Genomic DNA, 225,882 nt, shown 5'->3' with positions numbered 1-225,882 from the left:
GCAGGGGCTGTTTTCACCTAGAGAAGCTCCCTGATTCAGAAATTTGCCCTGAGCACACAGGGAGGTGTTTGACAGCAACACATTAAGCAATGTCCCCGGGTGCAATATACTGAGAAGCTGAGCCAGGGCACTCTGCCACTCATTCCAGATAAGCTGAGCCCTTTAACACCAGGGACTGCGAGGGGCTTGTTCCGTGCTCTCAATGAGATAAGCTGCCATCCGCGCTTCACGAGACACTCGTACCTGCCAGGCTGCCCTGAGAAAAACTGGGAGATGTGCAGCACATTACAGACTCCCCCAACCTACAATCCTAAATGTGGGGGTTTTGCTAATTAAAAATGAGGAATTACCAGAGGGGTGACTTCCTTCAGACAGAGGAATGTTTATGCATAGCTTACAGGTGTTAAACAGCTGTGAAGGAGGTAACTACAACAGAAGAATTAGAGAGCTAGCAGGCCTAGACTATAAGAAGTGGGAGACTGGTTAAAAATTCCCCCATTAAAATGAATTTTTATGAGCCTCACAAGTGCTAGCAGAGTATAAATAGTAGTCTCTGTATGCATATCCTACCATTAAAATGGTATCTAACTGATGTGACAGCTGATCTGAAAATAATCTGTGTATCAATGGGGTAAGTTTCCTGGTTGTAAAGATACTTACAGAATCATGGAATGGTTTGGGTTGGAAGAGACCTTCAAGATCATCCAGTTCCAACCCCCTGCCATGGGCAGGGACACCTCCCACCAGCCCAGGCTGCTCCAAGCCCCATCCACTGCCCTTCAACACTGCCAGGGATGGGGCAGCCACAGCTTCCCTGGGCAACCTGTATACTTGCCTAGACCTATTATGTATGGACTTTTCCATGTCCATTGTCATGTATTTTTTTTAAGATGTCAAGATATGGTCCCATTTTTAATATGCTAATTAAGTCTGGAGAGCAATTAGTCCTTCAGTTTAGTCTTGGATATATATGTAAGACTTTTTTGAGTGAGGAGAATTCAGTTGCCTTGTGAAGTGAGCTATTAACAGCATTTGATCAAATTCCATGATACTGTTAACCCATACATAAGTATTCTGAATATCTTGAACAATGAAGTTGCAGAAGCCAGAATAAGAGAACCAGACCATATTTGGAATTCTGGCTGAATCAAAGCCAAAATGAATGAGAAGTTCTGTAGAGTTTCCCCTTAAAAGAAGATAGAAAGTACAAGATTTTCAGTTGCACAGCAGACATCAATGAGAGAGGCTGCTGACAACCCCTGATTTAGCCAGTGTAATTCCAATCATCATGTTCAAGAAACTGAACTGTAATAATCTTTGAATTATTAAGGCTGTATTTAAACAGTCTTTTTTACTGAATTGGTTCTTCTACTCTTATGTACAACTTGCTTGGCCCTTTTGATCCCAACCATAACATGAAATAAACAGAACAAATATTAGACACGCTTGTCTAATTTTTCCTCACCTCTAGCTGATATGCTTACAAGCTGTTGCCTTTGTCGTTACCATGTCGTGCTGAGACATCAGCCAGTGCTGCCAGAAAATAATCTGTCTCTCCTTAATACTCCAGTTGTCAGTTAAATATCAAGCTATTAGTCAAAATTGTCAACAAAATAGTGTCTGGTGAACAGAGCCTGTTTTCTTCCAACCCATCATTCAAGATTAATAATCCATCATTCTAAAAACCGAAGACAGATAATATTTTGTAATTGTTCACAAGATCTTTGTTATTTCATGGCTGCAGGAGTATTTAAGTGGGGTTCTTATTAAGGAAAATACTGGTACTTCTCAAACAGCCCACTGTGGACATAGCTGACAAAAAAAGAGCAACAATTTGGGGGATTTCTGTAATGTTTGGTTCAGGGTCTTGCTTTTGTCAGTGTCACTGAAGCTGCTTGGAGAGTCGCCTGAAGTTTAACACCCACATGAATACCAAAGCTCCATAAAATAACTAGATTATGAGAGAAGGAATTTCAAAAATGTAAAATTAAAACTTTCTCTTGACCTTTTTCTGTTAAACTGTTCTGTGAAGCAAGAATGATAAGAAGCCTGCAGAGTTAAGACTGCTGGTATTAAACAGTGTGCCTACTCTGCTGTTCATTAGCACTGCGGTACAATCACTTGCTATGTGAAGATCTCAAATAGTAATTAATCTTTTTTAACCATGTCTTACCAGGTTTGAATCAGACTGAATTAATAAGTTGTGTGACCTTTAAGGGTACTAAACACTAGACGACCTTTTAGTGTTAGTTAGGGTCTCCATCTGCATGGAGGCATATCCTGAGATAATAGGAGTGGAAACAAATCAATAGATTTCTTGAGACACCTCCCATCCCATACATGATATAAGCAAATATTTGGCTTACTACTCCTGGAAATACTTAAGCTAAATGTAAGCATTTTTATTGTCTGTGTTAGTTTATTTTGAACTAACAGGAAGACAAAAGACAAGTTAAATGCTGGAATGTGCAGAAGCAGGTGGAAAACCAGTATGGGTTTAAAATTTTCTGTGTATTGTTCTCTGGCTGCAGGACTGAGCTGTGTACTTGAGTGCATGCTAGAAATGTCCCGATTAAATACAAAGCCAAACCAATCACACTAGGAAACAGCAGCTCTTCCAACTGACTGCTTGGGGAATGAGCACACAGGGAGCTGGGGCTCACAATAACAACGAGGCCACGAGCTTGCAGTGAATTTGCTGCACATGACTGACAGGACATTGACAGAAGGGCAATGTCCAGCTATTCCAGCTCTTTTCTTTCTGTTTCAGTTGCTCAGGCTTTGCACTGGCTTTGAAATACCTGCTTACCATTCCTTACCTGTACTGCCACATGGCCAGTGAGCTGCAGCTGCCTCCAGGTTGCACTAGCACAGATGCACACTGAGGGACTCCCTTCCTAGAGCCTGGACCATTTGAGAGCTCAGCAGAAAGAGAGAAGAGAGGAAAGTGTAGTGCCCATGGTAGTGCAGGTAGTTCATGTGCCCTCATGGTTAGTGTGTCCCCCATTCTTTTCACTTGCCTGGAAATGGCTGATGAAGACCACATGCCCGAAGCTTCCAAGATAAAGCTGCTGATGCACTTTCCAGTGTGTCCCTGGGTCTACCGTTTAAGTAGTTCCCTGCCCTTGTGGCTGCAAAGTGACTTTCTTTCTTCATCTGTTTTCTTTTGCTCAATCATGCAGGTCATAATGCATTGCTACACTTCTCTCTCCCTGCTCTTTTATTAAATACTACTTTTTCATTTCCCAGTGACATCTGAAATCAGAATAGAGAGCTGGGAACAGCCCTTTTATGGCAAGGAAATCCAGAGCAGCCATGAACCAAGGCTTACAGGAATAAGGACTTAGATGCAGGAATGGAAACTAATTTTAGTTATTCCATTGCAAGCTCATCACACTGTCAGTGTCACACTCTTCTTTATCTCCCATATCACATCCAGCAGTTACCTCATGCCAGAGCTATCTCCTGGCAGAGACCAATGTGGGGCATTTTGGTTAGAATTTCATGCCTGCATTTTTGAAAACTTCAAATCACATGCTGAGGTGGTTGCTAGAGCATATTAGCTTGCATCATTCTCCTACTTCCCTGAAGTGGCATATACATCTGTGGTGCCCTGATTAGAGAGCAGCCTTGAACTGAAATCCCTGCATTTACACAGCTTGTGGGAAGGATTTCAGTCCCTTGCAGGAGCAGGATGGGGTAGGATATTTTCTTGTGCTGAAGCAGTGAGTTCTGGGAATTGAGGCACAATTACTGGTTCTGCTGTCTATGTCCTCTGCTACCTTGGGCGAGTCATTTGGTAAATTTTCTTCTGACACAGGGATGTTTCTCTTTTCTACCCTATGTGTCTCTCTAAACACAGGGTAAGGATTTGTTTCTTATCTATTGCACATGCAAACATCTAACTGTGCTGCTAACAAGTAAGCATAAAAGTTTGAAATCATAGGTAGTGTTCAGTGCTTGCTAGGTTTCCTGTCTCATCTGCCCTAAATATGGGGATTTGGAATTGAGGTTTGAAGATCTATAACAAATGTCCACAAAAGTGTGTAGTGGATGCAAATACTTCCCTTGTGAAGTCTGAAATGAAATGCTCTTACCTCTCCATTCCAGCCACAGTTTGACCTGTGATATTTATATTTGTATATAAGAAGGGCAGAAAAAATTCTAATATTCTCTTCTCCTCCAATAGATGAGTTAATTGAGTACTTGTTCATCACGTATCCCTCCTCAAATATATTAAAAAAAAAAAAGAATAAAAAGAAGATCTAAGGAATATTTGCTTTTCAGAAATGTTTCTGTATTTCAATCAAAAGCAATTTTGTTTTCATTTATTGGAAACTTTATCTCTTTGGGATTGCTTGTTGGTGTTCTTTGACAGCCTTTCCATAGAATCCTTTAAAAACAATCAGAAAAAAGAAAACAATAAAGTAGAAAAAAGGAAACTTTTTTTATTATTATTTTTTTAAACCTAGTATGTAACAAGCATCCAATTTAAAAATCTTTGTTAAGTTTGTTAAGATACAGACTACTGAAGCAAAACCCACCTGAGTTTACATGTGGAGAAATAACGTGACACTATAACTACCTGGCAGACTTTCTTTTTATTCACTGAGGAGCTACTGCTGCCAGAAAGCCTGGGACACATAAGCAAACATTAATCACTTTCTCCTGAGAGCAGTTCCACATCCCAGTCTGCTCTGAGCAGGTGTGTTTCTCCATTCAGAAAACCAGATTAAGATAGGGTGAAGATGCTTTAAAAACACTTCACATTCTTTTTCCCCATTTCCTCCTGCCCAGGGGAGCATCACACCCTTTCCATCTTGTATATCCTCGACCTTGACACTTCGTAAAGCCCTGTTTCACTTTCTGGCCTTTCAGCAGCAAGCTTGCTTCACACATTCCTGCCCAAACCCGTGCTCTTCTACTGCCTCTTGACAGAAGAAGCCGTGGAGGCATCGGCTTGGAGGAGGTTATGGGGTGCCTGAGATTAGAGGCTATTTTGGAGCCCCACAATCTTCAGGACTGGCCCTTTGGACAAATGAGCTGTTCCCGGGAGCTGCTGCTGAGCCAGCTGCGCTCACACTCATGCCTGGCCTTAGCTCTGTGGGTAGGAAAGGCCTCTTTTGCTTCTCTGGACTGACTTTTCCCTCCCATTTCTTACCATGGCATAGTAATGGAGAGTGTCCAACCTATTGTGCCACCAGAAGCTAGCTCCAACAGGAGGGGTAAAACATTCATTAAACAGTGCTGTAAATGTTGAGTCTTGTTCCTTAACTCCACCAGGTTCAGTGCAGAGGCTTAAGCTTTCATTAGCTCTGTTCTTCCATGTACAACTGTAAATTAACTGGGGAAACAAACACAAACTTCCTAGGAGTGAGGGCCAAGACACCTTTCTATAGCTGTGCCGGCCTGATGCACCATGTATTGCTAATGAAATGGGGTCATTGTCTATGCTACAAATTTAATAATACATAAAGTGATATTTATTAATGTTCCCTCTCCAGCTACCTCAGTTAATCTACTTAGCATAGATTTTTTCAGAGTAACTTCCTTTCCTTACGTAGTTTGCACATAAATTGCAGCACATGTGGAAAAAAGGACAAATCTCTTCATTTCGGTGACATGAAATAAAGGCCCTTCTGTTAAACAACTTAATTCAACAAAAAATGTGTATGTTAAATTAATCAGCCTGCAACCCGAGGAAACAGGAAGCTGCTTTTTTATCAGATGTACCCTGTGGGTATCACTCAATCTGGCAAATCTCCAGAAGGGTCTAAACTGAGTAAGTTGGGAAACTCAGCAAAGCTGGTTTGTGTATAACACAGCAGGCTGCACTGCCCTTCTGTGTGCTCTTGTTCAAAGAGTTACCAAAGCAGGAACGGAAGTGCGAGGACAGTTGGAATGTCTGAGCAGGAACTGTGTTCCTAATGAGCCACTGAAACAAGACAACATGTTTGTGGGGTAGGAAATTTGTCAGATCGCTGTGCTCACACTACTTTTTAACTTTACATATTTATGTCTGCAGGGTGTGAAATTACAGTTCATAGAAAATGTGTCTGGACTTAGCAGGGCTTGGAGAGGTCACTAGTAGAGCCTCTGCTCCAAGGCAGTGTCAGTGCTGCTTGTGTCACTGCTTGTGTCACAGTTAAAGTCATGCTGTTCAGTTTTGTGACCCAGCAAACCAGAGCTGGGCAACAACCTAAGTTTTAATTTGTAAGAGGGTGGAGTGAACCTAGAGAAACTCCTCTGGCTCTAGAATTGTTCATCTGGGTTAGGAAGGCACCAGGGATCCCATGCTTGCAACCTCAGCAGGGTGTCTTTGTGCTGTTGCCTGTGCAGTCAAACCATCATTGGTACTTGTCTGGGAAGGAAAACCAGCTACAAGCAAGATAAGACCACATGCTGTGAGGTGCTGATGGGGCTCATCACCTAATTCCTCCCAGCAAGCAGCAGCTCTTACAATGTGTTTCTCTCTTTCATTTAGCAATATTTGCATTTATATGTGCATTTCTGAAATTAATATTTAAGTATTAAAAAAGGAAGCCACTTCTGTAGGTGTTACTGCTCTTATGACAAATCTGCTACCTGCACAAGTGGCTGTGACAACCCATCCTGGAGATTTTCCTTTACAGTGGCCAGGATTGTGCTGCATCAAAGAGTTAAGGCTAAAAGGCTGTTCTCACGGGTTTTAATGTTAATCTCATTTCCTATGGCAGTAAAGACCTTAGTTCAGTATATTCAGTTGATGAATCACCCACAAAAAGAAGATTCTGCTTTTCTTTTAAAGTTAATCACCTGAACTTGGCTCCAAAATTTCCCTAGGTTTTCTGTGCTTAGCTCTGGAAAGGCACAATATCCAGAGATGAGCCTTTGAGAAGGCTGCAGAGGATTTGTAGATAAACTTGCACAGATAACCATGAACACCACTGTGAGATCTGAATTAATCTTCCTAAGCTCAAATACCCACTTCCAATGTAGTGTAGCAATAACTTGATAACGTACTTAGCTTTTATTGTCAAGTTCCCCATTTTTAGAAGAAGAAAAGTTGAATAAAATGCAGTTAAAAGACCATGTTGGCTCCATGGCTCCATTAATACTACATTAAGAGAATGATACTTACAAAAAAATATAATTAATTTAAAACATGAGTATTGTTATAGTTAAGTTAGCTGGAGTTGTGATTGTTTGTGCCAGTGATAGATTTTGGCTGTTGAAGGAGGAAGAAAGTTGCAGAGATGTGGCAACAAATCAAGGGGTGTGCTTAGCTGGAATGGAAGAGCAGAGTCCAGGAAACTCGACAGATCAGGTGTGGTTTAGTCTTTGGGTAAAGTTCTTTGTGCTTGCAAGAAGAAATTGCACTGTGAGAAGAAATGCCTCTTTATCTTGAGTGCTGAAGGGCAGAGCAGCTGAGCTCTGGCCCTGTTGCCAAAACAAGGGCACTTTGAGAGAGTCTGTGAGGAACAAGGAGATTTGAGTGGACAATGTTATGCAAAAACTGGACCACTTTTTGCATGCACCGTGCTCACATTTGGTTGACATTTGCACACTGCAGCAAAAAAGGGCCACTAGTTAATTTTAGCACATCTTTGTGGCAAAATAATTTCCATGTTCCCCCAGTTGTGCCTGTGAGCTACTGAGTGTTGCCAATGTGAAGTCAGAGTACTTCGTTGTTTTTTGTATATTTTCAGTAATTTTTAGCCTCCTTAGCAGTGCTGTGACTGAATCAAGAATAACTAGAACCTGCCAAGTCAGGTATATAAGGTAAGGGAGGAAACATTTTCTGAACTATTTGCAAATACTTCATTCCTCAATCTGTTTCTGAGCCTTTATATGGCACATAGCCCCGAGTGCTTACTAATGTTGATATTCGGATCAGGGAAGAGTGTTTTATAGCAAAAATAAGCACTGAAAATAGTCCTTTAGCACCAAACTGTGGTATGGATGCAGGTATTTGGTGCCTGCATAAAAAAAAAAATCAAGGCCACACTCTCTGGCTTGAATTTGATCTCTCTTCAAAGCGCTCTTTCCAGCAGAGCCCTTGCAAAGCACAGCCTTAGAGCTGCAGTGTGAGAAATTCTCCTCTCTCATCCTGAGCTCCTCTGCATTCAGGGCCTTGTGACTCCAGTATCCTGGTAGTACCTGGTGCCCTTCTCCTGTGCTGTCCACTGTGCAAGCACAAAAGGATGGACCTTTTCCCAAAGACACTCCTTTGTGAGTGTAATAACTCAACTCTGAAACAGCTTTGAAAAGGGCAGAGCTGTTACCTTCAGGGAGCTATTCTTTGCCCTTGGTGCAAAATTGATAGGTTGGGATAGAGGCTCTGAGGAATTTCCGTGTTAGTTTGAAAGCTGCAGGGATGACAGTTGTTCACGCATGGCAAAGGAAGTCAGCAAGAAAGGGCAGATCCTCTCTGAGGAGAAACTTGTCCTATCTCAGAGTGTCCTAGCGCAGAATGTTTACAAAATGCTCATTAAGGGAGAGGGGATTGCGAGATAGCAACAAATCTGGTGAACAGCTTACACTGCACGAGATAAGAGCGGCAAGGCGACCATAGAAGAGAGCAAGCCATATCCAATTACTGAGACCTGGTTTTGGGGAGGGGGAAGGGGGAGACAGACAGGACGGATCACAAGTTTCAAGACAAGAGCTTCCAAACTTGTCATCTCTCTGTGACACAAGCCGCATACAACCCAGGGGATAAAACCGCCACTTAGCCCTCACGAGAGCTAGAGCTTGTTGAGTGTGCTTGGAGGCTAGAGCGAAGCCATGGATTCTGTAGTCCTCCAGCTGTGGGCTGTCCTCTGTCTCTTGGTTCACCTGGCTGCTTGCAGTCCCATCCTGAGCTTGGAGCACTCTTCCTTGGAGGAAGACGTGCCTCTTTTCGACGAGATTCTCTCCGAGCAGGATGGTGTTGATTTCAACACGCTGCTGCAGAACATGAAAAACGAGTTCTTGAAGACGTTGAACCTGTCTGACATTCCCCTGCACGAAACGGCCAAGGTGGATCCACCAGAGTACATGCTAGAGCTGTACAACAGGTTTGCCACTGATAGGACATCCATGCCATCCGCAAATATCATTAGGAGCTTCAAAAATGAAGGTAAGATCTGTGCACCTCTAGGACAAGTAAATAGAAAGGAGTGCCCTTGTAGTCCATGTGAAATGTCTTCACCAGGCACGGAGCATGAACCGCATCAGGGGGAAAAAGGCCTTTAATCAGGGTGGCTTTGGAAATAGGCAGCTAACACTGCTTGTGCTTGTTACCCAGATCCCTCTTCTTGTGAGCTAAATCCATGGTCCTTTGCTTTTGGGACCGCAAGGCTGTAGAATATATTTCTTTAGTGTTTGGACAGCACCAAATGTCATTTGGGTGCATCGTTTTTGTTACCCCCGTAATGATACACATCATTTGCAATTACTGGGTTGATTTTTCAGATTGGTGCCTTAAGTCAAAATGTTTTTACACACTCTTCAAGGGTACAGTATTTTCCTACAGTGAGCTTAACCAAATGCAGCTTTCTGTTGACATCCTCTCACTGTTGATCCTCGTTGGAATTGTAACGCTTGATTCCTTTTGTATCTGAGCACAGTCCAGAAAATACATGGAAATACATGAGGCAGAATTTTGGATAACCCTTATGTTGTATTTTGGGGGACTAGAATATTTCCTATTTTAAAACAAAAAATCTGAAGAAACCTAAGTGTGGCCTTAGATAGTTTCTGCTTCAGCATTTCCTCTCAGTTCAGCGAGGACAAGATAATGTGTCAGTGCTAACATTCAATAGTTTGTCAATACCTGTTTGCACCAAGACAGATTTTCTGTTATAAATGTTTTTCAACTAATCATTTCCAAATACCAATTACTCCACTTGGCATGGACAAGTGCTTGGTTTCTTTTTAACTGTTCAGGGATACATGCAACGACTCAAACTGCCATGGGGCTTCTCTTATCCTTTGTTAGTCTAATTAATGAAGTACAGAGATCATCATTGCTTTTTTCTAACATTTGTAATTTTGAATGATGAATGGTAAGGAGAGGCTACATGCAAGTGATTCAGTGATTTCAGTTGTGCAAGGCAGCGAGATGCAAGGAGAGAATCCAGAAGCTCTGTTCTGCTCTGTCCGTCTGCCGGGCCTGGGCACTTTTTTCCACTAACGTGTTTCTGGTTTGAAAAGGCACAACATTGTGGCTTAAATCTTCTTTACATCCTCTTTTCTCCAGTGTAGAGAAATGTCTTGAAGGGTTGCTGCCAAATCAGTTACACCCACCGGCGCAGTTACCCATCTCATACCTGTCACTGCTCATCAGCCCAGATGAGGACATTTGCAGGAATCCATGTTGTTCTTTTCTCATTTTGCAACATTCGGAAAAAAAAAATGGGATAAAAATTGCCAAGTACAGTGTACTACAGAATAAAATGTGTTGTGGGTTAGTGACATAAATCCGAAATCATTCCACCGGCAAAGCTGGAATTCTTTCAGGTTTTCAGCATTACCAGTGGTACAAGTGCCAGCAATGCATGTAGCAGTTCAGTTTGGTGCCTTTCTGTGACTGTGACGGTTGATGCCTGTTTCCTCACTGCAGTTCTCCACAGAGCAGGGGAAACCTGCCTTCACTTTCTGTCATTTCAGTTATTTCTCTCACCTCTTCCCATCCAAAGGCAGCAGGATGCAAAGGGAGACTCCCGATGTTAAGACAGTTTCATAAAAGCATGCAGCTAAAGGAGCTATGCAATTAATGTTTGTTATGTGTCCTGGAAGTTTGTATAATCAAGAACATTTCATTCTAAAGAACTCTTTTGATGGAGAAATTAATTACTTACAAGGATTAGGACAGCAGAAACAGATGATACCATGGAATTATTTTGTCTGCCTGCCTACTGAAAATTGACAGTAATGGTACTTTTGTTCTTAACCTTTAAATCCATCATTAAACTTGCTATAAGAGCATTAGAGAAATACAACATGCTGCATGGCTGGAATTAGTTCTTTGTTTTAACCTATGGACTGTATTCCATTATAAATGGGTCTGTAATCAGTTCTTAAGACTTGAATAAAGATCTTAAGGGAAATTCTTCTTTTCCTATGGACTCCAGATCTCCCTTCCTGACCCAGCTAGGGTTGTCCTGGTAATGGCAGGAGATATTTCACCCTATGGACTTTCTAACTGAAGGGCAGAGTCACTTCCTGCCTCAGAAATGAACACTTCACGTGCCCTTCTAGCCTTCACGTGGCTCCCTACACATGGTGTGGCCTTGCCCCGCCTCCTGGTGAATTACTTGTGCTCATCTTCTCTATGGTCAGGAGGCATTTCTCCACCCTGTCACTATGTGCAGTCACTGCAGACCTGCGTTAGCATATCAAGGTCTAGGAAATCCCAGAGGTCACTGCCAGTGTGGAGATGATAGCTAAGCTCAAATAGCATGGTCTTCCAGCAGGCTGTTCCTACCCTGGTGCTGTGCAGAGCAGGATCAGCTGCCACCATCATCAATTGACAGGGAAATGTAAGTGGAATCACTGCTCATTTCTTTATGAGCAGATGAAAGTGCAAAATGGAAAAATTACATAATGCAGGTGCCTCAAAACTCCAAGGACAAGTCACTGGTTTAAGTTAACTGCTGGCTTCAGAGCACTCATGGAGCGCAGCCAATACTTGCAGCTTCATCAGTGTCTTTTTTCTACAAACATACCAAAATTGGAGAAGTCAGAGATGAAGATAGTAATAGGTCACAAGTAGTTTGCCTTTGCAGAAATGTTACTCATAGTCCCATGGCCTAATCTGTCTTCTGAGTTCCAAGCAGAGAGTAAGTCACAGAATCACAGAATTTTTTGAGTTGGAAGGGACCTTAAAGATCATTGAGTTCCAACCCCCTGCATGGGCAGGGACACCTCCCACTAGAACAAGCTGCTCAGAGCCCCACCCAACCTGCCCTTCAACACCTCCAGGGATGGAACCCCCACAACATCCCTGGGCAGCCTGTTCCAGTGTCTCACCACCCTCACACTGAAGAATTTCCGCCTCATCTCTAACCTAAGTCTCTCTTCTTTCAGTTTAAAATCATTACCCTTTGTCCTCTCACTGCAAGCCCTTGTCAGCAACAAATACACAGTTGTTAGCTCAGATTCCTGCATTGTGTGAAGAAATGCATATTGCCTGTGTAGAAACAAGCAATGCAGATAGGACAGACAGCTTGATGGACAAGCAGATATGTGCTTCCTATATGTTTTATTAACTAAAGCTGCCAAAAGTGCCTGGCTGAGTACAGCTGTTTCACTGCTCAATGAAAGCCCATCCTGTGGCAGGATTTCTGTTGACTGGTGGCTCACTCTGGATGTTCACCACCTGCCTTTCCTAACCAGAAGCCTTTACACCCTCTGAAGCAACTTCTCCTCCCTTTCACCTTCTGAGGGATGTTTCAGCAGAAGGGAATACCTGCTAGCCCAGAACCACTGAGCAGACACAGCCTGTGATTCTTGCATGTGCAGTTTAGATGTTCACTCAGATGCCATGCCCTTCTTTCCTTCCTCTCCTACACTGATGAATGTTTTCCCTCATTTCTTAAATAGTTGCTGTGCAGCAACCGAGAAGTTATTTTTATTGGTATTAGACAACACATTTTTAATATATAGTACTGCCAGGTGATAAGGAAGTCCCGGGAAGTCATGGGGATAGAAGGAGAATCTAAAAATCCAGTTTTATGTTCTTTATCATGTCTGGGATCTCGTTCTCCTGTGACAACTAAAATGAAGTCAGTCTTTTTTCAAGGCATGACTTTGGGAAATGATGAAACAGTCTCCTGGAGCTGTTTGACTGAATCTAAGCAGAGCAAAGCATGTCAGGTGAACTTCAGTGTGTGTGTTGCGGGATGTGTTGACCCTGCTAAAATATTTGATCTTTGTCATTTCCAGACTTGGCTTCCCACCCTGTTGGTGTTACAGGAATTCGGAAATACCCTCTTCTCTTCAATGTTTCCATCCCTCACCATGAAGAAATCACCATGGCAGAGCTGAGGCTCTACACCTTGGTGGAGCGTGACCAAATGCTCTACGATGGGCTTGACCGGAAGGTCACCATTTATGAAGTGCTGGAAAATGACCATATGGGGGTAGGAGAAGAAAGAAGAACAACAGTGGCACTGGCATCCAGGCACATCTATGGCACAAGCAGTGAGTGGGAGAGCTTTGAGGTCACTGAAGCCATCAGGCGTTGGAGAAGGGCAGGACTGACCACACACCGGCTGGAAGTTCATATAGAGAGCAGGGAAGGTGAGGAGCAGAACGGAGAGGGCAAACTTGATATCGACATCAACTCTGAGGCTAAGCATGAGCCCCTGTTGATTGTGTTCTCTGACGACCAAAGCAATGACAAAAAAGAGGAGAAGCAAGAGCTGAACGAAATGATAGACCACGAGCAGCTCCTGGACTTGGAGAACCTGGAGGTTGGCAATTTCCATGGGCAGCCTGGTGAGGAGGCGCTGCTCCAGATGCGCTCCAACATCATTTACGACTCCACTGCCCGAATCCGGAGGAACGCAAAAGGCAACTACTGTAAAAAGACTCCACTCTACATAGATTTCAAGGAGATTGGCTGGGATTCCTGGATCATCGCCCCAGCAGGATATGAAGCTTACGAGTGCCATGGAGTGTGTGCCTACCCCTTGACAGAGCACGTCACACCGACGAAACATGCCATTGTCCAGACTTTGGTTCACTTGAAGAATCCCCAGAAAGCCTCCAAGGCCTGCTGTGTGCCCACCAAACTCGATCCCATCTCTATTCTCTACTTAGATGCAGGGGTGGTCACCTACAAGTTCAAATACGAAGGCATGGTGGTATCAGAGTGTGGCTGCAGATAGTAGGAGGGAGCACATGCGCAGAGGGGTGCACAGGGGAAGTATTTAATGATTCAGTCTGTAAATTTGTACATTTTGGGTTTCCTATTTAATAAGGTTATTTAATGAGGCATGTACAGTTAATTGTATGTTTCCTGTTAGGGGAATGGGCAAGTCGCACGACCGTAGGGAATGTATATTTTGTTCCATTGCTTGCTTCTTGCTGCTTTTAGCTGTCCAAATGATGACCGAGTCTGTCTCCCTGTCAGGGCATAGAGCAGATCACTGGATTGTTTGGGAGGGCTTTTCCTGCCAAAGAGGCCCATTCAAATTTGCAGAAATAAAGGCATATTTTTGTACTTTATAAATGTTGACTGCCATCTGTAGGGATTTCCAGAGCTATTAAAGATAGGTGAATTTTCAGCAATACACCCCTAGATTGGATAGTTTTGTGTAAAATCTCTACATGCTTATATTATTATTTTTTTTTAATTTATCTCTGTATCTCTTAAGTCCCAATAAGTCTCAAGGTCCTAAAACACTAAGCACAACAAGGTGTTAGACTGCTTTCCTTTTTTTCTTAATCCTTTCTCTCATCTCTCCCTGCCTCTGTTACAGGTAACTGACAGGGGTGATTTGGCATCTGGAGCAGGAGGGAACTGTTCCTACTCCCATTTTTCTGGATAAAGCAGTGGGCCCAGGAGCAGTGCCAGGATGGTGCTGTGCTCTGATGTGCCATGGCAAGAAGCTCCCCCCTGGGCACGTTGATTACAAAAGCACCCTGTGTAGAGCAGTGCTGGCTTTGTTGCCTTAGCCATGTGCTGCCTCTCAAGGGCCAGAGCTTTAGGTGGCAGAGACAAGTGCACTAAACTTCCTGAATCCTTGAGATCAGACAGTTTATACCAGCTAAGAAACTAGTCCTCCTGTCCATTAAGTTGCATACAACACAGCTATGTAGTCCAATTCAAGTGGCCAAGTAGAAGTATCGCATTTAGTCTGCATAGAGCTAGGCAGGAAAGGAAACCCCTGGTGCCAGCTAGAGAGGAGTTTTCCTTTCTGCATGTGCTGCAGTTGTCAATTCATACAGAGCTTGCCCCCCCGACTCTGTCCCCAGGGAGTCACATGCCATGTTTCCGCCACTCTCTGCGACAAATCGCAGCGATAAGGAGGTGTCGGAGCTGAGAAACAATAGACCCGTCACTTTATTTATACTAAGCTGCAAATTTGTCAGATTCTTCGGAAAGTGTAAGTGACGTTGACTCTTTTAGCCTGTACCAGAGCCTACTGTACTGTCCCTGCATCTGCTTTACACTTTTAAGGGAAAGTTATCTTCCCTGGAAGTGATAAGCGTCTTTGAAAGAATCACTCTAACACTTCATGGGAATGAACACTAAAGACTTTATCATGCACCAGCTAAACCCAGTTTCACCTATTTTCACACGTACTCTTCTGTGCTTCCCATAATTTATTGACCTATTTATTGACTGCCTGCCTTTGTAATATAATGTAGAATACAGAATGTTTTATTTTTGTGCTTGTGTGTAATCCCACTTGGATAAAACCTTGTACCCATCCTATTTTACATGGAATCTCTCTGTTGAATTGTGCTGCACAGAGATGGGGGTTGCTGATCTTGTCTCCTCTAGATATTTTTAAAGACCATATACCACGGTTATCTCCCTTGCTTTCAGAACTGTTCACTCACTGCAGTGGTTTAAACAGCATTCCAGAGCACGTGTGCTTGTGTCCAATGCATAATTACTCATGCAGGGGTATCATCTGATATATCAGGGGTATTATTTGATATATCAGGGGTATCAATTGACAGAGTTGGGGTTGTTCAGCCTGGAGGAGACTCCATGGGGACCTTATAGCGACTTTCCAATACCTTTCCAATACCTATAAGCAGGCTGGGGAAGAGCTGCTCACTAGGACGTGTAACAACAGGACATGGGGTGATGGTTTTAAGCTAGTAAAGGGTAGATTTAGGTTGGACATTAGGAAAAAGTTCTTTAATGTGAGGGTGGTGGATCACTGCAATGGGTTGCCTGGGGAAGTGGTGGAAGCCCCATCCCTGGAGACATTCAAGGTCAGGCTTGATGAGGCTCTGAGCAATCGTGTCTAGTGTGAGATGTCCCTGCTTATTGTAGGGGGACTAGATGACCTTTAGAGGTCCCTTACAGCCCAGGACGTTCTGTGACTCTATGATCATTGCTTTCAGCTGTGTTGTTTCTTGTGGAGCTCCACAGTCTCCACTCGTGCTGTTTCCAGACCGCGGGCCGTGCCCCCTGGGGCCGTGGTGCTTGATGGCTGCTGCAGATGCCCCCCTGCCAGAGTCTGACTCTGCTCACAGACCTTTCCCTGAGCTACACTGCAACCTCAGCCCCTGGTTATTGGCACGTTACAAGAATTGGTAAGAGGTGTGATATTTTGCTCTGCTGACAGGAACTGCAGCAGCCAACGGTTGAAGTGTGACCACACAGATCCTTTCAAAACTATCCACAATTCTTATGAAGCCATTTGCCAAGACAAACCATTCACCTTGTTAGGAGTGATAATCCAGCATTAGGGAGATAATCCGACATTTGCTTTTATCATCTCTTTTCTGTGACAGTTCCCGTGGCAGTGATCCCACCAGGCAGTTTCTTGCACCACTGTCTTGACTAAACAGTGCCAACATTTCTGAACAGAGTGTAGGAGGATCCATGCCTTAAAAATAATAAGGAACCCACTGTAGTTGCCCATAATCACTGCAGATTTTCAAGTGACCACGTAGCAAAGCAGAGCAGCTGCCTTCACACTCTCTTACTGCCAGAGATTTGTTGTAGTAGAGCAGATAATGCACAGTGTGTTACAGTGCAATGCAAACATGGGCAGGCATGTAATTTTATCAGTGGTTGAACCTGCATGTCTGAATTTTTACAAGATCAGTAAAAATGTCACTGATAGCTTTTTAGAATTAGGGGCCAGCCTGTGTTTTGATGTTAATCAATTTTCTTTATAAAGAAACCAGGACTGTACTGCTGAACACCTCAAAGCATGAGATTTATCCTATTGTGCTATTTTGAAAGAAAACTGAACATCTGCTGAGTCTTTCAGCTGCACTTATACTGTTGATAACCTGAGGTGATAACTATTGAGAAGGGTGTTTCATTAATTAATGTGTGTCTGGGAGGGTTCCACACCTGCTTTATCAGCAAAACCATATTTACTTTTACCTTACCTTTGAATGTCATCATGCAAAGACATTTGCTGAGTATCCATGGCAGGGAGATGACAAAGATCAGGCAAAATAGCACCAAAACAGTGGATGCAGTTAGTTTATAAAGAGCTTTCACTATATAGCAGATTAAGGTTGTTTCTGTCAACTCACAAGTGTTTGGCTTTAAATACACCTGTCCCTGTAGAGAGACACAAACAATATGGGGAGTGCATGACAAGAGCCAGTGCTACGAGCTGTAACTCCTGATAATGTCAGCAAGAGTCCCTGAAAAAATACTCCACTGCATGTTTTCATTTTCTTTGTTTCTTTTCTCCATCCATCCATCCATCCATCCATCCATCCATCCATCCATCCATATTAATTCTGTGACCACTTCTGTTTCTAAAATAATTGATTTTCACATTAAATAACATACTTTGATTTTGCTTTCATTTCTGATCTATTTTACAGCAAGGTGCTAGCAGATGCTTGGCTTAAATTTCAGAAGCCCACTCCACATTTAGAAAGGTTTGGAAAAATACAGCTTCAGTATGGAGCTATCTTTCCATCCATCCATCCATGAATCACTGCTTTCAGCTAGAGGAGGCAGCAACCTTGTTTCACCAAAATAATCAATATCCATTGTATTTTTGCTTTCATTTGTTTCCAACTCAATATGTATAAGAAAGCATAAGCAGATGTGAAGCCCCCTCTTTAGCAAAATGTCAGGCAGTGGTTGCAGTCTGGATATGCAGGACAGGCCAAGAGAGGGAGCAGAAACAAATGGTAGAAAGAGAGGAAGAGCCTGGATAACATATCAGCAAGGGATTTGAGGGAAGAGCTTTGGTTGTGGATTGCTGCTCTTAAATCAACACACACGATGCCTCCAGAAGAGCATGAACTCCAAGACATCTTACTCGTTTCTTGGCCTTTGAACAAATCCTGACAGCTGTGTCTGCTGTGAAAACACTCAACACCAATGCCAGATTTCACAAAGCACTTGAAAGTTTGAGGTTCCCTTCATCTCAGCCCTCTGCACATGGACTAAAACTCCTCAAACAGATTTCTCCCCAAAGCTTTCTTGAGTTATCCCTTTCTTGAGTGTGATCCTGGAGTCCAATCTCACCCTGTGGTACCCGAAGGTATTTTAAACCTTAAAGCTTGACAGCTCAGCATGGCTTTTTCTGCCACGGCTGCCCCAGCCCTGCCAGCCCTTTCACAGGGGGCAGATCAGCAGTTTGGGGCTGTCTGTAGAGCCTGGGCAGAAGGGGCTGAGTCCCACTTTGTTCTGGCAGGAAAGCAGGGCACCCCCTCTCCCCAGCAGTGCCTGTTAGCTGGATGAGAGCAGCCTAGTGCTGGCTCGTGCTTCTCCCATTTGGAGGTGCCCAGATGTCAGTTTGTGGACACATACCTCTTTCCAAAGCCAGTGCCCCTTGCCAGGTGAGCAGTAGCTCTGGAGCTAAAGGCATCAGGATCAGCCTCCCCAAACCTGAGGTGCCTTAGGAGAAAGCATTTCCCAAAGCAACCATCATCCAAAGCAGCAGCCAGAAACGACACTCATCTTCTCCTAAGCCCTTCTGCTCTGTCCTTCCTACACTGCTCAGAGAGCAAAGCAAAGCAGAACCTCCAGCAGGCTAGAAATACCAAAGGATCCTGTGGTTTTTAACAGCCCTGGTCAGCTTGATGCCTGACTTACCTACAGCATAATGGGAGAGGTTCAGTTAAGTATTTTCTGTGAAAAACACTGAGCCCAAGCCCCAGCAACATGTATTATTTTTTAAAGACAAGGGAAAAAAAAAAAAAAAAAAAGGCAAGATTTCCTGGCACTTGAACATCTGCTTCAAGCATTTGAAAAACTACAGCCCAGTGTTAATTTAAACTTCCTTATAACCCAGTTCAACATTTGGAGTGCAAACACAGTTAATAGGATGGGAACGGGGGTGGTGGTGCTTTGCTTACTATATTGGGAAACAAAGCCAGAACAAATCTAGCCTGAGATAGAGTTTTTGTTTATACTGCTGACCCATCTGTCTTCATTAATGCACTATTTACAGGAAAAGTTTAAAAATTAGCTTCTGCTCCTTCTTCAACTGCAACAGCAACAAATAAAGGATGAACAGTTCGCTTGCCCTCGACTAAAAATGGAAACTCTTATCAGCACCCTTTGGAAGAAAAGGTTTATTATATGGAGTGTATTATAGTTGAATATTAGTGCTGGGATTTGGGCCAGAACTGTGTATTTCTAGCACGGGCAATGTTGGGAGTGAAGAACAGTCAGGGAGGTGCCTGTGTCACAGAAAGCAAGAAACCAGCAGCAAAACGTGACCCAGGTCTTACACTGAACTCCTGCTTCAGAGTCGTAGGGAGAAATAATGTAGTTTTTCTCCAGTATTGACCCCAATGGGGTAGCAGGGTGTGATTTCCCTGGTGTGGAACGGGACATGCTTGAGGCTGAGCCTTGACCTGGCACAGAAACCACCCAGGCTGTCACTGGCACTGACATCAGATGAGGAGAGGTGGTGTGAGGCCATTCCCCTTTCTCCTACCTGCAAGTAAAGGGACAACACATCTGCACTTGAGTTTCTATCACTTAGATGCCTAAATGAGAACAGATGAAAGCCACCCCAAGCATGTCTACCCAGACAAAATGAGGCAGGTTTGTGAGAACCTGTTATTAAGCCAGTTCAGCAGGAAGTGAAAAGCAGCCAGGTCTGGTCACACATGTAGTTACAGCTGTAACCCAAAGAGGTGTATGGCCCAGCACCCCTGGACGTTTCTGAATGAAAGCACAGTCAGACCTGCTGCTGTGCAAATCAACTTCTTCAAAAGCTTCTTCTCAGTATGAAGGAAAAGATAAGTTTTGCCTGAAATAGACAAATCCTTTAAAAAACCACCAAACCAAGCTCTCTGTAAACCAGTAAATTCAAAAGGGCTGCCAGGTTTTTCAGATTCATCATCTCGTTTGCACATCCCCCTCCAGGCCCAGGCTTTCAAATGACCTCAGAACCCTGGGCCACATTTTGGGAACAAACCTGCCTGCCGGGCATCTTGTCTCACTCTCCTTCACCCCTCCATCCCTGCCTCATGGGCCTTCATCCATGGGAACACCTGCCTTACGAGGAAAGGCTGAGACACCTGGGGCTTTTCAGTCGGGAGAGAAGACTAAGGGGGGATCCAATTAATGTCTATAATACATGAGGGCAGCAAGAAGGCAGGGACAAGCTCTTGTCACTTGTGCCCTGGGACAGGACAAGGGGCAATGGACTCAAATTCAGCCCAGGAAGTTCCACCTCAACATGAGGAAGAACTTCTTTCCTGTGAGGGTGACAGAGCCCTGGGACAGGCTGCCCAGAGAGGCTGTGGAGTCTCCTTCTCTGGAGACTTTCCAGACCCACCTGGATGCCTTCCTGAGTGATCTGCTCTAGTTATTTTTGGTCCTGCTCTGGCAGGGGGGTTGGACTTGATGATCTTCAGAGGTCCTTTCCAACCCCTAATATTCTGTGACTCTGTGATCCCTCAGTCCCTCTCCCCCTGCTTTTCCCTCAGGCAAGACGTGCTTTTATCAGGCCAAGTCTCTGCAAAGCTGAGTTCCCTGGGGAGCAGGACTCCAGGCAGGTAGTGTGGCTGCCCCTCTCACAGGGGAGCAGCTTCCTGGGAAATGCAAGGCTGTTGAAAGCAGTAGAAGGAGCAACTTTTAGAATTACTGCTTCTTTTCCTGGGTAAAAGTGGAGGGAATTGTCCAGCTTTTGATACCCTTGTCAAGAAGATGAATGAAGGGGGGTCCAGCTCTCCCTGCTGAGATCTTGTTCACATGTCCTGCAGCAACTGAGTGCATCTGCTTTCAGATGCATGCTGCTCAATGCCAGTCTGCTCTCCTGCCTCTCAACTCATTTCAGATGTCAGGAGGAGCAGAATTTGAGCTAGTGATTAGCTGGGAAAGTTTCTGCTTCTCACCCCCACTTCACCACGCAGCATTGCTGTCAAAACTCATTAGGATATGGCTGCAAATTTTATTATTCCAGCAAAATGAGTTACTTTTTGGAGCAGATAATGCCAGAAAATGTAGAAAAGTTTTGGTAATGTATATACTGCAGTATGTCCAGCTCAGGGCAAGTAAGCTTAATGTTGGAAAAAGGAAGTTTGCTTACTTGTTTTACACTGTTGGGTATGTGCCCAGTGTGACTTGGTTCTTGACACAAATTGATCAACCTCCTGCTCAGCATTTCAACGGCTTTTGATCAAAACTGTGATTGCATTTTGTATGTAAACAAAGGAAATAAGATGTATAAAAGCAATCAACATGGCTGCAATAAAGGAAATTATATGAGAGGAATAGATTTCCTTGACATTGAGCAGTGCTTCCTGAAAAGAGGGTGGTTTTTTCCCTAGCTCCAAATATTAGATTTTCTGTGATGGCCCAAGATGTGACCAACAAAGACACTGTGTTTTGTTTTAAATAGGCAGCTATGGTACCATTAATTGAGTATTAGCATAATCACACTTCACAGAAGCTGCTGCCTGTCATATCTGCAGTGACTTTAGGATGAGGGGATGCTCATTGCAGCACTAGAGCTTCCCAAACAATGTCCTTCAGCTCCGTGTGGCTGAAGCTGTCCAGGATGTGAGCTTCAGATGGTGTTGAAAAGATATGTGTCGAGTTAAGTGAGAAGGTTTAAACACAGGGTGGTCTCTGAAATCAAGTACAGTAGCTAACTAGCAACAGAAGCTAAACAACAGTCCAACCTTCCATAACTCTCAGGTTTATGTTGGCTTTGCTGTAGCAACTCCTTATCTTCCCAGAGATTAGAGCATTTCACATCAGTTGTTGTGAGATTTGGTGGAATCCATTTCCTGAGCTGTCACCGCTAGCTCATCAGGCAAAGTCGAAAGGCAAAGCTTTGGGAGAGTGGGAAAGCAAAACCATTCTCCTGCAATACTGAATGTGCTCTATTTGCTTTTATCTTTACCAGATTTTAGATGCCCAATACACTGACACAGAGAAGCCTGCAGCCTGAGACATCAGCCAGCTGAACTGTAAGCAGAGCAAATATCTCGTTTTAGGAAAAAGACTCCCTTTTACCATTTCTACAAGTACTGGTGGCTGACACTGGGAGATCTTAGAGCACCTTCCAGTGCCTGAAGGGGCTCCAGGAAAGCTGGGGAGGGGCTTTTCACCAAAGAGGGCAGGGATAGGACAAGGGCTAATGATTTTAAACTGAAAGAGGGGAGATTTGGGTTAGACATCAGGAAGAAATTCTTCACCATGAGGTTAGTGAGGAAGGTGCTGGAGCAGGTTGCCCAGGGAGGTAGTGGATGTCCCCTCCCTGGAGGTATTCAAGGCCAGGCTGGATGAGGCTTGTGCAGCCTGGGCTGGTGGGAGGTGTCCCTGCTCGTAGTAGAGAGGTTGGGACCTGATGATCTTTACCATTCTATGATATGATTCTATGACATGATATAAGTGGTCCCCAGTTACTGCTTACTGTGCTCCCTCTTCACCACATCTGCACTATGAAATCCCAACCTGGATTCCCCCATGGGATACAATAAGAGTGGGGGTCCATAGGAACCTGAGACCCACATAGTTGGGAGACTAATGGGCTGCTCCAAGTGCTGAAACAGTTGAAGTGATTTGGTTTTGGCTACAGTAGTTGGTTGCTGCTGAGATAGGCACAAAGCAGCATGACATCATGCAAATGCAACCTGCTATCCAGAATTTCACTTCCAGCTTTGTACCAGTTGGGAAGTCATTCCTGCAGGGAAAGCAGGGATCAACTCAACCACACTGGGTTTCCTTGCTGAACTCCCTCCTTTTCCTGTGGGATTTCTCTAGCTCATATAGTTTCTTGTTCTTTTGCACTCCTCTGCCAATCAAGCTTACACCAGCTGCAGATTTGGCCCAATGCTATTGATGGCATGTCTTGTGCTTCCTTGGACCACTAATTAGTGCAGCAGAGATAAGTGCCCTGAGCAGTGAGCTGAAGGCAGGGGGAGCAGGCCATGCTTTTGGGGCATGTGGCCTTCTGACGGGGGCTGCCACACGCCTTCCTCTGTGACACTGTTCAGGGCACTACATGCAACACTAATGAGCTCCAGGACAGGCAAACAATTTAGACAAGGGCCTCATGGAGCTCCCCAGAGCTGCATTAACCCCTGCTCTTACTGCAGGAGAAAGGAGGAACTTTTCAGATGGAGCCAGACCCTGCTGCACGCTGCGGTTGGGACGCACACAGGGATGCAGCAGCTTTGGGGCAACTGGGCAGCCACTGGAAAACAATGGCACCTGTATGAGCAAATTAATTGCAGCTCTATACCCCCTCTCAGCTGTTCTTCTATCAATAACCATCCTGCTTTTGCATCATTCTCTCATCCTTGCATCATTCTTCTCAGAGAAGAAACCAGGGTCTTCACCGCTTGCACCAATACTGTCAACACTTTGGGCCTAAAACCTCTAGCCTAAAGTTAATAAAAGAAGGGATATCTGGCAAGCCTGGTGAGCTAGTTATTATCCCAAATATTTATAACAGAGATTGGGATTCAAGACTCCCTGTTCTTTCTTTGGTTCTGCTTCATACATGCTCTGCAAACATTTTCAAAGGCTTCATTACTTCTGTGTTGTGTATTGGAGAGCAGAAATCTGTGATCTCAATGGCTTGACTTTCCTCAGGACACTAGACCTCCTTATTGTGGCTTGAATGGTGAGTGCTGAGCACTCTGCTGCAAACTGCTCTGCCTTGGCTGGCCCAGGCACTGGTGCAGGCTCACCTTCCTGGCAGTGGGCTCCTTGCTTGCTGGTATTGGAGCTAAAAGAGAATGGAGTGCTAAGACAAGGAGCAGGTCAAGTAAAAAACAGTCTTAACTGTCCAAGCCCTACACCAGTGTCCTAAAAAGCCACTATAGACACAAACCAGAGAACAGCTCCATCTCCACATGGTGATGGGATGCCAGGGTGCTTCTTCCCAGCTGGTGTTCCTGCATGTGATTCCTTAACAGCCTTACAAAATGGAAGGAAGACTCTGCTAGAATTTTATTTTTAAAAGCCATCCTGCTTTCCACTATCAGTGAGGCTTTATATTTAAGTGAGCAGAAGCAAGTCAGAGTGGATGACAGCAATTTTATCTGCTGTTGCTTTTCCATAACTTCTTGTGCTATCCTTGACCCTAAGCCAATGCCCTTCCACTGCCAGCTCCAGGACAGATCTAGTCTTACGGACCTAATGAGTTTCTAAACGTTTATCTCAGGTCTTCTTCCAACTGTAAATGTGATTTTATCTCCATTTCAGACTTCTTTACACTGGATAGGAGGAAGGTAGCAAGGGAGCAGGATGTTCCCACAGTGGAAACATCCCTTCCCAAGGCGTGACAACACTCCAGTTTCCAGTGGACGTTTGACCTTTCACTCCCCGGCGCTGCCTGTAGCTGTTGTGTTGGGAACAGCTGTCCCTGGGGTGCTTGGCTGACCTCCTGACTCCTCTTGGACTGGCATTTCCATAGAATTCAGCACTTAAAATGAGTACCAGGTTTTTAGTGGCATCAGAAAGGTGGATACATGCAAAGGGAACACTTGGCAGCATGAGAGAATCCATCCTTTCAGCCCCAGGAAGGGACACATCGGGCAAAGGTGTTGCTGGAAAGACTCCACACCTGCCCTGGCCTCAGGGATCAAGTGGGGACCTCATCCAGAGCATCCAGAGCACCAGGGAGCCCCTCTGGCCGGATGGCAGCTTGTGCTGGCCCTTATTGAGGGGCAGAGGAAGGACACAGGCCAACACTGCTGAGGAAAGGAAAAATTTACCTCTCACATGCTCAGAAAGCAGGTGCCAAGCTGATGCCTCCCTCCTCTCTTTAAGAGGAGGTGAAAGCCTGACCCGTGCCTCCCTGGCTGGTTTGAAAGTGCACTCATTTGGAAATAGCTCCCTGGCTGCAGCAAACAGCATTTTGGCCAGCTGCTGAGATGAAAGGCACGTTCCCCTGTTCCCAGTTCCTGTTATCAGGACATTGTGTCAAGAGGGACGAAATATCACGTTGTGTTTTTATGGGTGATAAAGCAAATTTTCACCAGTCACACCAGCAGCTGCTGACGGCACCAGGAGCCTCTGCCCACAGCTCAGGGCTCTGCAGGGCTGGCTGGGCACCGGGGACCTTCTGGGGCAGGGTCCCTTTGTGAAGCCTCCTGACAGGGTGGACTCAAGGGGTAAACAGGATGTTTCCTTCCCTGCTGCTCGGATTTTTCAGCTGGGTGAATTGCCTGTTTGCTGAAGGTTGAGCACACCCTGGAGTCTTGCGGTGGCAGCAGCACCACGAAGGGCTCTGCTCTACCCCACAGACTTAGGGTTAGAAAAATTGCATCCAAATCCACCTCGCTCACCTGGCTGTTGTGTATGTCTGAAATTTTTAAGACTTATTTCTTAGGAAACCAAGTTTCCAATTAACTGCTGAACACTTCTGTTTATGGGAACTACCTACTGAGAAAGCTCTTGTAAAGGGAAACAGGTAGAAGGGTAAACTATTCTTGGTGGAGACCATCATGCAGTGAGCTGTTGGCAATGGGAATTACCAAAGGAAGAAGCTGTCCCAGCTGGAGCCTCTGTGCACTGGTCACCATGCAAGTGCTCAGGGCATTTATCTGCTGGAGTAACTCAGAATTCATAGAATCCCAGACTGGTTTGGGTTGGAAGGGACCTTCAAGATCATCCAGATCCACCCCCTGCATGGGCAGGGACACCTCCCACCAGCCCAGGCTGCTCCAAGCCCCATCCAACCTGCCCTTCAACACTGCCAGGGATGGGGCAGCCACAGCTTCCCTGGGCAACCTGGGCCAAGGTCTCACCACCCTCACAGCCCAGAATTTCCTCCTCATGTCTCACCTAAGTTTCCTTCCTTCAGTTTTAATCCATTACCCCATGTCCACTTACTACAATCCCTTGTAAAAAGTCCCGTCCTACATTTCCTGGAGCCCCTTCAGATACTGGAAGGCCTAAACTTGCAGGTATTTTGTGCTAGAAAAGATGAGCACTTTCTCCAAAGGAGTGGGTTTATTCAGACAACTCCTGTCCCTGCTCCCCTGGCTGCTTCCTCCCGTCGGCCCTCACTTTATCAGGATGCTCCTTTTTTGCCAGGTTATTTTCCCTCCAGGCCAGCCTGGTAACATCCCTGTGCTGCAGCAAGGTGGCAGGAAAACACAGAGAAAGGGGCCAGTGGGGCTGCTTCCAGCGTTGGCTGAAAGTCTGAGGACTTTTTATTTTCTCCACACCTTGGTGAACAGTTATTCATACATGAAGTCTCAGTTTGGCAGCCTTCTCTTCTTAGAAACAGCCTGTTTTGAGGGTATCTTGCAGCTCCCGTGTAAAGGAAGGATGGGTTGCATTACTTTGTCATTCCTGGGAAGAACAGCATGTTCTCACTGCTTTTCTTCCCTTTGTATAAGCCACCCTAAATAATGGCTGGATACTTTTCCTGCACGTCCACCTCCCCTCCCTCAACAAGTTGTTATTTTATGCAGTAGCCAAGCTATAAAAGGAAAGTTACTATCATGCCAAAAAGTACAACTTTGATAAAATGGAAGGCCATAAGTCATCGTAAGTGTGACTGGCTTGGGACCCAAAGAGAATAATGTAGGAAGGGTCATTTTGCTTTTTCTCCTCTCATTCCTATCAAGTGCCTGGATACAATGAAGTGAATTCCTAAATGAAGGCAGTAAACACCTAAGAAGAACAAAAACAGTTTTTTTGCTCTAATGCAAAGAAAGCTAGGCAGGAAGAGCAGGACTGAAATTGTATCCTAGAAGATGTCATATTTTCCCCCCATAATGCATGATTTAACAGCTTTAGGTGCTTTCAGAGCTGTGGGTTTAATTGCTCCAGTCTGGAAAGCAATTTAAATGGAGAGGAAAATCCTTAGTATGTCTTGTGGGTTATCCTACACTCCTGTCACCTTGAAGGGGATGCTCGTGTGTCCTTTGGCTGTGCAGTGTGAGGTTAAAGGGGGTGGAAAAAAATGCCTTTTTGGCAGTTTCTGAGACAACAGTGCCCAGGACAGGGTTGAAAAGGATCTTCCTACAGGATTGATTCTTTATTCTCTATGATAAACTGTGTGTTGTACTTTTATATGATGGTAGTAATTTCACACTTCTGGGTTATCCAGAATCAATCCTTGAAGTCTGCTGAGCTGAAAAGCAGCCACCAGACCAACCCTCTGTGAGTTGATAATGCCCCTTGCAGCACTGAGCAACAGCAACTCCTGCTTCAGGAGCAGGAGAGGCTTTCTTGCTGCTCCTTCCCAAAAAAGCTTCATGGCTTGGCTGCAAAAAGAGGGGAAGGAAATGTAGGTTGTGCATCAGTCAGTTTTTGGGGATCTCATATTCTGGTGTCTCCAACAAAAGATCTGAAAGTGCATTAAATCCAGAGGTGGATTTGGGCACTGTCAGGATTCTGGGCTTTGTGTGGCTGAGCCAAGAGGATATTTATTACCCCTTGGGGCTGAAAATGATGCAAAGTTTGCACAGGTCTGGCATGGGCAGATCCATGCTTTTCTGTCTCTTTTTAAAAAGGGAAAACCCTCCTTATCTTACAGCCCCTTATCTTACAGCCCCTTATCTTACAACCCCTTATCTTCCAGCTCATGAGATGCTGTGTCACTCCCTGTGGCTGTTAACCCCCCTGGCCCATGCACTGTAATTTCCAGCCCACCTGACCTCTATTGCAAAGGCTTATCTTTTAAATACGACCATTATAAACACTCCCCAATTTAATGGGCCGAATATCTTCAAAGAAGTGGCTCTGATCTTGAGCAGCAGTCATGGTTTGATAGAGGTTGTTTTGCAGCGGAAGTGGAGGAATGTGCAGTTTATACTAAACTAACGTGCACTTGTCCTCATGGTGGAGACTTCTGAGCCTCAGCCAAGCCTCTCCACGTCATTAGTGTCTGCTGTGGGCTGGGAAGAAGTTATTTAAATTCACACTTTTGATCTTTGCAGAAAGGAGCGTGTGGCATTTCCAGCCCATTTCACAACCTTTCTCCTAGACCCACTGGAGAAGTTTCTCCCTAAAACAACTCCTGAGCCTCATGCCCAGGTTAGTAATGGGCTCCTTCTAAATGTAAAGAATTAAATAAACCCCACAGCAGCTCTGTCAAGGTCATCTGGAATCACAGAAGAGAAATGTGAATGGCAACAGTTGCTCTGAAATGTTGGCAAGCAAAGTGCATCTCACAGGCACTCTGGAAACCTCTTGATTTGAGTGTTGGGAAGATGAGGGTCCTGGAGATACAAGGTGGGAACTTGGACTTGCAGAACTAATGGTGTTAGTGGTGCTTGAAAGAGACTTCAGGAGACAACAAGTGTGTAATCCCAGGATGACACAGCACGTGGAACATGGAGGTGATGGGGAAGGTGAGGTTTGGATAACTCAGCTTTGAAGGTGGTTAAGCCTGGTGGAGGCCACACTGTCCTGAGGCTCTTCTCTGTCATGTCCATCCCTCTGCAAGGCTGAGGGCTGTGGAGCTTTGCACCAGCAGGTCCAGACCCACTGGTCCAATGTGTTCCTCACTGAGATTTTAAATTACCAAGTTTCAGATTTGAAACTTTTAAATCAGATTTGAAATATTTAAATCAGATTTGTAGGAGGAGAGGACTTCTGGAAGGCACTGAGCTTCTGAAGTAGCCCCATGCAGTAACCCCATGCAAGACTCCAAAAAAATGAATTCCCTGGTGTGAAGGTTTGTGGGCAGAACAGTGAGAAGCTGTGTAGTCTCTGGGGATCCTATGGAAAGGAAAACCACCTGCAGCCAGAGCCTGTAGGTCTATGGGTCAGATTCTTAAATGCAGCTCAAGTTTCACAGGCGTCTCCTTTATATCCACAGCTGAGCAAAGACAGATTCAATACACCAGACTGAATCAAAGTTTGAGACTAAGGAATCTGGGCTCAGTTGTAGGGCTAGAAAAACACCCCCCAGGAAGGCAGATAGCAGCAAGTGCTGTATACCTAACAGTAACTTTTATTCTCTAACATTGCCCCACTCCAATCTCCCTTTTTTCCCCACAGTTTTCTCTGTGGCCCTTCCACTCACCAGCTGGTTTTTCTCTGCAGGCTCTGCCAAGCAGGTCTGCAGCCTGTCTTGAGCTGAACCTTTGTATCACCAAAGCCAAGTCCCTGGTAGCAGTAATCCAGTGTCATTGCAGGAACTTGGCACAGAGACATACGTTTGGTCCTAGACATCTTGTGGAAAACTCCTGCAGATCCCTGTGGCTTTCCCTTTTCTGTTCCCATGAAGGCTCTGGGCTGGGCTGAGCCTGTGTGGTGTTGTTCCACCTTCTTAACATAAACGAGGAGTGAAAGGTTTTTTCTTGCAGAGTCCTGCTATTTTCTTTCCTACACCAAAAGCTTCAGCAGCATCGTGGTACTGCTGGGAGGGCGACTTGCTGGGAGGGCAACTTGCTGGCAGGCAGAGGGAAAATGGGCAGAGAAGTTTACAAACAGCCACACTGGCACCTTGAGACCTTCAGGTCCAGTTGGTTACTGATGGCAGCAAGTGACAGGGAGAGACCCACCTCACTGTTGGGGTGCAAACCCAGGTTTCCAGCAAGGTGGCTGAGGAAATCCTGCTCTACCCTGACGAAATGATGTAAAACACAAGTGGAGGCACTAAATAAGTCCAGATCTGTGATTCTTTGAAGACTGTCCACCAGGAAAAATGCAGAAGCCTCTTTTTCTGTACCGGATGAAGTTGCTGCTGGACTCTGCACGAAGAGCTCTGAGTGTGGGTAAGTGAAGGTGCTCCCCACAGCCTCCTCAGCAGCTGTGCTGGAGTTCTGTCTACATGGCTGCAAGGAACAGTGATTTAAAATAACTGATCAGCCACTTAACTGAAGAGGTATTTGTGACACTGTCATTTTATGCCTGGAGCCTTGATACCAACGAGTCTGAATGATGCTGCATGAGAGCTCTTCCCAGTGGACCTCATGGGCTGTCCAGGCTCCTGGTCCTTTGGGAGAGCAATCAGCAGCTGCACGTGTGGATGGGAGCATCTCAGCCGTGGTGCTGACACCATCCAGGCACACTGTGTGATAGGCTGTGCCACCCCAGACCTTGGGGCTGGTCTGTCGCCCCAGATCCAAGATTATGGACTTTCTGTTCCACTCAGAAGCACTGTGGGTGTCTGCAGCAAGGAGCCAGCAGGCTGGCAGGAGGGATGCTTCCTGGTTTATTCTTGTCAAGGCATAATGTGTCCTTAACCTGACCTCCTGAGTGCAAGATATTCTGATTGAGCAGCAAAGAATATTGGCCTGTTCTACAGGTAACTTGAGCAGCTGAAAGAGGAGGTGATAAAACACCCCCCCAAAAAAAGCTAAATAATATTCTGGGTATTTCCTGTTTCACAGCATAAACCAGCCTCTAACTCCTGGGCTCCTTCCTCCAAACCAGCCCACGGTCGGTAGCAGAACATGGGACAATACAAGGCCCTGGCTCTGATCCTGCTTGGCAATCCTTGTGCATTCATGCTGCTGCATTTTATGTCTGTGCACAGCTGAGTGTCTTCTCCTAGTTGGTTTTGTTATCCGTTTTGCTCGTGGATTTAGATAAGTTTTTTATCTCCTCCTCAAGCATCTTGTTTTTCTTCTCCGTGTCCTCCCGTGAGCGCTCCACGTTCATCAGCTTCAGCTCCAGTTCCTCAGACTTCTTCTTCTCCCTCTCGATGTCTTGATTCAGCCTCACCACTTTGGCCCAGACTTCATAGTTTTCCTTCTCAAGACTGCAAAGAGAAATGGAGCGTGAAAAGACTGGATGAGAAGAGTGCTGGGAAGTCACTGTTTGGCTCTTAAGGAGTCTGCCCTCTGTGTCATTAAGCAACAAAATTAGCCAGAGGTTCTGTCCTGATCCCCTGACACTCAATGGTCACATAACATGGTGCAATAAATATATAATATATTATATCTATATAATAATATGATCACAATGTGTGAAGCTGTTGCAACACTGATGTTTACAACTAATAATGCAACAATGCTACTGCAGAATTGTGGATAGTATAATGGTACAATATTGCAGTAATAGCAAGAATTATGACTCTGATAATTGCAGAAACATTCTAGAATGATGCAGTAAGAACTACAGAGTATTAATATTGTAGTAATATGACATTAGCAACGGTCATGACAGTACAGCACATGAGCCTTGACTTTTAGATAGCCTACTATAATACTATATTTTATCTTTAGTCATCATTATATCCTGTACTATCAGCAGTAAATAAATCTGTGCAATGCTAGTGGTGTAAAACCAAGGAGCTAAAGCCTTCACACCCCCCCCGAGCAGCACTCTGCAGTGTGTTACCTTTTAATTTGTTCCTCGTAGTCATTTTTCTGTACCTCCATTTCTTTCTCCAGCTTCAGGATCATGTTTTGCAGGAACTCCCTGCTCTCCTGATCAGGCTTGGGGACCTCGGCAGGGCTGCTGGTGGGACTGGCAGTTTCCTTTGCCTGATGGCTGGGACTGGGGCAGGGTAGAAATTCCTTATCAGAGCTGCTGCTGGAGGGGCTGGAGCTGCCTTCCCCACTTTCTTCCTGGGAGGTGGGAATGTTCTCGTGGGTCGGAGCCCGGTGAAGGTCGAGCAGCTTAAACAGATCATGAGACAAGGTTCTCTTGTGTCCCTCGGGGCCCGCGGGGCGCGCGCTGCTCCCCGGGGAGCTTTTCCAGAAGTCACTGGCAAAGATGCCATTTCTGTCCTTGCTGCCTTTCTCCCCCGGAGAAGCAGCTGTCAGGAAGGATTTCCTGTTAGGTAAAGTCTGAGTTCTTTTCCTTGCCTGTGTTTTCCACATTCCCAGGGTGTCTTTGGAGCCGTTATCTTCCCTGGGTGCATCTGAGCTGGCAGCTGGTCCGGGGGCACTGCTGGAATTCAGGTCATCTCTCTGGAAAAGAGACCTGGGGCATTAGGGCAGCCTGGTCCTGCTTTGGGTTGCTGTGACTGCTCTGACTGCAACACCAACACTTTAACATGCTAACAGGAACGGCCACAAGTTTTTCATGAAAAACCAGTTGGGTTTGCACCATGTTTTCCATTAAAAAGGACTTTTTGCAGAGATTCTTTCTTTCTGAGAAAAGCCTTTAATCCTCATTGTTTTCACCTCACCAACATGAGCTGAAAAGGCTTAATCTATTCTGCCTTTTAGCTAAAAAACTGCAGGAGTTTTCCTTTTTCCCAGAGCAGTACATTTTCCACAGGAAAATGGAAAATTTCTCTACATCATTTTCCTGATGCAGATATTCCAGGGATGACAGTTATGGCTCTTTACCCTATTAATAGCAAGTGCTCTTAGTGGCTCACTGGCCTGTTAAACCCATCAGAATTAATCACACATTTATTAAGCTTATATTTTATTATCTGTAGCTTTACCATTTGCCTTTGGATCAAGCTGTCTGCCCTGGGCACCACAGGGTCCTCTGCAGTGTCCCAGCCCACGGAGCTGCGTGGGATTGGAGCTTTCTTGTCATCTTTTTGAGCAGGTGGGGAGGGTGGCACATCCTTGGATGGGGGGAAGAGGTTTGCATGGTCACTTATCATCACAGTCATCACTTTCTGGATCTGTGGCGTGCCTGGAAGCAAACAGAGATCTGTCAGAGGCAAGGCCAAGGCTTTCTTCCACCCACATCTGCATTTTCTGTTTGGTTTTCCTGTTTGGTTTTTGTGGTGTCCAAAAGGGAGATGCAGACAGAGATGTAGGTGAAGACAAGGAGCACGATCACAAATCCAAGTAAAGGGAGGGATTTTTTGTGTCACTCCAGAACAGCAGAAGTAGGCTGTGGAGCAACCAGTACAGGAGTCTGTCCAGCTGCACCAAGCCACAAATTGTGCTGCTTTGGCTCAACAAGCAACCTGCAAAAAATCAGCTACATGGACAGGAATATGAACATCTGGACCATTTTCATGGGATGTTTGTAGAGCAGTGAAATCTTTGGCCTGAAAAATTCTGTTACTTCTGCTGCATCTGTCTTTGCCCACTGAATTACAGTTTGGCTCAGCTGAACAGTAACTTGAGTTGCCTTTTTTTCCTCTAAGAAGAATTTGACACGTTTCTGCTCCAAGCAAAAGAAAGATGACTTCACCAAATTCCTGGATTGTTTGAAATCTATGGAGGGAACAGACAGTGCAACTCCTAAGGGCTTTTTGTCACCATAAATACATTTTAAATGTGGTTTTATTCTCCCTGCTGTGCTTGCTATTCCCAGGCATGTCTGGCTTATATCCATGGGCCTACAATAGAAACTTTTTAATTTCAAGACTGTGGATGCAACTGAGTATTTCAGCATGTCAGCTGCTTGTATGCCAATTATTCCAGGAGTCCTTTTTACCTCTCATAATAATTGCAGGATCCTCTATCTTGGGTCTGATGAGGTTGACTCCAATCACTGTTGCCAGGTTATCCACACTCATCTTGTTGACACTAGAGTTCAACTGTATTTCGTGTAGAAACCTGCCAGAATCAAAGGGCAAATATTTCAAGTCAGAGAAGGAGGACTGCAAAAAGCCTTACACAGCCACTGCTGTAAAATCCTGATTAATCCATCCAGCTCTTCCACTGACGACAGAAACAGTTAATTGCGTTATAACACAAACTGGAGCAGAGTCTTACTAATACCAGTAGAAAAGACACCATGTAATGAGCTGCTCACCCAAAAAGAAGGGGAAAACCCCCATCTAATGTTTAATAGCCAGAGAAAAATCACCCAGGCTGGGTGAGACCCAACAGTTCTGTTGCACAAGGCTTTGTCTAGAAAAACTAGACTTGCTTTTAATTCTCAGGGACTCAGAAGTGAGTTTTAGGGCAGGCTTTTTTGCTCTGGCATTGTCAACGTGATTATCCCTGTGGCTGAAACTGTCCCCTTACAAAAGTCAGGATCTGGTGCCTCGAGGGGAACCAAAACATCTTGTAAGAGAGCTCTCTCTAGAGGAGTCAGCCTCAGCCTTAGGGATGATATTTCAACTCAGCAACACCAAATCTGAGCTGTTTATGACTTGTGCAGAGGACTGACCTGCAGATGTAGCTGAGGAGGTTGTAGTTGTCTCTGGGAAGGAGGGACAGTTGCTTCAGGAGCTCCTGATGGCCCTAAATGCAAGTTAAGAAACAGCTCTATAAAGATTGACAGATATATACAGGCTCAGGAGTGGCTCTTGGTCACTCCATCCATCCCTGTGGGGCCTCACCTTTTGGCATTTGCTTGCCATGGAAATTCCATTTCTCTGGCAGACCAAGTGTGGACATGGGGAAGTGTTTGCACAAGAAGAGCAAGAAGAAGCAGCTCATTGCCCAGGAAAGAGCAGAGACCCTGTGATGAGCTCTTTGAAAGGGCTGATCACACCTAATCTTGCATTTCTTGTCTACAAACATTTAGGACATTTTTAACCCCAAAGATCCTGAATTGAAATGACCTACAAGAAACATTTGCCCTTAAAATATAGGGCTGAATTCTGCAGCTCACAGAGCTCATGCTACCCAGGGTATCTGCCTTCTTTTTTTGTGTATAGGAACTGCATCCATGACAGGGTTGTTTCTCTTTTTTTGCAATAGGGGTGCTTCTTTTCCACCAAAATATATAGTTAGGAAAAGGCAGTTCCTGTTTCTCACTTCTCCCTCTCCCAAATCCCCACTTCCTTCCTTGCTCACACCCAAGGCCCTCCACCAGCTCTGCTCTCAGCTCAGGCTGATGGAGGCTGCAGGAGGCTGTTTCCTTCCTCTCTTGGTTTTCACACTCACTGTTTGCTGCAAGGCCTCAACGAAAAGAGGTGCTGAGCAGCTCTTAGATCTCCTCCAGAAATTTAAGCTTTAAAATGGATCAAGCCCATGTTGTCAAGTTGGGAAACCTCAGTGGCTTTGTGAGATTTTATCTTTTTAATTATATATATTTTTTTCCAGATTTCAAAGCTCAGTGACCACACAGCTTCCAGTGCTCAGCTGTGCCTGCACCCTGCATCCCCAGCTCCCAAAGCCCTGCCACGCAGCTCATCTGGAGGCCAAGAGGAGTGAAATGAGTCTCTACCTTTCTTTCATCTGCATCCAGTGTCTGGCCACACAGCAGGAAATCCTCGTACTGCATCCAGGGCACGACTGGCTCAGGGAGCTCCCGCAGGTAGAGCTTGAGCAGAGAGGCCACGGTGTGCACATCTGTGTCCCTGCAACGAGCCACCAGCCACTCACCCCAAACTGGCACCCAGTGGTGAGCAAACCCTACAGGAGGTTGTAGCAAGGTGAGGGTTGGTCTCTTCCCCCAAGTAACAAGTGGCAGAACAAGGGGAAATGGGCTCAAGTTGTGCCACGAGAGGTTTAGATTAGATGTTAGAAAAATTCCTGCACTGAAAGGGTCATGAAACACTGGCCCAGGCTGCCCAGGGAGGTGGCTGAATCTCCATCCCTGGAGGTGTTTGAGAGGCTTGCAGATGTGGTGCTGAGGGACATGGTAGAGACATGCACTGTCTCTCACTCCTCTGTCTCACTGTCTCATGGCAGGGACATGCACTGGACTTGGTAGGAGTGATGGTTGGATTTGATGATCTTAAAGGTCCTTTCCAACCAGAATGATTCTGTGGTTCTGTGATTCAAGCTCTGTGTATAAATGCAGGAGACAGAGAAGAATAAATAAGGCCAAAGCAAGCTTGGGGTTTCCACAGGACACCACAAGCCAGGGAACAGCCCCAGCTGGCAGGAAAATAAATTCTTGGTGGTGAGGTGGGCAAGTCCCCAGTGTTCATACCCAGGCTGAGCCTTCCCAGCCTGCGTGTGACTCCTGAGGGTTTGTATGCAAATACTGTCTGGTGTTCCCATGTTTGGCAAGCACTCCCACTCTGCTGGCAAAGCTTGCCTGGGGTTTTGAAGATTAACAGCAATTACTGAAGATGTTCTGCCGGGACAGATGTTTGCAGCTTTGCATACCATGTAGTTTACATTATGTCAGAAGGACACTGTCAAGATCATAAGCCTCTAATTTGACCTACCTTGAAGTTGCTAAACTGTTGTAACCTTCTAGCAAAAAAATCCCCCAGGTCATTTATTTTTAGGATTGGTTGGGATTTTTCAAATACTATTGTTTTTAACAAATGTGCAGAGCCATAAAGGAATTTTTTTCAGAGCTGTGTTTTTGTAGGGCCTACCAATACACACCATCAGCCAGTCTGGATGCCTGGGCTGCAGCAGCAGCTTCCTAGTGCTCCCCACTCAATCCTGCCATGCTTGTGTACACAAGGATGCCTGTGCAAAGCCAAACAGGCTGTGAAGGTGGCACTGGAGGTTGAACCAGCATCTTGCAGCATTCAGGCCACTGGAAACCCCATTATTATTTGCATTCTTCCTCACTAAGAATACATTGCTGTGCATGGGAGTTGCAGTCACCACCCTGAGATCACCACAACAATGCTCATACCAAACCCTGCAGCACAGGGGTGACATCACAGGGTGCTGGGAAAAGGGCCAAACTCCCTCACCATGTCCTGCTGCAAAACCCTGTTCTGGAAAACAAACAAACAAACAAACAAAGGCTTCACCTTCCTCTGACCCCTGTGCAGGTTACAACAGGAAAGCTCTCAGCAGGACTCTGACACCCAGAAAGCAAGAAATATTCAGCTGCAGGACCAGCTAAGGTGCATCAGGGGTTTACCTTTCTTCTCTCATTTTGCACAGGGCATGGCAGAGATTCCAGTGGCAAATGTCCCTCTCCAAAGCCCCCCTGAGACCTACCAGCAGGGACAGGCAGCTCTCAGCTTTAGGGAGTTTGTAATTTCCTCAGCCCAGCAGAGAAAGGGGGTCAGGAGGCTGCAGCCTTGCAGAAGCCAGAATCTCTCTCTCATCTCTATATGATGTTGTAGGGAAAAGCAACATGAGGAAAATATCATGGCTATGGGCTGGCAGGGAAAGAAATAACTTCTCCTGTGTGCATTAGGTGTTGTCTGAGCTTGTTTCTGACCCACTATTTGCTCTCCTTTCTCTAAACCCTTAGCTGATGGGCTTTGTAGGCTCTTCCCTTTGCCTTCTTCTTTGGCTGCTCCTGCAGCTGATAATGACTGTGTGGGGTCAGGATTTTCCTAAATGCTTTCCTTTATCATAGAATCATGGGATGGTTTGGGTTGGAAGGGACCTTAAAGATCATCCAGTCCAACCCCCTGCCATGGGCAGGGACACCTCCCACCAGCCCAGGCTGCTCCAAGCCCCATCCAACCTGCCCTTCAACACTGCCAGGGATGGGGCAGCCAGAACTTCCCTGGGCAACCTGGGCCAGGGTCTCACCACCCTCACAGCAAAGAACTTTTTCCTAATGTCCAACCATTATTTCCATGAATCTCATCTCAGCACCCTCTGATTCTGCTTTTGCCTCCATTTGAGCTTTCTGTTGAATCCTCTCTCCATGCCAAGCCCTTCTGGAGGGTCCACGTTTCCTGCAGGGTACTGCTGGGCTCTCTGGGGGGACAGGGTTAGAGAGGCTGCTTTGCCCCAGATTTTAGGGTAGATGAGACCTAGTTGAGTAAGAGAGGGGGAATCCAGCATTACCGGTCAAACGAGGGCCTTTCCCCAGCATCGAAGGCATCTCTGAGCTGCTTCACCAGGTTGTCCTGGCCAGGCAGGCGAAAGATGCCCTCCTCACTCACACCGTGCTCCCGGATAAACTCAGCACTCTTCTGCACCAGGATGGGCACCTGGTGCTGCCCAAATTTCTGTTCATGAGCCATGGTCTCTGCCAAGCGCTGGCCAAACACCGCTGGGGGAAGGAGAGGGAGGTTAGAATGTCAGAATCATGGATGGTTTGGGCTGGAAGGGACCTCAAAGACCATCTAGATCCAACCCCCTGCATGGGCAGGGACACCTCCCACCAGCCCAGGCTGCTCCAAGCCCCATCCAACCTGCCCTTCAACACTGCCAGGGATGGGGCAGCCACAGCTTCCCTGGGCAGCCTGGGCCAGGCTCTCACCACCCTCACAGCCAAGAATTTCCTCCTGATCTCTAACCTAAATCTCCCTCTCCCAGCTTAAAACCCCTTGTTCGGTCACTACACTCTCTGATGAGAAGTCCCTCCCCAGCTTTCCTGTAGGCTGCCTTTAGGTATTGGAAGGTTGCTCTAAGGTCTCCCTGGAGCCTTCTCTTCTCCAGGCTGAACACCCCAACTCTCCCAGCCTGGCTCCAGAGCAGAGCTGCTCCAGCCCTCCCATCATCTTTGTGGCCTCCTCTGGGCTCTCTCCGACAGCTGCGTGTCATTCTTGTGTTGAGGGCTCCAGAACTGGACACAATATTCCAGGTGGGGTCTCAGGAGTGTAGAGGGGCAGAATCCCCTCCCTCAACCTGCTGGCCACATGCCTGAGGGGAAGGGGAGCTAAGATCCTGTCACCTCAAGCCTTGCTTGAGCATGGGGAGGGTGATTGCATAGCCAAGGCAGACTCTGCAGGGAAAATGGGTGCAGAAGGGCTGGGCTGAGAAAGAAAAGCTGGAAGAAAAGCAAAGCAAGAACATGGGCAGGTGAAAGGCAAGATTCTTCAAGACTTTATCCCTGAAAATGAGTTGGTTTCAAAAACAGCTTCTTCTGGGGTCAATAAGTCAATGAGGAAGTTCACAAAAGAGGTTGAAACCAGCCCAGAAATCTTTCATGCCTGGATGCTGTTTCCTTAGCACTGCCCATGTTTGCAGCAGACCTGACACCACCGGGTCTGGTCTAGGAGAAGGTTTCTAAGGCATTGCAAGTGATACAGCAGCTCTGTTCTCCAGTTTCAAGGATTGATGGGCCCAGCTTTGAAATCCTTGCACAAAAGTGCTGCAAAGCACCAGGTGGGAAGAAATTGCCTCTGCAAGAGCTCTCCCTGCTGCCCTTTACCTCCTGAAGATGTCCCCACCACTCGTCGGATGGATTTAACCCATTCCTCCATCTCAGACTGGGAATTAGCCATGAGCACACAGGTGTCCTGTCCTGCCCGGGTCTGGTCTCCAGAGACCCCTGCAAAAAAACACATTTATGCATCATTTATAGAGAGGATTGGAGGGGAAAAGGCACATTCTTGTTCTTTTCTTTGCTAAATGCTTTTGGCTCTAACTTGCCCCATTATGTCAGTTTGGGTGCAAAATGCAGCAGCACTTTGGCATCTCACCCTTGCTGAAGGTCTGCAAGAAAGGAACAGAAACTGCTCAACGTTGCAGCTTGACAGGGCTTCTCAGCAAGGGACATGGGCACTGGCAGGGGCCCTGCTCCAGCCCTGATGTGTGAATGTTGAAAGCAAGACATTCCTTTCCATGTGGGGACCTTGAAAAGAAAATGACTTGCCCAAATGGTTGTGGGTGAACAGCCCAGCCCACACGTGTGCAAGGGGTGAAGTGTCCTCACCTGGGATGATTTCGAAGATAAATTTCCCTCCTTCTTCTGGGTTGCTGGCCACCTCCTTGATGGTGCTTCCCTGGAGACACAGGCAGCCCTAGGACAAAGCAGAGCAGGAGCTGGAAATACCCGTGTCCCATCTCTGTGAGGTTGACACTACCTGTGTCAGCACCGAGGATCCAAGTCCTCTCAAAATGATTGCAGGAGCTATCTATAGATATATGCTAAAAATGACTTTTCAAACAATAAGGGACACTTCTTAAATGCCAATTGTTCTGATGAAGTAATTCTCGGAATGAGAAAACTAGTTGTTTTGTTCTTTCCTTTTTTTTTTCATGCCTTCTTATGTTTTTTTAACCACTGCTGGGAGTGGAGAAAGAAAATACAAAGGAGAAAGGACTTGGCAACACACCAGAGCATCCAGTTTCTGCTACACCAGAGCAGGAAAAACTGTTTCTTTAACACAGCATCAGTTCAAACCAAAAACCAAATCTGAAGTTTGCAGGAGAGGAGTAGAGAAAAAGAAGGAAAAGGGAGGGGAAATGTAAAAGCCAAGAGGAAGACAGATGTTTTTCCTGGACCTTCCTTTCCCCAGCTGTCCTGGAGAACATGGGCTGCTTGGAACCCACTGGAGGGTTTGGGTGGGTGGGGAGAGGCCAAGGCAGGTGGGGCTGAGCAGGCTGTGAGTCAGCCCCGAGGCCTCCCGGGGCAGGAAATCAGCCTGTGCCACAGAGATGAAGTTTCCCAGTGGTTTCAGCCTCCTGGAAGCCACTGGGGTCCTGCCAGCTGTGAGGACCATCAGTGCTCCGAAAGCCTGAGCTGCAGTCGTGTCAGTCAGAATCACTGATGGGAACAGAGGGGCTGGAAATGACCCTGGATGGTGCATCAGGTCATGGTGAGAGCTGCCAAAAGTGCCAGGAATGGTGATAAGCTTTTTACAGCACTTTCTGTTCCTGCATCCCATTTACAGCTGGGGAGGCTGCTCCTCCCAGGCACCCCCGAGACAGGGCAAAACCAGAAATAGGACCTGGATCCCATCGGGCTCAGCCCTGTGCTTCCACCCCCAGGATCTGCTGATGGGATCTGTCCTCAGATCAGTTTTGCTGCCAGGAACAATTTGTATAGAGAACTGCTTTTCCAGCAAAGGGGAGGACCTTTCCCCTGAAATTTCTCAAAATGAGGAAAAGAGGGTGGATACTCAGGAAGGGAGTTACAGAATGGAGAAAATAGTTGAAAAACCACCGAGTTGTCCATATAAATTGGAGAAACAACCTGATTTCCTCCTGGCAAGTGTACTGTAATGCATACCCTGAGATGTGGGTGAGACAGAGGGACTGCTACAAGCCAGAGGGGCAGAAGATGGGATGGTGCTGCTGGGGAGCTGCAGACACTGGGCACTGCTGGAGATGTTTAAATCATACCCAAGTGGGTGATCACACTCCTGTTTTATGCCAGGGGTTGAGTGCACATTGTGCTCTCCTGAGGATCTCAAAAAGCATCAGAACTGACACACACCAGAGAGCTCAGCAGATTTGAAGCCTTTTCCTTTAGAGGAAAAGGCAGTGGGACAGGTTTCCTCTGGCCTTGTGAGGTGGACCAGGGGGGCAGCTGAATAACACAAACTGCATCCACACCCTGGAGCCTTCTGCAAAGGATGGGTCAGGATGGGATACAAACCTGGAGAGAGAGATTTCCAGTCCTAATCCCTCCAGCTGCCCTCTCCCTTGGCAAGAGGGAGGAAGGAAGGAGCTAAGGAAGCAGCTGCCCTTCATCTGCCCAGCCCACGGCCCTGCCGTGAGGTCTGTCTTGGGCAGATCCTCCCACCCAGGCTCTGCTGAAAGTCCTCCTTCTGTTTTCATAAAGCATCCTGTAAGATGCCTTTCCCACCAAGTGTGTGGCTGAAACCTCTCCCAAAGTTCTTGGCATCTTGTGCACCCATTGCTGCACCCACCATCACAGCACTGCTGGTGCACTGACCTCTTGTTCTCCTCAGCCTAGTTCTGTTTCTTGGAGAATGACAGCAACCTCCTAAGTGGTAACTGTTGGTTGGGCAAGGGGTGACCAAACCCCCAGCAGGGCTTGCAGGACCTTTAAGGATATTCAGAATGTAATGCCTTGATGATCCTGATCAGGATATATCATCTCTGTTACTGCCCAAAGGCAGGAAACCTTTGTAATTCCCTACTCCAGACCCATCCCAGGGTTGCAAATTCCCCACAAGCAAAGAATGACAGGATGTTTGGAGTTGGAAGGGACCTTAAAGATCATCAAGTTCCAACTCCCCTGCATGGGCAGGGACACCTCCCACTAGAACAGGCTGCTCAGAGCCCCATCCAACCTGCCCTTGAACACCTCCAGGGATGGAGCCCCCACAACATCTCTGGGCAGCCTGTTCCAGTGTCTCACCACCCTCACACTGAAGAATTTCCACCTGATCTCTAAGCTAAATCTCTCTTCTTTCAGTTTACAACCATTACCCCTCATCCTCTCACTCAAGCCCCTCTAAAAAGGCCCCTCCCCAGCTTTCCTGTAGCCCCTTCAGGTACTGGAAGGCCATGATGAGGTTTCCCCAGAGCCTTCTCTTTTTCAGGCTGAACAACCCCAACTCCCTCAGCCTGTCCTGATCAGAGAGCTGCTCCAGCCCTCGGATCATTTTTGTGGCCCTAAAATCACAGAATGACAAGATGTTTGGAGTTGGAAGGGACCTTAAAGATCATAGAGTTCCAACCCCCTGCATGGGCAGGGACACCTCCCACTGGAGCAGGCTGCTCAGAGCCCCATCCAACCTGCCCTTGAAAAAGCTTCAAGAAGGAGGAGACTGAGGACTGGCAGAGCCCAGCAGCCTCACCCTACCTGTGGTTTGGCATCGTCCTCGTCCTTGTAGTAGTAGAGCTGCTGGCCCTTGAGCACGAAGTATCTCTGCTGCCAGTTCCTGACGATGGAGCGCTGCTTCTTCAGCCAGCCCGTCTTCAGCGGCCGCTCCAGCGGGCTGGGGGAGCCAGGCCTGGCACCCACCCCCTCGCTGCTCATCACGCTCCTGGAACGAGCTGTCAGGGGACAGAGGGACAGGCTGGATGCAGGGGAGCCAGCTGGGCCAGACCCGCGTCCTCCCCAGGGCCACCTGGAGCTGCCAGAGCAGCTCTCTGCCCCTCTGCCTGCGCCGAGCAAACTGGCTGGAGTTTTTAAAGGAAGTGGCTGCAGTATCTGTCAGTGTGTGCTTCCTTTTTCCTGCGTGGGAGTCATTGTCTTGCAAGTGAGAAGAAAATAATTAGCTTGCTCTATTTATTATTTATTTGTGGTGATGGGGGGTGTGTGGGGTTTTTCTCTACCCACCCCACCCAGCCTGCAGCAGCGACAGCAGAATGACCCAGCCTGGCTTGGAAAAACACCAATGGTTTGGAAATTGGAGTTTTGCTCTGGGAGAGCCTTGCAGCATTGCCTAATGTTTCCAGTGGGGCAGTTCTCACACAATGAGGTTGGAAAGTCTCCAAGACAAAAAGATCCAGTGTGGATTTACTGGCTGGGCAAAGCAGTGTCCCCTGTCTGCTGTTTGCATAGATGGGTCCCATTGGTACCACTGCCCTGTGCCAGGGACCAGCAGGATGGCCCCGTGACATTCCTAAATGCTTCTGTGATAGGAAATGCCTTAGGAAGGATCATTTCCAGAAGGGACACTTTGATTTTTGCCTCTGGACCAAGTACTGCAGGACCCCAGTGCCAACCCAGCTGGGTAGAGTCAGCATTTGTGGTCACAGTGCAAAAAAACTTGTATGACTCCAGGGGAAATCAGCTTCACTGGTCTCTGCAGATGGTGGTTTCCTGAGGTCTTAGTCTCCCCTGCTAAGATGGAGCTGATGGCACCCAGCTGGGTGAGGATGGAGCAGGATTCAGGCCCCTGAGCCCAGCAGAGTTGGCTGGCAGAGGCTGAGCCAGGGCTGTGCAGGGGGTGTTGTGCAATGCTGTGGGATGGGGGGCAGCTGTGGTGGCCTCATATCTCTGCTCCCAGATGCCTGCTTTTCCCCCAGGCTGGTCAGTGGAGCAGAGAGCTGCAAAAGTTGCATTAGATATGTGTGTTGGTGAATCCTGGCCTGGACCTGAGAGTAAAGGGCAGGTTTAAAAAAGGAGGACATGAAAAATCACCCACTGCTGCCTTGTGATGTTTGGGACTGGGGGCATCTCGTGCCTGAGTGGGCTCTCTCAGAGCACAGACACCCCCAGGGAGCCTACAAAATATTTTGCACTCCGTGGTGAGCAGTTACAGTTGTCTCAGGGGTCAGGGGGTGCTGCAGTTCAGGAGCATGACCAGCTTCCCCTTCCACAATCCCCTGGAGCAAGAAACCTCGCTGTGCTTTGCCTTCATCCTTTGGAGCCTGGCTTGAGTGGGGCACTTCGAGCTCACCTTTCCACTACAAACCCATCACAGGACTGCAGATCCATTTCCGAAAGTTCAAAAGGATTGTGTATCCAGAAATCAGCCTTTGAAACACAAAGTCATCTTTGAAACAAGATGCTGCTTGTATCTCAGTGCATGCTGGTGTGGGATGCTGCTTGCAGAGGATATGGTTGTAAACAAGGACATTCAAAAGGGATTTGCCAGGCAGCTCCCCTGAAAAATGCTGGTACAAGGGATGACCCTGATGCAAAAGCCAAAACAGGGTTTCCAAATTGCTCTGGGCAGCTGCTTTGCTCTTTGCCAGAACCTCTGCATTACTCACATCTCATGAACATGAATACAATTCTCAGCAAAATGCTCACAAGCAGCATCATTCCTCTCCCTAAAACATGTTCCTTCACGTCTTGTCGCTGCCACCGACTCCTCAGGGGTGAGGATTTTGGGGAGTGACCTGCAGGGGTGGGGCCTCCCACAGACTCTTTGCTCTGCAGAAACCACAGCCCATTGCCAAAGAGCAAATCCCAGCGGGCTGGCTCCAAACCAGCCCCGTTCTGCAGCAGGCAGCACTCCCCTGCCTTCCTGAATTCTGCTGGGTGTCCTCCTAGCCCCTCATAGGGTCTCATCTCCCCCTGGTGAAACAGAGATGCTGATACTCGTTCTGTGTAATTAGCCTTTACATTAGCAGAGTTTGTCTCCATCCCAAGCACCCGTGACCACAAGGGTTTCATCTGCAGCTGCTGCAGTGCAGCTCCCAGGGTCCGTTCTCACACCCAAGTGGGTGGAAATCAGGGATGTGTCTCCATCCATCCGCTCTGTGTTCAGCCTTCCCAAAGAGCTCAGCTCAGCCCAGCAGCTCTGATGTTCCAGCTGCACAGGACTTGAAAGGAGCTATCATGTCTTTTATGAAAAATACAATGTTTTACTGCCTTTTATGGGAGATACTAATCTCCCTCTAAGCCCATCAGGGCTCTGCACCATGGAAAGGAAGTGACCCAGCAGGCACTGCTACCCAGGGGTTCCTCCTGCTCTCAGCCTTGAGCTTAAATTGCCTGGTCCTTGCTGGAAATCAAGTTTGTTCTCCTGCTTTGCAACCTGTCCCAGGAGCATAAGGAACCTGCATTCAGAGGGGTACACTTGGGTCCCTTTTCTTAGCATCAGCCCTTTCAAAACACCAGACTCAAGGTGCACCCAGAGGCCCTTGCTCAGCCCTGTTCAGACACACAGATAAGCACCAATGTGAGCATGTGTTTTCTCTCTGCATGAGACAGCTCTCCCTGTGCTTTGGGCTCATTGAAGGCCAAAATAGCAGTTTGCAGGATCCTTCTTACCCACAAACAGCCCTCAGCTGCTGTCCCCACTGCAGGGCTGGTGCAGAGGTGTGGGGAGGGAGCTGCTGTGGGCACCTTGGCTTTGCACTCAGCGAGGCTATTTTTGCCTAGTGGAAAACCAGGCAATTTCTGCATTCTCAAAACCAGACCTACCAAGGCTGTGACTCTGCCCCCTACCACTTTTCCAGGTTTCTACCTTTTGTGGCCAGTGTGATTCCCAGCTCGTGTGTGATGAGTGGCTGAAAATTTTACACGGGGCTGGGATGAAGCTTTCTCCCCAGTTCTCACCAGGGTGGCCCAGCACTTGCAGTCATCTCCTCCTCCACAGACACATCGTTGCCACACTCAAGCCTGCTCATCCTTGCCCATCTTGCAGGGCAGGAAAGAGCCACTAAGAGCAAATTTGGTGCCCCCTAAAGCGTTTCCTGCGGTAACCGCCTCTGAAGCTGAATATTTCCTCCAAAACATCCTTGCTCTTGCTGCAGCCCTGGGAACTGGTCCTGCTGCCTGCAAAGAGGAGCCCTGCCAACGTGTGGATTGCAGGAGAAATTGCACTGGGTGCTACCATGATGTCCACACCTGCTGGCTTCTGCCCCAAATCCTTGTCTTGGCAGGAGCCCACACTACTGTCCCCTTTCCTCCTGCCCCACAGGAGGGATGTCAGGTACTTGGAATAAGAACAGGCAAAGTGCCACAATAGGTTTTACAATGAAAATTGCAAATGCCATTTTCTCCTTCGTTGAAACAAAAAGCTTTGCTTTCTTTCTCAGCATGAGGAAGCACACAGGAGCCTGCGCCCTGTCCTGAGGCTTACGGGAGCTGCCTCTGCCACGGCTGGGGACAAGGACAGGGAAGTGTCCCAAGGCTAGGAGGAGCCAGTGATGGCACTGCTGACTAATTTGCAATTGTTTTCCACAAGTCACATCCCTGCTGCACTCCTGAAGATGGCAGAAGCCAGGAACCCTGAGAGGAGTGGGTGCACCGAGCTGTGCCCCAGCACTCAGGTCTCTGCACACACACACACACACACACACACACACACACACAGCCCTCGTCTCACAGCCTCGCAGCAGCTACAAGCTGCAAAAGGCACCCAGAATCTCATCCTGGGCAAGTTTTATTGAAAAAAAGCAATTCTTGGTAAGCACACAGGTTCATGACTATGTCCTATCTCCATTCTCTCTGCTCCCCAGCAGCCAGCAGGCTCAGTGTCCCCTGGCCTTTTCTTCTGAGCTACCGTTTGGATTTGCCCACTTCTCAGCAGCCTCTGTGCAAAAAATGACTGATTATCCTAAGAGTGGGCAAGGCAGAAATCCAGGATGCTGCTGTGATAACTGCACGAGGATTTCTCCACCACCACCCTGAAAGCTGATGAGAGGAGATGGCTGCCCTGCTCCCTGTGTCTGCAAGCTTCAGGACCACCCGGGGTCTCATCCTGCACATCGCTGCGTGTTGCCAGGCCCAGCCACACAGGCACTGGGGACCAGCTGTGCTTTGTCTGGGGCCTTGTGCAGAGCAAATGGTTTGGCCACCCCAATGAAAACAGCTTCAGATGGAAGTCCAAAATGCCTTTGCAAGAAAAATCCAGCCAGGATGAGCTTAGAAACTGGCACAAGGGTGTCACAAGGTGGAAGAGCTCAGCACCGCAGAGACCAGCTTGGCCAAATCTGGCTGCATCAGGGAGAAATCAAGTCGTCAGCATGTGTTCTGACCATGTCTTGGCAGCAGTGCCAGGACAGAGCTGGGCTTGTGCACCCTTCCTCACCCTCAGACCCCCTCCCTGGCTGCTTGACCCCAAGGCAAGTGGCGGCTCTGCTGTTACTTTGGCCACAGAGCCTGCTGTACGGACCCCTCACTCCTTCCCAAAGGTGGTCTCAAGAGGTTTTCTGTGCTGGAGATAGATCCCATGGCACAGGAGAGCTGTGCAAAGCCTAGGCAGAGCCAGGAGATAGGTCAGAAAATCCCACAGTGAAGCCGTCCTGGGGCACAGAGCCCTGTGTGAGCATCAGAGGGCTCTTTGCCACTGGTGAGAGGAAACGGTGACGTGGGGATGGGCAAAGAAACCTGAGCAAGAGCGAGATTGTTTCCTCCAGCCCACACGGCTCTGTCTGTCCCTTGGCCAGCACTTCACCTCCTGCAAGGCTTGTGCCAGCAGAATGAGCCCATGCGGTTTAAATTCCCCCCCAAAAACCTGGATTTGGGGTGGGCAGCATCCCCAGGCTGCCAGGTCCCCTGTCCCCACCCCCCCGAGGCAGCCCTGGCCCTGCTCCCACAGCATCCTTCGGTGGCAACTTTGCAAATCACTTCTTGCAAATCATTTGCAAACCATCTGCGCTCTCAAAAGCTGTAGCTGGCGGCCAAGTCCCCCCACTGAGGCCAGCAGCAGGTTCAGGTCTGGGCTGTAGCCAGATTCACTGCTGGGCTTGGCCACAGGCAGCCTGGCAGACCCCGACTTGGACCTGAAAGGCTCAAACAGAAACAAAAGGACATAAAGAAACAGTCACGGTACCTATTTTTGCAGCATCCGTTTTCAGGTTGAAATCCCAGTTCCGTGGCAGCTTAAGGGACATTTTGAATCAGGAGGGGCTGCTTGTTTGTTTTGTTTTGCCTTTTTTTTTTTTCCCCCAAGGGGCTCTGGCTTAGGAGTCAGGCTGAAACGAAGCTCTGATGGTCCCGGGGGATCCTGCGCCCGGGGTGCGATCCCCCCACGAAGGGCTCGGCAAGGGTTGATTTACCAACGTACTTCCTCCTCCTTCCTCTGAGACTGGCTGTGAGCAACCTCACAAAAGTACTTTCCTGCCCTCCTTTCCTGCGAAGCTCTGGTCTTGCTTCCTCAGCAGGAGCGAGGTGATGCCACCTTCCTTGCTGCCCTTTTTTGTCACCCCCCTTGGCCGAGGAGGGGACGCGGCCGCCCCAGCCCCGCGCCCCGACGTGGCTGCCCGAGGCTGCTCTCAGCGCTGCTCGTTGCATTTGAGGAAGTGGGTGTCCCTCTTGGTGCTGTTGGTGAGCTAGAAAATTGCCCGTTGGAAGACACGGCCCAGCAGGGAGTTTCGGGAGGTTGTTTTGCTCAGCAAGCAAAGCAGAGCAGGCTGCAGCTCAAGCGCCACTGGATGATGTCCCTGAACGTCCCGCTGCGTCTCCGTGTGCGCGGCCCGGACCACACGGGTGTCTCTGCGTTTTCTTGCTGCAGCTGCTGGGTTGTCCCCACAGCTGACTGAGGGTTTGTGCACCCACTTTGTAACAAGCAGAACAGGGATGAAATGAGGCTGCTCTTGGTGGAAGTGCTGTGGGTATCAGAGCAGTGAGGGCCAGGGGATGTGGGTACAGACCCCACCAGGGCCACTGGACCCAGCAAAGCCCCTTTCCCTGCTTGCAACGTGGAGTGTGTCCTGTTTCTTGTCATTTAATGGAGGAAGAAGCAGCAAGGGTGGCTGCCAGACATGGCAGTGTGCCCTGAAGAACTAGTGAAGGGCTCCAGCCCCCATTTCTCCTCCATACTGGGCATGTCTCAGGCCTTGTGAAGTGGGTAGTTTCCCTGAACAGAAGAAGCAGGGAAGTGCAGAGGGCTAAAAGAGGATGCTGCCACTGGTTCCTGTTCTGATTTGCAGCCCAGCCATTCTGCCCAGGATGCAGAGTCTCTTGCAAAGGCTTTTTTTTTGTTTAGTGCCATAGCATAAATGCAGGATGTGCCTCTTGGGAGTGGAGCTGGAGCCTGTGCTGACTGCCTGGTCACAGCACAGCCAGGGTGGGCTGCCTGGGGTTAATCACAGCTGAAAAATGAATGTGTTGCCTCGAGCAGTGACTGGAGCCAGCTATCCCTGGCTCACATATTCCACTGCTGAAAGTCCAGAGAACATCAGGGTGTGGAAAGTGGTGCTGTCCCAGTGGAGCAGCCCAGCACCAACCCCAGCCTGAACGAGATTAACCCCAAAACCCACTTTGGACCCAAACTGCCTGAATTAACTCTTTCAGCTGTACCCCGAGCAGAGGACCCTGAATGAGCCCTCAATGGGCCCATTATTTTTTCCTCTTCTTAACAATATCTGCAGAAACCTGCAGGAGTTTCAGGTGGCTGTGCATTTTGATCCTTTTATTCTCTTCAGCCTGTTTTTTCTCCCCAAAGCCCAGCAGCAGCCTCTGAGCAGCCTCCTTTCCCCACCTGCCCGTGTGAACAGGATGTCACGTGGCACTTTGCCCTCTAGAAAAGGAAACAGCAAAACGTTTTAGCCCCAAATCATGCAGTTCAGCCCAACACTGTGTGCCTACCCTGCAGCAGCTCAGCCCACACCCCCCCTTTGCAAGAGCCCAGAGAGCTGTTCCAGCTGCCTCCTGCTTCCTCCCATCGGGTACCTGGTGGCTGCCTCCAGATTTGGGAAAGGACATCACAAGATTGGGGTTTTTTTTCCTTAGCAATCAAGCCAGGCTGCCCGTGCCTGAACTGACTGATCCAGGGGAACTGAAAAAGGGCACATCTCGGCCCACGGGGTTGTTTGTTTTGTTTTTACATCCCTCTTCTCTCAGGGTCTCATGGAAAATGTGGCTGGACGGAGGGTTGCATGACACCTCCTTGCACAGGGCCAGCCTTGGTGAGAGCCTGACTGTCTTTCTGGATGTGGAGCACAGTCAGCACCAGGGTTTCCACTGGGAATTTGCAGTTTTCAGTGTTTGATTCTCCTAAATTGCTACAGCATGGGGAGGGACAAGGAGAGACCTTCAGCAGAAGAGCTGAAATGCAGGCAGGGCTGCAGGCAGGCAGGGCTGTCAGGTGGGTCTGACCCAGTGCCAGGCACCAGCACACACCCTGCCCCACCAGCAGCCTGCCCAGAGAATTCCCACTGCCTTTTCCTAAAGATTTACACATCAAGGGATCTTCCAAAAAGACATCTGGGTACTGGCATCTAATCACTTCACAGGACTTGCCAATGGCATCCTGGGGGGGCATCAAAAAGAAGGAGGCCAGCAGGTCAGGGAGGTTCTCCTGCCCCTCTGCTCTGCCCTGGTGAGGCTCCATCTGAAGAACTGGGTCCAGTTCTGGGCTGCCCAGTTGCTGAAGGCCCAGGAGCTACTGGAGAGGCCAGGGCAGGGCCACAGAGATGCTGAGGGGCTGGAGCATCTGCCTGGGAGGAAAGGCTGGGAGAGCTGGGGCTGCTCAGCTGGAGAAGAGGAGCCTGAGGGGGGATCTCCTCAGTGCTGCTCAGTATCTCCAGGGGGTGTGAGGAGGGGGGACCAGACTGCTCAGGGGTGTCCAGGGCCAGGACAAGGGGCCATGGGCAGGAGCTGGAAGGTGGGAAGCTCCATCTGCAGATGAGGAGGAACTTGTTGCCTGTGAGGGTGGCAGAGCCCTGGGCCAGGCTGCCCAAGAGGCTGTGGAGGCTCCTTCTCTGGAGCCATTCCAGCCCCAGCTGGAGGTGTTCCTGTGGGACCTGCTGGAGGTGACCCTGCTCTGGCAGGGGTTGGATGGATGATCTCCAGAGGTCCCTTCCCACCCCAGCACCCTGTGACTGCTGAATTCTGCAAGGTGCTGCTCAGCAGTTTTCTGCTGAACTGGCCGACTGCCCCGAGCCCGACGTGAGGCAACGTGAGATGTGGGGCTTTTGTTCTGCAAGGCACCTGCTCTAAAGAGAGGGCATCATGTTGTGGTGCTGGTGGAGGGTTCATCCATCTGACAATGCCCTCCCCATGTGACAGGAAGCAAAGAGGGGGCTGCTGATGGGTTGGTTTGGCTTCAGTGATGGCAAAACCAGACAAAGTAAGACAAGAGCTAAAAATAGTAAGTTGTGCCGGGTAACCAGCAGGATTCTGCTCTGCTAACCCCACACCAGGCAGGAGAAACAACTGAAATGAAGCAATAAAGCAGATTTCCAACATTTTTTCTCATTCCCAATGAAATCTTTAGGGCAAAATGAGCTGATTTCAGGATGCAAATCATCTTTGGTCAAGGTGGGCCTGTGAGATCTGGTCACAGCTTCCAGTGAAACCACCCTGGTGCAGGACATGGAGGGTGCAGTTCTGCCTGGGTGCTCAGCCCATCTGCAGCCTTCACGTGTGTCTTTGCCACACCCAGGTCTGTTCTTGGGAAGACCCCTGAGGAAGGAGGGAATGTGAGTTTAGAACAGACCAACCTGCTTTACAGAGCACAGAAAGGAGGTTCTCAGCATCTCCCCCTCCTGCCGACAGCGCCGAATCAAACTCCCCTGCAGATAAGGGAACTTATCTTTATTGAACAGTAACATTGAGTATATAAATAGGGTAAATACTTTAAAATATACAATATCTCACATCTGGACATCTGGTCAAAGAAAGGCAGCTCTACATGTGTAGCTAAAACATGAATCAAAAGAACAATGCACAAAGAAGCAGATGGAAGAAACACATCAGGGCTGGAGAGCAGGAGCACACACAGGTGGCAGCAGCACAAGCTGCAGCTGCAGGGCTGGGGAGAGGGACAGGAACCACAGGGGCTTTCACACCATGCTGCTTGTGACCAATGCCTGTCCCCAGGCCTGAGCCCTGCCCCCTCTCCTGTCATACAGAGCTGGCCAGAGGAGGTGGGGGAAGGAAGAGATGCCCAAATCCCACCACAACCATGATCAGGGGAACCTTCCTGCACACACTGGGAGCAGGAGACATTCCTTGGAGTAGGTGATACCAGCATTTCACAACCTGGTGCCAAGATGCTGTGGGCCACACAGGGTACCATAGACCCCAGGAAATGGCTGCCCCTTCAGGTCAGTGTCAGGAGAATTCTGAGCCCATCACCCCAGGAGCACCTAAACACTCCATGCCGATCAGCACAGGACGACACCACGGGCAGACAGCAAGTTTAGATGTTTTGCTGAGCACCACAGGCCATGGTCTGGCTGTGCATCCAATCTGCAACCTAATCTGGGCTACAACCAGACTTGGGGAAGCAAATTCCCATCAGAACCTGCCAGGTGCTGGTCTACCCAGACCTCTCCCAGCCCCATATGGCCACATCACCCACCAGCCAACACACCTCACGAACTCTTGAGAGTCACCAGCAGGACAGGAGCTTCTCACACTCTGCAAAAGCAGCTTCCTAGCCACGTGTCATCCCTTTGCTCCTGAAATTCACTCATGTCCTCTCTGGAAAAGCAGTGACCACTCACAAAAAGGTGGTTTCCACACCAGCCTGTCCCCTGCCAGCAGCAGTCACACCTCAGAGGCTTCACATTGGCCAAATCCTACTGTTCTCTTCCTTCCAGCCCAACACGTTGGCTGATACAGGACCTCCCCTTGCTGGTCTGCTCTCACAGTCATTTCCCTCTTGCTGAGCACAAGCAGGAAGGACTTCTCCAGTTGTGGAGCCCACTGTGAACAAAAAGGACTGTGCAAAGCTGAGCTCAAGCCCTGCAGCTGGAGAAACTTCACATGAGCATCCCTGTGTCACCTTACCTAGACATCCCTGCTGTCAGTTTGGCCTCTCCAGCAGTGTTGGCTTTGTCAGCCTCCCTCCCAGCCCAAATTCTGGAGAGCTGCAGCACAGCCAAGGTCCTGCAAGGCTAAATGCAATAAGAGATGAAGCATCTTGCTACACACCCCTTGGCATCACAGTTAACTCCTCCAGGGACAGCCAGGGGCAGTAATGTCAGCTTTTCATTTCCTCAAACTTTCTAAGTCTAACCTGAAATACTTACAGCAAACTACAGCCACTCACAGGCTGGGCTGGTGGGGAAAACCCACCAGATGCTCCCAGAGAGCACGATGTCACCAAGAGCTGAGCACCACAAACATTCCCAGCAGCAGGGTGGCTTTGCCACCCACAGCTTCCAGCCCGATGGACAACACGTGCTGGTGCCCACCAGCATTTCAGAGCAGGATCAGCTGTACAGTCTGCAAATCACCTTCACAACCCTCCTCTCCCTCCACTCATCCTCCATTTCTCACATGGATGCACCTTCCCCTTCAGTTTACTCGGCTCAACCCTTTCCACCTTGACCCTTCAGGAAGAAAACAACCTTGGAAGTCCACCCTTCAGCTGCGCTGTGGGAAGGAAGCAAGACTAAAGCTGCAAGTTCATTGGGAAAATTCACCCCCAGGGCTTCTTGCTGCTGCCTCTCCCAGCCCGAGGAAGCCACTAGATGCAACTGCTTTGCCCTCCGGTGTCCACACCCAGCACTGCACCCTGCAGGAAGGCCCAGATGCTGCTTCAAACCAAAAGCACACGCTGGGTTTTTGCCCCACTAATTGCAACTAAAGAGGTACAAAAAGGTTTAAAGCGAGGCCAGCAGGAGACTAAAGACCCAGATGAAAAGATTCTTAACACAAAGCGCAGTTCACTTGTGTGATCTGTATCAACACTGTGGCTGCTTCTCATGACCCAGCACTGCACTCCAGGGCCTTTTGGGCAACGGGCAGGAAGAATCCAGGAAAGCACCAGCTTTTCTGACCCCACCGGGCAAAGTGCTGCTCAGGGACTACACAAAGCCTGTGACTTCCTCACCTCTTCCCAGCCCAAGCTCTCCTTGCAGGTGCCCTCACCTTGCCTCACCCAACCAAGCTGTCATGAAACGCAGATCAAATATTCGCCCTGGGCCAAGCAAGATGGAAGCACATTCATTCTGCCCTCCAGTTTTCAAAGCAGGGGCTTGGAGCAAGACCCTCTAAGTGGACAGAAAATAAATCCCTGCCTAATTCAAGCTGGACAACTAGTCCAGGAAAGCCTCTCCCACTGGCATTAACCAAAGGCAATCCTGAACAGGCTCCATCGCAGCCATCCCGACTCCTGCCAGAAACCAGCAGCTTGGCCAGCATCAACCTGGCAATACTTTGTGGTAACAGCCCCTCCTCTGCAGTCTGTGCTTTCCATCAAATACCTGTATTTGGGACAAACTTCTGCCCCAGGGTTCCTGCTTCAGGAGATGAAGCAGAGCTTATGACACACAACGAGTCCTGTAGAAACGTAAGAGAGAGGTTGGCCACTGTTCCTGCATCTCCACCCAAAGTGGGGCTCACTCAGGGCGAATGGAAGCAATGGCAGAATCAGGATATGGAGCAGGATCCTCAAAGTATCTTCAGGTGTTTTTATTTCCCATTGCTGCTTAGCTAGCTCTCAGTGTGTCCATGTCTCCACAGGGGGGTGTCTGTGAATAGGGCTGATGAAAACAGCAATGTACTTCTGGACTGTCCTTCCCTGTCACTCCTTCCCCAAGTTAAAAGAAGGTAAAGTTTCTCTCTCCTATGCATAAACTATGGAAAGAAGGAAAATCAGAGTCACCTTGTGTTTGGGAACACTGCTTAAGGTGTAAGCCAGGGGTATTTTCACTATCTAGCCAAAAAGAAAGTTTTACAATCCTTAGGGCTCTCCTTTTTAAATAATAAAAAAGAAGTATGACAAAATAAAGGAAAGTACTTTGATAAAACTTACAACTATTAAGTACAAACTATTTATGACAAGATTTAGTAAGCAGAGCAGGACAGAAACCTGCAGGTAAATGAACCCAGATTGAAATGCAACACAGACCATGATAAACTCAGCAGCACGACATCTAAAACTCAAGTAACAAACAAGTGATAGACATGATCCCTGAAAGAAAAACAAAACACCAGCTGGCAGCTCCAGCAGGGGCTGCGTCCCCAGCCAGCAAACTTCAGAAAAAAATCCAAGCTGGAATCTGCTCTTCCAACTAGTTACAATATCCCAGTGTGGGGTTTCCAACCATCAAGAAATGAAAACGTGTGGTTCAATGTTTCTTAAAAGTTTTTTTTGAGAGGGGGGAGGGAAATGACCCAAGTTATTTAAGGGATTGTTCTTACTTGGCAGGAATTACTCAATGAAACTTCAATGTTCTTTAAAACCTATTTACTTCATTCAGTTTTGAAGCAATTTGAACCTCCCACACTCCCACAAGCAACTACTGGTTTCCAGACTCCTTGTCCCCAGTCTAGTTCTGATTTAGTTTGTTATAAAAATCCCATTTGACAACATACCAGCCATAAGGGGGGACTGTGAGAGGCACTGCAGAAAAAACCAGCAAGTGAAATCAGATGCACGTGCCTGGCTGGGCAGAGGAAACGTGGCTGGATCAGTCCAAGATCCTCTTCCAATTACCTGAACCTTGTGCAGTCTGCAGGGACACAGCAACAGGCATCACTGTGGCTTTCTGGGAGAACCAACATTGCATCCACAGTTACCACCAGAGACCAGGAATGTCCCCAGAGCTGCCAGGGTGACCACAGCCTGGCCCAGGGGAGCGTCCCGGCTTCGCCTGCCCCGTGGGCTCCCACAGACTGGGGGGCTTGTCTGGACAGCACTGGGTGTGTTCCCTGCCTCAACACTCACAGCAACAGTTCAGCTCTGCCTGCACGCATGGGAGGTTCAGAACAGACCACGAGGACAAGTCGTACCCTCCTACTTCACCCAACAGTCCTTCCAAGCCTTCACTCCTTTTCAGCTACAAACCCAAGATTTGCTCATTTGAACCAAAGCTATATAAATATATTATTTAAAAAAACCCACAAATGCAAACATTTACCAAGAAAGGAAGAAGAGTTACAGTGAAATGAGGCCTTGTTATTGTCTTAAATCAGGCAAGCCAGGAAATTTCCTCAGAGAGCCTTGTCCATTTGTCCCAATCCCAGCGCCCGGTTGTCTACACGTCCTCCAAGCTGCCCAACACCCCCTTGTCCACCAGGTGGGCTTTGAGGGTGTTGAAGATGTGGAGCTGCTGGTCTGGCCGTAAGGTTAAGAACTGCTGGATCAGTTTGCTTGGGTTAGGACCTCTGAAACACAAAAGCATCATTACCAGTGAGTCAAACTGCTAAGTCTTCGTGATCTGGGAACCCAAGTGCAGCTTCATGGAAATAACAGGCCTGAAGCCACAGCCATGCTGCCTGTTCCTTCCCCAGTTCTACCCAGGGAGCTTAACTCCACTTGAGATGTGAAAATGGATGGAAAATGCTGAACTGTAAAGAGAAAAAACACCCTAACCCCCATCTGTTTCAAGATGGCTGTGCACCTTCCCTTATCAGAATCATGGAATCATTAAGGTTGGAAAAGACCTCTAAGATCATCAAGTCCAACCATTAACCCAGCACCATCATGCCCACTAAACCATGTTCCAGAGTGCCATGTTTGCATGGTTTTTGAACCCTTCCAGGGATGGTGACTCCACCACTGCTCTGGGCAGCCTGTTCCAATGCTTGACCACTCTTTTTCAGTAAAGAAATGTTTCCTGATACCTAACCTCAAATCTATCAGCAGATATCAAAGCAGCCACATGAAGACAGTTCCTCAGCTCCTTCAGTACATCTTTCATGCACCTACAGGCTTTATTCTATGCTTGGCTACAGAATACTTGTTAATGCTACAAAATTACATTTTTCTGTTCATTCAGCTCTGCAAAAGCTGCTCAGGGGTCACAGGGATGCAGAAGGAACATGGAGGAGTTCCAGAGGGCCTGGATTAAAAACACCTGGGGAAACAGAGGTTGTGTCTCCAGCTCTGCATTGCCCTGCTGGAAGACTTCTTCACGCCTCCATTTCCTCTCTTTGTCTTGTACTTGGAGATGTTAACCTGTCTCTAATGATGAGCCTGCACCTCACTGGGGCTGGACAGGGCCCCAGAGCTCACCCCACAGCAAGAACTACCTGATGAAGCTGGCGATGTACACGTTAACAAAGGTGGCCATCAGGTACTGACAGTCGAAGCGATCCATGATCCCTCCGTGCCCTGGGATTGTGTTGGCAAAGTCCTGTGAAAGCAGAAGGGATTTTTAGCAGCCTCCAATGCCTGTTACCTGTACCTGCCATTAGCTGTACCTGCCTGTGAACCTCTGAGCACAACACTCCTACCCTTGCTCTGATTCTTCCCAGAAAGCAAAAGTCAGGCTAAGGTTTAATCTCTCCCTGGTTGAAAAGTTTCTCCTTTATGAAGGCTACCAGTGCCTGAGGGACATCAAGGCCTAACTCAGCTCTGTCACTCAAAGGTCAAGGAAGGTTAATGTTTATCTCTTCCAACCCTGTCTTGTCTTTCAAAGCATCTTAACTGAACACAGACTGTTTATACGAAAAACCAGCCTGCAAGACATCAGGGGAAGCCTCCGATTGCAAAATTTCCTGACTGGGTCTTTCTTCCTCTACTTCAGGTTCTGCACCAAAGTGGGGTTTAGAATATCAACGCTGAAAGTTCTCTCCCCATTCAGTCAAAAAAAAGCCCTAGATCCTTCCCCAACATTTTATCTGTGACCAAATCTCTTCTCCTTTCCCAAAGTTCCCAGCCTGCCACTCCTCGGAGCACAGGGACTATTTAGAGTGGTGGCAACCACTTAAGTCTTTCCTTTCTAAAATGTAAATGGCCTTCACCATCCTCACCTTGATTTTGAAGGCTCTCTTAAATCCACTAGCAAAGAAGCCTCCAAAGGGCCCAATGAGGGAGGCAAAAGTGGACAGGGCGATGCTGTGGATCTGGAAGGGGTACATCCTCACTGTCTTCTGCAGAAAGAGAAACAAATTGAGAGAGATCTTTAATGACAACAGCACTGTCCAGAACTCGCCCCTCTTGCTGTGCTCTCCAGCCTTTAGGCCAGTTGGTTTTCAAGTGGGTTAATGTCCCACCAGACTTGGAACAGCTCCTTTGAGTCTTCAACCAACGTGGAGCTGAATTCCCCCTTTTGATGGATGAACCATCATCCCGTCATGTTCCTTTGAAGACCCTGATCTCTTTTCTCGGTGTTCCTATCCCCACAAATAAGATCCAATAACCACAGAGTCCTACCCAGCCCACCACGGACTGCAGCACCAGGGGGATGTTGTACTCCTGCAGCTGGAACAGCTCAGAGGGTTCACAGTCCACTGTGAAGCTGTTGGTGTCATTGTTGAACTCCACGGGGCAGGTGAAGCACCGGTACCCGGACATCACGTAGGACAGCTCCAAGGAGAGAAAAAGACACTCAGCAAGAGATAGCAGGATTAATATTCTCCTGAGCAATGCAGCAGAGCTGGTCTCCAGGGAGAAGGCCACTCAAGGAGACCCAGCAAGGAGGGAGCCACACTCCCAGCTTCATTAAGAAGATTACTCTCCTGAGAAGCAGGAAGTGGCTAAAGGCAGACTAAGCATTTTGTTTGGTAAGTGCATCTGCTGAGAGCCTGGTACAAACAGGCTGAGACACCTCTTGGCTGAGCACAGACACAGCCAGACACAGAGACCATTAAAAACCAGATAGGACTATTCCAGCAGTGATTTCCCCAGACAGCCCTTGAAATGAGGGGCAGCATTCACCCAACAGCAGCAGAGAGAAAGTTTCAAGGATAATTATTGCAATAAACATGTCATAGGGTCCAACAGGGTCTTCCTTTCCTCCAGGGACTAGAGGAAACCTTCCTCCAGTTCCCTGCTCCATCTGCAGGACCTGCACACAGCACAGCCATGGACCAGTCCAAACCCTTGGCAGGCAGGAAAATGGGAAATCTCTGACAAGAGCTGGGAGACCTTCAAGCTTGTGTGCAACTTACAGACAGACCCTGCCACCCTACAAAGGGAAAAGACCAAGGAAATAAGCACCACAATTGCTACTTACCAGCAGTCCAAACAAAACGGTGGAAAAAAATCCTCCAATAAAACCTTCCCAGGTCTTCTTTGGGGAGAGCTGCCAGAAAGAGAGTGAGAGAGAGTTACAAACTACCTCCCCACACACCAGCACACACCTGTGCAGCCTCCCTTTGCTTGAAATTGATGCCAAAAAGCCAAAAAATAAGTGTTTGGTCAGAATCAGCCCCCAACATCTCACTCTGCAATGGTTCACTTCACAGCCTCAAAGATGGGGACACACAGCAAGTTTAATTTGGAGAATGAATTCAGAGCCACCGGAAGCCCCAAAACGGGAGAGGACACAGGACTAAGACACAAAGAAGGCCAAAGTGTGTTTGGTCCCCCAAAGTGTTACAAACCTTGATGAGTGGGGTGCGGCCGAAGAAGAACCCGAACATGTAGGCCATGATGTCGTTGCAGATCACACAGGAAATTGGGACAATGAACCTGGGTGGGGAGAAGAGTCAAACCACTGTCAAGTGCCACGAGCAGACAACTCCAGGACGTAACTAAATGAGCAGCTGCTTCATGAGATGCTCTGCAGGCCCATCCATCAACATCTCCCCATCCAATGCAGTGCAAGGAGCGACCACTTGAAGCTCCTGGGGAAATCTGGGAGGATACTCCAGTGCTCTGGACTAAAAAGCAGGTTGTGTACCCAGAATGGCCTGTTTTTAAGCATTTCTTTTGCTACACATGACATGCTGTTAGACAGCCACCCCCTCTCCCCACAGGAAGCTGTGTTGAGCTGCTCCCCAGGCACTCCAGGCTGGTTGTGACACACAGAGGAACATGCAACTTTAGAGCAGCCAAAATGAGTTCCTGGCACTGCTGGTTCTGGGGAGACCACCAAAGGGGCTGCCCCTCTGCACTGCTGCTGGGGTAAGGGGGCAGTCTCCTTCCTTGCACAGTTCCTCATTGCCCCAAATCAAAGCACCTTCCTGTCCATGTGGCAGGTGTGGGTATAAAGGGAGAGCATCTACACAGGCCTGACACTGCCCAGAATGTCCCTGCACCCCACAGCTCTCAGATGCCTCTTTACAAGGACTCTCTGTACTGCTCAAGTAGCACAAAGCAAGTCCTGAGTCACTGAGGTATCAATCCTTTGCTTTCCTATTCTGAACAGGTCGGTCCCTCACAGGAAGCACCTTGGAGGTGTTGAAGGGCAGGTTGGATGGGGCTTGGAGCAACCTGGGCTGGTGGGAGGTGTCCCCAAGGGGGATTGGATCTCAATGATCTTCTAGGTTCCTTCCAACCCAAACTATTCTGTGATTCTCTCTGACTGGTTTGGTTTTTTTTTTCCTCAAATAACAGTTTTAACTCAGAAGACAAGTTTCAGGCTGCAGAAACCAAAACAACTCAGAACACAGGGCAACTCACCATATCATTCCTTCAAACAGGTTGTGAATGATGAGGTGTGACTGGGTAACAACAATTAGCAACGTCACATGGGTCCATCCAAACTGGAAGAGAAGACAGCATGCAGTCCAGCCTGCCTAGAGCCACCTCATGCATTTCTAGCATGCACCTTTCCCAGGACAAACTCCCAGAGTCCCCAGGAGCAGGGAACAGCCACCTGCAGGAATTTATGGGCATGTTCTTCAGCTCAAGCCCAGAGGTGACCTTCACTGGGAAGACTTCTTGCTGCACCAAATGCTCTTTAGCCCAGCCCTATCCCATACCTCTCACTCAGCCTTCTGACTATATCAGAAGAGGAGGAAACTGGTAGATATATCCAAGCTGTGTGCTGGGTACATTGGAAAGTGAAACCAGCTGATGGTCAAAAATGAGCAATGTCCTGCTGACATGTGGGAAAAGGGTCCTCAAACCGGGAGAGGGGCACACACCAGATTAACCCTGCTGGCCATCTACCCTCAGTACAAGAGTCAAGGAGCCTCGTGCAGTCCTCTCAGCTGGCAGAAAGTTTCTAAACAGCACCCACAAGTGCAGAGATGAGAACACATTTGCAGGGAAACGTGGTCGGAACCCCCTTCCTAAGGCTTCAGTCTGCTCACAGGACCTGATCTTCAGGCAGGTTACAATGCACAACCAGCACAGAAGCATCTATGGACACCTAGTCCTCTACACAACATCTCCAAGCAGCCTACACACCATTCCTTCTCCTGCCTCCAAGAGGGGGCAGCCAGGCCCTGCCTTTCACCTTACCATGTAGAACTGGAGGCGATAGTGTTTCTTCACCAGACTCAAGACAAACATGCAGAAACCTGACGAGACAGAAGAAAAGTAAACAGGGGGGATGTATCTTCCACAGTAAGAAACACCTTCTTGCCATGACACTGCACAGCTCCTTAGGATTTCACTTGAGTGAATCCAAGTGCACTCAGCATTGCAGAGTGGGAAAACACACTACTTTGGAAGCCACAAAACAGCATTGCCTTCCAGCAACACCTGGACAGATGAACACTCAAGATGAGGGAGTTTTCTTCTACACAGCTTCATCTAAGAGATTTGCCACCACTACTCCAACCATGCTGCCAAGTTACAGCCTCACTGAAGAGCAGAGATATTTGGACACTGCATTGGACACAGTGCTCAGGACAAGAGTAGTTTGAGATTTCTTCCCTCCAGCCCAGAAAAGTTTAACCAACAGAAAATGTGATCTCTACCTGTCAAGTAGAGGGCAAAAGAAATGAAGCGATGGTATTTGCTGAGAATCCTCAGGGGCTCCTCTCTCTGGACCAGGGTGAAGAAATAATCTGTCACAGTCTCACCATAGAAAAAGTAGTTCACACAGAGCAGGAAGTACCTGTGAAGGAGGCAGATGCTTGTGAGCAGGAACCCAAAAAGGCTTGTGGAGAAACACAGAAAGTGACTGACCCTGAAGGTCTCTGGTGCCCTGCAGACAGGCTTTCCTCAAGTGACAGCCAGAGCTTTATTTCCCCCCGTTTAGAGATGTCACTTTCATTTACACACAAAGCATCCCAGTGTTGTGGGTCAGAGCCTGGGGGTTTGGTTTTGGCCTTCAGCTGCACGAAGCCTTCCTGCCTTTAGGTGTCACTCCTCCACCGGCCTCTGCCCCTCCTGCCACCACCTGATCCGTGCTTGCTGAAAGCCCTGCTCCTGCCCCCTCCAAACCTCCTGTCCCAGTGCTCAGCCCTGTTCCACAACCACCTAAAAACCCCCATCCCAACCAAGCAACCGTGTCCCTCTCTAAGTGGTGACACCAGTCAGTGATGTCCCTTGATCATGGGATTCCAATCTCTGCTCCATTAACAACAGGTCAAACTTTATCAATGCAGGCACGAGGTTTGGGGGGGCTTTTCCTTTACCAGAGCTGCTGACTGATGACTTTGGTCAACACAGAGCAAGCCCATGGTCTCTGGTCTGGAGGTGGGCAGATGTTCCCCTTATCTGCAGCTGCAGGCACCAGCCTGGGGGGGGGAGCAGCCCCCTACTCACCAGCTGAGCGTCCTGAACCAGGGCAGGTCATACGAGTGGTACACGTTGTAGCCAATGGTGATGATCTCGTGGAAACATTTGATCTGGACACACATCACCTGCACAAAAGGACAACACAGAAGCTATAATACATGTTGGTTAAGAATCTTTTTCCTCAAGGAGATAAAAAACGTGCATGTACAGAGCTAAAGATACTTCAGCAGTTGCTGTCAGTCTGGCAGGAGGCTCCTGATCCAACAGAAGGAGCTCACCATGTTGTTTTTCCCTCCCCCTCCCTCTGCAGGAAGTTTCTAACAACCCCTTCTAGTAGTTTGAACTGGAGCCAAATGCTGATCCCCACAGATTCCTTCCAGGTTTCCTCCATGGAGAGGGAAATCTAGCAAGCTGAGTAAGGGTCTTTAAAATATGAGGCTCTGAGCTGCCCACTCCAGCAATGGTCCCAACAACCTTTCCCCCTTTTGCTGTGAATGTCAGGACATCTCTCCTGGAGCACTTACTATCATCATTAAGACCATAGGTCCCAAGTAGATGATGATGAAGAAGAAGGTGATCATTGCCAGTGTGAGGATGCCTCTTACCCACCAATTCTTCCATCTAGGTAACAGAGAAGGAAAGAAGTTAGAGCAAGTCAAAACAAAGCAAGGAAGCAGGACAGCACTTCTGCTCTCTGCACATCACAGGAAGGAACCTGAGCTCTGGAAACCCCAAGTTCACTTTTGGTGCTGCAGAGAGATTTGATCCACTGATGAAGGCCTGGTTGCAGCCCCTGGAGGCTACAGCTGGGTCTTCCCTGCTGTGAACCTCACTGAAGGCAAAAAGCACTGGCCACGTGCAGAACATCTCCAAGGGCACTGAAATGGGTCAGGAGAGTTTGTTCCTGTCCTTCTACAGGTTTCCCACACTGTGGACAAGCTGCATGGTAAGTTCAGATAAAATCCTTTAATGCTCTGGTTTAAGCACTGGACCTGGTACAGGTGAGTTAATGGTTGCTGGAGTTGGGTTATGGTTGGACTTGATCTTAAAGGTCTTTTCCAACCAGAACAATTCTGTGAAAATGGAAACCATCACCCCTCTCTACACTCCCTTCCAAGAAGAGCCATGGGCCCTGGTGTGTTGTACTCTCACTTCTCTCCAGCAGATCCTACCTGGAGCTTCTCCCATCCCCACAGCACCCCTAGGACAGACACTTTCTCCTGGGATGTAAATAAGATGCTTTTTCCCCAGAGCAGCCAGTAGAGAACATTTCCAGTCTGTTCCTGAATCTTGTCCTAATCAGCACGCTCTTCTCCTACCCTCCTGCAGGTCACCCCAGTGCTCAAACACCACAGCTGAAGTCTTTGCTGAGACTGTCAAAGCTAAACCAACGTCTTCTGCTCCACCCAGACCTCTCTTCACCTGCCAAAACCAAGACCCCATCAAGGGGTCCTCTGCCCTGGTCTCCACACAGGCCCAGCAGCCCTGAGCCCTCATCTTCTGCTTCCTGTGGCCTGGGGCACCTTCCTGGTGCAGGCCAGGGAGGAGAGCACAGCTCCAAGCCTCCCAGAGCAGCTGCTCCAGCTCCTGCAGCCACTGCCAGGCTGGGAATGCTGCAGGGAAGCTGGGGGGGTCTTGGGAGCAGAGGGGAATGATGCTTGGGGAGTTTTACCTTGAGGAGAGGTTGGAGAGGGCTCTGTTCAGGACCTCTGGAGTGTCATCTGATGTTGGCACTGGGGGAGAGCCTCCAAATTCAGATTTGCTTTCACTGTCTGATGCTGTCTCTCCATCCAGCTTGTTCTCAGACTCTGACTCCTGCAAGTTAGAGGCAAAGGGAGTTACCAGACACGCTCCTTGGAGAAGCTCAGACTGGATGGAACACCTTCCACCACTCTGCTTCTGCACACATGGAGAAAGAGGAGAAAAAATATTCTGGGTATGACATGGGGTTATATCCTCGAGGAACAACATCAAGTGGGTTTTTCAGGTGACATACATGGTAGATTTTACTCTCCATCAGTCTCAGCAGCAGTCACAGAGAAGGACCTGCTCCTTCTGAACAGATAAGGACACCTCACAGCTGATTAATAAATATCCTCAAGTGCAGCAAGAGCTTCAGGGACACAGGCTTGTTAGCAGGAATTTTTACAAGGTCTCCCAATCCCCAGGCAGATCTCCAAGTGTGCAACCCTGCCCAAATTAGACAGAACGAGAGGCCTCCAAGCAGACAAGGCTCAAGGCTTCCAGAAAGACTTTTCAAGTGCTGACTTTACATGCAGGCACTAAAAATAACAGCCAGCCCATCTTCAAATAGCTGAAGAGGAAGAGCACGGCTTATCGCTGGGGTCCAACCATCCTCCCCGGCCACAGAAGAAACCTGATGTGCTACAAAGAAACACACCAGCTGTCCCCACCCCTTGTGCTGCTCCAGCACTTGGCTCAGAGCAAAGTCCTGTATTTGGGGGTTAAATCAACACAGGCGAGGCAGGAGGCAACTGAGGCAACAGACCCGTGGTGGAAAAAGGATTAGGAAGGGCCTCCTGGCTCCCAGGCAGTCCCCTGCTCTCTCCTAGTGGCAGTTTTTCCTCCAGTCCAGCTCCTGAATAGAGAACAAATCCAGACTTTGACATTTTGCCCCTCATTTCCAACAGAGGCTACGAGGATGATGAAGGGACTGGAACATCTGATGAGGAAAGGCTGAGACCTGGGGCTGTTTAGTCTGGAGAGAAGACTGAGGGGGGATCTAGTTAATGTCTGTAATACATGAGGGCAGCAAGAAGGCAGGACAAGCTCTTGTCACTTGTGCCCTGTGACAGGATATGGGGCAATGGATTCAAACTCAGCCCAGGAAATTCCACCTCAACATGAGGAAGAACTTCTGTCCTGTGAGGGTGACAGAGCCCTGGGACAGGCTGCCCAGAGAGGCTGTGGAGGCTCCTTCTCTGGAGACTTTCCAGACCCACCTGGATGCCTTTCTGAGTGATCTGCCCTGGTTCTTTTTGGTCCTGCTCTGGCAGGGGGGTTGGACTCGATGATCTTTGGAGGTCCCTTCCAACCCTGAACATTCTGTGATTCTGTGACTTCAGTGGCTTCATCCTGCTTTTCAGACCTTGAAGCAAGGAAGGAAAAAGCCTCTCCCTGGGGAGTGCTGTGCATCAGGCAAGGCAGAGCCCTCACATTTGGCCTCAGCCCAGGGGCTGTTTTCATGCTCCCGGAAAAGAGAGTGTGTTTGCAGGAAAAGCAGGGAGGGAGCCAAGCTGCCAACCCTGGGAGCTCTGCAGACAAAGCCACTTCATCCCCTTGGGCTGCCCCACGCTTGGAGGTGGGGGGATCCCCCCCAAAACAAGCATCCCCTGGGACTGGTTTGGTGCAACCACATTGAGGGGGATTTGTAGTTCACTGGAGCAGGAAGACTTGAGTAGCTCCCTTACTTAAGGCAGGAGAAGGGAATTACCCCCCAAGCTGTGATGTGTGGATGGCTGCAGGCCAGGTTCTTAAACCAGACAAGGACAGCTCATCAGGTGGAGGCAGCTAAAAATAGGATGGTGTTGTCAGAGAAATAAGATGGTTTTGTCAGGGATGACTTCTGGGTGCAAGCAAAGGACCAGCCATGGCACCAGTCACACCCTGTGTCACTGCTCCCTCACTTCTTTCCATTCCCATCAGCTGGGAAGAGGAAAGGAAAACTAAACACCTCTGCCAGCACCTAGGGGGGGTTTGGAGAGCTGGCAAAGGAACACACCACTTGGCTTTTTCTTCAGCTATTCTTTAACTGGCTGTAAAATCCAGTTGTCCCTTGGACTTCAGAAAGACTTAGTGCCATTCAGCTGGGAGCACACAAAAGATCAAATCCATAAGGCAAATGGCAGCAGGCAAAAAGACTGGAAATGATAAAAACTCCCTGAAGATCATGTTTGGCATCTTACAGCAGAGCAGAGGTCAGGGGCCCTGTTCTTGAGCAGGTTTTGGGAAATCACTGCACTGTATTTGGCTACAGTCCATGTCTCCCATTGCCATGTTTTCTCCAAGAAAAGGATTCTCTGAGGAATTCCCCTGTGAACAATCCAAATAACAGGGAAAAGCTTCATCTCCAGCCTGTCCAAACTTGTTTTCTCCTTCTGGCCTCCTAGATTACCTTCAGGAAATGGGGGCTTTGCTCCTCTTGTTGCACATTTCTAGAAGAAGAAAAATTAATGGGACTGATCCAAATCAAATGGGCAAAGAAGTGCTTAAATATTGAGGGCAACCACTACCACCTGCAAAAGCTAAAACCAAAACCTCAAGCAGATTTCTAATGCAGTCCCAGTATCCATCATTCCATGTAAAATTCCAGGCTCACCAGCCATCTGAGGAAAGGACTGAGCATGGACAGAAGGATGCAGATCCCAGCCAGCATCCCTGCCCTTTTTTTCCCCAGAGCACCAGCTTTGCAGGGCTAAGTGCAAAGCAGGCAAATTATTCCTTGCCTGTAGCCCAGAGGATCAGAAGTTTTGCAAAGTGCTTGGAAACCAAAGGAAGAGGAAAGAGCTCTGGGGCCTTCCTGGCCTTTCACTCCTGGCTAAGAGCATGAAGGATGAAAGCAAATTCACAGCTCAAGAGAGGAATGTGATGTTGCAACTGACCTCATCTAACAGCTGCTGCACTGGGCAGCCCCAGGCTCTGCCACAGCCCAGCTGATGAGTTCTTGCACTAATTGCAAGACACTGATGTTGCAATTAAATGGACTTAAAGCACCTCAGCAGTTACCTGACCCAGTGCAACACCAAACCTTGTGCTGTGAAGTGTTTTGGTCTCCCAGAGCCTCACTGGATCAGTCCAGTGGCACGTGAATCCTGCTGCTCCTCACTTCACCCACAGTATTTAGAACAGGAGAGGCAGTTCCAAAAACATCACCCTGTTATTTCCAGAGGATAAAGGTGGCAATCGAGAGGTTTGTCAGGACAAAGGAACATTGTTAGGGCTCAACATGAAATGTCTTGCTTGCTCCATTTAAGCTTGATGAGAGGTGGAAGAAAACACTTTCCCTGATGGAAACCATCACCAGGCAAAGGGAGAGCTAACCTGCATTTTAACATCTTCACTTTGAGACCAACTGAGCAGCATCAGGAATCAGCTCTTCTCCCTGCTTTAGATCTCTCTCTGAAACAGAGATTTGAGATTATATAGGACACTGTGCCAGATATAGGCTATGGAGAGGACTCAGTAATTGACACTATTTTTATACCTTTTATGCAAATTGCAACCATCAGCCTACAAATCACCAGTTTAAGCAACTGAGCAGGGTGCTAAATAACTTGTTTAAGCCTGAGCATGATGCACCCCGGGCTGGGCTCCTTAATCCAGCTGTGGCATTGCCTTGGTGACACCCTCCCACACGTCTCCACTGCTGTCTCACTGCTCCTCTGACCCAGCCAGACACATCCCTGGCCCCAAAGGATAATCATCAGATGGCAAAGCCTTCCCCAAAGCAGCTTGCAGCAGCAAGCAGGGGGTGCAGACCAGCACAGCTGCCACTCACCGGGGCCATCACCGCTCAACGTTTAAGCTCATTAGGGTCAGTTCTTCTGCAAAGAGCTCAGGGCTGCATGGGGCAAGTTTGGGCTGTGCTGAGCCACAGGCTGCAAGCACAGTGTCCCACAGTGCCAGTGTCACCAGCATTTCAGGGAAGCTGGGTCTCATAGATGGTATCCTGGCACCAATTTGGCTGCTCCCCTAAGAAACACCAGGTTTCTGATGCCTCTTCTGTGCTGTTTTCTCCTATTTCTGCACTTGAAACACAAGCCAGGGACTCCAGGCTTATGTTAGGACAAGGGGTGATGGTTCTAAACTGAAAGAGAGTAGAAATTCTGCAGCATGAGGGTAGGAAGGTGCTGGAATAGGTTGCCCAGGGAAGCTGTGGCTGCCCCATCCCTGGCAGTGTTGAAGGGCAGGTTGGATGGGCTTGGAGCAGCCTGGGCTGGTGGGAGGTGTCCCTGCCCGTGCAGGGAGGTTGAAACCTCATGATCTTTAAGGTCCCTTCCAACCCAAACCATTCTATGATTCTATGACTCCCACTCATAGCAGGTCAACCCAGAATCCATTCTTTGTCCCCTTTCTCAGCCATTTGATCATACTCCCTTCTTGACCCTTCAATACACCTTTTTTTCCTGCCTTTTTTTTTTGTTGTTGTTTTGTTTTTTCCCAAAATGGAAGCTATTTAGCCACAACCTAATCCTGCCATCCATCTGATCCTGTCTGAAGCAACACAGACTCTGAAGTAGCAACTGACACAGCACAACCCTGGTACCTAAAAGCTTTCATCTTGCACCAGGGTCTCACTGAACCCAGACAAATGGAAACTCAGCCCCATGACCCCCCAGCAATCCCCCCCAGTGGTGTCCTGCCCTGGGATGTAGCCACCTCCAGCTGTATTCATTCCACATTCTCTTACCACACCTCTCCCTCACTGATTTTTCCTGTTAGTTCAGGCACTGATGCTCCCTCTGCTCCTCTCCTCCCAGGCAGGAGGGCAGAGCACTCAGTGCAAGAGTGTGCTGAGATGTTAGAAATCTGCCTCCATGAAACAATTAAAACCCATTAGGAATAGCAAAGCAAACTGTCCCTCCAGTTACCTTGCCTTTGTTTTTCCATTTCTTTTAGAGGGTAAAGCATTAAGTCTATTAAAACACAAGCAGATGCAGCAGCTTTTACTGGCTTTTGTTACCAACACGTAATAATTAAGTCGAAGGGCTCTTTTTTGTGCAAACCTGCCTGTCCAGCACTCTAGCAAGCCCAGTGCTCCTTCTCCATTTATCATCTCAACATTGAAGGCTGCTTAAAGAATCAAGGGAATAATAAGGGATGCAGGAATAAAATCAAGATTGCAACATCCATTTTATCCTAACTCATCCATTTCTACACGAGTCATGATGAGGAGAGTAAATCCCACCGCGCTCTGCAAGGGCTGCTTCTCTTCACTGCTGAACCAGAGCAGGTGGAGGGAAAAAAAGAGCCAGATACCTACTTGCTTGTTACATTTGTGAAACTGGTAGCTCCTAGCAACATCTGGGAGGAAGTATTTTATCACACTAAAGAAGGATACACAGAGAAATCAGTTGTCTTAGCTTCCTTTTGTGCTCACATTTGAAACGTCTTTCTTGCAGCGGAAGCCGAGAGCGCTCGGGTTTTTCTTCCCCAAGTATCCATGACATGATCTCTGTTGCCATAGAAACAAGTCACTTACCTCCCTGCCAAAAATGTTCTGCCCAATACAGAGATACAGTTAAGTATTCAATGCTGGTAGATTAAATTAGTTGAAGAAATCCCATTATTTGTGCACCTTCCTTGAAGCGAGCTGTTGGTTTATTTAGACCTCCTGCCAGATTTTAACAAAAAGCAGGGATGGAAAATGCTTATTTGCTGCTAAAGAGGAAACTACAGTTGCTTTTTCAGGCAATAAAATTGAGAATTGGAACAACAGAGACCAACCTCTGCTCTTCTCACCTCTGAGCACATTTGCGGGATCAAGGCCAATATAATTAGTCTAATGGATACAAACCCAGTGACCTCAGTTATGTTTTTCAAAAGTGGTTTTACTTCCATACTCCTCAAGGTGACATCAAGGCAAAAAATCCTCCCATTACTCCCTAATTATAGGATATTCTCTTTTACAGGTGTACAAGCTCAGGAGGGTGAAAGAAGAGACACGTTTGGAGACCATTAACACTTGAAGGAAGAAGCAAACAAGCATCCAGGCCTGATTTGTACTAAGGTCCCAAAAAATCACTGTGCAAGTGGGCACAAAGTTGCCCATTTCCTGGTGCTGGTCTGAGGGAAAGTGCTTGAACTTCATGGGCCGTGAAGTTATCTGCAGGACAGTTAAATTCATGTTCCTCCCTGAAGGTATCCCACCAAGCTGGCATCTGGTGGTACCTGCTTGATTTGTCCTCCAAAAAACAAAGGCCAGTTTCCATTTATGTTTATATGGGGCTCCCTTCCCCATCCCAAAAACTATGTTCCAGTTGAAAGCATCACAGAAATCAGGCCCTGCCTAAAGTTGGAGACCATTAGCAGAGAGCATCACAGAAAGCATAAATATTTGCATACTGGCTGAAATAACTTCAGAACACTCCTCTCATGTTCCCAAAGCCACTGGCTTTGTTGTGAAGACAAGCAGGCTGGGCAGGGCAGTGGGGCAGGGCTGGGGGGCAGGGCTGGGGGGTTGCACAGTTTGCAGGCAGCAGAACAACAGTCTGATCCAAGAGCCTGAGCTTCAGCATCAGCAAATGTGATTCATGCAGATCCCTGTGACTCACTGGGCACAAGCTGATCCTCTGCCTGGCCCCCAACCCAGCACCACTCCAGAGTCTGTTTATTCCAGGAAACCAAGAAGGTAAATGCATCAGGCTCCAAGTCCTTTTGAAAAGCTATTGTATACAAAAAGAGCACAAAAATAGGTTGCTGGTTCTGGCATTCCCCCAGATTTTCCTACTGCTAAGAAAGGAACCTGCCTCCCCCTCCGAGATGTTTTGGAGATAGGCTTCAGTGCTGGGTTCTCCTGGATCTCACTGGCCTCCCTCTGCTATGGTGGCATTTCCTGAACTTGGGTGTCCCTGCAGAGACAGCAACACAGGCAGAAACAAGGAAGCAAAGCTCCTGAGAGCCTCTCGGGTTGGGTGTCTGGATGAGGCTGCTCCAGCTGGAGCTGCGTCTGCACGACTCCACACAGACATTTTGATCTGCTGCTGTTTGGAAGAGCTGGGATAAACCAGGGGAGAACAAACAGCCCTGCAGCAATGGGTGCACTTTTTTCATCAGAAAGATTAGTGCAGGAAAAGTCTATTTTTGTCCCCCAAAATCAGAGCTTTCATCACACCAAGGCCAACAGCTTCTGACCCTCAGTTCCTCTGGAGTTATGCATATTTTTCCAAAACCTAGTTAAGAAAAAAAATCTAACCAATCTATTTAATTTGCTGACTCTAAGGTGGTACCACAATCTTGTTCACATTCCTCTACCAGTCAATCATGTTGGCTTTATCTGAACTAGTCAAGGAAAGGAGCCACGTAGGACTTGGACCAGTGTGTCCTGACATTGTCCTGATGAACCCAAACCAGTGTTTTTCTGAAGTCACAGCTATCATCATAAACCTACAGACCATCACACAACTTGCTCTAAAGAGAAATCTATGAACCTCCATGGTCCTTTATAATCCTGGAAAACAAAAATCAGAGAAAACTCAAGTGAAGCAGATCACCAGGAGGGAGACACTCTGACACAGACCATATTATGGGGGAAAACGACAGTGGTACTGACAAGCACAGGAATAACTGTCCCAAATTCCTGCAGATGTTTCCTGGCCAACAGAAGGAGAAGTGGCAGTCTTCTTTCAGAAAGGAAATATGGATTTGCTGGAGCACATCACTGCCTGTTCCAAGCAGGCAGGAGGATAAAATTATTTTCCTGCCACTTGATGTGTAATGTGTGGTTGGCAGACAGTGAGATCAGTCCTTGGTTTCTCTCCCCACTGGGAAAAGAAACACAAACATCTCGTCACAACTTCCCTCTTATCAGCACCAAACACCCCCCTGTTCACAAGGATCACCCCAGAATATCAGAGCAAGCACAGGGCTTCAGGAGGGCAAAGACATCATCACACATAAAACAGCTCTGAGCACTGAGCAAGAGCCCTGATCTCAGCCTGCTCTTATGTTGCCCTCCAGCTCAGACAAATAAATCATCTAGTCTTTAAATAATCCTAGAATTCCAGACTGGTTTGGGTTGGAAGGACCTTCAAGATCATCCAGTCCCAACCCCCTGCATGGGCAGGGACACCTCCCACCAGCCCAGGCTGCTCCAAGCCCCATCCAACCTGCCCTTCAACACTGCCAGGGATGGGGCAGCCACAGCTTCCCTGGGCAACCTGGGCCAGGGTCTCACCACCCTTAGAGTGAAATACCTCATAGGTAGCACTAAAGGTTTTTTAAATGCCCTGCTAATAAGGACAGGAAACAGAAGCTGGCTCTGAATCATCCCTCAGGCTGAGTAACAGAAAAGCCACGTGCACTTGGGGGCTCTGATCTGAGCACTGAGTGTCTCTGTGCTGGCTCCATCATCACGAGTGCTGCCCCCAGCTCTCTGAAGACTGGGAAGGAAAGGACCTCACAGCCCGAGGTGGAGCCATCCAGCCCTTAAAATGACAACAACTTCCTGGGATCAAACCTCCCTGGCATCACCACAACCAAGCAGGGGAACAGGCCGATCGATGGAGAGCAGCAAGGAGGAGCAGTGAAGGGAAACACCATCCAGAGGGAATGATGAGCAGCCTGGGCTCTTCCATCAGCCCCAGGGCAGGCCAGAAGCTGGTAAATTTGACAGCCAGTTATCATGAGCTCCATTAGAAATGCAATCAGTTCAAGTTCTCATTGCCATAATTAACAGCATCAGACAACACGGCACTGGGCAGACACAGAGCTGAGCATCCAACAGCAAGGAGGGCTGAAACGTGTTCTCACAGCAAACCCACCAAGAATAAATGAGGCTCATGCTCCTCAACCTGCTCATGTTCAGCCAACCAAACTGCTGCTTGGTGTCAAGCCTAAAATAATATTAAGAGCTATTAAAAATATAAGCCTTTGGGGTGGGTCTGGACGGGGACGAAGAGGGGCACCACTGCAGTGGTTTATTGGTTTGGTCCTACCAGAACCTCATCTTGTTATCACAAACTCCCAAGCCCTAGGAGCTCTCCTGTCACCTGGGAAATAACAGGATTTGAAAATCCCTAAGCCCTCAGACAGCCTACACTGCTGTTTCTCTGTGTCCTGCACCCTCACCCAAGCTGCAGATGGAAGTGGGAGCTGCTGTTCCCTCCCAGCACATCCCAGCCAGCCTTGAACCACCCTCCCATGCAGACCTAAGGGACAGTTACTTCTCAGCACCAGCATTCAAAACACCCAGCTCAGCATCTTCAAAGCACTTCAGATGACTAGGGAAGCCCTGCAGAACACCTGGAAGCACAAGAAATCAGACAACTACTACAACATCCTAGCAAAAGGAGGATGCAAGAGGGGAAAACCCTCTGTCTTCACTGTTGAGTCACACCGAGCCCAAAACACTACTAAGAAATGATCTTAAAATCACATTGAATCAGGAGAGATGTTCAGGAGCTCTACATGCCTCGTGAAACAATTTTATTTTGCACTTTTCCTGTTCTCTTGGGAAGCTGGAAGAGGTTTAATGGGATGCACACAACAGAGAAGAAGGCATTGGCCTCAGGGTTTAGATAATTAATGAGTGGACAAAGCAAAGGAAGGAGTCTACAACAACCAAGGCAGGATGGGGTCTATAAGGTAAGAAGAAACTAGAACTTGTTGCAATCACCTCATCTCAGCTACACACCCACAGCAACAGCTGACAGCACCTCAGCCCTGTGGGCTAAGAAAATGGGTACCAGGCACAAACAACATCAGGGCAAGTCTCCCTGTTTGTTTCACTGGAGAGATCCCAGAGAGTTCACTGATCAGAGCAAACAGACGTTGCCTTGTTCCCTCTGAGACCAAGACTGAACGTTGCACAACAGTTTTAACAGAAATCGATTTTAAAATGTTCTGGCACGACAGCCTGGACTGAAGCAGCAGTTTCAGCTACAAGCACTGCCCTGTGCCAGCAGGGAGGAAAACATCAAAGCTGTGACACTGTGCAAGGGTCGGAGGACCAGAAAGTGAAACCAGCCTCTCACTTTCCATCATCAAAACAGCAAAGCGGGAACAGGTACAAAACACAACTTTTTGGGTCTCATCTTTAAACCAGCCTTGATGTTTACCTCTCCTTTCGACTCGTTTAAGATGCCAAGAGCTCCCTTCAGAAGACACAAGGGTTTCCCTACAATACAATGTGCTTGGCTACATGTTTTTTCTTGGCAATGCTGATGGAATGACAAAGCAGAAACAGGAATCTCCCCTCTCGACAGCAATACCTGCAGGCAACGCACCAGCAGGCCAAGATCACCAGTAAGTAGGACACACAGGAGCAATCCTGCTGCCTTGGCTTTATCCTGGTGTTATTCCCAGGCTTTTTCCTGAGCACTAAAATCACAATGGCTTGATCTTGTGGGAGGAAAGAAAAGCCTGCCAGGGGAAGCACGACTCTGGAGGGTTTTACTAATGGCAAGATGACTGTTACCAGGTAACCTCCTCCCTGCCTTGATTTTAACAATTTGGGGAAATTCTCTGCCTCCCATTTCTCTTGTTACATTCAGCATCTCAGAGGAGCTGTTCCTCACTGCTTGGAAATACCTTTATTTTTTTTTTCACTCCTGCAATTCATACGAGCTGCTTTAGGATGAGATGTTCCCTCTCTCCAGCAAGGACACTTCAAGCTGTTGACTCAGAGGTAACACCAGAGGAGTCCTTCAGAAGGCTCATGATATCTAAAAAGCATACTTGCCTGGAGATAACAAGGTTGCACTCAAAACAGAGGCCCTCTGACCTTCTTTAGGAAGGCATCACGAGCAGCTGCAGCGAGATCACAGCATGACCAGGGCAGTTTGTTTGCATTCTGGTGAAGCAGCACCAGCCCCTCCAGGCTGCTGAGGGACATCTTCCAACTCCCACAAGAAGTGCTGGAATATAAAAGTCCCTGCAGATTTTTCTGCTGCAAATTCCAACTGAGACAAACGAACTTATCTAGAGGGGAAACAACTTTGCCCTCTGTGTGACAACAAAACAGGAGCCATCTCAGTGCTCTCTTAACAGAGAGAGAGAATCTGGATGTCAGGCAGGTTCGTGTAAAGCTACAAAAGGGGCAGAAACTTCACATCTACATCAAGACAACCTCCTCCACAGCGCTGTCAGCACTTTCTGTCCCCTCTCTAATCACATCAGAACAATGAAGCTCCCTCAGACCTGACCACAGAGCTCCCAGCAGGTGCTAAACTGGTACTTAAAACCGTGTTAAATGTGACACTTCAACTGCAAAAGACATTTTGCCTGATGACTTCAGGCTGCTCTGAACTCTCTGCTTCCTGCATCAGCAGGAAAACGATGCTAGAAAGGGCAAAGTGCAGGGCTGCTCCCAAGATACATGGATAAAATACCAAGAGCTGCTTTTCCTTCCAGTTGCTGCTCTCTGTGAGCCTGCAGATGTTATCGGTTCCTGCCCTGTTTGAGGAAGCACCGGAGAAACGACGACAAAGGTGACGAGGGAGCGACTGCCAAGCCCGGAGCATCCAGCCGGGCTGGGGTTTGGGGCAGAGGGGACGGGACAGGAGAACGGAGCCTGGTTTTCTGTTCTGACAGGAAAACGGAGCCTGGTTTTCTCCTCGCGGCCCTTGGGAGAAGCGTTAAAACCTCACGGAACTCCCGATGGAGACGACCCGTCCCGCGGCGGGGATGACCGGGGACAGACCGAAGCCGTCCCGAAAGGCACCGGAGGGGCTTCGTGACACCCCCGGTCACCGCGGGGATGCGGGACGGGCTGTCCCGCCGCGGACACACCTTCCCGGGGCCGCGCTCCGCTCGCTCGGGGCTGCCGGGGACGAGGAGACCAACCGAGCCGGGGACCCCCGGGGCAGCCCCGCGGGGGGGTCTCACCAGCCGAGCGGAGGGTCCCCCCCCCCCGCGCCCTGCAGGCCACGCAGCCAGCCCCTCCCGCCCGTCCCCGCGCAGCGCCTCCGTCCCGCTCCCCAGCGTCTCCCCCGCGTCCCCCGGGGCCGGTCGCACCTTCTCCTCGGGCTCCCGCGCCCCGCCGGGCTCCCCGCCGGGCTCCCGGCCCAGCCGCTGCCGCAGCGCGCTCATCGCGGCCCGCGCCCGCCGCCCGCCGCGCCTCCCGCCGCCGCCACCAGGGGGCGGGCCCGCGCAGCGCGGCGCCGCCAGCCAATCAGCGCCGCGGGATGGGGGAGGGGGGCGGGGCTTAGCCGAGCTCGGCTCCGCCCAGGTGTACCCGGATGTGCGCCCGCCGGCGCCATGATGGGTGCGGGCGGGTGCGTCATGTCGCGATCCGGAGCGCCCCGGGCGCGCTGGCTGTCGCGATGGGTTTGGCTTCAAAAGGAGATGGGCGCTGCTTTTCACCGCGGGTTGCACTGTCAGGAGCTGAGGGCAGGCGCGCCGAGCGGTCCTGACAGGACAGGCCGTGCGTGTGGCGCTGCGGCGGGGCTGTCGGGGACGGGGATAAACCAAGCGAGGCCCCCCGGGGCGCAGGCGGCGGGGCTGTCGGGGAGGGGGATAAACCAAGCGAGGGCCCCCGGGGCGGAGCGCGGGGACAGGGCCGGGCCCCCCGGGCCGCGCTCCCCGCCAGGCCCCGCCGCCATCGCCTCCCGGGCAGGCGGGACGCGCGGTCGCCCCCCAGCAATATGTAACCCGCCTGGTGATTGGCTCCCGCCGGACGAAGGGGTGGGATTAAGGAAAGGAGCGGAGCCAGGATTGGCCGGAGCGTGAGGGGCTCCTGTTACGTGAGCGCGGATAGGCTGCCGCTGAGGGAAGCGATTGGCTGCGGTTGGGGCGGTGGGCGGGGCGGGGGAGGTTATAAAAGGCGGCGCCGGCGGCGGGCCGCGCTCCCCGGTCGGTGCCGCTGCTGGCGGGATGTTCGAGGCGCGGCTGGTGCAGGGCTCGGTGCTCAAGCGGGTCCTGGAGGCCCTCAAGGACCTCATCACCGAGGCCTGCTGGGACCTGGGCTCGGGCGGCATCAGCCTGCAGAGCATGGACTCCTCGCACGTCTCCCTGGTGCAGCTCACGCTGCGCTCCGAGGGCTTCGACACCTACCGCTGCGACCGCAACATCACCATGGGCGTCAACCTCTCCAGGTAGCGGCGCCGGGATCTCCCCGCGGGCTCCGACCGGGCTGCGGGAGCGGGCCCGAGGCGCTGCGGGGCAGGGGCTGGGGGAGGGGCGGGTGGGGGGCGAGGGGCGCTGAGGGCCCCGCCGTGCCCGGGGAGCAGCTGCTGGGGCCGATCCGGGCCGTTCCGGACCTTTCTCCGCCCTCCCCCCATTCTTCTCGCAGCTCTCGCGCCATTTTTTCGCGGGGCCCGTGACGTCACTGCCGGGCGCGGGAAAGGCTGGCGGGAACGGGGGGGGCGGGAACGGGGGTGGGGGGGGCGAGCGGTGCCGCCACGGCCGCTCCCCCCGCCCGGGGACGGGGACCAGCCCCTCACACGCCCCGGGGGGGCCCCTGGGTGCCCTCGTTCCCACGTTCCTGTTCCCCTGGGAGTCACCGACCCCCTTTTTCCACCCCCCCCCAGCATGTCCAAAATACTGAAATGCGCCGGGAATGAAGACATCATCACTCTCCGAGCAGAAGACAACGCAGATACGCTGGCGTTGGTGTTTGAAGCACCAAGTGAGTGTTAAGTTTTGTTGCCATGATGTTTTTAGGGAGCCTTAATAAACCTGAAAGGGGGGGGGGGGGGTAGGAAATCACATAAATACTTTTAAAAATGGAAGGAGTCACCTGATACTTCAACTTTTTTAACACTCTGGACGTGTAATCTTAGTCAGCTTGGCCAAGGCTTTCTTTTTAAGGGCTTCATACAGGTGCCCGTGGCAGGTTGCAGCTCTCTTACAGCCTACAAGAAGCTGGGTCACTTTCAGATTTCTAGCTCTAATGAAACAAGGCAGGTCTTATTATCATAATGGAGGTGGTTTTAGTTGGGGGGGGGGTGAGGGGAGGGGGCAAAACTGACATTCAGGATGATAACTTCTCAGAAACGTTTGGTCAGACTGTGCTTTGTTCCTTTAGATCAGGAAAAGGTTTCTGATTATGAGATGAAGCTGATGGATCTCGATGTGGAGCAGCTTGGAATTCCAGTGAGTAGTGGCTGGAGTGTTGCATTCTCTTAGAAATGGGTGTTTCCCCATGTTCACATCAGCTTTGGAGTTTGAGCTTGTAACATACAGATTCACCTCGGTTGGAAAAGATCTTTAAGATCATGGAATCCACCCAGAACTGCCCAGTTCCCACCAATCCATGTCCCTCAGCACCATCTCCATGGCTTTGAAACCCCTCCAGGGATAAGGACTCCACCACTGCCCTGGGCAGCCTGGGCCTTATAACTCCTTAGGTGAAGAAATTCCTCCTAACATCCAATTTAAACCTCCCCTGGTGCAACTTGAGGCAATTACCTCTTGTCCCATCACTTGTAACTTCATGGAACAGCCTGATCCCCACCACTTTACAACCTCCCTCAAGGCAGATGGAGAGAGCTGAGCACATGTAAGCATGGAAGGAGGCAAAAGTCACATCTCTTGATGTGAAATACTCACCTGGGCCAGGAACAGGTTGCCCAGAGAGGTGGTAGATGCCCCACCCCTGGAAGCATTCCAGGTAAGGTTGGATAGGACTCTGGGTAACCTGAAGATCTCACTGCAGGGGGACTAGATGACCTTTAAAGTTCCCTTCCCACCCAAACCAGACCAACACCCCCTTTTGGGTCGACTAGACAAGCTCAAGAGCAGTGACTGCTACAGGTGGAGGTGTGAGTGTGACCTTCCTTTGCAGGAGCAGGAGTACAGCTGTGTGGTGAAGATGCCCTCAGCTGAGTTTGCACGGATCTGCAGGGATCTCAGCCACATCGGCGACGCCGTTGTCATCTCCTGTGCCAAAGATGGGGTGAAGTTCTCAGCTAATGGAGAGCTGGGCAATGGAAACATCAAGCTGTCACAGACCAGCAACGTGGATAAAGAGGAAGAAGCTGTAAGTTCATGGTTACTGTGATGTCCTCAGCGTTGAGGTTTTTATACTGTGACTACTTCCCTGACCTACTGGGGGCTAAAGCTGGGTGATTGGGTTGTGGATCTCTCTGCTTTATAGATTAGAGTCAGCAAATTGTTGCCAGCTTTGGGTCCTAGCAGTGCTCAGCAGAACAGTCTGCTGCTCAAGCTGCCTGAATTCTTTGAGGCTTGAGGGCACTGGCTGCATTTGTTGAGGTCTAACCTGGTTTTCTAGGTCACAATAGAGATGAACGAGCCTGTCCAGCTGACCTTTGCTCTGAGGTACTTGAACTTTTTTACCAAAGCCACTCCCCTGTCACCTACAGTAACACTCAGCATGTCTGCAGATGTTCCTCTTGGTAAGTAGGCACAGCTCTCCTTGAAAATACCCCTGTAGAATTCTGCCACCCTAGAACTGCATGGACAACTTGCCATTGAATGGCTTTTCTGAAGAACCTTCTGAATGTTCTTTCTTTTCCAGTTGTGGAGTACAAGATTGCTGATATGGGACACTTAAAGTACTACCTGGCTCCAAAGATTGAAGATCAACAAGAAGGCTCTTAATTGGAGTAGGACTGATGGGGTGGGGGGAGACCTGGTCAGCTCTTGGGAGAGGACAACTGACTGGCAGTAGGAAATTGGTGGTTTAGCAATTCCAGTGTGTGGAACATGGTCTGAGCACTGGGGTGTAGATATCTCTGTAAATATTTTTTAACTTTCTGCTCTGCTGATGCCTTTGGAAATAGGAAAGTGTGGGGTTTTTTTCTAGTCTATCCCTGTACTCCCAGTAATCTCTTAGGTGCTGAGGGTGAAATATCCTACTCCTCCTGAGTTAGAGAAGGGGTGAAATATTTAACTTTTCCGAATAAAGATGTTGCCTCGTTTCACCTGTGGAGCTGTAGCTGACTGTAGGGTTGTTGTTGTTCAGTTATACCACGAGTTTATTTGACCTTCCTTTCTTTTTTATGCTCGTATTCTAACTGAAACACCGAAAATTGAAATAAAGACTGTAATTTCATGGGGTTTATCCTGTCTAAATGTGGATGGATGAATGCTTTGTCCAGCTATGCTCATGTGCCCTAGATCCTTTTGTAAAGGAACTGCAACAAGTTTGGGCTTTTGTTTTTGCTCTGGAGTGACTAGTTCCTGCTTTGATGGTTTAGAAGGGTTGATGTGGAGGGGTGTGGTTACAGGGTGAAGAACTAAAAGCTCTGTGATGCTGTTTCCTCAAAGCAGAGGAGGTTTGTGAAACAGGTTTTGCTTCACGGGGTTTGCTTCAGTGGATGCCAGAGCTGCCTCTGGGCTGTCACTGTCACTGCTCTTGGTGCTGCCTGACAGCCTGTCTCATGGAATGCCAGGTTGGAAGGGACCTGAGGATCGTGTGGCTACTCTAGTTGATGTGAGATGGCTCAGCACCCTGTCAAGCTGAGACTTCAAACTGTCCCATGTGGGGGAATCCATGACTTCTCTTGGGAGATTATTCCAATGTTTGAGTGTCCTCATGGTGACAAATGTACCTCTTGTGTCCCCTTGCAATGTCCCCAGGGGCAACTCGTGCCCATCACCCCTTCTCATTTCCAAGTGACTCCTTGTAAATAGGGAGTCTCCATCTTGGGAGCCACTTGTAGGCACAGGCTGGGTGACAGAAAGGTCCTGGAGCTGGGTGAACCCTCCGTGGTTCTGTGATGTTAGTGGTGCCAAGCTCCTCACCAGGCCTGTGCAGGCTGCATTCTCTGGGTGCCTTTGTCCCACACCTCACCTTGCTGGGACACCAGCAATTCCTCTCATAATGGAGGATATTTGTGATCATGTTTGTGTCTATTGTTGATGGAGATACAAGGTTTACAGCCTGTTTCACCCTGAAAGTTTGATTGAAAACTAGGAGTTGAAAAGAGCTTCAGGCAGCTGTTGAGTTTTTCTTTGTTGACTGTTGCTACAGGTAAATCTTTACCCTCCCTTTGTCACAAGTGAAGGGACACTGAAGCAGTTCAGCTGGCTTGGTCAGAGCTCCAAGGTGCTGTGGGTAGCTCATTAAGGAGGCTGTGGACTCCTCACTAGCCAGAAACACAAGAGTATCTTCAGCATAAACTGCCTGTAAACGTGAAGCTGGAAAACCCAAGTGATTCAGAACTTCACGAGGTGGCAGTGCTGCTCCAGGAACAGATTCTGCAGTGTCAGAATGATGAGGCTGCCATGTGGTGGGAGCTCTGCTCTGAGCTGGGGGACAGGATTTCTTGACACCCCTCGAGTCCTCCTCACTAGCAGCACTTAACTAGTGGAGCTGGTTTGGACTCTGGTTTTGTTCTGCTGTGGTGCAGGCAGCTCCCTGCTTGGTTTCCAGCTCCCACACTGAGCTTTGCTTCATGTCTCCAGAACAAAACCATTTATTCTCTTGAACTTGGTGTGCTGATTAATCCAATACCTTTAAAGAAACCTCTCGAAGCCAGACCTTTACCTGTTCTAAAATTTTCCAGCATTTTCTGGGTCCTTGTCCAGAAGAAAAGCAGTGGGTACCTCAGTTAACCAGGAGGATTTTCCACTCCAAATATGTTGTTTCTCAGGTTGGGTCACCTTGGTGGTACCTACAAGTCCAGCCAGTAGATCCACCCTGCAGGAAAGAATCAATTCACCACGTTGAAAAAGGGAAGGATCCTGATTTTCAGTGATGTGCATAAAACTGGAGCCAATTCTGGTGCACCCCCTGCTGCAGTGGGGTTAACCAACCTTACCTGTGCTCTTCTGCTCATCAACACCTTGTAAAAAAAACAAGCCAAGTGCTCCAATTAGTTCTTTTCACAGCAGTAATGACCAAATTGATGAGCGTTGTGTTCTAAGAAACATCTACCATCAGTACCTGGGCACTGGTGTTTTGGTGTGATTTGTGGATAAGTCTGTAAAGAAGCTGAGTTTTTTACTTGGCTGTTGCCATTCCCAAGTACCCAAACTTCAGATGCTGAAAAATAGAAACGAAAAATAGCAAAAAAAATAGAAACAAAAAATAGAAACAAAATACAAACAAAATCCAGGAGACTCAGTAAGTGCTGAGTGTGTTTCCCAATGTTTGAGGGTTTTGGAATTTCTATTTTTAGACTTCCTCACCATGAAGAAATAAAGGGGGAGGCAGAATTCTTTGAAACTTGAGGAGCTGAGGCTTTCCAGGCTCTAAATCCAGGCAGTGTTTCATTAACTTGGAGGAGCCAGGGCCAGGGGTGGTTCCTGCAGCTCCTCAGGAGCAGCTGGAGGAAGCAGATCCCCAGCAGAACCTCACCTGGTGGGCTCAGCTGCTTCCAGATGCTGGAAACTAAATGTAGTGTTGTTTTCTTAATGTAGTGTTGGGTTGTTTTTTTTTATATACCCTAGTGTTAGGAATATAATGGTTTGTTTCTGCCATAATGAAAAGAACTTAATTAAACTTCATGGTGGCTGAAGAGAGAAGTGAGATATCTGGGCATTCCAAGGACATTCCTGGGGTGGGTCATGGTCCAAGAAACTGAGGGAGTGAATTGGGCTCCATCTGGGGAATCCAGACATGGAGCAGGATTTATGGCCAAGATCAGACAAAAAGTCACTTCTATCTTGCTCCTCGGGGCAGGATGGCAGAAGGATTAGATCATTTTGGTGATTGGGAAGACAGGCAAAGGGGAAGAATGTAGAATGAAACCTTAAAAGGTAAAAAGTAAACTTCTGGAATGGAATGTGTAAACGCGTGGGAAACTTCTAGGATAATTAGAAGCATCAGGGAGGATGTAAACCCTGGACAGTGGGGAAATGAGGGAATTTTGAGTCAGGAATAGGGAGTATAAACAGTTATTCACCTTAGGTCAGGGGTGCCTACTTGTTCAGGTCACCCATTCTTGCAGGAGTGTAAACAAACTGCTTCCCTGAAGGGTCCGTGTGTTTGGGCCCGTTCTTGGTGCCACAAACGTTTCCCACCATCTGGGGGCCTGAAAATCCAGGATTCCCTGGCTGTCACATGGAGCCCAGAGTGGGGGCTGTGCTGTGTCAGATGCTTTAATCACCTCCAGATCTGCCTTTTAAAACCCACCTTTCTTCCCCTGCAGGTGCTGGGGTGCCGAGCGGGAAGGACAAAGGTGCTTTTTCCATAACACTGTTGGACACTTAAAGAAGCAGCACCAGAAAAAAGGCAGAAAATAGGCTTCCTACAATGTCCAACCTCAACAGGTTTATACTTTCTGAGAAGGTACAGAATGAGGAAAACAGGGAGCATATCCCAATTGATCCCAGAAAGGACAAAGGTGCTTTTTCCACAACACTGTTGGACACTTAAACAAGCAGCACCTCCTCAAAACAGCCTCCACATCAAGTCCTTGATCTCCCTCCTGCTCATTGCTGGCAGGTTCCTTTGCCATCAGGTTTGTTCTTCCTGCAGTAAATATTTTTTTTATTAAAAAAAAAACCCCAACACTCCCTGATCTTCAACCCCCACAGCTCCACCTTGAAGTTTTGGCCCTTTTTTTAAATTCTGCAGCAAAACCCAAGCACAGACAGGACACGTTTCTAGCCCCATCTTTGGTGGAAGTGCCACCCACACCCGCAGCTCCTGGCACACCCATGGTTTTCAGGTGACATTCCTCAAGCACCCCCAGGGCCTCCCACGTGCCCAGGGGTGGGTGCCTGCAGGGTGGGGGGGGGGGGGAAGCCAACAATTCAACACCTGTCAAATGTCAGGTGTCCTGATTCTACCCCATTTTACTCTCCAGCACCACAGGACTTCTCGCTGACCGCCCCATTATTTACCAGGCTGTTCCGAGTGGCTCCCTAGGGATTCATTACGATTTTCCCTTGCTCCAGTTGCCCCGCCCGAGGGGTCTCCGAGGATTCCAGCTGCCGATCCGGAGCGTGAGGCTGGAAATAAGGCAGGGGAAGCAGGAAGCGGGACCATCCCCTGGAAGGAAATGACGGGCAGGAGGGATAAACTTCCTGGGTTGTGGCTGAGGGAGGCGGCAGCGATGGCTGCGACCGGCGGCGCTCGGGGTAGGTGATGCTCCGGGGGTGGCTTTTGCCTCCTGATAAAGCGGTTTGAGTCCATGCCGGGGAGCTGCGGGGGCCGGTCTGGGTTTGGGGGGAGTTCCCAGGCGCGGTGTGACCTTCCTGGTCGGCAGCAGAGGAGTCTGGAAAGGGGGGGGGGTTGGGGGGTGTTTATGGCATTAAATGGAAGATTGGCGCTCCTGGAAGGGCGAGGAGTGACATCCCCCTTCCATCCCACTTCCATCCCACTTCCATCCCCCTTCCATCCGTCTCCCTGGGCAAGGAGGGTCGGAAAAATGTTGCTTTTCTGTCGGGTTTTTGGTCGGCAGTGCAAGGTTTGCAGTTCCTGTTCCCCAGCCTGGCCCTTCCCCCGGGCGGAGCCGGCTCTGACCGGGGGGTGAAACTTCACAGCGGGTCAGAAAAGCTGAATTACAAGCCTGGTTCCCCATTTCTTTCCCTCGTAGCGAGCACAGCGCTGAGCTGGTGGCTGTTTCTCAGCTAATGTGGAGCGCAAGGAGAGTGAAGCTTGAGTGGACTTGAACATGAGCTGAGGGAGGTTTATTTTTGCATTTGTCCTTAAACGGCTCCTTTCTGTTCGTGTCTATATTTTTAATATAAATAAAGCACCTGTCACCCTCCTGATGAACCTTCTGTGGAACGTGGTGGTGAACAGGGCAGTGGGAAGGGCAGGACAACTGGAGCAAGGGAAAATCGTAATGAATCCCTAGGGAGCCACTGGGAACAGCCTGGTAAATAATGGGGCGGTCAGCGAGAAGTCCTGGGGTGCTGGAGAGTAAAATGGGGTAGAATCAGGACACCTGACATTTGACAGGTGTTGAATTGTTGGCTTCCCCCCCCCCCACCCTGCAGGCACCCACCCCTGGGCACGTGGGAGGCCCTGGGGGTGCTTGAGGAATGTCACCTGAAAACCATGGGTGTGCCAGGAGCTGCGGGTGTGGGTGGCACTTCCACCAAAGATGGGGCTGGAAACGTGTCCTGTCTGTGCTTGGGTTTTGCTGCAGAATTTTAAAAAAGGGCCAAAACTTCAAGGTGGAGCTGTGGGGGTTGAAGATCAGGGAGTGTTGGGGTTTTTTTTTTGATAAAAAAAATATGTACTGCAGGAAGAACAAACCTGATGGCAAAGGAACCTGCCAGCAATGAGCAGGAGGGAGATCAAGGACTTGATGTGGAGGCTGTTTTGAGGAGGTGCTGCTTGTTTAAGTGTCCAGCAGTGTTGTGGAAAAAGCACCTTTGTCCTTTCTGGGATCAATTGGGATATGCTCCCTGTTTTCCTCATTCTGTACCTTCTCAGAAAGTATAAACCTGTTGAGGTTGGACATTGTAGGAAGCCTGTTTTCTGCCTTTTTTCTAGGAATCCTGGAATCTCAGACTGGTTTGGGTTGGAAAAGACCTTAAAGATCATCCAGTTCCAACCCCCCACACAGGCAGGGACACCTCCCACTGGAGGAGCAGGGTCAAGGCTGTGGGTGAGCAGAGCCAGTGGGTCCTGCTGGGAGGGTCTTGTCAGACCCAGTGGGTCCTGCTGGGAGGGGTTGTCAGGCCCTGGCAAGTGGCTCTGCAGCCAGTCAAGGACATGTTGGCAGGGCTGGAGCCAGGCTTCACCTCCTGAGAAGTTGGGCTCCAAGGTGCAAAGCAGGTTGGCTCTGCCCCTCTTCCTGGGCCTCTAACTCCTGGCAGCAAAACCAGGGGGGGTTGGCTCCAAGGCCTGGGGAAATTGCAGGGTCTGGCTTTGGGGTCACTAAATAAAGCTCTGCCCTGGCAGCTGGACAGACAAGAGACTACACTTTTTAGCTCCTTGTTGTGTTGTGGGGTTTTTTTTGGTTACCTCATCCACTAACCACTCCACACCCTTGCCATGCTCCCTCTGAGTCATGCCTCGAGGTGCCTCAGGACTGACAGCTCCATTTCAGTCTTTTTTCCAGTGCTTTCTTATTTTATTTTTGCAAAATGAGTCTATTGCAAAACATCTGGCTGGTTGAAAAGCTGCTTTGTTCCCTTCTGGTTTGGGTTGATTTGCTGGTGTCTCTGTTTAGAAATAGCTGGACCTCAGACATCTCCCTGCTGGAAGTGGGATCTCTCTGCAAAATGAGAGCTGGTTTACACCTTATATATTATTCTGGATTTTCTATCTTGTTTTAAACACAAGTTCCACCTTAGCTTTCAAAACCCCTGTTGCAGCTTTTGTGTTTTAGGCTTCAGTACCAAGCTTGGGTTGGAAAGATTTAATTTCACAACAAAGGTGCCTTTTGGTTAGTGCAGGTTTGACCCTTGTTTCTCTTAAGAAACTTGACCCTTGTCTCTCAGACTCGTGTCATGCAGTTTGCTCTGAATTTTTTGCTGTTTTCTCTGTTTTCCAGGTTCTAGCTGATGCCCAGGCTTCCTTGGAATGATGCCGTCCCGTACAAATCTGACTGCTGGGATTCCCAGCAGCAAAGTGAAATATTCCAAGCTCTCCAGCACTGATGATGGATACATTGACCTGCAGGTAGAAAGTGGGGAAAAATAAACCTCTTTCTGCTGCCAGGACAGGCTGGTGGGGCTTGGCATGAGCACGGGAGGCTGCTTTTGTGCTCATCTCCAGCACCTCTGCTCAGAGAGGCACAAAGCCACCTGCCAGCCACCCCTGTAGCCCATCTCTTCCAGAAAGCTTGTAGATCTTCCCTGGCAACAAGGTTTGCTCATTTCATAGGTTCAGATGCATTTTTTTGGTGACAGTCAGGGCACACCTGGAAGCAGTGGGTGTAAATGCTGGCTCAGTGTGGTCACCATGGGCAGGGTTCCTCACAGAAGGGCCAGCAGAGCTGCTGCAGCAGTTTGTCCCATGTCATCTCTGCCGTGGTGGGAGGGGAACTGGGCTGAGTTCAGTTGTTGAGTGTTTCTTTCTCCCCACCCAGTTCAAGAAGAGCCCACCAAAAATCCCCTACAAGGCCATTGCCCTGGCTGTTGTGCTCTTCATGATTGGGACCTTCCTCATCATCATCGGAGCCCTCCTGTTGGCAGGATACATCAGCAAAGGGGTGAGTGTGTTGGTTACCCTTGGGTGACAAGTTCTGCATTGTGGGCCTGTTCCTCAGAACCCTCCTGTTGGGTGCAGAAATCCGGAGCCTCTGAGCAAGACAGTAAATCCCCTTCACCACCTCCCTGGTGTTGGACATCTCTGGGACATTTATCTGGCAGCAGAGTTACCTGGGGTTAGCAGGGCTGGGGCAGGTTTGTGGCTGGCTTGGAGATCTGCCAAGGAGCCCTGAGTTTCTCTGTCCTCACTGGGGTACAGTTTCCTTTTAATGCTCCAGCCCTGTGGAGCTCAGCTTGTTGTCCTGGAAAAAACTTCCTGCTGGGATCACCACTCCTCTGGTGAAGATCACTGGTGACTTCTGTAGGAGATACCAGCCAGGACACAGCCCCACTTTCCTCATCTCTATGTATGTCCTGTCAGAAGGACACATTGCTGGCTCCTGGTTGCCCTCTTGGCCATCAGGACACTGAGGTCCTTCTCCCCAGAGCTGCTCTCCAGCAGCTCATCCCACCCTGTGCTGATCCATGGGGTTGTCCCTCCCCAGAGGCAGCACCTACACTTGCCATTGGTGAGTTCATTAATTCCTCCCTGCCCAACTCTCCAGCCTCTCCCTGTCCCCCTGGATGGCAGCAGAACCCTCTGCCACGTCACCAACCCTCCCAGTTCTGTATCCTCACGGTGCCTCCGTCCCTTGGCCCAGGTCATTGATGAATGTGTTGGACAGGGCAGGACCCAGCACCCACCTGCTGGGGGGGGTCTCCTAACCCAGTCTCTCCTCTCCCTGCCTCAGGGGGCGGATCGGGCTGTCCCTGTGCTCATCATTGGGATCCTCGTGTTCCTGCCCGGCTTCTACCACCTCCGCATCGCCTACTACGCTTCCAAAGGCTACCGGGGCTACTCCTATGATGACATCCCAGATTTTGATGACTGAACCAGATATTTAATCCCATTTTTATCCTTAGATTGGCAGTAAGAGCTCTTAGTTACCCCAGAGGGAGCCTGGGAGACCGTAGATGAAGTATCAGCCCCAAGATGCCAGCTCTGCTGTCGAGGTGGGGCAGATTTTTCAGCTGGGGGGTTGGGTTGGAGGGGGTTGAGCAGGGAAGTGACCAGAGGGATTGCAACACAAGGGGGGGAGGACATGGGATGATTTGTATTTTTCTTCTTTCAGTGACATCCTGTTGGTTGCTTGTAAGAAGTTCTTGGGCAAGGCCATTCGAGCAGTTTTCCAAAAATAGATTAAGTCCGTTTTGGCAGCAAAAATTACTTGGTTGTTGATTGGGGTTTTTTTTTTCCTGTTTTATAGAGTTTGTTTTAGTTTTCAGTGAGATTGTGGCTATCACTGGGTTCACCTCTGCAGACAAACACCATAGTTTAAGTCTCCTTTTGCTTCCTGTCCATTAGAAATGCTTCCAGTCTGCTTGTCTGATGAAATTCAGATGTGAGTAAGGGGGGGAGGAAACTGCACTTGGATGAACTCTTGAGATGTTGTGCATTTGCTACCTGCCCCCTCTTGCCAGACTGACCAAGCTCATTTCCTCAGCAAACATTCTTCCAGGGCTGTTTCTCATGCCACTGTTACTTCTGGCCAAATCTGCTTATCCTTTAAAAAGACTGTTGTTCTGTTTTGCTTATTATTTTTAAACAAACTGAATGGGTACAGGGAGAAGAATTGGAATCTGGACCAGGACTCAAATGTCCAAATACCAAAAATCTTGGTTATGACTAGTGTGGAGGTTGGAGATACTTGCATTCCAGCTGTCTGTATGTATATTTATCCTTGTGCATAATTCCCCAGACCAGTAAAAAGAAAACCTCTGTATAGTTTGTACTGAATAAATCCCCTTTGCATTGTTTTGCTGGCGTCAGTCACACCTTATTCAGGGAAAAGAGAATGGGAGCTCTCTTATGTGAAGTAAAAACAGCCTTGTCTCCTGAAGTGGGCATGAACCCAGTGTCCTGGAGAGCAAGTATGTGACAAGTAGATGTGTTTACTACGAATAAACTTGGCTTGTTCTGTGTACAAACCAGGAGCTTCTCTCTTTTACTCTGGCAGATCTCGGTGTGCGCTGAGCGCTGCTCTGGGCAGGCAGATTTAAGGCTTTAGCTGCATCTGCTGTTTTCTGCTGCTTCCAACTGCTAAAGTAGCCACTGCCATCAGCACTAGGCTTTGCTGAGCCAGCAGCTTTGGATCGGCTCCATCTGCTTCCCCAGCACCCTTGACTGCCTTTGGGGCAGAGCTGGGATTACCTCCAGAGGGCCCAGGAGAATCTGCTTCTTCAGAAGGTCAGGATTGGCTGCTTGAGCCTCCCATGCAGCCCTTATGAAATGTGCAAAGAGCCCAGACTAATTGCTTTGTTTCAGGGACCAAATATCCAGTTCCTCTGGTCGTGCAGTGTAGCAGGACAGTGCCTGGTGGGACATGGCTTGGGGTCTGGTGCCAGTGCTCCCAGAGTGTGGGGGTGTCTCATGTGGGCTGAAAGCTTTTCATAGAATCCCAGAATGGTTTGGGTTGGAAGGGACCTTCAAGATCATCTAGATGCACCCCCCTGCATGGGCAGGGACACTTCCCACCAGCCCAGGCTGCTCCAAGCCCCATCCAACCTGCCCTTCAACACTGCCAGGGATGGGGCAGCCACAGCTTCCCTGGGCAACCTGGGCCAGGCTCTCACCACCCTCACAGCCAAGAATTCCCTCCTCATCTCCAACCTCCATCTCCCTCTCCCACTTTTCACCCATCCCCCTCATCCCATCCCTCCCTGCCCTTGTCCCAAGTCCCTCCCCAGCTTTCCTGGAGCCCCTTCAGGCACTGGAAGCTGCTCTAAGGTCTCCCTGGAGCCTTCTCTTCTCCAGGCTGAACACCCCAACTCTCCCAGCCTGTCTCCAGAGCAGAACTGCTCCAGCCCTTGGATCACCTTCTTTTTTGAAAGGAAGAGGGGCAGGTCTCACTGCTGGTGCAGAGCAGGCCCATGCATGGTGAGATCAGTGCTGGATAAACACCCTCTTCTGAAAGTACTCCTCAAATCACCTCTTTTTTTTTTCTCCTGCAATGTTCTAGATCAAACCCAAAGCCTGAGCCAGGGTCTTTTTTTAGCGTCCATCTCTTCCCTCATTTGACTTAATTGGCTTGTGTGTGCCCCAGCCTTGCCCTCTGAGGAATAACTGAGTTCAGGGTCTTCTTTTCCATCTCTGAAGGTAACAATTCTGCATGTTCCCTGCTGCTCCTTGTCCCTCTGGTCTTCCTGACACTACTCCCAGATGTCATCTGCAGCTGAAATGAGTCATTTGAAGCTGGGGCTGGGTCAGGAGAGCATTAACCAGCCTCCCTTAGCGGTTAAGAATGTGGATTTGTTTGGGTTTTGGGAAAGGTGAGAGGAAGTGGGAGGGAAGTTTAGATGGAGGAAGAAAAAGGGGACTGAGAAAATGCTTTCAAGGGGGCTGGATGGGGTGCAGGAAGTTGGGAAGCCTGGGTTGATCAAGAAGGATGAGGAGGAGAGGAACACACTGACATTTCTGGAGGAAAGGCAATTAATTCATTATTTGTTCTTTGCCAGCAGCAAAGTCCTCAGGCAGCACAGTGTGAAAAAAATGTCCCTGCCCTAGTGCTCTCACAGGGCTGCCTGCAGGAGGGATGGCCATGGGGAAACCTTCCTCTCCCCAGGGATTGTTTTAGAAGTAATTTGGAAAAAAGGAGACACTTCTGGGAAAGAAAAAAAGGGATGGTGACCACTGGGAAAATGTACATCCAGACAACTTGGTTCTTTGAGTGGACAGACTACATTCTAAGCACGGGTTTCCTCCTGAGTGTAAGTCTCCAGGTGTTCAGATGTCTGTGACTTGTCTGGCTGTAGTGTGGCCACTAGCCAGGGTTCAGTTTTCTCTTGCAAAATAGCAGGAGTTTACATTTATTTCACGAGATGGAAAAATGTTACTGCAAACATTTTGGTTTCCCTCAGCGTGGCCCAAAGGTTTGGGTGTAATTGTTGCTGTCAGCTCTTTCTGTGTTAAAGCTTTACAGAAGGACGAAGCTTTCCTCCCAACTGGGGCTGTTGAATCAGCACAGGGGCACTAAAATATCCCAACAGGATCTTCTCAGTTTTTCCCTCACTCCTGTTGTGCTGTGGAATTGCATGTGTGACTTGCTGGGCTGGTTTGGCCCTGAACTCCCCAGGTTTGTAGCTGTGTCCTTCCTCAGCCCTGGGTGCCAGATGCTGGTGCCAAAGCCACCAGGTCACGGCTGTGCTGCTCAGAGGGGGGGTTGTGGGTTTGCAGAGAACTGCCTGACTCACTACAGTCAGGAGGGTAGTAGGAAAAGGCCTGTGAAGAATTTTTCTGGTTCTAGAGAAGGGCTTGAATCACAAAGAAGCTCCTGATGAATGAGGGTGACACTGAAGAGCTGTTTCCTTTGCTGAGCATCATCCATCCTGGGCACCCGCCGAGGCAGCTGCCTCAGGGAAACAAATAGTTGGCATTTATACAGCTTGATGGGGAATTATTATGCACAGAAGCTCTGGAGGAAGAAGAGACAGTCAGATTTCAGGCTTCTCTCTAATTTTTGAGTGCTTGAATTCATCTACCATCAGTGGTGTCCTGTTGCTGTTGTGTTGGGGTATTTATGGGGTGATATGGGGTATTTGTGCCATGACATACTTCATTTAACACCATAAAGTTGCTGGAAAGACACTTGGAGATGGGGTTCTGGAGTTCTCTGGCCTGAGCTACCAGCAGGCCCAGAGAAATCCCCCCAGTCTATTATTTCTAAAAGCAAAAACAAATTCTAAGGAAACATCTTGATTTTATTTTATTTTTTACTCTCTGGACTGAACCAAGCTCATGGCAGTTACCAAGCATCCTCACATCAGGGGGACTTCCCTGAGGCAGCCAAGCTGTTGGAAACATCTAGGGGAATAAACTGGGGGGAACAAACAAGGTCCCAGTGGAGACAGGCTTGAGTGGCTGCAGAGGTTCACTACAAACCCTGGAAACTGATGTTTAATCCCAAACTGATGTTTAATCCCAAACTGTTCCTTCTCTGCTCCTCATTAGCTCCTTGTTAACAGCACATTGTGCTCCCCAAGGCAGAATGGGGCCTGTTCCTCTCCAGGAGGTTCCTCACCACTGCTGGTGCTGCAAATGCCACCAGTGGCTCCTGGCTCAAAGATGTCACGTGTAACTGATTTTCCCAACACTTCCCACAGTTTCCCTTAAGAAGGGAAGGCAGGCAGCACACTTGGACCAAGTGGTGACATTCAAATGAAGACCTGAGGAGTCAACCTGCTGCCTACATGCTGAGGGACCTTAGTGGGCTTCCAGGAGGGGCTTCACACCCAGAGATGCTGCTAAAAGCAGGGCAAGGGGCTCTGCCAGCTCAGGCACTGGATAAGGCAGGGGGGGAGTGATGGTTTATAGCACCACATCCAATGCTGCACCTCCAAGGTCATGGCTGGTGGCCCTTTGGGGGGGTCCTGTAGAAGGATGCCTGCCTGAAAGGGGCGGATGGCAAAGGTAGGAGGGAGATAAACTCAGCAGTGGAAAGGAGTGATGGGAAAAGCCAGAATTACCAAAGTGTTGTGCAAATGGGTCTCATAAACCCTTGGAAGAAGAGGCTGGAGTTGTGCTTCTGTGGGTTGCTTGAAGTGGGGAAGAGAGTGGTGAGGGGTTTGACCAGCCTGTAGACTCTGACCCTCAGGTCCAGGAGAAGCCCCAGCCCTGAAGAGCTTCTTTCCCTACCCTGGTCTCTCAGTTCTTTGTTAATTCTTTGGTTTAAAGCTTGTGCAGCCAGCAGTGCTGTGATCCAGTGGGAGGTGGCCCCTGCCCATGGCAGGGGTTGGAACTAGATGATCTTGGAGGTTCCTTCCAACCCAAACCAGTCTGGGATGCTGTGATTCTTGCAGGCTTGTGATTTTGCATCTGTCCATGCAGAGTGCACAGAAACAGAATTCCCTCTACAGGGAAGCAGCCTGGAAAAGGGGCTCTAAGTACCCCAGGTAGCAGCTTTCCCTGTGCTGTTCATGTTCCTTGGCATCACTGTTGATCCTTCTCTCTGAGATTCTCCATGTGCTTGTGCTGATGGAGGCTGGGGAGAAGAGCAAAGCCTGTCCCGTGGTGATGCAGCAAGAGGAAACTTGAGTTCCCTTATTCATCTTTTTTTCTCAGCCCTGACTGGTATTTCCTCTCACTCTTTGGATAACCCCATCCTCAAGGCCTGGCTGGATGTTGGACTGTCTGACTGCCCTGTGGGGTGGTTCTAAGGAGGCTAGGCTGGCCAGCAGGCTCCTGAGCTTAGTCCTGAGAATATTTGAGTAGAAGTTATGTGGAACATCTGGGGGATGAGGGAGAGAGAAGGTGATGACTGACTTGGAGTGTGCTGGATACAACCCCCATGCTGCAAAGACAGGCACAAACCAACTGCTCTGTTTGCCCAAACAGCACAATCTGCAACAGCATCTCTGAAGCTGGGCTGGTAGGTGCTGCAGGAACACTCAGGCCAGCCCCTGAGGTGGGGCTTTGCTTTCTGCCAGCTGCAATCACCACATCCAGCAGCATTTGCCTCTGAGGGGCTCGGGGCTCCACGGCCACTCTTACTGCAACAGGGCTCTTGCTCAGCAGAAAAGAGGACGTAAAAACCCTGCAGGGCAGGAAGAAATGATTCTGCACAACAGTCCTGGCCCTTCTAATCAGATTTGTCCTACACTCCACTCATGCCACGGTCTAAATGAGTTTCTCTGTGCTCTGTCCATACTCCTCCCCCTCATGCCTAGTCCTTAAATGTCCCAAGCATCAGCCCAGCCCCACAACAGCCCCTCACATCTTCTGCCTCTCCCTAAATCACTCCTGAAGCTTTTCTGGCCCTTCCCTGGGGGTCTTTGACCTGCTCTTCCCAGCAAGATCTCTACCTGTGAAGCACCTCTGGGACTTCTTGGCTGATCCTGCCTTGGCATCCTTCTCACTGCTCTGCTCTGGAGCAGCAGCTTAGTGGGTAAGTGCAAATTCCCAGCCCCTTGGATCCCTCTGGCCTCCCAACCACTAGCAGAGACCTCTGGTTTACCTCTTCCAGCTTGGGGAGGATCAATCCTGCCTTTCATTTCTGCCTTTTCTGCCTGGTGGAAGGAAACCTTCACTGCCCTTCCCTCAGAGCTCCGTGTCCAGCCCAGCTGTGCTTCCTGCTGAGATCTGTGATCCCCTGGGAAATGTGGACGTGCACGTTCACAGGGTTTCCTTCCTCCTTCCTTAAGACACAAGCAGCTGGAGGTTGTTTTAGGGATGCTGGATTTACCTAAAAATAGTCCAGACAGTTCAGTGGGTCACAACAGAGTCCTCCCTCCCAAGGGAACTGGCCTTGTTCTGAGACAGAGCCAGGGGTCATGGAGAAAAAAAACAAACCTTGGGAAAAAAGCTTAATTGTGGGTTAGAAGTGATTGTTTCCAAATGATTTAATGGACTGTTTTGCTTCTCCAGGCAGAGGCAGACTTTGGATTGTGCTGGTTAGGTACTTGTTAGCTTGAGGTCTTTTCACCCATGTCTAGGAAGGTGTTAAGAAACCTCTTTTAATTGGAATTAAGGCAATCATTAGGAGGCCATTTTGGGGCCTGCATGGACAGAGCTTCCTTATGACAAGAATCAGGAAGCAAACATTTCCTTCCTCTCCTCTGTACTTGTGGTGGATCTGGAGCCAAGGTGCTGTCCTTCATCTCAGGAGCAGCAGAGGGGCAGCTCCAGGGCTCTCCTCTCAGCACCACTGACCTGTGAGGTTCTTTCAGAGCTTTTCCACTTCAGCTACAAGGGCTGTGAGGAACAAAATTGCACTCAGTCTTCTTTGAGAGGGCTCTTTCTCCTGTGAAACAGTAGTTTTGGCACTGAAAGAAAGCCTGAGTTCTGGGAGGAATCACCATTTCAGCCTGGGCTGTTCAAGGAGGAAAAAAAAACCCACTAGTCACCACTGATTAATTTTATTTTGAAATATTTACTTGAACTGAAGTAGTAGCTGCTCTTAAGTCTTTAAAGAATTAGCTGCCTTCTGGTCTTTCATGCATGCAACCATTTATTTAAGCTGTTGCTGCAAATCATGCTCTTAACCTGTCATGCAAGGTTTTGACCTTCCTTCCCTTGTCAGTGGGAAACATGTGGGATATTTGGTCTTGCTGCTGTGACTGTGGGAAGCTCAGGCATCCACAGACAGGTCTTCTGGGTCCTTTCCCTTGCTTCTTGAAGGAGGGGAAAGCCAGAGGATGAATAGAGTAAGAGTTGTCTCTGCTAGAATATTGCAGAGTTCAGGGAGCAGGAGATGTTTGCAATGCATCCTACCCCCTGTCTCTGTGCTTTTCCACGTGCTGTTACCAGGGTAAATAATTCCTCTCCCTCCTGCTGACCTGTCAGATAGGATGCAGCATTTCCACTGTGCTCCAGCCTGATGTTCACTTGCCTTTGTCATCCTGTCTTGCATCATGTTTGACACAAGTGTTCACACCCATGAACCACAGCCCAGCTGCCAGGGGAGGGTTCTCTCATGGAAGAACATCAGTTTCTGAGCCAGAAGCCATGTTTAGCAAAGGAAATGTCAGGTGGATTTAGAAAGAATCCTTGAAGAAAGCTGAGAACTCACCTCAGCAAGAATTATTTCTTCATCTTACACATGTAGTGGTAAAAGGGAAAGATCTCAGGTCCTTAAAGCTGCAAAGATTCTGTGAAATACTAATTAACATCACCATCTAATTTTCTGGCAGTTTTCATTAATATGTCATTAGAAAAAGTCTACCAGCTCCTGTCATACTCATTTGTCTTGTCTCAGTTCGTGTCACAGCATGACTCCTTCCCTGCTGGCCTGGGTGGTTCTTTTCCAGACAACTGTCTTATTTTCTCAGTATTTGATTCTGCAGGTCAAGTGAATCCTCTCTGCTTTTTATTGCATGAGAACAGAGGCAGGATTGTAACATGCCCAGTTCAAATATATTCCTAAAAATAGGCCAGTGAATGATCTCTGAACTTCAAATACAGAAAAATGGATTTTTTTTAAAGGTTTCTCTTTGCTGGGTGACTGCATTTCAAATTGCTAAGACGAGACTTTAAAGTTCAAACTGACAAACAGCTTGTGTTTTAATCCTCCCCATGAAACAAAGGAGACTATCTTGGACTTGCATCTGCAGCTGGCTGAGCCACTGAATGCCTGGAGCTGGCAGCCTGCTCCACTCCAGGGAGTTTATCATCCCCTCAGCAGGGTCAGCACATCAGGACGTGCTCCTGGGCAGATCCTTCCCACCCTGTCAGTGGGGCAAGGGAGGGAGTTCAGAGCAGGGACACATCCCTTCTCCCACTAATAATGGGGCCAGAGCTTGCAAGAGCACTTCAGTGACCCTGTATTTGGCATGAGGGATGAGCAGTGCAGAGGTGGCACTTCAGGCAGGGAAGGAGTTACCGAAATAAAGGGCAATTTGTGGGGGGAGGACTTGGAGTTCATTGTTCCAGGCTTTGCTGTGGATTTCCTTTTTCTCCGTTCATCTCTGAGCCCTGGCTCTCAGGGTATGAGGGGCTGCTGGTCCTGCCTTTTGCTATTTTTATTTAGACTGTTGAGCCCTCCAAGGCATGGACCTCAACCTGTGTGCAGCAGCACAGTGGGAGAGCCCTGTCAGAGGGAACTATAAATAGTCAGCCCCTCCAGCCCTGTGGCATCCACGCTTGCTATAATTGCCTGGTTTGCTCTCCTGTCACAAGCCTCAGTTCAGCTGTCAGGGAAAGAAGGAACTGAAAAGTTTTGCCACAGTTTCCAGCTCTTCAAAGCTTCACTTTGGGCCTAGGTCTCTCCCTCCTGCCCCAGGGAGTCCTTCTTGCTGTGTGTGAATTACAATTCCCAGCGTGGTTTGGACAGTTCATCTTGTTGTGGGGCTGCTGATTTTGTTTTACTGTTGCCTCAGCTCATTTATTTTGTCTTTTACCACTTGCTGGAGGAAGTGGATTCTGCAGCAATTGTTTATTCCCTCATTCCTGACATCACTGTGTGTTTTGTCACTACACACTCACTTGAGGGATTAAATGAGTCACAGGGAGATAGCAGAGGAAGTAATGACAACATTTCCAAGACCCTCCTTCCTCTCTGAACAGATTGTGGATGTTCTTTCAGAATTGCTTGCAAGCGGGTTCAAGCACTGAAAGATTAAACCAGGAGTTCTCTGCTATCACTTCTCTGGTGAGATGTGAGTAAGTCACCACGAGGGTGCTGCTGCCTGTACTTTGCAGAGCAAAGGACCTTCATTTGAACTCCCACTGGAGGTGGCTTAAGAAAGCCTGTCCTATCCTGTGCTACAAAATTCCTCTAATGGACTTCAAAATGTTTTTCTGCCCTGTATCCTCACTTTGGGAAGCAGATTAAGTGGAAGCAAGTTGCTCTGGTCCTGCCTGCACACATCTGTCAAGAAAAGCTGCCTGTTCATTGCCACAGCATTGGACAACAGTCATACAGGAACTTGAGGCAAGCTGGCAAAATCCAGCTTGTTCCCCACTTGGAGACCATCTCTCCAGGTGACACAGGCCTCACCTGATGGGTGTGAATGTGCTCTGGAAAGGCAAAGCTGTCAGGAGCTGCCAGCCACATGCCTCTTCTGCTGCCACATCATCTCAGGGTCAGATGTGCCTCCAGGGATTCAGTAGCATTGACCCAGAACCTGGCAGAAAAAGAGAACAGGGAGGATGAACAAGTGCTGTTTTCCTGGCTCCCTCCTGCTCCCACTCTTCCCAAGATGTAAGGACTCTCCCTTGGCTAGTTTTGGGGCCGTGCATCTGAAAAGAGGCCTGGGAATGAACTCCAAGAGGTGATTCAGCCCATTTCCTCCCTCTGCCAAATACAAACCTTCCTCCTGACTCAGCAAGTTAAATCTCATCTATCTGATCCAGCCCCTGAGATACCAGACGTAACAGCATCAGGAAAATTAGCTTCTCATCCAAAGCACCAGCTGTCCAGTTGAGTTAGTGTTACCCTAAGCATCCTTTATGGCTCTTCCTTCCCCGTGTTAAGGGATGATGTTTGGGTGGGCACCCTCTGGCCACTGGGGGCTGAGCAGCCCCAGAGCTCTGCTTTGTTTGTGCTGTGCTGGCTGCCAGAGCTGCTCTCCATTTACAGAATATTTTGCATATACAGAGGTCAAGGAAGGTCTTCACTCTCCAAAAGCTACCAGAGGTAAAACCATCTTGACACGACAACAGGGATCCAACAGTTCTGCAACTAAGCAGATTTTTATTTTTCCCTCCCTCTCACCTATTGATTTATTATGTGAATTCAACTGTAACTTTGCAGCCCCTGCTCTTTATCTTTGCATATAGCAAGCACAGCAGTACATCTGCCTCCTGGCTTGCTGGCTGAAGCCTCAGTAATTTGAGTACTTGGACCAAAGCAGTCTGAGATCCTTGGACTAAAAGCCCTATTTGCTATTAACAGCACTGTACTAATTAAACCTCATAAAACTCTTCCTGGGTCTTGTTGCCTCCATTTGGTAGGTGACAGACCAGAAAGTGTTCAGGTTTAGAAACAGTTCCTAGAAAGAAATAATGTGTTTTGCTAACTCTGCCTCCATATACCATGGGGGAGGGAAGAACAATCAAGTCACGACTGTCCCCAAGATAATACATTTATGTAGGTCAAGGCACCTGCAGTGGTGTTTTCCACTAGGTGGTGGTAGACAGCATTTTTTAAGAAGAGTAAGTCACTCGTTTTCTTGACGCTATAGAACAGAAACCCAAGGTCTGCCCAGCCCAGTGTTCTCTTCCCCTTCATGTTACTACTCCATATTCCAGAGGAAGAAGCAAAAATACCAGTGCTGGTGAGTCGCTAACTGCTTTTTTGCCTCTTCTTGGGGAGTTTTCTTTCACCTCCTGGGCAGCACCTGAAATTCTTCACCATGAGGGTAGGAAGGTGCTGGAACAGGTTGCCCAGGGAAGCTGTGGCTGCCCCATCCCTGGCAGTGTTGAAGGGCAGGTTGGATGGGGCTTGGAGCAGCCTGGGCTGGTGGGAGGTGTCCCTGCCCATGCAGGGAGTGGGACTGGATGATCTTTAAGGTCCCTTCCAACCCAAACCATCCCAGGAGTCTATGATTCACATAACATACTGTTAATCTGATGTGAGGGAAGCTATTTTTTTTTTTTTCTTCCCTTATGTTGTGAAAAAAACCAAACCCAAAACACAAGGAACTGGAAATGAGCATAGATCCCAGACCCAAACCAATCATCACTGGATATAACTGGGTGTGGAGTTTTGGTCTTTTGGAGATTCTGTTCTCAGGGCAATGATTCATGTCCCAGTCGAGGCAACACTTGGTGAGTAGACAGTAGAGATGGCAGCCAGAAAGATGTCAGTGTTTAAATTTATGCCAGTAATGTACCTGCTGCATCTCAAGAAAACCCTGACCTCCTGCAGGCCTCTCCTTGCCCCTTGGTGTGCACAAAGCCATGAGGAAACAAACAAAAGCAAGCTGGGGAACATGCTTATTAAAGGTTACCTCAGACTGTCATGATAATATTGCATTCTCTGGCTGCCAAGGACATGTAGAGCCCACAGGCTCAGCTGTCCCCCCCAACATATCTCCTTTTGGAGACTTTCAGCTCCTCACAGGGACCACCTCACCACGAAATCAAGTCCCTCTTTGCAGGCTGCCGTGGAGATGTGGTGGGGATTCAAGCTGTCAAATACCACTGTGTGCCCAGGCACTCTCATTACTGCTGGGATAACATTAATAGTTTTCATATTTATCCTGTGCTGTGAAAGCATCATGACTGGTTGGTAGAAGGAACAGAGGGAGGAATGGGGCCTCCAGGACTCTCAGCTGAAGAAAGTGTTGCAGGAATTTAGGCAATTACAGGAGGAACCCCTGGAAGTGTTCCAGCACATTCCAAGCTCCATGGGGCTTGGAGCAACCTGGGCTGGTGGGAGGTGTCCCTGCCCATGCAGGGGGTTGGATCTAGAGGATCTTGAAGGTCCCTTCCAACCCAAACCATTCTACAATTCTCTGTCTAAGTATTTGACACTGGTTGAATTGGGAAGACTGGCATAAACCTTCTCTTGTGAGTAATTGTCTAGACATAGCAACACCTCACCTGTTCAGGTAAATCTCTGAGTGAGCTTTGAGGAGCTCAGATAATCTCCTAGATTAGGTGTAGCAAAGGAAAGAAAACAAAGGGAAGGTGTCTCCTTCAGGTCTGCACACACAGTGATTAATGACTGCTAATTTCTCTTGATAACATTGTTATAAAGGACGTGCATGTGCACATCCTGTGGCTAGTATTCTTCCAACTTTTTTCTGGTCCTGGGAATCATTCAGGTAGAAAGTGACTGCATTTATAAATACCTCATGGCTTTTCACTACATTTTAATAACAGAAATTATATATGGCATTAATCCCAGGAAAATTCTTTTTACTTCTACAGCAGGAAAGTCTGTCAACATAAAAAGGACTCTGTGTCCCTGAATGACTGAAATGCTGGGATATTTTCTGAAACTTTACCACATGGAAGGCCGCCTGGAAGGTCATTTCTCTAACTAATAGGAATAGAGGCCTGAAAAATGTCTTGCTGGGTTTGAGTCCAGGGCTCCAGGAGGTCCAGCTATGTCAAATTTAATTCTTGGAGTGCTAAATCCACTTTTATAATCTTTGCCCTGCTTGTCTTTGGAATTATCATGACCCCAAGGTCTCTTTATCTATTACATTTCAATCTGACTGATGCACACACCTGAATTTCTCACTTGCAGACCTGTATTTCCCTCTGCCATCTTCCACTGAGGGAGGGCAGGTTAGAAAATTATAACACTTTAAAAAAAGAGAGAGAGAGCAAGCTGTGTCTCTGCCAGTGATTTCTGAACACAGGAAGTCCTCAGAGGAGACTGCATCACTGAATACATCTGATCCATCTTTCTGTACAAACTCCTGTCAAGATCAAAACTGGTACAGTCTCAATCAATCTCCCATTATAAAATGTCCCTTACATCACAGCTCCATGCTCCCCTAACCTTACCAACAAAGGCTATTAACATTTAAAAGCTGCACTTACTCTATGTATATGTTTGGGATCAAGCCAGATATTGAATAATGCTAAGGGGTCAATATTCATAATCTAGAGGAGTGTTGTGACTTATCCGTGTCCTATGTACTTCTCCATATGGTTCATTTGAAAGCCTTTTAGAAGCTTAACAAGGAGAGTATTGCAGTGAATGTGGAAAAAATGATGCATGAGGATAAGAAGCACAAATGCTCCAGAGGTCTCGTAGGGTCTGTGGTCTTAAAATAAGCTCCTGGGTTTTAATGGGATCTGAGGAAACCCTCTTTATAGGGGCAGCAGGATGGAAGGGCTTGGACAGCTGGTGAACAAATACTTGGTAAACACTCCCGGTAACCAAACTCGCTGCAAACAGCAACTATGAAGGCAAAGACCTGAAAGATCAACAAAGAATTGCAGGTAAAATGATGCAATGGGTTACACTTAGTGTCACTGCTCGGGGGAGCACAGGCTTCCCGATCGACTTACAGCCAGGAGGCACCTTAATCAAATAACGAAGGGGGCTGGTAGGGGAGAAAGCTCAGCATCAGTCGATATGATCTGAAAGACACCTCCTGTGAATCAGCAGGATGATGTTTGTGGTGTGCTTTCATCGGGGGAGAAAAATCAGAAATTACCTGTGGCGGCCGTGGGGCCTCAGGCCCAGCTTCCCAGAAGAGCACCGAGCAACAAAACGTTTCCTGAGCTGCCGGGCTCTTGGCATGTCCAAGCACTGCACATCCTAGTAAAGGCAGATGCCAAATTAAAGCGAGTTATCAGAATCCATCAGGAATTCCAGGCCTTGCCAAGAGGGACGTGAGGGAAGCGGTGTCCATCTCTGGCTGGGGTATCGAAGTGGCAGGTGTCTGCCCGTGTGTGTGAGAACACCAGCTCCATGCCTGTGTGTGTGGGGACACCCAGCTCCATGTGTGTGAGAACACCAGCTCTATGCCCGTGTGTTTGAGAACACCCAGCTCCATGCCTGTGTGTGTGGGAACACCAGCTCCGTGGCCGTGTGTGTGAACACCCAGCTCCATGGCCGTGTGTGTGAGAACACCAGCTCCATGCCCGTGTGTGTGAGAACACCAGCTCCCTGGCAGCACGGCGGATCTGCCCGGCCTTCCCAGCTAGAAAGCTGGGGCAAATCGTTGGGATCTTAGGAGCAGGGATGATAAGTGGTGGAGGTGCCATCTTTTGGGGAGCTCAGCCTCCTTCATTGCTGCTCTTTCCGAGCTCACCCCCGTTATAAAAGCTGGATTTTTCATTAAAAAAAACCCATGAAACCCCAAAACCAAGCCCAGCAGGAGCCAGGGCTGAGGGCAGGCTGCGAACAGCAGGTGAGGGCCGTGTTCCGAGGGAAGCACAGCTCCCTCGCACCCCCAGGCAACGCAGCGTCCCTGGGCACCCAGCCCCGCGGAGCCGCCTGGAACCCCCGGGCGGGACCCGGAGCCCCCCCAGGGCGGGACCCGGAGCCCCCAGCCCCGCGCTCGGGCCGCCCCGCCACGGCCGCCGGGCCCTGAGGGGAGCCGGGCGGGCGCCATTTTGTGAGGGGCGGAGCGGGGCCCGTCCCGCCCCGTGCTCTGCCTGCCGGGCCGGCCCCGGCCCCGCCGCACTCCCCGCTCGCCGACCGAGCGCAGCGGAGCCGCAGTTCCCCCAGCGCCATTGCCTTCCTCAGCCCGCTATGGCAGGTGAGCCCGTCCTTCTCCTCCCGCCGGCGGAATGCTGCCGCCCGCCATCCGAGACAAGCCTGGCGGGCGCCTCACCGCGCCGCGCTCTCCCCTCAGCCCGCCGCGGCCGGGGCTCTCGCCTCCCGCCTGCTGTCACCTCCATCCCGGCCCCCGGAGCCGCCCTCCATCCCCCGGCACCCCCCGGCTCACCCCTTCCTCTTCCCGGGGAGGTGGGTCGGGGCTCCCCGGCAGCCTCCACCATGTTGCCCGGCCGCGGTTCACCTTGGCCGCGTGGCTCCTGCCCCTCCTGCGCCCGCCGCGCCTCTCCTCCTCTCCCACTTACCCTGGGCGTCTATTTCTAATTCGAACCGTTCTGTGTCCGCCCTGCCGCTGGCTTGTGGGGTTTTGGTTTGCCTCGGCATCGCCTGCAGCCCGTGCTGGGCGGGGGGGAATGGGGCACGGCCTGGGTGGCCGCGGGGGAAGGGGATGCCTGAGGTGGGCACCTGCGGCGGGATCACCTGCCCTGCCGGGCCCCAGGGGCGGTTATTTCCCCCGTTCCATCGAGATTTAATTCCATTTGTTTATTTATTTATTTATTTTACTTGGCCTTTTTTTTTTTTTTCCTTTTTTTTTTGGGGGGGGTGGTTTGGTCTTTAATCTTGAAACAAAATGGGTGGCGGAGCCGTAAGCCTGTGGATGGGATGGAGAAATGCAGGTTAATTCTCCCCTGGTCCTGAAGGGGTGGCCTCGCTTTCTTGTCTGATCCCGTTCTCGTGATTCGTTTTGAAGGTGGTTTTGTGTTTTGTTGGGTTTTTTTTTTTTTTCCTTTCCCTTCCCCTTTTCATTGATTTATTTCTTTTTGTTGGCTTTTTTTAATATATATATAATGTATATATATTTTTTCAGTTCGTATAGAGGCACTAAATATTTCTGGCTTATCCTTTTGACTTGTAAGCCCTGTTCGGTATCATCTGTGTGTTTCTTTTGTTTTTAGGTATATTTTGGGTAGAAATAAGTGATGTAGGTAGCGCAGTAAAATGCCCGGACAAAGCTTGTTGAAAGCCTTGAATTAGGTTTCCTCACTAAATGTGCATTTCAGTTAAAGGCTTTTGCCTTCTTTCATAAAAGATGGGAATGCAGGCAGAGGCTGTTGCAGTTTCATTCCCTGTCCTTTCATTTTGGAGCTGGCACTGACATTTTGCAGGCTGGGAAGACTAACGTGGGCTGGGGTCCCGTGCGACCTTCGCCAGGTAAGCACAGGCAGAGGCTGACCCCGAAAGGAGCTGCAGGCAGAGCCAGTAGAAGATTCTGGCAGGAAAGGGAAAGCCTCAGATATATTTAAGACGAGGTAAAGACCTTGCCTGTTCATTTTTTCCATCATTTGTCCCATGTAACTGATTCTTTTAGTGTGAGTTCAGTGCCAGGTAAGTGCTGGGCTCCCTGTATCTGTTGAACTTGACCAGCTGAAAGAGAAATACCAAATGCTCCATTTTCACAGGGAGCTTAATATGTCTGTGTAACCTCACTGCATCACAGTGTTGTCATACTTGAGCAAGCTTTAAATTACCCAGTTTAAGATTAAACAAAAAAACCAAACCAAAACACACAAGCTGTTTTGAGTAGTGGTTTTATTGGCAGCTGGAGTTTGGTGCAGGCTGTGAAACCTAGTGGAGAAGCCGAAGGGATTCTGGAGTGATGAGCTGCTGCTGTGCTGCACCCTGCTAGAGCTGGGCTTAACACTGCACACCTTGATCTGCCCAGTGATTTCACTCTAGATAAAGGATTATTGCAACAAGTAGCTCAAGTTAGTAAACTGGAAAATAATCCTAGAGATACGTAGAACAATTGGATTAGTAGTTGATGAGCTCTTACAACCCTACTCCTAGCTTCGAGTCAGGATTCAGATAGCTTGGAATTACAGCATTGTTAACATGGAGATGCACTGGAACAAATTAGACCTTGGGCTAGCAGTGATGTTACACAAGCCCTGAGATTTTTATCATGGATTTAAATAAGCCTTTGGCTTTAGTAACCATGTAGATAGGAGTTGAAAATGTCAGAGTCCCGGGGATAAGGGAAGGAGTTAGGACTGCGATTCTCTGTGCTCCTGCTGTTCCTTAACAGGCTGCATTTATATGGTTTAAAATACATCCCAATCTGTCACTTGTCTGTGAGCCCTGCTCTTGGCTGGGCTGAGCTTTGGTGAACTGCTTGCTCAAGGAACCTGGCTCTCATGTTGAGTAGATGGAAGGAGCTGGATGGAAGTAAGGTTCTCTGAGCACGATCCTTTTGCTCATTCTGCATCTTCAATGTGGGAACAAATCTGAAGGAAAGACAGCTTTTCAAATAGTAGGGTAATTTAGGCTGCAGGTTGATAGATGTTTCCTCTAGTGACAGCATAGGTTTAAGCAGCCTCAGCTGCTTGCAATGACCCCTCGCTGGTGCTGAGATTCCTGTTATGGGGGTTACCTCAGTAGTGAGGTCAGGGAGCTTTTTTGGGTTAGCTCACCAAAACCTTGCTTTTATGATGAAGCCAGTTTTCTTTGGAGAGTTTTTACGTGCTCCTCACTCTCCCTGAGCCACGGGTAGGACCTGTGTGTACATCCCTGAAGCCTCACTGGGCGATGCATGTCTGGGTTTGCTGAAAGATTGCTAATAGGAGCATTTCTGTCTTCTGTGGTTGAAGCTAACAGGGAGGTAGATTCCAGTGGAGACATAAAAACTGTGTCTTTGTTGGTATTATTTGATTGGAGACTTTTCTTCAGGGGGAGCTTAAGATAATGGCAGTGTTTAAGGACTTTTTTGTTCCTAAGAGGAAAACTGATGACTGGATTTTCCTCACATTTGTTTAAGACTCAGTAGAAGATGCTGCATTTGTCTGCAGATGCTGCTCAAAACCAAGCTGAGTTTTCTTTCTTTGCTTCCGTCAATATGTTTCTTTTTTTCCCTCTTGCTGATCCAGCCAAATCTTCTAACTTCCTCCGTATCATGACCTTTCTTATCATGCTATGAAGTGGCTTTGTTGTGCTGGTTAGGTTGGTTGGACACAGTTGAAAACTAAATGCTTCACCCATCTTCATATGGATTCCTCCAGAAGTGGCTGTTAAGACGCTCTAATGACCTAATCTGAACTGCAGCACTTAACCTCTTCTGATCCTTGTGTGCCCAGGGGAAGGCCACAAGCACGCCCTCGGGAGCTCTTCCAGATTACAAACCAGTGGCCCGTGGAAGGTGGTTTTTGGAAGATCTTGGTCTGTAGCTATTCCTCTCGGTATCTTTGTGTGAAAAACAGTCATAAAACTCAAGCCTGAAAAGGTTATATGTGGCCACTTCTTAAATAAATTTAATTTGCTTTCAAACACTTATTTACATATTTATCCTTACAAGATAAAATGCAGATGTCTGCACAGAATCATTTTTCTTACATCGAATATTGTGCTTCATGTATTGCTGGAAAAAATTATTTATATCAAGTATTCTTATTTCTGGAGCCTTGGTGGTCATGAAATGGTCTGATAGCAGTTACAGTGTGTTTTATTGTACTTAAAAGCTGCAGGAATAAAATATTGACAGTCGGGATGAGTGAAGAAAGATGCATCACGGTGTCATGTAAGGCAGGAATAAAATAAATAATTTAAAATGAGAGCTATTTGCTATGTCCTGTGCCTGATCCCAGGGCTGAAGTGTGGTAAGACCTTGTGCTCACTTCATGGTGATGCACGTAACATGTGTATCAGTTCTAGAGAGCGTATTGTCTTTAAGGCTAAATGGTTTTGGTTATTATGAGCCAGCTTATGACAGTATTTATTAGAAGTCATTTTAGATGGGGCTTCAGTTCTGAAACCCCCAACATCAGAAGGACATGGAGCTGTTGGGGAGAGTCCAGAGGAGGCTGTGGAGATGATCCAAGGGCTGGAGCAGCTCTGCTCTGGAGCCAGGCTGGGAGAGTTGGGGTGTTCAGCCTGGAGAAGAGAAGGCTCCAGGGAGACCTTAGAGCAGCTTCCAGTGCCTGAAGGGGCTCCAGGAAAGCTGGGGAGGGACTTGGGACAAGGGTGGGGAGGGACTTGGAACAAGGGCAGGGAGGGATGGGATGAGGGGGATGGATGAAAACTGGGAGAGGGAGATGGAGGTTGGAGATGAGGAGGGAATTCTTTGTTGTGAGGGTGGTGAGAGCCTGGCCCAGGTTGCCCAGGGAAGCTGTGGCTGCCCCATCCCTGGCAGTGTTGAAGGGCAGGTTGGATGGGGCTTGGAGCAGCCTGGGCTGGTGGGAGGTGTCCCTGCCCATGCAGGGGGTTGGATCTGGGTGATCTTTGAGGTCCCTTCCAACCCAAACCATTCTATGATTCTACAAAGTAAAAAAAAGCAATGTGGTAATATTTGGCCATTTTCAGTTTATGGGAAGGAAATGTCTGCTGTTTGAATGTTCTTCTATTAGAGAGGAATCTAAATGTGGATTTCTTGCCATGGTGATTTGGCCATGAAATGAGTAGAACCACCTCCTTGGAATAGGGAATCGGGGTGTTGAAACATCACTGGCACTTGGTGGGGACAGGAAGTAGGAGGGAGTAGTTTTCTAGTTAAGTTGCCTGCTGTGGTTTTATTCCTTGCACTCAACATTTATCTTGGCCATTTCTGTTGCCAAGCATAGCAATAAAGATGTGTATGGCATCAGAGGGAGATGCTTTTCTAATCCAGTGAGTTCACAGCGGTTTGATGAGCTGATTTTTTGGTACTCAATGTTGTCATCAGCCTGGTAATAGTGAATCATCTGTCACCCTGGGTCTGCAGAGAGCTGTGGCTCTTCTTGGCTGTGCCCTGACCCCAGAGTAGGGTTGGGCCAGTTAGGGTTTGAAATCTCTGGGTTTGTTTTGGGAAGGGTGAATTAGGATGAATTGGCCACCAAGGTCCCAGCCAGGCTGTTGTGAGGCAGTCCCAGAGCACACATTTTGGTTGCCTCTGTTTTATGCAGCAGGAACGGATTGAAATGCTCTTTATTCCTCTCCAACAGCTCTGTTTTGTTATTTGCAGAGGAATAGCTGGGCTTGAGGTAATTGTAAAACTAGTCTGTAATGGGTTTTTAGTTAAAAAATTCAGTGATCTCAGTCTTCTTGTGCCTCAGTTCTCAGGCCAGGAAATGAAAGTGATAACAGAGGGTGGGAGGGGAATGCCTTTATTTATTATAATTATTGTTATTATTAATAATAATAGTTTTGTGTTTGTTTTTTTTTAAACTGCTTCAGGAGGGAGTAAACTGCCTCCTGTTCTGGTGCAGGGGTAGTCAGTCAGGCAGCCAGGAGATTTTATTCTTCCCCCAAAACCTCCCTTACTGAGCATGTGGTGAAGTTGATGTGTAAAAAGTAAGATGATATGGTGAAGTTAAGAGTGTGTCTCGTGCATGTGAGGATGATGATGGTGTAGCTGGATTTCAGCCTGTGTATTATGGAGACCAGTGAATCTCTCTCCTCTGAACGAGTGATGTTTTGATCTTGTGCTTGCGTCAGCAAAATGCCTGAGGAAACAAGCTCTGATAGTTGTATTTTTAGGAGCAAACGGGAGCAGATTAGTCCAGTTGTGGCTGTGTTTGAGAAGCTATAAGTAGCAGTGTGATACCTGTAAGTATTTTAACTTGTAGGCTGTGTATGGTATGAAGGCAATAACTGTTTATGCTTGTTTGGATCAAACCAGCACTTGCTTGTTATCTCCTTTGTGATAAAAGGGACTGTCATAATTCAGCACCTGTTTCCTTTACACTTGTTTTAGATTAAAATTGTTTGAACTGTGGGTTCAAATTAGTGTAAATGGGGAAGGAGAGATTGACTCACCTTTTTTTGTTTGGTTGGTTTTTTTACGGTTTTGAAACGTCATGACTCACCACATGGATTTCCAGTGGCTGCAGGTCCCCCAAGTTTGTTGTCTGAATTGATTTTTACATCAAACTATTGCAGTGCTGGTGTCATTCCAAGTTGGCTGAAGCATTTTGAGAATGAATGCCTGGTAGACAGCAGCACCGGTGTAGCAAGAAAGGAAGTCAAAAGTAAGTAAAAAGCAACTTCAGGGGGGTTTTATGCACTGACATTCCTGAGCACTAACCTCGTGTGTGGATGCTTTGAGTGAATTTGGGCTCTAAATGTAGCAACACTTTTTAATTGGATTTACTTCTATTTTGCATGGCTGTGAAATGGCAGCCTAGGGCAATAGGGGTGATTTTAGTGGCATGCTGGCTGTTAGTACCTTGTAAGATTGTAAAAGTTAGGAGAATAAAGTGCAGTTTGGAAGCTTTAATAGGAAGGTACCTTAAACACTGGGGCTACTAAGTGTGCCCTTAGCTGTGTTTATATGATGAGGTGGTTAATTGATCAGTGAATTCATCCCACACTTTTTCAGTGCTCTGGAGCTCCTTGTTGACCTGACGTGAAGTATGGGAAAGAAATTCTAGAAATCTCTGACCCCTGGAGTCTGCCTTGAAGTACATCTTTATTGGGCACATTTCTAGCACACAAATAGTGATGTGAAGGGTTTCTTTTTATTCTTTGCCTTGTTACTTTCCTCATTTACCTGTATTGGCTTGTATGTATAGCTCAGTGTTGCTGTTTTGTTGTGCTTTAAGGGAAAAATTGTGTATATGCTCTTTTGGGTATTCAAGGTCACAGAGAGTATCTCATAAAAACAGGCACATGGCTCCATGTTACAACTTTCAGTTTTTATTTAGAAGCTTGGAATGGAAATAAAATGCTGCTCTGCAAAGCTAGCAATCTCTTCCTTGTTTTGTGGGCTGAATAAAAAGTGTCCCAGTGCTAATAGAGCTTAATGGACTGTGCTGCGATAAGGTTTGAATTTCCATGGAGTCTTTGAATCCCAATGGCAGGAAAATAAATTCCTAAATTCTACAATTCTTGCTCTGTTTATTGTTTGCTTTTTGTGTGGAGAATACTGTATTCAGACCCTTATCATACCTCAGCAAAGAAAACATCCTTTTTTTTTTTCTGCAGACAGTGTACTCTAAAGCACCAGCTACTTCACAAGTTATGTAGCAGCTGCTTTCTTTTCCTCTGTTCCTTTTTTTATACAAAATTAATTGTTTCTGAAAGTTGAGCTCGACGTGCCTGATGCAAGAAGCATTTGCTTGGTCTTATTTGAAGAGATTGGAGTTTCTGATAAAAGCTTCAAGCCTATGGTTTCCTGATGAGCATTTCATTGTGTAAAGGCCAAACCAAAGGAATAGTTTGGATTCAAACTTAAAAGAAAGAAACTGGAGCTGCAGGTCCCTGTTCTGTAGGATCAGACTGCAAGATGGAATTGCAATAATTGCAATTATTGCAATAACATGTAGGTGTTATTACAATAAACAATATTGTGCTGTGGCCTTTCATATATAAGAACAATAACAGTTCTCAGTCCTTTGCTGATATTGGAAGGGTGTATTTGCATGGGTCTCATTTTATTTTGTGTGCAAAATTTTTGGAGATTATGCAGAGCATAATAGTTATTATCAATATAATTTCACTGGGCTCTGTTCTGGTTATTCAGACTGTTAGACACTTGCTAGTTACCTGTAGTTTATTTTGACTTTCTAGTAGATGCTTTAAAACAAAAAAATATTATGGACTAGGGGGTGGCTTTTTTGGTTTTAATACCCAAATGTTGTGGTTTTCTTGTAGTAAGGTAGTGTATCTATTTATTTGTTCTAGGCAAAATTTGAAAATTGAATGGGAGCAGATCATTTGGTCCTGTATTAATTTCAGAACACAACAGAAAATCTGGCTTAGTATAAATAATAGTCTCTAATGTTGAGTGGCCCTGCAGCTTGAATTTTCTTGGATGGCTGAGGTACTGAGGTCTGTAAACTGAGGTGACTCTTAATGGGTCAGGCTTCAGTTGAGCTGATGTTTTCATTGTCCATCTGTCTTGTTTGCAAATACCCAAAAAAGAGAAGGATGGAGACTGGGGTTCTTTTGGAGACCATCCATGCTCCTTCTTGTAAAAACTGAGCTCTGCAAAGCCCCTTCTGCAGGAGGGGAAGGGGTCCTGTAAATCTTGAGCCCTGGCTACTTGTAAACATCCATTGCTAATGAGTCTTCCTCCTCTTTGGAAAGGATCAAACCCATTTAAAGCTTTTCATGAAGATGCCTAATAAGGCACAACCAAATCAAGCGAAGCTGTCAATTAAGCCTTCTATTAAATTTCTTAGTATAAATGAGCCTAAAACCAGAGTAGGATCTGAGCTCTCCTTCAGGACTCTTTGGTTTTGATAAAGATTTTATGATCACTGTTCATCCGATTTTTAACCTCACTTAGGTGCACTGTTCCTTGTTTTCTAAAGCTGCTGAATTGTGGACCATAGCACAGTGCACTGAGGGGATTAAGATCTGAGTCTTAATTATTGGGTTAGTTCTGGAGGCTGTTGTGACAGATAATGTTTTGTTGAATGGCAGGTAATAGATTTATTATGGAGATAGCACAGCATGCCAGTGCCTTCAAAGGAGACTATCTCTGTTGGTCTTTTCTCCTCTTTAATTATTCAAATGAAAAATTTGGTTGGAGGGCAAAATGCTGAACTGGTACTACTCCAAATAGTAGCAGCAAAGAAGTCTCATGTTTTAAGTGATGCCAATTAAGTGAGAATAATTGCACATTATTGTTTTATTTAAAGTAGTGCTATACAGACATCTGCAAAAGAGCCCTGCAGATCAAGGAGCCGGGAAGGTATAATAGTGAAACCACAGCATATTGGCTAAAAAGGGGTGGTTTTACTGGCAAAAAAAAAAAAAAAAGTATTCCACTAAATGCTGCCAAAATACTTCTTTGTAAAAGGCATGTCTTGCTGCAAAGAAAAAGCTTTCCTTCAATAAACTATATACTTGGTATAAATATTATTAAAAGTAATATGAACTCTGTCAAAATATTGTAATTTTTTGTGCTTTTCCTGAGCAATCAGTTTGGTGTTAAGGGGACTGTTCCATTTCAGTCACTTCAGTTGAAGAATTCACTTAACCTTCTTAACCAGTTTTGTTGCTTGTAGGGATATTTAATGCGTTAATCTGTATTTAATGCATTCTTAATTAACTGCTTATGCATGGAGAAGAATCTTCAGAGCTATTAGGCTAAATTACATTTTACACCTCTGCAGGGTAACAAGTTACATGGGGTACAGGTTAGGTGTCAGCTGGGTTCCAACAGGTCCTAGTTACCTCCTGATTGTCCCTGTGGAGTCAAAGGCCAGAACTTCTCGAGCCACCAGCGAGATGGACAAATACACATTTATGAGGAAGTACCTCGTGATTGTCAACACTTTCACCTGAGCCTGCCTGAAACCTGAGCACAGGAAGTTCATCTGCCAGTCTGACTGAACCTGAGCCTGTCTCTATAAACACTTCCAGGCTCATTGTGAAATTAATTAGTAATTGGTTGGCTTAATGTGTGGGAATCAAATGCAGGGTTGGACCCAGTTGTTTAGTATGTGGGCAGAGGGTAAGTAGTGCTGGTTTAGCTGAAAAATCATTAATTGCAATAATGACTTAATTTTTCCCTGTGGCTACAGGAAATCAAGCTGTTTAGTGACCAAACTCATGGGACAAACTATTGGTCAACACTTACCAGGACTAATAATAGCATCTATTTGTACTAATTAAATTAATAATAGCTCTGTTTCTGCTCTGTGGCAATGGTAGATGATCTGCTTGTGCCCTGCTTATTGCCAGTTCCTGCAGAAAGAAATACTGCCATTTTGGCTTAGGCTGCACCTAAGGAGTTGGGGCCTCCAAAGCCCAGCATGGAGGCTTTCTTTTGGGGAGGTGTTTGAGCAGATGTGTCATAGTTGTGCTCACACCAGTCAGGAGCCTGCAGAACTGAGGGTCACACCAAGGATCGTGCTCCCCCTCAGTGCCTGGAAGCCTTAAAACATTTCCTCTGCAAGTGATAAAAATTTGCTGCTTATTCCCAGGAAAGGTTTCTTGAAATAATCTTGAAGGAGTGAAAGGTCACTGAGCAAGGAGGGCATAACTCTCCCAACTGGGTAATTAAAAAGAAAATTAAAAACTGTGTTAAGGTTGAGATTGACTTGTAGCCACGCTTTGAAGATTAAAAAGGGCTTTTTTTCCATTTCAGATGGAGGAGTTTGGGATGGGTGGGAGAAGGAGCTGTGGCTGGAGCAGTTGGGCAGTGAAGCTGCATTTGCCATTTGCTTACTGAGCTGTGACCCGAGCTAGCAGGATAACTGAGCTGAAATGTGCTCTTTTTCTCCCCTTATTTAAAAACCTTTAGCCATGCAGCTAGAGCTTTCACCCTGGCTGCTCGTCATGTAGTGCAGGTAGATTTTTAGGCATCGGAGCAAATGGCATTTTGATTGCAAAACTCTACCAATGTGCTTTGTATAAACCTGTTTTGCCTTTAGAAAATGAAAATAACAGCAACTTCAGCTAGAGGATGGAACTTTCCATGTTCTTTGCACAGCCTTTAGCAAAATAAGTTGAGTGGTTTTTTTCTGTACACGGATTGAGCCTGCACTTCTGAAACTATTTACAGTCACAAAAAGAAGAGAGAAAGCTAAAACACGTGTGCTGACTAAATGGTAACAGTAAAATAAGGCCAAAGTAATAGCAGAAATTTACAAAATTGCCACTTTAGCAGATAACACCAGCAGATGTTTCAAGTCTAGACTTAGTATACAAATTTGCATATCCACTCTGTTCTGTGATCTGTGCCACTGAATAGGTCAGAGCTGTTGGGCTGATCATGGGGTTTGGCTCGTGGCTGGAACCCGTGAGGGCACCTAAGATGTGCTTCTGTGGTGTGGAGTTTGAGAAGTGAAGGGAGGGTAGTTGTGGATGTGAAGCCTGAACTGTAGAGTTCCCACTGGTAGCTTTTGAGGTGTGGGGTTATTCAATACTCAGGCTTGTTAGGTCAGTTGTGTGTTGGTCCCTTGGCTGAGTTCTTGCATGCTGGAGTTTGGGCTATGTGCTGTCATCTTCTAAGCATATGTTGAGGTTGACAGCATTTCCTTGGGCTTCTGGGAATGTGTGAGGGTAATGATGCTTGAAGGGTAGCAACCTCTCACAGTTGCTCTATGGTGACCAAGAAGCAGGTTTTACGTTATCATTTCTTGCTAGAAAAACAATTTGAACTTTTGTCTTTAATTACAAACATACCTGGAGGTCCAGGACGGACGTAGAGATCCGACTTGATGGACATGGTGAATAGAATGGCAGGTCACAAAAAGCACTTCCTTTCTTTTATTTTTGAAGTACTTTGATCTGTGCCTGTCTATGGCTTTGGCTTCACTACTCTGCTGTTGTTTTTCTTCCTTGAAAGTGTTTTCTTATTTCTTACCCTGAAGTCAGCCATAGGTGTTTTTAAAGGCACTTCCCCCTTGTAATTAATTATTTATGTAGAAGAGCTGTCTATCTGTTTTGATACACATCCCAGGCCCTTGATACTTCCTACAAGTATGTAAAAATACACCATTGCAGGATAAGTTCTAAGAAGCTGTAACTGAATTCAGGATTTGATAATAACATAAGTTGGGCACAAAGCATGCATTTCTCTAACTGGAAAAGTGGAATTCACTTCATGTGGACTGTGCCTCCAGATATCTGTTCTGTTTGATGAGAGGGTTGTACATTTTAATGGGTCAAGTCACATACAAGATGTACTTGGAAGGAGTTCCCAGGACCATGCCTTACTCCTTGAATTAAATGGTAAGCTTGCCCAGTTTGTTCTGTAATTCTTCAGGTTTGTTTCATACATCAGTAGGGAAGAGCGCAGTAGGTGCTTTCATATTAAACAATATCTACTGGTAAGTGCTTTTTCAGGGATTTTTATAATTCAGTGGATTTAAAAATGTCTTTGTAAGATCAAACCTAATGGCTCAGTCTTTCTGCTGTTCCAAGTTGTGGGTGGATCTATTTATTCCACTAATACGTGAATCTGTTTTCTTGTGTTTGCTACATTAAGTGTATTCTGGAAGATGTTCCTGGGAGTCTGCTGTATAAATGGAATCTTTTCACTGATGTAAAAGATGACATATTTGTTATGACTCTGATAGGAAGAATACTTAAATTAGGAGATGGTTACAAAAATGTAGTCAGAAGACTCATTTGGCCATCCTAAAGGAGATATCCTACACCTCACCCCCCTGATGAAACAGGGTGTTCTTGCAAAGATGATGTGTCTTTTTCAGACAGCTTTGCTCAGAAAGGGTGTCTTGCTACAGCTGAATGTTTATGAGGTGTCTGCTATGCTGGAACAGGCTTTGTTTGGTTTTTTCAAGGTGAGAGGACTTCTTCCTAACAGTTTTTCAGTGACTACATCAGACTTGCCTTTTTGTTGCGTATTTTTCTTGTTATTACCTGGCCATACGTGAATGTTCAAAGGAGGGATTCAGTTGCCAGGTGTTTGTGGTCGCTGAGTCATATTATAATTGTATGAGATAATCACTGTGTACCATCCCTGTACACCAGACATGGGTTCTGTACAGTGGAAACTGGTGACTTAAAAGAATTTTGTCCTGACTCTGAGTGGTGCAGATCTAGGGACATGGCCTCCGAATGGATATTCAAACTCAGAAGGTTGCCTGTAAATTGTCGGTTAGTTTCCAGTGTCTGTTTGACAGCAAACATTTCTGATTTGACTAGGGCACCCTGAAGTGTTTTTTTCATCCTTAAACTGAACACTGTATGTCTGAGAAGAAGGCAAAAAATTTGCTTTTCTCATGTTATCAGAAGTGCACTCCTAGGAGTAACATTCTCAAGTAAGAGAAATGCTCCCATCACATCACTTTGAATTTTGGACATTAAGCAGGTAATAAAAATGATGACTAGCTATGTAGGATCATCATGACAGTGCTTCCTGCTCTGAAAGAGCAAGATGAATTGCCTGCTGTGATTTCCCTTCCATCAATGAAGTGCAACAATACATGGAGCTTACATCTGTTTATTCCCACTTGTCTTTACAGCATTATAGAGTTTGAAGATGCACTGTAAAATATTCTGCTCTCTTGAAACAGCAGTTGTAAGAGTTATTTATTGAATTAACATTCATCTCAAGTATGGCAGTGATTAAGTACCTATTCACTGCAAGGATTTAACCAAACCACCTGCAATGAGGTCTGTCCAGACTGTCCATCATGGGAGCTGGGTTTTAACTGGAGGCATCCAGATTAGTAGGTGGTTTCTTTGAACTAAATCATGGAGTGTGAATACCAAGTAATCAGAAATAAATTGTTTGAATGATGAAATTCTCCTCTCGTAAGTGATGAACTTTGGAGCGATTAGCTTTAATTGTAAAGTAAATAGACAAGTCTTATTTAATTGGATACTTAAGTAATGTTACTTGCATTGAACTCAGTTATACTTTGAACTATGATACTCAAAGCAAGCAACAAGAGTTCCCGGCATTGTTCAATGTACTATTTAAAAAAAAAATTCTGGACGTTGGAGTAAAAAAGCAAATGGCTTATTCAGAACCTTACATTATTTTTCTTGCCATAAATCACTTAATCCAGTGGCTCCCTGGGAGAACATCAAATGCTTTGAATCCAAGATAATTAATAGAATCATAGAATGGTTGGAGTTAGAAGGAGCCTTAAAGATCATCCAGTTCCAACCCCCCTGCACAGGAAAGGACACCTCCTACTAGATCAAGTTGCTCCAAGCCCCGTCCAGCCTGGCCCTGAATGCATCCAAGGATGGGACTTCTACAACCCAAATTTCCAGCATATTCCTCAAAAGCATTGTAGCTGATGAATCTTGCAGGCAGATTGTGGTATAACAGTTATAATTTAAGGTCTTAAAACTTAAAATATGATGCTGCTTGCATGAAGCACTGTAAGCTTTCTCCTAGAAATTAGCAGATGTTTTGTGCAAACATTTGGAATTCAGAAGTGAAGAGTAATAATTGGAAAAGGAGCAAGCAGAGGAGGGAACTTTTCAACATCTCTTTGTGGTGGAGATTAAATGCTGGGATACGATGTGGTTTTATGGAAGCACACATTGCATCAAATAATTGGTGGAGATAATTGGCTTTCTTCCATGCATTCTTAGTAAATGATGAATAAAGAGTGCTGCTCATAATAGATGTCAGCTTTCAATTAAATGTGCCCTATTCAGGAGTTGGTTCTTTGATGCAAGAACAAGCACATGCCGAGTTCTGAGCTGATGATCCGCACCTTTCAGGTCTTGACAATTAAGCAAGCTCCGGCACTGGGTGACAAGCTTTTACACTTGCGTAAGGCAGCTTTTACTGCCTGGGTGGAGGGAGCTAGATGGCGCCACCGGCCCGTCCTTTGCGTCCACAAATTTGGGTTCAGGAGGTGCATTCCAGGTAAAGTTGAGCTCATTTTTCTCCCCTGGAGCGCTGCGCTCTTGGCCGGCTCAAGGGGCAGAGACGCTGCGTGTGAACGTGGGCAGCAGCTGGCGGTTGGGGGCTACTTTCTGGTGCCTATTTTAATTATCAACTGGTGTCTCATTAGTAGTGCAAGCAGGCGATTGATTTGGAGAGGTAATTCCTTCCCTCGTGGGGTATACAGACTTGATGGCAAGGGCTGTGATGCCGTGAGTTGTGATGTTTAGAAGTGTGAGGGCAGCCTGAAGACAGCCCTGTCCTCCTGCAGAACGAGAAACAGGTCAGGGAGAGAAGAGCAAATTCATGCAGAAGGACTGCATGTTAGTTCAGGGGTTTTTGTTGTTTCTAGTCTCTCACTTCTATTCCTGCCTCCCATTCCGTCTTTGCAGCCTTGAGCATCACTTTTCTATAGTGTTTTTGCTTTAGGAAAGTGAACGAGTCCAGCACAAGAGAATATTGTGTGTTTGCAGTTCTTGGTGAGATTGTGGATTGCTAAACCTTGTCTTATGGAACAGACTTTCAAGATCTGGGACCTCTTGAAAACTGGCTAATTGCTAATAAAAATATTTCAGTGCAAGTTGCACAACAGAGGCTTATGGAAATGCTAACTTGGTGGAGCAAACCCCCATCCTGATTACAGCTGTTGGAGACAGGCATGTAAATATTTATGCAACTTGAATTCTGGGGACCCTGGCTGGGTTTTCTCCCTGTAGATTGACAGGTTATGTAAAACACTTGAACCTCCTCGTTGGGCTTGGACTCTGCTGTTCCTCGGAGCCTGTCCCTTTGCTTACTTTCCGTGTGTGCAGTAACAGTTTATGGCCGGGTGGTGTCTTCTCACATTTCTGCCGTTGTGTAACACGCCGGGATGGTGATTGGACATAGTACAGTTACACAATGGAGTGAGCCCAACCAGATTATAAAAATCCTCCTTCGGGATGTCTGCATCCCTTCAGGCTGCAGCTTGTAACTCCCAGCTGCTGCACTGAGCACAGGCTGGAAGGAAGGTGGTGGAGGAATTGGCTGAGACAGGCTCTAGAAGTTGCAACAGGTTTCTGAAGGTAAGAGCTGCTTTGAATTCAGGCATTAACAGGGATGATTACAAAAATTCAACTGCTGTGGTTTGAGTATTATTTACTAAGAAAATTTAAACCTGAAAAATTCAGGTTTCTGATAACTAAGGTTCAATATCTTAAAAGACTGGCTCAAACTGGGACAAAGACTCAATTTAAAAATTATCACTGTCAAGAGAGATTCAAAAGTGTTTACCCTCTTTCATGTTTACCTGCAAACTTTGGCTTCCTTTTAATTTTTAAAATGGGAGAAATATGTATGAGGTTTATGTAGTAAAAACAGATCCCCAAAGTACAGTATCTTGGTTAGTTTTTGAGTTTTTTTAATTCCAGGTCCTTTATTAAGTTATCTGAAATGGAAGTGAATTTTTTATTTCAAGACAAGCCTAATAAATTAACTCAGTGTGAACTTTTCCAAGTGTGTAATCAGTTACTGGTTTTATTTTACTTACTGGACTAAAACTGTTCTCTTTCAGCAAGGAGTGAGTATCTGTTTCAAAAGTAGATGTAGGAATGCCTAAGCCTTTGGAAAGCAGTTGAAAAAGTTGGCACATTACCCTGATTCCCTTAATAAATGGAATTTTTCCTAGACGAGTCTCTAACTTCACCTTTGTTTTAATGTGATTAAGGTCTTGGAAAAAAGTAGCTTTCATCAAAGTGCCAAGTTTAGAAGTACAAAGAAGGCTGAGAACAGAACCAGTGTGAGCTCAGGTTGCTTTCTGAGTGCCATGAAGGAGCTTAATGAACTGTGTATTAACATCCATAATAACATAGATGTATCTGAATTCTTAGATTATTAATGCTCTGCGGGGGGACTGCAGGGACTGTGTACTGTTATCAGTCAAGTTAATGTGTACCATAAACAGTGAGAGAAGTGTACTGTGCTGCAAGAAGTCTATAAAGCAGTGATGTGTTTTATAAAGAACCGTGATACACTATTTTATTTTTATTTACTGTGGGTGTTGTTGCTATCTGGGGAACTACTACAGGTGCAGTTTGATACAGTCACTTGATGTCAAGCTGTAAAATTGTTATCTCTGAGATTTTGCCTGCACTTCTCTGAAATGTCATATTGTGGTTTCTTCTGTGTATTTGTTTCTTGGCCTCTCGTTAGGACTTTGTGGATGCAGACCATTGTGCAGGTTAGGATGGCATCTCCTGTGGAGGGTGGCACACAGAAACTGGGCAAAACTGTTGCCTACTGGAACAATAAAATGGAAGAGTAATGGGATGAAAGATGAGTGGAGAATGGCTTGACCAGTAATGTTTTTGACCAAACACACCTTCAGATTGACCTATACTTAGTGGAAATACTCATATTTCACATCTTTTTATTTAGAATATCAGCCTAAGTAAGCTCTCTTTTAATAATTTCAGCAGCCAACCATGGAGTTTCTGATCTGTGAGATCCTTTGTTAAACATCTCATTCAGTTGGATTTAAGATCTTTTCTCAACAAGCTCATTCACACAGGAAGTTAATGAGATTTAGCTAATGTGCTTTAAATCAATAGAAGGTTTGAGCTGGGCATAACTTCCCTGTGTGTCTTTGTGTGGACATGCCCTAATAATGTTGGTCAGTTGTTAAGACATACTATTCTGGATGGCAGTCAAAACACCAGCTACTTAAAAATTCAGTAGTGCCTACAAAGAAAAATTTTTCTGTGCTTTGAATATGTACTTTTGAAGTGAAGTGAGAAACTAACTCTGGACTGAAACTTCTTGAAGTGCCCATCAGCTCTTTTTTTTTTTTTTTTTTAACATAAATACTAGGAAGTTTGGGCATATTTAAAATAGCAGTACTTTGTCTGCCTCTGCTGCGGGTAAAGGGAAATGTCTTCTTGTGAACTGTTGTGTTAGGAATTTGAAGTATACTTTTCTTTTTTAAGTATGGATGTAGTTTTCTTTTGAGTGGAGGGGGACAATAATCTCTGTAGCACTTGAGGACATGGTGGCATTTCATTTCAGTGTAGTTTCATTTAGTGGGAAGGAACTCTGGGTGCAAGAGGTGCCTGGTACAGACATCACGAGTGTTTTTTGGACCAAAGAGGCTCAGTTTCAAAATAGCCTGAGGAATAACCTCTGCTTAAGCATGGTTTTTACAAGTAGCAACAGAAGATTCTGCGTGGGTGCTGTGCAGGTTTTTTCACATCTGTAAGATGGTCAGAATTCCCTGGAAGTTTAAGAAAGTGCTCTTTGGGCACATGTATGTATCTGCAACAGTTTGTGGGGTAGAGGAGGACCTCCTGGATCTTATACCCAAGTATCAATCTGGAGATGTGGTGCTCATGGCCATCACTCTGAAGCAGTTGAGCTTGTGGTTGTGGTTCTGCAGACTTAGACTGCATCATGTAAAGAACTCATTGGGTGTTATTAGCCTTGCTGATGAGATTTTTGTTGATGAATCCTTTGAAATGGGGAAGACCTTTTTGCTTGGTAGGAAAACATCAAGTAACTTTTTGGACAACTTGGAGTAGCGAAGTTATTATTCTTTTGATCTCTTGTAACTTGGTCCTGAATATAGAATCATAGAATGGTTTGGGTTGGAAGGGACCTCAAAGATCATCCAGATCCAACCCCCTGCATGGGCAGGGACACCTCCCACCAGCCCAGGTTGCTCCAAGCCCCATCCAACCTGCCCTTCAACACTGCCAGGGATGGGGCAGCCACAGCTTCCCTGGGCAACCTGGGCCAGGCTCTCACCACTCTCACAGCCCAGAATTCCCTCCTCATCTCCAACCTCCATCTCCCTCTGCCAGTTTTCATCCTCCTCATCCCATCCCTCCCTGCCCTTGTCCCAAGCCCCTCCCCAGCTTTCCTGGAGCCCCTTCAGGCACTGGAAGCTGCTCTAAGGTCTCCCTGGAGCCTTCTCTTCTCCAGGCTGAACACCCCACCTCTCCCAGCCTGTCTCCAGAGCAGAGTTGCTCCAGCCCTCCCATCATCTCCGTGGCCTTTCTCTGGACCTTCTCCAACAGGTCTGTATCTTTGCTGTGCTGAGGGCTCCAAAGCCCCTTGATAATGTAGTTTCATTTTTAACAGTTTCTCAGAAACAGTTTCTCAGGCTTGCTGGATTTCTGCTGTTAAATAGCAGATGTGAAGGGCTGTGGTCAGCAGGCTGGGGCGTGAAAGGGGGCATCTTGCTCTAAGGTTCTGTTCTTAATATTAAAACCAACACAACTCAGGACATGTAAAGATACAAACCACAGTGCCTGTGGCTCCCATCAGATGCACAGAACACAAGGTGTGCCTCATACAAGGAAGAGGAGTCTTTGGCTTTTAATACCAGTACAGACCTTTTGTGCAGCGGGCTTAGCTAGAGCCAACAGCAGTCTGGAGAAAGCTGCTGTTCCATAATCAATTGGGAATTGCCTTGCTTTTGTCTTGAGTTGTGTGTCTGGCCAGGGGTAGCTCTATCCTGTAAGTAAACTTGTCTAATTGGAGCCTCCTCAAAATTCCTTAATTGTCTGTGTTGCCGGTCTTGGAAGCACAGAATCACTCCTCTCTCCCAGATCGGTCTGGTGCAGCGTTTGTGTGAAAGGACTTCCTTTCAAAACTTCCCTGATCTCTTGGCATCCATCCTGGCTCCTTATTCAGCTTTCTGCATCTCCCTGGATACTCTCGTGCCGACGTGAGCCGGGTGTTTGCCTCTCCCCCTGCTCTGTGTCTCTTAGTGAACTCTGTCCCACAGCAGTTTCTCTTTAATATGTCCCAGTGCTGTACAGTGGGTTTACTGTTTGGTCTGACTGTACTTTCATAAACTAAACAGAGTAAATGTGGTGCATTTGTTCCTGGCTTCAGTTCTTCTTAGCTGTCCAACACATCAGGAGCTGACAACTTGTCTTCAGTCCTCTTCCAGAAACAGTTCTGCAGGGATCACAGCACTGGGTATGAGCAAGTGAAGTGGGTTTTCAGACTGGTTTTATCTCCTGCTCAGACCTGGTACATTTTAGCAGTAAAATACCCTGACATGCAGGGAGTCCAAGTCACTTTCCACATCTCTGTCATGTGTCTATTGCCAGAAATAGAATCTGGGATGTAGAGGATGCCTTGACTCATATTTAACACAAAGTGTGTTTGAGTTCCAGACCTGCCAAACACTTGAAACTGCTGTTAGAGGTGGTGAAACTCAGGTGTGTTGCTGCAGTTCAGATTATTCAACTCAGAAGGTATTTCAAATGTAGGTGAAGCTAACCCTGCTTGTTGTGAGGTTGGACAACTGCTGGCTGAACGTGAGCTCTGCTTGCAGCGGAAGGTTGTTGTTATTCATGTGAGTCTGACAGCTAATTACAAATAATAAATTGAAGTTTGTAATTAAGGTGTTACTTTAATTTGATGCTAATCTCCTTAGTGTGTGTAACAGCCTGAGCTCTCTTGGCTCTTCAGCCATCTGTAAAAGCCAGAAAGGTGCTGGGCTGGATGCCGTGTCGCTCCTTCCTCGGGGCGCTGTGACATGTGCTTACCAGGTGCTACATGTACAGCAGTGCTCCTGGGAGCCTTTCAATCACTGCACTCTGAGCAATGTGCTGTTTCCTCACCAGCTTGATTCATAACCACACCTGGTTTGCTTCCCTAAAGAATATTTCCCTTGCACAGCAGTGTAGGGCCACCAAATGTACATCAGTTCTTAATTTTACATGGTGGATAGGACCACGGGTACTGATTAACTAGTTAGTTCTGTCTGACACTTCAGTTATGCTAAGAGATGGAAGGGGATACACTTCAGACTAGGTAGAATTCTCCTTTTTAACTCTTTGACCAGCTGATTTACTTGTCCTAAACCTCCCCTCCAGCAGAACTAGCAATACAGCAAACCACAACTATCAGGCAGGCCAATTCCCATTTGTCTTTGGAAACAGCTCTGCCACTTTACAGAGCAGTAAAACATTTGTGATTGTCCAGCAGCTTCTGGTTGTGTCTGGGATTTTAGGAGGCCTGGTACCAGTTCTGAGGAACTGCAGCCCCATCATGAAAAGCACTAAATGAGGCTGCTGAAGTTGTGTTCAATCTTTGTGCCCATTGCTGGGGTTTATTTGCTGGGTCAGCTGTGTGTGTCCTCTCAAAGCAGCTGCACAAATCAGTAGAGAAAGTCTAAAGTATTTTGCCTAACATCTCTGGATGCTTGGCCTGGCTCAGTTGGTAGAAATTTTGAGATCCAGTTGGAATTTGGAAAGAGCCCTCCTGGTTTTAGAAGGTTTTTGTTTTGAGTTTGGCAAATAAGGAAATAAAGGAAGCTACTTGCCTCTTAAAGTTTCTGGGGTGGAAAAAAACCTGCATTATTCTTGCACTTAGGAAAAAGTCATTGTGACAGTCACAGGGGACCCTGAGGTCCAGACTAAGTTTTTTCAAAGGGTCAAGATCTAGATTTGCTTATTGCAAATGTGGAGCTTTGTGGTACTGATACCATACCCTGAGCACAGCCCAGTTCTCATGGTGCCAGTCTGACACCACTGACAAATTGTTGACTCTTCTAATGGATGTTATTAAAAAACCTAAAACAAAACCAAGCAGAAGAGCCCCAAAAACCTGTTGCCCCAAGCCTGTTGCAGTCTGGAGGTCAGAGTGGTTTTGTTTTCTCCAGTCTTTGTTTTGCCAAGCTCTGGATTCAAATGTCAAAGGCCCTCAAACACAGCACTGTGGAGATGAATGCCATCACAGCAGATCAGATCTGTTTTTTTTAATTTGTCTTTTTTAGTTGTTAACTGGGTATTCTCAGACTAATATGAAAAAGTAGGGAACATTTTTAATGTGTTTCAGTCAAAAACTATCAAAGGATGCAGCTTTTAAATAAAACAATGCATACAGTGACGACTTTTTAATGGAGTTCCTGGTCTGTTTTTACTTTCCATAAGCTCTTTATGTCTGTATCTTCTGTCCTGCCTGACAACAAAAAACTCTTGAATTTAGTAAGGGATGAGTTTTCAAAGTATTTTTTAGACAGACTTGCATGTAGTTTGGTACCTTGTGAAATGAGAAGTTTTTCCTGTAGCCTGTCTTGGTATTTAGGTAGATTTCTCTGGGGGAAAACCTTTGTTGTACACTTCAGTGAACATTTTTATTTGTGGCAGAGGTTCCAGAGTAATGACTTGCAACAGAAACTGCAGGAAAAAATAGCAAAGTAGGTTTAATTCCAGTCTGACATTGTACATCTCCATCACTGGCGGTTTCTATCTCTCTTCTAAGTGAACATGGAAATCCATTGTAACTTGTTTAAACAAAATAGGAGCTCCTGTGGTAAAACAGAAAATGTGGCATTGGTGGTCATGAAATTGCAAAGTTTAAGAACTACCATGTGTGTCAAAGCAGACACTCCTGTAACTTTGTGTCCTGTCCCAATGGTGCCACATATGGAAAAGGGAATTTGTGTGTTGGAGGAAAGGAAGAGTGTTGAAGATGCCAAGTGGCCTTTTCCCAGCTCAGAGGGTTTTTGTCTTGTGAACTTGCACCTGGACTATCCCCTGCAGGAGACTGTTTGTCTAGATCCTAATCTTAACTAAAGCATTGTGATCCCATGTCAGCTTTGGCCTTCCTGGTTTAATCATGTATGAACACTGCAGATCATTTGGTATAGAGAGACATGAATGTTAATCAGTATCTGGGTGGAAAATTCACCAAGTCTTCCCATTTGATCCAAGGTGGCAGGTAATTCATTCTACTACATGCACCTAGCTGATGTTGAATGACTTTCGCCCCTTTTTTACATGACTTTTCAGCTTCTGATCAGTTTGATTTGTTACAGGCAGCTATAAAATGTCTGAGTCACCTTGTTAAGCTCTGTTCAGTTGGTGGGATAAGAGGACTGATAAAGAAGTGATATCTTTCAGGTAACCTGATCTGCTACCCAAAGATTTCTGCATCAGTTTGACACTTCTGATTGTAGAGCAAAAGCATTTTGAAAATCTTTGGTTATCATCTGTGCCATTAAGGGCAAGTTTAATTGCTGAGTGGAAGCAAGAAGAGTTGGGAAATTCCTTCTGTTAGTTTTCCTTGGGCCACCCCAGCACACTCAGGTGTAGTGTTAGTGTGCTGAGATGTGTGTGTACCGAACACGCAGTCCCTCTTTTAGGAAATGTAGCTGTTTTTCCTGTCAATTTGGAATTGTTTCATCATCATCATCATCTGGGAGCCCTCATCCACATACAGCTTGTTTGCCTGCTCTCCTGATGGAATTCTCAAGAACAACTCCTGAGGAAGGGTCACATCACCTTTGGGAAACCAACAGTCTTACTGTTTTGCAGTGCCAAATAAAGTGGGATTATATGGTCTTTTCATCAATGGAGATGCTAGTTAATGCTAACTAAGAAGCTTAACGTGCCAGAACACCTTAAACCAGATCTCCTGAGCTGCAGGTTTCCTGCTGGTGTGACTCTTGCCCTGGTGTGTTATTGCCAGGGCTGCATTTGTTAGGGAGGTATAATTCTGCCCTTTCCCTTATGCTTTCCAAGCTGAGATGATAAAGGTGCCAGAGTAAACTACTCCTGTCTCCATGACTGATTTTCCTGGAGAATAAAATATGTCTACATTGACAGAAAAAGGCAGATTCTTTTCTCTTTTTTTTTTGGTGTGTTTGCTTGAAAAAAATTCCTTGGACTGCTACAGGAAAAACAAACAAAACCCCTCAAAAAAAAAATCCCTCAAAACCACCCAGTCCCACTGCCCCCTAAACCTTTACCTAGTGTCTGTCTCTGCCTCCTCTCTAACCCATTCATGTCACCTCTCAGACCTGCAGAGGCAGCTTTGATATGATCATTCCTGTAAAGATCTGGGGAGGAATTGCCATCGATTTGAGCACAAACTTGAGAGCAGACAAACTGATTCTCAGAGCTGAAGAAGCTCCTTCAGAAAGTGGTGGTGGTTGTAAAAATGGGGATGCCATTTTTTCCACCATGGTGTGACAATGAGTACTCAAACTGGTCTTCTCCTTTGGTCTCTTAAGTTCAAGTGAAAAAGAATGACTTATGCTATCTTAATATTTACTTCAAAAAACAAGTCTTAATTAAACCCTTAATTGAAGGTGCTACTTCCCATTCCATTTCGATTTAATTAGGAGTGCTTCAAGGGAATCTCAGTACCCAAATACTATTTCTTATGGATGCATATTTTTCTCTCTTAAAAAATTACATTGCTTTGAAAGTTTAATATCTCTTTAGCCAGAATTTTCTAGCAAACAGGCAATTAACAGCTATTAAAATAACTAAAATATTAGTACTCTATAATTATTCAAGCAGTCTTAAATTGCCCATAGCAGAAGGGTCAAGTTTCAGTATCATTGCAATTACAGTTAGACATTCAAGTTGGTGGCATTTTCCTGAGCAGCATTTTGGAAAGGAGACTTAAAGGAAAAAACTCAGCTTCCCTTTTTTCCTTTCTAATATGTATGTAACTGGTTTGTGGAATGTCCATGACCTGTGTTTCCACCTCTAGCAATTACACTGAAAATGGCATGAACTTGCTTTTGAAGTGACACCAGTGTGTGCTGTGGGTTTTGCTGCTTGACTGTGTTCCTGGTCTTGCAGAAAATTTCACTTGGTATGATTTTGAAAAGGCCATTTTTCAGCTGCTATCATGGCCAGCAGGTTGAGTGAAAGGATTCTGACCCCTCTACTCTGCTCTGGTGAAACCCCACCTGGTGAACTGTGTCCAGTTCTAGAGCCTCCAACATAAGAAGGACATGGAGCTGTTGGAGAGAGTCCAGAGGAGGCCATGGAGATGATCTAAGGGCTGGAGCAGCTCTGGAGACAGGCTGGTAGTGTTGAGGTGTTCAGCCTGGAGAAGAGAAGGCTCCAGGGAGACCTTAGAGCACCTTCCAGTGCCTGAAGGGGCTCCAGGAAAGCTGGGGAGGGGCTTGGGACAAGGGCAGGGAGGGATGGGATGAGGGGGAGTGGATTAAAACTGGAAGAGGGAGATTCAGGTTAGACAGGTTAGAGATTCAGGTGCTGGAACATGTTGCCCAGGGAGGTTGTTGATGCCCCCTCCTTGGAGGTGTTCAAGGGCAGGGTGGATGAGGTTTGTGCAGCCTGGTCTGGTGGCAGGTGTCCCTACTCATAGCAGGGGGATTGGAACCTGATGATTGTTAAGGTCCCTTCCAACTCAAACCATTCTGTGATCTGCTAATTATCAAATGAGAAAGGAATTGTAAGAGTTGATGACTCGTGAGTGTGAAAGGGGCACCAAGGCTGTGGAGGGGGTGTGTTTCTGCATGGATCTTAAATTATTTTTTTCTTTATTACCTTTCTCTTCAATTCTAGGTGCCATTGATGCTAATGATACTTAAAGAAGCATCCCTAATGTCCCAGCTGGATCACTGAGCACTTTTGGGATTCCTGGAGGTGCTGCTGTTTAAAGAAGGGATTGTCCTGAGGATCTGGCCTGTCATCAAAGCAGCATCCCTGTGGGTGCTGGATGCAAGTCCTTGACATTCTGGAAACCATGGGGATTGGTAAGAACACCACTGCCAAATCAGTGGAGGCAGGAGGCTCAACAGAAGGCAAATATGAGGATGAATCTAAACATCCCACCTTTTTCACCTTGCCTGTAAGTAGCAACTTCAGCTGGTCAAGCTCCATGTCAGTCAGTGAATAATGCTCTGTTCTAACCACAGTGTACAAACCCTTCCTTTCCACAAGTGGTTAGTCAATCCTCTTTTGCTACTTGTTATTGTTTAGATCTAAACACAATCAGTGGTGTTGTCTGTAGTGATTTCATGTGTGTGTTCCAAAGCAGAGCTGCTCACAAGACTTGATTCCCCAGGCAGTTCATTAGAGCAATTAACTGTCCCACTGCAGGGCATACCAGAGCCTGGTGCAACTTGACTAAGAGTAGCAGGTGATAGCAAGGAGATTTTTGCTTGTCTTCTTCTCCTTACTGAGATTTTCAGCTGTTTGTTCTGTTGTACATGGCTGCCTCTCAAGAGCTTTCCCAGTCTGCTGCTGGATTCCCCCACCCTGAGCTGACACTGTCCAGGCTTTGAGGAGCTGTGTGTGACATCTCTCAAGTTTCAGTATTCTTTCTTGAGGCTTGGAGCAACCTTGTCTGGTGGGAGTTGTCCCTGCCAGTGCAGAGGGGTTGTAACTTGGTGATCTTTAAGGTCCCTTCCAACCCAAACCAATTCCATGATTCTCTATATCCCTAAAGCTGCTGTTACAGAAATGATTGTTTGCTGTGCTTGTAACATTTTCTGACAAAATGTCAAAGGCAGATATCAAGTGCCAAGGGAGAAGACTGAGTTAAATGGGGTGTGATTGTAAAGAAAATGTTTATTTGCAGACCTTGTGTTTCTTTTTTGTGTTTTATGTGTAAGGTGGTGATAAATGGTGGAGCAACATCCAGCGGTGATCAGGATACAGAGGACACAGAGCTGATGGCCATCTATACCACAGAAAATGGCATAGCAGAGAAGGTAGGTAGTGGTTTTCCTCTAGGTGACAACTCACTCTTGCTTTTTCAGTTCTCCTATTTTTTTACCCTACTTTTACTTGGCTGAGGGATTTTTGTTCTCTAATCAAACATGCTGACTTGCAGGTTCAGGTCGGGCCTGGGGGAGTTCTGTCCTCATGACTCTTCTAGTCACACATTTTGCTTGCAGGACGTGGGGAGTGACTCAGCAAATGTTAGAAGCAGTTAATGCACTTTGACCTGGCACCAAAATTCATAATATGCAATGTCTTCATTCCGTCATTTCCGTTGGCCTTTTGCATGGTTTCCCTGAGAAGGTCATTCTGGTCATCACTTCTTAACTTTCTCTGCATTTAGTCAAGTGAACTGGTGGTGTCAAGGACCTTCAAAAGTGGGATCTTCCCCAATTTCTTGCCATCTCCAACCTCATACACTTTTATTTTCTCTAGTCCTTTTTCCGAGCAGGGGGCTGGTTATGGAGTGACAGCTTTATGAGTGACTTTCAGATCATTCATAAAAACCCTTGGATATTTTTCCTCAGAAAGACCCAGTTGAGATCTCAAAGGAGACCGATTTGGTTGTGATTTTTCCAGTTTTTTTCTCAATTCCTTCGTTCCCCAAACCTGTTCAGTAATAATAATCTTGCAAGCAGAGCTGGTGTGAATCTGGGCTTTTGTTTCAAAAGAGAGTTACTGTAAATCTGAACAGCACCTTTTTCCTCAATGTTTATGTCTAATTAGCTTGGTGGTTAAGCCTTATTTTTGAAAAGCCTCAACTTGTCCATGTTTTTTCAAAGGTCTCAGTTGAAACAAGATGAAAACTCCTTTGGTTCCAAGCAAGGGCATCGTGATGCTTATTTCTTTGAGGCTGTAACTTCTGTTGGGGCAAGGATGACATCAAAGGATGTAGTTCAGGTTTTCTAACTTGGACCTCAGAATTCATTTCTGAATTTCAGATTTAAAATGTGCTCTGAACAGGTGATTCTGAGAGAGGTTCTGGATTGTTACATTTTGGAAGAATGTTATGAATGCCAGGATGTGCCTTCATATACTCTGTCTCTCACAGATTGTCTTCCTCTGTGTCCTGAATACATCTCTTCTACCTTCTTGATCATACTGATATTTTGATGGACAAATTTGGGCAACTCTTGAGGTGTGTCTGTGATGGCTGCTTTTTTGGAGCATGCTCAGACTAGCATGGAGAGGGACAATCTGATAAAAGCCTTGAACAAAACGTGCTGGGATGAAATTGTGCAACTGAGATGAGCAATCTCTAGACATCAAAGCTTGTCTTCATGGCCTGTTTTTACCAAGAGACTATTTTTCTCCTTTCCACTTGATCCATGTATAAATAATGATAATTCACCTTAAAGAGACCATGAGTTTTTAACCAACCAAATCAGCTTGACTTAAAGGTTTGCTGTGGCTTACAATGAATGAACAGTGAAGGGAGGGGCTGTAGCAATTTAACAACCTCAAGTATGGAGATAATGTTTCTGGTGATTTAGGTAAACTTCCTGCTTTTCACTCAAAATAAGTGTGTGCTTGAGGAATGTTCTTGACTTTCCATTCCTCCTGACATCATTCCCCAAAAAAGCAAATGAAAGACCTTGACTAGTTGCTGGAGGATGCTCAATGCTTTCCTTGTTTCACAGTATTTGTTAGCTGAAACAAACTATTTGATGATAAATTGCTCCATCTCTATACAATAAAAAATGCTGTGCTGCTTACTGCTTAGCAGGATTAATTTGAACATGTGCTGGCTTTTTATTGAAGGTATTTCTCTAAAGGTCTTGTTCATAGAATCCCTTAGGTTGGGAAAGACCTTCAAGATCATCCAGTCCAACCATTAACCCTGCTCCCCCAAATCCAGCACTGAGCCATGTCCCCAAGTGCCACATCTATTTGACTTTAACACATCCAGGGATGGTGACTCAACCAGCTCCCTGGGCAGCCTGTTCCAATGCCTGACAACCCTTTCAGTGAAGAAGCTCTTCCTCATGCCTGGTCTAAACCTCCCCTGATGCAGCTTGAGGCCATTTCCTCTTGTTCTATCACCAGTTTCTTGTGAGAAGAGTCCAGCACCTGCCTCTTTACAACCTCCTTCCAGGCAGTTGCAGAGGGCAATGAGGTCTCCCCTCAGCCTCCTCTTCTTCAGACTAAACAGCCCCAGTTCCCTCAGCTGCTCCTTGTTCTCAGGGCCCTTTGCCAGCTTGGTCACCCCTCTTTGGACACACGCTAGCACCTCAGTGTCCTTCCTTGAAGGTTGAAGGTTTTTTACCCCCTCAACCTTTTCCCTCCATTTTTATCTCTGTCTCATTTTCTCCCCATTTATATGTAATTCTGTGGGTTTGGTTTGTTGGGTTTTTTTTTCCCCATTTTTGCTTTGTCCCACTTTTGGCCAATTAAAAATTAAAAAGAAAAAGAATTAGTCTGATCACGATCTGGCACGAAAAGGTGCAGTTCATTCCTGGCAGTTCCCTTGGGCATACCTGGCAAGCAGAAGCACACCATCAGTGCATGGAACCAGCAGGCACATGCTTGGGATATAAAAGGGCTAGTGACTACCTAGTGACTTAACAGCAGGATAGGCAGACCTCACCCTGGTTCTCAAATTCCTCATTGTTCAGTCTTGGTCTCTTTTACATCTCTTCCCTTCAGCCATTATCTGCTCAATGTCTGGTGAAGGTGAAAATTTCATCTTTGAAAGCAGATTAAGTCTAGGTTTTGGAAGGAATGAGGAACTTTGCCATGCAGGACGGACATTGTTCTGACAATTATGGGGTCATGGAATGGTGAAGGTTGGAAGGGACCTTAAAGATCATCAGGTTCCACCCTCCTGCTCTGAGCAGGGACACCTCCCACCAGATCAGGCTGCTCAAGCCTCATCCAACCCGGCCTTGAGACCTCCAGGGAGAGGACGTTCATGACCTCCCTAGGCAAATTGTTACAATGCCTTCCTACCCTCATGGTGAAGAATTTCTTCCTGATGTTTAACCTAAATCTCCACTCTTTCAGTTTAAATCCATTCCCCCTTGTCCTATCCCTGTCCTGTCCCTGCCCTCTCTGGTGAAAAGTCCCTCCCCATCTCTCCTGTAGGCCCCCTTTAGGTGTTGGAAGGCTGCTATAATTAAACCTTAAAATTAGAAAGTCTTCTGTTTGAAGACCTATAAGCTTCACTTTCAAAGGGAGACCTTAAATTGGTTAGCAACTGTCTCTGTGCCCAAAGAGAGCTTTCTGTGTGCCGTGGATGAGTTGACTTGTTCCTGGGCCTGTTCCTGGGCTCATCATCTTGTTCTGTGCACATAGATGTAACAACAAATGAAAAGCTCTGAAGGAACCAATAACTTACTTCCTAGTGGAAACAGGTAATTGCTTCTGCTTTTTGGTGCCCAAAGAAGATGGGGGTGTAATGAATATTGTTTGTGATACAATAGATTGACAGGTATAAAAGTTAAAGGATGTACTTGATATGCAGCCTCATCATTCCTATGAAGAAAAGTCAGTGCTCAGCACTAAGGGGCACATTTAGGTAGCTACTGGCAAAATTAGAAAAGGTAGAAAAGAGGCAGAAAGATGGGTTTTCAAAAGGCAGGGGCCAAAACAGAGCCACCAATCTGCACAAATCACTCACTGGATTTTTAGAGAACCTAGTATCCTGCACGGAGACATCATGAACTTGGAATATCCCATTTCTGTCCATCCTTGGGAGGAGTAAGGCAGGTTGCTCAGTGCGAGGTGATTTATCTCTCCATGCTGCAGTCAGGTGGGGAACTACCCACAGTTTGTTCTTCTCAATCCCTGCTGCTATTTGGGTGGCCTCAGCAAGCCAATGTTGACGTGATTCATGAAGCAAACAGTTAATTTCTGCTGATACCTCTCAGTGCCTACCCCAGCAGCAGATGTTGTAACCATTCTGACTCTTCCTTCATGACCTCTGCCTCTCTGGAAGCGTGTGATGACCTCTTAGTCAAAGTGTTGAATAAACAGACAGTTTCACTGGTGAGCAAAGTTCTCAGGTGGAGAACGTGGTGCAGTGAAATGGAGAGGTGAGGCAATCATGCAAACATGTATATTTTTTATATATATATATATATATATATATATATATATATATATATATGTAGGTGTGTGGGTAGTCTCTGGGAGAAGGTTAAAAAACCAGCTTTATAACAACAAAGTGTCACAGGAGCTTCTCTGGGTGAATCTTTGTTTTCCTGAGAGAGTTCTTGGAAGCAGCCTGTAGTGATGACAGATCATAGATTCACAGAATCATCCTAGTTGGAAGGGACCTTGAAGATGATCAAGTCCAACCATAACCTAAATCCCCCTACTATAACCTGATTTACCTGTTCAGTGCTTAAATCATGTGGCTTAACGCTATATCTACATTTCTTTTAAACACTTCTAGGGATGGTGACTCTACCACCTCCCTGGACAGCCTATTCCACTGTCCAACCACTCTTTGGATAAATAAATTCTTTCTAATATCCAGTGTAAACCTCTCCTGCTGTTTGCCCACAGCTAGGTTGGCTGTTGAGGCTCCTCCTGCCTGTCTCTGGGTCGGCTACTCTGTGCCCTGCTTGAATCACACAGAATTGCATTGGCAGGAGGACATGTTTGGTTCTTCCCCTAAGTTTCAGGTAGAGAGCAGAGGTGTACAAGTTCACTGCTGCTCAGTGCTCTCCCTCCAACGTGAGGTGAAGCTCTAAAACTCAGGTTCCTGATTTTTTGTTGTTGTTGTTCATTTAGCATTTTTTAGAGAATCAGGTTGGAAAAGTGGTCTTATTTTTCAGGCAATGAAAACATGACGTTGGTGCTGCAAATTGGCAAGATGGTTTGTGCAGTGGACAATTTCCTTTACTCATCTGCTTAGGATGTGTATCTTATTTAACCTAACCCTGGTGAGCAGATTGCCTGCTGCTAAATGTGGTTTGAGTCTTCTGAAACGAGTGTTCCTGTGTTTTGCTTTTCCATTGGAATAACTTGACCTTATAGCACTGGGGTCATTTACACTCCTTGGATTTGGATTAATCCAATGGCATTTGTTTTCCCAACAGAAATTGGAGGTAAGAGGAAAGTACCATGAGGTCAGTTGGGCTTCCCTGACCTTGTAGATGATGAAGCAAGTGGAGATGATCTAAGCATCATCTCTGAATGTGTTGTTTTGAAGAAATAAAGACCATTTGAGGCAAAGTCACGAGTCTGGCGAAGTTCCTGGTCTTTGTGTAAGGCTACTTCATGTGAGCTTGTTATGTGGATTAGGTCAGAACAGTTGTTATATAAGGTATTTTTTTGGATAGTTGAGCTGAAATGATAAAACCTGCTACTTCCTCCTGCTTTTGTTGTTTAGTGTTTTGGCTTTGGAGCCTTGAGATGTTTGTTCTCAGGAATTTCAAAACCAGAGAGTCCGAACCAACCGATTCTACCAAGTTGTGAAGAAGAAATGATTGAGCTGAATCTTGTTTTAATGGTAAAGCTGCAGGGGTTTTGATGTGGGTGCACGTGTGGCCACTTGTCCCTTGGCTCTCTGCACACGAGGGCACATGCTAGGCCAGAATGTGGTCTAGCTTAAATTCCTGTAGGTTTGGAAGGAGTCTGGTTGAGTAACATAAGTTGGCTGTGGATGCATTCAGTTACAATGCTGAGCATTCTTGTTGACTGTTTGAACTTGGGGTGGAAGCAAAAATAACAAACCAGGACTCAAACTGAGTAAGAATGAAGTGGGGAAGCGATTATGATGATGAGGAACTTTCTTGCCTGTGATTTTGCTCTCTTACGAAAGGATAACCATTCTGCTTTGAAAACAGCTCTTGTTGACTCTTCTGCTTAGTTCCAATTCTTATTTTCTTTTATTTTTTTTTCCTTTAAATAAACAGCCCTATCATGATAATCCTGTTTTTGGGCACCTTTTGGCTGCCTGATCAGTTACACCATAAATTAACAATTGTTGTGCTGGTATAAACAAGCAGGGAATGTGTGAAGAAGGACTAAGAAGTGACTGTGTTGGGTACAAATTCAGTAGCTCCAGCCGGAGATGAGCTCGTTGTCAGAGGTAAAAGGCTTTAAAAATGGAACCACTCAGCATTGCCTGGGAGAGTATATTGGAGTATCTGGGAATTGCCTGATAATACACATTGAATTTATTCATGTATGATAGTAACCTAGTGTTGCCTTTTGTGTCCTCTCCCACTTTTTTTATCCTCTCCACCTCTTTTCCCTGTTGGCACAGAGCTCCTTGGCAGAGACACTGGACAGCAGTGGCAGTTTGGACGCCCAGAGAACTGACATGATTTACACCATCGAAGATGTTCCTCCTTGGTATCTCTGCATCTTTTTGGGCTTACAGGTGTGTTTCCAACCAGCTATAATTTGTTTTTCTCTGTAACTTTTCACAAGACTGCAGCATTTTAGGTGCACTTCGTTGCATTTGTGTATGTGATGATTTTAGTCTTCCCAGGCTCTCACAGAAGAAGGTGTTAGAATAGTTTCTCCTGAAGTTGATCACAAAGATGACTGTGTTGATAATGATCTATATTAATGTTTTCTGGCTTATGCATTTGTGAGCTTCCATATTTATCCTCCTAAGAGGCAGTTAGTAAATAACTGAGCAAATGTTGAGTGTTAATTGTCAGAAAGTTATATGTGACACCTCTGGAATTAAAAATGGAGAGAGAAAGAAGGGTTTAGTCCTGAAATCTTGACTCTTAAAGCTGCTGCTGTAGTAATTTCAATTCTGCAAGCTTGATGGCATTGTCCTGGCCCTGTAGGCTCACTAAGAAGCGGAGCAGGGAAGTTCTTCACTCCTTGGAGTTAGAGTGTGTGCTTCCTGCAGTGGGCAGGACTGTGGTGGAGAGCTGGACCCTATTACCAGCTCAGCCACTCCCTTGTGTGAGGCAGAGCTAATTTCATCTCCTTTCTTTCTTGAATGGTAGTAGTATCTGTCCCACAGGAATGCTGAGAATTTGTTAGTATCTGTAAAGTATGTTGAGATCTCCAAACAAACACATTCCAAAGCATCCTTTTTACTTCTGCCTTTCTCAAGGACAGGCAGTTCCCTAGGGATGATGTTTTCACTTGTATTGTTGAATATGGTTCCTCATGTTTGTCTGTTTGTTTAAATGTGTTTGAATTGAGTAAGAATGAATGAGTACCCAGTTTCTGGTACTTGTGAACTCATTTGCAGCCTGGCTTGTGTGTGCTCTTAAGTTTATTTGTAAGCTCATGGTTTTTCAGGCGGTTGCAAGTGAATGGAGTTATTTATCTGCTTTGCTGACCTGTTTGCAGCACAGTTACCTAGATACCTCCTCATCAGTAACCATGTAGCTGTGTCAATAACCTATTTTATCCTACAGAAATAGCGAGCAGGAGCAACACCCTGGTAGTGGCTGGACTTGGAAGGAAAATACTTGAAGAAATGTTAGGACCAGGAACTGTCAATTTTGGATTATTCCAAAGCAAAAATCTCCAATGCAAGAGAAAAGATGGTTATGAATGTATTTCCTTCTCAACACTGGCTGCAGGATTAACAAACCTTTTTTGTCTTCACAGCATTACTTAACATGTTTCAGTGGAACTATAGCTGTGCCCTTTTTGCTGGCTGATGCCATGTGTGTTGGATTTGACCAGTGGGCTACCAGCCAGTTGATTGGGACCATCTTCTTCTGCGTGGGCATCACTACATTGTTACAAACAACTTTTGGGTGCAGGTGAGACTCTAGACTTGTTTCTAGTTGTTGAGATGGTGATAAGACTAGAAATCTGGTGGGGTTGCCCGGTACTGGGCACTGGGGAGGCCTCACCTCGAGTCCTGTCTCCAGCTCTGGACCCCTCTCTTCAAGAGGATCTTGAGGTGCTGGAGCAGGTCCAGAGGAGAGCAGCGAGGCTGGTGAAGGGACTAGAGGGAAAGTCTTATAGGGAGAGGCTGGGGGAGCTGGAGTTTTTTAGCCTGGAGAAGAGGAGACTGAGGAGGGACCTTCTCAATCTCTACAACCACCTGAAGGGAGATTGGAGTCAGGTGGGGTTGGGTTCTTCTCCCAGGCAACCAGTGACAGGACGAGAGGGCCTGGCCTGAAGCTGCTCCAGGGGAGGTTTAGGTTGGATATCAGAAAGCACTCCCTCATGGAAGGGGTGATCAGAATGGACTGCCCAGGGAAGTGGTGGAGTCACCCTCCCTGAAGGTGTTTAAGGAAAGGCTGGATGTGGCACTTAGTGCCATGGTCTATCCAGTGTGGTGGTGTCAGGTCATAGGCTGGACTTGATGATCTCGGAGGGCTTTTCCCAATAATTCTGTGATTTCCAGGATGCAGTCTGAGATCCAAGAGGTATTTAGCCTGTTTTCAAACATGAAACACAAGATACCAGGTCAAACACAGGGCAGTTAGAAAAAGCTTTTGGAAAGCTACTCCCAAAAAAAGGTGGATCTGAAATCAGAGAAGGCATTCCAAGGATAAGAAAATACAGCAGGGAGAGGGAAGAAGGAGGAGGAGGAGGAAAATCCGTGAGGACAAAGAGGATAGAAGTGTTTCTTGGGGAAACATTAATATCCCCTGGTAAAGAGGAATAAATTCTGCTATTTTTATTAATTTTTTTGAATGATACAATATTCTGGCCAGGTGTGCTGGAAATTGTGTGCTGGAAAGTGCTTTTCAGTTAAAAAAAGGTGGAGAAAAATGATGAGGATAACGTTTTAGTCTGTGAACTGAGTGTCTCTGTTACTTTCCAATACAAACAAATTGTTTTCATAGAATCATAGAATGATTTTTATTTATTAGTTGCTCTGAGTTGCAACTTTCTTGAGTTGGGAAGAAGCACAAGCATGTACAGGGATGCCTGTACCTCTCCTTTGGTCTGCTCTGCTTAGGAGGATGCAAGAGACCAATTCAGGTGTCAGCAAATGCATCAAAAGTCTGGTGTTGGTAAGAACAGGATGTTCTAAGTTTTACTGACATGAGGATTAATACTGTTTTTTAAACATGTTTTACAGTGAACACTGTGGGAAAGATTTTTACATGTTCACTTAAAATTCTGTTGACTCTGCCTGTGAGAAACAGGAACAGCTAAAACCTGCAGAGTTATTTCCTGCATGTACTTTCATAAACCAAGAGCGAGAAGTAAAACCAGAAAAGTGTGGATTTTAAGAGTGTGCCCTCGTATGGTTACTTGAATGATTCATGGGCCATTTAGTTCAGCTTGAGAGCAATGCAAGCTGAGATCGTAGTCATAGAATGGTTTGAGTTGGAAGGGACCTTAAAGACCATCTAGATCCAAACCCCCCTTGCATGGGCAGGGACACCTCCCACCAGCCCAGGCTGCTCCAAGCCCCATCCAACCTGCCCTTCAACACTGCCAAGGATGGGGCAGCCACAGCTTCCCTGGGCAACCTGGGCCAGGCTCTCACCACCCTCACAGCCAAGAATTCCCTCCTCATCTCCAACCTCCATCTCCCTCTCCCAGTTTTCATCCATCCCCCTCATCCCATCCCTCCCTGCCCTTGTCCCAAGTCCCTCCCCAGCTTTCCTGGAGCCCCTTCAGGCACTGGAAGCTGCTCTAAGGTCTCCCTGGAGCCTTCTCTTCTCCAGGCTGAACACCCCAACTCTCCCAGCCTGTCTCCAGAGCAGAGCTGCTCTAGCCCTCTCATCGTCTCCTTGGCCTCCTCTGGACTTACTCCAGGATCTCCTCCTCTGATGTTGAGGTCTCCAGAATTGGACACAGTTCTCCAGGTGGGATCTTGGATTCCAACAGAATATGGCGCAACACCCACCGTATTTTTAAAGATTTATCTAAGAAACAGAAGATTTGGGTGGGAAAAGTTCTCTCAATAGGGTGCAGAAGACAAGCCTGTGGTTGATCCCTTGTAGATCAACTTTTAATCCAAATATTTTCCAAATACTTTAGGTTTTCCAATGTAATCTCTAATTGCTATTTTAGTCAGCTTCATTGTCTTTTTTTTTTTTTTTCCCCTTGGAAAAACCTTGCCTTTATTATTTTATTAAGTCTTTTTAAACTTATGAAACCACCCCACTGTTTTTTATGAAAAGTTCAGTCCCAGCTCCCTCAGCCTTTCCTCATCAGGGAGATGCTCCAATCCCCCAGCCGTCTCTGTTCCCCTCCCCTGGACTCTCTCCAGCAGTTCCCTGTCTCTCTTGAACTGGGGAGCCCAGAACTGGTCCTAATTCTCCAGATGAGGCCTCACGAGGGCAGAGCAGAGGGGCAGAATGATCTCTCTCAACCTGCTGACCACGCTTTTCTTCATGCACCTCAGGATTCCATTGGTCTTCTTGGTCACAAGAGCACATTCCTGGCTCATGGGTTGTTTACTCTCTACCAGAACTCCCAGATCCTTGTCCCCAGATCTGCTCTCCAGCAGGTCCACCCCTCACCTCTGTTGGTGCCTGGTTCCTTCCTCCCCAGATACAGGACCCTACACTTGCCCCTTGTTGAACCTCATGAGGTTCCTCTGCCCAGCTCTCCAGCCTGTCCAGGTCTCTGGATGGCAGCACAGCCCTCTGCAGTGTCACCACCCCTCCCAGTTTGGTGTCACCAGCTGAGGTCACACCCTGTCCCTTCTTCCAGGTCATCGATGAAGATGTTTCACAAGACTGGGCCAAGTACTGACCCCTGGGGACACCACTGACCACAGGCCCCAAGTGGACCCTGCTCCACTGGTCACAACCCCCTGAGCTGTGTCACACAGCCAGCTCTCCATCCACCTCACTGCCCACTCCTCCAGCCCATAGCACTTCATAGAACTGAAGTTTGTTATACTTTGGGATTTTTCCCCTGACTAATCACAGAAAATTAGGGGTTGGAAGGGACCTCCAAAGATCATCGAGTCCAACCCCCCTGCCAGAACCGGACCAAAAAAAAACAAACTAGGGCAGGTCACTCAGAAAGGCATCCAGGTGGGTCTTGAAAATCTCCAGAGAAGGAGACTCCACAACCTCTCTGGGCAGCCTGTCCCAGGGCTCTGTCACCCTCACAGGGCAGAAGTCCTTCCTCATGTTGAGGTGGAACTTCCTGGGCTCCAGTTTGAATCCATTGCCCCACGTCCTGTCCCAGGGCACAAGTGACAAGAGCTTGTCCCTGCCTTCTTGCTGCCCTCATGTGTTATAGACATTAATTGAATCCCCCCTCAGTCTTCTCCTCTCTAGACTGAACAGCCCCAGGTCTCTCAGCCTTTCCTTGTATGACAGATGTTCCAGTCCCTTCATCATCCTCGTAGCCTCTGTTGGACTCTCTCCAGTAGATCCATGTCCCTCTGGAACTGGGGAGACAGAACTGGACCCACTACTCCAAGTGAGGTCTCACCAGAGCAGAGGGGGAGAAGAACCTCCCTTAATCTGCTGGAGACACTCCTCTTAATGCACCCCAAGTTACCATGGGCCTCCTTGTCCACAAGGGCACATTGTTGTCCCATGGAGAACTTGTTGTCTACCAGGACTCCAAGGTCCTTCTTCACAGAGCTGCTCTCCAGCAGATCTAATCTTAAGCTCTTTCTATTACTGACTATAAAGTGATTTGGGGCTCTTGCAGGAACCAGTGTGGTCCCATCATTTTGAAATTCTCTGTTCCTTCTGTGTAATCCACCTGTATAATCCCTCTGTGGTGGGTTAGGTTGTTTTTTACCTTTCCAGTGACTTCCACTTGGGAAGTTGATGTTTATTTACTGAGGATACAATTGTGTTGGGATCTTAAAAAGAAATTAGCTCCTATTTGAGGAGAAAATCTCTGTGGTTGAATGTTTTGTAACAATGTCACGTGTGACTCTGGTTTTATGCAAGGATGGGCAGGGGATAGGACAGTGATGTTCTCGAGAGGAGATTTGAAAGTATTTCTTGGCAAGTCTGTCAGCTGCAAAGTGTTTCAGCAAATAAAGCCACCACGGTTTCAAAAGGTCAAATTCCATAGTTTCGAAGTACTTAGAAGATGGATTTAGCTCAATTACGAGGCAAGGGTTGTGGTCAATTTGGTACCCATGCTAATTTTAGGAATTCAAGCTATTTATTAGATTATGTAAGAAGCCAAAAGATTTGGCAGGGATTCGGGGTAATTAGTATGACTGAGGCAATCAAATACAGCTTTAATATACCTAAATATTGTAGGTTTTCTTGCTGTGCCCATCGCTACATTGTCTAAGCATTCTGACATCTGTGTGGAATGTTAAGATAATGAGGACATTTCCAGATGACTTTTACTGCACAAAAGTTCTGACTTCACAAGAGTTGGTTCCAAAATTGGGCAACTTGGAATCATAGAATGACTGAATGGTCCATGTTGGAAGGGACCTCTGGAGATCATCCAGTCCAACCCCCCTGCTAGAGCAGGATCCTCTAGAGCAGGTCCCACAGGAACACCTCCAGGTGGGGCTGGAATGTCTCCAGAGAAGGAGCCTTCACAGCCTCTCTGGGCAGCCTGGCCCAGGGCTCCGTCATCCTCACAGGAAAGAGTTCTTCCTCATGTTGAGGTGGAACTTCCTGTGTTCCAGTTTGTGTCCATTGCCCCTTTTCCTATCACAGAGCATCGCTGAGAAGAGCCTGGACTCTCCTTCTTGTCACCCATCCTTCAGATATTTGTAAACATTAATAAGATCCCCTCTGTCTTCTCCAGACTAAGAGGCCCCAGGTCTCTCAGAGAGCTTTCATTGATTTCGTTGAGGCCTTCTTCAGGCATCTGGATGTGGAAGTCACCTTCAGGCCTTAAAATTAACACCTTTGACTAGGCTAGAACATCCCTTCTCTATGGGCATGCTGCATCCTGGTTGCCGTGGGAACCAGCATTTTAAATTCCCTGACTTCTGTGAACATGCAAAATTGTAGCTGTGATGTATCACAGAATCAATCAAAATGTCACAATTTGGACATAAAATTAAGATGATATCCCAGTTGTAAACTGGTGATACTTTACCCAGCTAATAATGACTTAGCAATGGGAAGGGTAATCAACAAGTCATGTTCCAAACTGCAGCTCTTCCTTCAGGAAGGGATTGCTCTTGGTTGGCTGATTTTTACTAAGAAATTAATAAAACAACCAGACAACACTGGGTTTTTTCTGCTTAGGGGGAAAAAAAAAAAAACCCCACAAACAATATTTTGAGCCCACTGGCCCTTTTTTTGGGAAATATTCCAAGTTAATTGTCTCATAGAAAGGTTGAGGGGATAGCTAAGTAAGACCTACTGCATACAGTTCTGGTGCCCTCAGCACAAGAGAGATCTAGATCTGTTGGAGAGGGTCCAGAGAAGGGCCACCAAGATGATCCAAGGGCTGGAGCAGCTCTGCTCTGGAGCCAGGCTGGGAGAGTTGGGGTGTTCAGCCTGGAGAAGAGAAGGCTCCAGGGAGACCTTAGAGCAGCTTCCAGTGCCTGAAGGGGCTCCAGGAAAGCTGGGGTGGGACTTTTCACCAGAGAGGGCAGGGATAGAGGATAAGGGGTAATGGTTTTAAACTGAGAGAGGGGAGATTTAGGTGAGATATTAGGAAGAAATTCTTCTCTCTAAGGGTGGTGAGGAACTGGGATGGGTTGCCCAGGGAGGTTGTTGATGCCCCATCCCTGGAAGTTTTTAAGGCCAGGTTGGAGGAGGTTTTGTGCAACCTGGTCCAGTGGTTGGGTTCCCTGCTCATGGCAGGGGGATTGGAACTGGATGATCTTTATGGTCCCGTCCAACCTTAATGATTCCAGGGTTCTATGACATGCTAAGATCTTAATATTAAATATGATTGAAGGTATTTTTTGTGATACAAAACTGATGATCTGGACCGAAGCCTCAGCTCAAGTGACTTCATCACTGGGGAATGTGTTTGCAATGTGTATTTCCAACATCATCAGGGGGGGCACAGGGTGGTGTGTAGGTGGGACAGAGGAGTAGCAGCTTGTTATAGGTATTGCATATTTTGCCATGGGCACCGGCTTGCTCAGTTGGCTTCATGAACCTTGAAAAATAAGATGAATCATTCACTCCTGCCTCCCAACCCTTTCTTCACCAAAGATGAAGTGTTGATTTTTTTGCTTGAGGAAACTTGGAAGGGAATTGTTTGCCAGTCAGTTGTGCTCAGGTGGCTCCTGTCTTTTTTTGAAGTTTAATTTCTAGTGGTGTTCTCAATGTTTATGGTAAGTGGCTCAGCTTTTTATATTGCTCATGGCCCAGACTCCTTCCCAGTGGTGGTTCAGCTGTTCTGACCTCCTGCTTGGGAACTTTACAGCCACCATTAGCAACACAGAACCATCTAAGTTGGAAAAGACCTTTTAAGATCATAAAGTCCAGCATGCTTCTGGTTTGAGCTTTTCTGTGTTAAACATGTATAGGATTTTTTTCCCAACATTTAATTTTGCCCCCTTCTTTATGCCTTTTCTGACCTTTTTCTGCATCTGCTCCAGTCAGATCTTTTTTCCTTTACTGGTGTTTGCACTGGCATTGAGGTGCTTATCGAGGCTGTAAACCAGCCATAAACATGGGGCACTAACCAGGGCCAGATGAAGAGTTTAGTTCCACATGGTACAGTCTGATAGAAGCTGATTACAACCCATAAGTTACAGTGTTAATAGAACAGTTCAAAGTTCATCTTCTCTCTAGTCAAGTAACATCTGGATATTTGTGATGTTTTGCAAGGTACAGGTGATTCAATAAATACGTGGTTGGTGCTGGTAGATGCTTTTTTAGATCTTCAACTTCTTGGGAAGTGTAAACACCAACGCTAAGAATGTAATCTTGAAATTCTTGCAGCCTTTGTTTTTATTGTTGCCAGCCACCTGGAACATCTAATCAGCTCTTATCAGCCTAATAGTTGTTTAGACACACACTTAAAGATGAATGTATAAATGACTGTGCTTCAAGTCATGCTGAGGGAAGGTCCTGAGGATGCAGTACTGAGGAGCTCCAGCAAGGAGCTTCTTTAATGTGGTGGGATGGTAAATCTGCAGGTTCAGCAGTCTGGCTGGTAGGTACATCAGAACGTGCAGCTGGATCTTTGTGCTGCTGAGTCAGAACCTTAAACCAGCATCTGGTACCTGTATGCTGAGATCTGGTAATTAATTACCTGTTCTAGGCATTGTGTTAATAACTACATCATGTTGAGTCATCTGGTAGGACTTCTTTGCTTTGTAGAGTCTTAGTATTTCTATGGCTGTTCTTAAATATTAAATTCTTCTATTTCACATATTTAATAATGCCAAATAAAGGGTGGGTTTGGGGATGAGTAACCACCTGCCTGCAGCTGATAGCCCACCACTGGAAATGTCACCATCTCTTCTTTCCTTTTCCACCAGGTTACCCTTGTTTCAAGCGAGTGCTTTTGCATTCTTAGCACCTGCTAGAGCAATACTCTCCCTGGAGAAGTGGAAATGTAATAATACAGGTAATTGTCATTGCTGCTTGTTCAGGTTTCAGTGACAAATGACCCAGCTCACAGACAGTGCAACTGCTGAACCTTTGGTTGTGGAAACTGGAAATAATGAGCAGAGAATAATATTAAAAAAATGTCCACTTACAGTGTTAAAGCTTCATGCCTTGGAAAAAGATTGCTACAAATGCCCCTGCAGAATTCTGTTTCTGGATTATTTTTTTTAGTATAAAAGATACTGACAAAAGAAATCAAGCAGTAGCATGAAACAACTCTCTTTGTTAACAACGCAGAGAAGGGCAGAAGGATTCTGTAAATGTTGCTTTCTGGTATCTGGAAATACTGAGCCCAGTTTTAAGTTCAATAGTAGGATGTTTGAGCCATGTTCAGCATCACCTCCAGAGCAGCATTTTTACCTGTTTAACTCCTACCTGGCAGGTTCTGAAGAGGAAGCTTTGACAATATTTGAATGTTCATTTGAACTATTTCTTTCGCAGTGTCATCATTTGGAAAGTTTTGCATTTATTTAGAGAGAAAATGTGCAGTAAAACTGGCTGGGGAGGGGACTTTTGCTTTAACTTAGGTTAGAAAACCAAAGTGGAAGCAGCTGTGGGCAGTGCAGGACAGCAGTGCAGAGAAGCAGGCTGCTTGCTTCTAACTAAAGTTTTGCCCAGGGGTCCTTTACATCCTCTAATAATTTGTATTTATATGATTTGCATGTTTATACATCTCTTTTGGTTCACTTCCAAGCATCTAATTAATTTTCCTGGTGTTTTTTCTGTAGAAACCTTAGCTTTGAGCGTGCAGTTTCTCAGTGGGAGAGTCAGATTTAGCTACTGAGAAAAAGGACATGGGGTTCAGTGCCCAGGAGCTGAAGGCAGAGGGTGGGTGCTTCAGGAGTGTGAGCTGTGCTGGATATTTCTCTGCACCAAAATGTGCCTTTTTTAAAGAACATACTGGCTGATAACCTTTAATGACAAAGCAGTTTTTCCCACCACTTCAGCTTTTCAAAAAGAGTCTTTGCTGCATCCTGCTCTTGAACCCTTTAACCTTCCAAAGGTGTCAGAGGGGGTTGTTACCACGGGTCAGTTCCTCATTCAGTGAGTGACCTAAATTGGTGACCAACAGACACTGGCAGTACTTGATTCCTGGTGTGCAGTTGAGTAATTCTCCATTCATCTGTTTATTGGAGTGGGAAAAGAATCCCTAATTGACCTTTTTGAAAGTTAGGATTGTTTCCCTCTTTGGTACAGTGGGTAGAATTAGTGGTTTAACTCTTGGGGAGTGAGAGCCTCTTGTGACTTGATTTGTAGCATCGCAGAACTTCTGTGTAAACCAAGGCTGATTTGTCAGACACAGCTGAAGGGGAGATGTATTTTGTGTCCCAGGGTGGCAGAGTGGCTGAGGAATAAATACCTGTGTTCTTTCTTTTCTTCTTTTTGTAAGATATAACAGGTACAAATGGAACAACAGAACTGCTTCACACTGAACACATCTGGTACCCCAGAATACGAGAGGTAATGTAGGAGTAGCCTTTAGCTCTTGATCTGTCCAACTCCAGTTAAGTGTCTCACCTAACCATGTGTGTGTGTTCTTGTCTTTAAGTTGGTAATTTCCTCTTTCACTGCGACTTTCATTTAAATATGTCCCTTTACTCATTTCATGGAAGTCTTCATCTTTCCAACTCGTTCATTGCTGGACAGCAAACACAAGGAGTTAGTTACCATGTTCCAAAAGATGTGCAGTTATCTGCACAAGTGAGACAAACACTCATCTTGTGACACTGTGATTTGTGCTCACTGGCAGCAGTTCAGCTGCTACCAGACCACTTGCCTGCTGTCCCTCTGTCCAGCAGGCTGTCCCGTGGAAGGTGAAACTGCAGCTAGCAAATCTGGTTCATCCCCAGGAGTCTATTCTGATCAGACCATAATTCTTTCCAGAGACTTGGTGAAATAGATCAAGCTCCTTCTCCACTCTTAGCACTGCAGTCTGAACTTTGTCCTGCCCCTCAGAGCCCAGGATGAGGGTTGTGCCCCAGCCTCACTCAGTGCTAGACAGAGTAGTCCAAATTAAGGCGTGTGTCATGGAATTTATCTCCCATCCCGTCGCTTTGGGCTGCAAACTTTTTCTTAATTAAAAACAACCCCTCTCTCTTCCCCATGTTCAAACCATAGCTACATCCTGCCAAGAGCCCTGCAGCCAAGAGGGCTGACAGTCTCCTGAGACCACAACGCTGCTCTATACCAGCTTCTAAGGAGCACTTGTGAACAGTGCAGCACACACTGCCCCTAGGAGCTAGGAGCATCACCTCCGTGGCGCCAGCAGCCCTTGCCGGTTCGATCTGAGAGCTTAAAGGTTAGCCTGGAACCCAGGTCTCCTGTCTGACAGTGTGATGTGCTATCCACACAACTACCAGACTGGCCCACTGGTCTGTTGTGTAATAGTTTTGTGGAGAAAAAGCATAAGTGTTATGCTTAAGCAATAAGTCACTTAAACATAATGAGCCGTTTTATGACGAAAAATTTGCTGAGTTCTTCTGTGTCACTGAATTCTTTTAACTGCAGTTTGTAATCCAGCGCAGAAAAAGAACTGGTTTGGGTTTGCTCGAAAGATTTGACTGAACTGCCTCTTTCCCCTTCTTGTGTGTTCAGATCCAAGGTGCTATCATCATGTCCTCCCTGATCGAAGTGGTGATTGGTTTGCTTGGCCTTCCCGGCGCCCTGTTGCGATACATCGGCCCTCTGACCATCACCCCCACCGTTGCTCTCATCGGCCTCTCTGGTTTCCAGGCTGCTGGAGAAAGAGCAGGCAAACACTGGGGTATCGCCATGTTGTAAGTACTCCTGGGTGGTCTTGGCTTAGGCCAGGGGGTCCCTGTTGGTAAGTGGTCATGGCAGAAGTTTGGGAGTGGCAGGGAAAAGCCAGAGCCTGCTCGGCTGGCAAAGGCAGCACTGCAGTGCTCCCAGCATGGAGAAGTACCCTGGGCAGGAATGTGAGGGGGTCTGGAGAGGGTCAGCTGGGAATTTGGGAAGAAGAACAGCAGCAACTTGAGGAGGAAGGAAAGGTCATCAGCTGAAAGTGAGGTGTGGAGAAGGGAAGTTTTTATACACCAGTAGTTGGTCTGGAAGCCAGTTTAGTGCCATGGCAAAGATGACTTAGCAGAGCACTAGAGAGATTAGTGAACACATATTTATGCTTTTATGGTTCTGTTGTAGATGCTTTTACTCAGCAAATACCATTGGTAGCAGTAGTCCATTTGTCACTACTGCTGGTTTGCTTACCTGTAGACAAGAGGAATATGTATGACAGGAGAGAGCACATGTATTTCCAGGAATGCCCTCAGTCCATGAGGAATGAGGAGGCAGATTTCTCTTCAGGAAGCTGAAAGGCTTTTAGAGTGAATTTCAGGGCATGATATGTGGACTTCTGTAGTTGTAGATGCCAGGGAAATTAGGGAATTGAGATTGTTGGTTTGAAAGGGAATTGCTGAGAAAAATAAGGTGAAGAGAATACAGAAGCTTCCAGTGAGGTGCTGTGGATAAGCAGCCAAGTAAGGCTGGAAACCACATTTTAGGGAGAAGGAAATTGGCCAGAGCAGTTCCTATATTCAGTGTATAGTGACCAGCTTTGTGCTGGCTCTGGAAGCAGGAGGAATGACTTGATGAGATCAGATTCTAATCTGACTGATCTGTTTGCACAGTACTTCCAACATGTAAAGTATTCCATAAGTGCAGCTTATGATGAAAAGGGCTGTTTCATTCTCTTTTATCTCAGATGTTAGCATCATGAATATTTTTGTAATTCTATTATGTTGAGCAGCTGACCCAAAGGAATGTTTTGTTTTCCTGTAAAACAAATTATATGCAAGTTGGGACTAAGATTAAATCAATCAAGCAGACCTAGGGTGAATTGGACATGGAAATATGTAATTAAAATTGACATGTTGCAGATGGAAAAAACCAATCAATTTAGGAACAGGATTTAAATATTACCCAGTCAACAAGTATTTCTGGCTTCTGCCATGCAAAAATGTGCACTAGGTTGTTGAAAATAACTCCAGAGCCATCTAGAGCCACTCAGAAGTTACTTGAGCTCTACAAGATGTGGCACTTGAAGTTGTCTTGACTCGTCTGATGAGGCAGAAATCCTGGGTTGCTATCAGAATAATGCCTGTGTAAGAGCTGGTTTCATCTTCTATGAGCTGCAGATGCTGTTTGACAAGATTTTCAGTTTCCCAAAAAGTTTCCTGACCATGCTTGTTCTGTGGGTGCCAAGCTGAAAGAATTTAATCCATAAATCACCTGGCATCATGATCTGTAAAAAGGGAAATTGTTCCTGAATTGGCCTTTGCCTGTTTATCTGGTGAACAAAACTGTTCTTTTGGGCATTTAGATATTTGGTAAAATTTTATGGAATGGCAGTGAAACCCCCTGCCTTGTAACCAATATAATATTATTTAGAATAGTAGCATATTAATACATCATTTACAACCCTGTACTAAATCATGGGATGGGTTGGGTTGGAAGGGACCTCAAAGACCATCTAGCTCCAACCCCCCTGCATGGGCAGGGACACCTCCCACCAGCCCAGGCTGCTCCAAGCCCCATCCAACCTGCCCTTCAACACTGCCAGGGATGGGGCAGCCACAGCTTCCCTGGGCAACCTGGGCCAGGCTCTCCCCACCCTCACAGCCAAGAACTTCCTCCTCCTGTCCCACCTCCGTCTCCCACTCCCAGTTTTCATCCATCCCCCTCATCCCATCCCTCCCTGCCCTTGTCCCAAGCCCCTCCCCAGCTTTCCTGGAGCCCCTTCAGGCACTGGAAGCTGCTCTAAGGTCTCCTTGGAGCCTTCTCTTCTCCAGGCTGAACACCCCAACTCTCCCAGCCTGACTTCATAGGAGAGCTGCTCCAGCCCTTGGCTCATCTTCATGGCCTCCTCTGGACTTTCTCCAGGAGAAATGAAAAGGAAAAGCCACCTGTCCCCAGAGCTGGTGTGGCAGGATGGCCAGGATAGCTGCTGTTAGGGAGTGGAGCCCATAATGGGCTTTGGGAGAGATGCCAGAATGTTTCCTGAGTGCAGGGAAAAGGTGCCTTTATCACTCTACTCTCGTGGGGGGTAAAGGCTATAAATGACACCCTTCTTGTGCAGAGCTCTTTGTTCCTGGAGATTGAGGGAGAATAAAGCTCTGTTGTTTCTTCCAGACTGAAACTGATCTTGGGCAGAAAAGGGAGGGAAGCTTAAAATCCGCCCTTTTTTTGAAGTCAGCTGATAAAAACATCATCTCAGATTTCAGAAAAGCTTTGCTTCTTCAGACAGCTTGACTCTTTGTGCAGCCTTTTTATAGCCAGACTGGTTTTGGTTCTCTCAGAATTAAGCAACCTGCCCTGGCTTCTTGTTTTTCGTGGCAGTGGATTCTTCATGGAGCTGTAGAGTTCAGTTCAGTTTTAACGTGGTGAGGAGCTCGGCAGTTCTGAGGAGGGGTGAAAATGCATTAATGCTTAATTAATGAGGCATCTAAAAGCTGTAATAAGCTGGGCTACTGATGAACTGAAATGGAATGAAATCTTGGTTTTTGGGGCTCTTTTCTGTTTGATTTATAGTTGTTTAGTGAAAGATGTACACGCACAAAAAATTAGATTCTTAAGAATTGAAGAAAGAATTTCGCGTGACAGTTTTCAAGAGCTTGGGAGCTTAATGCAAATTTTAAAAATATAAAAATGTCAGTGTCCTGGCCTCCAGGGTTCCTGTTGCTTCCCATTTGCTGGAAACAAGCTTTGTGCTTCAGGTGCAGAGCAGAGCTGGGCACACAGGGAGAGCTGGACGTGATGAGAAGCGAGTGGCGCAGCGTAGCTCTTTGCTGAGGGGCTGCTTAGCTCTGAAGATCTTTCTCCAGTCTGATTCATTTTCCTGGTTTCATTTTCCCTCCTTGCTGCTGGCTATTGCTGCAGCACTTCAGAATATAAATTATGATGTTTTGGCTTTCCTGGAATAATAATTTATTTTAAAGGTATTCTCATATGAGGCTTTGTCTTGGGCTAAATTTAAAGTGTACTTTTATATTTTGTGTCTGAAGAGCCTGAACAGGTTTGTGCTGGGAAGGACTTTTAACCTAATGGTGCTAATGACATGTCTCTCTCATCCCACCCCCCTTCTCCTTTTTTCTCAGGACTATTTTCCTAGTATTATTGTTTTCCCAGTATGCCAGAAATGTCAAATTTCCCTTACCCATTTACAAATCCAAGAAAGGATGGACAGCATACAGACTGCAGCTTTTCAAAATGTTCCCTGTAAGTAGTTGAACCTGTTCTTCAGTTGGCAAAAAAACCCCAACCCAACCCTAATTTGTGTTTGGGGTATTCATTTTTCCTTGGTTTTGATGTTTTGTAATAATACAGTAGATCACAAAGGTGACATAAAAGCTTAAATAGGCTTACTAGAAACTTCAAATGGCTCTTTTGCCACAGGAAATGGTTTCAGACTGTAGTCTTGTCAGATCCTATTCTGGTGTTGGTCTCTGATGAAGAGTCATTGGAGTGATGAAGATTGGGATGGGGAGGGAAGGGGATAGAGAAGAAGGTACGTTTGTGCAGGTAGTGAAGGCCTAAACTGAGCCCTCCAAAAAGGGGTGGTGAGATCATAATCTTGGAATTTTAAGAAAGCAATACTCCACTCCCCCCTGTGAAAGGTTTCTTTATATTCCCCTGGTAAAGTTGAGACTAATTCACTAGTTTTAAGTCCCCATTTGGAGACTTTCCCATTTGTTAGGGGAGAGAAGAGACTTGGTCTAGTTCTCAAGCTCTGTTAGGAGCCGGGGGGAAACACTGGATGGATCCAGTGCAGGATTTACTCCTTGTTCAGTCTTAAAATATCATAGAATTATATAGAATGGTTTGGGTTGGAAAGGACCTTAAAGATCATTCAGTCCCAACCCCCTGGATGGGCAGGGACACCTCCCACCAGCCCAGGTTGCTCCAAGCCCCATCCAACCTGCCTTTATGTCACTTAAGATCACACTCAGATACACGTGTAATAGTTACTCTGTGCAGGAACTTTGCTCTTGGTGAATATTGCCAATGATAGCCTGGCTTTTTTTGATAGACAGCTGTTTTCCTTCTCTTCCACAGATTATTTTGGCTATTTTGGTGTCCTGGTTGCTCTGCTTCATCTTCACGGTGACCGATGTCTTTCCCCCGGACAGTTCCAAGTACGGCTTCTACGCGCGCACCGACGCACGGCGAGGGGTGCTCTTGGTAGCTCCCTGGTTCAAAGTTCCTTACCCTTGTAAGTATGGCAGGTTTTGAGGGCTGCTTTTTCTAATAATATGCCTGGAAGTATCACTTCTGTTGTTGTCAGAAGCCTTGGTATTTTTTCTCTCAGTACTGTGTTCAGATGCACTTCGTCATGCACTGATCTAAAGACATCGTAGGTGGAGATGATGGTTTTTCCTTTCCTCTTGAGTTTGATGCCTTAAGGTCTCACCCAAGACAGACAGAGTTTCTGAAAGTTGATTTTGTGGAAGGCACTTGCAGCGTGCTGCTTAAAAGAGAGTTCACTGAAGGGAAAATCAGTCAAGAGAAAATTGGCTTCATCATGGCTCAAACCAGGACATGAGTTTTTCTTGGTCACTCTTGACCGGAGCATCCACAGTCACATAGTGAGGCTGGGCATATAACTTGGATTTTCAGGGAATGATTGAATCTATACTTGTTGATACTGTGATCAGCTGCTGTTGATGTTGTACAATAACAGGGATGGATTATTACAGCTCCTGTGGGGCTATTGAAGTAATTGATTCTCATTGTCTAAGGAACCAGTAGTGTGGGGAGGTTTTTCCAGCTTAATTCACTTCCCTGCCCTAAACACAGCTGTTCTTGACTTAGCACAACTCAGAAACTACACAAAAATGTCCTGATTTCCAGAAGCAGTGTTGGAATTGGGCTGATGGGCATGTTAGAGGATCCCAGTTAGTGCTTCCCAAGGGACAAAAAAAGTATTCCCAAGAGTACACAAAATGTTTTACACAACATCTTGGGTGTTTGTATCCTTTTGCTGGCCATCTCTCAGGTTAAAGCTGTTAAGGGCTGTTTCTGATGGCATGAGGGAGAGTTGCACAACCAGTTCACCCTGGTGCTGCTCAGAAATTAATGAGGTAATAATAGAATAATATTCTAGCAGAGCAGAATAATAGCAATGGTTGGTAATACCACTGTCTTAATGAGGCAGCTTCGTTGTGGTTTTCCATACCATTGGGTTCTGATGAGTTCTTAAAAGAAACCACTTCTAAAGCAGTACTTGCAAGATGCAAAATAGAAGCTTTTGGGTAAGAAGAGGAGGAAAACTTCTCCACCCTGATTAGACCTTTCTTATTTGTGAAGACTTGTTCATTCACATTTGTGTGACTTCAAGTTCCTTTTGTTGCGGGAGGCTCATCTATTTCAAAGAGATAAAAGCACTGAGGCAATTGCTGGGGAAAACCTGCCAAGCTTTTCTACAGGCTTAAATTAATCTTATTTTCTATTCTCCAGAAACTGGTAATTGGCAGGAGTTTGTGCAGTGATCATAGCTGGTTGTTGGCCATCCCTTCAGCAGACTAAACTTGTAACTGAGGGACTGAGTTTTTGGAGCAATAATAATTAAGTGGCATTCGCCTCACTGATCAGAATTGTGGGTTTTTTCCACAAGCAGTAGTTCAAATTCCTTCCTTCTGAACAGGAGGAATTTTTTGGGGGGGGGTTTAGGGGGGGTTGGGGTTTTTCCCAAGCATGATCAAAGCAGCTGCTGAGGTGTTTTTCCTCCACTCCTGTCATCTACTTCAACTTCCCAGACTGTGTTACTGGGAAGGGAGTTTGCTGATTCCACTCAAGATGAATAAATTGGGGTATGTTTTTGATACCTAAATTGTTTGCTGTGGCACGAGAGATTTCAGTGTTCTTCCCTTCACAGTTCAGTGGGGACTGCCAACAATTTCAGCTGCTGGAGTGATAGGAATGCTGAGTGCAGTGGTTGCTAGCATCATCGAGTCAATAGGAGACTACTATGCCTGTGCCAGGTTGTCTTGTGCTCCTTCTCCACCAATTCATGCCATAAACAGGTATGTCAAAAAAAGAAATGTATTTCAGTGTCTTAAGCTACTTTTTCCCCCCCCTTTTTTGTGTTTTTCCTCTTTGGGATAAGGCAGGAATGTGTATTCAGTTTAAATGTTACAATTTAGTCCAACACGAGAGCCAAGAATCTGAAATACTAGATGCAACTGTCATGGTACATTATTTTGTTGCAAGTGTAACATTGAGAACCTAGTCCTGTTCCTGCTGGAGACCATGGAAGTTAATCACACAGTTTCCATAGGGACAGAACTCTGAACAGGGTAATTTGTGAAACTCACCTGAAGTGGCATTTTAGAAATAAAAACCAGCTCTGAGATGAACTTGAATTATTCTGTAATTTCCTCAGTTGAATGTGGGTATCTAAGACATAGAAAACAGAACTCAGGTTGGCTTTCCAGGTGTGTTGGGAGCTTGGATTGTAATGATTGTAATAATTCCTGTGGGACAGATAACCTAGCAGGTAGTAATTCAGGCTGCAGTCTTAAAGCACCATCCAAAGTGAGTCCTGTGCTGATACAAGTTTGACTCTTTCTCTGTTGGTGATTTACAGAGGGATTTTTATTGAGGGTCTTTCCTGTGTTCTGGATGGAGTATTTGGGACAGGGAATGGATCTACTTCTTCCAGCCCCAACATTGGTGTCTTGGGCATCACAAAGGTAGGTGCTGGACCCTGATTACTCAATGACTTGTGTATTTTATCTCTTCTGGTGGATGCCTTATACCATTGCCATGTTTCACACCATGGTCCTCTTCCAAGAAACCATGCTACTTAGTGCTTTCTGCACACAGACTTTACACAGCATTCTGAATTTACCTCACTTTGCTTTACCAGCCATTGTCTAATGGAAATGTATTCTAGATAAGGACCCCAAAAATCTTATTCACAATAAAAAGGAATTGGAAAATCTACCTAACACAGCTGATGCTGAATAAGCTAGAACAGGAGCTGCAGTCAAAGTAACTTCATGAAATGTACCCTAAATACTTGTTTCCATCATGATAGGTTTTTAAGGCATTGAGCTTGCTGAGGGGATTACATGTTTTTGAGGGTGTTACTCAGCAAAATATAGAAGCACTTGAGAAATTTCTGTGTTCACATACTGAGCTGGAGTGCCTTGATGAGCTGGGGGACCTTGGCCTGCAGCTAGATTTGCTTGGCATTGTTAATTTAACCTTGTTAAGAAATATCAGCAATGTTGGGGAGAGTAATTTATGTTATAAGTAAGTACATCTTGTGGTGTGTTTTGCTTGGAAGCTATAAATCTCCTTCATGCATGCAAGATTGTGTGCTCTCCTCTTGAAATAACTTATCCCTTAGACTTAATCCAATAGAGATGATGAATTTCTCTTCAGCCATTTTTTTATTTCTGCACAAAGGATGATTCTGTTTAGTTTTAGGCTGGAATATCAAGCCTAACAGCACCACCTGCTGTCCGGATAAGTCTTCATTCAGTTGCTGATGGAAATTTCCTAGGAGAAATTTTGGGGTGAAAAATCCTTAAAGAAGGCTTTATTCTGTTCTGCTGCCATTTTGTTGTTACTTCACAAGAGCTGATATGAATTAACAGCACTTTTGTATTAGCAGTCCACAGAAATGGGTGTATATTTTGCTTGGGAACAGGGAAAATGTTGAACTGGCAGCTGTTAGAGCAGAGTTAACTCCAGTCAGGTCTGTTCAGAGCATGTCATGGAAGAGTGAATTCCCCTCATCCAGAATGGCACAGCTGGATGGCTGCTCTCCAGTATTTTCCCTTGTTTTCCTGTCTGCATAATCCTCCCTAAAAACCTATTAGTTTTTCAACTTCAATTTAAATGAAAATAGATTTTTGGCACATAGATACTCTGCTCTTTATTTGGGAAGGGAAATCAGTAGGGCTTGTGATTTACATAGTCCTGGTGACCCTGTTATACAAGTGCAAGATTTGAAGAGGCCTTTACTTCCCTTGAAATCAGCCTGTGGTTATGCTTAGAATTTAAATGTAAAGCTTCAACTAGATGCTAATACTGAAAAGTCTTTGAGCTGCTCTGGAAGTGAGATTTATTGAATGGGAGGAGAATCAAATCCATCTGATTACTTGGGGCAAAAATACAAGCAGCTTCTGCCCTGATGTTAATGATGAAATTGATACTCCAGGAAGGTACCAGTACCATATCATCCTCTCCAAAATAATCATATAAAACATGTAAATGAGTGCCTGGGAATAAATACGTAGTTGGAGCTAAATGCTGATAGGATTCTGTCAGTAGCTTTCAAAAGGAGCGCTTAATTTATTTGCCTTTGCATAAATAAATGTCCCTCTTGTGCAGATTTTTAAAAGAATCTGCCTATTTCATGCAGGAAGGTAATTTTAGAGCAAGAGATGGATGGTCCTAAAGAAATGAATATCTTTATAAAATGTACAGAAAGGTGCAGGCTACATTCTGTTTCTTTTCTTGTGAACACCCTGATTTACTGGTCCAGCTGTAGGTGAACACACCTCACCTGCCATTGAAGCAGTGAAGAAAATGGGGGAAAGAAGGGTTTTCACCCTAAACGTGTCCCCTACTGCATCTTTTCTCCTCATTTCATTTAGCTCAGTCACGTGTGATTTGTAAATTAATAACTGCTTCTGTTTAAAGCTTTAATACTCTGTAACAGGAGACCTACAAAGGGCTTTGCTAGAAGCCTTGCTTAAAAGGATTTTTATTGTCCCTGATGCATCTCTTATGCAAGTGTAACACTATTATCAACTATTATCAGAATGATAACACTAAATTATCAATTATTCAGGTTTATCAATGACTGCCACAAAGTTTGAATGCTTAAAATAGAAATAGGAAGGAAGGGCAGGTGTTTGGTTTTGGTGTTAGCACAGCCATGATTTGCATGTCAAATGACTTCAATTCTGATCTCAGAGGGATGTTATAAAATAAGTTGATAATCTCTGTCTAGAAAGAATCATAAGATCATGGAATGGTTTGGGTTGGAAGGGACCTTAAAGATCATCCAGTTCCAACCCCCTGCATGGGCAGGGACACCTCCCACCAGCCCAGGCTGCTCCAAGCCCCATCCAACCTGCCCTTCAACACTGCCAGGGATGCGCAGCCACAGCTTCCCTGGGCAACCTGGGCCAGGGTCTCACCAAAAAAACAGCTTGCACCTCTTCAGGTGAACTGCTTGGTAGGTGACTAATAGATATATTCTTGTGTAAAAGGGCAGAAACACATGGATTTACTTTTTTTTTCTGTTTGCCTTGCAATTGGTCTGTTTCCCAGCCCTCCTTGTTAATGCCTGTTTGTTTTCCTTATTGGAGATGGGACCTTTATGGGACCCCACATCTCATGATGGAGCCTAGAGCAGTTACAGGTGCTTTTAAAGGTGACTTAAGGTTAACAAAACCAAAATCAAGTGCAGTTAGAACTGGAGTGCAGCCATGTGACAGCTGAGCCCTCCAAGGCACTGCTTCTGCAGCCTGTTGTAACACCACCCAAAAATACAGAAGCTGGAAAAACAAGTTTTAAATGCAAAAGAACCCATAATCATAAAATAAAAGGCAAGGTGTGGAGCTGGACTGAGTCCAGACTTTTTGCAGTGTCCTTTCCTTTTTTTTTTTGTTCCACTGCAGGTTGGAAGTCGCAGGGTCATTCAGTATGGGGCAGCCTTCATGCTCCTGCTGGGGATGGTGGGCAAGTTCAGTGCTCTCTTTGCCTCTCTGCCAGACCCCGTGCTTGGTGCCCTCTTCTGCACCCTCTTTGGTAACGTATGGGTTTTGCTCTTCCCTGTGGCTCCCTCTTCTCTCTCTACACCTGTGTTTACATGTGTTGCTACCTATTTCCTGTAGACAATACAAAAGCTGAGGCTTGTTTTGTTTTTCTTCAGGGATGATTACAGCTGTGGGTCTGTCTAACCTCCAGTTCATAGATCTGAATTCTTCAAGGAACCTGTTTGTACTTGGATTTTCCATTTTCTTTGGACTTGTCCTCCCAAGCTATCTCAAACAGAATCCACTGGTCACAGGTAGGTGGTTCTGCTCATTTCCATGGAGCACACTTTCTACCTTGTTCTCACATGCAAAGTGTGTATAAGTGCAAAGTAATTCAGGTTGGACTATTAGGAAAAAGTTCTTTCCTGTACGGCTAGTGAGGTGCTGAAACAGGTTGCCCAGGGAGGTTTTGGATGCCCCCTCCCTGGAGGTCTTCAAGGGCAGGTTGGATGGGGCTTGGAGCAACCTGGTCTGGTGGGAGGTGTCCCTGCCCATGCAGGGGGCTGGAACTGGATGATCTTGAAGGTCCCTTCCAACCCACACCATTCCATGATTCTATGATTCTAATGTAGAGGATGGGAGGAAAAAAACAAAGCATTATGAAGACAATGAAAGCAGAAGGCAGGTGTGTTCAGGGGAGAGCTGAGATGGTGAGACCTGATTTGCATGTTTCAGTGGGATACATCTCTGCTTTCTCTGACTATGATTGTAGAGCAATGGAAGGAGGTGATTGCCACGTGGACTGGAGGAAAGACTAGAAGGGTGAATCTGCATTGCACATGATGTTAAAAGAGAAGGGGAAGTACCAAGGTAGAGCTTGAAAGCTAGGAATTTGTTGGGGGGAGGGAAGGTTGGAATTTTTTGTCACTGCAGATTTGTGTTCTGAATCTGAATTGTAATGAACTCATAGAGTCATAGAAGCATAGAATGGTGAAGGTTGAAAGGGACCTTAAAGATCGTCAGGTTCCAACGTCCCTGCTATGAGCAGGGACACCTCACACCAGACCAGGCTGCACAAGCCTTATCCAACATGGCCTTGAGACATCCAGGGATGGGGCAGCCACAGCTTCCTTGGGAAACCTGTTCCAGCACCTTACTAACCTCATGGATGAAGCATTTCTTCCTGATGTCTAACCTAAATCTCCCCTTCTTCAGTTTAAAACCATTACCCCTTGTCCTATCCCTGCCCTCTCTGGTGAAAAGTCCCTCCCCAGCTTTCCTGGAGCCTCTTCAGGCACTGGAAGCTGCTCTAAGGTCTCCCTGGAGCCTTCTCTTCTCCAGGCTGAACACCCCAACTCTCCCAGCTTTAGCCAAATGACAGTTTTGGTGAATTCCTGGAGAAGGTTTTCTCTTTTAATACTGTCTTCTCAGTATTGGTCATGGCAGTGTATGTCATGACAGGAAGACTCTACTTGAATTCTTCACTTACTGGGTTTTGCTTTGGTTTATTTTTAAAAAGAAAGAGTAACTTTTCATAGTTACCACTTCAGAACCAGATTTCAGAGGATATCTAACCTAGTTTGAGTTGTTCAGAAGAGGAGATCATTCAAGCAGAGCTGGGTGATGACACATTAATACAATGTTCTTTCATTACTTGGGGCTATGAAGTCCTGCCCTTTTACAAAGTAAAGGTTTATAAAGGGAATTATTTCAGTCCATCTGATTTTATGTTACAAACATGTCTCCTTTTCCACTTTGTAGTTTTCTGTTTAAATTAAGCAGCTGTGGCTGCAGTAGGAACTGAAGTGGCATTTCATGACGTGTTTATAAGCAGCTGAGAGGTCAGGGCATTATGTTTTGGGAAAGAAGGAGTCCCCATGGTGGACTGCATTAGTTGGAAGTCCTTCTGTGTCTATTCCCACGTGATTTTAAGAGTCTGGTTTGAGCAGATTCCTCAGGAGCAGGTTTTCACAGGTGACCTGCATTTAAATCATTAAGTTGTGTGGACTGTAGCAGTGTCTGTCTGATAAATATTCAAATCCCAACTGTGTTTTTCCTGTTCTTCCAGGCATAGCAGGCATTGACCAGGTGCTGAACGTCCTTCTCACTACAGCCATGTTTGTCGGGGGCTGCGTGGCCTTTATCTTGGATAACACCATTCCAGGTCAGCATGGGGAGTTCTCATTTGATCTGAAACACTAATTGCCCTTCTGAATGAACCAGCCCAGCATTTCATGGAGGCAGGAGATGAGGAAGAGATTACTGCTCTTCTGGTTGACCCCTGTAACACCTACATGCCTCAAGTTTCCTTGAGGAACACTTGAATCTCTCTCAGTTTAAGGTCTCCATATCTTCATATCAAACATATGAAATAGGTGATAAAATCAAACCAGAATAGTCTTCTTCAGAAAACAGAGTGGAAATATTTCAAGCTCCAAACCTGCTGCCATTCATGTGAGAGCCAAAATTTGCCTTGACTTCAGTTAGAAAAGAAAGAGATAATAGTCATATCCAATAAACATTTTTTTTTCCTCTTTGAGAAATCCAGAAGATCTTTCCAGAGCTTTGCTGAACCTGGTGTCTGAAACTTGGGTTTTCTTTCTTCTCTTGGCCAATACTATATGTGTGTTTTAACATAAATCATAGAATGGTTTGAATTGGAAGGGACCTTAAAAATCAACCTTCCTGCATGGGCAGGGACACCTCCCACCAGCCCAGGCTGCTCCAAGCCCCATCCAACCTGCCCTTCAACACTGCCAGGGATGGGGCAGCCACAGCTTCCCTGGGCAACCTGGGCCAGGCTCTCACCACCCTCACAGCCAAGAATTCCCTCCTCATGTCCAACCTCCATCTCCCTCTCCCAGTTTTCATCCATCCCCCTCATCCCATCCCTCCCTGCCCTTGTCCCAAGTCCCTCCCCAGCTTTCCTGGAGCCCCTTCAGCCCACTGAAAAGATCTAATAAAGATACTAATATGTTGTTTTAATTTCCTTTTTTTAAACTTTGACTTCTAGGAAGCCCTGAAGAAAGGGGAATACAGAAGTGGAAGAAAGGGGTTGGTAAAGGAAGCAAGTCACTGGATGGCATGGAAACGTATGATTTGCCTTTTGGCATGAACATTATTAAAAAATACAGGTGCTTCAGCTTCCTGCCCATCAGCCCCACCTTTGTGGGCTACACGTGGAAAGGCTTCAGGAAAAGCAGTAACTGCAGGAGTTCAGATGAAGACTCAGAAGCTACAGTATAGCCTTAGGTGAAATTATATTCTCTAGTTGTAGTAAAAGATGTATTTGCAGTTTCTTGCTGATTTAAGAAGCATTAAAATATATGTTTTGTATATCTGCATTTAAATTCTGGAACCAGAGCTGAGACAGATTTTGAAAAAAGAAAAAAAAAAAAAAAGAAAAAAGCTTTTCTGTTTGTAGGTGGTGGGAGCCAGATCTGGTGTCTCTGGGTCAAACTTGCACATCTTCCTCTGGGGGGGGGTTACAGAGGCTCTCTAGATAGCTGCACATCCAAGGCTGGTTCTTTTAAATGGGGCCTAGGGTCTGGAAGGATGTAGGTGCTGCTGAAAAATGTTGGGTTTTTTTTAAGGTGTTTTTATTGAAGTCGTTGATGCTGGAGTTTTTGACATGTTCGTTGCTGGTCACACCTGAAAATTTGAGTCCTGTGAGAAGGAGGGGAGGGAAAAACCCCTCAAAAAATGTATTTTTAATTGTCTCAGATCTCCTGTGTATTGTTTTCTACTCCCTGATTTGCTCATTCCATATTTTCGGGCCCCTGGAAATCAGGTTTGCTTGATCCTGGCAAATAATTAGTGTGGGTTTTTTTTTTTTTTTAAATTACCAATAGCTCAGTCCAGGGTTCAGACACAAAGTTTCTGTAATAAGGGTGCTGACAAAAACTGTGATGGACCTCTGGTAGCTCAGTGCTGCAGAAGGAACCACTCATTTCATGTCAGCTCGTGTTTTTAAAGGTTTGCTTTTGTGGCCACCTCATTTCCTGGTGCCCAGGTTGTCTTTAGAAGGATTCACACCTGGCTTGATTTCGGGAAGGCGGGAAACTTGTAACTTGTAGATGGGACCAGTTTTTACAGTGCAGTGTGTGTATCCAGCAAGATATTTTTTTAACAAAAATGCTGATTTGTTGAGCAATTCTAAACAGTTAACATCTGTATCCATGCCAGGTGCTGCCAGCATTCCCTGCTTTGGATCTGGGCAGGATTTTCTTGGTGGGATATCCAGGGCGGAGGCTGCTTCCGAGCGGCTTCCGTTGCGTTGCTTCTTTTTCCTCCTCTCTTGGAGGGGCTTCTTCAAAAGCTTCTTCCTGCTGGGGAGGCAGGTTTGAGCAGCAGAGACACCATGTTTGATGTCCTCATCCACTGGGTGGTTTAATGGATGTTGGTTCCAATCAGGGCACCTTTCAGGTCGATCTTTTTTTTTTTTCTTCCGGGAATTGTCTCAGCTCTGATGTTACGTGGGTGTTCATAAGCTCATCATGCATTCATAATTAAAACTTTTATTCATGTTTAATGTTCTTACTATTGCAAGTTAGTTTTAGACTTCAGTGTGGCCCCAAAAGCATCTTTCAAGCTGTGGAGATCATCAGGGAAATGTAGTGTCATTTCAAGGCCAGTATGCTCTACGGTGCTTGCATTCTGTATTCCTGGAAAAAGCCTAATGGTGGATCCTGTCGTTCACTAGTATATTTATCCAAGTTTGACTACTGGGTGGGAGTGCAGGAACTCTTGTTTTCTGAGTCAACTTCCAGGGGGAATTTGTTCTTGGTTATTGAAGCATGGAAGGGTTGGGGTGGGGAGGGCATGGAAAGAGCTTAACGGATCAGTACTGAGTAGTGTAGAGTTGGAATGATTCCTTTGGTCACGTTCTCAGCATGCCATGGCTGTTCCCAGAAACTATTTTATACTGCTTTTTCCATAACAAAGCATGATGTTTGTTCCTGCTTCAGGGAACTTTCAGTAGTTTGCAGTCTTGGTGTCGGTTGGACTATCTCGAAAGCTGGTGGGAAGAGTTACTGTGTAGTAGACAAGGTTAGTTTGCCTGTGAAACAAAGTAATTTTTATCCTTTTTAGATTTTTTTTCCTCTTCAGGTAGTGAAGTGGTAGCGAGATGTCCACATCCACTTGCAGCTGGTTTTGAGTGCAGAGAACTCTAATCAGTGGCACGAAGCTTCTCCATTTCCCAACTTGATGTGCAACCAAAGATGTGAGGGGGACTTGGGGAGTTAAAAACAGATATATATAAAAAAAAAAAGTAAAAATCTACCTATGTATGGTGGCTGTAATGATGTAAAATGCCAAAGTTGGTTTCTTGTAACTGTTGAGAAAGGGAGGCAAAAGTATTTTATTTAACCAGTGCCACCTCAGAGATGTTGAAACATCAGGCCCAGTGGTGCCACTGGGCACGGAATGCAGCAGTGACACCTTGACCCCAGGCTTTTCCAACCTTTCCCCCCAAATATTTTGATAACTTCAGTGCTTGCACAGTCAAGAGATGAGGTGATGATGAACAGCATTTGTCTCCTCTCCCCTTTGGCTGAGGAGCAAGGCCGTTCTCTGTGGTGCCTTCACTGGAGAACTGCTGAGATGATTTGTGACACTTGAGTTACAAGGCAGCGACTCCAAGGATCATTTTTGCTTCTCCCCAGAGCAGAGCACCACCCCTTTCTTGCAGCGTAGGAGAGACTATCCAAAAAGGTGAAGTCTGATGACTCTGTTCAACTGTTGGATTTAATTCTTTTCATGGCTTTGGGTCCTGCTGTGCCAATTCTGTTGACTGGCTGAGAGAAGTACAGTAGCGTTTAGCCAGCGTGTCTGCTTTTCTAGCCACTTGGTGACACTAAAACAAGTAGTTGTAGTCAGCAGTTATTTTTGTAACCAAACTTGTATTTGTGACAACTCTCTCCATCCTCCTTACGAACGTGAATGGTTAAGGATGAGCCTCAGGTTTGCAAAGATCTGCTGGGGCTCCAGCACAGGGCTGTGAGGGAGCCATTGGCAGTGCCGTGGACATCCAGGGTGTGCAGCTGCCCAGCACCAGGAGGTGAGCCAGGCATGGAGCTGGGGTATGGTTCCTTGGAAAGAGAAGCTCCCTTTTCTCTCTCCCAAGCACCTGAAACCATCCCTGGGCTGCCAGTCAAAGAAGGTGTATTGCTTTTTTGGATGGAAACCAGTCTGTCTTTCCCCCTGTTTTGTGCCAGGGCGGTGGGTGGACCTGAAATCCTTCTCCCACCTCTGCTTTTCCACAAGGGAGTTTTAGTAGTTGTTAGGAAAGGCCTTGGCTGGGGAAGTCCAGGGAGCTGCTGTATGTGCAGAGGATTAACATGTCCTTTTGAAAAGGATTGAAATGGTTGTGGCTACATCCAGACTTTGATGCGTAAGGGTGGCTGGAGATCGAAACGTGACTGTAAATGCAAGACTGTATTTTTCCTGTCTCTCGTTATTGCCTTTTTCAATCAGCTCAACTCAACAAAACCACACTGGAAAGACAACACCCGAGGAGTGGGTTAAGAGGCAATGAGATGTTTCAACCCAAGTTTGAAGACAGAAGGGCAAAATATTCATGGTTAGAAATATCATTTTGTCATATCGCAGGTGGTATCAGTGTGTGCAAAGCAAAATAACTTGGGATTTTTGTAACTGATATTCTATTGTATTATTATTTTTTTTTAGGTTAAATTAAGAATTCTTGCTAACATGTTGAAACACGTTTTCTAAAGCAATTATTTGCAAATTATACCTACAGAAATTTAGGCTTCATAGCTAACAGCTAAGACTGATTGATGTTGTCATATTAGAGTGTGTTGTGAGGAACTCAAATCAGGTGCCTCACTCAGAAAGTTTAAACTTTAAACCCAGAATTTGCTTTATGCCTTTTAATACTGACTTTAAATATGGCAACTTGGTTTGTACATGAATATTTGCAGTATTTTATTTCCATAGATTAAAAAAATAACATTTCCACTCAGGATGATGATCCCCGTTTTCCTGGGAGGGAGTGGTATGGTTGTCATGACAATGTCATGTGATGGTAGAATTTCTTCATTGACGAATCTATAGTAGTTGTGTATACTTTATTTACCCATCTTTATGTTCCTACCAAAAAACTAAAGGGTTTCTTTATCCTCCATCTCCCTACTGAGATCTTGGGACCCCCCAGATGCAGAACTGGAGCTTGCAAAGTGAAATCCTCAGTACCCTTTATACCACTCCAGGGAGTGCAGCTGGTCACTTCATGGCATCCTTGATTCAAAAAAAACACCCAAAACATGGAAAATGGCATCATTTGTGGTACAAACAGCACTCCAGGCACACATGGTTTCAAACAGCCAGCTTCTCATGGTTGGGTGAGCCACTGGGTGCTCACCCATCATCTAAACCAACCTGTGCTTCGCATCGTGTGTATTGATGTAGAAAATGCAGGTGTGACAGACCAGCACAACCGACAGTGTTTCTTTGTCGTGGCCTTCTTGAACCAAAAGCGACTTTTTTTTCGTTTTTTTTTGGGGGATGGGTGGATCAGTCTTTTTTTTTTGCAGGAAATGTCCCACTGGGTTCATGTTCCTTTAGTCTTTCTGGAGGCTGGTGGCCTTTTGTGGCCACGGGATGCCAGGTCCTCTGTGCTCTCACGTCTCCGTAGCTGCGATGGGTCATCACGGGAGGAGGCCACGACCTTGCCAGTGTTTTGCTTCTGCCCATGGGTGTATCCAGCTCCATGCTGGGCTGCTTGGAAGTGGTGGGGATCCATCTTCAGAGCCATCCAAAATAGTCCTGTCTAGTTCCACTTTGCCTGTGACTGTGCATTATCATCCCTACATCTTGATACCAGAGAGATGTTTAGAGTTGCCTTGTGTTCTTGCTGGCATTTCCTATGTCTTTTTCCAGGTAAACCATCTTGCTGCCAGTCCAAATTCTTGTACTTTTCTCTGTTTTATAACAATCTTTGGCGTAACAAACTATTGACTGTTCTTAGGCAGTGGGGATAAATAGGTTTGGTTTTTTTCCCATGACTTTTTGCGACTGACTTGGGCTGTAAAACTTCTTTTGTTCAACAGCAAAAGGTTTTTTGGTTTGGTTTTTTTGTTTGTTTGTTTTAGGTTTTATTTTTGTTCTGAGATGTGTAATTCTTTTATGGAGGTTTTTTTAATTTCATATTATTTTTTTTTTTCTAACAATGCTTCATTCAACAATTAAATATTTAAAAATGTAATATTTGGACCAGATGTTGTGAATAATAGTAGATAAAGCTATTTTATTCTGTATTTTTAAAGCTGTTCAGTATAAATAAACGCGGGCATAGATGCACCTTGGCAGTTTGGTGTTACACTTGCTTTTCTCCATTGAGGGAGATGGAGATAGTTTGGGAATCCAGGTGATGTGAAGAACAAGCATCTCTTTGTAGCAAGTGCCTCACAGAATCAAGAGTGGTGAAGGTTGGAAGGGACCTCAAAGATCATCTAGATCCAACCCCCTGCATGGGCAGGGACACCTCCCACCAGCCCAGGCTGCTCCAAGCCCCATCCAACCTGCCCTTCAACACTGCCAGGGATGGGGCAGCCACAGCTTCCCTGGGCAACCTGGGCCAGGCTCTCACCACCCTCACAGCCAAGAATTCCCTCCTCATGTCCAACCTCCAGCTCCCTCTCCCAGTTTTCATCCATCCCCCTCATCCCATCCCTCCCTGCCCATGTCCCAAGCTCCTCCCCAGCTTTCCTGGAGCCCCTTCAGGCACTGGAAGCTGCTCTAAGGTCTCCCTGGAGCCTTCTCTTCTCCAGGCTGAACACCCCAACTCTCCCAGCCTGGCTCCAGAGCAGAGCTGCTCCAGCCCTCCCATCATCTCCATGGCCTCATGCCACTGTCACATGAAGGCAAAAAGTTGTGTGTGTGATATGGATGGGTGGTGGAGGGGACCCTCCTGTTGAAGCCACAGGATTTCAGCCCCCCCATCTCTCCAGCAACCCCTGTGTACTCGGGGGCTGGGCTGCAGTCTGACCTCCCAGGGGTTCATCAACACTTTATGACTATTTATGTGGGTTTATGTGCAAGGCCACTTAGTGTCTGTCTGTCCCACTGTCCTCACATGAGGAGAGGACACTGCTGAGAGAACTCACTGCTGGGAGAATAGGTTGTCCAGGTGGCAAACGGGTTGGATGTAAATGTGATTTATGAAGGCAACAGATAGAACAGGTTTGAGGTGGCTGTTCATTAATCTACTGGTTACAGTTAGTGCCATGAATAGGTGTTAATATTGCAGCAATGATACTGCAAAGTCCATATGCACCTGGGGCAGCTTTCACCCCTGACCAAGGGTGAGATATCTCACCCAAGGAGGTGTCCCTGCCGGGGGGGGAGAGGATCAGGCCACTCAACCTGTTCCAGGGGAGTTGCTCTTCTCTCCTTGACCAAAGGATTCAAGGATTCATTTATTCCCTGTTGACAAGGTGGGACTTAGGTCATAACTAGGGTATTGGTTGGTAACAGGATAATAATGTTTATTAATTAGGAAGAAGGTAGAGGAGATGCCCAGTGCCTGCTTGGTATGGAAGTTCAAGCTTTGTTTAGGCCCAGGGCTCACTTCCCATGCAAACCACCAGCTGAAGTCACACAGGCTGAGATCCAGCCTCTGTCCCATGACCTCTGACCATGGAGCCTTTGCTGCTCTCCACAGGCCATGGAGCCATCAGGCCCCTGGGTTTGAAGATAAGCAGACAAGGACAGGATGGATCCCTTCCTGCCAGCGAGTCGGGTCTGTCCTTCTTGCTGGACATAAATTTGCCTCCTGGTCAGGTCCAAGGATTAATGCTCAGTGGAGCACTGCTCATCATCTGGCACTGCTCATCATCTGGCACTGCTGCTCATCATGGGGCACTGCTCATCTGGCACTGCTGCTCATCATCTGGCACTGCTCATCATCTGGCACTGCTGCTCGTCATGGGGCACTGCTCCTCTGGCACTGCTCATATGGTCCTGCTCTGCCATGGAAGTTAAAGCACAACCCAAGTTCTGTTTTCCCACAGCCACCCAAAAATACAACCCCAGCCCACCAGCTGTCAGCCCACCACTGATACCACAAAGACATGTTCAACTTTCATTTCTTTGGAAGAGACACTAATTAGAGTCCATGCCCCTGCTTTGCAGTCTGTCCCTGCTTGGGGTTGAGGCAGCTCCCAACCTCTTGGGCAGCAAAACTCCCTGTAAAAGCAGTTCCATGGTTCAGCACTGGTGTGTTTGTGAGCAGCGTCCATGCAGGAAAACTTAAATGACTCATTCCTTAATTAAAATTTAAAAAACAAAACCAAAAAACAACCTTCAAGTTCTCTTGGTATGCTGAGCAGAGGCTGAGTTACTCTGTCCACTTAGAAGTATGAGCAACAAGAGTTCCCAGCAGAGAAATAACCTGGTTTAGGGCAAAGCCTTAGGATTGGGAATTGGCCTTTGGCCAATCTGAAGCCAAAAAGTGAAGTTTTGGGAGCCTCTTGGCAGGGCTGTTTGCCCAGAGTGGCCACGGGGCATTCCAGGATGTCTTACAACTCCTTTTGGACCAGGTACAGAGAAATTAGCTGAGAATCACCTGGTCCCACCACCAGCAGATAAAAAGAAAGAAGCCAACTGGCCCCTTGTCTCCTCCCCTACCATTTAATGAACTATTTGATCAATTTAATGATTTAGTGTGTTTTATGTGGAGCTCGAAGATGAAATTCCTGGAGTGCTGGTGACCTGTGGTGGCTGCATGGAAATGCCTGGCTGAGGATACACAGGGATCCCTCAGCCTTCAAGGTATCTGAGCTATTATTTTTAAGGGGAATTAAGACACCCAAGTACCTTTTTTAACTTGGTGTGGCCCATGGTGACTAGTCCAAAAAGGGATGGGAAGAAAAATGGGGAAAAAAGCCACCTAAATGGGCAGTGAGGGGGGGAGAGTAGAGCTGGTATCAAAGCTGGTGGTGAGATCTATGGACCTGTTTCTGCTGGATTTAATAGAAATATTAAGATATTTAAGGATTACACCTCGTAGAAACTTAACTAGAAGGGATCTCTCATGTGGGAAGAGGTTATTGTTGATAGATGACTGGGCTGAAGCTGTGTTTTGGGAAATCTTGTTCCTGGGAAAGGAATGAAGCCCCAGAATTGTACCAACCAGCACTGATACTTAGTCAGCCCCAGTCTGCCCAGTTCGTGGGACAGAGATAATGGTAAAAGTGGTTGTGTCCAGCTGAGAAGCTTGGCCCCTTCACTAAACACTGTCCATATTGGGGAGCAAAGTTTGTGGATTCAGCTTGAAGGTCGCTAGAACATCATGTCTCCAACAGCCACCAAGGGGCACCAGAGACCATCAAACCTCTCCTGGAGAAGTTTTTAGGTGTCTCTTGGGCAGGCCTGGGGCAAAATATCAGCTCTGAATACGTAGGTTTGTAGGGCTAGATAAGCCAAGTGCTGGGGAGGGGATTCGTGCAAGACTTCGGGAGCCATTCCTCAGGCATCCAGGGCTGCAGTAAAGAATTCCTGCTTTCTAAAACCTCAACACGAGTCTTGGAGACTTTTCTTTGGTTGGATTGTACAGGAGCAGCTGTTTGACCCGGGTGAGGGATTTCTAATCATTCCTGAGCTGGGCTGGGTTTGGATCTGTGATGAAAACATCCCTGATCTTAATCCTGATTAATCCTCTGTGCTACTGGGACAGAGCTCTGGAAATAATTGTGTTTTCTCCTTGTTTCTTGCCTGAATTCAAATTCAGAATCAAGCTGCACTGACCCAATGAGAAGGGTTTTACCTCAGGGAAGAAGCTCAATCCTGGAGGGTTTTCAGAAGGACTGGAACATCCTCAAACAGGGACAGTGACCGTGGTTCAAAGAAACACATCTTGGAGTAAAGGCTGTTTTTAAAAGCCACATCTCTTCCTGTCTGGATTCTGGAGGCTGTGTAACAACTAACAGGTGCTCCCAGGCAAATATCTGTAATATTGTTTGGTGTTTACTGACAATTAGGGGTCTTCAAGCTGAAATAATGAGAAGCTGTCAGGGTGTGAAAGAAGGGGTGTGTTGCTTGCTCAGTCTGAATTTTGGGGAATTTTGGAGCAGACCCTCATGCTTGGGTCTGACTGAGGTCCTTGACCTCCAGACTTAGCTAGGGGAGTGGAAACAGAAGTAAATCCATCAAAGCTGATGGTTTACAAGGCATCAATCACGTTCCCCTTTTGGCATTTGGTACAGAAATGCTGATTTAACCCGTGAACAGGTGCCCTGACATCCCTGTGCAGCTAAATGCAGGCTCTGCTTCCAGAGCATCCTTTTCCTGGGAGATTTTTTGCAGCCAGGAGGAATGCTGGGGATCCACACCGGGATGCTGGGGATCCACACCAGCAAGCTGGGACCACGGTGGGGCAGGAATTTTGGTCTCCTTCCATGTAGGTTTGGTACCTCAGGTTTGTGTGCTCACAGCTGGAGCTGGCAGCCTGTCCCAGCCTCCCAGGTTACAGGACCTGAGCCCAATTCCTTTTATTTAGTAAATAAATCAATCAGTCCCTCCATCCAGGCTCCATCCTTCCCAACCCACGGAGCAGCACGTTGCAAAGTCAGGGTTTAACCCCAGTTCTGCAACCAAGCTCCTCCTTGTGCTCACACAGGTGCCCACAACAAAACCCTCTCTATTTTATTTTTTGTTGTGTTTCCCCTTTGCTCCAGTCACATCCACCCCAAGAACTGGGCCATCCTGGAGAAGCTTCCCCTCTCTTTGGGGCTAAATCCCTGGCTTTGGGGGTTGCACAGCACGGGCAGGCAGGGCCAGTTCTGCTCCTTTGTGCAGCTTGGCTGGGCTCTCCCCACGACAAAGGGCCTCTCATCTCCTCCAGGCCTCGAAGATGCTGCTGGAATATAAATCCTGACCCCCATCCTGGCTGCCTTTTGCCAAGTCACTGCTTCCCCAGGCCAGATGGCTCTTCCTGAACTCACATTTTACATACAAGTTAAAAAAAAAAAAAAAAAAAGAGAAAAGGGCCCATTTCAATTCCTGCTTGTAAAGACTTGCTTGTTTGGCTAAACCAGCTGTTTAGATTATTTCTTTGTTTCGGGGTGTTTTGTTTTTTTTCCCCTTGGTGTGGGCTGTTTCTGGGCAAATTCCTTAAAGAGAAGAAGAAAAAAAAAAAAAAAAAAAGGATCCTGGAGAAGGCACAAGGCTCTGGGAAAGGTCAGGAGCAGACAAAGGCAGAGGGACTCCCACTGCTGCTCTGCTGGAATACTGAACAATTCCAAACCCTCCTGGGGTGGAGCAGGGGCAGGATGGGACCCAGGGCTCTGGAGCACCGTGTTGGAGGTGACCCCCAAGCTGCAACATCTGCTCCCAGGCAGATGGATTTCTTTTTTAATTTAACTTATTTCCTCTTCAATCCCCTCACGGGGGCGGTTTTGGATCCGGGCGGGATCCCAGGGCTGTGGCTGGGAACGGGTCCATGTGATGGCTGCACAGCTCAGGCCCTGGATGTCACAGGATTTGGGGCATTTTAAGGCAGAATTAACCACTTCAGCCCATGTGATGCAGCCCACAAGGCTCCCTCCAGGAATCCTGCACAGAGCTGGAGCCCATCCTAGGAGTGCTTCTACTCAGGTGCATGGGGTAGGGCATCCTTTGGGATCCTGGTCCTGGCACTGGGGATGGGATATCCTTTGGGATCCTGGGGATTGGACATCCTTTGGGATCCTGGTCCTGGGGCATCCTTTAGGATTCTGGTCCTGGCACCGGGGATGGTGTGTCCTTTAGGATCCTGATCCTGGGACTAGGGCATCCTTTAGGATCTTGGTCTTGGCACTGGGAATAGGACATCCATCCTTTGGGATCCTGGTCCTGGGGATTGGGCATCCTTTGGGATCCTGGTCCTGGGCATCCTTTGGGATCCTGGTCCTGGGGTGCAACCTGAGTGCCAGAAACGGGGTGTCCTTTGGGAACCCAATCCCAGAACCTGTACCAGGGGTTCGAGATGGAGCATCCCTTGGGATCCCAGTCCCGGTGGGACAAACTGGGTGCCAGAGAGGGGTGTCCCCAGGGATCCCGACACCGGGACCCTGGCGCGTTCCCGCGGCCCCGCCCCCGCCCCGCCCCGCCGGGGGGCGGCCCTTGGGGGCTGCGGCTGCGGAGCGGAACCGGGTGAGTGCGGCGGGACGGGGCATCCCGGCCCCTTCCTCAGCCCCTTCCTCATCCCGATCCCCGTCCCGATCCCCGCCCCATCGCCATCTCCATCCTCATCCCCCCCGCGATCCCCGTCCCTGGCTCCATCCCCCCCCGCCATCCCTCTCCCCGGCCCCATCCCGGTCCTCATCCCTGTCCCCAGCCCCGGGGTCTCCCCCCGCGCCCCCTCGGAGCCAGCGAAGGCTGCGCCCACCCTGGGGCGGGCTGGGGGTGTCCGGCCCCCGCGCCTGGGAGTGCCAGCTCGGCACCCACCCTGGGCATCACCCTCTTGTTTCGGGCTGGGTGCTCAGGCGGGGGGAGCCCTGAGCGCCCGCAGCTCCCCAGGCTGCCCACGACCCCCCAGCGCACCCGGGGGGGGGGACACCCCCCAGCTCCTTCCCCACAGCCCACAACCAGCCCTGGGGGGCAACCAGCCCTGGGGGGCAACCAGCCCTTGACGGCCGCCAGCTCCGGGGGGCGGGGGGTGTCTGACCTGCCGAGTGTGGCCGGTGGGTCCCCTCACTTGTCCCCCAGGTGAGCTGCCCCCCCGGAATGGCAGCGCTGGTGGCTCAGCTCCCCACTCCCCCCTTTCCCCGTGGCAGGACGGGGCTGAGCGCTGGAACAATAGCGGCGCTGGAAAACAATGGAGCCCCCGCAGCCCCGCGCTTAGGGGACACCGGACGGACGCTCCCAAGAAATCCCGGCTCCGAAATAGCTCCTGGAGCGGAACCGCCGGCTGCTGGGAGCCGGGCCCCGAGGATCAGCCAGGACGGGGTGAGAGCTCTCGGTGGCAGCTCCCGGTGCCTCCCGGGGAGGACTCGGTGCCTCGGGATGATGCTTCGCTCCCGATCGCACCGGGATGGGTGGGCTGGTCCAAAGCCTCCCGGGGCCGCAGGGAGGGTGCAGGAGGGAGCATCCCTCCCTTCTCCCAGGGGAGAGGGATATTCCCACAATCCCTTGCGCGGCCGGGGGAGCCTCGGCTGCTCCCAAAGCGCCGATCCCGAAAGGAGCAACCGCGGCTCCCCAGGGGAGATGCCCAAGTTGGCACCAGGATGGTTGTTTGTTTTTTAGGGAGGGAGAATAAGTCCAGGGTCTGTCAGGCCTGATGGTGGAAGGTGGAGAGGGCTGGAATCCTCCTGCCACATCTGCAGGGGGAATTGATTTGATCTGATGGTGGCTTTTTTTTTTAAAAAAAAAAAAACCAACACAACCACTTTGCATGAAACCAGTGAAACCTCAGCCCATGCCAGGCCTGAAGGAAACACGTCAGCTCAGGGTAGGGAAACTGAGGCATGGGGAGTGTCAGGAAATGAAGACAGCTCTGAGCTACCGTGGTTGAGCAACCAACAGGGTGATTTGCACCTTGACAGCCCTTTATTTTTTTTGTGATTTCCAGCCTTGGCAGGAAAACACAGAATCACAGAATGTTTGGAGTTGGAAGGGACCTTAAAGATCATCGAGTTCCAGCTCCCCTGGATGGGCAGGGACACCTCCCACCAGCCCAGGTTGCTCCAAGCCCCATCCAAACTGCTCTTGAACACCTCCAGGGATGGAGCCCCCACAACATCCCTGCTCAGTGTCTCACCACCCTCACACTGAAGAATTTCCACCTGATCTCTAACCTAAATCTCTCCTCTTTCAGTTTAAAACTGAAAATCAGGAGGTGAGGTTGGCAGGTCACCGTCTGGGGATCTCCAGATGGCTGCTGTGCCGTTCTACCCACACCCTGATGCTCTGGAGACCCAAAAAAGGAAGAATTTGCCCCTTTCCTGCCTTGCTCGGAAGGGGATGTGATGACAGAGGCGAAGGTGGCAGCGCCGGGGCCGTAAACAGGAAACCAGGCTCCTTGGAGCAGGGGATGAACCTGCACTTCAGGCTCCTTTTCCATCCCAAAATGAGCCTTTTCTTGGGCTGGAGCTCACCCCGATGTCCCTTCCAGGGAATCAGGGCTTTGCCTTCACCCCTCCCTATGGCCACGGAGTCAAACTCCCTGTGGCACTAACAGCCCCGGCTGGGGCTGCGCCGCTCAAGGGGGTTTCATTTCTTTTTCAGCCACTCAGATATTTTTGGCAACATTTTTGCATGGGTGAAAGCAGCCGTGTCCTTCCATCCCCCCTCTGTGCAGCTGAGCCATGACTTCCCAAGAGCTTTTCCATCCCCTTCCAGGGGAAACCCACCAGCCAGACTCTGATTCCTACCATTTCCATGGTGAACCCCAGATTTGGTTCCCCACCCGGGCAGGTGCCACGCAGCCTTTTTTTCATCCCAAAGCCACAAACCCAGCTGAAAAATCCCCACCCAATGCCATTTTTCAGGGATAAACAGGATTATTCTTGGGTTTATTCCCTTGGGGAGGATGGATGGGAGTGGGAGAGGCAGCTGCTGGTCACGGAGGAGGTTTGATGCCAGGTTTTGCTGGGATGCTCGTGCTGCTCCTCAGGAAACCCGGAGCATTGTCAGCTCTTCCGTTGCGACGTGTGATTGTTCACCAGCAGGTTTCTCTTCTGCTTTTCTCCAGGCAGAGCTGAAGTCCCAGCTTCCTGCCCTTCCCCTGACTGCTACTGCCTTCTCAAAAGCCAGCTTGGCTTTTTGCAACTTTTTTTTTTCTGTGGTTTGAAGCACGAGACAGAATATTTCTGCTGTTTCTGTTGTAGAAGATGTCACCATGTGCTGGGTTGGAAGCAGGAATTGCTGCTGTGCTGAGGATTTAGGGGTAGGACCATCCTCTGACACAGGTTCTACTGCAGGGCCTTGGTCGAGTCATTTATCCACCTGCATGTTACTGGGGATTTTTTTTTGTAGGGAAACAGGTTTGTCACCCAGGGGATCAGGAGGAAGCACCTGGTGATGCAGGAGGGGGAAGAAAACAGCAGCTTGTGAATCAAATTTTCTTTTCTCACTTCTATTTCTCTTTCTGGATAAGGGGAGCTGGGATTTTTGAGGCAGTTTCTGAGTATTTGCAGTTTTTCCAAGCAGAAATTTTGTGCAACTGGAGGGAAAACACCAATTTAACTGGTTTCATAAAGAAAAAAAAAGGTAAAGGGAGCAGCCCAGCATCTCATACTGCTGGTGAAATTCAGCCCCCTGGATTTGTGGACAGCAGGAGGACACGTCAAGCCAGATCCAGACCTGAGTGTCTGAAGCTTTGTAGCAAAACCTCAGCAAAATAAAGAGAGAAATGGGGAAAATCCTACTTAGAACCTTTCCAGCTCCAGGCCTGACACTGCTGGGGCTGCTGTGGATGCTGGAAATGCAAATGCCAGCGTAAGGGGATCTCCACCCATATTAAATTTTCAGTGAGTTTACAGCACTTCTCCCCTTATCTGATCTCCCCTCCTTGCCCATCGCTTTTCCAGGACAACCCACATCAAATCCACCCACGGCCACATCCACTGGAGTCTTTTCCCAAGAGCTCTTCCAAAATCCAAGCAAATTGTGGGGTTGTTTGTTGTTGGTTTTTTTTTTTCCCCTCCCCACGATCCACGGGTGCAACCTCAGGGATGTGATATTGGGGGCGGTTCATGCTGATGTTTTTTCTCTCCTCCCTCTTTCCGATTCAGCTCCCATGAAAGAAGAGCAGGAGGATGGATTACGGTGGCTGCCAGTACCTGGTTCCCTGTGGAAAAGACAAATTCATCTCCAAGTAAGGTCCTGGGTTAGGATGTGATGCAGAAACCCCTTTGTGCTGCGAGCTGGGGAGTTATTTAAAATATTCCCCAGGGGTTTCACCTTCCAGCTGGGAAGTGACCCTGGGATTTTCACTCCATGCAGTTGGATTTGGAAAGAAAAAGTCATCTTGGGGTGAGGAGCTGCAACTTCCACTGAAAACAACAACCAAAAAAAGGGGTTGTTGATGGGATTCTTTTTTTTCTTCCTTAGGAATGTGGCCAAGTGCCCTATAAAATTTCTTGAAATGGGAGTTTTGCTGGAAAAGGTCCCGAGACATAATTGTTCTTTTATGCTTCAGCAAAGAAGTAAAACTATTCCGAAGTTTTGAGGCAGATGTTGGAGGAGATAAAGGATATATGTGATATTTTTAACCCCACTTTTTCCTCTACCAGAGCCACAAATCCCCCTGATTTGGGCTGCCTTAAACTGCTCAGATGGTGCCAAGGAGCCTTAAACTCCATCCACCAGCCCAGCTGAATTCATGCCAACGTTGGGAATTAATGCCGGAGGCGTCGGTGGCCCCACGATTCATTGCTGGGCTTAGACAGCCTGGTTTATTTTCATTATATTTTTACTTTATTTTTTAAATTTTTATTAATTTTATTACTTTTATTATTATTATTAATTTGCAACTGGAGCAAGGCTCAGACTTTTAATTTGAGCTCAAGGTCAAGGTCCGGAGCGACAAGCCGACGGGATAAACCCGCCTGTGATAACTTGTGACTCCAGCATGACCCCAGGGCTTGGATGTTCCAAAAAAATTCCATGTTTTTTTCAGTCTTGTGACCAACTCCACCAAGGCCTGGTGGGTTTTCTGACATCTTCTTTGCATGGCTTATTGAGGGCATGGTTGCAGGGAGCTTGACCCCCACTAATCGTGGTTGCGAAGAGCTGGTTGAACCCACAGCAGATGCTCTCAATGAGGGAGAGCTAGAGGCAGCAAAAGACCCAAATTTTCCCCAAATTAAGCTGGTTTAACCCGCCACCAGCTTTAACCAGTGGCATCTGCCAACTCACCTGGAGTTGTCCCATGGAGAGTTGGCCATGGAGAGCTGTCCCATTCCTGTGCCCCACTGTCCCCCTTTGCTCCTCCCCATCTCTCTCAGCACCAGTCCCATATTTTTTTTTTGGAGAGTTGTCCCATTCTGGTGCCTGCCATGTCCCCCCCCCCCCCCCCCTCACTCCTCCCCATCTCTTCTCAGCACCTTTCCCATTTTCACCCCCAGAAATGAGCTGCTCTTACACTTGAAGACCTACAACATCTACTACGAGGGGCAAAACCTTCAGCTGCGGCACCGGGAGGTGAGAAACAAACCCCCCACCCTGGGGGGAGTGCTCAGCTTCTGAAAAAAACCAAAAAAAGCGAGGAAATTGGGTTTGATTCCGATGGGGGGGGATGTTCTCTCGTGCAGGAGGAAGGCGAGCTGGTCGTGGAGGGGCTGCTGAACATCTCGTGGGGCTTGAGGAGACCCATCCGCCTGCAGATGCAGGACGACAACCAGCGCATCCGCCCGCCGCCCTCCTCCTCCTCCTGGCACTCGGGCTGCAACCTGGGGGCCCACGGGTGAGCCCAGGGAAAGGAAGGGTCTGTCGTGTGTGTGTGTCCCCCTCATTCCCCCCCTCCCCTTTCCCCACCGCCCCTTTTTGTCCCCCGTTATCCCTGCTCGCACCTCCCAGCTGCTTTGGGTGGGGGGTTTTTCCGCTGCAGAGGTGCAGCAGCCTGGAGAAGCCAAGCCTGGAATGCAGCAGCCCGGTTTCATGCAAGCCCCACCCCCACCTTTAAGAAACCCCCACTCTATTCAACCTCCCCCCCCTTAGTATGACCTCCCTTTCTTGTAAAGACCCCCCCTTTGCAAAGTCCCTCTTTGTTGCAGCTTCTCCCCCCTCTTTGCAAAGCTTCTCTCTTTTGCACCAGCCCCCCCTTCTTGCACTCATCCTTTTGCAAAGACACCCCCCCTTTTTCAGAGCCCCCCCCCCCTCTTTTCCATGGCCCCCACTTTTTCCAACCCCCCTTTTGCAAATTCCTCCCTTTTTGCAAAGATCTCCCCTTTTCCAAAGATCTCTCCCCTTTTGCAGCCCCCCCCCTCTTTTCCATGACCCCCTCTTTTTCCAAAGACTCCTCCTTTTGCAAAGACCCCCCCCCCTTTTTCTGCACCCCCTTCTTTTTGCAACCCCCCCTTCTGATTTTTTTTGTTGTTGTTGTTTGTTTGCTTGTTTTTTGCAAAACCCCCTTTTGCAGAGGCCCCCTTTTGCAAAGACCCTCACCCCTTTTTTGCAAAACACCCCCTTTTGAAAATTCCTCCCTTTTTGTGCAGGTCTCTCCTTTTGCAAAGATCCCCCCGTTTTGCAGACAGTCCCCCCCCCATTTTCCATGACCCCCTCTTTTTCCAAATACTCCTCCTTTTGCAAAGACCCCCCCCTCTTTTGCAAAGACCTCCCTTTTCACATCCCCCTCTTTTTCCAACCCCCCTCTTTTCCACCCACCCTTTTGTTTTTTGCAAACCCCCCTTTTGCTGAGACCCCCCCTCTTTTGTAAAGACTCTCCTTTTGCAGTGACCTCCTTTGCAAAGACACCCCCCCCCCTTTCTGCACCCCCTCCTTTTGCAACCTGCCACACACACCCCCCCTTTTTCCAAAGACTCCTCCTTTTGCAAAGACACCCTCCCCCCCTTTTACAAAGACTCTCCTTTTCTAGAGACCCCTTTGCCTGCAAGAAGCTCCTTCCAAAACCAACAAGGGAGGGGAGGGATTTTAATACCATTTAATGCTGGATCCTGGTCCTTGCCAGCCTGTTCCCAGCCACTTCCCAAGCCCATTCCTAGCCACTTCCCAGCCCATTCCCAGCTTGACCCTTGGAGCAGCCAGTCCCTGTCTTGGCCTGGCCATGGTGGGGGGGTTCTGCCTGTTTTTTGCATTTGTTGGATGTCTGCAAATAGGGAAAAAAGGCCCAGGAGCAATTTTGCTTGGGCAAGTTGTGTGTTGGAGCTCCCAAAAATCTTCAGCATCCCTTCCTGGGAAGGGGCAGCTGGGATAACACCTTCCCAAGGGCCAAGGGTTGTATTTTTTTGGGATAGGACGGGATTTAGGAATGATAATGCAAATGTGCTTCAACCCTGAGAGGATGGTTAGAAGGAACCCTGGAAAGCCAGGCTGGAAGGGACCTCAAGGATCTGCCCGATCCACAGGGAGAAGGGGCTGATTTCCATCTGGGGAGGGGAAAATTATCCTGGTTGTGGTTCCCCTGGTAGTACAGCGGAACCACAACCAGGATCATTTCCCCACAATTGGGTTTTTTTTGGAATGCCAGCTCCATGTTGAAGCCCAGCACCTTGCCAGACATCCAGGTTACGGATGTGGACGCCGCGCCGAACGCGGAGTCTCCCGGGAATACAGGTGAGTCAGGCCCTGATCCAGGCTCTGATCCCATTGGATTTAGCCAGGTCGTTGGGAGCAGCTGCCTTATGCTCCAGTCTGTTTGGAATAAAAGATAAACAAAGTGGGGTTTTTTTTATTCATCTAAAAAAAAAATCAGTGTTTCCTTCTTGCTCCCTTGCTGTTTCGCCGGCACCTAAATTTAATTGATTTCATGTGTTTCATTGATTATATTTAATGTAATAATTGCAGCAAGAAAATCACGGCCCCAAAACCCTTTCCTAAGAGGTTCTGCTCCTGGGAAAGGGATCCTGCGATGGGATGCAAGGAAAGAAGCTTGGAAAGAAACAGGGGGATGGAAAAAAGAGGCTGGTGGGATGGTCGGGAAAAGGATGTTGGAGCTTCCCCTTCCCGGCGACTCTGCTTTTAGGGAAGAAGAAGAATGGGGCCATTGGGAGGGGGGCTTGGGGGGGGCGCGGTTGCCATGGGAAAGTCAAAATCGCTGCAAAGACTTTCATTTTCCCCTCCCTGTTTTTCCCTCTGTAAAGAGGGGGAAGAGCTCGTCCCGCCCCCAGTTCCTTAACCCCTTGGGGACCCGAGCTATCCCACCTTCCATTTCCCCCCCCCCGGGAAAAACCTGCTTTATGCCTTTCTCTCTGTCAATCGGGACATTCTGCAGATGTTCCCGACTTTTTAAGTTTCAACGTTATCTTTTATTTTCGGGCTGCTTTTATGGAAATACGCCCTGAAGGCAGAGAAGAACCAGCCAGTCCTTTCAGCTCCGGGATCTTCATCCCCTTTCCCGGCTCGGGGAGGAGCTGAGCATTTGCAAAACTCATTGATCCATGAAACCTTCTGCTCCATCCTTGATCCCGCAGCTTTTCCCCTTTCCCTTTTTCATCTCCCCACGCATGATTCTCTTATTTTTAATCCCTCCCCCCCCCATCCAAGCTTCCCCGGGCTCTTCCTTGTCCCCGGAGAAACAACCCAGCAACTTGTTTCAACCAGAGGATGTAAATCCTCTGCAGCCCCTAAGAAGTTAGATCTTTTAGGGTCTTTTTTTGTCTCAAAAACCTGTTAAAAAGTCGGTGTGCGAGGTGTGTGCAGGGCTCCTGGGGGTGCCGAGTCACCTGCAGCCCGACCCGCACGCACGGAGCTGTTTTCCCTTGTCTCAGACGCTTTGAATTCAAAACATTCAAGCCCAGGAGGAATCATTAAAAATGGATGAAGAGCTGGTTTATAATAATCTGGAGCTGGGCCAGTTTTCATGCTGAGATCTGAAGCTCTGGCCTCGTTTGACTGTTCTCATTAAAGGATGGAGGGGGGGGATAGAGATAAATTGAGAAGCGAGTGGAGATGCTGGTGTTCCCGGGAGAAGGGGCTTTGTCCAGGTGCTGGGTTTAGGCAGCTCATTCTGAATTAATGACACCCCCCCTGAAGCTGGGAGAGGAGAAACCAGTAGCTGCTGGTTCAAACTGGTGGGCTAAACCTTCCCGGGGAAGTTTGTAGGGCTGGATTTCTGGGATTTTGCGAAGCCCGGGGGGGACGATGCCGGGAGGAGGTAACTCCTGCTCCCGATCCTCAGCCCCGTGTTCCTCCCGGGTCTTTCCCCACCTGTTCTTTCCCAGCCCCCAGGCCGCAGGGGGAGGAGGCGCCGCAGCTGCTGCGGACGCGGAGCGATGCGGGGGTGCGGCGGCGGGGCAGCTCCCGCACCCCCGGCGAGCAGCGCCGCATCCGCCGCCACCGCTTCTCCATCAACGGGCACTTCTACAACCACAAGGTGAGACCCCAGCACCCCTAAAAACCTCTCCTGACGGACAGATCTGAGGGTTTGTTTGGGGTTTTTTTTTTTTGACCTGGAAGTTGTGCCCTGCAGACCTCTGTCTTCACGCCGGCCTATGGCTCTGTCACCAACGTCCGGATCAACAGCACCATGACCACCCCCCAGGTCCTCAAACTGCTGCTCAATAAGTTCAAGGTATGGTAGATATTCCCCCTGGCGTGTTCCTGGGATGCTCCAGGGGGGAACTGACGTTCCATGGGTGTAAAACCATAGAATCATGGGATGGTTTGGGTTGGGAAGGACCTTCAAGACCATCCAGACCCAACCCCCTGCACGGGCAGGGACACCTCCCACCAGCCCAGGCTGCTCCAAGCCCCATCCAACCTGCCCTTCAACACTGCCAGGGATGGGGCAGCCACAGCTTCCCTGGGCAACCTGGGCCAGGCTCTCACCACCCTCACAGCCAAGAATTCCCTCCTCATCTCCAACCTCCATCTCCCTCTCCCAGTTTTCATCCATCCCCCTCATCCCATCCCTCCCTGCCCTTGTCCCAAGCCCCTCCCCAGCTTTCCTGGAGCCCCTCCAGGCACTGGAAGCTGCTCTAAGGTCTCCCTGGAGCCTTCTCTTCTCCAGGCTGAACACCCCAACTCTCCCAGCCTGGCTCCAGAGCAGAGCTGCTCCAGACCTTGGATCATAGAATCATTAAGTTTGGAAGGGACCTTAAAAATCATCCAGTTCCAACCCCCCTGCCATGAGCAGGGAACCACCAGACCAGGCTGCACAAAACCTCCTCCAACCTGGCCTTAAAAACCTCCAGGGATGGGGCATCAACAACCTCCCTGGGCAGCCCATCCCAGTTCCTCACCACCCTTAGAGTGAAGAATTTCTTCCTAATATCTCACCTACTATCATCTCCATGGGCTCTTCTGGAGTCACTCCAGGAGCTCCAACAGCAAAATGGAATTCAGGGAATTTTTCTTTTTGCATTGCTGGGAAAATCCCGGGTAGAAACGTGGACCTTAAGTAGCAATTTGTGTCTCTGTCCAGATTGAGAACTCAGCAGAGGAGTTTGCTCTCTACATTGTCCACACCAGTGGAGGTGAGTCTGCCAAACACCCCCCGGCCTGGCCCCGGGGCAGCAAAGCCCCCCCAGGTCCCAGCACTGACACGTTTGGCCCTTGCAGAGAAGCAGAAGCTGCGCCCCAGCGACTACCCCCTGATCGCCCGCATCCTGCAAGGCCCCTGCGAGCAGGTCTCCAAGGTCTTCCTCATGGAAAAGGACCAGGTGGAAGAAGTCACCTACGATGTGAGTCTGAACCTTAGAATCATCACAGAACCATTCAGGTTGGAAAAGCCCCTCAGGATCACCGAGTCCAACCATCATCCCTGCTCTACAAAGTTCTCCCCTCAACCACCTCCACCAACACCACATCCAAACGACCCTCAAACACACCCAGGGATGGTGACTCCACCACCTCCCTGGGCAGCCTGTTCTACTGTCTGAGCACTCTTGCTGTGAAGAAATTTTTGGATGCTCCAGGTGCTTTTGGGTGGGCTCGGGTTGCAGCCAGGGCTGGAAAAGCAGGAGGATGCCTGGGGGTGGGGGAAGTGTTTTGTGTTTCTTCTGTCTCCCCAGAAGAACTCCCCGTCTCATGGAAAAAGCCTCATCCTGGGCTTCAAGAGCAGCCTTATGCTCTAACCAAGAGTCAACACCCCTGGCCCTATTTCTCCATCCCAAATCTTTTACTGGGGAAGAGGGACTGCAGCCCAGCCTTGGGTGTCATGGAGTGAACCCTCAGCCAGTTTGGTGACCACACCAAGATGTAGGGAAGGGAGACACCCTGGAGGGAAGGGAGGTCATCCAGAGGGACCTTGACAGGCTGGAAAGGTGGGGCCATGCCAGCCTCATGAAGTTCAGCAAGACCAAGTGCAAGGTTCTGCACCTGGGTCAGGGCAACCCCAGGCACAAATACAGGCTGGAGGGAGAATGGATCAGAAAGAGCCTTGAGGAGAAGGGCTTGGGGCTGTTGGTTGATGAGAAGCCCAACATGAGCTGGCCATAAACACTTGCAACCCAAAAACCAGCAGTGTCCTGGGCTGCATCAAATGAAGCCTGGCCAGGAGGTCAGGAGAGGTGATTCTCCCCCTTTATTTTGCTATGGTGAGACCCCACCTGGAGAACTGTGTCCAGTTCTGGTGTCCCCAGCACAAGAAGGACATGGAGCTCCTGGAGAAGGTCCAGAGGAGGCCACGGAGCTGATGGGAGGGCTGGAGCAGCTCTGCTCTGGAGCCAGGCTGGGAGAGTTGGGGTGTTCAACCTGGAGAAGAGTAGGCTCCAGGGAGACCATGTTTTCCAGCCGGGAATGCCGGGCGGGTGGGAGCGGCTCGTTGGTGCCACCTGCGGGCACCTTCCCAGCCGGCGCTGCTCCGCTCAGTTCTGAGCACAAATGAGGCATTTTTGGGGTGTGTTTGGCCTTTTATCAGCACCTGGTGAGACACTAGGGTGGCAGGGATGGCGGGGTGAAGGAGCCAGGTCCTGCAGGTGGTGGGTAAAATAAAATTGTCACAGACTCACAGAAGGGCTTGGGTTGGAAAAGGCATTTTGGAGTTTCGGCTTGGACTGGGGAAGTTTTTTCCCAATAATCAGTTTGCAGAAGTGGATGTTCTTGGTGTGGGGTTTTTTTTTAGTGTTTTTTACAAAAAGTCCTCGCTGTCCCCAGGGAGCCCTGGGAGTGGGTGCTGGGAGGTGGCCTTCAGCCTCACGGGGGTGGGAGCATCACCCTCTTCATCACCCTGGTTTGTCCTTCCTTCCTTCCTTCCTTCCTTCCTTCCTTCCTTCCTTCCTTCCTTCCTTCCTTCCTTCCTTCCTTCCTTCCTTCCTTCCTTCCTTCCTTCCTTCCTTCCTTCCTTCCTTCCTTCCTTCCTTCCTTCCTTCCTTCCTTCCTTCCTTCCTTCCTTCCTTCCTTCCTTCCTTCCTTCCTTCCTCTCTTTCTCTCTTTCTCTCTTTCTCTCTCTCTTTCTCTCTCTCTTTCTCTCTCTCTTTCTTCTCTTTCTTTCTTCCCTATCTTCTCTTTCTTCTCTTCCTTCCCTCCCCCCCAGGTTGCTCAGTACATCAAGTTCGAGATGCCCGTTCTCAGGAGCTTCATCCAGAAGCTGGAGGAAGAGGAGGATCGGGAGGTGAAGAAGCTGATGCGCAAGTACGGAGCGGGGGGGCTGGGAGTGAGGGACGTTGTTGGGGGGTTAATTCCATCGACCTCGCATCCCTCCTGCCTGAGTGAGCAGCTGGGCTTTGCGTTATTCCAGGGTTTTCTTGGGCAGTTTGAATTTTGATGCAGCAAAACCCCCTCTTTTCCTTCTCCTCTCCAGGTACTCCATCCTCCGGCTGATGATCGAGCAGAGGCTGGAGGAGATCTCTGAAGGTCCCACGGCGATGTGAAGCTCTGCTCCCGTGCCCTGGCTCCCGGTTGCATCCCACAAAGAGCCTTTTGCCTGCAGGGTCTGCTGCCCTGAAGCCCAAACCCTCAGCATTCCTGATGTCCACCCAGCTCACTCCAGCTTGGAGCCAACCCACCCTCTGGTGCCTTCATCTGCGCAGCATCCAAGGGGAATTCCTCCTCGGCCAGAGGAGTTGTTCCCAGCAAGGCTCTGCCTGGTGGCAGCTTCAGCCAAAACCTCAAATCCCTGGAAATAACAGGGGGAAAAGAAGCAAAAAAAAGAAAAAAAAAAAAAAAAAAAGGAGGAAAACCATGAGCAGGACAGAGTCACCATGAACATGGAGTTTTGGGGCTTGGCCTCAGCTGTGCCTGGTTCCTGGCAGAGGATCCACTGCTGGGTGGCAAGAGAGCACAAAGAACTCCTCTTTTTTTCCTTCTTAAATAGATACAAAAAAGCACATTTCTATTGCAATAATTGGCAGGCAACGGGAAGTTTCTGGAAATGGAGAAGGCCAGCTGGGAATCGGGGTGTTGCTGTTCCTTCTTTAACACTTCTGCAACCCTGGGGCCAATGGTTGGATTTACAGCACAAATCGCTTCTTCCCAGCGTGTTCCCTTAACCTGCATCTGGTCTCATAACCCTCTCCTCCCCTGCCACCCTTCCCCTTTTCTGATTTGCACTAATTTTAGGGATTTTTTTTTTTTTTTAAGAAAACAACCATCATTTCCAGCTTCTCCAGGAGGCTGAAGATGCCAAATAGCTCTGGCAGGAGGAGCTGATGGTGCTGAGCGTCTCCGGAGGGGCGCGGAGCGGAGAGCAGGGGGTGGCGGGAGGAGGGGGAGGCAGAAAGCAGGGAAGAAATGGATGTCGTGGGTGGGTTTTGCCACGGTGCCATCACATCATCCCAGTGAAACCTGGAACTGCCTCCATTACCACCTTCCCACCTGGAAAAATCTCTTTCCTCCCAGGCTAAACCAGCAATAGCAATTTTATACCTCGGTGTGAACTAAACCTCTGACTTTCTCCCTCCCTCGAGTTTTTGCAATGTCTCTTTGTACAATTATTTTCTTTTCCTTTGGTTTTTTAAAATGTTCATGGTTGCTTTTCCACCTTTAACACCTGTTAGGGAAAGTATTGTACAGGGAGAGAAGCATTTTTATGGATTGGGAGGATGACTGTGGCATTGCTTTGTTGATTAACAAGAAAACAAAACATGTAGCAACTGATTACAGAATGAAAAGCCTGGAGTTAGAGCCTGGTTTGTCCAAAAGAAAACATTTTGCAGGGAGAAATGCTGCTGGAATTGGCTCCACATGGGCTGGGAGAGGAGGAAAACCCAGAAGAGAAGTTTTTCCAAGGAGAAATGTTCCAGCCCTGCAGTGTTAGAGACTGCAAACTGAATTGCTGGAGGAGTTTTGAGGCTGAGGTTGGATTTATTCAGCCCTCAGAGACTACTTGTCTCCCTGGCCCCTGCCTGGTGGGCTCCATCTTTGGGATATTTCCTTTCCAGAAGGCAAAACTCTCCTCTGGAAGAAAACCCCTGCCTTCTTCAGCCTTCTTTGAACCCCATCAGGTTTTCAATGGGTTTTTAATGCATCCAGTTCTGGTGCCCTCAGCACAAGAGAGATCTAGACCTGATGGAGAGAGTCCAGAGAAGGGCCACCAAGATGATGGGAGGGTTGGAGCAGCTCTGCTCTGGAGCCAGGCTGGGAGAGTTGGGGTGTTGAGCCTGGAGAAGAGAAGGCTGCAGGGAGACCTTAGAGCAGCTTCCAGTGCCTGAAGGGGCTCCAGGAAAGCTGGGGAGGGGCTTCTCATCAGAGAGGACACTGATAGGACCAGGGGTGATGGTTTTAAACTGAGAGAGGGGAGATTTAGGTGAGATATTAGGAAGAAATTCTTCTCTGTAAGGGTGGTGAGGAGCTGGGATGGGTTGCCCAGGGAGGTTGTTGATGCCCCATCCCTGGAGGTTTTTAAGGCCAGGTTGGAGGAGGTTTTGTGCAGCCTGGTGCAGGGGGTTGGATCTAGATGACCTGGTAGGTCCCTTCCAACCTTACTGATGAGTCTATGATACTCAGGTTTTTCTCTCTCCTGGAAGCTGAGCTCTCCACATCCCCAGCCAGGCTTTTTCCTTCTCCACCCCAGAGTTGCCAGCCCCGTGTTATCCAGCCCATTGCATCCCATTCATCCCTCCCCGTGCAGGAGGGGGGACATGGGTGACGTTGGCTCCGCTTATCAAAGCTTGATCCAGTGGGAAAAGTCCCATGTGAGTCGAGCCCGGCAGGCGCCGACGGGAAGAGCCATCGCCAGCGCTGTCCCAGGTACACGGGGAAGGGTGACATTCCCAGCACAGAGTCAAGGGATTAAAACCAAAAAAACAACTATGAAATTGGGCGAAGAGAAAGGTGGGAAATGTTGGGGTTTGGCACACAGAGCAGCTGGAGGTCGGGATGGGGAAAGGTGGCACCACAGCCTGCCCGGCTGCTCCCGGGCTGGGTTTTTCCCTGGGATGGGATCCAGGAGCTTGGATGCTAGAGGGGAAATCAAGAGAGGGGGAGAAGGAAAAAAAAAAAAAATTCCCCCACGTTTCAATTTTAATTTGTGGTTTGCTGCCCAAGTTTGAGTGTTTCCAGGGGTGGCCACACAGCTGCAAACAGCTGGAAGGAGAACAGACACCTCTCCAGCCTTTCTTTAAAAGAGCCTTCGTTAGTTGGAGGAGCTGGGCAGCAAAATGAGGGAAATTAAATTAATTAAGTCCTATTTTATCTTATTTTCTTTCTATAAAGGGTTGGGGGGGGGGGGTGTGTCAGGCCTGGCACCTTCTAGCAGGGAGGGAAATGCTGACACAGGGATGCTGGGGCCGGGGCGGGTGGCCAGGGGGGGGCTCTGCTTTGTCAAAAGGCTTTTGTCAACAAGGCTCCTGCTATTTCTGGGCTGGTTTGGGGCTGCGATGGCTCAGCAGCTTCGGGACAATGAGGCTGTTTGCTCAGCCACCAGCCCCAGGGGATGTGGGGTGGGAGGGGATCATGATGCTCCAGGGCTTTGCAAGGGGGGGTTGGAAAAATGAAGGGTTGGCTGGGGAGTTTGGGGGTGTTTGCTCTGCAAATAGATTAGATTGTATATGTTGCATATGGTAAAGGTGTTTTCTGTTTAGTAGGGTAGAGATATTTGATATCTGATCCTAGAATCACAAAATGGTTTGGGTGGGAAGGGACCTTCAAGATCATCCAGATCCAACCCCTGCATGGGCAGGGACACCTCCCACCAGCCCAGGCTGCTCCAAGCCCCATCCAACCTGCCCTTCAACACTGCCAGGGATGGGGCAGCCACAGCTTCCCTGGGCAACCTGGGCCAGGCTCTCACCACCCTCACAGCCAAGAATTCCCTCCTCATCTCCAACCTCCATCTCCCTCTCCCAGTTTTCATCCATCCCCCTCATCCCATCCCTCCCTGCCCTTGTCCCAAGTCCCTCCCCAGCTTTCCTGGAGCCCCTTCAGGCACTGGAAGCTGCTCTAAGGTCTCCCTGCAGCCTTCTCTTCTCCAGGCTGAACACCCCAACTCTCCCAGCCTGGCTCCAGAGCAGAGCTGCTCCAGCCCTCCCATCATCTTGGTGGCCCTTCTCTGGACCCTCTCCATCAGGTCTAGATCTCTCTTGTGCTGAGGGCACCAGAACTGGATGCATTAAAAACCCATTGAAAACCTGATGGGGTTCAAAGAAGGCTGAAGAAGGCAGGGGTTTTCTTCCAGAGGAGAGTTTTGCCTTCTGGAAAGGAAATATCCCAAGGATGGAGCCCACCAGGCAGGGGCCAGGGAGACAAATAGTCTCTGAGGGCTGAATAAATCCAACCTCAGCCTCAAAACTCCTCCAGCAATTCAGTTTGCAGTCTCTAACACTGCAGGGCTGGAACGTTTGGTGGCCCTTCTCTGGACCCTCTCCCCCAGATCTGCCTCGTGCTGAGGGCACCAGAACCGGACCCAGCTCTCCCGGCGGGGTGTGAGCAGAGCGGGGGTGCAGGGTCACCTCCCTGGCTCTCCTGGCCACGCAAACCCCGACAGCGACACCAAATCCGTGAAGTGAACGGGACGGAACAACCAGTGTCTACTAAACAGCTTAACCGGTTGCCTCTGTTGGCAGGATGAGGCCCCTGGACGCCTGGTGCTGGGTGGCCGTGCTGCTCCTCCTGCTCTTCTCCGACGGCACCGGCGGCCGCCGCGGGGCGGGAGGAAGAACCGGCGGCCGAGGGGGGCCCGGGGGGCTCCGGGGGGGTTTCCGGGCCATTTCCCGCGGCGGTGCCACCCCCGGCCGAGGCTCCAAGGTGGCCGGAGCCATCGCAGCCGGTGCTGCCGCCGGGTACGGGATGGGCCTTTTGGGGCGCCCGCGACCGTCCCGTCTGGGCCACGGCATCCCCGGGGCCCGGCAGCCCAACCCGGCCGGGGGGTTTCATGCCCCGAGTTGGCCGGACTTAGGTGGCAAGAGAGGAACCCCCAGCCGAGCCCCCCGGGGAGGCGGCATCGGCCCCGCTCTGCTGCTGCTGGTGGCCCCCGCCCTGGGTTTGGTCGCCCAGCGGCTGCAGCGCTGACAGGAGGGAGGGGACGGCGGGTGGATCCCGAGATCCCTTCGGGAATGACTTTCCTGGGAGATTAGACGTGGTTTGGGGAGGTGGAAGTGACGCTCCGGCCCTGCCTCAGTTTCCCCTGGGCATCCCCCACCCGGACCCTGCAGCTCTGAGCACCCCCCGCCCCGCCGGGACCTGCGGAGATTGGGATCCGGAGTGACACTGGATCAGCCCCGCCCGCGCTCGGCTCCGGATCCTCCTTCTGCAGCTTTACCAAAACCCGCTCTTTTCCCCCCAAAAAGAGCGCTGGGACTCGGTGACGGGGGGAGGGGTGGGGGGCGAGGGGGGGGGGGCGTTGCAGGGCCTGGAAATGGACCCCCTCGCCTTGCAATAAAGTTTGGCCTTGAGACAACCTCCTGGTTTTTAACCAAATCCGGTGTGTTCAGCCCCGGGAGGAGCCGCATCCTCCAGGGAAGGAGGAAGAGGAGGAGGGAGGGTGGTGGGATGAAGGGGGGGGGGAGGGTGATGGGATGAAGGGGGGGGGAGGGTGATGGGATGAAGAGGGGGGGGGAGGGTGATGCTGGGGGACAAATCCCGCCCCTCCACATCCCATCTCTGTGGCTTCCACCTGCTCCAACGCGTCCCAGCCTTCTCCATCCCCCACCCAAAAACTGGAGGGGACTGAAACTCCCTCAGGTGCTTCGTGTTCGGCCCCGAGGATGCAAATCCCCCCTGGGCAGAACTGAAAGGGTCATTAAGGGCTGGGGTTTGTGCTCCTCCTGCCCCAGATCTACCTCTGTTTCCCTGCTCCTGGGCTTGGGAGGTTCAACCTTCCTGGAAAACCTGGTTTGGATGTAGGAAAGAAAATAAAGAGAGAAATATTAGGGATCCCAATGAAAACCACTGGCCTCCAACAGTTAAGTCCCAAATTTTGGAGCCTCGTGGTTTGTCTCTCCATAGAATGAGGGGTTTTTTTGGGATGTCAATACCCTCATCATCTCCCTGGGAGAGCTCTTGAGTCGGGTCTTGCTTCCCTCAAGGAGTGGCAGGAGGTTTGGCTGTTGTATATTGATTTTTCTGGGTTTTTTTAATGATAATTATTTACATTTTCTGGAAGTCATTGGGCTCCTGAGGGATTTGACAGCATTTTGGAGCCATCAGGCATGGATGGCTCCAAGGCTGATGCTTTTAGGCTGAACAAATCCAGTTGTCCCTAGAGATGTTAAAAACGACTAACCTGGTAAACCCTGCAGGTTAAGTTCTAGACTGGAAGGAAGGCAGCTGGAACATGATTGCTTAACTACCATTGAACTTCTAGTTGAGGGGACTTGAAGGACACATTGTTGGAAGGTCCCACCTGGGAGCTACGTAGAGATGGCAGCAGTTTTGTGGAGCACAGAGTTTGTTCACTGGATATGGGGTAACAGTGCCTGAAGGGGCTCCAGGAAAGCTGGGGAGGGGCTTGGGACAAGGGCAGGGAGGGATGGGATGAGGGGGATGGATGAAAACTGGGAGAGGGAGATGGAGGTTGGAGATGAGGAGGGAATTCTTGGCTGTGAGGGTGGTGAGAGCCTGGCCCAGGTTGCCCAGGGAAGCTGTGGCTGCCCCATCCCTGGCAGTGTTGAAGGGCAGGTTGGATGGGGCTTGGAGCAGCCTGGGCTGGTGGGAGGTGTCCCTGCCCATGCGGGGGGGTGCAGGAGGATGGAGCCAGACTCTGCTCAGCAGTGCCCAGGGACAGGACCAGGGGCAACGGGCACAGGCTGGAACCTGGGAAGTGCCACTGGAATATGAGGAGAAACTTCTTGACTGTGAGGGTGACAGAGCCCTGGGACAGGCTGCCCAGGGGGGTGTGGAGTGTCCTTCTCTGCAGATATTCCAACCCCCCTGGATGCAGCCCTGTGGGATGTGCTGCAGGGGATCCTGCTTTAGCAGGGACTTGGACTAGATGATCTCTGGAGGTCCCTTCCAACTCTGACAGTCCTGTGTTCCTCCCAGGGATCGAATATTAAACATCACAAGGACATCTTGCCATTCTTGCAAGCAGATCAGAAGCCTGCCCAGGTGGCAACCATGCACCCTACAGCAACCCTAAAGTGGGCAACACAAAAATTGGAGGGAATAACTTCGTTAGGGCTGCCAGAAAAAGCATCTAAAGAAAAAGTGCTAAAATTGGTATTAATTCCAACCAAAACAGTGACTCTCCGGGCAGAGAAGCCTAAATATTCAGAAGATGAGAAATGAGAGAAATTCTTCAATGTGAAGGCAAATTTTAGCTGGATGGTGGTGACATCTAGTGGACAGGCTGTACCACCCCTCCTGATAGCTCAGACAAAATACCAGGGATGTCCTTGGGGTGTAGAAACTTCAGTCCGTCTTTTGGAAAGACAAGTGGTGTCAGTCAAAATGTTGAATTCCTGGGCCAGACCAGGTCCTGAGGGAGGAAACTGGGAGAATCAGAGAATCCCAAACTGGTTTGAGTTGGAAGGGACCTTACAGATCATCCAGATCCAACCCCCTGCATGGGCAGGGACACCTCCCACCAGCCCAGGCTGCTCCAAGCCCCATCCAACCTGCCCTTCAACACTGCCAGGGATGGGGCAGCCACAGCTTCCCTGGGCAACCTGGGCCAGGCTCTCACCACCCTCACAGCCAAGAATTCCCTCCTCATCTCCAACTTCCAGCTCCCTCTCCCAGTTTTCATCCATCCCCCTCATCCCATCCCTCCCTGCCCTTGTCCCAAGTCCCTCCCCAGCTTTCCTGGAGCCCCTTCAGGCACTGGAAGCTGCTCTAAGGTCTCCCTGCAGCCTTCTCTTCTCCAGGCTGAACACCCCAACTCTCCCAGCCTGGCTCCAGAGCAGAGCTGCTCCAGCCCTCCCATCATCTCTGTGGCTCCTCTGGGCTCTCTCCATGATCTCCATGTCCTTCTGATACTGGGGACACCAGAACTGGACACAATGTTCCAGGTGGGGTCTCCTGCAAACCGAGTAAAGGGGGACAATCCCCCCTCTTGACCTGCTGGCCACTGAGAAGATACGTCAGGGGACTGCAGAGAGAAGATATTTTTATGGATTAGGCTGGAATCTGAGTTCATGGCTAAAACTAATTAATTGGCACATTATTTTGTTGATTGCTTTTCTAATGATAATGTTGATCTACTCTTGTTTGAAAACCAAGTTGATACCAAAGCTGCGTTTCATCCTATGGTTGTAAGAGCAGAGTGGAGACACCAAGATGAAAGAGAAACTGTTCCAAGGCTCCCACCAGCCAAACTGGAGTAAATTTGGGGTTGAGAGCATGGAAATAGTTCTCAAAACTTTTCAAGGGGGGAAAAATGCCAGGACTTTGAATCAGGTTTTGATGAGTTTGTTTGACTTGAAGGATGGTCAGGCCTAACTGAAGAGGAAAGAAGAAATTTGTCTCGTGGGAATCACAGGAGTGATTGTGCTTTACTTCAGTGGTCACAGAAACCACATGAAGTAAGTAGGTGGGGCAAGAAGTTGGGGTCTAGTATTATGTTTAACTAGGAACCATAAAGTCAAGAGAATAAGAGATTCTGTTTAAGCAACTACCGTGGAAAAAAGAATACAATAATTAATCTTGAAACTATCTCGTGGTGGTTGGGGTCACAGTAACCAGTTAAGCTGCTTGGAAATCTTCTTAGTCAACCTGGGTAAGCTGGAGGAAACTGCAGGGGGGGGCTCTTCACCAGAGAGTGCAGTGATAGGACAAGGGGGAATGATTTCAAACTGGAAGAGGGGAGATTTGGGTTAGACATCAGGAAGAAATTCTTCACCATGAGGGTAGGAAGGTGCTGGAATGGGTTGCTCAGGGAGGCTGTGGCTGCCCCATCCCTGGAGGTGCTCAAGGGCAGGGTGGGTGAGGTTTGTGCAGCCTGGTCTGGTGGGAGGTGTCCCTGCTCATGGCAGGGAGGTTGGAACCAGATGATCTTTAAGGTCCCTTCCAACCTTCACCACTCTGTGATCCCACCCATCCTGGTTTGAGTATCAGGAGCTACCACCAGTAGAGCGACTATAGATGACCCATGATTTTTGATAGAAATGAATCCACATGAAGTTAAGGAACTCAAAAGATTCTAAGAGGCCAATCCATGTAAAGGTGAAATGTAATGAGTTGTGAGCAGTATCCATGGGGCAGCAACGTGCTCTCCTGGACAAGAGAGCCAATAGTGTCCTGGGGTGCATGAAGAACAGTGTGCCCACCAGGTCAAGGGAGGTTCTCCTCCCCCTCTGCCATGGTGAGACCACATCTGGGGGATTTTGTCTAGTTCTGGGCTCCCCAGTTCCAGAGGGACAGGCATTTACTGGAGAGAGTCCAGCAGAGGCTACGAGGATGATGAAGGGACTGGAACATCTGATGAGGAAAGGCTGAGAGACCTGGGGCTGTTCAGTCTTGAGAAGACTGAGAGAGGATCTTATTATCATCTATAAATATCTGAAGGGGGGTGTCAAGGAGAGGGGACCAGGCTCTTCTCAGTGGTGCCTGTGACAGGACAAGGAGCAATGGACACAAACTGGAGCTCAGGAAGTTCCAGCTCAACATGAGGAGAAACTTCTGCCCTTTGGGGGTGGCAGAGCCCTGGGACAGGCTGCCCAGAGAGGTTGTGGAGTCTCCTTCTCTGGAGACTTTCAAGACCCACCTGGACACGTCCCTGTGTGACCTGCCCCAGGTGGTCCTGCTTCATTATTTAATAAAATCAAATTTAATTCCTAACTTAATAAATCTCCCCCGTATTTTTGCTTCCCCCCCCCCGTCACTGGTGTGCAGAGCACGGGGAGATGCTCTGACCCTCCCTCCCCAACTTCATTTTCAGCCTCTGCCAAGGGCTGCACTGCAGGAAAAGGCCTTCAAAGTGATTAACATCTTCATTAATCACCTTGTGTTGTGGAGATCTGGGGCTGCTTGTTTGGCTGGTGGAGCAGGGATGCTCTGGAGATGCCGAGATCCCTCGGAGATGCATTTTTTTTGGGGGTGTTTTCCTGCAACTTTTGGCACAATCGCCCGTGAAGCTCGAGCTTAAATGTGGGAATATTTTTTTTGGGGGGTGGGAGGATTCAGTTTTGCGAAACCACCCGCGGGACTGATCCTGGAGCTGGGGCTCCACCAGGAGATGGTGCTGTCCCCCCGGGAAGCGGTTCCTCCCATCCCGGGATCAAATCCCGGGATAAAATCCCCCCTGGAAGAGCTTGGGAAACTCGCTTTGCACTTGGAAGTCTCCAAACGTGACAATCGCTCCTCCACCTCTTCACAAAGAGGCCAAAATTCACCAAAAAATCCTCTTTTTGCAGCTCATTTTTATTTTATTTTGGCAAGAAAGAGATCTTGGGGTGTTCTGCCCCCACGGGGACGGTTGGTTGTGGAGATGGGGGATGAGAAGCACCTGGGACACGGGATTTGGAGGAGAATACAAAACCCCCACCCCCAAAATGATCACATTTATACTTTGGGGTGTGTTTATGATCAGGCTGGCAAAACAGAAACCTTTCCTGCCCTCTCCTGGCAGCAGGATTTGCAGTATTTAGCTAATTAATGCAGAGCAATTAAATTATCCAGTTCCTTCTTTGTCTGGAGCATTTTTCTCCTCTTTCTTGGTTCTTGGGGGGTGTTTCCCCCTTTCCTTGGGGGGCATTTTCCCCTTGTTTTCCTATTTTTCCCCTTGTTTTCCTATTTTTCCCCTTGTTTCCTTCTCTATGGGGAGATTTCCTCCTTTGCTGGTTTTTTTTTTCCCCTCTCCTTTGCTGTTTTTTTCCCCCTCCTTTGTTGGGCAATATTTTATTTTTGTTCCCCCTTCTTCCTTGAGGATTTTTCCCTCCTTTGTTGGGTTTTTTCCTTTCTTTGTGTTTGTGGCTTCCTCCTTTTTGAGTTGCTTTTTTTTCCCCTCCTCCCTCTGGGCTGGTGCAAGGTCTATTTTAGGACCTTCAAGCCCACCCCCAAAGGAATTAATTCCTCACCTTTTCCTTTCATTTTAAGCTTGAAATTGCTCTCATTTAACCTGGAAAAATCCTAATTAAGAAGAAGGGTTGGACAAACCACCCCAGAGTCTCACTTTCACAGGCTTTATATTTATTTGTGTCCCCCCACAAATAAATGACACGCGTGGGGGGGAAAGTCTGAGTTGTTTTGAGTATTTTAGGGCAAAACAACATCCTAAACCAACAGTCTTGGTCAAGTTTAGAGCTGGAAAGGTTGCATTAAAGAGTTGGTGGAGGATGACAGACCCAATATCCTCTTGGGGGGGCTTTTTATTCCCCAAATCCTCTTTCTCATCATTATTTTTTAAAATTCCTTTTGCAATTTAAATATCTATGTTCTAGAAAACAGATTCATTTAGAATATATTTGTATAAACAACTACATAAACAAGGCCTGTTTGTTCCTAACAACCCCATTAGTGGGAAAAGGTTAAATGAAATTGTGGGGTTTAGGCCAAACTTTGTGCTGAATGGGAACAAAGGCAGGGACACACAGGGTGACAAAGGCCACCTCTGTCTGCAGCGCTGGGGGGACAAGGGAAGAGTTGTTTGCAGAAATGAGGCTGAAGGGCAGCTTGGCTTGACCATTTTTTTAATTTGTACCAGACATTGAACACTTAGAAAATAAGTCTCAGGATGGCAAATTCTGGGGCATGCACCGTGACGGGTTTACAAACCATCCGCGTTACGAAGGTGCCCTGCTTGTCCCCTCCACATCCTCCAAGTCTCTCTCTTATTTTTAAATATATTTTTAATCTATATATTTTTTCACTGAGCTTACACCGAGGCAAAAATAAAAACTACCCTGTTCAGGAGGGTGTCATTCAGTGCCTTGCAAAGAAAAAAAACAATCAAAGATAAAATACATGAGAAACGGGACGCGGGGAGAGCGGTTGGACGCCAGAGACTTGACAGATGTTCCAGGTTTTCCACCACCCAGCACAGCCCCAAGCAGGAGAAGCAGGAATTCCACACGTTTCTGGCAAAAAGGTGGGTTTTTTTGAAGCATCTCCCATCCCTCAGGCTCAGTTTCCCTGGTGCTGTTTGTTGTAACCATCTGGTTTCGCTCATTTAAGCCTCGTGCTAGGTGCTTGACCCCCCCCACACACACACCCTCCTTTTTGTTGTATTTTAACATCCTTTAGGTCAAGCTGGTCAAATGTGTCACTTCTCACCTAGAGAGCATCCAAACCAGCCTTTTTTCCAGCTGTGACATCTCCACTTTTACTATTTTGGGGTTTTGGGGGGGGCATTCAGCAGTACTTTTTGCCTTTGGGCAGGCTAAGGAGGACAGCAAGGCTGAGCTGAAAAGCAAAGCAGCATGTAAGGGGGAGTCAACCAAGACCCAGCTGGGGCTTTGGTTTGGCTGCCAGGGGAAAATAAACTATCAAAATCACTTTGTGTGTGTTGCTGCAGGGGGTGGTCACAGGGTGAGAGGTGCAGCGCGGGCAGGTCCCTATGTACAGCAGGGCAGGTGGGGTTTTTTGGATGAAAGGGTGAAAATTGCAACCTGGCAGATTTGGGGGGAGGCTTGGGAAAGCCAAATGTGAGCATCCAAAAACCCCTGTGGGGAATCCAAGTATCCACGGAATGTCCCAGGAAAAGGTTTTGTGGGGTTTTTTTGGGGGGAGAGGGGGCAGAGGGATGGAGGGGGATGAGGGAAAACCCTCCTTGTTTAGCAAAGAGGGTTTTTTGGAAATGCTCTTGCAGGGATGCCAAGGAGCAGGGGAGCCCCTTCCTCTCTGCCTGGTCCCTCTCAGGGTTGCCCCCGAGGAAGAGGTGGTGAAGCTCCTCTGTATTTTTTGGGCATCCAGCTTGGGGTGGAGAAGGACGTTTTCACCCCGTCGCCGAAACCGGAGGCGACAGGTAAGGTGCCCAGTTGGCCCAAGGGCTCTTCACCAAACACAACGGCAAGCAAGAACACAGTGGGGTGAGAGACCCCCAGGACGGAAGTGGGGGGTCCCCGTGGGGATGCAGGTGCCAGCTGGAAGCATCAGTGCATGGCAAAGAGGAGGAGGAGGAGGGTGGCGAGGGAGGCGCTGGCCACGCGGAGCCGGATGCCGGAGGAAAACTGGTACCGCTCGTACTCCCGGTACTGCTGGACACACATCTCCCTGATCACCTTGGTCACCACCTTGGTCTCCATCTCGGTCTCTGGCTGGCTGGCCTCTGGAGCAGCCTCTGAGGTGTTCTTCTTGGCAGCAGGGCCGATGTTGTACTCGGTCACCGTGATGTTGAAGCAGTCGGCGACGAAGACGTCCTGCGGGACGGAGCCGCCGTAATCCCGGTAATACACCTGGTTGGGGTAACGAGCCCTGTTGTCGTCCCACCACCGGCGCTCGTCGGGGCTGTCGAAGTGATAGTGCATCCCCGACATGACACGGCCCATGGCGTAGCCCCCCAGCCCCCCAACAACAGCCCCCGCTGCAGCTGCCCCAGCCACGTGCTTCAGGTTGGTCTTGGATTTAGGAGGCTTCCAAGGTTTTTGGTTGTGGTAGCTTCCTCCGCTGGAGGGGTTGTAACCTTGTCCCCAGCCCGGGTTGTGGGGGTATCCTGGGTTGTGAGGGTATCCTGGGTTGTGGGGATAGCCGGGATTATGGGGGTACCCCGGGTTGTGGGGGTAGCCAGGGTTTTGGGGGTAGCCGGGCTGGCGGGGGTAGCTGGGCTGGCGGTGGCTCCCGGTGCCCCAGCCGCCCCCGCTGGGTTTGGTTTTGCCCTTCTTGGAGAAGGCGCCGTCGGTCCAGGTGCTGAGGAGCAGGGCCACCAACCAGCAGGTGACGAGGAGCCGGGCCATGGCTGCGGGACACGAGGACAGGCAGGTCACAAGAGGGGGACACCAGCAGCTGCAGCCGCCCCATAATTATGCATCAAATCCAACCCCCCTCGGCCCCTTGAACCCAACTGCTCTGGACTTCAGTGCACATTTATCCTCCCCAAACCCCCTTCCGTACAAATGTGGAGATATTTTGGTATGTTTTTACTTATATTTATAAATTTTAATAAATACATTTCTCTCCCCCACCTCCCTGACAGGTCCTCGGCTGGGAGCAGCACGAGCAGCCCCACCTTTAGGCTCCATTAATTATGCATCCCAAAATACCCACCATCCCCCTTCATTCCAGAATTAAATGCATATTTATCCTTCCTAAACCCCCTCATTTTTACATATATACATTTAAATTTTATATATGAATAGGCAGGTTTGTATTTTTACATCTCTTTGTATTTTTAGATATTTATAGATCCTGAAAGGTTTTTAATCTCTATTTTTAAATTATCTTTTTTCACTTAGCTTACAAGTATGATATGTATTAAAAAAAGAGAAGTATTTTTAAATATGTATTTTAATACATTATATATATAATATATATGAATAGTATATATATGCTACTCATATACACACACACTATATAGTATATATAGTATCTTCTCCACCTCCCTGACAGGTTCTCTGCTGCTAAAGGTAATTTGAAGTCGTGGGGGAAGCAAAAAAGCTTTGGGGAAAAATGCTTCACTTGGTTGGGAGGTAAAAAAATCCCCTTCTCAAACCTGCTCCCTCCAATCAGCTGCTGTAAATGACATTTCTGGTGGGCAAGGATTGAAGGCTGGGAACAGATCCGTCCTCATCTCAAAGCTTTTGGTTACTCGGTGTGTTCTGGAGGGTTGTGGGTTTTTTCCCCCCAAAACGATGACATTTTGTGTGTTTCGCTCAAGTATCTGGTCACGTGCAACAGGCCTTCACTAAAGAAGAAGTTTAATTTGGCTAAAATGTTTTAATTCAGTTAATATTTTTTTCCAGGTTTAATGTTTACAAACAGCTGCTGACTCAGCGTTCCCTCCTGGCATCCCAGGCCATGCCAAATGTCTCCGATGGCTGGTGAGGGTGAAATCCCAATTTTTCACGACCTGTTTCTCTCCTTCTCCACGACCCACCCACCCAAGGCTCCTGCAAATCCTTTGGAAAACACCTCCCGAGGTGCAAACCCCCCCCCCCCCCTTTGGCTGCCTCCCCAGCCAGGCCAAGGAGCTGTGCTCTTGTCCTTGCCTTTAACATCCCAGTCCAGGCAGAGCAAAAAGCTTTTCCATCCTTCTGGAGCTTCAGCAATTCCCACCCCCCTAAATCCCCTGGGATGCCAGAGCGGAAGGGCAAAGCATTCCCAGCACAGTCCCAGGGTGGGAATTTTGCAGCCTCCTTGAATGGTTTGGATGCATTTGCTGGCTCGTTTTACAGGAAGAGAAACAATTAAGGTTTGGGGCCTGAGTGGGTTGTTTTTTTTTTTGTTTCACTTCTCACAGCAGCTAATGGACCAGCTCAGAGATGAGTTGAATTAAGTCCAGAGATTGTTCTGGCTTGGTTGGGTGGGGTTTTTGGTGGCTCCAGGAAGAAGCTGAGAAGCTCCCCCTGCTCCAAACCAGCCAAGGAACCATTAGAGGGACCAGAGATGAACCTCTGCCATTAACACAGGAAACAACTGAGATGACACCTGAGCAGAGGAGCAGTGAAAGGAGAAGAGCTGGGCTGAAGAGGCAGAGGCTGCTGGTGGCTGGTGAGGAAGGAGGGGCAGAAGGTGCCCAAGGAGAAGTTTCCCTGCAGCCCATGGCGAGATGGCAGCTGTGCCCCTGCATCCATGGAGGAACGTGGTGGAACATTCCCTGGGGGCACCAGAAGGGGTGAACTTGGCCAGTGGGCTTGGATTTTGTGGCCAGTGGGCTCGGATGGTGCAGCTGTGGAAGCCCCCGGGCCAGGGGAGGTGCCTGTTCCCAAAGCAGCTCCGGGCCTGGTGGGAAGGACTCGTGGAGAGGTTTGGGAAGGACCCTCTGCCAGGGCAGGGACCCCGTGGGGCAGCAGGGCAGGACTGTGAGGAATCCTTCTCCCTGAGGACGAAGGAGCAGCAGGAACCACCAGCCTGGGAACTGACTCCAAACCCCATCCCCATCCCCCTGTGCTGGGGGAAGGAGGGAGAGAAACTGGGAACAGAGGGATTTGGGTGGGAAGAAGGGAGGGGGGGTAACATATGCAAGCCCTGCTCTGGGGGTGTCTGTGTCCTGTGGGTGCTTGATTAGCATGAAATTAAATTATTTTTTTCCCCAAGTTGAGTCTGTTTTGCCTGGGACCTCAATGGGTGAAGAACCCTCCTTGTCCTTGTCTCAACCCAGGAGCTTCCAGTTGGGTTTGTCCTCCCCATCCCAGGGGGTGTGGGGGGAGTTAAGTGAGTGACCCTGGGGCTGGGTCTTTGTTGTCCTGTTGGGCCCAAACCAGGACAGAGATGATGGTTACAGCACAAGGATGCAGGGGAAAAAAAAACAACAACCCCTGGTTAAGTCAGAAATTCTGTTCCTCGTTACCTTTATGCTCCATAAAAAGCAAATTATTCTCTTTCTGGGGTTCAGATCATGATGCTTTTTTCCCTTCTCCCCTGCAAAAATCTGCTCTGGTGTCCAAAAATGTTGGAATTAAGGCCCTTTCGTGTGGGGGGAAGTTAGGAAGAGATGTAATTAAAAAGAGGAAAAGTCTGTTCTTTGTGCTGGGGAGGAAAAGCAGGTGGGAAATTGGGTGCTAGTTGACAGCACCCACCTGCTGGTGGGGATGGTGAGACCGGGGGGGTAAAAACACCCACAAGTTGGGCAAAAACACCCACAAGATGGGGCAAAACCTCAGGTGGGTGGATGATCCTGGGGCACTGAAGGAAAAAAACAGGGGGAAAAGGCAGCAAATGAGCATTTTTAAATTTATTGTCTTTAATATGTGACTTCCAACAAGAGGGAAAATTAATCAGGAGGGGTAAAAATAACCAAAAGGGGTGGCAAAACCTCAGGTGGGTGGATGATCCTGGGGCACTGAAGGAAAAAACAGGGCAAAAAAGCAGCAAACGAGCATTTTTTAGTTTCCTTTTTTAAGATGTGACTCCCCACAAGGGGGGGGGGAAACGATCAGGAGGGTTAAAAATAGCCAAAAGAGGTGGCAACAGCTCAGGTGGGTGGATGATCTTGGGGCACTTAAAAGAAATAAAAAGGAAATAAGGGAAAACAGCAGCAAATGGGCAATTTTTAATATATATATTTCAAGTTGTGACTCCCCACATGGGGGGCAAAAAAGACCAGGGGTGCTAAAAATAGCCACGAGATGTGGCAAAAACTCAGGTGGGTGAGTGATCTTGGGGTACTCAAGGAAAAAGTAGGGGGGGAAAAAGCAGCAAATTATGAGTTTTTAATTATATTTTTAAAGATGTGACTCCTCATAAGGTGGGGGAAATGATTGGGGGGTTAAAAATAGCCAAAAGAGGTGGCAAAACCTGAAGTGGGTGAATGATCCTGGAGCACTCAAGGAAAAAAACAGGGGGAAAAGGAGCAAATGGGCAATTATAAATTGGGTTGTTTTTTTAAAAAAAATATGACTCCCCATAAGGGGAAAAAGAATCAGGGGAGTAAAAATATCCACAAGAAGTGGCAGCAACTCAAGTGGGTGGATGATCTTGGGGCACTCAAGGAAAAAAAACAGGGCAAAAAAGCAGCAAATGAGTATTATTTAATTTAATTTTTTAAGATGTGACTCCTCACATGGAGGGGAATTAATTGGGGGGGTAAAAATAGCCCCAAGATGTGACAAAACCTCCAGTGGGTGAATGATCCTGGAGCACTCAAGATAAAAAAAAGGGAGGGGAAGCAGCAAATTGGCAATTTTTTAATATATATATTTTTAAGATGTGACTCCTCACATGGGGGAAATTAATCAGGGGGTTTAAAAACAGGCAAAAGAGGTGGCAACAACTCAGGGGGGTGAATGATCCTGGGGCACCCAAAAGAAATAAAAAGGAAATAGGGGGAAACAGCAGCAAATGGGCAATTTTTAATCTATATTTTAAGTTGTGACTCCCCACAATGGGGGGAAAATATATGGGAGGTTAAAAATAGCCACAAGATGTGGCAGAAACTTGGGTGGGTGAGTGATCCCGGGGCACTCAAGGAAAAAAGTAGGGGGGGGGCAAAGCAGCAAACTATGAGGTTTTAATTATGTTTTTAAAGATGTGGCTCCTCTTAAGGGGAGGGAAGGAAAGGGGGGTTAAAAATAGCCAAAAGAGGTGGCAAAAACTCAGGTGGGTGAATAATCCTGGGGCACTCAAGGGAAAAAACAGGGGGGGAAAGATAGAAAATTGGCATTTTGGTGAGGAGCTGGGATGGGCTGCCCAGGGAGGCTGTTGATGCCCCAGCCCTGGAGGTTTTTAAGGCCAGGCTGGAGGAGGTTTTGTGCAGCCTGGTCTAGTGGTTCCCTGCTCGTGGCAGGGGGGTTGGAGCTGGATGATCTCTGAGGTCCCTTCCAACCTGAATGATTCTGTGATTCTATGATTTTTTTTAAATATCTATATTTTTAAGTCGTGACTCCCCACAAGAGGGGAAAAAAAAACAAATCAACCCCTGGATGAAAACAGGTGCCAGGGAAGTCCCAGAGGATGTTCCAGCCTGGCAGCACCGACCTGCTCCTCTAATTGGCCTCGCCAAGATGAGCTCTGCTCACCAGGGCGGGGGCTCGTTTGTGCTCGTGCTGCTAATTAATCAGCTCCTGGGCTTGATGAGCTTTGCCCTCAAGAAATGTGGTCGCTGGCCCCAAACCCCCTGAGAGCCTGACGGGGACCAGGGATCCGATTTTGGGGGCTCGGAGCTGCTTTTCCTCTGCTGGGGAAGGTTATTTATGGCGTGACCTCATTATTAGTAATTATTGTTTTATTTCCCTGACTCTTTAACCTTCCTCCCCGGTTTTTCCCCCCCCCCTCCTCTCTGTGGGCAATGAGAAGTTAATCCAGGGGGTTGATATAGAGGCGATTTATAGATATTTGTGTATCTAAACCTTATTTGAGGGCAGCTCCTTCGGGGTGGGAACAGAAAATGGAGGAGGGACCGGGAGCAGCAATTCCATGCGCAGGAGCTCTCAAAACAGGGGGGTTGGAAGCGGATAAAAAAACCCAACCCCCTGGGGCCAAAATAATTGTGGAATTAACCTCGTTGAGGTGCTGGAAGGGGGGGTGGAAATGAAGGAAGGTGGAGGAGCAAGGAAGAAGCTTGGGAAGGGGGGTGTCTGGACCCTCCTGGGAAGGTCCTGGCTTGTGTTTGGGGGGGTGAATAATTAGGATTTAGGTTATGGAAAAGGGGGGATGAGGGGTTGCTTCCTGAAAATGCCCCCTTTGCTTTTATAAATCCTTCTCTCTCCCCCCACCCCCTTTTATTGGTTTTTTTCTCCCCTTTTAATTTTTTTTTTTTTTTGGTAGCCTCCCAAGGAATGGGAGAGCGGATTCCTGGGAAAGAGCAAAACCCTCCTGGGAAAGAGCAAAACCCTCCGGGAAGCTCTGGAGGTGGGAGAGGAGGAGGGAAAAACCGCCAAGCTTTGCCTCAGCCCCGAATAAACAAGCAAGCAGCGCTGGGTTTTAAGGAGGACGCTCGACTTGCGAGCTGGAAAAGTCTATTTTTAGGGAGAAGAGGCAGCCCTCCCTTCCCCCCCCTCCCCAACCCCGGCGCTGATAAAGCCCCTTTGCCCCTGGAATGATCCCACCCGCATCCCGGTTTTCCCGACACTTACCGGTTGGGAACCCGCTGCTTGGTTGGACCGAGGTGATTCAGCTTCAGCTGCGGGGAGGGATAAATAGGGAGAGGGAGGAGCTGGATCCTGCCCAGCCCTGCCCTGCCCGGCCTCCTTTTCCAGGGAAAACAGCCACCGGGATCCCGCAAAACCGGGATTCACCCTCCAGCATCTTTCCCTGCAGGGACGGGCACGGGAAGCTGGAAAACGGCAGCACTTGGGTGGTTTATTTGGAATATATGGATGGGATGGGAGGGGGTTGGGGCTGGGCTGGGAGTCTTGGAAGGTTTCAGTGCTTGGATGGTTGGTTTGGGAAATATCGTTGGGATTGGTGGGGTTTGGGGGTGGTCTGGGAGTCTTGGGAGGTTGCAGTGCCTGGGTGGTTTATTCTGGAAATATTTGTGGGGTTTGGGGATGGTCTGGAAAGCTTGGAAAGTTGCAGTGCTTGGATGGTTTGTTTGGGAAATATTGGTGGAGTTTTTGGGTGGTTTGGAAGCCTTGGAAGATTGCAGCGCCTGGGTGGTTTATTCTGGAAATGTCTCTGGGACTTGGTGGGGTTTGGGGATGGTCTGGAAGTCTTGGAAGATGGCAGTGCCTGGATGGTTTATTTGGGAAATGTCAATGGGATTGGTGGAGTTTGGAGCTGGCTTGGAAATCCTGGAAAGTAGCAGCACATTGATAGTTTATTTTGGAACTATTAATGGGATTGGAAGGGTTTGGAGCTGGTTTGGAAATCTGGGAAAATGGCAGCTCGTGGATGGTTTATTCAGGAAATATTGGTGGGATTGGTGGGATTTGGGGCTGGCCTGGAAATCTGTTCCCTGGCTGTGCTGGGGAAATATCCATATGAATTTCTGGAGGAGGAAATGAAATGTCAGGGGCAGGATTAAGGTCAGTGAGGCTGGTGAAGTTCCCTCCTGCAACACATGGGCCCATTTATTCCATGCCCAGATGGCTCCTGGTTGTGGTTCAGATACTCTTCAGTGGGCTTCATAAAACCCAAAGCCAAGGAAAGAAAGGAATATGGCACCAGGAGTGGGCTGGCTGGGCTGGATTCATCCCTAGCTTCTAAAAATCAGGCTATTTTTCCATAAAAATCGGTTTCAGAGGAAGTTCTGGTCTCGTCTGGGGAGCTGTGGAGCCTCTGTCACATCCCAGCTGCAAAGCAGAGAAACCCGTTGAGTTGTAATGAATTTTTAATTAATGGTGGGACTTAGCAGGGCTTGGACAACTCCCCTTCTCTCTGACTAGTAGATCCACAGCATCTTTCTCATGGAGCTCCATGCCATGTGGTTTCTTTGGCAGCTCCAGGTGAAGTTTCTCCTGGTGTCCAGCCAAGAGCTGCATCGATCTGGAGGTTTGGCCACAGCTCAGACACCAGCAGGGGGAGGAAATATTGGGAGTTAAGTGCAAGGAGGGGGGTGGGGGGGTTTGTGCCAGGTTAGAAAGCTTTAATGGGATGGGGTTTGTTGGGAAAAATCCAACACTGGAAAATGCTGACTTGGGTTTCGTGATGTGCTGGGTGCACCTGACCCTGCTTTATTGCTTCTTAGTGATGATTCTTTGTGGGTTTATTGGTGGAAAATGGGTTTATTCACATAATTCTGAACTTGTTTGGGGAATGAGTTGCAGGGAGAGTTTGGGGGAGATTAGCTGGGGTTTGGGGGTAATTCAGTGGGGGTGGGAGGCAAGGATGAAGGCCCACAGGCTGTCCCCATCCTGCTGTTACTCCCTGGAGCCACCAGGAAAACATCTGGGCTCAAGATGACCCCATCTCAGGTCACGTTTAGCTCATCAAAAACCTCTTAAAACCTTCCAAAGGCAAAAGAAAAATGGGAATAAATGCTGCGTTCGGGGGGGGGGGGTTAATGAAATGCACTTTGCAGAGCTTGGTTTATTTTCTGGTCTCACCAGGGAAAAGTCTCTTGTAAGTCAAACTCCTCTACCTTGGTTTCTTCTTGGGGATCAGATGTCTCAGTTGGCTCCTGCCTGGATGAGAGCAGAGAATGAGGAGATAGAATGCACGCCCAGGAAGTTTGTAGACAACAAGCTGGGAGGGACTGTTGATCTGCCTGAGGGTGGGGAGGTTCTACAGGAGACTTGGACAGGCTGGATCCGTGGGCTGAGGTCAACTGCAGGAGGTTCAACCACGCCAAGTGCTGGTTGGGCCACAACAACCCCAGGGAATGCTCCAGGCTTGGGGAAGGTTGGCTGGAGAGCTGCCCAGAGGGCAGCTGGGGGTTCTGATGGATAGGTGGTTGAACAGGAGCCATCATTGTGGTCAGGAAGGCCAAAGAATGGCATCCTGGCCTGGATTAGAAGCAGTGTGGCCAGCAGGACCAGCGGGGTGATTGTCCCTCTGTGCTCAGCAGTGGTGAGGTCACACCTCAAGTATTGTGTCCAGTTTTGGGCACTTCAGTACAGGAAGGACATTGAGGTGCTGGTGTGTCCAAAGAGGGGTGACCAAGCTGGCAAAGGGCCCTGAGAACAAGGAGCAGCTGAGGGAACTGGGGCTGTTTAGTCTGAAGAAGAGGAGGCTGAGGGGAGACCTCATTGCCCTCTGCAACTGCCTGGAAGGAGGTTGTAAAGAGGCAGGTGCTGGACTCTTCTCACAAGAAACTGGTGATAGAACAAGAGGAAATGGCCTCAAGCTGCATCAGGGGAGGTTTAGACCAGGCATGAGGAAGAGCTTCTTCACTGAAAGGGTTGTCAGGCATTGGAACAGGCTGCCCAGGGAGCTGGTTGAGTCACCATCCCTGGATGCGTTTAAAGTCAAATAGATGTGGCACTTGGGGACATGGCTCAGTGCTGGAGTTGGGGGAGCAGGGTTAATGGTTGGACTGGATGATCTTGAAGGTCTTTCCCAACCTAAGGGATTCTGTGAAAATGCAATTTGGGGGATAAAGGGGGTGACAGAAGTCCTGGGGGCACTTGATTCCCAGCCAGAAAGGATGCTGCTGCTCCATCAGGCTGCTCATTTCCTACGTTGGTTTGGAATTTAAAAAAATTGCAGCCTTATTTGGGGAATTTTGCATCATTTTTTTGGTGGTGAGGGCTTCATTGCAGACATGGGGTCAAGCTGCACCAGGGCTGTGGACCCCAGGAAGGACAGCTTCCAAGAGGAAAAAAAAAAAGCCATTTTTGAGCCATTTGGAGTAGAAGAAGGGGTTGTCCATGTGCTACATGGAAATCTTTTCCTCCACCTTTGTTTTTTGGATAAAACTACAGGAAAAGTGCAGCTCCCAGCTGAGGTTCCTCCTCTGCTCCCAAGGGAAGTGGTGGATTCCCTGACATGGGACAGTTTGAAGTCTCAGTTTGACAGGGTGTTGAGCCACCTCATGTAGAGTATCACCTAGAAAGGTTGGAGCAGATGATCCTCGGGTCCCTTCCAACCTGGCATTCCATGATTCTGTGGTTCTTCCCAGTTTTCCTGTAAAAAGAAGAAATAATCATAAGAAAAAAAAAATAAAAGAAAAAAAACTAAAAAGAAAAAATAATAAAAAGAAAAAATTAATATAAACTAGGAAAAAGGACTTGATAACTTTTTAGCCATGGATGGGAACAGCCCAGGAGGCACCAGTGGCAGGAGCAGGACATGAAATCCGTGCCCACCCAGGGCATCAGCACCAGTTCCACAACCCGTGGTGGGGAGAAATCCCAGAGTCCCTAATCCTGGAGGCACAGAAGGACATGAGGAACCTGCCAGGAGAGCAGGAGAGTGTGTGTGGGGAAGCAAACAGCCCAGACTTTCCATCTTCCCCTGCTTTTTCTGCGTTTCCACCTCGTGCTGCCTCTAGGACGGGGGTTGGGTTTGGTGGTTGTTTTTTACGGGTTTGGTTTTCTTTTTTGGACAGATGCAGCTCTGTGCAGAGCTAGCATGGAAGAACAGAAATCCATTTATGACTTCTCTACTAAATAAGCTTCGTTGCAGCCAGGGAGGGGCTTGTCCCACCCCTCCCCACCACCCCGTCTTGATCAGCTTTCCTCACCAGGAAGATCTTCCTCACAACCCTGATCTCCAGGCAGACGTGACTCGCAGGGCAACAGGATCCTGCTGGTGGGAGGAGCGATTCAAAAGGGGCTTTGGGGGAGTGGAGAAAGCAGCAAATCAACCCAGTAATCTGCTTCTTGTTTTTCCCAGATGAAGGTAGATGCCTGGGGAAGTGGATTAACCACATTAATTTAAGATGAATTTCTCTTCCGCAGGGAACGGGAGCTGAAATCGAGAATATGAGAGGCCAGGAGCACCCAGCTGCCTTTCTTCCTCTTAGATAATAGCCTTAAAAAGGCAAAAAATGTTCATCCAGCTGTTGCAATTGGATTAGGAGGGTCCAAAACTTTGTTCCTGGGCTGCCTGCTCTTCCTGGCAGGACCAGGCGTAAGCTCCTTACGCATGAGACCCTCCCTGCTGATGCCTGCTCCATCATGCCCTGTGTCTTTAGGAGACAAACTGTTCTGGGAATGACTCCAAAAAGTGTACATCAGCCCCTCCCAGGGTTGACAGCATCACCCAGGTGTGCTAGGAGGTAAACCAACAGCTTTTATTTAAAAAAAAAAAACCAACACAATAAAACCCCTTTTCTGGAAACATTTTCATGTGGGGCTGAGCGCTGGTAATAGAAGAGCTTTGAAGGGTGGGAAAAACATCCCAAGTTTGGGTAATCGAGCCTCCCTGGATTAATTTATGGGACATGGGAGAAGTCCTGCTTGCTTGAGGAAGAGGTTTGCTGTCCAGTTTGGTTGCAGCCCAGAGTGAGGTTTAAAAATAACTTGTCCCTGTGCCTCGGGAGCAGCCACCGCGGGACATGCCGGGTTTGTGCCTCTGGGCTGAACAATTCCTGCTGTGTCTGGGAGAAGGAGGGAGGGAGGAGCTGGAACCCGTGGGAGAAAGGGCTCCTTATCTCCTTCCTCAGCAAGAAATCTCCTCATTTTGGGGCAGACAATGACAATCCAGTGTCCAAGCTCTTTTAAAACACGATGTTCCTCTATAAAGCTGTGGGAAAAACAACTTCCCCAGCGATGCGGTAATCCAGCTTCCCAGAAATTTCCCGGTGAGCTGCCATCCCAGCTGGCTTCTTCACAGGAAAAGCTGAATATTGATATTTTTCTTTCCCCTCACCGCAGGGTTTGCAAGACATGGCTCACTCAGAGGCTTTCCTTGGCCTCTCCCCCATTTATTTTTAACTTGCAATCCCCTTGGAAGACTTTCCGAGATCAGCGCGGCGGCGGCAGCACGTTGGGTGACATAACGTGGCTGAGCTGAGGTCACCCTCTTAAAAATAAACCCAGGCACACCCCGGGAGGGGCAAGGCCACTCCCATTGGCATGGTTTTTCCATCAGTCATCCCTGCCAGGCTTGGATTCCACTTCAGGGAATTGTTTCTCTCTGGGAATGCATCAGCTGAATGCCAGGAGTTTGTGAGAACGCGTCGACGTCCCGGCTGACGTGTTGAAACGGTGGCTTCTGAGGGCAGGAGCATCTTCTTTTGGAGCTAGGATGGGTGGAGGAAGCCCCCACTATCCTTGGGACTCCCTGTGGATTCCTAGGGAATTGCATTGGGAAAAGGGCAGGACTTTTTACAAGAGTTTGTAGTGAAAAAACGAGGGGGAATGGATTGAAACTGGGAGAGGGAGATGGAGGTTGGAGATGAGGAGGGAATTCTTGGCTGTGAGGGTGGGGAGAGCCTGGCCCAGGTTGCCCAGGGAAGCTGTGGCTGCCCCATCCCTGGCAGTGTTGAAGGGCAGGTTGGATGGGGCTTGGAGCAGCCTGGGCTGGTGGGAGGTGTCCCTGCCCGTGCAGGGGGTTGGATCTAGGTGATCTTTAAGGTCCAACCCAATTCCCTGGTGAGAAATGGGTCCGTGGGGTGAGATGGGAAAAGCTGAACCTCAGGAAACACAGACAGTGCTTTATTTTTAATTAAAACAAAAGGTCAAGCAATGGACTGAACCAAGGAGCAGGTCGGAAATGGGGAAATGCTTAAAAGAAGTGTTGCATTTTTCTCTTAACGAGATGTTTTTTTCTTTTATAACCATAATTTTGGCCCAGGTCTTGGCCTTGTTTATTCACCTGGGAGGGAATCCAGCTTCCCAACCCGTGACCTGGTTTCTATCCCACATCCTCAGCAAGGATGAGATGATTAAACCCAACTCGCTCACGAAACAGTCGTGCAAATCCTCTTAGCTGGGGAGGACGTTTCCACTCCGACTTTCCCCGTTCCCTCCTACAAAGGGTTCCCAGAATTGGGGTTTCTTCTCTCCCCCCCCCCCCCTTTTTTTTTTTTTCCAACTGTAAATGAGAATAAACAAAGACCAACTGGGCTTGAGGAATGGGAAACTGGGCCAGATTTTTTGCCATTAGGGTTTTTTAATCTATTGGAACAGTTTTCCAGGTGATGTGCATGTTTCTGTCCATTTTTTGGAGCATCTTCCAGCTGGGATGTTGACCCAAGATGGTGCTCAACTTGATCCAAAGCTTTTCTTTCCCCTAAACCAACAAATTAAAGCCTCTTTATGAAGCTTATGCTGGTCAGGTTGACATTAGATACCAAAGATCACAGAATCCCAGAATTGTCAGAGTTGGAAGGGACCTCCAGAGATCATTTAGTCCAAGTCCCTGCTAAAGCAGGATCCCCTGCAGCACATCCCACAGGGCTGCATCCAGGGGGGTTGGAATATCTGCAGAGAAGGACACTCCACACCCCCCTGGGCAGCCTGTCCCAGGGCTCTCTCACCCTCACAGTCAAGAAGTTTCTCCCCATCTTTCAGTAGCACTTCCCAGGTTCCAGTCTGTGCCCATTGCCCCTTGTCCTGTCCCTGGGCACTGCTGAGCAGAGTCTGGCTCCACCCTCCTGCACCCACCCTGAGATACTTCCAGGCACTGAGAAGGTCTCCCCTCAGCCTTTTCTTCTCCAGGCTGAACAGTCCCAGCTCCCTCAGCCTTTCCTCATCAGGGAGATGCTCCCCAGTCATCTCTGTTCCCCTCTCCTGGACTCTCTCCAGCAGTTCCCTGTCTCTCTTGAACTGGGGAGCCTAAAACTGGTCCCAGTTCTCCAGCTGGGGCCTCCCCAGGGCAGAGCAGAGGGGCAGGATGACCTCTCTCAACCTGCTGGCCACGCTCTTCCTCATGCACCCTAGGATTCCATTGGCCTTTTCGGCCACAAGGGCACATTCCTGGCTCATGCATCATTTACTCTCTACCAGAACTCCCAGATCCTTGTCCCCAGATCTGCTCTCCAGCAGGTCCACCCCTCACCTCTGTTGGTGCCTGGTTCCTTCCTCCCCAGGTGCAGGACCCTCCACTCACCCTTCTTGAGCCTCATGAGGTTCCTCTGCCCAGCTCTCCAGCCTGTCCAGGTCTCTGGATGGCAGCACAGCCCTCTGCAGTGTCACCACCCCTCCCAGTTTGGTGCCACCAGCTGAGGTCACACCCTGTCCCTTCTTCCAGGTCATCGATGAAGATGTTTCACAAGACTGGGCCAAGTACTGACCCCTGGGGACACCACTGACCACAGGCCCCAAGTGGACCTGCTCCACTGGTCACAACCCCCTGAGCTGTGTCACACAGCCAGCTCTCCATCCACCTCACTGCCCACTCCTCCAGCCCATGATACATTTTCTAGCAAATATTCAGATGTTCTAAACCAAATATCCAGGCATTAAATGTCAAATCTGCTCCATATGTTGAATTTCCCACCCTCTTCTCTTGGCAGGGGAGCTGCTGATGGGGGAAACTTCACCATCTCCTGTGTGGGAGCAAGAACAAGCCAATAATCACTGTCTGGCATGAGGAAAAGCCTCATGGAGAGAGGAGGCTGCTCTGAAGATGCTCATGAAGAGTTGTCATGGGCACAGTGCTCTCTGTAGGCATCTCCATGGCTACCTGGGGGTGGAAGGAGCAGAGGAACAGCTTCAACACCCCACGTTCCTTCTTGGCTGGTGTAAATAAGTGATGATGCTTCAGCTCAGCCAAGAAGTTGCTCTCCAGGGATGGCAGCTGGTTTTTAGGCAGAACTTGAAGGCAGCTGGGATTGCAAATTTCTGTTCTTTACGAACAAAATGAGATTTGCAGCATCTCCCCTGAGGGTCTTCCAGGAACTTGGATATGAGTGATGTTCTCAGATGAGGCTCAGGGCTTTTTTTACTCTTTGCCAGTGTGATGGAAAAATCCAAGAGATCTCACAGAACCACAGAATCATTCTAGTTGGAAAAGACCTTTCAGATCATCAAGTCCAACCATCACCCAACTCTACCAACCATTCATCCAACTCTACCACGTCCAGTGCTTCTGACCTGGGATTACCCTTGGAAATGAAGCTGTGTCTAGATAAGGAAGTTGACTTTTGACCAGAGTATGGAGATGGAAGCATCTTATAATGAGGTATTTTCCCCAGCTAGCAATTTTTTGGGGGGTCAACAGCAGCCAAGGTGACACACAACAGGACCACTGAGTCAAAACAATCTGGAGCTGAGATGTTCCACTTACCCACAGCAACTCCCACTGTGGTGCAGCCTGTGTGGAGAAAACCAGGAAGATAAAACCCCTGATCATCCTGAGCAGAGGGTTTGAATTCCAAGGGAAAGAAGCCCACAGGTTTTTCAGGGCTTGGGAATTGCCACAATCTGTGTCACCAAGAGTGAAAAACCAGAGGTGTCACATGTATCTAGCAATGTTTCTGGAGGATGGAGGAAAATTATTGATGATTAATATAAACCCTGATAGGAGCTCACGTGTGGGAGCAGCACCAGAGGACAAACATCCTGCTCCAGTCATGGCCAAAGAGGTTTTCTTTCCTCTCTACAATCATCCCTAAAGCTCAAGACAACTCCTAACTGTCCTTTTCTCAGCAGCTCTGGTGACCTTGGCCCCCAGGTTGTTTTTCAGCACGTTTCCCAGCAAGCCCAGAAGGGCTCTGAGGAGAGAATAATGACCAAAGTACAGAAGCTGCAGGAAATTGGTGTTTCCAGCAGTGGGTCAGGAGCAGCTGTTTATCCTGAGCTGGATGGCAAATAATTCACACCAGGCTCAGTTCCAGGAGGTTTCCTGGAAGCAAAACCTCATCTGCAGCCACGGAGTAGCAGCTAATAATTAGCACTAATAATACAAGATGGTTTCTTTTTTCCAGGGTGTTTTCATCTCCATATTCTGGCCCCAAACAGCTGTGCTGTCCAAAATACTTTTGTGGTATCAATGATTGAGTATGATGATTGGGATTGAGTGCAGCCTTGGTCAGTTTGCAGAGGACACCGAAGTGGGTGGGAGTGCTCATCTGCTAGAGGGTGGGAAGGATCTGCAGAGGGACCTGGACAGGCTGGATCCATGGGTTGAGGTTCTAAAGAGGGACCTGGACAGGCTGGATCCATGGGTTGAAAGACCTGAACAGGCTGGATCCATGGGTTGAGGTTCTACAGAGGCACCTGGACAGGCTGGATCCATGGGTTGAGGCTCTGCAGAGGGATCTGGACAGGCTGGATCCATGGGTTGAGGTTCTACAGAGGCACCTGGACAGGCTGGATCCATGGGTTGAGGCTCTGCAGAGGCACCTGGACAGGCTGGATCCATGGGTTGAGGCTCTGGACAGGCTGGATCCATGGGTTGAGGCTCTGCAGAGGGATCTGGACAGGCTGGATCCATGGGTTGAGGCTCTGGACAGGCTGGACCCATGGGTTGAGGTTCTAAAGAGGGACCTGGACAGGCTGGATCTATGGGTTGAGGCTCTGGACAGGCTGGATCCATGGGTTGAGGCTCTGCAGAAGCACCTGGACAGGCTGGATCCATGAGCCAAAGCCAGTTCATGAAGTCCAACCAGGCTCAGTGCTGGGTCCTGCACTTGGGTCACACCAACCCCAGGCAATGCTCCAGGCCTGGGGAGGAAAGGCTGGAAAACTGCCCAGCAGAGAGGGACCTGGGGGTGCTGGTGGACAGGGGGCTGAACATGAGCCATCAGCATGGCCAAGAAGGCCACCAGCATCCTGGCCTGCATCAGGAATGGTGTGGCCAGCAGAAGGGAGCTGATCATGCCCCTCTACTTGGTGAGGCTGCAACTTAAGCACTGGAGTCAGTTCTGGGCCCCTCACTGCAAGAAGGACATTGAGGGGCTGAACCTTGTCCAGAGAAGAACCACCAAGCTGGGGAAGGGGCTGGAGAACAAGAAGAGGCTGAGGGAACTGGGGATGTTTAATTTGGAGAAGGCTGAGGGGAGACCACATTGCTCTCTACAACTGCCTGAAAGGAGGTCGTAGGGATGTAGGGGTTGGACTCTTCTCCCAAGGGAATAATGACAGGACCAAAGGAAATGGCCTGAAGTTGCACCAGGGGAGGTTTAGGTTGGATATTAGGAAGAATTTCAAGAGTGGTCAGGATGGAACAGGCTGCCCAGGGAGGTGGTGGAGTCACCATCCTTGGGGGTGTTCAATAAAAGTGAAGATGAGGAACTTCAGGGCTGAGATTGTAGGTTGTGTGTTTGGGGGGGGGGGGGTTGGGGTGTGGTTTTGGGGTGGGGTTTGTGGGTTTTTTATGGTTGGACTCAGTGATCTCAGAGGTCCTTTCCAACCACCACTATTCTGTGCTGATCCAAGGAGTCTGTCATGCTGAAAATAAAGGAAGTGGGAGCGAAGCCTCTGGGAGTTGATTTCTCACAGAGCTTTGGGAACTTGGGTTGGTTTTGATATGGAAGGATTTTTGATACTGAAGGATTTTTTGAGGTCATCTGTTGCTCAAAAAAAAAAAAGGGGGGGGGGGAGGGGAAAGTTTGATATCATTATATCATCTCCTCTGCTGAGATGAAATTAAATAAAGCTGAGAATTTGGGGTCTTATTTCTGGAACCCAAGTAGCTTAAAAATGACCATTTTTGGGGGCACTGGGATGGGAATGGAGTTGTGAACCCTTCTTCACAGCAGCTGTTTTGTCTCCTGAGTATTTTTTGAGTTATTTTTCAGGGGATGATGAGAAAAGCAGATGGGAGGAGGTCAGGGATCCATTCTCTGGAGCAAACAAAAGGAGCTTGGTGGTGAAAAATGGGGAGGGGAAAAAAAAGGAAAACAAATAACAATAGTAAACCTGGATGCTATTTTAATCCCAGAAATAGGCAGAATTGGCTATAAATTCCTTTTTCCTGTATTTCTTCTTAGTCTGGGAATAGAGAAGAGGGATTTCTGCCTTGAAAGGTCTTGAGGGTTGATCTGGGTTGAGCAGAGCTCCCACCTCCACACCATGGACCCAACCACGGCCCTCTAGCCTTTGAATTATTAACCTGATAGATATTAATTATAGAGGTTTCTCAGGGTCAGTAGGTAGAGGAAGATGTGCTGGGTGAGGTGTCAGAGGAGTTGAATTTCAAGAGAAGAGGATAACGAGGAGGGAGGTGGTTTCACCAACACCAGTTTTATTAAGTCTTCCTAAGTGCACAGAATGTGGATCCCAGACAAGCTGAGAGAAAAAAAAAACACCTCTGATGGAGGAAATACCTGGTTTTCCTACAAAAATTACCAAATCCAGGAGCTGGAAATGAGCTAATTTGTCTTTTAACGAGTAAACAAGCAGAGGGAAGGAGTGCTGGGTGGGGGGGGAACCCCTTTGGGGACAGTTAAGTATAAATCATGACCTTTGTTTGGGTGAGGAATCATTATCCAGCTTCTCCCCACTTTATGTTTTTTCCTAAAAAAAAAACCAAAGTGCCCTCCAGTTGGTTCAGGGCAATTTCCTGGATTAACTGTTGGTGATTTACTATTAACTGAGAGCTGCAACTGCTCACATTTTTAATCCATCAACCTCCCAGGCAGGGAACAGAGACATGGCAGCAGTGGCCACCCATCTCTTTTGGGGTGAATTCTTCTGTTAATCACTGCTTATCTGGGTGATTATCTGTTATTTATTGTGAACCAGCTACAAGAAATAACTTTAGGAAGAAGATCCAGCCAAATTGGGCTCATTTGTTTGCAAACAAGTATATTTTTAATCAGCTAAACCAGTCTTATTGCTTTTTATGTTCTGAACCACTTAAAGCAGGTAATCCCTTTGCTCTTCTGCACCACATAGTGGGAATTGTTTGGGTTGGGGTTTTTTTTAAATGTAGGATTAGTGTTGAGAGGAGATTATAAAAATGAGGCAGACTTTTCCATTTCAATTATTGCAGAATTTCAGGACTGTAAACCCTCAAAATACACCCAGCTGGGAGCAGATGTATTTTCTGATTGAATCCTCCCCACCAACAACCTTCCTCTGACCACTAAATATTCTATTTCTAAAGCTGATTTTTTTCTGCAGATGACACCTCCAGACATGCTGAGGGCACCCCTGGGCATGGGAGGTTCCTGCAGGAATTCTTTGGGCTTCAGTTCCTCAAATCCCTTTGCAAAAAGCCTTTGCAATGCTGACCTCTGCAGGCTAATACCGCACGAAACCAGCTGGCTCTAGGCAGCAATAACCTAAATAATGCATTAAAATGGGTATTTCAAGCATTATTGCCGGCTGTGGGTAGCAACAGCCATTTAATAATGCATACAAATGGGGGATTTCTCTGTCGATTAGCAGGCAGAAGTGTTTCAGTGAGGGAAATACCAGGAAATCCTTGTTTGCTTGGAAGGGGCTGTATATATTGTGTAAATAATTTGCTGACAAAGTGGTTTGAAACCAGGGGATGCGGGATATGAATAAAATGCTGGTATTTCACCCCATAAAGCCGTTGCTGCTGTAAACTGGGATCAAAAGGCTCTGCCTGGGTTTCCTTTGGGGATTTGGGGGAAGAGCCAGAAACCACCTGTGGCTCTGCAGCTGACACCCCACCTCTAATTAAGCTCTAATTAGCAGCACCCTGAGGGCCAAGAAAGCCCCCAGGCCTGAGGTGGGTGAGGGGTTATGTCTGCTGGGGCTCTGGGGGGCTAAAGAGGGGGATCCTGTGGGTCCAGACCCTGTAATCACCTCCTGGCCCAGCTCCTTCCTTCTCACAGCCCGGCCCTGGGGATCCCATCCAAGGCCTGATAGTCATAGGATACTCTAATTAGTCAATTCAGTAGAAATACAGCCAAATAAAAATTTACTAAAATAACGAATTCACTATCCTAAGGGTGACTTCTAAAACTCTGTGCTTTGTGAAACTTACCAGCCAACGATGCCAAGCATCCTGCAGGCTGTGAGAACATCAAGTCTTGTAAGAACCTGTGGCACCTACAGACAACACTGGTGTTGGTTCTGACCCACCTGGGCAACCTACCAGCGGGAGGCTGGAGACAGGACCAGGACAGAGACAGGACAAAGGACAAGAGACAGCACCAGGACAGAGACAGCACCATGACAGAGACAGCACCAGGACAGAGACAGGACCAGGACAAGAGACAGGACCAGGACAGAGACAGGACCAGGACAGAGACAGGACCAGGACAGAGACAGGACCAGGACAGAGACAGCACCAGGACAAGAGACAGGGCAAAGGACAAGAGACAGGACCAGGACAGAGACAGGACCAGGACAGAGACAGCACCAGGACAAGAGACAGGGCAAAGGACAAGAGACAGGACCAGGACAGAGACAGGACCAGGACAGAGACAGGACCAGGACAGAGACAGGACCAGGACAAGAGACAGGACAAAGGACAAGAGACAGGACCAGGACAGAGACAGGACCAGGACAGAGACAGGACCAGGACAAGAGACAGGACAAAGATGACAAAGGACTAGAATCAACAAAGACCCCCCCCAGGAGACCCTCGAGCAGGCATCATGACAAAGATAGCCAATTCCAGGAAATGAAATGCCTATGTGAAAGAATTCTGGGAACTCATTGACATGGAGCTGAAGATGCCTGGTTTTGGTGTCTGTTAATTAGTTGTGGTGTTTCCCTGACCGGTCGGATTCACCATTCTCCTGGTGAACCCCCAGCGCAGCAGGAAGGAACGCCTGCTCAGCAACAGCTTGTGTCTTGCGACTGGGTCCTGATCTCGGGACCCTCACCCGCCTCCCACTTGGGCGAGGAGCGTTAGAAAGAAAAAGGGGGGGTTGGAAGCTCCCGATTTTTTTTTTTTGTTTCAGGCCCCAGAGTATCCCCAAGGATCCGGAGCTCTCACCGGGCTCCCGCGGCCTCCCCTCGGCCCCGCAGGGTCTGCAAGTTTGCTCAGCCCCTCAGCCCCCTCAACCCCCTCAGCCCCTCAACCCCCTCAGCCCCTCAGCCCCCTCGGCCCCTCAGCCCCCTCGGCCCCCACAGCCCCCTCAGCCCCTCAGCCCCCTCGGCCCCCACAGCCCCCTCAGCCCCTCAGACCTCTCAGCCCCCTCGGCCCCTCAGCCCCCTCGGCCCCCTCGGCCCCTCGGCCCCCTCAGCCCCCTCGGCCCCCACAGCCCCCTCAGCCCCTCAGCCCCAGAGCCCCCTCAGCCCCTCAACCCCTCAGCCTCCTCGGCCCCCTCGGCCCCGGAGCCTCCTCAGCCCCCTCAACCCCACAGCCCCCTCAGACCTCTCAGCCCCTCAGCCCCGGAGCCCCCTCAGCCCCTCAGCCCCCTCAGTCCCCACAGCCCCCTCAGCCCCGCAGCCCCCTCGGCCCCTCAGCCCTGGAGCCCCCTCAGACCCCTCAGCCCCCTCAGACCCTCAGCCCCACGGCCCCTCAGCCCCCTCAGCCCCTCAGCCCCTCAACCCCTCAGCCCCTCAACCCTCTCAGCCCCCTCGGCCCCTCAGACCCCTCAGACCCGGAGCGCCCTCAGCCCTTCAACCCCCTCAGCCCCTCGGCCCCCTCAGCCCCCTCGGCCCCCACAGCCCCTGCAGCCCCCTCAGCCCCGGAGCCCCCTCCAACCCCTCAGCCCCCTCAACCCCTCAGCCCTCTCAACCCCTCAGCCCCTCAAGCCCCGCAGCCCCCTCGGCCCCTCAACCCCCTCAGCCCCCACAGCCCCTCAGCCCCCTCGGCCCCTCAGCCCCCTCGGCCCCTCAGCCCCTCGCCCTCCACCCCGGGGCCTTCCCCATCCCCCAGTCCCACCACCCGCCGCCTCCCCCGTAGCCCCCTCGGGCCTGGAGCCCCCCCAGCCCAACCAGCCGCCGCTCCCGGGCGCCCCGCGGCTCCTGCTCGTCCTCCCGGCCCCGGAGGCCTCAAGGCCGCGGCCTCTGCTGCTCCGCCCCGGGGCCGCCTCCCACACCCCCCGGGCCTGAGCGGCTTCCCCGGGGGGAGAGGAGGGCGGCGGTGGCCGCGTCAGAAAGCAGGCGGGGCCGGGTTTGGCTGTGGGGAGGACTTTAATGTGTCCCCGCGCGGGGGTCTCGGCCGTGGGGCAGCGCGGTGGGCCCTGCAGGGCCTGCCCGAGGTGCCCGGGCTGCGGGGAACCTTCCCCCGCGCCCTGGCTCGGCCGGGCTGTCCCTGACGGGTGCTCAGACGCCTCAAGGTGGTCGAGGAAGAGACGTGAGAGGGACCTGGAGCCCCACGGAGCGCGGAGGTGCGCGCCCCGTGCCCGGGGAGGGATGCTCAGACCCGGCGGGAGGCTGAGGAAGAGATGTCAGGGTGGCCCTGAGCCCCACGGAGCGCGGAGGTGCGTGTCCCCTGCCCGGGGAGGGATGCTCAGACACCCTGGAAGAGGTGTCGGAGGGACCCTGCGAGATGCTGGAGGCACCGGGAGCCCTGCAGTGCCTGGGGCGCCGGGCGGGCTCCTGCTCCCGGCACAGCCCGTCCTAGAGCTTGAGCGCCGTGACACGCGGGATGTGGAAGGGACAGGTCTCCTCTGACCCCGTAGAGCTGCGGGAGGAGGAGGAGAACATCAGGGGGTTGAGGAGGAGCCCGTATCTCCTCTCCTTGTGTCCTCTCCCCTGGTAGGAGAATCATAGAATCACAGAATCACAGAATCCCAGGGGTTGGAAGGGAACTCAAAAGATCATCCAGCCCAACCCCCCTGCCAGAGCAGGGTCACCTGGAGTACATCACACAGGAACATGTCCAAGTGGGTCTTGACTGTCTCCAGTGAAGGAGACTCCACAACCTCTCTGGGCAGCCTGTCCCAGGGCTCTGTCACTCTCACAGTAAAAAAAATTGTTTCTGATATTCACCTTGAACCTCCTGTGCTCCAATTTGCATCCATTACCCCTTGTCCTGTCACTGGTCATCACTGAAAAAAGCTTAACTCCATCTTCTTGACACTCACCCTTTACGTATTTGTAACCACTGATGAGGTCACCCCTCAGGCTCCTTTTCTCCAAACTAAAGAGCCCCAGCTCCCTCAGCCTTTCCTCATCAGGGAGATGTTCCACTCCCTCCATCATCTCTGTGGCTCTGCACTGGAGTCCTTCCAGCAGTTCCCTGTTCTTCCTGAACTGAAGAGCTCCTTCTCCATAAGTAGAACCAAATGCATGTGAATTATGATGCATGAACTATGTAACCTTACATGTCATTTTGAAAATGACTTGTGTGTCAAGATGCCTTATGGGACAGGATAAGAAGGGTCCATTTATCCAAAAAGGAGCCAGTCAGCACTCTTGTAAGAAAACTTGCCCGCGTGGCAAAATTGTTGCTGATCAATCAAGAAAATTGGAAACTGTTGTCTTTGTAGCTATATGATGATAGATGGTCTTGAAAATATATAAATACTGTCAGTCTTGGGCACTGGGTTGGAGCACTTATGGTGGAGGTATCCCCAGTGCTGCGATAAAAGATGCCTGCTTGATTTGTTGTTGCTGAGTTCCACACTCAGACTGCTAGCTTCCCACCTGGGTGAGGAAGGTGAGGAATCAAGGGGGTCTGGAGATCCTGAGATGTGTGTGTCACCCCACCCCAGGCAGCCCACCCACCTGCCCCCTGCCCACCGCTTACATGAGCCGGTTCCGGATGGGGCGGAAGTGTTTGGTGAGCCTGATGGCGAAGATGATGTTGGGGATGAGGAAGAAGGTGCAGCACCCCAGGCTGAACCAGAAAGCGTTCTGCAAAGAGGAGAACACGGGGGTCCCTGCTGAGCTGGAAGGAGTTTGGGGGAGCCTTTTGGTGGCTGGTCCTGGTGGTGAGATGGTGGAGGATCCCGCGCACGGCGCAGCATCTCGCCACCAAGCAGCAGAAATTCCTGGAGGGGCCTCCCTGATCACCCCTTGTGGGGGGTCCTCCATGGGCACCCTTCGTGGGGGGGCCTCCATGGGCACCCCTCATGGAGGGTGAGGGTTGGGTTGCTCACCCAGGGCTCAGCGATGCGGTCACACAAGATCACCCCCCCGTTGTCCAGCGCCGTGGCGAGCGGCTGGCACGAAGCCACGTCCTCCCTCAGCTGGAACGAGAGGCAGAGATATCTGGGCTCAGGGTGGGGGGGTGTGATGTGTTTTGCTGCCTTGGCTCAGTGAGGGGCTTTGCAGGCAGCACCCCCAGGGGTCCCACGGGGCAGCACTCACTGTCTGTCCCACCCAGCTGAGGTACTGCGAGAAGTAGCGCAGCTCCCGCCGTGTGAAGCAGCCGATCTCCTGGGCAGAGGGAAGGCAGCATCAGGGCAGGCACCACGGTTCCCAGGGCAGGCAGCATCAGGGCAGGCACCACGGTTCCCAGGGCAGGCACCGTGCTGCCCAGCCCAGCTTCAGCCCCTCTCCAACCAGGTTGTCATGTCAGGGCTGGAAACTGGAGGCTTCAGTGCCCCTTTTCCCTCTTAGCGCCCTGTTCTCGCTCTCTGTTTCTGGCTGTGGGGAGTATTGTGTCCAGTTCTGGGCTCCCCAGTTCAAGAGGGATAGGGATATACTGGAAAGAGTCCCAGTCGAGAGCTAGGAGGATGGTTAAGGACTGGAACATCTGTCATACAAGGAAAGCCTGAGAGACCTGAGGCTGTTTAGTCTGGAGAAGACTAAGAGGGGACCTGATTAATGTCTATAAATATCTGAAGACTGGGTGTCAAGAATGGGACAATCTCTTTTCAGTGGTGCCTGTGACAGGACGAGGGGAAACGGCACCAAGTGACAACACAGGAAGTTCCACCTCAACATGAGGAAGAACTTCAGTCCTGTGAGGGTGGCAGAGCCCTGGGACAGGCTGCCCAGAGAGGTTGTGGAGTGTCCTTCTCTGGAGACTTCCAAGACCCCTCTGGATGCCTTTCTGAGTGACCTGCCCTGGGTGTTCTTGCTGCTGCAGGGGGGTTGGACTTGATAATCTTCAGAGGTCCCTTCCAACCCCTCTGATTCTATGATTTTGTACCCCCTAAGTGTTAATCCAGGCCTGGCTCACCTGCCGGAGGATCTGCTGGGCTTGCACAGGCAGCCGGGCTTCCACCGAGGCCGTGGTGGCCAGGGTCGTCTTCACCCGCTCCTGGGGAGGCACGGGAAGGGAAGAGCATCCTTAGAGCACCCAGCAGCAGGATGAGTGTCCCAGGGGTGCTGGGAATTTGGGCTAATTTCTGGAAAGCAGGGAAAGAGGGACCTGCCCCAAGCAGAGAAACCTCCTTGCAGGGAGCAGGTGAGGTTAAACACCAGGGGATGGCTCTGAAGTGCCCTGGGTGCTGCAGGGGGAGTTCTGATCTGCAGCAGCAAATCCAGGTGCTGAAGGAGACTGATCCTCCCCCTGGGTGGTAGTTTTCCTGGCTCTCCCATCACCCTGTAACTGGCTTTTTTGGGGCCCTGGCAGGTGGGACCCATGAGGTGCCAGATATTTTTTTGAGCTGGAAGAAACCACACAAGTACCTGGAGATGCGGCGCCAAGCGGGAGAGGAACTGGACACTTTCCCCCAGCTTTGCCTGTGGGACAGGGAGGTGAGAAGGGTGAAAAATCCCCATCCCTCCTTTCCTGGGGACACCACCGGGCAAACACCAGCAGCATCACGAGCCACCAGCCCAGCACGGACTCACCACCAAAGCCTCCTGTGATTGCACCGTGGAGTTTTGCATCTGCCAGAGGGCCCGGGCCTCGGCGGCCAGCCGCCCTGCCACCGTGCCGTTCCTCTGGGGGGACACAACGGGGTGAAGATGTCCCCATGGGGACACAGGCAGCCCCCACCACCCACCCCACCTCTCACCTGCATTTTCTGCAGCCCCTCGAGGCTCCTCGCCAAGCCAGGCAGGCTGGTCTGCACCACCGGGTTTTTCATCTGGGGGAAGATGGGGCTTGGTGGCTGCCCCAGAAACCTGGAAGCCAACCCTGGGGCAGGGGGGGCTGGGCTACATCCTGCCCACCACACTGGGAAGCAGGTCTCCCTCACCTCCTCCTGGAAGCGCCCATAGTCCACCTCATCCACGCCGCTGCGGGCGAAGGTCTCCAGGTCCTGCCGGCCCTCGCTGCGCAGCAGCCGCACGTCACCCAACCGCGTGGTGAAGTCACCCAGGAGCTTCTGGAAATCGGCCGTGTACTGCGGGGTGAGAGCAGGGGGAGGCTGCAGGGCTGGGGCCGGCCACCTCCATCCCAGTAAGCCCAGTAAAGCTCCTGCATCCTCACACCACTGCCCGAAGCTCTGGCTGGAGCCAGCCCTCACCTTGGGGGATTTTAGGTGCTCATCCAGGTCGTAGGACCTGTCGAGCTGCAGCACCTCCCACAGCCCCGCGCCGCTCTTGCACTCCCTGGAAGGCAAAGGGACATTGGTGGCATCACCCTCTCAGCAGGTCCCTGAGGTGGAGGGGCAGAGGTGGCACCTGCAGCACCCACCGGTACGTGGTGCTGAGGTTGGATTCCCTCCTGATGTTGAGCTGGCGGGTGAGGTTCATGGATGGAGGCAGGTTCCCGGGGGTGTCGATGAACTGGGCCAAACGGGAGGGAAAAAAAAAAGAGGGTTGGGGTGGGCAGAAGCATTCCCAGCAGTGATCCTGGGTGTGCTGTGCCCTCACTGCTGTGTCCTGGGGTACCCAGTCCCAGCCAGAGCTGTTCTTTTATTTATTTACAGTCCCCATTTGCAGAGCCTCACCGGGTTGCATTTGGGGGGACCTGTAGGGACCTGCCTGCGTGTGCAGAGCACAGAACCAGCCCTGATCCCATTCCCAACCCCAATCCCAGTCCCGCTGCAGTGTGCCACCTGCCCCAAGCACCCCTGGGATCCCTGAGGACCACAGGACAAGGGTCCTGCAGGTAAGAATATTGTCACCTGCAGGAAATTAACAGCACAAGGGCAATTCCCTGCTGCTGATACAAATCCAAGGATCTAATCCTGAATTCAGCCTTCTGGTTTGGGATGGGGCTTTTCCAGGAGGGTTTAGGGAGAGGACACAGAGTTTTGGGGGTATTTTGGTCCACACAAGCGGAGATCTATGGGACAAGGGGTGGATGCTTGGTCACCCACCTTAAAAATCTCCTGGTTGACCCAATTCCTGCAAACCAGCGTCTGGATGTTGCCCCCAACCAGGAAGGTGGCAAAAACCAGGAGGATGAGGAGCCAGGAGAACAGGAAAGCCAGGCCCACGCCACTGTGAAGAGGCAGAGGAGGTGGCTTTTGCAGACCCGGACGGGCAGAAAAAGCTTGTGGGGACCTGCCCATCCAGCTGCAGCCCCGTGGCTCCATCCCGCGCCCGGACACGCCGGCTGCCTGGGAAGGGCCCTCAGGAGCAGGGCCGGGATGTGGGAGCTGCCAGCACCCAGGGAGGAGCAGCTTCTCCCAAACCCGCCGGCACAGGCAGTGGCTTCAAAAGCCTCTTGTCTTGGCCAGCTCCTGGTTCCTCCCTTGGCTTTGCCCCTCTGGTTTTGGGGTGGGGGGCAGGGGGTGAGATGGCAGCAGTTTCCCCCCTCAGCCTCCAGCACCTGGAGAGATGCTTACACCAGGAGAAACTTGGCGCCGGCTTCTCCTCGGCACTCATAGTCACCCGGGTCCTCCCGCTTGGAGAGCCCGTAGGTCCCCAGGGCCATCCCTGCCACGTTGCAAGCGAGGATGAGGAGGATGATGGAGCACAGCACCGTGCCCGCGATCCACCTGGAGGGAAGAGCAGCAGGGCACAGCCTCGAGATACGAGGTGGAGGCACCAGCTGGGGCTCGGGGGTTGCTTATCACCCATCTCTGCCACACCCCCTGCACCCCTTTGTGCTCCCCGGGGTCACCTGTACTGCTCAAAGCGCTCCACCTCCCGGAGGTACGGCTGGCTCCCATCCTCCACCTTCACCAGGACTTCGCTGATGGGCCCGGTGTAGTCGGGGAGGGGGAAGCCATCAGCGATGGACTGCACCTTCTCTGTAACACGGGCCATCTCCTCCCGCAGATCTGCAGGGCCAAGGCCATGCTGGAGGGGTGGCTTGTCCCCTCCTCCCACCCCAAGTCCCCAGATTGGGATTTGCCCCACAAGGGGTGTCCCCGCTTGCTCTGGCTGTCCCACTCACCCTGGATAATCTGTGCCATCCTCTCCACAGCCAGCTCCGGGATGGAGTTGAAGGTGCCATTGCCCTGTGAGGTAAGATGGGGTGCTGAGAGGCTTGTCCAGAGCTGCCTGTGGGCACCAGAACCTCCCCCCCGCCCCTCGCTTCACCCAGACCCCTCCCAACCTGACGAATCATCTCTGCAAAGTCACTTCGGGGCAGACCAGCCAGCGCCTTCAGAACCTTCTCCACCGACGGCACCTTGGGGGTGGAAGAAGCAACCTGTGAGCCGGCGGGGTGCTGGTGGGCACCGTGACCCAGCAGCAGGGACACCAAGCAGCCCGTCCCACCTTGCTGTAGTCGGCGCCCAGCTCCAGGCTGCGTGCCCTGCCCAGGACGCTGGCGCAGGAGGTGCAGCGCGGGTCGTCCAGCAGCTCGACCACGCGGCGCCGCCGCTCCCGCAGCGCCGGCTCCAGCTGGGCCCGCGCCGCCGCCAGCGCCCGCGCCGTCCTGTCGAGAATCTGTAAATGGTGCAGCGAGGTCTGTAGGTCTTAAAGAGAAAGCCCAGGGCTAGTTCGAGGCTGCTCAGCTTCTTGGCCTGTCCCGGCTCTCTCCGGCCGGGCTTCGGCACCGGCCGCGGGGGGAGAGCTGCTCTGGGACGTACCTCCAGCCCTGTCCTGCAGGTCCAGCAGTGCTGCGTAGGTCACGGCCTTCAGCTGCGCGTGGATGGAGAGCCCCACGCTCCGGCTGAGCCCTGCAGGGATCACAGAATCACCAAGGCTGGAAAAGACCTTTAAGATCATCAAGTCCAGCCTATGACCTGACACCACCACATCAGCCAGACCATGGCACTAAGTGCCACATCCAGCCTTCCTGTAAACATATCCAGGGATGGTGCCTCCACCGCTTCCCTGGGAAGTCCTTTCCAATGTCTGATCACCCCCTCCATCAGGAAGTGCTTCCTGATATCCACCCTAAACCTCCCCTGCAGCAGCTGGAGGACAGGCCCTCTTGGCTTGTTGCTGGTTGCCTGGACAAAGAGCCCAACCCAGACCTGACTCCAACCTCCCTTCAGGTAGGACACCCCCTTGGCATCTCATCCCGCTGGGAAGCTCAGCCTGCCTGTCCCCGGTGCGGTGCTTACCCCCCAGGTCAGAGATAATCTGCTGTCGAGGCACCTCAAACTGGTCTACCACCATCTGCACGCCCTGCCAGGAGAGAGGAGCCGGTCGGCTGGGGCCGGGAGCCGCCGGGAGGGGAGGAAGCCCCACGTTGCCATTCAAAGTACGTTTTTAATGCAGCCGCGTCACCTCCTCTCACTTCCCAAACTGCTCCGTGAGGGACGCGCCGCCATCCCCGGGTTACACCCCATGCTGGGACATGTTGGGGGGGGGGTGAGTGGGGTGGGTGGGAAACCCACCTGGGGGACGTTGGCGATGTGCTGCCCCAGGGTGCGCAGGGTGGCCGGCACGACCCCCAGCCCCAGCTCCATCTGTCCCTTCACCCGCTGGCTGGTGACCAAGGCGCAGGTGACACTGGTCCTGCCGGGACGAGCAGGCGGTGACGGGGCTGCCCGCTAGAGCCACCCCAGCCCCGTCCCCTTGGGGACCGGGCTTCCCCACCGCCCCGGGGGACTCACAGGATGACGAGGGAGGTGAGGGACAGGCAGGCCAGCAGGCAGCGGCGGCGACAGCCCAGCGAGCGCTGGTGGACGCGCAGGCGGCCCCCGCAGCGCCGGCGGCTCCGGCAGTAGCAGAAGCACATCCCGGCCACTGGCACGGCCACGGTGAAGAGCAGGGCCACCGCGGCGCAGACAACATAGCCCAGCTCGTACTGCACCACCTGCAAGGAAAGCCTGCTCGGTGCCCGTGCGCCCGGCTTTCAGGGTGCTCCGGGTGCCCCATCCTAGTGGAATGCCAACCCATCCCGTGGGAACCCCAGTGTCCCAGCTCACCTGTGATGTCCGCACTGAGCTGGGGTCGTTCAGGGCTGCCCTGAGCAGCTCTGCAAGAGAAATGGTGGTGCTGGTCAAAGGGGTCCCACCGAGGCACCCCCAGCCCTGCCCAGGCAGAAGGGCCGGGGTGGAGGAGCCCCGGAGTAGCCCGGGACACCGGGAATGCAGCTGGCAAAGCCCTGGCGGTGCTGGCACCCGTGGTGGTGGGATCCTGGCACCCGTGGTGGTGGGATCCCAACGCTCATGGCAGTGGGATCCTGGCACCCGTGGTGGTGGGATCCCGGTACCCGTGGTGGTGGGATCCCAGCACCCTGGGGGCAGTGGGATCCAGGCTCAGGACTCACCCGTGGGCAGAGGGTTTTGCTGGATGAGGTCCAGGCAGCGCCGGACGAGGCCGTAGAGGGGGTCGAGCGCGCTGGGCAGGCGGTGCAGCGCCGGCACCCGGATCTCGGCGTGCGTGTCGGTGAAGCGCAGGATCCCCCCGGGGCCGGCCAGGTGACACTGCTGGGTGCCGGCAGGATGCAGCAGCGCCCAGGCCAGCAGCAGCCCGGCTGCTCGCATGGTTCTGGAGGCGAGGAGAGAGCCGAGGGGCTCCGTCAGGCTGCGAGAGGGCGCAGGGACATGCCCGGCTCCGGATGGTTCTCTCCGGGAAACCTGCCTGACGGGTCGGCCGCCGCTCAAAGCCCAGACGCTGCCGTGGCTTGTTCCCCCGACGGGCTCCCCGGGGCGGCTGGGCTTGGCCGGGCTGCGTGGAGGCGTTTCCCAAACCATCCCGGGCCTGTTTCGCAACCCCAGGCATCCCTGAGTCACCCCCGCGGGGTCCCCGTGGTCAAGGCTGTTCCCCAAATGGATGGCAAAGCCCCCCTCGGG

At 48.6% G+C, this 225,882-nt stretch overlaps 11 protein-coding genes and 1 long non-coding RNA gene across 16 annotated transcripts in view; 7 read left to right on the top strand and 5 right to left on the bottom strand.

Moving 5' to 3' along the window:
* The first annotated feature begins 8,599 nt into the window (after positions 1-8,599).
* BMP10 (bone morphogenetic protein 10) lies at positions 8,600-15,414 on the top strand. The gene is made up of 2 exons (XM_051640688.1): positions 8,600-9,100; positions 12,910-15,414. The coding sequence occupies exons 1-2, from the start codon at positions 8,767-8,769 to the stop codon at positions 13,854-13,856; spliced, it is 1,281 nt and encodes a 426-aa protein (XP_051496648.1). The 5' UTR covers positions 8,600-8,766; the 3' UTR covers positions 13,857-15,414.
* Positions 15,415-29,008: 13,594 nt separating this feature from the next.
* ARHGAP25 (Rho GTPase activating protein 25) lies at positions 29,009-47,696 on the bottom strand. The gene is made up of 11 exons (XM_051640628.1): positions 47,598-47,696; positions 42,221-42,414; positions 39,377-39,464; positions 38,873-38,992; positions 37,561-37,768; positions 35,063-35,195; positions 34,058-34,131; positions 33,377-33,498; positions 32,421-32,620; positions 31,361-31,935; positions 29,009-30,779 (listed from the first exon to the last, which is right to left on the bottom strand). The coding sequence occupies exons 1-11, from the start codon at positions 47,656-47,658 to the stop codon at positions 30,569-30,571; spliced, it is 1,986 nt and encodes a 661-aa protein (XP_051496588.1). The 5' UTR covers positions 47,659-47,696; the 3' UTR covers positions 29,009-30,568.
* Positions 47,697-51,289: 3,593 nt separating this feature from the next.
* CDS2 (CDP-diacylglycerol synthase 2) lies at positions 51,290-75,838 on the bottom strand. Of its 2 annotated transcripts, none has more exons than XM_051640675.1 (13): positions 75,726-75,838; positions 63,703-63,845; positions 62,555-62,651; positions 62,058-62,155; positions 61,265-61,404; positions 60,804-60,862; positions 60,018-60,100; positions 58,997-59,084; positions 58,627-58,695; positions 57,825-57,977; positions 57,422-57,541; positions 56,699-56,802; positions 51,290-55,831 (listed from the first exon to the last, which is right to left on the bottom strand). In XM_051640675.1, the coding sequence occupies exons 1-13, from the start codon at positions 75,798-75,800 to the stop codon at positions 55,702-55,704; spliced, it is 1,359 nt and encodes a 452-aa protein (XP_051496635.1). In that variant the 5' UTR covers positions 75,801-75,838; the 3' UTR covers positions 51,290-55,701. The 2 variants fall into 2 exon arrangements, with proteins under 2 accessions (XP_051496635.1, XP_051496636.1); XM_051640676.1 differs by lacking the exon at positions 75,726-75,838 and adding an exon at positions 64,027-64,062.
* A 694-nt stretch (positions 75,839-76,532) lies between these two features.
* PCNA (proliferating cell nuclear antigen) lies at positions 76,533-79,745 on the top strand. Its single transcript, XM_051640729.1, has 6 exons — positions 76,533-76,804; positions 77,240-77,337; positions 77,737-77,804; positions 78,496-78,690; positions 78,943-79,066; positions 79,189-79,745. Exons 1-6 carry the CDS (start codon positions 76,584-76,586, stop codon positions 79,269-79,271), a joined length of 789 nt encoding a protein of 262 aa, XP_051496689.1. The 5' UTR covers positions 76,533-76,583; the 3' UTR covers positions 79,272-79,745.
* Positions 79,746-81,077: 1,332 nt separating this feature from the next.
* LOC127394649 (uncharacterized) lies at positions 81,078-83,553 on the bottom strand. Its single transcript, XR_007891673.1, has 2 exons — positions 83,466-83,553; positions 81,078-81,315 (listed from the first exon to the last, which is right to left on the bottom strand). It is a non-coding gene; the product is annotated as an uncharacterized LOC127394649 (long non-coding RNA).
* A 57-nt stretch (positions 83,554-83,610) lies between these two features.
* Positions 83,611-88,589, top strand: TMEM230 (transmembrane protein 230). The gene is made up of 4 exons (XM_051640740.1): positions 83,611-83,702; positions 86,075-86,202; positions 86,612-86,734; positions 87,524-88,589. Exons 2-4 carry the CDS (start codon positions 86,104-86,106, stop codon positions 87,662-87,664), a joined length of 363 nt encoding a protein of 120 aa, XP_051496700.1. The 5' UTR covers positions 83,611-83,702; positions 86,075-86,103; the 3' UTR covers positions 87,665-88,589.
* A 13,760-nt stretch (positions 88,590-102,349) lies between these two features.
* SLC23A2 (solute carrier family 23 member 2) lies at positions 102,350-164,654 on the top strand. Of its 3 annotated transcripts, XM_051640630.1 has the most exons (17): positions 102,350-102,434; positions 108,359-108,447; positions 127,067-127,352; positions 128,119-128,217; positions 134,445-134,561; positions 135,764-135,921; positions 143,472-143,560; positions 144,992-145,062; positions 146,197-146,378; positions 149,712-149,832; positions 150,670-150,826; positions 152,489-152,636; positions 153,200-153,305; positions 156,255-156,384; positions 156,509-156,646; positions 158,401-158,496; positions 159,346-164,654. In XM_051640630.1, the coding sequence occupies exons 3-17, from the start codon at positions 127,221-127,223 to the stop codon at positions 159,576-159,578; spliced, it is 1,977 nt and encodes a 658-aa protein (XP_051496590.1). In that variant the 5' UTR covers positions 102,350-102,434; positions 108,359-108,447; positions 127,067-127,220; the 3' UTR covers positions 159,579-164,654. The 3 variants fall into 3 exon arrangements, with proteins under 3 accessions (XP_051496590.1, XP_051496589.1, XP_051496591.1); XM_051640629.1 differs by lacking the exon at positions 108,359-108,447; XM_051640631.1 differs by lacking the exons at positions 102,350-102,434; positions 108,359-108,447 and adding an exon at positions 117,720-117,811.
* A 5,799-nt stretch (positions 164,655-170,453) lies between these two features.
* RASSF2 (Ras association domain family member 2) lies at positions 170,454-184,006 on the top strand. Of its 2 annotated transcripts, XM_051640706.1 has the most exons (12): positions 170,454-170,486; positions 171,110-171,281; positions 174,068-174,150; positions 175,403-175,478; positions 175,589-175,740; positions 177,484-177,569; positions 179,177-179,328; positions 179,425-179,526; positions 180,379-180,430; positions 180,516-180,637; positions 182,431-182,528; positions 182,698-184,006. In XM_051640706.1, the coding sequence occupies exons 3-12, from the start codon at positions 174,092-174,094 to the stop codon at positions 182,765-182,767; spliced, it is 969 nt and encodes a 322-aa protein (XP_051496666.1). In that variant the 5' UTR covers positions 170,454-170,486; positions 171,110-171,281; positions 174,068-174,091; the 3' UTR covers positions 182,768-184,006. The 2 variants fall into 2 exon arrangements, with proteins under 2 accessions (XP_051496666.1, XP_051496667.1); XM_051640707.1 differs by lacking the exons at positions 170,454-170,486; positions 171,110-171,281 and adding an exon at positions 172,706-173,220.
* Positions 184,007-186,899: 2,893 nt separating this feature from the next.
* LOC127394662 (uncharacterized) lies at positions 186,900-187,343 on the top strand. Its single transcript, XM_051640759.1, has one exon. It carries the CDS (start codon positions 186,900-186,902, stop codon positions 187,341-187,343), a length of 444 nt encoding a protein of 147 aa, XP_051496719.1.
* Positions 187,344-193,883: 6,540 nt separating this feature from the next.
* Positions 193,884-201,955, bottom strand: PRNP (prion protein). The gene is made up of 2 exons (XM_051640728.1): positions 201,878-201,955; positions 193,884-196,104 (listed from the first exon to the last, which is right to left on the bottom strand). The coding sequence occupies exon 2, from the start codon at positions 196,100-196,102 to the stop codon at positions 195,302-195,304; it is 801 nt and encodes a 266-aa protein (XP_051496688.1). The 5' UTR covers positions 196,103-196,104; positions 201,878-201,955; the 3' UTR covers positions 193,884-195,301.
* A 15,555-nt stretch (positions 201,956-217,510) lies between these two features.
* On the bottom strand, positions 217,511-225,573 carry PROM2 (prominin 2). Its single transcript, XM_051640621.1, has 23 exons — positions 225,357-225,573; positions 225,013-225,062; positions 224,698-224,900; positions 224,479-224,599; positions 224,203-224,266; positions 223,723-223,812; positions 223,409-223,608; positions 223,245-223,319; positions 223,083-223,146; positions 222,807-222,966; positions 222,529-222,681; positions 222,058-222,181; positions 221,430-221,521; positions 221,260-221,344; positions 220,990-221,136; positions 220,807-220,878; positions 220,640-220,732; positions 220,475-220,528; positions 220,023-220,103; positions 219,206-219,274; positions 218,995-219,084; positions 218,643-218,749; positions 217,511-217,574 (listed from the first exon to the last, which is right to left on the bottom strand). Exons 1-23 carry the CDS (start codon positions 225,571-225,573, stop codon positions 217,511-217,513), a joined length of 2,475 nt encoding a protein of 824 aa, XP_051496581.1.
* The window catches only part of DUSP11 (dual specificity phosphatase 11), a 7,744-nt gene continuing 7,433 nt past the window's right edge, over positions 225,572-225,882 (top strand). Inside the window, exon 1 of the mRNA XM_051640758.1 lies at positions 225,572-225,769. Coding sequence (XP_051496718.1) covers positions 225,572-225,769 — 198 coding nt within the window. The remainder of the gene's footprint in view (positions 225,770-225,882) is intronic.

Source organism: Apus apus, chromosome 26 (genome assembly GCF_020740795.1).
Source record: "Apus apus isolate bApuApu2 chromosome 26, bApuApu2.pri.cur, whole genome shotgun sequence".
Lineage (NCBI taxonomy): Eukaryota > Metazoa > Chordata > Aves > Apodiformes > Apodidae > Apus > Apus apus.
The sequence above is the reverse complement of the archived record's forward strand: the minus strand, read 5'-3'. Positions and strand labels throughout refer to the sequence as shown.

Bases quoted from the DNA above. Each gene is read 5' to 3' on its own strand.
- BMP10 (XM_051640688.1), top strand. From the start codon at position 8,767: ATGGATTCTGTAGTCCTCCAGCTGTGGGCTGTCCTCTGTCTCTTGGTT. The intron at 9,101-12,909 runs GTAAGATCTGTG...TGTCATTTCCAG, and splicing joins TAGGAGCTTCAAAAATGAAG to ACTTGGCTTCCCACCCTGTT.
- ARHGAP25 (XM_051640628.1), bottom strand. From the start codon at position 47,658: ATGTCCCTTAAGCTGCCACGGAACTGGGATTTCAACCTGAAAACGGAT. The intron at 39,465-42,220 runs GTAGGGTGAGGC...GCTTTGTCCTAG, and splicing joins AGGACGATGCCAAACCACAG to GGCTGCCTGTGTCTCCAGGG. The intron at 34,132-35,062 runs GTAGAGACTCAT...ACTTGCATTTAG, and splicing joins TGGATGCAGATGAAAGAAAG to GGCCATCAGGAGCTCCTGAA.
- CDS2 (XM_051640675.1), bottom strand. From the start codon at position 75,800: ATGAGCGCGCTGCGGCAGCGGCTGGGCCGGGAGCCCGGCGGGGAGCCC. The intron at 57,542-57,824 runs GTAGGACTCTGT...CTCTTTCTGCAG, and splicing joins TGCAGTCCGTGGTGGGCTGG to AAGACAGTGAGGATGTACCC. The intron at 56,803-57,421 runs GTGAGGATGGTG...CTGCTTTCACAG, and splicing joins AGAGAGCCTTCAAAATCAAG to GACTTTGCCAACACAATCCC.
- PCNA (XM_051640729.1), top strand. From the start codon at position 76,584: ATGTTCGAGGCGCGGCTGGTGCAGGGCTCGGTGCTCAAGCGGGTCCTG. The intron at 77,338-77,736 runs GTGAGTGTTAAG...TTGTTCCTTTAG, and splicing joins GTTGGTGTTTGAAGCACCAA to ATCAGGAAAAGGTTTCTGAT. The intron at 77,805-78,495 runs GTGAGTAGTGGC...CTTCCTTTGCAG, and splicing joins TGGAGCAGCTTGGAATTCCA to GAGCAGGAGTACAGCTGTGT.
- TMEM230 (XM_051640740.1), top strand. From the start codon at position 86,104: ATGATGCCGTCCCGTACAAATCTGACTGCTGGGATTCCCAGCAGCAAA. The intron at 86,203-86,611 runs GTAGAAAGTGGG...CTCCCCACCCAG, and splicing joins ATGGATACATTGACCTGCAG to TTCAAGAAGAGCCCACCAAA. The intron at 86,735-87,523 runs GTGAGTGTGTTG...TCCCTGCCTCAG, and splicing joins CAGGATACATCAGCAAAGGG to GGGGCGGATCGGGCTGTCCC.
- SLC23A2 (XM_051640629.1), top strand. From the start codon at position 127,221: ATGCAAGTCCTTGACATTCTGGAAACCATGGGGATTGGTAAGAACACC. The intron at 127,353-128,118 runs GTAAGTAGCAAC...TTTATGTGTAAG, and splicing joins CCACCTTTTTCACCTTGCCT to GTGGTGATAAATGGTGGAGC. The intron at 149,833-150,669 runs GTAAGTAGTTGA...TCTCTTCCACAG, and splicing joins AGCTTTTCAAAATGTTCCCT to ATTATTTTGGCTATTTTGGT.
- RASSF2 (XM_051640706.1), top strand. From the start codon at position 174,092: ATGGATTACGGTGGCTGCCAGTACCTGGTTCCCTGTGGAAAAGACAAA. The intron at 174,151-175,402 runs GTAAGGTCCTGG...TTTCACCCCCAG, and splicing joins AAAGACAAATTCATCTCCAA to AAATGAGCTGCTCTTACACT. The intron at 175,741-177,483 runs GTGAGCCCAGGG...TTGGAATGCCAG, and splicing joins TGCAACCTGGGGGCCCACGG to CTCCATGTTGAAGCCCAGCA.
- LOC127394662 (XM_051640759.1), top strand. From the start codon at position 186,900: ATGAGGCCCCTGGACGCCTGGTGCTGGGTGGCCGTGCTGCTCCTCCTG.
- PRNP (XM_051640728.1), bottom strand. From the start codon at position 196,102: ATGGCCCGGCTCCTCGTCACCTGCTGGTTGGTGGCCCTGCTCCTCAGC.
- PROM2 (XM_051640621.1), bottom strand. From the start codon at position 225,573: ATGCGAGCAGCCGGGCTGCTGCTGGCCTGGGCGCTGCTGCATCCTGCC. The intron at 223,813-224,202 runs GTAAGCACCGCA...TGATCCCTGCAG, and splicing joins GATTATCTCTGACCTGGGGG to GGCTCAGCCGGAGCGTGGGG. The intron at 223,609-223,722 runs GTACGTCCCAGA...TTTCTCTTTAAG, and splicing joins CCTGCAGGACAGGGCTGGAG to ACCTACAGACCTCGCTGCAC.